This window comes from Phacochoerus africanus, chromosome 15 (assembly GCF_016906955.1).
Source record: "Phacochoerus africanus isolate WHEZ1 chromosome 15, ROS_Pafr_v1, whole genome shotgun sequence".
NCBI classification, from domain to species: Eukaryota; Metazoa; Chordata; class Mammalia; order Artiodactyla; family Suidae; genus Phacochoerus; species Phacochoerus africanus.
The window spans coordinates 32,727,410-33,015,160 of record NC_062558.1 but is presented as its reverse complement, the minus strand read 5'-3'; the positions used below and the strand labels follow the sequence as shown (position 1 = coordinate 33,015,160).

General features: G+C 44.3%; 5 protein-coding genes and 1 non-coding gene across 29 annotated transcripts; 3 read left to right on the top strand and 3 right to left on the bottom strand.

Annotated features, from left to right (window-relative positions):
- Positions 1 to 10,780: 10,780 nt before the first annotated feature.
- Positions 10,781 to 58,723, bottom strand: ACAD10 (acyl-CoA dehydrogenase family member 10). Of its 8 annotated transcripts, none has more exons than XM_047759926.1 (21): positions 58,614 to 58,723; positions 53,674 to 53,873; positions 50,134 to 50,282; positions 48,312 to 48,506; positions 43,993 to 44,151; positions 42,859 to 43,018; positions 40,729 to 40,870; positions 39,110 to 39,178; positions 36,057 to 36,238; positions 31,153 to 31,303; positions 29,944 to 30,089; positions 29,068 to 29,241; positions 22,805 to 23,205; positions 19,232 to 19,372; positions 18,076 to 18,213; positions 17,844 to 17,934; positions 16,530 to 16,688; positions 15,398 to 15,570; positions 13,207 to 13,350; positions 12,139 to 12,216; positions 10,781 to 11,566 (listed from the first exon to the last, which is right to left on the bottom strand). In XM_047759926.1, the coding sequence occupies exons 2-21, from the start codon at positions 53,858 to 53,860 to the stop codon at positions 11,426 to 11,428; spliced, it is 3,180 nt and encodes a 1,059-aa protein (XP_047615882.1). In that variant the 5' UTR covers positions 53,861 to 53,873; positions 58,614 to 58,723; the 3' UTR covers positions 10,781 to 11,425. The 8 variants fall into 8 exon arrangements, 7 of the variants coding, with proteins under 7 accessions (XP_047615882.1, XP_047615885.1, XP_047615886.1 ...); XM_047759929.1 differs by having other exon boundaries at positions 15,542 to 15,570; XM_047759930.1 differs by lacking the exon at positions 58,614 to 58,723 and adding an exon at positions 50,359 to 50,602 and having other exon boundaries at positions 53,674 to 53,808.
- On the top strand, positions 25,560 to 25,668 carry LOC125117106 (U6 spliceosomal RNA). Its single transcript, XR_007132481.1, has one exon. It is a non-coding gene; the product is annotated as a U6 spliceosomal RNA (small nuclear RNA).
- A 68-nt stretch (positions 58,724 to 58,791) lies between the features above and the next one.
- BRAP (BRCA1 associated protein) lies at positions 58,792 to 98,628 on the top strand. 2 transcript variants are annotated; one of them, XM_047760369.1, is made up of 12 exons: positions 58,792 to 59,070; positions 61,203 to 61,364; positions 63,018 to 63,216; positions 64,891 to 65,080; positions 71,723 to 71,836; positions 75,233 to 75,381; positions 80,303 to 80,378; positions 81,576 to 81,714; positions 82,078 to 82,187; positions 85,629 to 85,718; positions 93,862 to 93,965; positions 96,216 to 98,628. In XM_047760369.1, the coding sequence occupies exons 1-12, from the start codon at positions 58,989 to 58,991 to the stop codon at positions 96,577 to 96,579; spliced, it is 1,779 nt and encodes a 592-aa protein (XP_047616325.1). In that variant the 5' UTR covers positions 58,792 to 58,988; the 3' UTR covers positions 96,580 to 98,628. The 2 variants fall into 2 exon arrangements, with proteins under 2 accessions (XP_047616325.1, XP_047616326.1); XM_047760370.1 differs by having other exon boundaries at positions 58,792 to 59,348.
- Positions 98,629 to 128,473: 29,845 nt separating this feature from the next.
- Positions 128,474 to 130,939, bottom strand: LOC125115682 (translation initiation factor IF-2-like). Its single transcript, XM_047760043.1, has 2 exons — positions 129,892 to 130,939; positions 128,474 to 128,577 (listed from the first exon to the last, which is right to left on the bottom strand). Exon 1 carries the CDS (start codon positions 130,937 to 130,939, stop codon positions 129,986 to 129,988), a length of 954 nt encoding a protein of 317 aa, XP_047615999.1. The 3' UTR covers positions 128,474 to 128,577; positions 129,892 to 129,985.
- On the top strand, positions 130,938 to 250,739 carry ATXN2 (ataxin 2). Of its 15 annotated transcripts, XR_007132158.1 has the most exons (28): positions 130,938 to 131,149; positions 163,814 to 163,850; positions 164,942 to 165,001; positions 165,484 to 165,555; positions 166,664 to 166,814; positions 180,873 to 180,997; positions 185,176 to 185,267; positions 185,752 to 185,949; positions 187,401 to 187,579; positions 189,423 to 189,632; positions 192,865 to 193,047; positions 195,613 to 195,810; positions 196,527 to 196,634; positions 197,058 to 197,128; positions 201,166 to 201,467; positions 202,915 to 202,978; positions 204,117 to 204,269; positions 204,905 to 204,971; positions 221,534 to 221,718; positions 222,030 to 222,162; positions 226,205 to 226,258; positions 232,609 to 232,754; positions 233,669 to 233,896; positions 234,331 to 234,381; positions 237,936 to 238,072; positions 238,759 to 238,827; positions 244,254 to 244,468; positions 246,059 to 246,340. XR_007132158.1 is itself a non-coding variant. In XM_047760033.1 (27 exons), exons 1-26 carry the CDS (start codon positions 130,938 to 130,940, stop codon positions 238,790 to 238,792), a joined length of 3,450 nt encoding a protein of 1,149 aa, XP_047615989.1. In that variant the 3' UTR covers positions 238,793 to 238,827; positions 250,722 to 250,739. The 15 variants fall into 15 exon arrangements, 13 of the variants coding, with proteins under 13 accessions (XP_047615989.1, XP_047615987.1, XP_047615988.1 ...); XR_007132159.1 differs by lacking the exon at positions 234,331 to 234,381; XM_047760033.1 differs by lacking the exons at positions 244,254 to 244,468; positions 246,059 to 246,340 and adding an exon at positions 250,722 to 250,739.
- Positions 238,312 to 279,266, bottom strand: SH2B3 (SH2B adaptor protein 3). Of its 2 annotated transcripts, none has more exons than XM_047760041.1 (8): positions 278,907 to 279,266; positions 267,043 to 267,837; positions 242,822 to 242,923; positions 242,633 to 242,724; positions 242,443 to 242,540; positions 242,120 to 242,334; positions 241,855 to 242,026; positions 238,312 to 241,681 (listed from the first exon to the last, which is right to left on the bottom strand). In XM_047760041.1, the coding sequence occupies exons 2-8, from the start codon at positions 267,808 to 267,810 to the stop codon at positions 241,386 to 241,388; spliced, it is 1,743 nt and encodes a 580-aa protein (XP_047615997.1). In that variant the 5' UTR covers positions 267,811 to 267,837; positions 278,907 to 279,266; the 3' UTR covers positions 238,312 to 241,385. The 2 variants fall into 2 exon arrangements, with proteins under 2 accessions (XP_047615997.1, XP_047615998.1); XM_047760042.1 differs by having other exon boundaries at positions 242,443 to 242,537.
- Positions 279,267 to 287,751: the final 8,485 nt, after the last annotated feature.

The following is a 287,751-nucleotide window of genomic DNA, read 5'->3' as shown; positions in this document are numbered from 1 at the left end:
CCTGGCCTTGCTCAGTAGGTTAAAGATCTAGCTTTGCTGTGAGCTGTGGTATAGGCCACAGGCGCAGCTCAGATCCCATGTTGCTGTAGCTGTGGTGTAGGCTATCAGCTGCAGCTCCAATTCGACTCCTAGCCTGGGAACTTCCATATGCTACTGGTGCAGCCCTGAAAAGTAAAAAAAGTTAAAAGGGGAGGGACTAGAGTTTGACACATATAGGGGCAGGGTGAGCAAAGGAGGCCTCTCTGGTGAGATGACGTTTGGGAAGAGACCTGAGTGAGTGAGGGAATAGGCCTTGGGGCTCTTTAAAGGAATAGTGTTCCAGGCAGCAGGGCAGCAGATGCACAGATGGTGGTGAAGAGTATGCTCAACACGGCTGAGGATGGCGTGGAGACCAGGACAAGAGGAACCAAGAGAACTTCCAGTGGATGGAAGAGCAGATCAGAGATGTGGGTGGAATCTTATAGTCTTGTCAGACATGATAAGTTCTTTATTATATTTTATTCTGAGTAGAATGGAAAACTTCTAGATGGTTCTGAGCAGCAACATGATATGACTTGGGTTTTTAAGTCTCTGCTGCTTGGAGAGTAGGCTCTAGAAGGATGAGTCTGGAAGCAGAGCTACCACCTGGATGATTACCTACCGCAGTCAGCAGTCTAGGTGAGCAATGATGCTGCCCAGATCTGGGTGGGGAGGTGCAGGCAGAGAGTAGCGGTAGGATGCTGGATATTTCTTTTTGCTCTATATATACTCATAATGTTTATGCCAAGCACTGTCCTAATAGCTTTATAACTATCAACTCATTCAGGCTCCTAACAACCCTCTGAAGTAAAGTTTGAAGGATTTGTAGGTGGATTAGATGTACGTAGAAGGGAGTGGGGAGAGGAGTCTGGGATAATTCCTATGTGTGGGCCTAAAACTCAGAATGGAGTTGCCATCTTCTGAGAACAAGAAGACGCAGGAGAAGCCCTAGAATCAGGGGTTTGGTTTTGGTACATGTTGAGTTTGAGATGCACATCAGCTGTCCAACTGGACCTGTTGAGCAGGCAGTTAAATATAGGAGCCCAAAATCAGGGAAGGGGTCAGGGCTGGAGATTTAATTACAAAAGTGATCTGAGTGTTCAGGAAGGAGTGCCAACTAGGGGTCTGGTTTTTGCTACTAAACCTAACCAGAGGTGGGTATGAGGGGGCTTTTCCTGTGCGTGTGGTTGTATGGTGGCATTTTTGTTGACTTTCGGATCAGACCTGCATTTGAACACTAGCTCTATCATTTACTGATTAAGTGACCTCAACTATGTGACTTAATCTCTTAGCTTCACTTTCTTCATCTATAAAGCAGGTTGACAGAACATATCCCATAGCGTTGTTAAGACAAAATGAAATAACTTATGTTACCCAGAGCAGTGCTTGGACATGGAAAGTACTTAATAAATGTTCATTATCTTCCTTTTCCTCAGATTTAGTTTGTTGCTTTCCACCCGGATTAATAGAACATGAGCTTCTCTTCCAGAATAAGAGAAATCTGAATTTAAATCCAATTCCTGCATATACTTTTGGGGTTGCCTATTTAATGACAAAAAGGATTTCAGGGAGTTCCCGTCGTGGCGCAGTGGTTAACGAATCCGACTAGAAACCATGAGGTTGCGGGTTCGGTCCCTGCCCTTGCTCAGTGGGTTAACGATCCGGCGTTGCCGTGAGCTGTGGTGTAGGTTGCAGACGCGGCTCGGATCCTGTGTTGCTGTGGCTCTGGCGTAGGCCGGTGGCTACAGCTCCGATTCAACCCCTGGCCTGGGAACCTCCATATGCCGCGGGAGCGGCCCAAGAAATAGCAACAACAACAACAACAAAAGACAAAAAAAAAAAAAAAAGGATTTCACTCAAATCTATTTTCTGGGGAGTTCTCATTGTGGTGCAGGGGAAATGAATCCAACTAGTAGTATCCATGAGGACTCCGGTTCAATCCTGAGCCTTGCTCAGTGGGTGGGGGATCTGGCATTGCCGTGAGCTGTGGCGTAGGTCACAGGCTCAGCTCAGATCCTGGGTTGCTGTGGCTGTGGCGTACGGTGGCATCTGTAGCTCCAATTCGACCCCTAGACTAAGAATTTCCATATGCCTCAGGTGTGGCCCTAAAAAAAAAAAAGAAAAAAATCTAGAAGTTCCCATCGTGGAGCAGCAGAAATGAATCTGACTAGGAACCATGAGATTTTGGGTTCCGTCCCTGGCCTCGCTCAGTGGGTTAATGATCTGCTGTTGTGGTGAGCTATGATGTAGTTCGCAGACGCAGCTCAGATCTGGCATTGCTCTAGCTGTGGCATAGGCCAGCAGCAAAAGCTCTGATACAAACCCTAGCCTGGGAACCTCCATATGCCGCAGGCGTGGCCATAAAAGGACAAAAGACAAAAAGAAATTTTTTTAAAAAAATCTATTTTCTGTCAGACAATGATAACCTTATAAAAGAAAGGACTTTTGTGAGGTTTATCAAAGGTACAGGGGAAGAAGTTGTGGGTTCTGAGTATGAGAAGATTACCTGTGCAAAAGCAGAGTGAAGGTAGAGGTAGACGCACCAAGCAGCAAATCCACAGGTTAGTCATGGGTAATTTACATCAAAGCCTAAGGAAATCCACTTGAGTCCTGGAGATGACCTATAGGAGGAAGTAGTGCCCTTTTGGGGGATTGGCTCTTTAAACAAAGAGACTTATCTCATTAACTACTTGATGGTCCTGCTAGAAATTTGCTAAAGGGACACTCCTGGGGTTTAGCTTAATCCCACTTCTGTTTTCTACAGTCTTAGCTTGACTATCTCAAAAAGTATTCATTAAAGGTTTTCAAATTTTATTTCATACAGTAAACATTTGAGCACCTAATGTGTGCCATGTGCTTTTTTAGGCAAAGATGAATATGAGATAAAATTCCTATCCTTAGGTCCTTCACAGTATAAGAGAGAAAACAGACATGAAAGCAAATAAACAGAACAGACTGTGTGGTAAACAAATAAACAAAATAGAGTATATAGTATTCAAAAGAGAGTATTTATACAGGACTGAAGATAAGGTAGTCTTTTACCTGAGGAGATTACAAAAGCAATATAGGGTTCACCTCTGAACTGGGCATTTAAGGTTAAGAATTCATCAGGTGAAAATTTTCAGGGAAAGATACTTAAAAAAAAAGGAGCATACTATCAGTAAAGCCATGTACAGGGAAAAAAGACAAAGGCATGATTTGATTAATAGTTTCATTTTTATGGTGGTGGGAAAAGAGTGACCACCAGTTTGGGAAGCAATTTTTCCTTAACCCTTCTCCAGATCCAATCAGGAACATTTGAGCTTTCTAACCCTCTTTGAAGGTCTAGATGAGTCCCCTGGTGAGCCAAATGAAATAAAAGGCATTAAAAATACTACAACTGTCTTTCTTTATTAGGACTAGACATGACAATTATTCTCTGAGGGAATCCTGAGTGTGTTCCTGTGACATCTTTTGTCTTCCAGTGAAGGACTCCTCAATGTTTATTTACCCCAGCCCATACCTATCACTGACCTAAATTAAAATTTGTTAAGAAGAATGTCATTCAAAGTATCTATCTTCCCCCTTAGCCTTCCTATTTATTATGAAAAGGTTATTAGTTTCTTTCCCAAGTATATCCGTGTAATCTTTTGAAAGCATAAACATTTCGAATTCTGGGAAGTCTGCAATGCTCCTAGTATTTTCAACCCTGAGGGAACAGGGAGACCTGTTCCAAGACAGACATGTTCTTGCAGACAGTGCATTTCCTCAGTTTAGCTGGAAAGTAATCCTTTTTTTTGTTTTTAGGGCTGCACATGGAAGTTCCCAGGCTGGGGTTTCAATCAGAGCTGCAGCTGCCAGCCTACACCACAGCCACAGCAACGCAGAATCCAAGCCATATCTGCAGCCTACACCACAGCTTACAGCAATGCCAGATCCTAATCCACTGAGCAATGCCGGGGATCAAACCCACATCCTCATGGATACTAGTCTGGTTCATAACCCACTGAGCCACAATGGGAAGAGTAATTCTTTTAGCTCTGCTATGTTTCCATCTTCATTCCCCTTTGTAGCCCTGAGACCTTTCAAGGTTTCTCTGTTACCACCACACCACCAGTTAGGACTGTCATTCTCTCCATCTATCTCTATGCCACATTTTCTTAAGCTCTTTGAGATCTGCCCTCTTTTACATTTAATCTTTTAGACTTTTCTGTGCCATGACTTGAACAGCAGATCTTCGGTGGGGGGTTGATTTTTGAGGTTATTAGAGCTATAATAGTGATGAAAATAACAACAGCAACAGCAGCTCTCATGTATAGTGTTTGCAGCAGAAGCTCTTCTCCGCACTTTAAATATTTTAAATATTTAAATATTTTAAATATTTTAACTTATTTCATCCTCACAAGGGCCTTTTGAGGTAGCTGCCACTTTGTTCTCATTTTTAAAATGAGGAAACTGAGGCACAAACAGTTACGCAGTTTTGTCTGAGCCTGCACAATACAGTAACTGGTAGAGAAGAAAGATTATATTCTTCTCAGAGCTTGAGTTTGGAAGACAGCTGAGTCTTATTCATGTCTGTATCCTCAATTAAAAGCATAGAAAGCAAGCGTTTCATCCATGTTGGAGTTTGCGCAAAGGGCCAGGCCATTAAGTGGACACAGAGGATTGTGTCATTTTGGCTTTGAAAAAAAAAAAAAAAAGATAAAAAGACTAAGCGAATTAAAAGCTCTGATTGTGGATACAGTATATTGTCAGTACCTGGAGCCTGTTTTATTGTATGAGTCCTCATAGGACATTTAAAAATAATAATTTACAAATCTGTTCTGACTTCTTCTGAAATATTTTTCATTTAACTAGCAATAGGGATCTGACACTGATTAATGACCCTCCTCCAGAAACAAAAGCAGATTAGCATTTGTCCTTTTCAATTAAAAGCCTGTTCTGCCAGGGCTTTTGGTCTTTGATGCTGAGAGATTACATTTGTGACAGTGATTAAAAGGATGATAATAAAGTTGTTAGTGTTCTAACTTTAAAGTTAGTTCAAATAAATCAAAATTAGATGTGGCCTCTGTCTAGTGGGCATACACCTTCTAAATCTCAGAGAAGTACAGCTTTTCACATATCTCATGTAAGCAGGCCTTCCCTCCCATGAGTAATATTGCTAGTGGCATCAGGCTCATTCCAGGGGATGAGTTTTTGGCATCCCTGAAAATCATCCAACATGTAACTATTTATTTTTGTCTAAAAGAAAAAAATGGTATTAAAATGGAAATAAACTGAAAATGATAGTCAAGTGCTAACTAGCTGTGTGATCTTAGGCAGGCCCTAACTTTCACTCACTCAAGTCATATCAAAGGCCTGTGCAGTGATATGCTTGGGTTCCCATTGGTGTGCATGATTGTGTGTATCAGTTTAGTACACATGTTGGTTCACAAGTTCACTTACTCTGATTTGTTCATCTGTGGGTGCTTGCCATACCCCACCAGCAGCTCTCACCACTGCTCCCCAAGTTTTGGAGGCCCGCCTTCCTTGTGCCCATCCTACCCTCTCTGCTTAAGGAAATCTTACCTATCAAGATTCAGCCCAAATCCCATCTTCTGGGCAAGTCTTCTGTAACCATGACTAACTCCTTTAGCTGTCTTCATGCAACTTCAGTTCGGTCACCCAAACACTGCAGCCCAAGATTAACTGCATGTGCTGAAACGCTAATATATTTATGACTCCATGTGGCTCAGTCTGTCCAAGCATTAAGCACAATTTAACTACCAACCTAGATGTTCCCCTGACAATCTATGTTGTCTGTTTTCTTTTTTCAACCTTCCTTTCAGTCTGTTTTCTTACCCTTATGTAAGTCTTTGTTCTGATTTTTTTTTTTTTAATCTCTTTCTCAGGGTCCAATTTTCTCTCTTGTTCTCCATTGCCCCTTGTCTGTGGACTTATTGCCAGAAATGGAACTGAGAAAAGCAAAATATCCTTAGAAGAATGAAGCAGGGGGAGGAACTCCACAAGCAAAGTGTCACTTCTCTTGAGGATGCTACAGAGGGGAGAGATGTGAACACTTTGACATGAATAAATGCTGTCCTCTCATTGTGCTGAGGTCATTGGGAGAAGTACCAAGTTGGGTAAGAAACATTCACTTCCTCTAAGATTTACAAAGTCTTTGCTTTGAAATACACCAAAGCGTTTAATTGTTAAGGCCCAGTGATGTGTTTTCAGGTTGAAAAAAACTCTAGTACCACCTGCTCTCTAAAAAAGGTGGTAACCAAGGTATCCATTGAGGTCACTGAATGGTGAGATTTTAGATACTTGGTTATTTAGTCTCAGTGCTTGGACACTGATACTATCAAATGGAAGGTGTTTTTTGTCTTGTTTTGTTCTGTTTTGTTGCAAACGGTGAGGGGAGTATGTAATTCAAAGCCACATTTAAACAGAAAGACATTCTCTCTCAGAAGCAAGAGGAAAAACGTGGTCCAGCCTGTGCACAGGCTGCCCTCCTTATTTGCACACGTGCGCAAACTCATGAGAGGCTGCCAACTCACCACAACCCTGCAGCCCAGCCCTTGGTGCAGCTGCCCCCACCCAGCCTGCCCCAAAGGCAGTGAGGAGGCTCCCCCAAGATTCCCTGGCTTTGGAAACAGGCTCACACACTTTCTTCATAGCAGGATGTGCTTTCCTGGGCTGGCTGGTGTCTTCTTTTTCCTCTTCCTCCTTTTCCAGGTAAGGCAGCCAGCACCTCTCAGGAAGACCCTCAGAGATGGTAAAAATGCGTGCCTCTGAGTGGAAAGAGCTCTATGGGCTTGTAGTTTATGTCTGAATTCATTGTCTAGCTGTGTGATCTTGGGCAAGTCATGAAACCTCTCTGAACCTCAGTCTCCTCACCTCTCAAATGAGCAGGAAAAAGTATGCCAGTTGTTGTGAGGGTTCAAAATAATACATGTGCAGTCCTTGGCACCTGGCAGGTACTAAATACCTGGTAGCTGGTATTCCATCCAGGAGGGGACAGAAGCCATTCTCCTCACCCACTTCTCCAAACAGGGTCCCCAGACAAGCAGGATCAGTTGTTCCCTGGGTTCACAAGGCAGAGCCGAGTTACACCGGCCATTATAAACAAAGCCCCAGGGCCATTCCTCTGCAGTCAGTCAGGGAGGATACAGCCTTGGCTGGTCCAGCTGTGCTGGGCCTGGTGGGGCCCCCACAGGTCTGTATCCCAGCTTGAGCACAGCCTCTTCTTTAGCCCCTCCAGACTCCAGCCACATGTGAATACCACCATGTACTGTAGGCTCCGTATTTAATCTTCATGTGTCAGCTCATTTAATCTTCAGTCAGTCCTGGGAGGGAGTGCTGTTCTCTCTACTTTTCAATAGAGAAAACCAGCCCTACGAGATGAACAATCATTTCCCCATCGTCACCCAGCTTGTCCATCATGGAGGCAGGATTGAAACCCAGGGTCATTTGATTCCAGAGGCGTAGCTGACCAAAAGCCTTTCCTTGACCAGACTCTCGCTAAACTCTCCTTGACTAAGCTCTCTTCTTGACTGGGCCTCAACCATGACTTATAAAACCTGCAGACTCTCAGGAGGAATGATGCAGGCCACCCCCGTCACATCTGAAGATTCGAACCAACACTAGCAGAGTTTCCATTGGCTCAAGGCGACATCCCTAAGATGGCCTGAGCCAGGGAGTATACCTGCCCAAGGAAAGGCTGCCAGAAGTTACTGCTTATTCTAGCCAGCGCCTCGAGAGAGGTTCATGGCTCTCAGTGTCCGTGGGAGGCGAGGAGCCTAACTTCCATAAGCACCAGTTAGCAAACCCAGATGGGTGTCATGTGGACCACTGCCCTCCCCCCTCCCTGCTTTTTGTAGATGTAGCAAGAAATCCCCTATGTAAACCCCGCCACTTCCCCTCCCTGTTCTCTCATTCTCCCTGCAAAATGCCCTCTGTACAAATGGAAGTTGAGGTCAGTTCCTGCTGGGCCCTCTTTCCTATTGTGATAGTGTATTACTGATTAATATCTGTCCCCTAATGCTTTAACTAGTGCCATCGGTGATGGCTCTTTACCACTAGGTTTTCTGTCTAATGCTGAGATGTGATAGAGAATTCCCTGAAGCCACTTCTCTACTCAGCCATCCTGATTAAAAGACCTTGGCCCCAGAGTACTTTTCCAATAGGTGATCACAGGTTTGGATCCCAGGTAGCTGTGGACTCCTCCCTCTTTCTGCTCTGACACTCATACACACTGGTGAAGTTAATGGCAGGGAGAGGGTTGGAGCCGAGTGGCCCTGGGGAGGGCAGTATAACTACAGATCCAAATGTCTCAGAGATGCTCAACCAATGCTGCAGCCCTGGCTTTCCAGCAGGTCTCACTGTGGTTACAGAGGGGCGAGCAGCAGCACAGGCCTACCATCCCCAAGGCATGCCTAGGGACTCCACTGTGGGAGGGATGGTGGAGAACACTGGAGCCTGGTCATTCAGCATCATTCCTGGGAACATCCTGAAGGGACCTACCCCAGCAAGCTGCCTAGCTTCTCTAGGATTATTCCAGAATTACTTGACAGAATCTGAAGTCAGGGCTTGGGGGAGCACAGGCAGTTGTGGATGTCAAGATCACAAGTCACTTTAGGGAGCATGAGGTTGGGGGTGGGGGGCAGGGGTAGGAATGGGAAGGAAGGAATGGAAGCCCTGATAGGGCTGGCATCCTTGATAGAACCCTGAAGACCTGGGGCCACTGGGGAGGGCTCAGCCCTAGGGGAATCTAGCCCCCAGTGCCTGCCAGGAGACAGCAGAGGACTGTGTGTTCCATTCATTGCTTTGGGCTATGAAATAGTTGCAAGGGGAAAAAATCATTAGTCTATTGTGGTTACATTTTGTTCCCTTTCCTAGGACTGGCTACTAAGAAGTCAGGCCCAGCCAGGTAGGAATGGTGGTGAGATGTTAAGTGTTGCACAAATAAAACTGGTCAGACACGCTCACCACCATGCCAAGCTTGTTCATACCCAAGCGTGTACCAACCACACACTGACTCCCACCCCAAAGAAGCCCAGTGCTGGCATTACCACATCAGTTTCTGACCAAGCAGAAATGCCCCTGCTTGCTGAAGGGGGAAAAAGAGTCAGATAAGGACCTGGAGACATTCCCTTTATTCTTTGGATTCTTCCTTCCTATCTTTTAAAGGCCCTGCCCCCATCCCTTGCCTTTACTTCTCTTTTCTTAATTTTTTAATTTTGTGGGTGCCTCTTTTGGAGACCTCTGCAGCATTGGGGAACCAGCTCTAATCCTCCTTTATTTCTTCTTCATTTTAGTGAACTTTGGAGAGCAGAAGGAACTTTAAAAAAGTCAAAGCATGTCACCACTACCTAAACTGTTTTATCACGCTTAGAATCCACACCAAACTCCGCCCCAGGCCCCTCAGACCCCATGTGACCCAGCACCTCCTCCTCTCTCTGCTCTCCAGGGCCTCTGCATCTGCTGCTTCTTCTGAAATACTCCTGCCCACTCTTGTCATGCAGGTCTGGCCCAAATGCCTCTCCTGGAAGGAGTCTCCCTTCCTGAGCCCCCAGCTCCTCATCCCTAGTACTGCCCACACCACATCATCCACTAGTCCCCTAGCACCCACTACTGCACCTACCACAGCCTTCATAGCACCTACATAACCTCCACCACCATTTCAGGCACTCACCATCATCCCCCACTCGAGATGTGGGCCTCTTGATAATAGCAACTTCACCTGTTTGTTTTCCTGCACATCCCCCAAAGCTTAGACCAGTGTCTGGCCCAGAGTTGTGGTGCAGTTGATAGCAGTGAGTGGAATTATTTCACAGAATCAGAGACTCTGGGTAAGGCCACATCTCTGTGACCTGCATTCTTAGGGCAGGGTTCCCGAGCCTCCCTGCTTAGCAGCACAGTATCTGAGGGAGACGTGGGGTTGTCCCACAGCACAGCTATTTTCATCCCTGCAACTGCACCACTTAACACACAAAGTTAACCTCAGAGGCCATGAGAGAAATTCTGACGCTGTGTGATACACCAACACCGGCCAAAGCACTTCCTTTTTCAAAACCTCCTCTTCCCTAAGGCTCAAAATACGAACTCAGGCTGCTAGAACCCTGCCAGAGTTAGCAAAAGATTGTTTACCTGTGTGGCTGGTATGATAAATTTGTTTGGGGGTTTGAATTTAACTGTACCTTAGCGAGCAAAAGCAGTAGAGGAGGGCCTGCCTTCATAGACCACTGGGCCAAGAATACCTGGGGAGCCGTTTCACAAGCCCCCGAGGCCCTGGCTGCAGCAGGTGGGCACTCTCTTCTTGAGGGGGTCAAGTCTGCAATGCAGCAGATGAGAGATGGTCCTGCTCACCTTGGCTTGACCTGAAATAGGCAGCTGTTGGCCGCATGACACATCATGAGATTAGCAGACCAGGTCCTAATGGCCAGGGGTTTATCTCCACCTGTTGCTTGAGCTCATGGGACACCCATTCCTGAAATAGCTCAGACCTCAAGTGAGTGAGCATTTCCACCTTCCTCCAAGCTCTCTGAACTGTAATAGCATACTGCCCACCACCTCCCCCAACACTCTGACTATAGAGCAGAGGGAGGAGTGGCCCTCACACACCAGAAGGTCATGGTCCTTTGCCAACCTTTACATAAGCAGCAGTGGGGCAGCCGATCTGGGACCTGCCAGGGGTCACTACGTCTGTGGCCCCCCACACATACAAGTGGGATGATGCAATGGGCAGGATCCCAGGTAAACTCAAATATGAGGAGGCAACAGAATACTGAGACACAGGAGCTAAAGTGTGAGCCTTTATTCTCCATTCATTTTGTATGACATAGAACATTCATGATATCTGAGGTGTATTTTCTTATTCCCCAAAAGTCCATTTCCGAAGTAACATCTCAGTGTTCTGTGTTTTGGACACTCAGAAGAAGAAAATCAGATGGCAGTGGTTTCATGATTTTGGTTTCATTCCTTTTTCCCAAGAGTGCTCCTGCCTTGGGTCTGTAGGCTGCAGCCATCAGCTGGGGTGGGAAATGGGGAGGCAGGGAGGAGGAGGCCCCCACATTGGGAGTAAGCACGGATGGACACAGCACCCCAGCAGCACCCCTGCTATCTGTCCAGACTCTCAGAGCCTGTATGCACCACAGCCAGAGAGAAGGGGTCCTGGACTGAAGACCAACTTTCCAGGCTCTGCACCAAAACCCACTCAGCTCTCAGCTAATCCCCTTCCTCCGTGCCTGAAACAGGGAATGCCAGGCCTCTCACAGAAGTCTCTTCTGTGGGGACCCAACAAGGCTAAGTTCACAATGATAGCCACAGGACAGACTGCTGGGCAGGGTGCAAGAGTCACACATACCAGGCCTTTCAAACTGCACCACTTAAAATTTAGGCACCCTGGCCCAGCAGGGACATTCCGGCTCCTGAGGTCCTTGCACATCTACAGGCCATGCTTCAGCTCCATCTTGGCCACTGCCGCCCGGTGCACCTCATCAGGGCCATCAGCAAAGCGCAGGGCTCGGGCCCCAGCAAAGAACTGAGCCAGTGGGAAGTCGTTGCTCAGCCCTGCTGCTCCAAAGGCCTGGCGGACACAGAGGGGGAAGGGAGGAAGCGGGAAACCCTCATCCCTGAGAGCCCAGGAACAAGTTCCTGCTCCTAAGATCCCAGAGAGGCTCATAACAGCCACCTTCCTGGAGATATCCCTTGACACCTGCGTGATAACCATGTTGAGGGAGACTTCAAGTGGGGCCATGCTTGCCGTCCCAGGGATGCCAGACTCCCCAGGTCTGCCCTGCAAGGTGACTTCTGCCATCGGGAAATCTCTACCAGGGCCAGGAGGCGTTCTGCATGTCTGAGAGACCAACCCTCTTGTGATAAGGACCCACGTTCCCAAAAATCTGAGCCCAACTTCTTGCAAGCTGAGTGACCTTGGACAAGTCCCTTCATTTTTCTGTGCCTGTTTCCACATATTCAAAATGAGGTAGGAATGGGACTCCTAAGGTTGTTCTGAGGAGGAAAAGGAAAGTCACACGCCTGGTGAGTATGCGACAAAGGGCGGCTGTTAGTTTACTGGAGGTTGGGCAGCTGAAGAGAGGGGGTTTGCATCTGTTGTAAATGATCCAAAGGAAACAAGCATCCACCGTCTGTGCTCACCTGAATGGCACGATCAATCACTCGGGAGGCCATGGATGGAGCTACCATTTTAATCATGGCAATATCCAAAGCTGCAGCCTGCAAGGAGGCAGAGATGTGGTGAGGAGGGCAGAACACTTGGAAGAATGATCAGTTTCATAAGGAGTAGAAACAATAGCTCAGAACAGAGACCTGAGGTCCTGCTGGACCACAAGCCATGTGGTGCCCACCCAGCACCAAAGCAGGTGGAGGGGGCAGTGGTGGTGACTAGGAAGGTGACTCAGGATGATGTGTGGTAATGGGTGGCTGCCTGGTGAAGGATAGACTATGGGCGTCTTCCCAGGTGACAGGCAGTATCACCAGCACGCAAATAACAGGATGGAGAATGGCTTGTGCTTCATTCACGGTCACTGCCAGCTCAGTTTCCAAAGGGAAGGTGCACCAAAGCCAGCAAGGACTTGGGGAATTGAGCTGCAAGGACCTGCCCTGGGACTGGGATTTGGAGCAAAGCCCCTGAGAGCCCTCATTCCTGGCACTAGAGTGCCAAGGACCCAGGAACTTGCGCCTGGGCCACCCTACACACCCCGTTACTGAGGCCTCTCAGCTAAAGCATGGAGGCCCCATGGAGAGCTGGAGAAGGCAGGGGTCGGTGTGGCATTGTGCCTGGCCATCAGAGGCACTCAGAAAGAGCCATTTAAGGAATAACATCACCCTTGAAAATAAGCTTTTATTTTGGCTAATTCCCTGGCTTACTCTCAGTTTGCCTGATGCCTGGAAGTCCAGGCAGGGTCATAGCTGAGGCCGGGAGCCATGTGGCCCTCACAGGCTCCCTGTCTTGAACCCAGAAGGTCACTGGGTCAGTAAAATAGAAAGTTCAGTCCTCTTTTATTATACCTTTTCTGTTTTTGAAAAACTGCCCAAGTCGTTCCAAGGAGAATTGAAGCAAAGTTAGTTATGTCAAGAAACCAAGCACTTGATCTACGGTTTGCTGAAATGAGGAGGGAAGAGTCTGCATCTAGAGATCCCCAGGCTGGCATCTTTCACTGCGACCTCAAGACCTGTCTTCCGTGAGGCCCCTTGGTCTCCTACCTTATTTCCCGCCACATCCATGACATGGGCAGCTTTCAGCACCAGCAGCCGGGCCTGCTCAATCTCCACGCGGGACTGGGCGATGTCTGCCAGAAGCGTGCCCTGCTCTACCAGGGGCTTCCCGAAGGCCACACGGGACTTTGCCTGTGGACACAGGAGAAAGGACAGGAGGCACAGGTCTGTGCCTTGCAGAGGAGGTGGGCAGAAGCACATGAGAGGAAGGTGCTCGGAAGTAGAACTTCACAGCTCATCAGCCACTTTGCCAGCTCTCCAGCCACAAGAAACTTCCAGGGAGAAGAGCCAGATGCAGGCGTTCATGGGCACCATGGAGCTAGGCAATGTGGTGGCTGCACAAATTACCTTCTGGAAACCCGAGAAGGGCAGGCCTGGCTGCCAGGAGCAGTGCTTGATTTGAGCTGTCTCCCGCCCAGGGCTACTCCAGGAACTAGGCAGTGACTGTGGGTGCTTCACACAAGCCAGAAGGGCATCCTCTGCTGAGGGGGCTGGGCCTGCTTCACACCCTGGGACGCCCTCAGGAGTAAAGTCAGAGTGCCAGCGCCCCCTTGTGGGCAACTGTTACTGCAGTGGGGATTCTAGAGCAGTTGAAAGTTAAAAGCAATCAAAGTCTATAAGGGATCCTTCCCCACCTCACCCCTTCTTTTAACTAAAAACAGTTATGACACAAATAATATATCTAATAGCAAAAGAAGTACACATTTTCAGACAAAAAAAGAAAAAAAACACCTGGTATTCTATCATCTAGTCACACTTTGTATTTGGTAGATACCTTTTTGTATGCCTACACATACATATGCATTTTTTTACAAAAAATAGAGTCACACTCTATATAATGCTTTGTAGCCTACTTTTTTTTCCCCGTTAAGAGCACCTCATTGTATATTAAGAAAGAAAGAGATTTCTACATCATTTTGGAATTTCACTGAATGCCCATACCAGGCTTATCTGACCAGGCTCCAACTGTTATATATATTTTTTTCTGGTCTTTTTAGGGCCACACCTGCGGCATATGGAGGTTCCCAGGCTAGGCGTCGAACTGGAGCTGTAGCCGCTGGCCACAGTTACTCTGGATCCGAGCCACAGCTGGGACCTACACCACAGCTCATGGCAACACCGGGTCCTTAACCCACGGAGCGAGGCCAGGGATCAAACCTGCGTCCTCATGGATACTAGTCAGTTGTTTCCACTAAGCCACAATGGGAACTTTATAGCTTGCTTCCAACATATTATAGTCACAGCTGGTGTGAACCTCTATATCTAATCAAATTACTCCCGTGTGACCAAGTCCTATGAGTGGAACTTCCACGTCAATACTATGGCACCTTCTAAGATTTCAGAAATTTACAGTAAAACTACTCTGCAGGATGGAGCAGGAGACTATACCTGAGCCCTTAGCAGTATTTTATTTCAAAATAAAACAAAAAACTGGTCTCAACTGAGAAGAGTGTGAATTTTAGGTTTACTCAGTAATGCAAGCACACCGGACTACATCTGTTCTTTGGACAGAGTATCTTATATTTTTTAGTCTCAAGTGTTTGCTTCATCTTTGTGAAATTGGTACCACCGATACGAATTACTATTCCCAGCAAGAGCTTTCTTTTGGGTGGGCTTCCAACCTTTGAGGGGAGTCACAGCAGAACAAAATTTTGGGGCCATGTAGTGGAGAAGGGTGATGCAGGGCTGGACGATAGAACCCCAGGTTCTCTCTGGTATCTAATTTTTTTTTTTTTTTTGGCCATGCCTCAGCATGTGGCAGTTCCTCTGCCTGCCAGGGATTGAACCCGCACCACAGCAACAACTGCAGTGACAATGCTGGATCCTTAACCTGCTGCACCATAAGAGAACCCTCTGGTATCTGATTTTTTAAAATGACCTGGTAGTAAGAATGGCCCTCAACAGGTCATGACCCTGTGGACCTTGGAACCTTGCCCTCTACTGCAATAAAACCTGGCCTTTTCCTTCTGGTCACCTCAACAGTGTGGCCCGTTCTCTGCAGCATTTCAAATTTCAGCAAAGTAGCAGATGCAAAGCAAAGGCAGGGACACAGCTTCTTATAAAGAATATCACCTAGCTTTACCCACTGAGTCTGCTCTCAGAAAACAGAATTTGGAGTCTGATAGGAAAATAAATGGGTGGTTCTGGGACAGAGACGGGTGCAAAGGGAAGCACTCACTCGTGCCTTCATGAGCGCCAGTGCCCTCTCCGAGCACCCTATCAGCCGCATGCAGTGATGGATCCTGCCGGGACCCAGTCGGCCCTGAGCAATCTCAAAGCCCCGGCCAGGGCCCAGGACCATGTTCTCCTTGGGCACACGCACCTTCTCAAACAGGACTTCGCCATGGCCACCTGAAAGACCCAAAGCGTTCCCCTGAGTGATCCACCTGTCCATTTTCCTCAGACGTGTTTATCCCTTGCCTCAGGCAGGTCACCTATGGCAATGTTCCTGCCCTTCTAAAGCCTTCTAACTGGGACATGGTTGAAGGGGGAGATAGTGTAGGAAGGAGCCTATTAAAGATGGAAAATAGGAGTTCCCGTGTGGCACAGCGGAAATGAATCCGACTAGGAACCATGAGGTTGAGGATTAGATCCCTGGCCTCGCTCAGTGGATTAAGGATCCGGCGTTGCCATGAGCTATGGTGTAGGTCACAGATGCAGCTTGGATCTGGTGTTGCTGTGGCTGTGGTGTAGGCTGGCAGCTGTAGCTCCAATTAGACCCCTAGCCTGGAAACCTCCATATGCTGTGGGTGCAGCCCTAAAAAAAATTTTTTTTAAATAAAAAATAAAGATGGAAAATAAATCACTGATTTACAATATCAAATGAATAGTTTGGCATTCCTTTTCTAAAACATGACTCTAACTTAAGCTGATACTCCTTAGTGGTGTGTGACTAACCACGTCATGATCCCATGGGAATACCGAAGACAAAATGTGAACATCATCAGTAGAGAGAAGCCTCTGTGAGAGGCTCTCCTGGGCTGCAGGCTAGCTGTCCTCACTGGGGTCTGGAAGAGAAAGGCTGTGGGACACTTCCTGCCCCCTGCTCTGTCCTCTGTGGCCTCCTTACCTCACAGAGTTCTGCTTATCATTTAAGTTTAGAAGAGAAAAAAAGGATAAACGCCTGTCTGAAATTTGCCTGTGTGGCTGATACTCACATATGGAACTGAAATGCAGGAGCATGTGACCTTATAAGTGTCATCATACGCTTACAGGTGTAACTTCCTGAGTGGGAGCAAGCGCTGCCCAAAGCCTTTCCCCAGGCCCAGTCCAGGCCCACACAAAGAGGTGAGCTGCTCCCAGGAGCCAACCTGGTGCATCCTCCAGCCCATACACCGTCAGAGGCCGGATGATTTTTATCCCTGGAGTATCCATGGGAACCAAGAGCACAGACTGCTGTTGATGGCGTGGGGCATGTGGGTCTGTTTTCCCCATAAACACGCAGAGTTGGCAGCGCGGATCCAGGATGCCTGCCGGGAAAAGAGAGAGACAGACCCCCATCATCTGACACCAGGGCCATCAGATCACTCTACAGATGGAGTCCTAGCCCAGGGAAGCTGAAGCCAGCAAGCAGACAGGACCCTTTAACACTTCACAGGAGCAGAATGAGGACATGCAGGCTCTTGACCAGCAATAACAACAACTGGGTTTTGTCCCAGTGAGGAGACTCCAATATCATAAGTTTTGCTTTTTTTTTTTTTTTTTTGACTTTTTAGGGCCGCACCCTCAGCATATGGAGGTTCCCAGGCCAGGGGTCAAATCGGGGCTGCAGCCGCCGGCCTACACCACAGCTACAGCAACGCAGGATCCAAGCCACATTTGTGACCTACACAACAGCTCACAGCAATACCAGATCCTTAACCCACTGAGCAAGGCCAGGGATCTAACCCACGTCTTCATGGATACTAGTCAGGGTCATTAACCACTGAGCCACGATGGGAACTCCACAAGATTTTTTTTTTTATCAATTTTTTTTTTAATGCACCAAGTCTAGCTGAAAATATAATGTGGATACAAGGAGCTGAAAACTGCTACTTTATCACAAGCAGTGGGAACATGATGGCTTTAGGCACAGGCTTCGGAATCAGGCCAGCCCTGAACTCTGCATTCCTTACTTTTAATAGGGAGCTACTACCTTAGGCAAGTGACTCAAGTCACTTCTCCATCGTAGTCTCCTTCTCTACTGTAAAGTGGGGATAATAGCAAGGATCTTCCAGGGAGGGGTGGGGACTCAGTGAGGTGAGGTCTCTGCAAAGTTAACAGCTGGTGAATGACAGGATTACCACTGGTCCTTCTGCTGTAGCTGATCTTATAGCAGGATCACCACTGAGGACAGGACCTGCCTCTCCAAAGGGAGATGCCCAGGGCAGAACAAAGAGAGTCAGGAGGGAATGAGAGATTCCTGGAACTGCCATATGTGGGGTCACCTGGTAACCCCCAAAGAAGCTCTCGTTCTCCCAGGATTTGCTGCCTCTGCTGGGAGCAGACTCAGAATCTCCTTTGCGTCAAGTGGAAATGAAGCTGGTCCCTCCCATCGTTTCACAGGCACCAGCAGGGCAGGGAAGACATGCTTATCAATGCAGACTCGTGTAAGTATAACCGAAAAATGAATTTCAGGCAGATACCTGAGATCCACCACTTGTGACCATTGATGACATAGAAGCCATCCTCCTCTCGGATGGAAGATTCGATATTTGTAGCATCTGAGGAGGCAACCTGAGTGAGAACACATTCTGATTAAAGCTGGCAAGGATCCCACCATGGTCCCAAATGGCAGAGCCCAGATGGGGTTGGGCAAGTATCTGGCCTGATGAGAAGGAGCACCTGTGAGTGACCCAAGTCCCAGGAACCAGGTACCTGGGGCTCAGTCATAGCAAAACAGGAGCGGGCCTTTCCCTCCAGCAAGGGAGTCAGCCAGCGGGCCTTCTGCTCCTCAGTGCCATACCGCACCAAAACCTCCATGTTCCCTGTGTCTGGAGCAGAGCAGTTGAAGATCTGAAAAGGAGAGAAGGCGTTAACGGTGACTCCCACATCCACATTCAAAACTTCAAACCGCCCAGAAGCATAGACAGGACTCCTTCTAAGTCACAGGCCCTCTGACACTGAAAGTCCTTCCTCTCCCCAGGGAAATGTAAGGACCCAAGACACTTTGAATATAACGGCTCAGAGCCCCTGAAGCTCATGCAAGGAGTTCCTTGATAGAGAGAAAGGAAACTGGAGCTGGTGCACTGGGCCCCAAGGAAGCCAGCCGAGCTGTGCTCACATGGAAGATGCCCACCCCCAGCAGCTTCCTTGTTCCAGCTCCAGCCTCCTGCCTGTGGTGTCCTCGCTCATAAGAAGTCAGTGTGCTGGGAGTTCCCATCGTGGCGCAGTGGTTAACGAATCCAACTAGGAACCATGGGGTTGCAGGTTCAATCCCTGGCCTTGCTCAGTGGGTTAAGAATCTGGCGTTGCCATGAGCTGTGGTGTAGGTTGCAGATGCAGCTCGGATCCCACGTTGCTGTGGCTGTGGCATAGGCCAGCGGCTATAGCTCCAATTCAACCCCTAGCCTGGGAACCTCCATATGACCCAAGAACGGCCCAAGAAATGGCAAAAAGAAAAAAAAAAAAAAAGAAGTCAGTGTGCATTGGAGCTCCTAGATCTGCTGCAGCTGGAGGGAGCCCTACCAGGCAGGTGGCTAAGCTTGTGTGGAGGACAAGATATCCTCCACAAGGGAGAAGATGTTAAAGAAGGTACCTGGGGGGAGTTCCCATCGTGGTGCAGTGGAAATGAATCTGACTAGGCACCATGAGGTTGCAGGTTTGATCCCTGGCCTCGCTCAGCAGGTTAAGGATCCGGTGTTGCTGTGAGCTGTGGTATAGGTCACAGACACAGCTTGGATCTGATGTTGCTGCAGCTGTTGTGTAGTCTGGCAGTTGTAGCTCTGATTGGACCCCCCATAGCCCGGGAACCTCCATATGCTACAGATGTAGCCCTGAAAAGAAAAGAAAGAAAGAAAAAAAAAAAGAGTACCTCAGGGGCATACAGAGACGTGCCCATGAGCTCACACAAGTGTGCATACTCCACGTTGGTCAGTCCTGCTCCGTATTTTCTCTCAGGATCAGTCTCTATGGGTAGAAAAAGATTCCAGAGTCCTTCGGCCTTGGCTTTCTCCTATCATGGGAAAAAGAGGTCAGGGATCCATCGTGGGTGATTTCATTTTATTTTGGCCCATAGAAAATGAGGCAAATTGAAACCATCAGGCTGGATACAAATTCAGCAGACCTGTGGGAGGAGAATATGAGGGTCCCCAGGGACAGCTAAATCCTAACTGACTGAAAGTGGTTTACTTCCCCGGTGTCCATATCCCGGACACCCCACGTACCCCACATCCATCATGGTTAGCATTACTGTTGCACAGCTTAGAACTCCAGCCATGAGCACCAGAGAGTGAAGGGTCCTTTAGCAAGCCTGATAGGAACCAGCCCAGTAGCCTCAGCTGCACTGCTGGGTGCCTAAGGGGATCCTCTAAACCAGCTTCCTTTCCAAAGCACAACTTTGTTCCTGGGAAAATGCCCCGGATTTCTGAATGTAGCTCCTGACAGGGAAAGTCGGAAGTCTAGCCTGGGGGTCAGGAGTCCAGACCGAGTCAAACTGACCAGTTCAGACCCTGCCCTGCCAGATCTGCTGGAAGGCCTTGGGCAAGATACCAGATCTCTCATACTTGTTTTGCTTTTTGCAGCTACACTGTGGCATATGAAATTTCCCAGGCTAGGGGTCAAATGAGAGCTGCAGTTGCAGACCTCTGCCACAGCCACAGCAATGTGGGATCCAAGCCACATCTGTGATCTATTCTGCAGCTTATGTCAATGCCAAATCTTTAACTCACTGAGCAAGACCAGGGATCAAACCCACATCCTCAAGAACAGACACTATATCAGGTTCTTAACCTGCTGAGCCACAATGGGAACTCCAGGATACTGGATCTCCACGTGGCAGTTTCCTCATCTGTGAAACAGGATGTCACCACCCACCCTCCCAGTCATAGCTACTGAGTATTACAGTAGGAATGGAATTTGACTAACTGATGGGGAAAAAAGAATGGCATGGGAAGGTTATCAGAAGCTCACAGTAGATAATGAGGCTCAGAAATGGATAGGAGCCTGGCAGCTCAAGGTGATGACAGGACAGATACTCTGCAGTCCTGCTGTGCAATGAGTGAGTACCAGCTGTTTTCTGTCTTGAAAACTATTCACTCTTCTGGTCCCAGAAAAGAGATAGCCCTGCTGGCCTAGCCTGGCCGGGAGGCTGGGCTGGCACCTGGACTGACAGTTCTGCCAGACTGTGTCCAAAGGTGAGGAGAGAGGCCCCTGTAGGAAACTGGGGTGCTGCTACCCAAAGGGGAAAAGACACTAGGCAGCCAACCAGTGTCCATAGCAACTACCTTGCTAGGTTTTGGGAGATTAAATGAGGCAACACACAGACTATAAAGTGCTGAACTCAGAACCTGAGGGCTGCACAAAACATTCGTGATTATGGATATTCTTCCCACTGGGAGGGCTCCAGCTGGCTGATTTGTACATTACGTTGGGCCCGGTCTCTATGACACATACTTCTAGAATCAGCACACACACTGGTCTCATTGATGTGTTAAGCTAACTAGCTCAGAGTGTAGTGACGAAGGACAGATTAGTTAAAACAAACAAAGCAGCAAGAGAAGGGAGAAGTAAGAAGCAAGGGAGTTCTGAGAAGAGGAAGAAAAAGAAAATGAATACAATCATCTCCTTGGGGAGGGGGAAGCCCACGGATTTCAGCCCAGAAGATCTGGACTGAGTCCAGGTGCTATTATTTCTAGCTGTGTCCCTGGACAAATTTGAGTCCTCATCTTTAAATTGCGGTTCATAATGTTCACAGGATTTGTGAGATGCAGTATATAACACCAAGTACTTGTCATATGGGTAGTGATGACATTTTGGATAAAAGCCATGCGCCACAACTTCACTCTACCCAAAAATCTTAGTTGTCATTATGATTCCCTTTCAGGTATGACCAGAAGTAGAATGTTCCCTAATCTAGTTTTCTCCTATGCATTCATTTTAGATTCTAGAAGTGTTTGCAGCATGAGTATGTGCTTTTCCAATCCTTCTGTGCACTCGCTGTGCACTTGCTGGTTACTTCTGATGGGCAAGGATTAAGTGAACAGGTCAGCAGGTAGGGAACAGGACATTCCGCATGGTGATGATGGTAGCATGGCACCTTTCTGATGAAAATTTGGCAATATCTATTAAAGTTGAAATGGTCTCACTGTTGGGCCAGTATTTTTACTTCAAAAAACCGATGCTAAAGAAACAGTAAATGGACAGAGAAGTAGGTGAGAGCATTTGTTGCACATGCTTGCACAGGATCCAAACCCTTTCTTATTCTGAGGAACACCCTCACTGTTTAAATTTCAGTGGTGTCAAGTCTCCCAGTGCAGAAGAAGAATGAAGCCAGGCACATACCCTGCGTCCTGACAGTGAAGGCGTGAACATGGGAATTATGCCCAGCCAGCCGAAAACTCCCAGTTCAAATTTGAAGTCCAAAGGAGGCATCCAGATCTCCTGGCCCCTGCACTAGTGACAGCCTTGGCCATGCTCCCTGTAGCTGGCCTTCCCTTGGCTTTACTGTCTCCTTCAACTGGCTCTTCAGCCTCCATCCATGTTAGCAGCTAGGAAATGTTCTTTGAAGCTTAAGTGACCTGGGGTGACCTAGACTAAGATCCCTAGAGTGTCCCTCAGCCAGGGAAAAGGTGGACAAATTATGGTGCACCCACACACCTGGGGGTCCATCTCCAGGCTCTGACATGCTAGGGTGAGAAATAATTAAATTACATAAACAAGTGTGAGATTCAAACAACTTTGTTAAAATAGGAATAATATCTATTAGTATATAATAGAAAAAAAAGAGCTGTGAGCCTAATAAACTAAATTATTATTATTATTTTGTCTTTTTAGGGCCGTACCCATGGCATATAGAGGTTCCCAGGCTAGGGGGTCAAACTGGAGCTGGAGTTGTTGGCCTACACCACAGCCACAGCAATGCCAGATCCTTAACCCACTGAGGCCAGGGATCGAACCTGCGACCTCATGGATGCTAGTCAGATTCATTTCCACTGACAAAGAACAGCAGGTATTTCTGTTACCAGCTAAAATGGTATTACTATGTGTCAATAGCATAAACAGTTTATAGTTGATATGGCCCTTTAGCTTTGATATTATGAATTCTTTAAAGAGAGACTTATTTAATGGATGTAATTAATATCACTTTGTTTCAAATTGACATGATTCAAATATGCATAAAATGAGCCACCTGCCCCAGGGTTTTAAACCACAGACCTGGCATTCCTCTGCCTAGGCACAGCTACAGGCCAAGACAGGGTCACACAGAAAGGGCAGTGAAGTGAAACTGAGTGACCTAGAGCTGGCTCTTTTTGAACACGACGGAGAAAGGAGATCAATCAGCCCTCCCGTGTCTTCACTGCCTGGGAGGAAGCAGATGCGGCCGGTGGGCCAGCTGAGGCTGGGCTGTGCTAACGTGGTCTCCCCACCTCTCGAAAGGCTGCTTTACCTTGAGATCTTCAACCAGAGGGGAAGGGGTCCACCTCTCAGCTGATGCCTGGTGACTCTGCAGCTCTGGCTCAGCAGGGTACACATGTCGCTCTATAAACTGCTTCAGCCGCTGATACACCTCCCAGACTGGTGGGGAAAGGCCTTCTGGAGAGAAGACCAGAGCTCCCTTTGAGGCATGAGCTGGGGAAGAGTCTGTCGAGGTGACATAACTCCTCCTGCCCAGGGTCCTCGGCGGGAACTGTGGCCTGGCCCACGTGTGGTGGGACCTTGTTAATGGTCTGGTGGGTGGCATCTCTTTGAATACCCGGAATCCTTCTTTGACTGCGAAATCCCATGCCAGGTTAGACATAAATTCAGTCAGCTTTCCACTTTGCTCTGCAGTCGCTGAGCTTGCTTGCCCTAAGCAGAGGCAAAGAAAACCAGTAAGTACCCCCCAAACAACCTGGAATAGTAATTCTAGCATGGACAATATTATTGTTACATCAGCAGCTACTGCCACTTGCTGAGCACTTGACATGCACCAGACTCGGTGCTAAGTGCTTGACATGTATTATTACAGCTCACTGAATTCCTGGAGCTGTATGACTGTTTTAATCCCCACTTTACAGACAAGGATCTGGGTTTTAGGGAGGAGATGTGCCCAAGCTTACATTCTTGGGATGGGAGCTTGAAGTTGAACTCAGTCGGCCTGCTCCCTGCTCTTAACCTTTTCTCCTCCTAAAGAAACCAAATCAGGAATTCCCCCAAATCGCTTCTGCTGTCACCAGTGGGTTACAGGAAGCCCTGCCACAAAACTGGTAATAACTGTGTCACAGGGTATTGGATTAAGAGCCAGTTTCTGAGCACCATTTGATCTAGATCAACACCATCATCAGCATCGCAGAACTCATTCTAGTCATGCTGTTTCTTTATTTAATAGGGCACCAAGAACTTTTTTAAATGATTTTTGAAAAAACTTAATGTATAGTATATTCTCTTTATGAAGTGCACAATTCTGTGAGTTTAGTCAGGCAACCACCACTGCTATCAAGATACAGTATATATATATTCCCATCAGCCCCAAGTTTCCATGGTGTCCCTTTGTACCTTTTCCCCTACCCCTAGGCAACAATACTGATTTCCATTCCTGTAGTTTGTATTTTTTAGAATGTTACATAAATACATACATCATATTTTCAGTGCAGCTTCTTTCACTCAGGTATCTGGGACCCATCTATGCATTTCCTTATACCGTGACTATTGCCTCATATTTATAGTGGGCTTTTTCACAGCCAGCTCTCCTGGATTCCTTTTCGCATTTCCATGTTCTCAAAAGACTATTTTCCTCATTTCCTATGTATCAATAAGTGGATCTTTGTAAAGGTCTATTTTACTTCTGGCTCCTGCCATGGACAAGTGCTAATTCTCAAAAGAACCATTTTTATGCAGCTTTGGTATTAAAGATAATTAAGCTATTCCTTACAAATCAGGAACCAGATCCACCCGCTACATAGCAGAGGATGCAGCCCACTGGACCTCAGCAAGTCTTTCCTCAGCCCCTTCTGGGTGCTGGATAAGGACCCAGGCTTGGCAGGCCAGTCAGGAATCAGGCAATCCCCTTCCCAAAGTCACAGATGCACAGTGAGGGCCACTGAGCACAAGTGGGCTACATTTTCCCCTCATTACTTAAGGCTGTACACATCTCATCGAAGGGAAAGGTACCCTCCCCTTACATTCACTGTTATTTGTAATGGTTTTCTTTCTTTAAAAGCAGGTATAAAATATTTTCTTAATTATCACCTTAATTGATGATGCTTTCTTTGACTCTTGGAAAGCCACTTGTATGAGCTTGGGTTGACTTAAAGCTTTCAGTTCCAATATATTTTCCCAAATGTAGTCCCAGCAGAAAAGACTGTATCACTGGCATCTTCCTAAATTGCAGTCACCAGCATTTTTTCCTTTCTAGAATTTCAGTAGCATCTACAAGAAACTTAAACTTCAGCACCCACTTATTAATGAAGGAAAGTGATACTTGAGGTTGGCTGCCACAGACCATAAATCAGTCCCCAGTCTCTGGACACTGTGGTCCTCCTGCCAACCTAAGGATGAGCCCACAGAGAGAATGCCTTTGAAACACAACCTCTTTCTCCAAACCCCACTTTCTCAGGGCAACACCAAGGATCTCAGCTGTTCAAAGAGAAAAAATGACTTTAACAGCTGATTAAGAAGATAAATACACAGAAATCATATTTTTATTCAAAAGTTGAGTTTTTTCCCCTCATCAAGTGATTTTATCCAATTCTTTCAAAAAACAGACTTCACTGTTTTCATGTGAGAAAACTAAGGCACCTCCTCAGCATGCGTGCTGGCTTTCCAGGTGGGAGGGGAGGGAGTGAACAACCAGGATCAGAGGAAGATAGGCCGGGAAGGACAGAGAGCACTCATTTTTCTGTGTGGTGGCAAACACCTGGGGTGTTTTGCCTCTGAACTGAGGGAAGCTTGAAGCCACACCAGTGGCTCACAGGATCTTGGAAGCTGTCAAAGGGCTTCCTGATAGGCAACTTGAGGACAGACTGGCAGGGTTAATTGGTGTAGAGACTTTGGCATGGATGATTCTTTTTCTTTAGCTGAGCTACAACTGACAGAGAATGGATAATTCTTAATGACCAACATTGATCCAGCCATCCCCAGGCACTGGAGCAGAACACAGCCAGAACTCTGCAGCCCACTAGAAAATGCCCACAGGCAATCAGTCCTGTTCATCACTGTTTGGATTTAGCAGCCGTCCTATTTAATTAAACATTCCTGGCTATGATATACAGAAGATTAGCATGGCCCCTGCACAAGGATGACATGCAATTTTGTGAAGCTTTCTACGTTTTTTTGTTGAGTACATTTCTTACATCAGATTTTCGTTTCCTGGATATGGGAATATGATTTCACATTTACAATACTGAGGTAGTAAACCTAAAATGTGAGGCTTCAATAGTATTGAGCACTGCCCAGCTACAGTTAACTGTATCCATATTCTAGGAAAAATAAAAGACGCTGAAAATTTTAAAAAGTTCCCAGTTAGCTTTCATCACAAAACCATAACAAAAATTGGGAAATGCTGGCTTAGCACTGATGCCTTCTGAAGGAAGAGAAAATATCATTTCCAGGAATTACCGCTTATTGAGACCTCACCCCTACTGCCCTGGATTTCACTGAAGTAAATCCCCAACACCATGTCATTTTGTCTATATTTCATTTATGTCTAAAAACAAAGACTTTAAAAAACACAACACTGTTGGTGGGAATGTAAACTGGTACAGCCACTATGGAGAACAGTTTGGAGATACCTTAGAAATCTATACATAGAACTTCCACATGACCCCGCAATCCCACTCTTGGGCATCTATCCAGACAAAACTCTACTTAAAAGAGACACGTGCACCCACATGTTCATTGCAGCACTATTCACAATAGCCAGGACATGGAAACAACCCAAATGTCCATTGACAGATGATTGGATTTGGAAGAGGTGATATGTATACACAATGGAATATTACTCAGCCATAAAAAAGAATGACATAATGCCATTTGCAGCAACATGGATGGAACTAGAGAATCTCATACTGAGTGAAATGAGCCAGAAAGACAAAGACAAATACCATATGATATCACTTATAACTGGAATCTAATATCCAGCACAAACGAACATCTCCTCCGAAAAGAAAATCATGGACTTGGAGAAGAGACTTGTGGCTGCCTGATGGGAGGGGGAGGGAGTGGGAGGGATCGGGAGCTTGGGCTTATCAGACACAACTTAGAATAGATTTACAAGGAGATCCTGCTGAATAGCATTGAGAACTATGTCTAGATACTCATGTTGCAACAGAAGAAAGGCTAGGGGAAAAATATAATTGTAACGTATACATGTAAGGATAACCTGACCCCCTTGCTGTACAGTGGGAAAATAAAAAATAATAATAATAAATATAAATAAATAAATAAATAAAAACAATTTCATTATCACACTTAAACAACAGTTAACTATGGCTCCTTAATATCATCAACAATCCAGTCAGAATGCAAATTTCACTGTCTCATAAAAATTGTTCATATAATTTCTTTTTTGCAACAGGGACCTAAATAAGGTCTAAATACTGTTTTTGGCTAGTATGTCTTTTAAGTCCCATTTAAATCTATGGGTTCTCTTCTCAACTTCTTCCCCCCTCCTTTTTTTATTTATTGAAGAAACTGAATTGTTTGCCCTGTGAAGTTTTCCAGAAAGTGGATTTTGGAATGGCTGTGCCTCAGTAGTGCTGGTTAACGTGCCCCTCTAAACCCTCCATTTCCCGTAAATTGGTGGTTGGGACTAGAAGCTCCATCAGATTCAGGTTCGCCTCTTGAGGGAAGCATCAAAAGGTATGGAATGTCTGGCTGCCTCTCTGTGATGTAAGCACTACTAATGCTTATTCTCCAGAGCCATTTGTGTATTAGGGGGGCACATTGGTGTTACGCTTATTCTATCACTGTGTCCAGGGTGCTTCTCTAAAGGAAAACTTTCCCCCATCAACTACTTGGTGAGCCTGACATATCTGTGTAGGAAAGGTAGGATGAATGTTTGACTCTTTTCCCTTTGTTTACCATTTTCAGAATAACGGGTTGCTTCCCTGAGCCTCCAAAGCCACTCATGAGACTCTCTCTTTGTTTTAGTATCACTGTTTACCCATGGATTTAAACACACTTGATGTGTTCCCTCCATTTTGGCTGTCATCCTTAGTAGTGCTCCAAGTTCCTGTCATTAACAAGTGGAAACCTATTCAAGTTGACTCCTGAGACCTTCAGATACGACCCTCCCAATCTTAACAACCCCCCTGCTTTCTGGTATGTCAAGATGTTCCAGGTTCATCTTGAGATATTCTGCCCTAGACCTGAAATCAGCCACTTCTTGGAGGAGTCCCAATTCCTTTTGTTGGGAATGGAATTTAGAGATTATAATGTGGTTAATTAGGGGTACTTAATGCTACTGTGTCACTCACTGTTTCTAGGTCTTTTCAGTAGATTCTATATGCTTGCTTACTACTTGCCTTCCTTACACATCAGAAATTTAATCTGCCTTTTCTATCTTCTTAAACAATTTAGGATGTAGATTATTTCATCTGTTACCCTGTAAAATTTATAATTAAAACTAATAGGAAAATTCCATGGCCTAGCAGTTAAGGATTTGGCATTGTCACTGCTGTGGCTCGGGTTTGATCCTTGGCCCAGGAACTTCTGCATGCCACAGGTGCAGCCAAAAAACCAAACAAACCAAAGAAACCTAATAACATTGTGCCATACACAAACACACACACACACAAACACACTCCAATCATCAGTTCTAAGTAGCCATACTTAACTTTTCTTCTCAAAAGTTCAAACATAATGGGAGTTCCCATTGTGGCTTAGCAGGTTATGAATCCGACTAGTATCCATGAGGACTGGGGTTCGATCTCTGGCCTTGCTCAGTGGGTTAAGGATCCGGCATTGCTGTGGTTGTGGTGTAGGATGGCAGTTACAGCTCCTATTCAACCCCTAGCCTGGGACCTTCTATGTGCCCAGATTTGGCCCTAAAAAGACCAAAAAAAAAAAAAAAAAGACTGATATAGATCTCTACATATTCACACGCAAAGGTCTCAATAAATCATTGTTAAATGGAAAAAAAAAAAACCCAACAGATTTGCCTTATATAGGTGTCAAATACATACACACACACAAATATTTCAGAGGAATTCCTAAGCATGAAAAATTTTTAAATCAAGGTACTGAAAAATACATATAATCACATTTTTATACAACTTGGAAAGCAGGATGGAGAGAGGTGACAGACATGTAGAAAAATTGGGGGGCCCTAAACTCTTTAATAGTAGCTCTTATTTTTGAGAAATGGTACTGAGAAGAATGGAAAATAATTCTATATTCTTCTATATAACTGAATTCTTATCATGTATGTTTTTACTTTAAAAGGGTTTTGTACCTTATTTTAATAATTTCAAAACAATGTTAAATATTATATATTTATATATATTATATATATTATATGTATTATATATATTTATGTATATATAATATACCCTTAATAATAAGTGATTATATATTTCAAAACAATGTTAAATATTATATATTTATATATATATATAAAATATACCCTTAATAATAAATGATTGAGCTCACTGAATCTTGTAGTTCAGTCACAGGAGGGTTTCTGAGGGAGAAGCCCCTTGGCTGTGATTCACCTTCCCAGGCCCCCAGTACCTGTGAGTGAGCGCTTGTAGACTCCCTGTAGGATAGCAGCTACGCGGAAAAAGGAGAAAGCCATGTAGAAGTTCCAGTTCTCGGTGGGTGGTATCCCCATGTGAAGACAGTACATCCTGAAATACTCCTCTGCTGTAGGGATTCCCAGCTTGGTCAAATCACAGTCCCCCAAACCTGAGGCGACAGACACAGCCTTGACTAGACAACAGCCCCACACTCCCCTGTGGCCACAAGTATCTGAATTCTGAAAATCACTCTGTCCCTTGGAAATGAGGTTCACAACCAGTTCAAAGGATTATAGCTCATCATTTTAAGATGGGTGGAATCTAAGCATGAAGCTATTATTCACAAGTCTAAAAGTTTCAGATTTAAATTGGCAATAAAGGAAGGAATGAGGGGCTTCCATGTCTATCTGGACCACAGTTCAGGGTGGATGCATTTTATTTTCTATCAATAACTTGATAAAAACCATATTCAAAGAAAGATCTCACCAAATTATGAAAAAAATAACTGCAACAAATAAAAATCTTTACCAATTTCTTTCATTTGTAACACTTTGATGGTTTAGAAGCATGTAATATATTCCATTCCAAGGAATTATAGTATTACTGCCTTTTTGTGGAAGCATGGGGGAGGTGATATTAAAAAAAAAAAGCCTGGAAACAAATATCTAAATAGGAATCAAAACAAATGCCTTGATAAGGCTAATTCTATAACAATTAAATCCTATGTTGTCATTAAAATGATGCTGTAGAAGAAACATGCCATACCTCAGTTTCACAAAGTAGCCCAATCACAAACTATGTCCACTGAGTTTGCACTGTCCTTTGAGAATGGAGCTGGCTACATCTCTTTTGCCCCCAGCGCAGTTCCTACCTGGCTGAATGGGAAAACTGGATGGCAGGTAGTGAGCCAGGCAGCTGTAGGCCACATCAGCAAGGGGGTCGCCTAAGGTAGAAAGTTCCCAGTCAAGGACAGCAAGCACCTCGTTCGTTTCCGGGTGGAAAAGCAGGTTGTCCAGCCTAAAGGAGCCACAGAATGGAGACAGCGCTAAGAAACTTAGAGGGTATATTCCATGCTGGGTGTCTCGTGTTGACCCCTGAAGATGCACTCCCCACCCCTCTATGCTCTATGGGCCCTGGAGCCAGCTGCCTGCCCTCTGGCTCAGCTGGGCTGGGCCAACGGAGACACCAGCTGGAGATGGGAAGGGGGCCTGATTATTAGTTCCCTACCTCCCTCAGCAGGTCACTGAGGGGCAAATGCATTCCTCTCTTGAGGGCCACAGCTTTGATCAGGTGGCCCTCTCCACACAGTGACCACCTGGGTTCTGGTAATTAATCATTCCCTGAGATGGTCTTATACAGGTCTGCAAAAGGAAGAATCTAACCCTTCAACCCATGAAGCATCTCACTGCTGACAACTATAATGAAGCTGGAAGTGGTGCTGAGTGACCCCTGAAACCAGGACAGAAAAGGTGATCAGCTCCTGCCCAACACTCTCTCCTCAGAACACACACCTTTGCAGCCCTGAGCCTTCAGGTAAGAAGTCAGCTCCCTAGAAGCTGCCACACTGGAGAGACCATGTGGGGAACCACAGGGAAAGAGAGAGGTTTGGGGAACTCAGCTGTTCATGTCTCTTCTGTCCCTGGGCAGGTGTGTGAGCAAGCCCAAGTGATTCCAGCCCCCGGCCTGAGAGCCACCCCAGTGGCTCAGACAAGCAAGCCATCCTGTCGCCAGATTGCAGATTCATGACTAAAAACAATGCTGTTACCGTTGACAGGCCTGCAGTTTTGGAGTCGTGTGTTGTACAGTAGTTACAACTGGAACCTGTGCTTATACCTTGGGACCTGGGTCGGGGGGTGTACAGCACAGGCCAGCCCCCCTCATCGAGAATCATCTGGCCAAATGTCAATGGTACCAAAGCTGAGAAACCCTGCCTGCAAAGCTAAGCACAGAGAGAGCCCACGCAGCCAATAATTCTCAAGCATTAACTGGGCCTTTAAGACCAGCTGCTTAATTTCTCTTTCATATGCCCTTCCCATTGCTTTCTACATCTGAATGTCAGCCCTTCTCAGGCGGAGTTGACCTGAAGTCCCCGTGCACCACAGTGGTCCTCTGCTGACTGGGAAGGTGGAGTGGCAGCCACTCGATGAGCCTCTCCATTGCCGGGATGGTACTGGTTTCCGTGGCTCTATACTGTTTGATCCATGTTTGCACCTGGCGGGTAATATAGTCCCCTGAGGGAAAGAGGATTAGAACATGGTATGCCATTTCAGCAACCTCCAGAGGTTTCAAAAATCAACAGTGCAGTGAAACCCTTTGTAACGCCCTGAGGATTCATCTTCCCATGAATGAAGGATTTCCTGCACAGTGGTCCTGCCCCCTCAACCTGAAAGCCAATGCTGTTTTGTCTTGGCTGGATCCCTGTGATCTGGGCATTGGTCACAGCCACATAGCCTCTGGGCCTGATCCATTGCCTTCTTAGAGATCCTATGAGCTTCCTAACAGCTTTCAATAATTCCCTTTTTGGGAGCTCCCATCGTGGTGCAGCAGAAACAACTTGGACTAGGAATCATGAGTTTGCAGGTTCGATCCCTGGCCTCACTCAGTGGGTTAAAGATTTGGAGTTGCCGTGAGCTGTGGTGTAGGTCACAGATGGGCTCAGATCCCGAGCTGCTGTGGCTTGGCGTAGGCCAGTGGGTGGCTACAGCTCCTATTGAACCCCTAGCCTGGGTGTGGCCCTAAAAAGAAAAAAAAAAAAATCCCTTTTTGACTAAAGGGCAGTGATTGGCTTAGAACATAGACTCTGGGGTGGACAGTCTGGGTTTGGTTTGCAGCTCTGCTATTCTCTGTGTGATCTCATGCAGGTTATTTAACCTCTCTATTCCTTAGTTTCTTCACTGATGAGATGGTCCATAGAGTTGTTGGGAGGATAAAGTATGTAAAGTCCCTGCAACTGTTCCTGGAATAAGTACCGCATGAGTATTTGCTATTATTCAGTTCCTTACTAAGAAACCCAAGAGTTACCAGAATTGAGAAACTTGCAAATTACAACTAGGAGTGTAAACTAGCAGGAGTTCTGGAGTCACCTAGCTCACAGTCAAGCTTTTCGATTAATTTGACATCTCTAAGCCTTCACTGCTTCATCTGTACAATGAGTGTACTAACACCTACTTTCCTAGGACTGTTGAGAAGCCCAAATGAAACTCATTTATAACATGCCAAACACACAAGGCTGCTCAATGAATGGTGGCCATTATTACTGTCACTGTTAATAGGTGTCAACTGACAACTTCTAATTGTCACTACTAAAATGACTAAAAACTAATAAACAACACATCAAGCCCCTAGCTCTAAGCCAAGCCCTCACCCCTCATTTGAGAGATGAGTGTTTCCCGGAAGCTTGAAGAAGACAGAAAGATAGGACTCCTTCTGTGGATTCCACTGTACACATCCAGACACTCACAATTGAGAGGACCCAGCAGGACTGTAAGAGGTGGAGATCAATATCCACAGGAATTTAACCCCAAACAAATCAAACCTTTAGAACTAACTTCCAGTTTACAGAATATCAGGAAATAGAAGACAGCAGTAAATGAAACCATAAGGTAATATTCAAATCATAACACAATTGACTTGGTCCCTTAAAAATTTCATTTAAAAAAACCAGAGGGGGAGTTCCTGTCGTGGCTCAGCAGTTAACAAACTTGACTAGTACCCATGAGGACGCTGGTTCAATCCCTGGCCTCGCTCAGTGGGTTAAGGATCTGGCATTGCCATGAGCTGTGGTATAGGTCACAGATGCAGCTCAGATCTGGCATTGCTGTGGCGTAGGCCAGTGGGGGGCCACAGCTCCGACTGAACCTGGGAACCTCCATATGCTGCTAGTGCAGCCCTAAAAAAGACAACAACAAAAAAAAACCCAGAGTGGGTGCTGTTCTAGATTCCTTGATTAGATCCTGATCTGGAAAACAAACCAAAAACAGAACAAACCAAAATAAGACGAAACTCACTTATAAAAGATACAAGGAGGATAATGAAGAAATCTTGAAATATGGACTGGGTTTTAGGTATTCTGGGAAAATAAATTTACTTGGATATGATAATGGTACCAAGGGACGTCCTTATTTTTAGGAAATGCATACTAAAGTACATGGGAGTCAAGTCTCAGGGTCTCTACAACTTTGTTAATCATGCAGATATATAGATATAGAAAGAGATAAACGATGGCAAGTTAACCGCTGTTAAAATCAGTCATGGGAATGTAGTTATTCATTGCACTATTGCAAGTTCCCATGAATGTGAAAATTCTCATAATAAGTAAAACACAAAAGTCACCACTGGGCCTTTGTGGGAGGAGCCCCTCAGGAAAATCTTCTACATGGATTTAGGACATCCTCCCCACCCCCACGCATACACACCACCCATGCTACACACATTCCCTTCTCATGGGAAGCAGATGCAGCTGGCCCTGGGTCTCTGGCTCTGTTGACCACTGGTCCTGAGCGGGCCTGCCAAGACTCTAAAACGCCCTTCCTTCCCAAAGCAGCCTGCACTCTAGGATGAGAAAAGGGGATTATGGGCTCCCTGCAAGTCTTTAGTGGAAAGGTTCTTTGTGGTAACTAGACTGTACCTAAAGGATCTTTGTCAAAAGTCCCTTTTGATTAGAGATCATGTTTGTGTGCTTTTTCTTTCCTTTACAAATTTAAATGTGTTCTCTTCAATAAATCATACATTCACATGGCTTGAAATTAAAGCAACACAAAGGAGTACAATAAAGACTTTCTCCCAAGCCTCTGACCAGGTACTAAGCCCTTTTTCCCCAAAGGCAACCCATATGACCAATTTCTTCAGCATCCTTTCAGAGATAATCTTCACTTGTGCAAATAAACATTTAAATTTATTCAAATATTTAATGTATTCAAATATACCGAATTTACATAAATTGTGTACGATCTATATAAAGCCAGTGCCCCATCCAGCAGGTAGGTTCCTGGCATAACTTGAGAAATTCCAAGCATGAAAAGGAAGATCTGATGGCCCTGTAGCTGGATTAGTGAATGAAATCTGAGGAAGCTGCTTTATGTAGTCAGGCTCAAAACACAGTCAATGGCCAAAGAGGCTGGTTGTGGGTCAGAAAATCACACCAGATTTCTGCTCTGTCTCTTTGTCAAGCTAATGGGTAGTGGTAAGTGCATCAAAACAGTCTACTTTAAAGATAAAGGGCAAAGGATCCACTCAGCACTTGGGAGAGCCCTCCTTAAGCTGCTGTCTCTCCATTGCAGGATGGGAGGTCACACTGCCCACTGCTTCTTATGACTTTATTTCCATTCAAAGCACTGGGACAACTGCCATCTCCTTTGCCTTTTCACATTGCCATGTGAGGGGGGCAGGGCAGGGCTTTTTTACTGAAACTTTACTTAAAGTTGAGAAAACTATGACAAAGTAATGGAACTTGCCCAAGGTCATCCCACAAATTAGGACCTGACTTCTGGTTCAGGGCTCTTTCCATCTTGAAACAGTGGATCAATATAGGCAACATCCGTTATCTTGGTTGTTGGCCCTTTTACTAGTAACTAGGGCTGCCAGACAAAATACAGGATGCTCAGTTAAAATGGAATTTCAGATAAACAGCAAATAAATTTTTATTGTAAATATTTTCCAGTGAGACCACCAAGATGGAGAGAAACCCCACTAAGTTGGTCACTCTGGTCAACAGGTTAGCAGATGGGAGGATGATATGGATCTGACTGCACCTGGAAGAAGTGGAAAACCCCTTCAACTAGGGCTAGGAAGTCCTGTTCTGTGGGAGCAAAATTTCTCAAACTGTTAGTTCTGAAAATTCAGATTATGTGTCTACAGAATGATGGAATTTTAGGTAACTTGGTAGAAATATGTTAGGAAGTTGATGTACATTGGTCATAAACTGCAGCCTTTGATATAGTCCTAGAGAGAAAAGGCACATTTTGGTTAAACGCAGAGAAAGAAGAAAATAGAGCTTAGCTGAGAGATTCTTTTTGACTATGGCCAGGAACACATATTTATCAAGAGTTAGATAATCTTGAACTCTTCAGGGCAGTCAAAGTGAAACTCTTTGGCTCATGCTAAAGTTTCTGCATGCAAAAGCACAGAGACAGTTATGACGGTGGTTATAAAACTGTGTGCAGGGAGTTCCCATCGCGGCTCAGTGGTTAACAAACCCAAATGATCTCCATGAGGACGTGTATTCAATCCCTGGCCTGGCTCAGTGGGTTAAGGATCCAGCAGTGCCATTAGCTGTGGTGTAGGTCGCAGATGTGGCTCGGATCTAGTGTTGTTGTGGCTGTAGCAAAGGCCGGCAGCTGTAGCTCTGATTTGACCCCTAGCCTGGGAACTTGCATATGCTGCTGGTGCAGCCCTAAAAAGACAAAAAGGAAAACAAACAAACAAAAAAACTGTGTGCATTTGTAAAAATTCATAAAATGATACATTTCAATACAATGCTTCAAAAAAAAATAAAGAAAAAGGGAAAACCTGACAATATCAAGTGCCTACAAGGATGAGGAACAGCTGGAACTCTCAGACATTAAAAGAGAACAAAAAAAGAAGAAAAAAGCAGAAACAAACTATACAAACAAATACCTTGGAATAACAACTTTTTAAAAATTTATCCCTGTTGAAAAGAATATTTAAATGCAATGGTGAAAAACAGAGAAGATATGTATCTTAAATACCTTTGGCCAATATCAGGGGGAAAAAAAGATTTAAATGATACAGAGAGACAGAAGTTGCAGGGAAGAGAGATTCTGTAGTCCATGAAGGGATTTATCTCAAGATAAAATGTCTAGGTGATACCTCCACTAAAATGAAACTGGATTTCCATGTAGGAAGCTAATGAGCCCACCTCACATTTACCGATGGTGCCTTAAAACCCTGGCACTATGGGAATCCTGAAAGCAGAGGCACCAGGGAGGAAACACCAGCACAGAAGACAAGTAGTGTCATGCTCACCATGTTTCCCATAGTCTTCTAGGCCCGTGGCCTTGAGGTCCACACTGTGAATCTTACACAAGACTCTGTTCATGGCAGTGTAGATGGCCTGCCTCTGGCTGGGCTTCAGGCCTGGCAGAGATGGGTCTTTGTAGGTGAGGCCTGAGCAGTATTCCATCACATAGAAGGGGGTGCCAACAATCCTGGGTAGGGACACAGACAGGGTGTTTCAATGGCCCACTGATGTGACAGACTGTAGCCACAGCTCTGCTCTTTCTGTTCTATGTGTTAGCTTTGAGTGCTGGGTAGGATTTTGGACCCCAAGGACTGAAAACTTCTTTATTCCTTTGCACATAAGCACAGGAGGTCAGAAGTACTCCCTCTACAAACAAATCTACATGGCCAATCTACACTTCCTTGCCAGTATGCTTTTCTTTTCTTTGGTCCACTTGTAGAAGCCTAAAAATTGGATTAAGTGTCATAACACAAGAAAGCAGCATGCTGAGTGGTGGGTTTGGAGTCATACACAAGTAGATTTAAATACCACCTCTGCACTTCCTGGCTGTGTGATCAGGAGAGACTTACCAACCTCTCTGGGCTTTAGTTTTTTTTAATCTATAAAACTTCAAAGGATAGTTTTAAGAATTAAAGGAAAGAATTTTTATTGTGGCTCAGGAGATTAAGAACAGCGTCTGTGAGAATGAGGGTTCAATTCCTGGCCTCGCTCAGTGGGTTAAGGATCCAGCATTGCCACAAGCTGCAGCATAGGTTGCAGATTAGGAATGGTTCCAGTGTTGCTGTGGCTGTGGCACCTGCACGTTGCTGTGGCAGTTGGCAGCTGCAGATACAATTTGACCCCTAGCCCGGGAACTTCCATATGCTTGGAGGTGCGGCCATAAAAAGAAAAAAAAAAATCTCTTCTTGTTACTGATATTTTCATCATTGTGCAGTGGTATGAATGGCACATACACCACCTCAAAGTATTAAGGGGACACACCAAAATGTCATTAATCCATCTTTTCGTCATTACTAGAAATCAGTTTAGTACCCTAAAAAGTTGTTTTCAAAACTCTATTATTAAATCTATCCATCTTGAATTAAACATGGACTAGATATTAAATTGGAGTTCCCGTCGTGGCGCAGTGGTTAACGAATCCAACTAGGAACCATGAGGTTGCGGGTTCGGTCCCTGCCCTTGCTCAGTGGGTTAACGATCCGGCGTTGCCATGAGCTGTGGTGTAGGTTGCAGACGCGGCTCGGATCCCGCGTTGCTGTGGCTCTGGCGTAGGCCGGTGGCTACAGCTCCGATTAGACCCCTAGCCTGGGGTCCATATGCCGAGAGAGCGGCCCAAAGAAATAGCAAAAAAAAAAAGACAAAAAAAAGGTTCATGAATAACAATTTATATACATACATATAAAATATATTTACTTATAAAATAATGATATAATGATTTAATAAATGTTATAAAATGTTTTAGAAACTTTATTATGTATTAACTACTTCTATAAAGTTATTTTATCTATATATCTATCCAAGTGTATATACATACACATATATACATATATATAGAAAACAAATGTGGCAAAATGTTAACAAATGTTTTTATCTAGATTAAGTGTAATGGGTGTTCGTTGTACTATTTTTCTTCTTTAAACTTCTCTGTATGTTTCAAAATTTTCATAATTAAAAAATCAGGAAGAGGGAGTTCCCATTGTGGTACAGTGGAAGTGAATCCAACTAGTACCCATGAGGATGTGGCTTCTTTGATCCCTGGTCTCGCTCAGTGGGTCGGGGATCTGGCCTTGTCATGAGCTGTGGTATAGGTCACAGATGTGGCTTGAATTCAGCACTGGTGTGGCTGTGGTATAGACTGGCAGCTGTAGCTCCAAGTCAATCCATAGCCCGGGAACTCCCATATGCCCCAGGTACAGCCCTAAAAAGCAAAAAAAAAAAACTGGGGAGGATTTCCCATTGTGGCTCAGCAGGTTAAGAATCCAACTAGTACCATGAGGGTGCAGGTTCGATCCCTGGCCTTGCTCAGTGGGTTAAGGATCCCCTGTTGCCACAAGCTGCACTGTAGGTCGCTGATCTGACTCAGATTCCCGAATTGCTGTGGCTGTGGCATATGCTGGTTCAGTCCCTAGCCTGGGAACTTCGATATGCCACAGGTACAATCTTAAAAAATTAAAAAAAAAAATTGGGAAAAAGAGACAGACTCAAAAAGCCTCTTATAAAGCAATTCAAAACTGTTTAGATAGCCCACAATAGGAGTTCCCATTGTGGCGCAGTGGTTAATGAATCCAACTAGGAACCATGAGGTTGCGGGTTCGGTCCCTGCCCTTGCTCAGTGGGTTAACGATCCGGCGTCGCCATGAGCTGTGGTGTAGGTTGCAGACGCGGCTCGGATCCCGCGTTGCTGTGGCTCTGGTGAGGGCCAATGGCTACAGCTCCGATTAGACCCCTAGCCTGGGAACCTCCACATGCCGCGGGAGTGGCCCAAGAAATAGCAAAAAGACAAAAAAAAAAAAAAAGCCCACAATAAAAAAAATTAAAACAAGCAACACAAAACTAGATGGATAAATATTTTTAGAATGTTAGAAAAGATGTTTCCTACCAAATATCATAAGAGCAGGCATTTATCTTTCAGGATAAGTTAAAGATCTGTGAACTTCTAGGAGATGCTGCTACAAAATATCTTTTCTAGGGAGTTCCCTTCTTGGCTCAGTGGTTAACCATCCCAACTAGGATCCATGAGGATGAGGGTTTGATCCCTGGCCTCACTCAGTGGGTTAAGGATCCAGTGTTGCCGTGAGCTGTGGTGTAGGTCACAGATGTGGCTCAGATCCAGGGTTGCTATGGCTGTGGTGTATGCCAGCAGCTGTAGCTCCAATTTGACCCCTAGCCTGGGAACTCCCATATGCCAAAGGTGTGGTCTTAAAAAGCAAAAAATAAAAATCTTTTCTACCCAAGTTTTATTTGTCTTTGCTCTAGCAAACTGGAATTGGAGCTGGTATAAGGACTTTTCTCTTCTGTAGCTTGAATACACAATGGAAAAAATAAATCTGAACATTACCTTGAATCTTCACAGAGGTCAAGAACTTTGGGGACAGGGACTCCAGCATTCTTAAGAGCTTTCATTATCCTGCCAGAACAAAGAAAAATGAGCGACCCTGCTGGATGATGTGATGAGATTTTTCTTGAAATTATTATTTTTTAATTATTTATTACTTTTTTTTTGTCTTTTGTCTTTTTAGGGCTGCACCCGCAGCACACGGAGGTTCCCGGCTAAGGGTCAAATCGGAGCTGTTGCTGCCAGCCTACACCACAGCCACAGCAATGCCAGAGCTAAGCCACATCTGCGACCTACACTACAGCTCACGGCAACGCTAGATCCTTAACCCACTGAGTGAGGCCAGGGATCGAACCTGTAACCTTCTGGTTCCTCGTCGGGTTCACTTCTGCTGCACCAAGACGAGAACTCCCTTAAGTTACTTTTTGATTTAAAAATCGTACATGCAAAAGTTAAAATGGAATTCTAAAATTAAAATTTTCGGAGTTCCCATCGTGGCTCAGTGGTTAACGAATCCAACTAGGAACCATGAGGTTGCAGGTTTGATCCCTGGCCTTGCTCAGTGGGTTAAGGATCTGGCATTGCCATGAGCTGTGGTGTAGGTTGCAGGTGCAGCTCAGATCCCACATTGCTGTGGCTCTGGCGCAGGCCAGAGCTACAGCTCCAATTCGACCCCTAGCCTGGGAACCTCCGTATGCTGTGGGAATGGCCCAAGAAATGGCAAAAAAGACAAATAAATAAATATATAAATAAATAAATAAATATAAAATACTAGTCAGATTCATTTCCACTGTACCACAATAGGAACTCCAAAAGGAGCATTTCAAAATAATACAAGAATTAATTCCCTAGAAAGATACTACAATCATAAATGTGTATGTGCCTTAAATAAGGTCCTACTGTATAGCACAGGGAATTATATTCAATATCCTGTGATAAACCACAAGGGAAATAAATATATAAAAGAAAAATATATATATATATACATATATACACATATCATAAACTAACACAACATTGTAAATTAACTATACTTCAATTTAGTGTATGTACCTAGCAACAGAGCTTTAAAATACTGAAAGTAAAAATTATCAGAATTACAATGAGAAGTAAATAAACCCACAATCATAGTGGAGACTGCAAAACACCTTTATCAGAAACTGATAGAACTAGACTAACTAGAAGAAGTCAGTAAGACACAGATCTGAACAATTCTGCCAACCAACTTGTAGAACACTTAGAAATACAATAAGACAAATAGAACTCCATGGGAACTCCATGGGCTGTAATATATTTATTGTTTTAAACCTATTATTATGAAAATTTTCAAGTATATATAAAAGTAGAGAGATTCATATAATGAACCCAAGTTTCAATAACTATCAACTCATGGCCATGCCTGTTTGGGCTACTGCCCCAATTAACAGAGGCTCAAAAAAATCTAATCTCCTAGAGGTTTAGGTAGAGAAAAAAGAAAACAAACTGCTGAATAAAATTAGGTGACATGTTCTCCTTTGAAACAGTTTTGGACAGTCATACTTGTGGTGTTATTAAATAAGAGTGCTGACTTGTCACTGTGGAGGCTGAGTGAAGTAAGCACGCCCCTGGCTCTAAGAATTTACCTGAACTCCCTCTCTACTGCATGTGCAGATGGAAGGAGTGTCCCTGGGGGTTTCTTCCTCAAAACCATCTGTTGGTTAGCCAGCTTGATGTAGTAGGTGGGATTTGACTGCCCATGGTCAAACTGAAGGAGCTCCAGTGGGCCTGCAAATTTGAAAGCAAGGAAAACTCAAACCAGTTCTAGAGAACAGATGTGGACAGACATCCTTTCTTTCTAACAAGTACTGCATTTGGGATGCAGAGCATCCCACTTTGGAACACACCGTAAGGAAAGCATCTCCTTCTTGGGCACCAGATGTGACTGGATCCCTGGCACACCCCCCTGCCCAGCTCGGGTCCAGAATGTCACACTGCAGTGTGGCAAAGCTTACTGGATTTACACCAGAACAATTTTCACTTTGTGCAGGTGTCCAATTTTGTCCTTCTTGCCAACTTCTCCTCCGTGAAGAAAAGCTTTTTAGTTCTGTTTATGGACCACAAGCACAGTCATGGCAACACATCTTGCTAAATGGAATGCTTTAAGCTGAGGATGAAAAGTGCCCTTGTGTGTCCCTCACCCCATACTCAGCCACACCATGCCTGACACTGGTGTGAAAGGAGCTATGGAGAGAGACCTGCAGCTTGACCAAAAGCTACTTTCAGGAGATGCAGTTCCCTACCCCAGCAGACTAAACTCGGAGGATCCCTTGCAGAAACAAGAGTAATTAACCCTACTGTTCACAATGAGATGAACACCACACAGATTTCTTTCACTTGGTCAGAAGAACAGGGTATGTGAGTTTGCCTGAGTTGTCTGGTCTAACAAGAAAGGTCCCTCAGCTTTACAGAGGCTCTAGGAACAATCCAATCACTGGAAAACATCCTTACGTGAAGTTGCATACAAAAAGTGTTTTCAAAGATCAGATGGGGAGCAAAACTTTATCTCTAGGTTCAAAATCTGAGGGTTGAATGTGAATAATGAGAGACCTTTGAAGAGATGGAGAAAACTTGTCACATTTTATTTTATTTTTATTTTTTCCTTTTTAGAGCTGCACCCATGGCATATGGAAGTTCCCGAGCTAGGAGCTGAATTGGAGCTGCCTACACCACAGCCACAGCAACACCAGATCCGAGCCTCATCTGTGACCTATGCCACAGCCTGGGGCAATGCCAAATCCTTTACCCACTGAGCAAGGCCAGGAACTGAACCTGCATCCTCACATACTAGTCAGGTTCTTAACCTGATGAGCCACAACAGGAACTAAAAAGTTATCACATTTTAAATTCGTGCAACTTTTGGAGTTCCCGTCATGGCTCAGTGGTTAGCGAACCAAACTAGTATCCATGAGGACGCAGGTTCGATCCCTGGCCTCGCTCAGTGTGTTAAGGATCCGGCATTGCAGTGATGTAGGTCGTGTAGGTTGGCAGCTGTAGCTATTATTAGACCCTTAGCCTGGGAACCTCCATATGCCGCAATGTGGTCCTGAAAAGACCAAAAAAAAAAAAAAGAAAAAGAAAAAGAAAGAAAATTTGTGCAACTTTTAAGTCACCCTCACAAAACAGATTGTCATCTCAAAAATATCAGAAACAGGGAGTTCCCGTAGCGGCGCAGTGGTTAACGAATCCAACTGGGAACTGTGAGGTTGCGGGTTCGATCCCTGGCCTTCTTCAGTGGGTTAACGATCCAGTGTTGCCGTGAGCTGTGGTGTGGGTCGAAGACGTGGCTTGGATCCTGCGTCACTGTGGCTGTGGTGTAGGCCGGTGGCTACAGCTCCAATTAAACCCCTAGCCTGGGAACCTCCATATGCCATGGGAACGGCTCAAGAAAGGCCAAAAAAAAAAAAAAAATAAGAAACATTCAAACAACCCTAAGCACATACTGCAAGTTCCTCTCCTCAGGGACAGCCGTTTACAGGCGACTGCTGCCACGCTACATTCTCACATGGCAGAAGGAAGACGTACATTTTTGGTGATTCACAGAAAAGGAAGTTAATGCTTTTTCCAAAGCAAAACTGAGAATAGCCCTCAGGTCCGCTGGGCCACTGGCTATTTTCTTCAGCACATGGCCTCTTTGTGGCACATTCCACTAGAGATTGAAGGTGAGAGCCAGACTGAAAAGCCTGGCCTTTACCAAAATACAGAAACTTAAATACCTGTGGTTTGGATCCCCAGTAAGTCTCTGAGGTACTTCTCCAAGGAATCTTTGGGAATTTCCATTGTCTTTCTCACAGGGCGCGTGTTTGGAACAACCGTTCTCAACGTAAAACCCAAAAGAGTTTTCAATTCCTTCACCGCAGTCTCTGGGTCATTAACCTGGTTTCAAAGAGAATATTAAACATGGACCCCCGTCTACCCTGACCTCTCCTCCTGCCTGTTCTCTAGGAGGGTAGTGTTTAGAGGGAAATAACCAAAAACTCAGTTCTCTCTTTCTGAGCAAGGACTTGGGAGCCAGGATAATCAGCTACTGTGAAAACCTCAAAACGAGCTTCCTCTTCCCTTTTAATTCCTAACCACATTAAACTGTCTTATCTGCTAGAAGGAGAGCCAGTTAAAAGTCCAGGATACTCCCTCATGCTAGGAGGGCAGAATATTATGCTATAGTGTCCACTCTGTCCTATGGGCCCATCAGCTTATAATGAGAACCTATACATAGAAAGCTGGATGGTGACCCCCTCTCATGCGGTTTCTTGTACTTCAAAGCACTAGCGTGGCCCATGTGGCTGGTAGCTACTGGGTTCCCACCCGGAACAGCGTCACAAGGCCAGTCAGTCTGTCACCCCAAATGTCCTAAGCCTATCATTCACCTCCTGGTGTAACTCTTTTCTCAAACTGCCTTCTTAGTACCTGTGTGTCTTCCTTCCTACTGAAAATACAAGCGGCTAGACACCTAGATTTCATAATTAATAAAAAATAAAAGGACTATGGAAGGAATTCCTGTCGTGGCTCAGGGAAACAAATCTGACTAGTATTCATGACGACACAGGTTCAGTCCCTGGCTCCGCTCAGTGGGTTAAGGATCTGGCGTTGCCATGAGCTGTGGTGTAGGTCACAGATATGGCTCGGATCTGGTGTTGGCTGGCAGCTACAGCTCTGATTCGACCCCTAGCCTGGAAACCTCCATATGCCTTGGGTGCGGCCCCAAAAAGACAAAAAAAAAAAAAAAGACTATGACAGCATGGGCAAAAACCACTAACAGCAAATCCAATGGTGCGTGTAAGAGGACTAGACAGAAATGCTTACACTAGTGCCTAGGCCATAACAAGGGTCCAAAAAATAGTGACCATTACCTTAATGGTGTGAATACCAAGACTGGCAGCTGCTTTTAGATTCGGCCCTAAGTCTTCAAGCAAGATGCACTCAGAAGGCTTCCGGCCCAGCCGCTCTAAGCACAGCTTGTAGATCCTGGGGTCTGGCTTACAGATACCTTCCAAGCAAGACTCCACGACCTGAGGGAGGGAAAGGAAGGAGAGATGAATGTTCTTGTTTTGTTTCGTTTTGTTTTTTTGATTTTTATGGCCGCACCTGCGGTATAAGGAATTTCCCCGGCTAGGAGTCAAATTAGGGTTACACCTGCCAGCCTACGCCACAACCACAGCAATGCCAGATCCGAGCTGCATCAGCAACCTCTACCACAGCTCACAGCAGTGCTGGATCCCTGACCCACTGAGCAAGGCCAGGGATTGAACCCAGATCCTCATAGATACTAGTTGGATTCATTTCCATTGCACCACAACAGAAATTCCCATCTTCCCTATCTTAATGGTAGCTGGGAAACTTAGTGAAACTTGAATGGGTTCCAGAATGACAAAGCATTTTGCTCATGTTGGGTATGGTGGCTGTACAGAACAGAAAAAAAGCCACATGCTTTAGCTTTAGAGAAGGTGTTTCACCTTTTTTTTCCCCCCAGAAAGTATTTCACCATTTTGTTATTAAAAAAAACATGATTTTTAATGTCTATATTTCAAAAGTTAAAAAACAAAAAGCCATACTAGACAGATAAATCCCACAGGAGCTCTGACACCAAAAAGACTTTCAGTGGCAAAGACATGGCTCCCTTCATGCAAAGAGCCTCCTGCATCCTGATGGCCATGCCTCAACCTGCATCTGATGCGGAACTGGTGGGCAGGGAGAGCGTGAGGGGGCACTGCTGAGGGTTCAGAACCCTGAAAAAGCTGTCTCAGTGTCAGGTTCCCTCTGATGCAGCAACCCCGGAAGTCCTCTTACACTGTTCCCAGGGCTTGATCTCCTGTAAGGAGGCCTAAAACAGCCATAGAGGCCTGCAACTAAGAAGGCCTCTATGAATAGAACTAAATCCCTCATTGAAAGGACCCTTGCTCTCCAAGACCAAAGACAAACCGAAGGCCCCTCCCTCTCCTCCAAATTCCAGTTGTTCAAGTTTGGAAGAAAACTGCCCTTTCAGGCAAATAAATGTCCTGAATAAAGTGGACCTCTCTACTCAGTCTTCCTGATCTCCTAAGAACCTGAATGAACTAAAAGACAAAGAAGTTTGTCCTAAAGAAAATATCAGTAGTGGGTAGTGGAGAAGCCAGGTGTTTTAGGCATCAATCAAGCTACCATACGTCAGGAAAGCAGCACAGCTTGGGGGCCAGGGCCAAGTCTGACAAGCAGACACCTCCTCTCCTAGACAATTATGTTTGGGGAAGTGGAAAAATTCTTGAGATTTAAGTTGGATAACATCACTGGCCTTCTCTTTGTTCTATTGTGCAAGACAAAAAAGTTTTAGAGATGTGTTTCATAGCCATGTGAATATACTTAATGACATAGAACTATGTATTTGAAAATGGTTAGGATGGTAAATCTTATGTCATGTATTCTTTTAAAGTAAAAAATAATGTAAAAAATTTTAATTAAAAAGCAAATTAGGAGGAATTCCCATTGTGGCATAATGGCATTGGCAGCATTCTGGAGACTGGGAAGCAGGTTCAATCCCCAGCCCAGCACAGTGGGTTAAGAATCTGGAATTGCTACTGATGTGGCTGGGGTCACTGCTCTAGTGCTGGTTCAATTCCTGGCCCGGGAACTTCTGCATGCCACGGGCATGGCCAAAAAAAAAAAGAAGGAAAAATAAGAATGAAAAAACAAATTAGATGAACAGCATCTAAAAGCCGCATATACCTCAGCATAAATAGATTCCTATAATATTGTTGAAAAGTTCAGGAACAGCCTCGAGTGATGATGGGGATCACAGGCATGGTTACATTAGCTTTTACCAAAATATATTTTTATCCTTATAGCTTTAGAGAAAAAAAAAAGTACACTCTTGCTTTTTGAGGAAATGGATTTTCAAAACTACAAGTCCCCTGCAACATCAGAACATGAAAACACATCAGAAAAGCTGAAGGAAGGAGTTCCTGTCGTGGCAGAGCAGAAACGAATCCAACTAGGAACCACGAGGTCACAGGTTCAATCCCTGGCCTCACTCAGTGGGCCTCACCCACCCTAACCCTAACCCTAACCCTAACCTTAATCCAGCGTTGCCGTGAGCTGTGGTGTAGGTCACAAACGGCTCGGATCTGGATTGCTGTGGCTCTGGCGTAGGCCAGCAGCAACAGCTCTGACTTAGACCCCAAATCTGGGAACTCCCATATGCAACGGGCGCAGTCCTAAAAGGACAAAAGACAGAAAAAAAAAAAAAAGAAAGAAAAGAAAAGAAAAGCTGAAGGAAAGCATACGCCAGGGGACTTGTGAAGTTTGAATAAATACATCCATTGTTTTAAAGAAGCTCACAGGTCTTTAAGTAGTTGAAGGGCCCAGTGTGAGCCTGGCCAACTTATTTTGTCCAGATAAAGATATTATCCTGATAGCCACACTGGATGGAAGGGATCTCTGAAAATAATCACAATGTATGAATACTTAATTATGTTCCAGGCATGCTGTAAAGTGCTTTTCATGCATTATTCCCTGGGATTCACAGAGCTACCCTAAACAAGGAAAATTGCCATTCTTGAACTACAGGCAAGAAAACTAAGGTTCAGAGAATCAAAGCTAACCCCCACAGCAAGCTGCAGAGACAAGATTCCAATCTGGCTGAGGTCCCTGAGCACCCACAGGGGAGGATGCTTGGAGGAGGGCTATGCTGTGGACGAACAGGGAAACCAAAAATCAAAGTGGGTAAGGAAGCAGGCAGCTGTGCAGAAGAAAGAGAAGTCTATCTCTGACCAGCTCTATACAAGAAGTGGAGAGGTGGCAAGTGAAAACAGCATTGGGTTCAAAGGTTAATTTCCAACATTTGTGCTTCAAATTTCTCCCTGTCAATCCAACTAGACTTTATGTTCTAAAACAGAACTATCCAGGAGTTTTCTAGTGCCTAGTGAGTTAAGGATCTGGCATCACTACTGTGGCTTGGGTCACTGCTGTGGTACAGATTTGATCCCTGGCCTAGGAACTTCCAAAAGCTGAGGGCACAGCCAAAATAAAATAAAATTTAAATTTAAAAATAAAATAGCTATCTAAAGAACTTTCTACAATAGAAATACTATACCTGCCCTGTCCAACACAAAAGCCACTAGCCACACATAGCAACTGACCACTTGAAATGTGGCAAATGCATATTCCAGAGGCAGGCCTTGTATCTGTTACATTAAGTAGAGGATCCCTTCACGCCTAGCCAATGCTGAGCACACAGTAACTGCTCACTGTGTTTTCTGACCAAATAAAGTTTAAGCAAGTCATCTACCAATAATTCGTTATCTATCCCAGGACAGTGTTCTACTTTCCCTTGGGAGATGGAGACTCTTTCACAGAAGTAACCTGACATAGGTACATTGACAGTCCAGCCCTTTGCACACTGTCCCATACAGGAGCCATCAGCCATACATGATTATTTACATTTAAGTTCAAATGAAATAGAATTCAGTTCCTCAATGACACTAGCCACACTTCAAGTGTGGTATAGCCATATATGACTAGTAGTGACCATAATGGACATTTCTGTTAAGGCAGAAAGTTTTTTTGGGCAGTACTGGTCTAAGGATTAATGTCACAGGAACAGACAGCAATGTGGTTGGTCTTTGAAAAGGTCAAAGGGCCCATGAAGAAGTGAGGGCTGGAGTTCCCATACCAGCTCAGTGGAAACAAACCCGACTAGTATCCATCAGGATGCGGTTTGATCCCAGGCCTCACACAGTGGGTTAAGGATCCAGCGTTGCCATGAGCTGTGGAGTAGGTTGCAGACTCGGCTCAGATCTGGTGTTGCTGCGGCTGTGGCGTTGGCCAGCAGCTGTAGCTCTGATTGGACCCCTAGCCTGGGAATTTCCACATGCCAGGTTTGGCCCTGAAAAAAAAGTGATGGCTGATAGAAGTGCCTGTGTTATCTGATGACTAAGGCTCAAATCCAGAATGAAAGGGAGCCTCTAAAGCTGAGGTTTCAACCAATTATCAAATCCCATAAATGTCTGACCTTGCTAAGAGCTCAGTGATATTTTAAAAGTCCTCTTTTCCACCTGTTATGTCTAATCCTAACTGAGTCAACTGTGTGAATAAAAAAAAAAAAAAATTCACTCAAGACCTGCTGAGAGGCAGTGTTAATGCTGCATCCTGAAGCAAGGACAGAGATTCTGATTGTTCAGAATCACTTTGAACTTACCACATCAAACTGTTTCCGGTCCAAGGGCAAAAAGCTTTTCCCATTGGGAAGAAAAAAATTATTGCTCAAGAGTGCAGTTTGAAGGCCTTTTGCCCGAATCTGAGTTATGGTCTCAGTCATCACTGGGAACTGCTTTACCACTTGCTCATTGGTCAGCAGAAAGGAAAAGAAGTCCACAGACATGTCGGTCTTTGACTAAGAAGGGGGGAGGGCAAAGGAGAACCAGCAATCAGTAAGAGTAAGAACAGCTTATCACCAACACAGAAAAACACATAATCCTGGCTTTCTACCACTCCCTGGTAATAGGACCCAGGCCCATTGGCTTGCTGCCTAAAGGAAATTTCTCCCTCAGCTTTTCTGTAGAACTTCGCGTATAACGTTGTAAAATAAAGTGATGTAATGGTTATGGAATGGAGCTATTTATATCAATATTCCAGTTAAATGAGTTCTTTATTTCACTCCCCTCTTGTCAATTTTAAAAAGATTCAGGAGTTCCCATTGTGGAGCAGTGGAAATGAATCTGATTAGTTTCCATGAGGATGCAGGTTCAATCCTTGGCCTCGCTAAGTGGGTCGGGGATCCAGCGTTGCCGAGAGCTGTGATATAGGTTGCAGATGCAGCTTGGATCCCATCCCATGATGCTGTGGCTGTGATGTAGGTCGGCAGCTGTAGTTCCAATATGCCCTAGCCTGGGAATTTCCATATACCGCAAGTGTGGCACTAAAAAGCAAAACAAACAAACAAACAAACAAACAAAAAAAGATTCAGAAGAACCTAAGAAAATACATCAATCTCTAAAAGTGTATTAAGCAGATGTAATTTAATTTTTAAGATCCAGGAGACATTTGATGATTTTGTATTAACTCAGCTTCACCATTATGAATTGAACATCAATTTCTGATCAATTATTGTGTTTTTAAATTCAGTCTGTGTAGGTTTTGAAAACTCATATTATGTTTCAAAATCTGCAAGGGTAAGTCTACTATTTTATATACATATACACACATATACTTTACAACAGATTTATTGAAATACAATTCACATACTATACAATGACCATTTAAACTATAAAATTCAATGGTTTTTAATATATTCACAAAGTTGTTCAAATATCACCACAATCAATTTTATAACATTTTCATCACCCTAAGAAGAAACCCCATACCCATCAGCAAGCAGTCCACTACCCATTCCCCGACCCCTATCCTCCCAGTCCTACAAAATAACAACTCTACTCTCTGTTTCTACAGACGACCTGTTCTGGACATTTCATGTAAGTGGAATCACACATGTGGTCTTTTGGAGCTGGCTTCTTTCTTTCACTTAGCATAAAGTTTTATCTATATATTTATATTTAAATATTTAATAGCATAACCAAGTGAATGACATTAAGTACATTCATTGTTGTGCAACAAACCACCATCCATTCACAGAATTTTACTGTATCTTAAATTATGTTTTAGCAGGGTAACTGTGAGGGTTACATGAATTAATATAAATAGCTTAGAACAATGCACACTCCAGAATAAGGCTAATATTATTACTGCTTTAAATAAGCTTTCTGCTCAAAGCCACCATGTAAGCAACTCTAGTTTCAGATGAACAATAACTGGTGGAGGGACTTAGGGAGTAATATTTTTACTTTTTCATTCATGTAGTTAAAGTTGAGTAACTGGGGATAGAAATAATAGCTTAAAATCTTATAATGGGATTATTAGGTTTTCCCTTCTTTATTTTTATTTTAAACAACTTAATGGATGAGTGTTGCATCCACTACTCTAGGCAAAAAGAATATAGAAATTCAAGTATGTTTATCACTCACAATTTCAGAACAAAGTTTCCTAAATTCTTGTAAGAAATCTTCTATTGTTATCTCTGCTCTCATAAATTTCATCCAGGGCCCATTTTCACCACCTGAGCTCAAGGCCTTCAATACAGTTCCAGAAGGGATATGGTTCCGTACTTCCCATTCTACCAGAAGCAAAACATTCAGTAAGTGAAATAATATATGGTCAAATAGCTGGAGCTTGGGGAACAGGGGAATTACCATGCAGATTCCTGTGGTTTCACCGTGATGCCAGGTGGGTTCTATCTGAAATTCAGAGAAATTCAGGAAATACAAAATCTCAGCCTTAGACCTCCAAGAGAACAGTGACATTAATTTGTGTGACTGAGGGGACACTGCTGCCAAGCATCAGGTCCATGCCACCAGCTTAAGATGACTCTGGACACTGCATGATGAACTTTCTTCTCACTAGCTGGTTCAGATATATTAGGTCACTCCCATGGTCCTAGGACAAGGTAAGGAAGCATGTGAGGAAATAAACCAGATTCTGACAGCAAGTCAAAACAAGCCCTTCATTTTATAAACTAGGAATCCTTCATGGCGGTGTAACTGGTACACCAAAACACCCACTTGGGGGTGCTATCTTTGAAGAATAACGAACAAAGTTTCTGTCTACAGAGAACTAAGTGGATAGGTGGATCAGCATTGTGTATACTGGGAACACTTAGACAGGGGTTACTTTTCCTTGTACAAGGGTGTCTTTCTTTCTATAATACAGCTGCTGTGGAGCAAACAATATATATAGCATCTATGACATAACGTACTTTACACATCTTTTGTTTTGATAAAGTAATGCCTGTACACTGAAAATATTTCAGACAATATAGAAAGGTGTAAAAAACAAAGCAATCTCCTTCTTCAGAAATAACCAACGTGGAGTTAGTTCCCTAGAGGCCTAGTAGTTAAGGATTTGGTGACATCTCTGCTGTGGCTCCAGTCCAATCCCTGATCCAGGAATTTCTGCATGCTGCAGGTGTGGCCAAATAAATTAATTAAAAGTGTATTTTATTTATTTTTTTGTCTTTTTTTGCTATTTCTTCGGCTGCTCCCGTGGCATATGGAGGTTCCCAGGCTAAGGGTCGAATCGGAGCTGTAGCCACCGGCCTACAGCAACTCGGGATCCGAGCCGCGTCTGCGACCTACACCACAGCTCACGGCAATGCCGAATCGTCAACCCACTGAGCAAGGGCAGGGACCGAACCCGAAACCTCATTGTTCCTAGTCGGATTCGTTAACTGCGCCACGACGGGAACTCCTTTTTTTAAAAAAGAACTAAGAAGTAACAAATGTGACCAATACAGTATGTCTTTTGAGAGTAGCAGGACTTTAAAAACTCAATCCAAATAATACTACTTTAATTTTTGAACTAAACTGTAGAGCAGATTTTAGCATCTCAGTGCTGGCCAGCATGCAAGGAAAGTAGCACTCTTGCATGTTCTTGATGGGAGTATAAACAAGTACAACCTCCATGAAGTGCAAAATTTTAAATGCACATACAATTCATGTAGTAGTTCCACCTCCAGGAATTTCTCCATCCAGATATATTTATAAAAATAAGCAAAGATTATGTACATGGCTGTTATATAAAACTGTTCATAGGAGTTCCTGTTGCGGCGCAGTGGTTAATGAATCCGACTAGGAACCATGAGGCTTCCGGTTCAATCCCTGCCCTTGCTCAGTGGGTTAACGATTTGGCGTTGCCCTGAGCTGTGGTGTAGGTTGCAGACGCAGCTCAGATCCCGAGTTGCTGTGGCTCTGGCATAGGCCAGCGGCTACAGCTCCAATTTGACCCCTAGCCTGGGAACCTCCATATGCTACAGGAGCGGCCCAAGAAATGGCAAAAAGACAAAAAAATAAATAAATAAAATTGTTTATAATGATAAGAACTGGAAACTTACATACATGTCAATAAAGGGCTTGCTAAATCTACCATGTTACAGCCATATATTTGAATACTACACAGACATTAAAATGCATAAAGTAGACAGAGGTTTGGCAAAATATGGGCTGGAGACCTAATCTGGCTCCCATCTGGTTTTGTTTTTTTTTTTTTTTTTTTTTTTTTGCTTTTTAGGACCGTACTTGGAGCATATGGAGGTTCCCAGGCTAGGGGTGGAATTGGAGCTGCCGGCCTACACCACAGCCACAACATCAGATTCAAGCCATGTCTGCAACCTACACCACAGCTCATGGCGGAACCTTAGCCAATGAGCAAGGCCAGGGATTGAAACTGCAACCCCATGGTTCCTAGTCGGATTCATTTCCATTCATTTCCACTGCGCTCTGACAGGAGCTCCCATCTGCCTTTTTTTTTTTTGTCTTTTCTGGGGCCACGCCCGCAGCATAGGGAGGTTCCCAGTCTAGGAGTCTAATCGGAGCTATAGCTGCCAGCCTATGCCACAGGCACTGCAACTCGGGATCCAAGCCACATCTGCGACCTACACCACAGCTCACGACAACGCCGGATCCTTAACCTACTGAGCAAGGCCAGGGATCAAACCCGCAACCTCATGGTTCCTAGTTGGATTTGTTAACCACTGAGCCACGATGGAAACTCCCCCATCTGCTTTTGTAAATAAAGTTTTATTGGAACACAATAAAGCACACCTACTTGTTTAACATGGTCTATGGCTGTTTCTGGTTCCAATGATGGAGGTGAACAGCTGTTGATAGTGACTGTATGGCTCACAAAAGCAATCTGGCCCTTGACAAAAAAAGTTTGCTAATCCCTGAACTAGACCTATGCCTACTGTTATGAAAAAGTTGCCAAAATGTTGTACTGACGAGAGTTCCAGTCGTGGCTCAGTGGCTAACGAATCCAACTAGGAACCATGAGGTTGCAGGTTTGATCCCCGGCCTTGCTCAGTGGGTTAAGGATCTGGCGTTGCCCTGAGCTGTGGTGTAGGTTGCAGACTTGGCTCGGATCCTGTGTTGCTGTGGCTGTGGCGCAGGCTGACGGCTATGGCTCCAATTTGACCCCTAGCCTGGGAATCTCCATAAGCCGTGAGAGCAGTCCAAGAAATGGCAAAAACACACACACAAAAAAAAAAAAATTGTACTGAGTCCAAAAAAAAAAAAAGGAAAGGTACAGAACAGTTTGTATACCATGACCTAATCTGTATAGATGCAGTTTACACACACACACACTCACATATATACAGGCAATTTTTGGAAGGATAAACAACAAACTTAACATAATGATAACCAATGAAGTCTGGAATGAGTGGAGACAGGTAGAGGTAGCAGCAAGAAATTTATCTTTGCATTTTTTCAAAGACATTTTTAGGACCAACTATCAATAAATGAGGTTGGCATCACTGAGTTTCTGTACAGAAAAAATTCAACGAAATCCCTATCCTCAGCCACTAACTGTTGCTTGAATTTAATTCAAGAGCAAGAACAGTAACCTGTGGGTGACAGTGCTTCCCAAATGTTCCTCCTGGTCTCCCCTCATCACCCTCTTCTCTACCCCCCAAATCCCCAGACTCCAAAGGTCAAACAGAATCAAGAGCTCACCTGCAGCCATCTTCCCTGGAGAAGGAATGAGAACTCCACCCATGTCAAAAATCACTGCTCTGTAGGTGCTGCCTCCAGAGTGTCTCCATCGCCGGGTTCCCTGGTGCCCACATGGGAGGTGCTTCAGGGAGGCAGCCCTCCAAGCCCGCTGGAGCTGTGAGGACCCTAGAAGCCACCTTATGCACATGTTGAGGCCTAGGCTGTGGAGAATGCAAAGGACACAGTTTGCCTTCACTGCCTCCAACCAGAACTCCCTCCATCCTGCTGCTCAGGGGCCCCACCTGCACATCACTGACCTCCACCAGCACTGCACACCGGAGCTGGAACTGACTCAGTGTCTCCACCTGCCCTGACCCCTGCTTTCCTAAGTTCCTGAGCTCAGGGAAGTGCTTGGCATCCTCTTAGCTGCCCAAGTCCAGGATTCCCTCAGCCCTCTGCCAGACACTTCCACTCTGGGTGCTCTGCGCTGCCCACCCTTCCTCCCAAAGATCTCCACCCACCTCTCTCCACTCTCACTGCATGATCTCACCCACAGACCAGGGCCAATGACTCCCAATGGGTCCTCTTGCCTCCTCTCAAACCCCTTATTCTTTCTTCACTCTTCAACCAGTTACCATTCAAAACTGCAAATCTGACCATATCCTAACCTTGTTCCAAACCTCCAATGGCCCCCCACTGAAGGTTAAGATGAACTCTCAGTTCCTTAACCTGCCTGAAAAGGCTCTCTAACATCTGCCTCTCCCCTTTGGGCAACAGCTCTTCCTCCTATTTCACCTTAACCTGGATGATCTGGACACGCACAAGCACATCAGCTTCCTCAAACACTTGATGCCCTCCTCCTGAATCTGGTTTTCCTTGGCCTGGGGAGCTACCTTACATGTTACCTGTCTAATTCCAATTGTTCTTTAGGTTGTAGTTTGCCCATCATTTCCTGAAACCTCTTCTGGTGACCAGAAAGGACAGATGAGGAGTCTCTCCTGTACACTCCCACGATGCCCAGTTCTCACCTCCTCCCAGCACTCATCTCCTCCCAGCACTCATGCCACCAAATCATCATCCCTCCCACAGAGTAAGGCCATGACCTCCTGACTGTTCTCCATTGCCTCTTTTCTAAACTTACTTTCAAAAAGCTTAGAAAAAAATATCATACCCACACAACACACATGCATGTATACAGATATATGAATGTATATACACATGTACAGACAGAAACCAAATGTGGAAAAATATTAATAATTAGACAATCTAGGTAAAGGGTGCATAATGAAAGGTATATGAGAGATCATTGTACTATTCTTTCAACACTTCTATAGCTCTGAAATAAAAACCCAGGGAAAGGAGTTCCCTGGCGGCTTAGAAGTTAAGAACTTGGCATTGTCACTGCTGTGGCACAGGTTCGATCCCTGACTTGGGAACTTCCACATGCCATAGGCGCAGTCGGGGGTGGTGGTGGGGAAACTGGTGAAAAAAATAATTACACCAAATTCTATTTGCAGTCAGTTTCACTTGAAAATCTTGAAGCTTCTCATGTGATATCTATGGTTAAAAAGCTTACTAAGAAGAAAGATAGAACAAACAGGTTGTAAGACAGCCTGCGAGTTCATGGTAGTCACTTCAGTGTCACCATAAGGACTAAATAAACTATGTAAGAGTCTAAAGAAAGGATTCTTTTTTTTTCTTTTTAGACTTTTGTCTTTTTAGGACTGCATCCGTGGCAAATGGAGGTTCCCAGGCTAGGTGTCTAATCGGAGCTGTTACTGCCAGCCTACACCAGAGCCACAGCAATGACAGATTGGAGCCAAGTCTGCGACCTATACCACAGCTCACAGCAATGCAGATCCTTAGCCCACTGAGCGAGGCCAGGGATCGAACCCCAACCTCATGGTTCCTAGTTGGATTCGTTTCCGCTGTGCCACGATGGGAACTCCAAAAAAGGATTCTTAAGAAGTAAATGTTCAGGAGTGCCCGTTGTGGCACAGCGAACTAATATCCATAAGGATGAGGGTTCAATCTCTGGCCTCGCTCAGTAGGTCAGGGATCCAGCATTGCTGTGAGCTGTGGTGTAGGTCACAGACTCAGCTCAGATCCCAAGTTGCCATGGCTGTGGTGTAGGCTGTGGCTGTGGTATAAGCAGCTGTAGCTCTGATTCGACCCCTAGCCTGGGAACTTCCATATGCCGCAGGTGCAAGCCTAAAAAGCAAAAATAAATAAATAAATAAAAGAAATATTCAAAACTGATAAAATGTGTTTCTCATGTAATTGGAAATCTGCTGGATTGGGGCATGAATGTCAAAATGAAAAATGTAGAGGCTGACATGTATTTTGGGTTTTACTTATGTTCCTATGCCAAGGCCACAGTTAATGATGGAAGGAGAAATTTATTTATAGGCTTCTAAAAATGTCAACATTTTTTGCAACACTTTGTCAATACTAAGGGCTTAACGGAGCTCGAACAGTATCTGCGGGGCCTGAAAGGCTGACTTTCATCCTCACGGAGGACACTGTCCTCACACTTCCGCTAATGGATGAGTGGGCACTGCTCCCACGACCAGCTTTCTCCCTCCAACTAGAGATGATGGTTCTGTCCTAGTCATTTCCCAACACTCTTCAGAGCAGGAAAATGCTGTGATTTCTCACACCGGCTGGTACTGCCCACTGACTGGGACAACTTTGCCTGCTTTATCCACAGGTAAACTTATTTTTTGATCACAGGCTCAGTTTTACCTCCTCCAGAGAGGCTATTCTTTCTTTTTCCTAGAAAACTCTGATACTACTTTTTTTTTTCACTCTCATTGCTTCTTCTCCATACCTTCACTAAAGCACTTACCCCATCACACAGTCCCTGTTTTCAAATGCATCTGCTCCTATACTTGTAAGCTCCTTAAGGAAAGGCCTATCTTATTTCATCTTTGTGTACATCCATCCTGAGACCTAGCACAGTGTCTAGACACACAGCAGGTGCTTAGTAGAAACATGACTTGGAAAGATGAATAAACTGCATGAATCGGAAAATAGGGGAAAGCAGGAGACAAGCATAGTGGTTGACAGTGTAACAAGCCCAATTTGCCCATCTCTAGCTACTAATTCTAGTTGTCTGGAACTGGCATTTTCCTTCCGTATTTTTTTTAATTTTTTTTATTACTCAATGAATTTATTACATTTATAGTTATACAATGATCATTCCTTCGTTATTATAAAGAACATTTGTCTTCTTGCCTCTCAGAATGAGATCAGTATTTTAATGGGGATTTGCTACCTAAATTATGTTTTTCTAAATATGAACACACAAGGTATGTTGTCACATATTAAAGAGATGGTTTAGGAGTTCCCGTTGTGGTTCAGCAGAAACGAACCCAACTAATATCCAGGAAGATTCGGGTTCGATCTCTGGCCCCGCTCAGTGGGTTAAGGATCTGGCATTGTTGTGAGTTGTAGTGTAGGTTGCAGATGCAGCCGCAGCCTGGATCTGGTGTTGCTGTGGCTGTGGTGTAGGCTGGCAGCTGTAGCTCCAATTCAACCCCCAGCCTGGAAACTTCCATATGCCACAAGCGTGGCCCTAAATAGCAAAAAATAAAAATAAAAAATAAATAAATGGTTTAGTAGAGGTTGAGTGTTGGCTCTAGACTCAGACTGCATGGGTTCAAAGTCTAGTTCTGACATGTGCTGAGTGTGAGTTCCTGAGCAAATTATTCTCCAGGCCTCAGGTTCCTCCTCCCTAAAATGGGAATAATTATAGTTCCTGAATCATGAAACTGTTGCTACTATTATATAAAATAAAGCATGTAAAGCACTCAAGTTAGTTCCTGGTACACCATTAAATGTTTTCTATTATTACAATATACTACAAAAAAGTTCACATGACGTCTCATGTGTTATATACACATAATATATGCATATGGCATATGGAGTTTCACATAAATCAGTGATTGACAATGGGCAATTTTGGCCCCAAGGGGACATCTGGGAGTAGCTAAAGATATTTTTAGTTGTCACCACTTGGGAGGTAATACTGGCATCTAGTGGATTAGGCCAGGGATGCTGCTAATTATCTTACAAAGCACAGGATGTACACTCCCTCCAAAGAATTATCAGAGCCCAAAATGTTAATAGTGCATAAGGTGAGAAACCCTCATATAAAGTGTGTAATGAAACTATTTCATAGGATGCAGTAATATCAAGCTATAAATATCACCTGGTCGTGTTATATGCATTGACAGTCCACACACTCACACGTGTCCATAATGTGCTATGACACATCTTACATGTCCCAATAGCATATGCCTAGAACAGCATCCTAGCACATATACACGGTATATGGATTGATTGTGGCTCTCCATGTCTACATGTTAAAGGGAGTCTGAGGTACTGGAAAGGATGCTGACTCATAAAAACTGATGTAAATAGAGTTGCAGGCTCTACTCCTTTCATTCTCACAGCTATATAAGATTATTCCAATTTTACGCAAAACCTAACTCAAGTTCACAAAACTGGTGACCAAAATCTACTGCATAAGAACAGGAACTGGGTGTTCATCTTATTCACCAATGCATCCCCACCACCCCAACCTAGGCTCTCAGTAACCACTTGTGAAGTGGGACCTAGATGTATCTCTAGTACTGGGCTCTTAACCAGCCCACCACCCTACTTTAACAGAATCAGAATCACTGCCATTGAGTTCCGACTCCCCGTGAGCCCTCAGAGAAGTGGCTTCACTTCTCTGAGCCTCAGCGCACCTATCTGTAAAGTGTCACTGACACAAAGCAACCCTGCCTAAAGCTAGGGCGAGAGGTCAAACACTGTAAAAAGAAGCAAGAGCTCTCAGCAAGGCGCGGGTTCCTCAGACTATCCTGAGACCTTGCGGGGAACCAGAGAGACCTTTTGCCGTCAATTGAGCGGGGCTGAAAGCAAGGCCTCTCGGGCCTGGGCGCAAACCCACCGACCTGCCTAACGAGGACCGGTGATCCTCCAGACGGGCCTCTTCCACGACCTCTACGAGATCCCGTCGAGAAGGGCCCAGGTTTACCACCGCGAGGCTCACGCCAGTCACGTGTAGGCCACTTCACCCAATCAGAGCGCGTTGTGGTACGCGCATGCCTAACCTCAAGGGGTCAGCGACGGCAGCCGGGAGGCGGAAGTGGAGGTTGTTGTTGCTCCGGGGGTTGCCCACGGAGCTGCTGCTGCTGCTGCTGCTGCTGAGGTGGCGGCAGAGTCTCTGAGCCGTGGCGGCGCTTCCCGCACCCTGCCGCTCGGCCTCTCGGCTCATCTCCCAGCGTCGCCTGAGCCCGCCGGGGCCCGCGCCGGCCAGCGCCTGCCCTATGAGTGTGTCACTGGTTGTCATTCGCCTGGAGCTCGCAGAACACTCGCCGGTCCCCGCCGGCTTCAGCTTCAGCGCCGCGGGTGAGTTCGCAGCCTCGCCATCTCCCCCGCAGCCCTCGCCGGGCCCCCGGGGGTCGCTCTCTCAGAGTCTGGGTCCGGGGAAGGGCCGCGGAAAAGGTTTTCGTTCCAGCAGGAAGCCGAGAAGCGGTTGGCATCCCCCTCGTTCCATCCGTCCTCAGGAGGTCTTCCCAGAAGTCATCTCCCAGAAGCCTTACCCGGTCCCTCCTTCCTTGTGCCTCCCCACCGGGCCTCTGTTTGTATTTGGCGCTTCTCTCCGCCCTGGGTTAAAGCCAAGTCGTGTGAGTGGATTTCTTCTAGGCTTTGTGAAGCAAGGATTGGGTACCCAGCGACACTGAAGGCCGCTAATTTAGTTAAATCATTATGCTTTAGAAAAATACCCATTGAGGCGCTTTGTAGCAATAGTAATAATTACAACCAAAATTTATACATTTTCTAATCTCAGCACTATACTAAACACGTCGTGTGTACTGTTGTTTTGTTTTTTTTTCCAATTATCTTCGTAAAATCCTATCGGTTAGATGAGTATACAGACTGGAAAACTGAAGCCCAGGGACTAAGAGTCTTGCCTGCAATCATGTGTAAGTGGCAAAACTGCTATTCTAACTCAGCTGGGCTTGACAGTCTCAGCTCTTCATCACCAGCCATACCTCCTCTTCAGTGGAGCATGCAAGTATGACCCCTTTGAGACTCCAACAATTACCCGACAACAACAACATTCATTCAAGAAATACTCTTTGAATCCTCACTGTCACTTGGAGCTTTTTTTTTTTTTTTTTAATCTTTTTCTAGGGCCGAAACTGTGGCATATGGAGATTCCCAGGCTAGGGGTCTAATCAGAGCTGTAGCCACTGGCCTACACCAGGACCACAGCAGTGGGGGATCCAAGCCGCGTCTGCGACCTACACCACAGCTCAGGGCAACGCTGGATCCTTAACCCACTGAGCAAGGCCAGGGATCGAACCCGCAACCTCATGGTTTCTAGTTGGATTCGTTAACCACTGAGCCACGGCAGGAACTCCTCTTGGAGCTTTAATGTGTTCAGAAAGACGTGGTCCTTGCTTTAAGGCACTAGCAGTTCAGTACAGTTCATAGAGACAGATGAATTAAATAGAGAATAAATGTAGAATTACAGCTGTGGCAACTGTGGTGAAGGAAAGGAAGAGTTTGGTAAACTATTACAAGAGGATCTCTTTGGTCTAGGGAAGGGGACTGGGGCTGCTAGGGATGGTTGTTGGAAACTTCCCTGAGTATGTGAATTTTGGGGCTGCAAATTAAAAATTCAATATGGTTTAATTGGCTACTGCTTTCTGAAAGTCAACTAAATTGACATGGGCCACATAAATACTTATACATGGGTCAGTCATGAGTCATTGATCAATTTAATCAGCAAATATTTAAAGAGCTTCCAGTGTGTTCTGGGCACTGAGATGTGAAGTTCAGGGGATACAGTGGTGGGCGAAACAGCCCTGGTCTCTGCTCTAATAAAGCTTATTCTAAGAATATATCAGTCAGGTCTCTGAATTCCTTCTCCATATTTGTGTGTTTCAGTGATTTAAGACGATGATCACAAATTTTCAGGGTATGATGGCATAAGACTAACTCAGGGTATTTCAGAAGACTACCCCTAAACGTTTTTCAAAGTTTATTAGTGGACTTGATGCCTTCATTTAAGGCTCAATTAACAGTTTCACTCTACAGGTGTTATTAAAATGTTGGTTCACCTGATCATAATCACCATCAAAGCTCTTATCTAGTTCATCTGCTTTAAAGTGTACGGCTTTCAGAATTCCTGGTGTGCCACAGCAGGTTATTTTCCGCAGTTGTGGCTCAAATTCAATCCCTGGCCTGGAAACTTCCATATGCTGCGGGTGCGGCCAAAAATAAATAAATAAAGAATAAAGTGCATGGTTTTCAATAGAACACCCCTGCTTTTCTGTGCTGATTGCACTGGGCATTTATTGACTGTCAGGCACTAAAGGAGCGCCATAGGTGAGTGAGATGGACACTGTGAAGGCGTCTTTCAGTCTTAGGGGAGGGCAGCAAACCTAAAAGGGAAACCTACAGATGGATACATTGAGAGTGGAGAGGAACTTGTTTTATTATCAGGTATTAATCATTCACGTATTCTTTAGTGGGGGAAATGTCTGATGAGGAGATCAAAAAGAAGACACTAGCTTCAGCTGTAGCCTGTTTAGAAGGAAAGTCACCAGGAGAGAAAGCAGCACTCATACATCAGCATCTTGGCCGTCGAGAAATGACAGATATGATTATTGAGACCATGAAGTCCAACCCAGGTATGCTTCCTAAAACCCTAGATTGTCTCTTGTAACATAAGCCCATCATGGCCTGTTTTGTACATGGTGTGCATTGACCCCATGATTAAGTCCCACAGCATACTATTATCCTTTACTGCTTTGTGCCTTCCATGAGGTCATCAGGCTGCATTTCACTTTCTCTAAATATTTCTCCTAAATTAATCCTAACAAGCTGGGTTGAGAACTCTTCAGTGAGGAGAACTGCATACATATAGGTCAGTGGCAGATCACCTTGAATCCAGATAAGCATGTTGTGACATCCCCAAGCTCTGCTAGCTGATTCCTTTCAGGGGAGTGGATGTATATTGCATCTCCAGCATGGAGAACTGGTAGGTTTGGTTTTCAGACTTAAAAACTTTGAATATTTGTCCCACTTAAGAGTGCCTAATGGGAGTTCCTGTCATGGCTCAGTGGTTAATGAACCCGACTAGTATCCATGAGGACGCAGATTCAATTCCTAGCCTTGCTCAATGAGTTAAGGATCCGGCATTGTCGTGGCTGTGGTGTAGGTGGCCAGCTACAGCTCAGATTTGACCCCTAGCCTGGGAACCTCCATATGCCACAGTGCAGCCCTAAAAAGACAAAAGACAAAAAAAAGAGTGCCTAATGGAGGACATCTGCTGTGTTGTGTACTGTCACGTGTAAGGGCCGCTCCTGAGTTTCTGCAGGTGTTAATCACACTGGTGGGGAGTGGGTAGGCAGTGATCACTTTCAAGTTGAGGTGTTCCTACAACTCTGCTGTTCTTTGAATATACTTCTTAATGAAGTACATTACAATTTTTCTATCAAAGTTTATTTTTCTGGGTGTTCCCGTCATGGCTCAGTGGTTAACGAATCCAACTAGGAACCATGAAGTTGCAGGTTCGATCCCTGGCCTCACTCAGTGGGTAAGGATCTGGTATTGCCGAGAGCTGTGGTGTAGGTCGCAGATGCGGCTCGGATCCCGCGTTGCTGTGGCTGTGGTGTAGGCTGGCAGCTATAGCTCCTATTGGACCCCTAGCCTGGGAACCTCCATATGCCGAGGATGCAGCCCTAGAAAAGGCAAAAGATAGAGAAAAAAAAGTTTATTTTTCTGATTCAAAGTCTTTATCTAGTTAGAATCCTTTAGCATATTTCTTTATTTTATTTATTTATTTTTGCTTTTTTAGGGCCTCACCCCCAGCATATGGAGGTTCCCGGGCTAGGGGTCGAATCGGAGCTCCAGCTGGCAGCCTATACCACAGCCACAGCAGCTCGGGATCCAGGCTGAGTCTTCCACCTACACCGCAGCTCACGGCAACGCCGGATCCTTAACCCACTGAGCAAGGCCAGGGATCAAATCCACAACCTCATGGTTCCTAGTCGGATTCTTTTCCACTGCACCATGATGACATATTTCTTTTTTTAAATTATAGTTGATTTACAAAATTGTAATTTCCGCTCTACAGCAAAGTGACTTAGTTATACAAATATAGACATTTTTAAATTAATATTCTTTTCCATGGTTGTTTATTACAGGGTATTTAATATAGTTTCCTCTGCTAAACAGTAGGACCTTGTTTATCCATTCTATAGATAATAGCTTACATCTTCTAACCTCAGCCAGCACATTTCCTATCACTTTATAATCTGCTCATTTTTGGTTTGTGAAAGATGAGCTGGAAGCTACAGAGAAAGAAAGGAAGTCTTCAGAAGCATCCCCTACTGCACAGAGAAGTAAAGATCAAAGTAAAGAATGTGTAAACGCCGCTCCCGATTCTCCATCCAAACAGCTTCCAGACCAGATTTCCTTCTTCAGTGGAAACCCTTCAGTTGAAATAGTTCATGGTATTATGCATCTATATAAGACAAAGTAAGAAAACCCTCTTTTCTTTTGAGCTTATCTTTCGCCGTGGGGCAGAGGAAAATTTCTTGCCCTGAAGGGAAGTGGATGTTTTGTGTCAGAGGGATAGTACTTCCATATATTGTGTGTTAATTCTTAGATGTTTTATATTTGGTTAAATCTTGTTGATGGGGTCAAAGTTTATTATGAAAGATACATTTCTAGAGAAAATACCTAAGAAAATAATCCCTAAGAAGGTAGGCAGGCAGGCGTTTGAGAGATTGAAAGGAGGGAAGTTTTTTTTGTTGTTTTTTTTGTTTTGTTTTTTTTGTCTTTTTGTCTTTTTGCCTTTTCCAGGGCCACTCCCGCGCATATGGAGATTTCCAGGCTAGGGGTCTAATCAGAGCTGTAGCCGCCAGCCTACACCACAGCCACAGCAATGCAGGATCCGAGCCATGTCTGTGACCTACACCACAGCTCACAGCAATGCCAGATCCTTAACCTACTGAGCAAGGCCAGGGATCGAAACCACAACCTCATGGTTCCTAGTCAGATTCTTTTTTTTTTTTTTTGTCTTTTTGCCATTTCGTGGGCCGCTCCCTCGGCATATGGGAGGTTCCCAGGCTAGGGGTCGAATCGGAGCTGTAGCCACCAGCCTACACCAGAGCCACAGCAAAGTGGGATCCAAGCTTCGTCGGTGACCTACACCACAGCTCACGGCAACGCCGGATCGTTAACCCACTGAGCAAGGGCAGGGATCAAACCCACAAACTCATGGTTCCTAGTTGGATTTGTTAACCACTGCGCCACGACGGGAACTCTGGAAGGAAGATTTAAAAAAATAAATAAATAAAAATAGTAAATGATCCATAACATCGTTATAGTTTCTTATTCTCACAAAGTCATTACTAAAGAAGCTGTCAAGAAGTCACTTAATGAGTTGCAATTTCACCTCCTCTTTTTTCCTGTTTCTGTGGTCCAAACAAGGCTTGCTGGAGGCCAAAGGAAAGGAAGTGGTTTTCTAGATAGTCTATAAGCTGGGCCACCAGTTCCTTGAATAATTGGCAACTGATCTCTTTAAAGACTGTCCTTGTCCTGACTTGTTTGCTAGGTCCCCACTGAAACAGAATACTCAGGTAGCTCTTTTGGATCACAGCTTTTAAAGTGAGTTGGCAGCATTTCAGAAGCAGATTTCAATGTGGGAGTTTTTTTTCTCTCCCCTCTGTTCCAGACATTCCAACCCAGCAACACTTTCTGTAATCTTCAGAGTCGTCACCTCATGGTTCAGAATTCTCTATATTTAAAACTCTTTTCTCTTCTAGACCCTTTGAGAGAAGTCCATGGTTAGAGTTGTGCTTCTAAGTTATCTAATCATAGTCAATATTATTTAAGCTACAGAACACAAGCTGGAAATTTGCCTAATGGAGATGTATATCCATAAGAGCCTTTAACTGAAGGGTAAAAATATCAGTGGTGGGTATAATGTAGAACATATCAAAGCTTACCTTAAGCTCTGCTGGAGGTACGTTTAAGGGATTCTGCATTTTCCCATGTTGTGTGTATTTTCAAGTAAAATAACAATCTGTTTATAAGGTTTTACACTTTTTTTTTCCAATATTCTTGGCCATAAAAGTTGTCTAATTAGTGTTGTTTGAACTAACTATACCTTGTCTATTCAAGACAGTCTAATTATTGTCTTATTAGTAAGATGACCTCCTTAAAAGAAGATGTGAGGCGTAGTGCCATGCTGTGTATTCTCACAGTCCCTGCTACAATGACCAGTCATGACCTTATGAAGTTTGTCGCCCCATTTAATGAAGTAATTGAACAAATGAAAATCATCAGAGACTCTACTCCAAATCAATATATGGTGCTGATAAAGTTTAGTGCACAGGTAAAAGTTAAGATATTAAAAATCTCTTTGCCACAGCAACTGTGTTTTTGAAACTGTGTACTAGCCCTGTGTGATTTACAGTGTTTTGCACGTGATGTCTTCTAGGCTATTGATATCTTTTGGAGTATTATTATAACTCTAGAAATATTTCTAAAGAGTCTTGATATATTCTAGAATATTGTTATAATTGTAGAAATATTTCTAATTCAGCAGACATGCAATTCTGATGTGTACCTGCTTTATATATAAATCTGATTGAGTATGAAATCTCGGGGGGTGGGGTTGTTTATCCAGTAGTAACTATAGTTAGAACAGTAGTTCCCAACCTTTTTGAGGTTGATGCTGTATTATTACCTGGCATTATAAAACTGCCCCTGCTTCTCTCTTTCTCTTTTTAGTAGGTGTTCTTTGGTGCATTTTAGAAAATCTTTTTTTAGTTTTGGTGACAAGAGGAGTTTTATGACATTCCTTGAATTATTAAAGATGCTTTAGGTCTAGTTAGGAATCACTGCAACAGAGAAACAGAAACACTAAAAGAATGATGAGAATTCTCGTTGTGGCTCACCGGAAACGAATCTGACTAGTAACCATGAGGATGCAGGTTCTATCCCTAGCCTCACTCTGTGGGTTAAGAATCGGGCGTTGGCATGAGCTGTGGTGTAGGTTGCACATGCAGCTTGGGTCCCATGTGGCTGTGGCTGTGGGATAGGCCAGCAGCTACAGCTCCAGTTGGGTCCCCTAGCCTGGGAACCTCCATATGCCGCAGGTATGACCCCAAAAAGACACACACAAAAAAAGACGATATTTTAAGCTTGTGAAAGTACTTAACTTTTTTTTTTTTTTTTTTTTTTTGCTTTTTAGGATTGCACCTGTGGCATCGTACCCAGGCTAGGGGTCCAGTCAGACCTGTAGCTGCTGGCCACAGCCTACAGCCACAGCAACAAGGTTTCCAAGCTGCGTTTGCGACCTACACCACAGCTCACGGTAACGCCGGATCCTTAACCCACTGAGCCAGGGATTGAACTTGCATCCTCATGGATGCTAGTCAGATTTGTTAACCACTGAGCCACTACGAGAACTCCAGTACTTGCATATTTTAACAGAGGTTTTAATTTAGGAAGGTTTTGCCATCCAATCCATTTCTTGTTGGATTAAGCATCATTTTGCGTGAGTCTCAGTTCTAGAAATGATAGATACTCTCTTGGTTTTACATTTTCATTCTTAGAAGTATGCATGTTTCTATATGAATATAAAAATGATGTAATCTTTAGGTATTACTCAGGTTATTAAAGGGCTGCTTTATCCATAGGTTTCATTCATTTTGGTGTAACGTTTTGTTTTTTTGGCCATACCTATGGCATTCAAAAGTTCCTAGGCCAGGCCTCAAACCCACGCCACAGCAGTGGCAATACCAGATCCTTAACCTGGTGAGCTACAAGGGAACTCCTGTTTTTATTTTTTATGTCCTGTTATATTTTGAACTTTCACTAGGTTTTGAAATGCATCTTCTTTCTCACCTCACTGATGAACAGCCTTCCTAAATTTGCCACAGATAAACACTTACAACTTATGGATGGATAAAGATATGGGTGTGCCTCTAGGCTCATTTGCCATTGCCTCTGACCAGACACCAAGTTGACACAAGGCCCACTTGTCATCTCCTCATTACAAAAATCCAGAGTTGACAGCAATAGCAGCCATTCACTGGCCAAGGGGAAAGAATTTAGAGAATTGGATTATATTTGTACCCATTCAGGCGGTCACTGAAAAAGAATCCTTAATGTAGAATTCTGTGTACAAGAGGGTACACAGATGTTATCTTTAAATGCAACACACCTGGAGTTCCCGCTGTGGCACAGTGGGTTAACAGTCTGGCTTGTCTCCATGGAGGTGCAGGTTTGATCCTCAGCCCGGCATAGTGGCCTAGGTTGCAGCTCTGGCCTAGGAACTTCCACAGCCCTAGGAACTTCTGCATGCCATGGGGGTGGCTGAAAAAGAAAAAAAAAAAAAGTTATTAAGCTTAACTAATAAATCTATTTGAAGTTGTCCATCTGAAAAAAGATGTCACAGAAAGCATTAATGAGACAAAATAAAGAAATAAAATCAAACAGTTAAAAAAACAACAACAGCAAAGCACCACACCTTTGAAGGAGACATTTAAAACGTGCTTCACTGGTCCTGTAGGCTTAGCCTTACAAGTTGATATTGAGAACAGAGAAGAGCCCTTAACAGCTGCTTTCACTGACTGCTAAAGACCTTCCAAGGTCACTGAGGAGCTTTGCAAACAATGGGCAAGTGTTATGTTAAATCTTAAATCTAATGATATTGATGATAACATGCAACCTTTATTGACTGCTTATTCTGTGCCACTCATTCTGCTGAGTGACTCTCATGAATTATGTCATATAATCCTCACTGCTGCCCTGTGCCACCAATTGTTGTTATCCTTGTTTTACATATGACGAAACTGACTGCAGAGAGAGGTTAGTGATTTGGCAGGGTTATACAGCTAGAAATAAGTGACTAAACTGGAATTTTGGTCCTCACTTTTAATCCCTAGTGTGTAGTCCTCTTCCAGCAGGAGTGGGATGAAAGTATGGAGAAGGGAAGAGGTTCACTGTTTGCAAAAAATTGTGTAATGGCAATATTTTACCTAGAGCTTTTACTGAACAAGCAGGGGTGATCAGCAAGTAACACAAGGAAAATCCCAGAAACAGATTGGGAGCAAAATGTTTAAGAATGTATTAGACTTTTGGAATTCCTCTCATGGCTCAGTGGTTAGCGAATCCAACTAGGAACCATGAGGTTGTGGGTTCGGTCCCTGGTCTTGCTCAGTGGGTTAAGGATCCAGCATTGCCCTGAGCTGTGGTGTAGGTCGCAGACGAGGCTCAGATCCGGCATTGCTGTGGCTCTGGCCTAGGCTGGTGGCTGTAGCTCCGATTTTACCCCTAGCCTGGGAACTTCCATATGCCTCAAGTGCCGGCCCTAAAAAGTAGAAAAAAACAAAGCAAAACAAAAAAACCCCACAAACTTCCCTGTAGCACATGCCATCCTTTGCAGTCTGCATATAGGGCTGTGGAAATTTTGTTACTGGATTTTTTTGTTTTTTTGGTTTGTTTTTTGGGTTTTTTGTTTTGTTCTTTTATCTTTTATTTTGGGGCCACACCCATAGCATATGGAGATTCACAGGCTAGGGGTCCAATTGGAGCTGTAGCTGCTGGCCTACATGCAGCCACAGCCACAGCAACACCAAATCCAAGCCACATCTGTGACCTACACCACAGCTTATGGCAACACTAGATCCTCAACCCACTGACTGAGGCCGGGGATCAAACCTGCATCTTCATGGATGTTAGTCAGATTCATTTACACTGCACCAATACAGTAACTCTAATTTTGTTACTCTTAATGGATTTTCTTTGTACTTATACTATTATTTCTCCACCTCTGTCCTTATACCAAGTGCAGATTGCTTAAGTTGACAGGATACTCTGATACAGCTTTCTACTACACGCTCTATGGGCATAGAACCCTTGACCTTGGTATTATGCATTTTATAGCTTTTCTGTAATGCTGGATCTTAGGGTCCGAGGCTTATCCTGTCAGGGATTTATTGCACCCTAATGAGAATAGACTCAATAGTCACCAACCCTTAAGGACTTACTAGATGCCAGGCCTGTACTAATTGCTTTCATGCATTAGCTCTGAATCCTCTCAACTATGCCATGAGGTAGGTGTCATAAAACATAGATAAGCCACTTGCCCAAGGCTGCACAGCTAGTAAGTGTCAGAGTTAGGATTCAAACACAGGCAGCCTGACTCCATGGCCTGGGCAGGTAACTTTCTTTTTATTCCTTAAGTTTCTGTTGGCCTTAGCTTTCTTTATGCTGGAGGTGTTAGATGTGCCTGCAGAGTTGTTCTGTGACCTTTAGAAAAGAAACATAGTCTTCTAGTAAGGAATTTGTAATTCGGGGTACAGGAAGTCAGAAGAGGGTTGAATTTTGTAAATCTTTGGGACAAAAGAGAACATAACCTGTCAATGGAGTTTGTTGGCTCATTTTCATTTGTACTCTTTCATTCATAGGCCTATGAGACCCCTCTTTTGAGAAGTAAAAGTATGGTCTCAGCACTAATTGATCACTGGGACAGTAAAGGGACCTTGATCATAATAGATTTTTCTTTTTCTTTTCATCCTGAGAAGAAAACAATAAAATCAAAAGACTGGGGGGGGGGGGACAGGGTTTCTTTAAACCTGGGGTTCTATACTCAAAAAAAGAGTTGTCTGTGTTTTTTTGGCAGTTGGCTTTTGTGTTGTGCTTTTCAGTGGTGGGTTGAAATAAGAACCATGTGTATTTTGTTCCCTGCTCTTGTCCTGTTGCTAGCACAGTGCCTGGCATATGCTGGGTGCTCAGTAAATATGCCAGCAAGTGAAGCTACAGTTCTAAGACCAGGATTTTAAAGAAGAGAACAATGTGTTCAAACATATGCTTCTTTAATATAGCTAACTCCCCCCAAAAAGGAATGATGTATCTGGTGTTGTGTAGGTTTTGTCACGTTCCCAGTATCACAAACCTTGTCCCTTCCTCTGAGGAGGCTCTGTGGCTGAGGAGCACCTACAAAGCTGGAGGTATTTGGAGGGGCCTCTGGTCTTCAGCTGCCACCACTCCTTTTCATGCAAGAGGCCATCAAGAGCTATCCCAGGGCCCTCATTTCCCTCGTGCGTGAGTCCAGTTGCTCACTGCTGCTTATTAATTGGAAAACACCTCAGGAAAAAGCTATTGCTCTTGAAAAATGGGAGAAGCTATTTGGGGCTGCTGCTTCATAGTATTAAAGAGATTCATTATGCAAAAACTAGCTTTTAACATTTTAAAGCTCAAATGCACTGTACCTAATACACAGATTGTTTCCTTAAGGAAAGCTTCTCCCCACATCCCCATAACAAAATCCCAAAATCTGTGTTCAGAATTGATCAGATTGATCATCCTTCCTTAGTGGCTTAGCTTGCTTGATCATATTAAGAAAGATAAATAGTCAAGAATCCACACTTGAATTATATTACGGGAGTGAAATTAAAAGCTGCTAAAAAACTTAAAGTGGCTATAAGATTCAGAACCCTGCAAGGGTAGACAGCCAGAACTATTTTTGCCTTCCTAGAGGTTCACTGTGTGGCATTTCCTTTTGCAGAGCATCCTTGCTCTCTTTAAGCAGCTTGTCTTTAGTGGTAGGGCCAAAGCACAGAGCTTGCTATGTTTGGGCTAATGCCTGTGTGGGAGTGAACTCTAGGCAAGCCTTGGCCTCTCAGCTGCCTCTAAAAACTGCTGAGCTTTAAAGACTGGAATTGTCTCTTTGTTACTTTCTACTAAGGCTAGACTAGAGGGTTTGGTTTACTTCTGTCCACATACACAGATGCGTATGCACCTCTGCAGCTTTTCCTGCAGGGGACTATTTCCACAGATTTCATCTGTCTTCCACCCAAGGGGACAAGATGTTAGTATTTTATATTATTTTATTTATTTGGCTTTTTAGGGCTGCACCCACGGCATATGGAGATTCCTAGGCTAGGGGTCAAATCAGAGCTGTAGCCGCTGGCATCCTTAACCCACTGAGCAAGGCCAGGGATTGAACCTGCGTCTTCATGAATACTAGTCAGATTTGTTTCTGCTGAGCCACGACAAGAACTCAAGGACTGTTAGTGTTTTATTTTTATTTATTTATTTATTTATTTTGTCTTTTTGCCATTTCTTGGGCGGCTCCCGTGGCATGTGGAGGTTCCCAGGCTAGGAGTTGAATCAGAGCCATAGCCGCTGGCCTACGCCAGAACCACAGCAACACAGGATCCGAGCCGCGTCTGCAACCTACACCACAGCTCACAGCAACGCCGGATCCTTAACCCACTGAGCAAGGGCAGGGACTGAACCTGCAACCTCATGGTTCCTAGTTGGCTTCGTTAACCACTGAGCCACGACAGGAACTCCAAGGACTGTTAGTGTTTTAAAGGCTGGTTCATCTTGAACCTCTTGACCTTGGCCAAGAGTTTTGCTTTTGGTATTACTTTCTCACTTGTTTGAAACCTCTTGATGGGATCTTCATCTGACTCATGTATTGCTATTATTTGGTTTATTGAAAAGAAGGGATTGCCAGTTCTCTCCATTCCTGGTCCACTGGTCCTCTATTTTTCTCACATAGATGCTGACATTTGTTTAAAGGAGCTCTTCCATAACAGTCATTGGTTATTATTTGGTTCCAAGCTTTGCAAAAATAAGCATTGACTTTCAGCTACTGTGGAAGTGCTGACTAGAGGCAAAAAAAAAAAAGACATCAAGGGAAATGTTGACTACAGCTGGTTGAATACATATTAAAAGTGTAGTAGCTGTCAGTTTATTGCACTTTGGTAGCTTCTGTGTGTTCAAGTGAAACTGTCATGTATGAGGAAAAAATATAGAAATGTAGGCTGTTGACCTGCAGAATTCATTAGCCTATGAACCTGCTGCTGTAGATATTACTTTTGGTGGTTGCTTTTTCTCTTGAGTACAAATTTTAAAGGTGATGAAGAGAATAATTGAAACCATGCAGCTTGAATATGAGGTATGTTTTCAGGATACCTCTCCTTAACTTTTTCCTTTTCCCCATTGGTATACCTAGGCCGATGCAGATAGTTTTTATATGGCTTGTAACGGCCGCCAGTTCAACTCAATAGAAGATGATGTCTGCCAGTTGGTCTATGTGGAGAGGGCTGAAGTACTGAAATCTGAAGATGTAAGTGTGAATAATTCTTATATTTGATATAAATATACTGGAACAGTATAAAGTTGAATGTTAATTATCTTTGGAAATGGTGTGTGGGGGGGATTATTTGTTTAAATGTACAGAATAGGTCAGTCCATAGTAACAGAAAGTAGATTAGTGGTTGCCAGAAGCTGGGGGAGAAAGAAGTGAGGATCGACTGCTAACAAGGATAAGGTTTCTTTTGGCGGTGGTAGTTGCACAACTTTGTAAATATGCTAAAAACGACTGAATTAGACACTTTAAAATGGCAGATTTTTCATTATGTGAATTTTACCCCAATTTTTAATAATTGTCCAACATATTCTTTTTAAAAAAGAGTATTATCAGAGTTCTGTTGTGGCACAGCAGGTTAAGTATCCAGCATTGTCACTGCACCAGCTGGAGTTGATGCTGTGGCTTGGGTTCAATCCCTGGCCCAGGTGTGGCCAAAAAAGAAAGTTGAAGTTGAATATGTTTCTATTCCAGATCAATGAAACATTGCCTGTAGCCTAAAAGAAATGTTCTTTAAATATTAACCCTTGATTTTTGTCCTAATTCTTGATTCTGTTTTGTTTGTTTTTCTTTTTAGGGCTGCATCTGTGGCCCATGAAAGTTCCCAGGCTAGGGGTCGAATCGTAGGCCAGGGTGTGCTGGCCTGTGCCACAGCCACAGCAGTGTGGGATCCCAGCCTCATCTGCTCCCTACACCACAGCTCACAGCAGTAACTGATCTTTAACCCACTGAGTAAGGCCAAGGATCAAACCCGAGTCCTAATGGATACTAGTCAGATTCTTAACCCACTGAGCTATGATGGGAACTCCTCTTTTTTTTTTGGCTTTTTGCCTTTTCTAGGGCTGCTCCCGCGGCATATGGAGGTTCCCAGGCTAGGGGTTGAATCAGAGTTTTAGCTGATGGCCTATGCTACAGCCACAGCAACACGGGATCCAAGCCGTGTCTTCGACCTACACCACAGTGCATGGCAGCACCAGATTCTTAACCCACTGCAAGGCCAGGGATCGAACCCACAACCTCATGGTTCCTAGTCGGATTCGTTAACCACTGCGCCATGACGGGAACTCCAGAAACTCCTCTTGATTCTGTTTTGATAACAATTTGTAATTGCTCTGATCTCCTACCCCCGTAGGAAGCTTTCCTATAATACGTGCTCACTTGAATCATTTTATAAAGTAGTAGATTCAGCACGTTACACTTTTTTTTGTTTTTAAGCTTTTTAAGGCCGCACCTACAGCATATGGAGGTTCCCAGGCTAGGGGTCAATCGGAGCTGTAGCCACCAGCCTACACCACAGCCACAGCATCGTGAGATCCGAGCCAAGTCTGCCACCTACACCACAGTTCACAGCAATGCTGGATCCTTAACCCACTAAGTGAGGCCAGGGATCAAACCTGCAACCTCATGGTTCCTAGTTGGGTTTGTTTCTGCTGCGCCGTGATGGGAATTCCTTGTTACACTTTTAATATTCCCCTTTCTTTTCTTTTTTTTTTTTTTTGCTGCGCCTAAGGCATCTGGAAGTTCCTGGATCAGGGGTTGAACCTATGCCACAGCAGTAACCCAAGCCACAGCAGTGTCAACATAGGGTCCTTAACCTGCTACATCACAAGAGAACTCTTTTTTTTTTTTAAACTTTCTTTTTTTTCTTTTTTTTCTTTTACTGCCATACCCCCAGGATATGGAAGTTGCTGGGCCAGGCATTGAATTTGAGCCACAGCTGCAACCTACGCCGCAACTGTGGCAAAACCAAATCCTTTAACCCACTGCACCAGGCAGGGGATTGAACCTGCACCTTCGCAGCAACCTGAGCTGCTACAGTTGGATTCTTAACCCACTGCACCATGGCAGGGACTCCATTTTCCTTTAAAGTAGACCTAGAGTTCCCGTTGTGGCTCAACAGTAACAAATCCAGCTAGTATCCATGACGACTTGGGTTTGATCCCTGGCCTTGATCAGTGGGTTAAGGATCCGGTTTGCCATGAGCTGTGGTGTAGGTTGCAGATGCAGCCTGATTCCTGCATGGCTGTGGCATAGGCCCCTAGCTGCAGCTCTGATTAGACCCCTTGCCTGAGAAATTCCATATGCCATGCGTGCAGCCCTAAAAAAGCAAAAAAAAAAAAGTATACATAAAGGTCTTTTTAATTTGAATTCAGTTTGATGGGAATAAGTTCTGATTAAATTGTTCTGTCGTTAGACTCAGTAAAATAAAAATGGGCAAATGATGAAACCTGTCTTCCCTTTGGCCAGGTGCTGTGCAAGATGTTGGTTTTAGAAATTTTCTAAATGAACACAGCTTCTTAAGAGATTTCCTATGTGTGCTCTTCAGGGACTGTGGACTAATACGACTTTTCTCAGTGGTCCTTATTGGGATGCCTCCTCACTTCTGCATCAATAGTCTTACCACTGGCAGGGCTTGAGTCAGACATTGTTGGGTTAGAGGTGCCTTTCTTGACCACCTAGACCATTATGCCCCTTATTTCACACCCTGTTATAGCTTCCTGTACTTTTCTTCCGTAGCACTTAAGACGGTTGGTGATTACACTTTTTAAAAAGGTTGAGCTGTGGCACAACAGGATTTGCGGCATCTTAGGAGCACTGGGATGCAGGTTCGATCCCCAGCCTGGCACAGTGGGTTAAAGATCCAGCATTGCCTCAGCTGCTGCTTAGGTTGAGACTGTGGCTCAGATCTGATCCCTGGCTCAGGAACTCCATATGCCACAGGGCAGCCAAAAAAGAAAAAATAAAATGTGGAATTTTGTCTCCACTAGATGCTAAGCTCTGTAAGGACAAGAACAAACTTTGTGTTTGGGGACTTATTGAACCTGTTTTTGCTCACCGTTATTCCATACCTTGAACAGCGTCTGGCACACATAACAAGGACTTAGTAAGCGTGTATTAAATGAATAAATAAATCAGTGTTCTTGATACAATTATCACTTAGCAGAAAGTGTTAAGTTTTAATTTGCGCTGTGGAAAAATCATTGAGATCCACTCCTATTCTCCTGCTTTTTTATCTTCGTTTATAGTCGTGGCCATGAACTAGGCATCTAGTAACTTTTATATTCTTTGTTATGATTCCGTCAGCAGTTTCCCTTCCTGGAATGTCAGCTCCACCAGGACAGGATCTTTGTCTGCTTTGTTCACCAAGGTGTCCCGAGTGCCCAGCACAGTGCTGGGACTATAGGAGATGCTAAATTAGTATTTGTTGCATGGATGAAAATCTTACCAATTTAGGTTATTTTCCACGGAGCAATAATACTGGGAACATCCTGCCAGGAATCAAAAAGTAACAGGAAAACTGTTACTTAAAAAAAAAGAAAAAAAGTTTGAACCCGTGGATGATGAGTGAGGCTTATTCAAGGTGTTTCCCTGTAGGGTGCCAGCCTCCCCGTGATGGACCTGACCGAGCTCCCCAAGTGCACGGTGTGTCTGGAGCGCATGGACGAGTCCGTGAATGGCATCCTCACCACCTTATGTAACCACAGCTTCCACAGCCAGTGTCTACAGCGCTGGGACGACACGACGTGAGTGCAGGAGCTCACCCCCCACCCTGTCAAAGTGCATTGTTATCCCTTCCCAGGTTTAAGAACAGCCACCTCCCAAGATGAAACACTCCAAGTATTTGAATTTATAAGCCTGGGTAGCAGGATGATAAAGATGACACATAGAAGGGCCTTCCACATTGCTTCTTCACTTTCCTCAGCTCAGGTGGGAGTCAGCATTCCTAGACCAAGTCCTGTTGGTATGCTGATTCCGAATCCTTGTGGAATGTCCCAGAGCAGCACAAGTTGTTCTTCCCTTTCAAGACCCAGAAAATGAGAAGGAAGAAAAGAAAAAGTAAAGCATGACTTCGAGGCTCATGTCAAAATGACTTCTAGGTCTAGGAGTTCCCATCATGGCGCAGCGGAAATGAATCCGACTAGGAACCATGAGGTTGCGGGTTCAATCCCTGGCCTTGCTCAGTGGGTTAAGGATCCAGCGTTGCCCTGAGCTGTGGTGTAGGTCGCAGACGCGGCTCGGATCTGGCGTTGCTGTGGCCCTGGCGCAGGCCGGCAGCTGCAGCTCCAATTAGACCCCTTGCCTGGGAACCTCCATGTGCCGCAGGCACTGACCTTAAAAGACAGGAAAAAAAATGATGTCTGGATTTAAAATCTTGTTTATCGCTTGCATTTCATGTCTACCATTTACTTTGGCTTTCTTACCAAAGATTGCTGGGCTACAGAAATCTCACATCTTGGGTTTATTGTGCTATTGATGACTCAGTGGCCAGTAGTAACACTAATAACTAAGTGTGAGACACACACACCATTGTGGTGTCCTGTTTCCGGACGCAGCAGAGGATTTATTTGTCGGGTGGCATTATGCAGACAAAGAAATGAGGTATAACCTGTATGGTTTGTTTTGTTTTGTTTCATCAAAGGTTGCTGCTCCCTTTGCAAACTGTGTTGTGGGTCTTAGCTAGACCCTGGCCTCGTGGGTTTCTCAGTACAGAGGGGAAGGTGCAAAATCAAATAATCACACAAATAACTGAAATCACAGACACCAAAAGTGTTACAAAGAAGCAGTGTTGTGACTAGAGAATAGGCCCTGAGGCAGCCAGCACCTGACTGGGAGGCAGTATCTCAGGGAAGATGCATGGGGATTAGCCACATGAAGGGTGGGACCCAGAGAGGGTGGTGTCGGGGAGGGGCGTGCACAAAGGGAAAGATCACATCCCAAAGCCCAGGAGGGAGGAGAGGTGAAAGTCCATGGGAATCCCTCCCTGTTCTCCACCTCCTTGCGAGCAGAGACCTTGCCTGGCTGGTGACTGCTTTGCCCCTCACACTTAGCAAGACACATGGGATGCAGGGGGAGCTATGTAAATATCTTTGAGCAAATTAATAGACCCTGGCTTTTCCATGGCTAATTAAACTGAAGGGGAATCTTGCCCCAGTTCTGTAGAGTCCTTGGTCACTTCTGGGGTATCATTTGGGGGTTCTTCAGGGAATTGTCCAGGTTTAAATTTGCCTTGAATAAAGCCAAGCTGAGATGTATGCATTCCATAAAGTTTTATCTGTATCTTGTATCCATCTGTTACAGCATTTAAGATCAGGATGCTTCTTTGTTTTCCAGCCGCTCCAGATTTTTATTTTCTTTCAGTGGAAGTATTGATTTACAGTATCATGTTTCAGCCATACAGCACAGCGATTGTTATGCATATATATACTTTTTGAAAATCTTTTCCCTTATACAGTTCCCTGTGCTATACCACCATTCCAGCTTTATTTTCAGTACAAGTTAACAATTGTAGAACCAGGAGTTCCCGTCGTGGCTCAGTGGTTAACGAATCCGACTAGGAACCATGAGGTTGCGGGTTCGGTCTCTGCCCTTGCTCAGGGGGTTAAGGATCCAGCATTGCCGTGAGCTGTGGTGTAGGTTGCAGACGCAGCTCGGATCCCCCGTTGCTGTGGCCCTGGCGTAGGCCGGCAGCTACAGCTCGGATTAGACCCCTCGGCTGGGAAGCTCCATATGCCACAGGAGCGGCCCAAGAAATGGCAAAAAGACAAAAAAAAAATTGTAGAACCATAGCTGTTTCAAGTTGGAAGTTTCCTCAGAGACTATCTTGTCCAACCTCCTCATTTTACAGGAGAGGAAACTGAGGCTTAGAAGTGAAATTAGCATGCTCAAAGTGTCAGAATAGTGAATGCCAGAACTGGGACCAGAATTCAGCCCACCTGGCAGCTGCCCTCAAAACCATACAGTGCCTTCAGCAGGAGGTTTTTGAGCCTTTGTATATGCACACTTCAGTGCCAAGGTGGGGAGAGTCAATCGTCCTCCTTAGGGACATTGAGGCTGCTAAAGGAGAACCACATATCTGTATATACTTAGAGCTCAAGGTAGAGACTAGAGATGGAGGTGGCTCCCCCATGGGGGTGGCCTGGAGGCCTGCTTACATAAGATAGTATTGGCACCAGGCCTCGAAGGGTGGTTTCTTGTCAGGGAAGGTCATTCTGACAGGATTTCCCCAAATATCTCCTCAGGAAAATAAGATGACAATTCACAATTATTTTTGAAGGGGCAGCAGGAGGAATTTAATAAGCTGTTTTTTGGTTTTTTGCTTTTTAGGGTCACACTTGTGGCATATGGAAGTTCTGGAGGCTAGGGGTCAAATTCGAACAACAGCTGCTGGCCTACAGCACAGCCACAGCAATGCAGGATCCCAAACCCACTGAGCAAGGCCGGGGATCAAACCCCCATCTTCATGGACACTAGATGGATTTGTTTCCGCTCGCCACAACAAGAACTCCCAATTATTTTTTAATATAGAGAGGAGATGGTATATCACAGAGTGCTAATAATATAGTACAAATACGTTTACTTTTGTAATTTTTCCCCCTTTTGCCTTCTTATTCTCAGGATCATACATTTCTGAAAAATCATTCTGAAACAGTGTAGAAAATTAAATTTCAGAATTCCGCCGCTACTACAGCCACCACAAAGACTGAAGGGATGACCCAGAGCTAGTTTCTCCCTTTGACAAGACTGCTTTCAGTATACTGTTGCCACTTCTGTTATTTCTTCAAGTTTTCCTGTCTTCTCTTTTGATACTGAAAAAAGAGACACAATAAATCCGTTAGCTTTCTCTTGGGAAACATAGTCCTTATCTGTGACAAGGACTTAGTGTTCTTCCTGCTTATTTCCTTTGCTTGGTTTTATTGGTTCACTAGGGTAATCAATTGAAACAAATTATATCCTTTTTTGCAGGGAGGGGGGGCCGTTTTAGAGCCGAACCCACAGCATATGGAGGTTCCCAGGCTAAGGGTCAAATCAGAGCTATAGCTACCAGGCCTACACCACAGCCATAGCAATGCTGGATCCAATCCTCATCCGGGACCTAGCACAGCTCAGGGCAACTCCAGATCCTTAACCCACTGAGCAAGGCCAGGGATTGAACCTTTGTCCTCATGGATGCTAGTCCGCTGAGCCATGGGGACGCTAGTTATGTCTGGAGCATTCTTCCTTCTTAGTGCCCATTCATTTAGCCTCAAACATAACCCACTTTTCATTTTTGCCCATTGGACAAAAGTATTCCTGCCTGGTTTTTAGCGTTACTTTGTCTTGAATATAATAAAGAAGAGTTAATGGTATTTTTTCAATTTCTTTTTTTCCAGTTTCATTGAGGTATAATTGACGGTCAAGAGTTATATATATTTAGGAGTTCCCATTGTGGCTCAGTGGAAACGAATTTGACTAGTATCCATGAAGACTCAGGTTGGATCCCTGGCCTTGCTCAGTGGGTTAAGGATCCAGCGTTGCCATGAGCTGTGGTATAGGTCGCAGATGTGGCTTGGATCTGGCATTGCTATGGCTGTGTTGTAGGCCAGCAGCTGTAGCTTCAATTAGACCCCTAGCCTGGGAACCTCCATATGCCACGGGCTCGGCCCTAAAAAGCAAAAAAAAAAAAACTAACACATGGTACAGGAGTTCCCTCAGCAGTTAACGAACCTGACTAGCATCCATGAGGATGAGGGTTCTATCCCTGGCTTTGTTCTGTGGGTTAAGGATCCAGTGTTGCCATGAGCTGTGGTGTAGGTCGCAGATGCTACTCGGATCCCAAGTTGCTGTAGCTGTAGTGTAGGCTGGCATCTGCAGCTCCAGTTCGACCCCAGCCCAGGAACTTCCGCATGCCATGGGTTCTCCCTAAAAAGACCAAAGACAAAAAAGAGAAAAGAACACAGTACGATATAATCAACTATAGTTAACATTGATGTACACCAGTTCTCTACAACTTACTCATCTTGCATAACTGAAAGTTTGTACCTCTTGACCAACCTCTCCATATTTTCCCCTTTTCTCAGTCCCTGGTAACCAACTTTCTTCTCTATATCTATATGAGTTTGACTTCTGTGCCATTTTTATTGGCTTTTTATAAATCCAAACTTTAGTATTCACGGAGCACTAGTATCTTCCTTCACATGAAATCATTATATGATAAAATGTATGTGTTTCATGAGGTACATTAACATTTTGTTTTGCTTTTTTTTGAATTAGTGAAATTTACTACAGATTTTAGTTCCAACTCTTAGGAGCAGCCTTGAGAGGACAGGATACATTTTGAATGATTTAAAACTTTGGGAAGTGAAGATAAGGTAGATTGAAAATAACTTATCTTAAGTCTCTAGTTATAACCTGTAAATATTGATTACCTAAACTGTGGACAGAAAAGTGGAAAACGAGGAAGATCAAAACTTCTCCCTTTTTCTCATTTATCAAGATTTTGTATATTTTTTTTTCATTTTGTTTAAGAATGGCTTGAAAGTGTTTGTCTTTTGAGTGATATCCTTAGCTTTGAAGAACTGAAAGTATTAAATAAGAGGGAGGAATATAAAATTTAGTTTTTGACTTTTGGGTTCTATAACAGTTCTATATTTAATCTGTATAATTTTTTGTTGTCATCCTTTATAGGTGCCCTGTTTGCCGATATTGTCAGACACCAGAGCCAGTAGAAGAAAACAAGTGTTTTGAGTGTGGTGTTCAGGAAGTAAGTAAAGGGCGGTTGAGAAGAATAATGAACACAGCTTTAATTGTCTGAGGTTTTTTTTCTGCCCTCTGTGGCTTAAATTCTTTCCAATGCTTTTCGAGACTGATTTTTTTTTTCCTTTTTGTCCCAAGTCAGGCAAAAAAAAATCAATACACAAACTATTTTACTCCTAAGCAAAATACTTTATGCTTTCATTCTTTGGCCTTTGAAAAGGCCTAGACTTCTGTTGATAAATTGTAATTATTTTTTTCTTGCTGTTTGCATAGAGTTCCATAGAGATCAAAGCGAAGAAATAATTGATCCATAAAAGCATCCTTGCTTATTGGGTTTTAAACATATTAATTCAGGAGTTCCCATCATGACTAAGTGGTTAAGGAATCTGACTGGCATCCATGAGGACACAGGTCTGATCCCTGGCCTCACTCAGTTGGTTAAGGATCCGGCGTTGCTGTGAGCTGTGCTGTAGGTTGCAGATGCAGTTTGGATCCTGCGATGCTGTGAAACTTCCGTATCTGTACCTGCAGCCCTAAAAAAAAAAAAAAAGAAACATATTAATTCAGAGCTCCTTAGAGAAACAACCAAAAATCTTGGGAGTTCCTATTGTGGCTCAGCAGGTTAAGAATCTGGCTGGGGAGTTCCCATCGTGGCTCAGTCGTTAACAAATCCGACTAGGAACCATGAGGTTTCGGGTTCGATCCCTGGCCTTGCTCAGTGGGTTAAGGATCCGACGATGCCGTGAGCTGTGGTGTAGGTCGAAGATTCGGCGTGGATCCTGTGTTGCTGTGGCTCTGGCGTAGGTTGGTGGCTACAGCTCCGATTCGACCCCTAGCCTGGGAACCTCCATATGCTGAGAGAGTGGCCCTAGAAAAGGCAAAAAGACAAAAAAAAAAAAAAGAATCTGGCTGGTATCCATAGGATGCAGGTTTGATCCCTGGCCTCCCCCAATGGATTAAGGATCTGGTGATATCGTGGCATCATAAGTGGCAGAGGCACCTCACATCCGGCATTATTATGGCTGTGGTGTAGGCTGCCAGCTGCACCTCTGATTCAACCCCTAGCCTGGAAACTTCCTTATGCCACAGGTTCGGCACTTAAAAAATTCTGAATCTTACCTTGTGTCAGTCCCATTTCCACCCTAAGTGGACCAGGCCATGTGTTTTTATGTAACTAATTAAAATCTTTCCTCCTCCTTGGCAGAACCTTTGGATTTGTTTAATATGTGGGCACATAGGATGTGGACGATACGTGAGCCGACATGCTTATAAGCACTTTGAGGAGACCCAGCACACATATGCCATGCAGCTCACCAACCATCGAGTCTGGGACTATGCCGGAGGTGAACACCACTCTCATTTTCTAACTTGGATTCATTGTGTATGAAATCGTCTCTGTCAGAACCTCTCCACTTTCTCTCTCAGCTTGAAATCTCATAACAGCTCTGGCAAAGTCCAGTTCTCACGGTGCCCCATAGGGCACTGTCCCCTCTTAAGGGCCTGCATTGCACAGGTTATAAAGAGAACATACACTCTCACCCCTCACTCTTTTTAAAATTCAAATGATTTAACCCATTTTTAAAGAAATATTATAGCAAGGCATTTAACTTGGATCTATAAAAACCAAAATGTTGTCACAGTTAAAGTCATATGGCGACCCTTTCATCTGAAGAAACAGGCCTTGGTTGACGCTTTCTTTCCTTTAGATAATTATGTCCATCGACTCGTTGCAAGTAAAACAGATGGAAAAATAGTACAGTATGAATGTGAGGGTGACACTTGCCAGGAGGAGAAAATAGATGCCTTACAGTTAGAGGTAAGATCCTAGGAATTACTAAATACCTATGTCTACTGCTTTTTACTATTCTTTTTTTTTTTTTTGGTCTTTTTCAGGCCACGCCTGCAGCATATAGAGGTTCCCAGACTAGGGGTCAGACTGGAACTGTAGCCAATGGCCTACACCACAGCCACCGCAATGCTAGATCCTTAACACACTGAGTGAGGCCAGGGATTGAACCTGCATCCTCTTAGATGCTAGTCAGGTTCGTTTCCGCTGACCCACAATGGAAACTCTGCTTTTTACTATTCTAACTTGAAAGGTTATTTGGGTTTTTTAAATTTTGCTGTTTACCCTGCATGTCAACTTTTTTTAAGTTCTATATTACTGTGAAGGATTATTTAAATATTTTTATTGTGGTTTTTTTTTCAAAGTCTTAATTACACTCAGCCTTATTACTTTGCATGTCATGTTCCTAGTTGTCTCAAGTTCAGTATTAGGGTTGTCCTCTGTAGCTGTGATAAAAATAGAAGTTAAGGAGTTCCCGTCATGGCACAGTGGTTAATGAATCCAGCTAGAAACCATGAGGTTGCGGGTTTGATCCCTGGCCTTGCTCAGTGGGTTAAGGATCCAGCGTTGCCGTGAGTTGCGGTGTAGGTCAAAGACTCAGCTTGGATCCCGAGTTGCTGTGGCTCTGACGTAGGCCAGTGGCTACAGCTGTGATTAGACCCCTAGCCTGGGAATCTCATATGCCAATGGGAGTGGCCCTAAAAAAAGGCCCCAAAAGACCAAAAAAAAAAAAAAAAAGTTAAAATTCTTCCAATTATCATCGTGGTGGCAGTTGGAAATTGAGCAAACTTAGGTTGAGGAAACCCCAGTAGCATCTTTCCATGCATGAAAAGTCTTTTTGCATATATTGGGCTGCATTTATGAATTAGACACTTATATAAATAAAGCCATTTGGGAATATTCATATAATCAAAGAAGCAATGGAATTAGCACAGTTTGATTTTTCTTCATAGCAGTATATCCCAGCTACTGTAAAGTTGATGTGTTAATTTTATCTTAAGGAAAGAAAAGTTTCACATGAGTCCATTTTATATAAATTTCAAAATGATTTTTTGTTGTCTTTTGTCTTTTTAGTGCCACATCTGCGGCATATGGAGGTTCCCAGGCTAGGGGTTGAATCAGAGCTATAGCTACTGGCCTGCACCACAGCCACAGCAACGCCATGTCCGGGCCACATCTACAACCTACACCGAAGCTCACCACAACGGTGGATCTTTAACTCACTGAACAGGCCAGGGATCGAACTTATATCCTCATGGATATTAGTCAAATTCATTTCCGCTGAGCCATGACAGGAACTGCCATAATGATTGTTTTATTTTGTTTATTTTATTTATTTTTTAATTTTTTTTGTCTTTTTAGGGCCGCACCTGGGGCACATGGAAGTTCCCAGGCTAGGGGTCAAATCAGAGCTGTAGCTGCTGGCCTACACCACAGCCACAGCAACACCAGATCTGAGCCAAGTCTGTGACTTACACCACAGCTCACAGCAATGCGGGATCCTTAACCCACTGAGGCCAGGTATCGAACCTGGGTCCTCATGGATACTAGTCAGATTCATTTCCCCTGAGCCGTGATGGGAACTCCCAAAATGATTATTTTAAAAACAAATACCTTAGGAGTTCCTGTCGTGACTCAGTGGTTAAGGAATCCGACTAGGAACCATGAGGTTTCGGGTTCGATCCCTGGCCTTGCTCAGTGGGTCAGCATTCTGGAGTTGCCATGAGCTATGGTGTAGGTCGCAGATGGGGCTCGAACCCCATGTTGCTGTGGCTATGGTGTAGGCCGGCAGCTGCAGCTCCAATTAGACCCCTAGCCTGGGAACCTCCATATGCCGTGAAAGCAGCCCTAGAAAAGGCAAGAAGACAAAAAAAAAAAAAACCCAAAAAAACAAATACCTTAACCTTGGGAGGAAATGGACATTTGAAAATTTGCTCAATCTAGGTCAGTGGATGGTCTAAAATGGGACTGATGTTACCATTAAATAATTGTGTTGATGTGGAAAAAGTTCCAATTTTTTTTTCTTTTGTCTTTTTTGTTGTTGTTGTTGTTGTTGTTGTTGCTATTTCTTGGGCCGCTCCCGCGGCATATGGAGGTTCCCAGGCTAGGGATTGAATCGGAGCTGTAGCCACTGGCCTACGCCAGAGCCACAGCAACGCGGGATCTGAGCCGCGTCTGCAACCTACACCACAGCTCACGGCAACGCCGGATCGTCAACCCACTGAGCAAGGACAGGGACCGAACCCGCAACCTCATGGTTCCTAGTCGGGTTCGTTAACCACTGCACCACGATGGGAACGCCAAAGTTCAAATTTTTAATGTTACATTTTTAGTAGCACTTCCAAATTAACTGTGTTTATTCAGTGAATTTTTACTGAGATTGCTGTTTGTCAGCCATTTTTCTGTGTGCTGTGAACTTAGCATTGAGCAGGCTCCCTGCCCTCGTGGAGCATGTATTCTAGTGACACACACACGTTCCCCCAATCCCTTTCTCTGTTGCTCTTCAAATCTCTTCTCTGGCCAGTAAACATATTTAGATCTCTTCCAGTCTCTTAGAATGGTCTTTCCAACATGCAGATGTGATCTTGCTTCTCCTTGGCTCACATTTCACCACATAATAACCCAGAGCCTTCCACAGGCCCTATCTTTCCATACCACACACCCCAGGCTCATGTGTCTTCACTTCCAAGAGATGCTGAACATCCACCACTCACACATCGTGGTACTCCTCTGGAGTCTATCTCCTCCTCCTGTCTGTCAGGAGTCCTCTCAAATCTCACCTTTTCTCAGAAGTCCTGCCAAATCCTACTTCTCTAAGCTATCTCTCCTTTCTCTGTACTTACACAGCACTATTGATTCATTCATACACTCAGCAAACATTTCTTGACATCCAGAATGTGCCAGGCACTGGGGGTACAAAAATAAAGATATAATCCTCACTTTCAGAGGGTTACAGTTCAGTCAAGGAGAGAGGCAGGTAAGCTGTTGATTACGTGCTAATGTCATTAAGTGCTATTAATGATAGGCACAGTGCTGAGGGAGCCGAGAGGGGCACTTAACCCAGCACGGGAGTGACAGGGACAGCCTCCTGAGGAAGGTAGATGGATCGGCTGATTTAACACTTTGCTTTAAAACCATGTGGTTCCATCTTAAAGTCAGCTTAAACAGAAACATAAGAGCTTTTTAATTGTACTTTTCTCTGTCCATAAGTAGATGATAAGCCCCAGGAGGACAGAAGTATAATTGTCATCTCTGTGTTCCCCTGGTTTGTTGAGTAGAGAGGACTCAAGGTGTAATATATTTTCTGAATGTTCCTCTTACTTTTCTGGAGGTCGTTAAAAGTCAAGTTTTAGTTGAATTTCAGAGACCAACAGCAGTGACTTATGTTTGGTATTCATTCTCTGTTTCTAGTATTCCTATTTACTAACAAGCCAGCTGGAATCTCAACGAATCTACTGGGAAAACAAGATAGTTCGGATAGAGAAGGACACAGCAGAGGAGGTAAGTTTCTGATGTGGTGACTGCTGAAATGCCTCTTGGTAGGACATCCTGAGCTTTGGTGGGAGAAGGCAGAGGATGGGGGAAATGAAATCTTAGAATCTTTCTTCTTAGTCTTGTCTATAGGCAGAGAACTGTTTTACTTCTACAGAGAAACCTTTGTTATATGGGAGTTGTATCTTAACAAAGCTGGGGGTTAGCACGAGGGGAGAAAAAAGAGATTTGGAATTAGTTGGCTTATTCCAGTAACCTAATTCTAGATCAAGGTTCCAGGGAGAAGTAGTAAACACCTGAATTGTCATTTTACTGGAGACTTAGCCCCTGAAGGCAATGTCAGGGAGCATGAAATGCCAGACCACAATGAGAATGAAATTAGTCAAAAAGGAAAGGAAGAGATAAAAATACACTATTGCAGATGTAATCTATTAAGCATAATTTAAGAAAAGGGAAGCAGAGATAAATTCTTACCTAGGATTAGTAAATCAAGAGTTTGTGTGCTCAGCCCTGTACTATACTAAATCAAGGAAGAAATAAAATATGTATACCTGAAAAAAAGAAGCCTCAGATTTAAAAGCTTAAGTGTTTTGGCATTTGGGGTTGGGATGTTGTTTGTTTGTTAACCTCAATCAGGTTTTCTAGTGCCTTGTGCAATTCCATTTAAAAAATAGAAGTATGTACGTGAGGGCTTGTAATTTGAGTCAGCCAGTTGGTTTGTCAGCTTGGGAACAGCTGCTTTGGGGAGCTGAGTATGAGCTTCTGAAGCAACAAGATGGGGCTTTGAAATGGAAGGAAATAAAGTTAGTCACAGATGCTGATCACCATGGCACTTGATTGGTCTAGGGCAGTGGTCTTCAAAGTTTAACAAAGTAGGAGTCCCTGTCGTGGTGCAGTGGAAACAAATCCAACTAGTATCCATGAGGATGTGGGTTCGATCCCTGGCTTCGCTTAGTGGGTCGGGGATCCAGTATTGCCATGATCTGTGGTATAGATTGAAGACATGGCTGGGATCCCACGTTGCTGTGGCTGTAGTATAGGCTCTAATTCAACCCCTAGCGTGGGAACTTCCATGTGCGGCAGGTGTGGCCCTAGAAAACAAAAATAAAAAAATAATAACAAGTAAATAGAAACAAAATTTAACGAAGTAATCCTTTAGAGAAGAGGCCATTTACTATTCCAATGGGAAAAGAGAAAAGTGTGATTTGGGTAGAAACCTGGCTCAAACTGGCCCAGAGCTCCACCTGCTTGGTTTTCCCTTTGTGTTTAGTGTGTACAAGGAATCCTGAGGGTTCCAGAGGAAGGAGTTTGAAAATCAGTAAGCATCTGTGTATTCATGTATAACCTAGAGTTCTAGGAACCATTCTCAGGACCTAGAGACAGTATTCATCATTCATTGATTTCCTTAGAGTTAAATGAAAGCTTTTAGGAGTTCCTGTTATGGTAACAAACCCGACCAGTGTCCATGAGGACGTGGGTTGGCTCCCTGGCCTTGCTCAATGGATTAAGGATCTGGCGTTGCTGTGAGCTGTGATGTAGATCTCAGATGTGGCTCGGATCTGGTGTTGCTGTTGCTATAGCATAGGCCAGAGGCTGTGGCTCTGATTCAACCCCTAGCCTCGGAACTTTGATATGTCATGGGTGCCAACCTAAAAAAGACCAAAAAAAAAGAAGATTTAAATTTTTTAATGATTGATTTTTTTAATAATTATTTTAATAACTTTATGAATTCCCTCCAGTAACTGAGCTTTCAAATGGAGAACTACAGAGCAAGGTTGGAGCTCAACTCAGTGGTAACTAGTGTTGTCCTGGGGCTTAGCAGGCAGGGTCAAGCTCTGACTTTACACCAGGTCCATCGACCCTAGTTTCTCAGTATGCCTTACAAATGAGAAGTCAGATTTTTTTCCCTAAGGCCTAACACCAGCTTTTAAATGATCTTTGGTAAAAGTTCATGATGAAATTCTTACAAGAACCAGAGCTCCTATCGTGGCTTAGCAGTTAACAAATCTGACTAGCATCCATGAAGATGCGGGTTTGATCCCTGGCCTCAATCAATGGGTTAAGGATCTGGCATTGCTGCTGTAGTGTAGATTGCAGACGCGGCTTGGATCCTGTGTGGCTGTGGCCCTAGGCCAGCAGCTACAGCTCCGATTTGACCCCTAGCTCGGGAACCTCCATATGCTGCGCCCACAGCCCTAAAAGGCAAAAAAAAAAAAAAAAAAGAGAGAGAGAGAGGAAGGAAGGAAAGAAAGAGAGAGAGAGAGAAAGTCCTCATGAGAATTTTCTGAGCAGTGGAAGTGCCTTTTCAGAGGTGCTTCATTCAGGTCACTTGACATGCTGTTCTGAATAGGGCTTGATTGGAATACGTGTGGGAAGGATGTGTCTCCAGCAGCATTCAGGAGGCAAAGGCAGGGGTCACTGCCACTTGGGGTCAAGTTTTAGATTCCCAGGGAGGAGCACTGGCGACTCTGGGCAGCCTCACTTAATGGGTTTTTCCACGGACTGTACCAGCATGATCACCTAGAGCTTTGTGCAGACCCTTGAAAGCTAAACTCAGGATTCTCTGCCTTTTAAGATTCTTTAGGATTAACTGCATTCCCTAACACATGCCCATGAAGAACAAGTTGAGGGGCAGGAAAGCTAAAAATGTGAAACTTGTGTTTTACTTTTACGTAGGGGTAAGGTGGAGGCAAGGGCAGCCCTAAATTAAAAGCTCGAAGGGCTTGAAAAGGATTTTTTTGGTTTTCTAAGAAACTTATTTTAGTGGTGATGCAAGCCTTTTGTTCCTGCCATTGTCCTCCTTTTGACCAGTCCTCTGTCCATTGGCACCTCCAGCAGTGGAGCACATGCAGGGAGAAACAGAAACTGACCCTGGGTTTCACTGGCAGAGGTTCTTGGTCATGGGCCTCATAAAAAGTTAATGTGGAGGAGAGGAGGGGCTGAAGGTTGAAATTCACTCTGGTGTTCAGTTAAAATACTATTCCAGTCCGCCGATGCTTTAGGTAGTGCAGTTATTAGAGTGTGTGAGCAGAATCTGTTCTAACAAGTAAAGTTCATACCCACTTGAAGGTTCCTAGTTTTAATGGGACCATGAATGAAGAACATACAGTAGGCCATCAGTACAGGCAAATTCTCTTTTCTCTTTAAACTTCTAGCTCCATACATAAATCACTGTTTTTCTACCTGTGGATTATGAAATGAGTTTGGTGGGCCACAACTGGCATTTTTTAATTAAACAGAATAGGATGGGAGTTTCCATTGTGGCTCAGAGGTAATGAACCCAACTAGTATCCATGAGGACATGGGTTAAATCCTGGCGTTGCTGATTGGGTTAGGGATTCAGCATTGCTGTGAGTTGCAGTGTAAGTCACAGACTCAAGTCGGATCTGGTGTTGCTGTGGCTGTAAGCGTAGGCCTGCAACTGCAGCTCAAATTCAACCCCTAGCCTGGGAACTTTGGTATGCTGCACATGCAGCCCTTAAAAGAAAGAATAGGATAGCTATCAGAGTGATCACATTTAATATAGTTTTGTGAAGCTCTTGTTTCATGTGTGTACATGTTCTGTTTCCTACTGAAGGCTAGTGGTCAGAAATGTTTGGGTTTGGGGGGTTTTTTGTTTGTTTGTTTGTTTGTTTTTGTTTTTTTGCCATTTCTTGGGCCGCTCCCGCAGCATATGGAGGTTCCCAGGCTAGGGGTCCAATCGGAGCTATAGCCTCTGGCCTACGCCAGAGCCACAGCAATGTGGGATCTGAGCCGCATCTGCAACCTATACCACAGCTCATGGTAACGCCGGATCCCTAACCCACTGAGCAAGGCCAGGGATCTAACCCATTACCTCATGGTTCCTAGTCGGATTCCTTAACCACTGAGCCATGATGGGAACTCCCCAGAAATGTTTTTTAAACCACTAATTTAAGCCATTGTAACATTCGCCTATAGCAATATTAAAACCTTTTTTGAGGTTACTTGGTATTTTTTATCTTAATTGAAATGTGTGTGTGTGTGTGTGTTATTGTCTTTAGCAATCAAAACAGTTTGGTTCCTTTTGATGATCATTTTTGTCCTTTCCAATTTCCCTAAACTTATAGGAGTTAGTTTAAGAGAAAATGTCAAAAGGGGTCTCACGGTCTTATTGTAAAACAATATTTAGGAGAAAACTAATACCAAATAGAACCAGAATAATTTGAAAGCTATTTTTATTTTTGTGACATAGAGGAACTTTTAGAAATCTCCCTTTAATTGCATGTTCTTCCAGCTTAATGACTTTGGCTCTAAAGTTAAATTCTACAAAACACGTATTTCCTTATTTAAAAAAAGATCAGGGAGTTCCACTGTGGCGCAGTGAGTTAATGATCCAGCTTGTCTCTGCAGAGATACCAGTTTGTCTCTGGCCTGGTTCAGTGGGTTAAGGATCCTGCATTGCTGCAGCTATGATGCAGGTCGCAGCCCCTGCTCAGAATCCATCCCTGGCCTGGGAACTTCCATATGCCTCATGCACAGCCAAAAAATAAAATATAAAAATTAAAAAAGGGAAGTACCCATGTGGCACAGTAGAAACGAATCCAGCTGATATCCATGAGGATGCAGGTTTGATCCTTGGCTTTACTCAGTGGATCGGGGATCCAGCATTGCCATGAGCTGTGGTATAAGTCGCAGACGTAGCTTGGATCCTAGTATTGCTGTGGCTCTGATTCAACTAGCCTAGGAACTTCCATATGCCATGGATGCAACCTTACAAAGCAAAAGATAAATAAAAATACATTTAAAAAGGGAAAGCAGTGCAGTTAGAGACCAGTGCTGCCAGGCAGGCTGTATGGCAGATGTTTAAAAAGAAGGCATTAGAAGCAGTGGCCCTTTTTCTGATTTTTTTTTTTTTTTTTTTTTTTTTTGCTTTTTAGGGCCACGGATGCAGCATATGGAAGTTCCCAGGGTAGGGGTCAGATCGGAGTTGTAGCTGCCAGCCTATGCCACAGCTACAGCAATGCAGGATCTGAGCCTCGTTTGTAGCCTACCACCACAGCTCATGGCAGTGCCAGATACTTAACCCACTGAGCGAGGCCAGGGATTGAACCTGCCTCCTTGTGGATGGTGGTCAGATTCATTAACTGCTGAGCCACGATGGGAATTCCCCTTTTTTCTGATCTAATGGATGTTTCCTGTGTCACGGATCTCTGCTAAGAGTTTAAATCTTGCCCAGAAGTCACTTTTCCTTTGCTGTAGAGCTTTAGCCTCCTGTCCATTGCAGAGAGAGTTTTAGAACTTGGCTTTGAACTCAGATTTGGGGTCCAGTACTGGACCCACCTCACTCTGGGTGGGTGACCTTGGGGTATACTGCCTCACCTTTCTCTCAGCCTCAGTTTCTGTAAAGAAGTTCACAAACCTAAGTTATAGCCTTGATATAAAGAATAAACAAGATACTACCTATAAAACTCCTAGCTGGTGCCTGGGCCATAGAATTTAAATTCTCAGTCACTTCCATTTCCTGTTATTACTTCGTGATCCACCTATTTCCTCCCTGTGTCATTAGGACAGTAGAATTGAAGCATTTCTCAGGTCTATAGATCTTCCCACCTGTGTGAACCCAGTGTCTACCTAACTAGACTGCAGCAGATGCCTAGCCAGGATTGCTGCCATCTGACACATACTACACCAGAATTTTTAATTTCCCTTAAATTTTTAAGACAATGTAATAGCAGTTATTTCTCTCTGTAAATTGCCTTTATATAAACTCAATAAAACAAGAACTGCTTATGTCCCATGTGGCTAATGGTACGTAAGAAAATTAATAGTGAGTTTGGAGGGGAAAAAACCCAAGCACCTAGAATCAGCTGTTACAAGTATCTTCAGATTATTTGGGTAATACAGTTGACCCTTAAGCCACATGGGTTTGAACTGCACAGATCCACTTAGATGTGGATTTTTTTCAGTGGATACCTGCTACAGTACTTCAGGATCCAAAGATAGTTGAATCCACAAATGCGGAAGCTCAGATAGGGAGAACCGACTATGAAGTTATACTCAGATTTTTTCCTTCGAGCAGGATCAGCACCCCTACCCCCCATGTTGTTCAAGAGTCAAGAGCAACTTTTGGAATGTGATCTCGGGCTAAAAGTAATGGTGAGTTAAGAATGAAAGGTTCTGGAGTTCCCGTTGTGGCTCAGTGTTTAAGGAATCCAACTAGGAACTATGAGGTTATGGGTTCGATCCCTGGCCTTGCTCAGTAGGTTAAAGATCTGGCATTGCCGTGAGCTGTGGTGTGGGTCACAGACACGGCTCAGATCCCACATTGCTGTGGCTCTCTCTGGTGTAGGCCAGTGGCTACAGCTCCAATTAGACCACTAGCCTGGGAATCTCCATATGCCATGGGAACAGTCCTAGAAAAGGCAAAAAGACAAAAAAAAGAAAGAATTAGAGGTTCTGCCTTCCTACATTGTTGGTGAGAATGTTAAGTTGGTATAACCACTGTGGAGAACAGTACAGAGCTTCCTTTAAAAACTAAAAATAGGAGTTCCCTTGTAGTACAGCAGGTTAGGGATCTAGTATTGTCACTGCAGCAGCTCAGGTTGCCGCTGTGGCTTGGGTTCAGTCCCTGACCCGGGACTTTGACGTGCTGTGGTAACAGCCAATATTTTTTTTTTTTAAATACTAAAAATAGAGCTAACATATGATCCAGCAATCTCACTCCTTGGCATATATCCAGAAAAGACAAAAAACTAAAAGATATATGCACCCCAGTGTTTATAGTAGCACCATTTGTAGTAGCCAAGACATGGAAACAACGTAAGTGTCCATCAGATGTATGGATAGAGAAAATGTGGCCACGTGACAGCAGAATATTACTCAGCCATGAAAAGGAATGAAAATACTGCCATTCGCAGCAACATGGATGGACCTAAAAATTATCATACGAAGTGAAATAAATCAGACAAAGACAAATATCATATGATATCACACATGTAATTCTAAATCTAAAGAATAATACAAACTAGCTTATTTACAAGACAGAAACAGATTCTCAGACATAGAAGACAAATTTATGGTTACCAAAGGGGAAAGGAAGAAGGTTGATCCCATAAATTAGTATGGAATTAACAAATACACACTACTATATATAAAATAGAAAAGCAACAAGGATTTACTGTGTAACACAGTAGACAATATTCATTATCTTGTAATAACCTATAATGGAAAATAATCTGAAATATATATATATACACATATGAATCACTTTGTTGTACACCTGAAACTTAGAAAATATTATAAATCAGCTATACTATACTCCAGTTTTTTTCTTTTTAGGGCCTCACCTTTGGCCTGTGGAAGTTCCCAGGCTGGGGGTCAAATCAGAGCTGCAGCTGCTGTCCTACGTAGGCCATAGCCACAGAGACACCAGATCCAAGTCACATCTGCAACCTATGCTGCAGCTTGTGGCAATGCCAATCCTTAACCCCCTGAGCAAAGCCAAGGATCAAACCCGAATCCTTGTGGTTCTTAACCCTCTGAGCCACGACGGGAACTTCTGTACTTCAATTTAAAAAAGAATAGGAGGTTCTGGTCTGATCTCTGTCAAACCAGCCATCTTCTATGATACTGCCTGAAGCTCTTTCTTTACTTTCTAACAGTTTTGCTTGACATTCAGTAGTAGCTCTTGATCCTTTATTTATCTTGGTTTAGGAGTTCCTGTCGTGGCACAGCGGAAACGAATCCAACTAGGAACCATGAGGTTGCAGGTTCAATCCCTGGCCTCTCTCAGTGGGTTAAGGATCCGGGGTTGCCATGAGCTGTGGTATAGGTCGAAGAGATGCGGCTTGGATCTGGTATTGCTGTGGCTGTGGCATAGGTTGGCAGCTACAACTCTGAATAGACCTTTAGCCTGGGAACCTCCACATGCCGTGGGTGCGGTCCTAAAAAGACAAAACAAATTAAAAAAAGACAAAAAAATAAATAAATATTCATCTTGGTTTAGCAAAATGGTAAGGAAAAGATTTCTCAAAATTTTTATTCCTATTTCAAAAATTTAGAGTAGTCTCACCTTTTTTTGGTTTGTGAAAGTTAGAGCCAGGTACTTTAAAAAAATAATTGTGAAATTAGCCCCAAAGGTCACACAGCTTTGTCTTTGTGAAATAAAACTGATCTCTGTTTGCCCTTTCAGATTAACAACATGAAGACCAAATTTAAAGAAACAATTGAGAAATGTGATAATCTGGAGCACAGACTAAATGATCTCCTGAAAGAAAAGCAGTCTGTGGAAAGAAAGTAGGTATAATTGGCCTCTTAATTAACTGTTTTATTCTAACAGGCTCCATAAACAGATAATTTCCTTTTTTTTTTCCTTTTTTTTTTTGACTTTTTAGGGCCATACCCATGGCATATGTAAGTTCCCAGGCTAGGGATCAAATCAGAGCTGCACCTGCCAGCCACAGCCACAGCAACTCAAGCCACATCTGATATGTACACCACAGCTCACAGCAACACCAGATACTTTACCCACTGAGCGAAGCCAGGGCGGAACCTGCATCCTCATGGATACTAGTCAGATTCATTTCCGCTGAGCCACAGCAGGGACTTCCTGATAATCTCCTCGATGCCCATGGAGACACTCTCACTGTCAAGTGTGTGTCATCATTTTCAGAGGTCTCCCTATATGAGGAGCAAGCCTACTGTGACTTCCTATTTATTAAAAATGTCAGTGTTGGGAGTTCCCATTGTGTCTCAGCTGTAACAAACCAGTCTATAGTATCCATGAGGATGTGGGTGGGTTTGATCCCTGGCCTCACTCAGAGAGTTAAGGATCCAGCATCACCATGAGCTGTGGTGTAGGTCGCATATGCAGCTCAGATCTAGCATTTCTCTGGCTGTGGTGTAGGCCAGCAGCTGTAGCTCCGATTATACCCCTAGCCTGGGAACCTCCATGTGCTGAGAGTGTGGCACTAAAAAGCAAAAACAAAACACTGAAGCATTTATAGAAATAAAAATTCAAAATTCTCCTATACTTTTACCACTCCAACAAATTGAACTCTTCTAAGAATTTTAAAGTTAAAACTAGTTATTTTTTGCCTAAGTCCTGCTTTCTGAAAGTAATCATTATTAATAGTACCAGTGAATATTTGCTGTTATAGATCTTTTGCTGTGCCTATATAAACATCTCTCACACATCTTTTTTCTACAAAAATTGAATACTGTAATGTATTTTTTTTTTGGTAAAATACTGTTTTGGAGATTTTTTCTCATACTGGCACATCTGGATCTTCTTAATCATTGTAACATCCTATGAAGGTCCCATAATAATTTTAGCCAGTTCCCCATTGATAGACAAGTAAGTTGTTTCAAGTCTTACACTGGTATAAACAATGTTGCAATGAGCATCTTTCTCCATATGTCATTTAGCACAGTTCTGAGATTTTTGTTGCTACTCTTATTTTTTCTTTTTAAGGCAGCACCCTCTAAGTCTGCACCCACGGCATAAGGAAGTTCCCAGGCCAGGGGTTGAATGAGAGCTTCAGTTGCCAGTCTACGCCATAGCCACAGCAACACCAGATCCATAACCTACTGAGTGGGACCAGAGGTTGAAGCCACATCCTCTTGAACAGTCAGGTTCTTAACCTGCTGAGCCATAACAGGAACTCCCCGAGGATATTTATTTTATAGGATAAATTCCTGGAAGTAGAATAACTATGTCAAAGAGCAGGTGAAATTTTAGTTTTCATAGATGTTGCCAACTTGACTTCCAAAGAGTTTGTACCAGTTCCCACTCCAGTGCCAGCATGTGGGAGCACCCCTTTTCCCACATCTGAGCTTGTTGGCATTCTGATACATAGAAATGGTATCTCCATTGGTATTTTAATTTGTAATTCTTTACTTATGAGTAAGATTGAGCATCATTAAAGGCACTCCCTTTTCCTGAAAACTCTTCTCTAGCAAATGCAGTGCAGTCAGAGCACTTGACTCTGTAAGAATGTCACTTTTCCTCATAACTTTTTTATCACAGCTATCATCTCTAAGTCACCCATGTAAACAAAACAGAGAAGCAGCAGAAGTTTTACCATGAATCACAGAATAGTTTCTGCTATTGAAAAATTTCTGATCCTTTGGAGTTCCCACTCTGGTGCAATGGGATCAGCAGCATCTTGGGAGCACTGGGACACAGGTTCGATCCCCTGCCTGGCACAGTGGGCTAAGGATCCAGCGTTGCTGCAGCTGCGGCTTGGATTCACTCCCTGGCCCAGGAACTCCCATGTGCTTCGGGACAGCCAAAAAAGAAAAAAAAAATTTCTGAGCCTTTAAAAATTTCTGAGCCTTCAAAAAAATTTTTGTTAAAAAAAAAAAATTTCCTGATCCATTACCACCCTGCTGCAGTGGTAGCAAATATGTCTCCCTCACTATGGGAGGGAGGAGTCTGCCCTAACCGGACTCTGAGCTCATGGCTGCTCTGTTCAGTCCCAGAGCAAAAAGGGGACGCTGCCAGCAAATGAAAAACCCACCTTGTCTCCCTTTGTTTTGTAAAAGGTGCACTCAGCTAAACACGAAAGTGGCCAAACTCACTACGGAGCTCAAAGAGGAGCAGGAAATGAACAAGTGTCTACGAGCCAATCAAGTCCTCCTACAGAACAAGCTGAAGGAGGAGGAGAGGGTGTTGAAAGAGACCTGCGACCAGAAGGACATGCAGATTACCGAGATCCGGGAGCAGCTGCGGGACGTCATGTTCTACCTGGAGACACAGCAAAAGATCAGCCATCTGCCTGCTGAGGCACGGCAGGAAATTCAGGAGGGACAGATCAACATCCCCATGGCCTCAGCCTCGAGCCCCTCCTCTTCGGGGGGCAGTGGGAAGCTGTCGTCCAGGAAGGGCCGCAGCAAGAGGGGCAAGTGACCTTCAGAGAAACAGATGTCCCTGAGACTGTCTTCCCTGGCACCTCGAGGCTGTGCCAGGGCCTTCAGCTCAACATGAGGGTAGACCCTAAATAAGTACAAGCGAGGATCAAGCCGCAGTTGTATGGTTCTTTCATTTGCTAGTGTGTGGTGTCACAGGGTAGAGGGTTGACGAGGAGAGCTGAGGGAAATGGCGGTGTTATAAAAGGTGGCTGCTTTTTTCAACTGTAATAATTCACTAACCTCGGACGTTCTAATGACCATTTTGCCTTCCTGCTTGGATAGATGCCCCAACTCTGCTATGCGTTTTTCCGTTGTATTTATTGAGTTGGTGTATTTGACATTCAGTTCTGGGGTCAGTTTTTGTGTTTTGTTTGATTTGGTTTGGTCCCCTCAAAGGTAATGTTACCTTAGCCCTAAAGCACCAGACCTCCCTGAGGTCAGGGCAGCTGCTTGAGAGATTCCCACTGGCCACTGAGTTTTTATGAAAATCCCCTAGCATTAATCTCACCTGACTGTCATTACCTGCTTCTGGGGAACTGAAGAATTGGTTGAATGTTCCATCAGAAGAGGTTGGGTCTATAAACCCAGCATTGGCTTGTCACTAGCAGCCATCTCCTCTTGCTCCGGGGCTGGCCAGGAAAAGCAGCCCTGGGCAGGCTGAGTGGACCCAGTGTAGGAAAAATGGTGGTGTTTCTACTTTGTTTATTTTTGATGCCTCCACACCTCATTATGAACCTCAAAGAAGGAAGCTCAATGTTTGCGCCAAGGCTCAAATCTCAGAGTGGATTTTCATAGCATGCATCAAGGATAAGCAGCCAGATTGATTTATCGTCCATGTGGAAAGGTAGAGTGAGGCCTCTGACTGGCTGACTGTATTTTGCTGGGATCAGTATTTTCTGATTGTTTACAAAAGACGGGACTGCACGTTCCGTTTGCGGCTAGAGAGAGCTTGGGCAGGTTTTCAATTATGCTTTCAAGATATAACCAAAGGCTGCTGCTAAATTCGAAAATTAGAATTTTAACAGAGGCCCCTTTAGAACAGTCGTGTAATGCTGGTTTGTGAGCCAACAGAGGGGCTATGTACTTTTTCTAGAAACAGAAATGTCAGGAAAAAATTGTAATATGCAGTAATTAAGCCAAATTAAAGAAGATGCGTGTTGGAATTTCGCTTCCAAAAGAGGTGGCTGGATAGGGTAACAAGACATACTGTTAAATGATGGGTTTCATTTTCTGTTTTTATAATTAGCCAAAGTTTTCAAATTATTACACTTAAGAACTGGTTCTTAGTCTGTGATCAGGCCTCATCCTCTTTGACCTAAATGTCTTACGTGTTACTTGTACGCACACCAACCATCCATTTTTGCGGGATGTGCGGCAGCATTTCCCAAAGAACCTGACGTAACTTTGCATCATGAATGTACTCAGACATTCTCAATTTTTACTTAGGGCAGACCAACTCCATAAGTCCCCCTTGGACTTATGTATACAGATATCTTAAAGCAAGAGTGGGAATGGGAAGCTAACCTAATTCTCTTCCTATAGAGATTCTATTTTATTTAAAATCTATTTTTACACTAGTTAGACTCCTGCTTTTTTGGCCAAGTACTTGTCTTGCATGTCTGACCTTGTGGAAGCTGGAGTGGGTCGTAGCATATTAATTAAGAGAATTAGTAGTAGTTTACAAAGCTTGCTTCCTCCTCGTTTCTCTATGACCACCTCTGTCAAGCAGCCCTACCACCAGCTAAGAGAAGAGATTTTCAGCACAGGTGGCATAAATGCTCTTGAAAGGCTGTGCCCAGAGGAATGAGCAGATAGGCAGATGTTTCCAAACTACTTCAAGGTTTAAAAGAAATGTTCCAGAAAAAAATCTTGTCAAGATATGTAAAAAAAAAGAAATTTTTAATGGTCAAAAGTCATGTTTGAATTTGACGAAATTGCATAAGATAGAAACTGTTAGTGTTTTCTGCAGGATGAAAATGAACCACTTAACATATCCATACTACCTTGAACAATGAAGCTGCATTAAAATAGCCAAACTTTGAGATGATTCTGCCCTCTGTGACATCTGTGTCTCTTTGGTTGATACTTGCTTGGGAGCTTGTACCTGAATAATCTAAGAAAGTATCTGCTCCAGGTACAGAGAATTCAGGGGAAATCCTCCAAATTTGGAATTTGGAGACTTGGGTTAGAGAAAACCCAGGCACACAATTCTGCAAACCAAAAGCTGTCATTTTCTACACCTGAGATTTTTTTTTCCAGCCCCTACCCCAAGCTGAGGTGGAAAACTGTCATAAATGTGACTTGTTAGGATCCCCTGGGTGAGATAAGTCACCAAAGCAACCAACCCCTCTTCCCTGCTTGCTCATTGAAGTGGTCCTCACTACGAGGGCTGAGAAGCTGATCCACACAGCCTGCCAGCAGAGTATGGAGAACCTGGTAAATCACGAACGAACAGCCTTCTGGCATCACTTGGAAACCCCTCTCCTTGTGTAGTCAAGATATACAAGCTATACACACTACCCATAATATTTGGCTGCTATGCCCGATACCACGATGCTTGGGCTGATGGCAGATTTTGGCTTGTGAGCCAGTCCATGGGCTTATCTAAAAAAGGAAAGTCACTCTTGCCACATTCGAGGAGAGCTATTTTGTTTTCTCCTGGAGAAAGCCGAGTTAACTCTCTTAGAGTGATTCTGCTATGGTACTTCCCTCCTGGCAGCAGAAGGGGAATTTTTCCGGGATTGATTTATTAAGACCCAGCTCCTGGAGTTCCCCTTGTGACTCAGCAGGATAAGAACCAGACCAGTATCCATGAGGACTCTGGTTTGATCCCTGGCCTGGATCAGTGGATTAGGATCCAGCATTGCCGTAAGCTGCAGTGTAGGTTGCAGACTTGGCTTGGATCCCACGTTGCTGTAGCTGTGGCCAGCAGCTGCAGCTCTGATTCAACCCCTAGCCCAGGAACTTTCATATGTCAAGGTGTGGCCGTAAAAAGGAGAAAGAAAAAAAGACATGGAGTTCCCTTCATGGCTCATCAGTTAATGATTCCAACTAGGATCCATGAGGATGTTGGTTTGATCCCTGACCTCACTCAGTGGGTTAAGGATCCAGCATTGCCATGGCTTTGGTGCAGACTGGCAGCTGTAGCTCCAATTTGACCCCTAGTCTGAGAACTTCATATGCCATAGGTGCAGCCATGAAAAAAAGTAAATAAATAAAGGAACCCTGAGTTTTACCCCAGAGCCAAAACCATGTGTCTCTGCGATGTGAAGTTGATTTTCCCTCCCTCAAATGGAGTACTGCAGTCACCCTGGAGCATTCAAAAGACAGTCTTTGCAAGAGTTCCGTGGCACAGCAGGTTATTGCTGCCAGTGCTATTGCTGCTGTGGTGCATGTTTAATCCCTGGCCCAGGAAATTCCACATGCCACAGGTGCAGCCAAAAAAAATTTTTTTAAATTTCATTTGTTTATTAGAGGACTTTAGGGAATTATCTAAGCCTTTTTTGCTTTTTTTCAGGGGAAGAGGAGTTGTGGCCTCTTTACCCTGATTAATGTCGTGTTCGACTCCTTTACACCTCTTTCTATTTTTTAAAGATAGTGGTAACCATTTACCTCTTGACGGTAACCCTTCTTCCTTGCATCCCTGAAACATGCGCCCTCCCTGGAACGCTGTCACTGACGATAGTAGGTTCTATCTGATGTTAAGTTTGAAAGCTGTACTTGCAGAGGCCGAAACAATTGCAGAATCATTTTAGCTATTATACTTGCGATACACAGTTTCTCACTGTAATTCTGCAAGCTTAGGAGAGCCCAGAAGGAGCTCTGTAGTTGGTTCTTAATCTGGATTTTGAATTCTTGCCACATTAAAAGAAGCCCAGGAAGAGATGAACAATCTGGGGTTTTTTTGTTTTGTTTTTGTCTTTTTGCCATTTCTTGGGAGGTTCCCAGGATAGGGGTCTAATCGGAGCTGTAGCCGCCAGCCTACACCAGGGCCACAGCAACGTGGGATCCGAGCCACATCTGCGACCTACACCACAGCTCACGGCAATGCGGGATCCTTAACCCACTGAGCAAGGCCAGGGATCGAACCCGCAACCTCATGGTTCCCAGTCAGATTCGTTAACCACTGCGCCACGACGGGAACTCCAAAGAATCTTGTTTTATACAAGATGACTATGGTCTTTGGAGCCTAATACTCAACTGCTTCGGGTCAGAAACTTCCCACTGGAATCATCTGCAAAATGAGGTTTCAGTACTTGGCGAGGAGCTGTGCTGGTGCAGATAACATTTGTTACTCCAAGGCTAATTACCAAGCACACGATGTGAACTAAAGCAGCTTTGCTTCTTTTCAGACAACGGCCTAAATCCCCTGACCCTAAACTCCTTTCAGATCCAGGTTCTCTCAAAATAAACGCAGAGAGGTTTGAGGGTGGGGGCCGGGGGTGGGGGTGTCTGTCAAAGAGTGAAATCACCTGCAAGGTCCACAACCCCCAGGATAAATCTTCCCTAGTGCAATACAACTGATGGTGCAGTTCTTTTCAGAAGATAAAAGTGAACACAGCATAAATGTTGAATAGGGAAAACAGTTCTGACTTGGCCTCCGTGGAGATGTCTTTTGCCATTTTTGCCTGGAAGAGGCAGCAAGTTCCACATCCTAAATTGTTTCCTCATTTAAAAAGAAAGAGCCAGCTGTATCAATTCCTCATTCTAAATTCTCAATCCCTTGGTGGCCTAATAGGCCAAAAGTTCAGACTTTCCCCACAGGCTGGGAGAAGGGAGAGCCACTAAAAAAAAAAGAAGGTGGTGTTTCCACCATTTAAGAAACTTGCTTGTATCATTTTACACCATTACCAACATGCTGAACACCGAAAGACTGCGGCGGTGCCAGTAACTGGGGAGGTGGGGGGGAAGGGGAACTCAAACTAATTTCTGGGCAGAAGAACAGATCACAGAGAAAGACCTAGAAATGAAGAAACGGAAAATTTTAGGAGGAATCAGGAGAATTGCTTGCTTGGAAACCCTCCAGTGGAGAGCAAATTGGGACTTATCCCACACAGCCAGCGGGTCCTCCAGCAGCATTTTCCAGGAATTCTCTTTTGTGAAAGACTTAGCCCACTCACACGTCATGATTAGCTTATGCTCACTCGGAATCCATGAGCCCAAAACCGTTCGCCAAAGGGACTGCAATAGAAGAGCCACATCACAACTCCTCCACCTCCCTGCTCCACCTGTCCTTGGGGAACAAAATTAAAAGCCTCCTTTCAAAAACGCATGCCTCAGGAAAACAGCCTTCGCTGCATTTGTTTCCATGCTGTGCAAAATCAACACTGACTGGCTTTGATCCCAATCCGGGCCAACTGCAGATTCTGCAGCCTCCAGCCACCCTCCCCCAGCACATTCGACTTCAATTACGTGGGAACAGGCCTGGACTGGGGGGGCGGCCGCCAGACTCTCCTGGCCCCAACTGAGGAGGCCCCGAGCTTGTGGCCCAGAATCTTTCCTGAAAGTCTGTACAGGATCTCTCAGTTGCTGCCAATCTTGTACTTTCTCTTTGGCGAGATTCCTGGCTCTGTTTGGCCACAGTCAAGCTAAGGCTCTCTTTTGTTCCTTTTTTTTTCCACCTATATGCCCAGGATCTCCTCTCCTTACAGCCCCATTGCCCCTCACAGTTGTAAATAAGAATGTTCTGGGAGTTCCCGCTATGGCGTGGTGGGTTAAGAATCCGATTACAGCAGCTCCGGTTGCTGCGGAGGCTCAGGTTCAATCCCCAGCCCGGAGCAGTGGGTTAAGGATCCAGCATTGCCAAAGCTGCAGCTTGGATTCAACCCCTGGCCCAGGAACTTCCATATACTGTGGGTGTGGCATTTAAAAAAAAAAAAGTTTCTGCCTTTCAGAACCAGAATCCCCCCCACCCCACCCCGGCCAAATAATCCACACCAAGAAGCCCCTTCCTGCTCCTTTAGCCCTCAGGAAAGGGCTTGCCTTTTCGATGAACTTTTTGGTAAATCTTTTGAAAACACTTTTCACCCTCTAAGATAACATAGTTGTGGGAGGGGAGATAATTGACACCAAAGAATCCTGATTATTATGTGCTCATGTGAACTGAAGCAGACTAGGAAAACTTGGAAAAACAACTCCAGGAGAGACCTCCTTTTCATTCCTGGTTACCCCAAGTGGGCAATCCAGAGGGGCAGACCACCGCCCCCCATCTCTCTGTTTTCCTCATCAGGACCTGAAGCTGATAGAGGCACCTTGCTCTTGCTGAGAATGAGAAGTGGAAGTAAGTCCTGGCTTTGTTGATGAGTTTGATTCCAAGGCTAGCTCGATTTTGTTGAATTCCAAACCACACACCCAACCACACTTAGTATGTCCAGTGCTTTCTGTGTACAGTTTCCTTCAGCCCTCAGTGCCAGCCTGTGTGGTAGGTAGAGGTACCCCATTTTACAAATCAGGGGACCAGGGCTCAGTGGCACACTGCAGCCTTGACTTGAGGTTGCGAAGCTGAAACATGTGACAAGGGCAGCACTCCTCCATCTCAGCCTCGCCAGACCCCAAAATCTGGGCTCCCCACCACTCCGCTCTACTGCCCCCCTGCCACTGGAACTTGGGGACCAAGGACACAGCCCCCAGATCCTGTTTTGTGTTACTTTGGGGAAAAGATCGAAGTGCTAAGTTAAAATTGCTTTTTGTGAGGGCAACAGTTCCCATACACTGACCCCCTGCAAGCCTTCCCCTCTGCTTGTGGAAGGAACCTTCTAACTTATCCCTGGCTCCCTCTCACATTAGCAGGGCCAGAGCCAGAGCTGATAAAGGAGGAAGAAAACAATGCCCCTGCTTCCTGAGGGCTGGCTTTGGGAAATCACTTTATTTCGATTGTCGATTGTCTGTCGTGGTCTTTTCACCCTGGAGGCCTGGAACAACCAAGTAAGCTGACACTTTAGTTCTTTTATATGGAGCTTCATAGGAGCTGAGGTGCTTCCCTAGCTGGAAAGCTGCATCTGGAACAAAACTATCTAGACCCTAAGCAGTTCTTTCTTCGAGTGTGTAGAGTCAGTAACTGCCCCCAGAGGCTCAGTTAAACTGTTATAAACAGGCTAACTGGAAACTTTAGATTCTGGAGGGATCAGCTTCATTTGTGGTGTCAATTTACTACAGAATAAAGAGGGGAGAGAGAAAGCCTAGAAAAAATTTTTATAAACTACCAGGGGATATTATAAAACAGTGTTAATTTGGCAGATATAAACTAGTGTGTGTGTCCGTGTGCAAATGTCTTCCAAAAGCACTTTATTTTTTTAATATTATCACAAGTCAAATTTAATTTATGATATAGATTCAATACGCATTTTTGTTATGTAAAAAAATTTCACATCTCCACTTATTTCTACTTATCCTATTTATAGTTATGTGTTCTAAATGCTGTAAAGCAATAATGGGAGCTTTCTCTTAAAATACACAAGCATATTGTTTGTATGTTTTATTTTTAATTGAGATATAATTAATGTATAATAGAATGTAGCTTTTTAGCAGTTGGCTGATTTTTGACAGTTGTATACACCTGTGTAGTCATCACCCAAATCAATATATAGAACATTTCTGTCTCCCCAACAAAACAGGATGTTTTACTCTTAAAGCAGAAAAGTGGGGGAAGGATAAGTTAGGAGTTTGGGGTTAACAGATACTTACTAGTATATACAAGATAGTCAATCAGAAGTTCCCGTAGTGGCATAGCAGAAATGAACCCAACTAGCATCCATGAGGATTTGGGTTCAATCCCTGGCATTGCTCGGTGGGTTGGGGATCAGGCATTGCCAGAGCTGTGGTGGTATAGGTCGCAGATGCCGCTCAGATCCTGAGTTGCTGTGGCTGTGGTGTAGGCTGGCAGCTGCAGCTCCCATTGGACCCCCAGCCTGGGAACGTCCATATGCCACAGGTGCAGCCCCAAGAAGCAAAAATAAAGTAAAATAAAAGTCATCAACGAGGACCTACTGTATAGCACTTGGAGCTCTACTCAATATTCTGTAATGACCTACATGGGAAAAGAATCTGAACAAGAATAGATATGTGTGAAGTTCCCATTATGGTGCAGTGGAAACAAATCCAACTAGTATCCATGAGGATGCAGGTTTGATCCTTGGCCTCAAGCAGTGGGTTAAGGATCCGATGTTGCCGTGAGATGTGGTGTAGGTGGCAGACAAGGCTCGGATCCAGTGTTGCTGTGGCTGTGGTGTAGGCCAGCAACTGTAGCTCCGATTCAACCCCTAGCCTGGGAACATCCATATGCCATGTGTGCGGCCCTAAAAAGCAAAAAAAGAAAAAAAGAATGGTTATGTGTATAACTGAATCACTTTGCTCTACAGCTGAAAGTAACATGACATTACAAATCAACTGTACTTCAGGAGTTCCAGTCGTGGCTCAGTAGAAAGGAATCCAGCTAGGAACCATGAGATTGTGGGTTCAATCCCTGGCCTTGCTCAGTGGGTTAAGGATCCGGTGAGCTGTGGTGTAGGTCGCAGACGCAACTCGGTTCCCGCATTGCTATGGCTCTGGTGTAGGCTGGCAGCTACAGCTCCGATTAGATCCCTAGCCTGGGAATATCCATATGCTGTGGGTGCGGCCCTAAAAGGGAAAAAAAGACAAAAAATAAAAATAAAAAATAAAAGGAGTTCCCATCATGGCCCAGAAGAAAGGAATCTGACTAGCATCCATGAGGACACAGGTTCGATCCCTGGCCTCACTCAGTGGGTTAAGGATCACACAGAAACAGAAGATCTCTTGAGTCAGTGTTAACATTTGTGAGATAATGTTGTGTGTTCAGCTAGTGCTCACTAAGTGCAAGGTACTCTGGGGGACACAGACGAGCAGCACGAGGTCCCTGCCTTCTAAGAGCTCACTGTGGATTAGCAGAGATCTGGCAAGTAGACCACCGAACCCAAGCAGTAGTGTGGTGCTGTACTTATGTGCATGGGCCTGGAGTTAGCCTTCTTGAGTTCAAATGCTAGCTCAGCTGTTGCCTGGCTGTGTGATCTAGGGGAAGCTGCTTGACATCTCTGAGCAGTGATTTCATATCCTGCCAAATGGATAATAGTGTCTATCCCTCACATGATTGTTGGCAGGATTCCAGGAAAGTAGGTCTCAGCTCAGTGGACACTTTCTGTGGTCTCTGTGTTAGAGCTTTTTTCCCCATCCCTGCTCGCCAGTGGGGACTATTTTCCTTCATCTGCATAAGGCCTGGCCCTGAGAAGCTCCTCAACACAGGACTATTGGAATGAAAGAATGAAGGAAGGAAGAAAAGCCAGGCAGGGTAAAACCAATCAGACTTTGCACAACTGAAGGCAGTCACTTGGCAAGTCCATCTGTATGATATGAGCACCTAGCATAACCCCCAGAAGACACAGGGCTTTAAGGATAAGGAAGGGCAATGAGAATGTAGAGAAATGCTGGAAGATTCAGAAGCAGGCACGATGACCAGGACTGGGCATGCCAGGAAAGGCTCTCAGGACAAGGCTGCAGAACTTTGGAAGGACAGTGCTGGCTAGTAGGCCCTGTTTCCTCTGTCTTTGGAGCCCCAACAACAAGTGTGAAATTATTGCCTTGAGCAAATTCTGCCTGATTAGAGGAGAGAGAGTATGTCTTCGGCTGCAAATAATAGAATCCCAACGCAAAATGGCTCTCACAATAAGGGGATTGATGATTTCACAAGGCAAGAACGGAGGCAGGTCAAGTTCTAGAGCGGTTAAATGACTGGATCAAGAACATCATGATGGAGTTCCTGTTATGGCTCAGTGGGTTGTGAGCCCAACTAATATCCATGAGGGTGCAGGTTTGATCCCTGGCCTCGCTCAGTGGGTTAAAGATCCAGCGTTGCCATGAGCTGTGGTGAAGAACTGCAGACAAGGCTTAGATTTCAAGTTGCTGTGGTGCAGAATGGCAGCTGCAGCTCCAATTCAGCCCCTAGCCTGGGAACTTCCATATGCCACAGTAGCCATAAAAAGCAAAAATAGGAGTTCCCGTCATGGTTCAGTGGTTAACAAACCCGACTAAGAACCACAACATTGCGGGTTTGATCCCTGGCCTTGCTCAGTGGGTTAAGGATCTGGCGTTGCCGTGAGCTGCGGTGTAGGTCGCAGACGCGGCTCAGATCCTGCGTTGCTGTGGCTCTGGTGTAAGCCGGCGGCTACAGCTCCGATTAGACCCCTCGCCTGGGAACCTCCATACGCTGTGGATGCGGCCCTAGAAAAAGGCAAAAGGACTAACCACTACCCCCCCCCAAAAAAAAAACCACCTAGACAAGCTGGCCTTAAAAGCAAAGTGATGCTGGCCAAGAGGAGGAAGGAGGAAGGATCTTGGACATGCAGGTCTGAGGGTTCTGCAGAATTTTAAGCAGAAATGAATAGCAGACAGCAGATGGGATGGGTCTGGAGCTTGGAGCAGGAAAGACTTGGGAATTCATCATGTATATGTGTGGCCAAGGCTAAGGTGTAAAATGGGATGCCTAGAACAGAGTGTTGATGCAAGATCACACGAAGGCTTAAGATAGAGCCTGGAGAGAGTTCCTGTTGTGGCTCAGTGGGTTAAAAAACCAGCTATTATCCATGAGGATGTGGGTTTGATTCCTGGCTTTGCTCAGTGGGTTAAGGATCCGGCATTGCTGCAAACTGCTGCATAGGTGGAAGATATGCCTTAGATGTTGCTGTGGCTGTGGCGTAGGCCAGCAGCTGCAGCTCTGATTCAACCCCTAGCTTGGGAACTTACATATGCTGCAGATGCAGCCCTAAAAAGAAAAAGAAAAAAAGACAAAGCCTGGAGAACAATGGCAGTTAGACAGGAGTGAAAGAAATAGAAAAGAACATCCTGAGAGGTCAGAGGAGGGCCAGTTGGGAAGATATCCAGAAAACAGTCTTATCAGGGGAACAGGAAATGGTGGTCAGTGGTTTAGTATGTGGCTGAGAAGCCAAGGCAGTATAGGGACAGAAGGAAGGCCACTGCACTGGGCACTGGGTCATTGATGACCACTGCTGGACCACTTTGAGTGGACTGGCCAGGTTGGAAGGCTGGTTATCCAGGACTGAGGAGGGCATAAAAATTTGGGAAGTGGAGCAGCCAGTGTAGACTAGACGTCTGGCAGCAAAATGAAGGAGAGTGAACTGCAGAAGCTCAAGGGAGATGCGAATGTCTTGTTTCATTTGTAGGTTGGAGGAGACTTGGGCATGTTTACAGGAAGTACGTTTAAAGTTAGATGGATGGAGGAGTTCCCGTCGTGGCGCAGTGGTTAACGAATCCGACTAGGGACCATGAGGTTGCGGGTTCGGCCCCTGCCCTTGCTCAGTGGGTTAAGGGTCCGGCATTGCCATGAGCTGTGGTGTAGGTCGCAGACGTGGCTCGGATCCCTCATTGCTGTGGGTCTGGCGTAGGCCGGTGGCTACAGCTCCGATTGGATCCCTAGCCTGGGAACCTCCATATGCCGCGGAAGCGGCCCAAGAAATAGCAAAAAGACAAAATAAATAAATAAATAAATAAAATAAAGTTAGATGGAGATCTGTTCTTTTACTTTTTCCTTCTCCTAAGTGCACTTTTCCTTTGGGGAACTATCTTTCCCTCACTCCTTGATCCATAGCCTGCCCTTACTCTGCAAGTAGTCATGTGATTCAGGCCTGGCCAATCAGGATGTTCTAATGTCCCAGCCACAGTGATAGGTTCACGAAAGAACATGTGACACAGTTCTACCTAATGAGCATTAGCCCTAGGGCTTTTGCTGGAACCCTGTCTTCTGGGATTGCCAAATTGGTCAGAATGGAAGCCTGGATCTTTGCTACCATGTAAGGAGGAACTGCCTGGGAAATGAAGACAATACAGATGATAATAACAGAGCTGAGAAATGGAGAGGGACTGAGACCCCATGACATCATTTGGGTCCCCATGTCTAAAACATTCCTCAGACAGTTTGTGCTAGGCTTTCATGCCACTTGAAATGGAGAGTCCTGCCTTAAATAGGGAAGAGGGGCTATGATTTGTCCTGGACAGGGTGACACCAGTTCTCACACTCACATGTTCGTTGGCCTTAGTTCCCCACTGGCTATCGCAGAAGGCTTTGGTTCCTTGCCACCTATATTTCTCTACCAGTGGCCCCAGTATCCACACAACATGGCAGCTAGCTTCCCCCATAGTGAGTTGTCTGAGGAAGAGAGAATAAGAGCACCAGCCCACGATGAAAGCCACAGTCTTTTTAATAATGTAACCTTGAAAGTGGCACACCATCAGTGCCACCATGTCCAGTTTGTTGAAAGATAGTGGCTAAGTCCAGCCTAGTCACCAGGGGACTAGGATTAAGCTCTACTTTTGTTTTTTTAACATTTTGGGCATGCTGCAACGTGCGGAAGTTCCTAGGCCAGGGATCAAACCCACACCACAGCAGTGACAATGCCAGATCCTTAACCTCTAGGTCACCAGGGATCTCCAAGCTCTGCTTATTAAAAGGAGGCATCTCGGAGAATTTGTGGGCATGTTTTTTTAAACCACCATACCACCACCGATCAAGCTTTCTCCTAGCATGTCATTCATCAGATTTGGGTCACATGGTTATACTGCAACCAGTCACTTGTAAGGGGAATGGATTATTCTAAGATTAGTCACTTCTGGGATTGGTACGGCTTCTTGGAGGCTCCCAGCTATATGGGGGAAGGGAGATGCCTGAACAAAATCTGGGAGAGAGGAAATAATAGATGCTGGTGAGACACCAACAGTGAGTGCTGTTAGGCCGTCCCCTGCGGGTGAGTAACTGTGATAAGCAGGGAAGGTGTTTCAAAGAAAGAGGAGCTAAATTTAATATTTAATTAAGTCACAGATTCTTTAGTAGTATATATTTACCAGAAGAAGGAGAATAAGATGAATGGAGTTTCCTTTTTGACTTGGAACTCTATTTTGTCCCCTCTGCCCTAGAAATTTTATAATTTTTAGTTCTCTGCAGAGACACAATAATCCTTTTTATCACTGGATCTTTGCAAAAATGCTAACTGTTTCACAGTGAAAGTCAAGGTTGTGAAAATTAAAGGCTCTAACATGAAGCCAAAAATAGGATTTTTTTCTTATTGAAGTGAAATTCACATAATATAAAATTCATCATTTTAAAGTGAACAGTTCAAAAAATAATAAACAGTTCAGTGGTATTTAGTACATTCATAATGTTGTACAACTACCACCTCTGTCTAGTTCCAAAATATTTTCGTCATCTCAAAAGGAAACCCTATACCCATTAGCTGTCACTCCCCAGTCTCCCCTCCCCCCAGGCCCTGGCAACCATCAATCTATTTCTGTCTCTATGGATCTACCTATTCTGGATATTTCTTTTTTTTTTTTTTGTCTATTTGTTATTTCTTGGGCCGCTTCCGCGACATATGGAGGTTCCCAGGCTAGGGGTCTAATCGGAGCTGTAGCCACCGGCCTACACCAGAGCCACAGCAACGCGGGATCCGAGCCGAGCCGCGTCTGCGACCTACACCACAGCTCACGGCAACGCCGGATCGTTAACCCACTGAGCAAGGGCAGGGACCGAACCCGCAACCTCATGGTTCCTAGTCGGATTCATTAACCACTGCGCCACGACGGGAACTCCTATTCTGGATATTTCATATAAATGTAATCATATACTATATGGCCGACTGTGTCTCAATTTTTTTTATGTAGCATAATGTTTTTCAGGTTCATTCATGGTGGTATATATATATCAGTACTTCCTTCTTTTTTATGATAGAGTAATATTCCATTGCATAGATACATTATATTTTGTTTATCCATTCACCCAGTTATGGACATTTGAGATGTTTCCACCTTTTGGTTACTGTGAATAGTGCTGTTATGAACATGTATGTACATATATTATTTAGAGTACTGTTTTCAGTTTTGGGGATTTACACTAGGAATGAAATTGTTGGATCATATGGTACTTCTGTGTTTAAGCTTTTTTTTCCTTTTTACAGCCACACCTGCAGCATATGGAAATTCCTGGGCCAGGGTTCAAATCGGAGCTACACTTGTGATCTGTGCCACAGCCATGACAACACTGGATATGAGCCACCTCTGCGACCTAAGTCACAGCTTTCGGTAATGCCAGATCCTTAACCCACTGAGTGAGGCCAGGGATTGAACCCACATCCTCACAAAGACAACATCAGGTCCTTCAACTTACTGAGCCACAATGAGAACCTAACATTTTTTTTTTTTTTTTTGACCACACTTGAGGCATATGGAAGTTCCCAAGGCCAGGGATCAAACCTGAGACACAGCAGCAACCTGAGCCACTGCAACGACAATGCTGGGTCCTTAACCTGCTGTACCACAAGGAAACTCCTAAGATAAACTGTTTTTTTTTGTTGTTTGTTTTTTTTACTTTTTGGCGCCAAACCTGGGACATATGGACATTCCCAAGCTAGGGGTCAAATCAGAGCTATAGTTGCCGGCCTGCACCACAGCAACTCAGAGTCCTAACCATGTCTGAGGCCTACACCACAGCTCATAGCAGCACCGGATCCTCAGCCCACTGAGTGAGTCCAGGGATCAAACCTGCATTCTCATGAGTACTAGCCAGGTTCGTTACCACTGAGCCACGATGGGAATTCCCTATGTTTAACTTTTTAAGAAAGAAACTGTTTTCTTTTTTCTTTCTTTCTTTCTTTTTTTTTTTTTTGGTCTTTTTGTCTTTTCTAGGGCCACACCGCAGCATATGGAGGTTCCCAGGCTAGGGGTCGAATCTGAGCTGTAGCCGCTGGCCTACGCCACAGCCACAGCAACTCAGGATACGAGCTGCATCTTCGACCTACACCATAGCTTACAGCAATGCTGGATCCTTAACCCACTGAGCGAGGCCAGGGATTGAACCCGCAACCTCATGGTTCCTAGTCAGATTCTTTAACCACTTAGCAACAATGGGAACTCCAACAAACTGTTTTCTAAAACAGCTCTACCATTTTACATTCTCACCAGAAATGTACAAGTTTCCAATTTCTCCACATCCGTGCCAACACTTGTTATTTTCTATTGTTTTGAATGTGGCCACCCTAGTGGGTGTGAGGTGACAAGACAGATTTTATGGAGGTGCCCATCATTACCTAATTATCTACTTCAACTGGGTCAAAATCATGCTTTTTATTAAAAAAAGAAGAAGTGCGAGGGAAACATTAGGCTTTTGAAGTTCCCTGGTGGCTCAGCAGGTTAAAGATCTACTGTTGTCACTGCCGTGGCTCGGTTTGCTTCTATGGCACAGGTTTGATCCCTGGCCTGGGAAGTTCTGCATGCCATGGACACCGCCAAAAAAAAGAAAAATGGGAGAGTTCCCGTTGTGGCTCAGAGGCGATGAACCTGACTAGTATGTGTGAGGATGCAGGTTTGATCCCTGGCCTCATTCAGTGGGTTAAAGATCCAGCATTGCTGTGAGCTGTGGTGTAGGTCCCAGATGTGGCTCAGATCCCGCATTGCTGTGGCTGTGGTGTAGGCTGACGGCTACAGCTCCGATTCGACCCCTAGCCTGGGAACCTCCATATGCCGCAGTTTCCTGCTGTGGTGCAGTAGAAACGAATCTGACTAGTAGCCATGAGGCTTCGGGTTCAATCCCTGGCCTCACTCAGTGGGTTAAGAATCTGGCGTTGTCATGAACTGTGGTGTAGGTCGCAGATGTGGCTCAGATCTGACATTGCTGTGGCTGTGGCGTAGACTAGAGGCTACAGCTCTGATTTGCCCCCTGCCTGGAAACCTCCATATGCCACAGGTATGGCCCTAAAAAAATTTTTTTTTTTTTTTAAAAAAGATCAATAAGACAACCCATGGCAGTTCCTGTTGTGGCTCAGCAGTAACAAACCCAACTAGTAGCCATGAGAATGTGGGTTGGATTCCTGTCCTTGCTCAGTGGGTTAAGGATCCAGTGTTGCCATGGGCTGTGGTATACTTTGCAGATGAGGCTTGGATCCTGCATTGCTGTGGCTGTTGTGTAAGCTGGCAGCTGCAGCTCCAATTTGACCCTTAGCCTGGGAACTTCCATATGCTGTGGATGCAGCCCTTAAAAAAAAACAACCTGCAGGCACACACCACACACATAAATTCATTTAAAACCATTAATTTAGGGGAGTTCCCGTCGTGGCGCAGTGGTTAATGAATCCGACTAGGAACCATGAGGTTGCGGGTTCGCTCCCTGCCCTTGCTCAGTGGGTTAACGATCCGGCATTGCCGTGAGCTGTGGTGTAGGTTGCAGACGCGGCTCGGATCCCGCGTTGCTGTGGCTCTGGTGTAGGCCGGTGGCTACAGCTCCGATTAGACCCCTAGCCTGGGAACCTCCATATGCCGCGGGAGCAGCCCAAGAAATAGCAACAACAACAACAACAACAACAACAAAAGACAAAAAAAAAAAAACCATTAATTTAGGAGTTCCTCTTGTGGCTTAGCAGAAACAAACCTGACTAGTATCCATGAGGACTTGGGTTCGATCCCTGGCCCTGCTGTGAACTGTGTGTAGGTTGCAGAGGCAACTCGAATCTGGCATTTCTATGGCTGTGGTATAGTCCGGCAGCTGTAGCTCCAATTTAACCCCTAGCCTGAGAACTTCCATGTGCCACAGGTGTGGCATTAAAAAAGAAAAAAAAATTCTGTTAAATACTCAGTAATTCACCAGAACATTTGTTGAGCATCTATTAAGTGTCAGGTAGTGTTCTAGGCTTTGGAACTGCAAGCAGTAAAGTTCCTGTCCATGGTGGGCTTACTTTCTAATAGTAGGCAACAGATAATAAACTACCTAACATATATTTAGCAGTAATAAGTGGCGTGAAGAAAAGTATACCAGGTTAAGGGGGTACTGAGTGAGGAGGTGGGTGCTTCGTATATAATAGAGTGCTGAGGGAAGAATTCTCCAATAAGAAGAACCCAAAATGAAGTCACACATCTAAATGAAGAGAAAGGTTGAGCCGTGTGTATACCTGGGGGAAAGACCTTCCAGCCAGAAGGCACACATGCAAAGGCCCTGAGGCAAGGGTGTACTTGGCAGCTTGGAAGGCACTTCTTCAAGAAGAAGAGTGGAAGGAGTGAAAGATCCAGGAGGTAGTGAATGTTCAGATATGTAAGGCCTTGGAAGTAAGAGGCGAGGCATGTGGCATTTACTGCCATGGGAGCCATCTGAAGACTTTTAACAGAGGAGCCACATGCCATGACTTGTGTTTTTAAAGGACTGCTCTGGATGTTATTTGGAAAACAGACTTACTGTGGGTAAGGAAGGAACACGCACGTTAGGAGATCCCAGCAACTGTTGGAATTAGAGATAATTGTGGCTTGGCTTACGGTGTAAGTGCTGAAGGTGGGAGAAGAAGCAGATTCTGGATATACCTGAAGGTGGAGGTATATCTGGCAGGCTCAGGATCAGGAGGTGGGGAGTGAGAAAAAGAGAAGCCACGGAGAGTCTGGTCGTGGTGGTGGCGGTGGTGCTGGTGATGAATCTGAGCAGCTGAAAGAGCAGAGGTAGAGTTTCCTGAGGTGGGGGAACAGGGATGAGCAGAGCTGAGCTACAGGGTGAACTCAAGAAGTCTGTTAGAAATCTCAACGGGACGGGTTCAATCCCTGGCCTTGCTCAGTGGGTTAAGGATCTGGCATTGCTGTGAGCTGTGGTGTAGGTCTCAGACTCGGATCAGACCCTTTGTTTCCATGGCTGTGGTGTAGGGCAGCAGCTGTAGCTCCAATACAACCCCTAGCCTGGGAACCTCCATATGCCATGGGTGCAGCCCTAAAAAGCAAAACTAAACCAAACAAAAGGAGATCTCAACAGGAGATCTGCAGTCTGGGAGTTCCCCTGTGGCTCAGCATGTTGAGGGTCTGGCATTGTCACTCCTGTGGCTCTGGTTACTGATTTGGTATGGGTTCAATCCCTGGTCCAGGAACTTCTGCATGCCTCAGGCATGGTCAAAATAATAATAATAATAATAATAATAATAATAATAATAATAAAAGAGTAAGCAGGCTGACGTTCCTGAGGGGCCAGGGCTGAAGAAAACACCGTGGGAGTCGTCAGGGAATTTGTGGTACGTAAGTCAGTAAGTAAGATTGGATCAGAAACCATCTAGGGCATGTAGACAGGCTGAACAGAGGACGCCTCCATGGGTGCATGGTGACTGGTCAGGGAGGTGAGGAGGGACTTGTGATGGGGCTGGAAAAGGAACAACCAATGAGGGACAGGGAGGACCATGTGAGAGTCAAGACTAGGGAGCCAGGGGATGGAAGTATCCCCAGAAGGAGGCAGTGATAAACCAGGACAAAACTGCTGATAAGTCCAGTAAAAGGATGATTGAGAATCGGCCGTCAGAATTCGCAGTGGGATCACCATTGCCAACCTGGGTGAATGCATTTCTTCAAAGTGGTGGGGCTCAGAAGAAGGGGAATGGAGGGAAAGGAGGATGGGGACGGACACCCAGTGGAGGGTGGCGAGGCAAGGAGCGGGGTAGCCGAAGAGGAGCTAAGCATCAGGAGAGGATTAGGTCTGTAAAGATGAGAGGTACCACAGCATGCTGCTTTGCTGAAGAGGGTGAGCCAGGAGAGAGCAGAGCCCCGGGAATGACCTTCAGTGGAAGAGAGTCAACAGGATGTAGATGAAATCCAGGTAGACCATCTATTATGACTGTGGACACTCAAAACACAAGACAGTGTCCTGTGGGTGAGCCTGCTACTGAACTTTTTGAATTTGAACCCCTTGCAGTTTGTGTAATAATCTAAGAGCATCTCCCATATTCTCTTAGCTCTAAAGCCATCTGACAGTAGTGTATTATTTATATTTATTTATTTTTTTTGTCTTTTTTTTTTTTTTTTTTTTTGCTATTTCTTGGGCCGCTCCCGCGGCATATGGAGGTTCCCAGGCTAGGGGTCGAATCGGAGCTGTGGCCACTGGCCTGCGCCAGAGCCACAGCAACGCAGGATCTGAGCCACGTCTGCAACCTACACCACAGCTCACGGCAACGCCGGATCGTTAACCCACTGAGCAAGGGCAGGGACCGAACCGGCATCCTCATGGTTCCTAGTCGGATTCGTTAACCACTGCACCACGACGGGAACTCCTGTTGCTACTTTAAAAAATGGTGTTAAAGGAGTTCCTGCTGCAGTGCAGTAGGTTAAGAATCCAACTATAGCAGCTTGGGGTGCTGCAGAGGCATGGGTTTGATCCCTGGCCCAGCACAGTGGGTTAAAGGATCTAGCATTGCTGCAGCTGTAGTGTAAGTTGCAGCTGCAGTTCAGGTTCAGTTCCTGGCCTAGGAACTTCTATATATGCTGTGGGTGCAGCCATACAACAACAACAAAAAAAATGGTGGTAAGATGTACATTAAAATTTCCATTTTAACTATTTAAGTGTACATTTTCTTGACACAGAGTTGTACAACCATCATGGCTATCTACTTCCTAAACTTTTTTTTTTGTCTTTTTTTTTTTGCTATTTCTTTGGGCCGCTTCCTCGGCATATGGAGGTTCCCAGGCTAGGGATCCAATTGGAGCTGTAGCCGCTGGCCTACACCAGAGCCACAGCAACTCGGGATCTGAGCCGCATCTGCAACCTACACCACAGCTCACAGCAACGCCGGATCGTTAACCCACTGAGCAAGGGCAGGGACCAAGGGCAGGGACCGAACCCGCAACCTCATGGTTTCTAGTCGGATTCGTTAACCACTGAGCCACAACGGGAACTCCCTACTTCCTAAACTTTTTTATCACCCCAAACAGAAACTCTGCAATCTCTTTTTTTTCTTTTTGGCTGCAGCCATGTCTTTTCCCGGGCCAGGGACTGAACCCACACCACAGCAGTGACCTAAGCCACTGCAGTGACAATGCCAGATCCTTAACCTGCTGCCCCACAAGAGAACCCCCTGCACACCTTCCTTGAACTCTAATCCCCCATTTCCCACCTTCCCTTAGTCCCTGGCACTACCGCTCTACTTTAGTCTCTATGAATCTGACTAATCATCTAAGTACCTCATATAAGGTAAATGAAATCACATAGTATTTGTCCTTTTGGGTCTGGCTTCTTTCACTTAGCATAATGTCCTAAAGATTCATCTATATTGACTAATGTATGAAATAAGCTAGGAGTTCCCATTGTGGCGCAGCAGAAACAAATCTGAGGTTGCAGGTTTGATCCTGGCCTCGCTCAATAAGTTAAGGATCCGGCATTGCCCTGAGCTGTGGTGTAGGTTGCAGACACTGCTCGGATCCTGCGTTGCTGTGGCTGTGGTGTAGGCTGGCAGCTGTGGCTCCAATTCTGCCCCTAGCCTGGGAACTTCCACATGCCACAGGAGTGGCCCTAAAAAGCAAAAACAAAAAGAAAAAAAAAGACATCATGCCACTCACTGTGAGCAGGCCTCTCACCCAGAGTCACTTCTGTCTGCAAAACATGGGACAAAACACTCTGAGTTCCAAATGCCAGGCCACCCACAGCCTCCATAGGCCAGAGGTGGAAAAGGTCAGGAGGGCCTGGGCCTAAGGAACAAGAAGGCACAGGCACTATACACCCAGTCACTTCTCCCTTCCCCGCAACTTCTCCCTACTCTGCCCTGGGTTGTGCAGGATCTGAGGGGGCAAGCTCAAACTAATTCTTACTTTTCCTCTGGAAGTAGATAGAGATGAGGGTGAATGAGTCCATTATTTAGTTACTACAGGTCAATCTAGAAAACAAACAAAAAAACTCTTGGATTTTTCCCTGGTGACTCAGCAGTTTTAAGATCCAGTGTTGTCACTGCTGTGGCTCTGGGTACAGCTGTGGTGCAGATTCGATCCCTGGCCTGGGAACTTTGGCATGCTGCGGGCACGGCCAAAAAAAAAAGAAAAGAGAAAAACAGTTCTCAAACCTTGGCATGAGATAGCCTCAGTTAAAATGTCATTTATCCATATATACACTGGGGAATTTTTCAGCCTCAAGAGAGAAAGAAATTCTGACATCTCTACAGCATGGATGAACCTTGAAGACATTATGGTAACTGAAGGAAGCCAGACACAAAAGGACAAATACTGTATGGTTCCACTTATATGAGGTACTTAAAGTAGTCAGAATCAGAGACAGAAAGTAGAATGGTGGTTTTCAGGGGCTGGAGGAGAGGGAAATAGGGAGTTGGTATTTAATGAGGACAGAGTTCATTTCGGGATGATCAAAAAGTTCTGGAGGTAAAAGGCGGTGGCGGTTGCACAACAGTGTGGGTGTACCTGAAGCCACTGAGCTGCCCACTTAAAAATGGCTAAAATGGGAAATTTTATGGTATGTATACTGTTACCACAATAAAAAAGAAATAGCCCAAATGTCAGAAAGTAGACTAGTGGTTGCTAGGGGCTGGGGGAAGAGGGCAGTGGGTATGGGATTATTTTGGGCGATGATGAAACGTTCCAAAATTATACCCTGATGATGGTTGCACAACTATATATATACACTAAAAAAACAATGACTTGTACACACTTCATTTGTTTATTTATTTTGCTGTATGACTCTCCTTTTTCTTTTCTTTCTTCTTTGGCTGCATCCGTGGCCTGTGGAGTTCCCTGGCCAGGGATCAAGTCCGTGCCACAGTAGAGACCCAAGCTGCTGAACTGACAATGCTGGATCCTTAACCTGCTGAGCCACAAGAGAACTCTCCACTTTTCTTTCTTTCTTTCTTTTTTGCTTTTGAGGGCCACACCTGCGGCATATGGAAGTTCCCAGGCTAGGGGTCCAATCGGAGCTGTAGCTGCCGGCCTGCACCACAGCCACAGCAACTCAGGATCCAAGCCTTGTCTTCGACCTACACCACAGATCTCAGTAACACTGGATCCTTAACCCACTGAGCGAGGCCAGGGATGGAACCCACGACATCAGTGGTTCCCAGACAGATTCCTTTCTGCTGCACCGTGACGGGAACTCCTTCCCCTCTTTTTATACCTAGCACTGTTTAGTATTCTGCTAACCCTGAATGCTCTTTAAGGCATAGGTGAAAGGAAAGGTTTTTAAGGTCAGCCTGGAATAAATGGTGTATTTTGTAAAGTGGTGTAATAATATTGCCCAATAAAATGAGATCAAAGGGTTTAATCAGGCCCATGGGAAGGAAAAGTAGAAAATCATAGTCACAGACCATGCCAAAAATCTGGATGAAAGCTGAGAATTTCAGCCCCATGTCTGGCTGTTTTATCTCTACAAGCAGGGCTCGGGCCATTCAGCATGTGGCCTGTTCTTTCGTTTTCCTGCAACAAACCTTTGAAAGCTTCCTTATGACTTGAGAACATCCAGTGCAGCCCTCATTCTTGATGAAGGGCAAGGGTGACCTTCTCAAGGTCATGTGATTGCATTTCTGGGGATGCAGTGTATTAGTCAATCAAGACTCTCCTGAGAAACAGAATCAATAGGACCTCAATCTGTTTATCTATCTCTATAGAGAGGGGTTATAAAGAATTGCTCCCATGATCACAGAAGCTAAGCTGTTCCACAATTTGCCATCTGCAAGCTGGTGACCCGAGGGCTGGTGGTATAGTTCCAGCTTAAGTTCAGAGGCCTGGACACAAGGCGCACTAATGGTGGAAGTCCCAGTCTGAGGGCAGGACAAGACCCATCAGTGTCCCAGCTCAAGTGGTCACTCAGAGAATTCTCCCTTCCTCTGCCTTTTTGTACTAGTGGCTCAGTGGGTAGGATGATGCCCACACACACTGGAGAGGCCATCTGCTTTACTCAGTATACTAATTCAAAGGAAATGCCCTCACAGACACAACCAGAAATGTTTAACCAGACATCTAGGCATCCCGTGGCCCAGTCAAGTAGACACATAGAATTAACCGTCACAACCAGAAAGTGTTTTGCAGAAAGTTCAACTGGTTCTATTTTCATCAGGATGGTTTTAGCAGTCCTCAGTGAGATGACCAAGAGTCTGGAGGTTTAGAAGTCATCAGATTGTTAAAAGTAGGTCTCTCAGCTTTCTTTTGAACATTGGGAGGGATCTTATTTAAAAAAATATTCCAATTGATTTTTCAAATATCTCTAATTTTGATGACCAAAAAAACAGCTTTAAATTCTTTCCTCCCTGTATGCTCATCTTATGCAAAGTGATTCTGCAACTTGTTCCATCAAAAGATGGAGTCTATTTCCCCATCCTTCAAATTTGTTTATTTTATTTATTTATTTATTTATTTATTTATTTATTTATTTATTTTTGTCTATTTGTTATTTCTTGGGCCGCTTCCACGGCATATGGAGGTTCCCAGGCTAGGGGTCTAATCGGAACTGTAGCCACCGGCCTACACCAGAGCCACAGCAACGCGGGATCCGAGGCGCGTCTGCAACCTACACCACAGCTCACGGCAACGCCGGATCATTAACCCACTGAGCAAGGGCAGGGAGCAAACCCGCAGACCACGTATGGTGGAAACATGTGGGTGAGGAATGCTAGCTGTTTAGCTGTCCCTGTCACTGCCTGGAAGTGCCTGGGTCATTAAGGGATCACCTTGATGTCAGTCCCGTCATTGTGACCCATGGCTGTTAGCTATCGGTAGGTCTGAATAGGAAGCATATGCCATTTCAGGAGTTCCCGTCGTGGGGCAGTGGTTGACGAATCCGACTAGGGACCATGAGGTTGTGGGTTGTGGGTTCAGTCCCTGGCCTTGCTCAGTGGGTTAAGGATCCGGCGTTGCCATGAGCTGTGGTATAGGTTGCAGACTTGGCTCAGATCCCACGTTGCTGTGGCTCTGGCGTAGGCTGGCGGCTACAGCTCCGATTAGACCCCTAGCCTGGGAACCTCCATATGCTTCAGGTGTGGCCCTAGAAAAGGCAAAAAGACAAAAAAAAAAAAAAGGAAGCATATTCCATTTCAGGCCAAAGAAGCAAACATGTATAAACTGAGAATTAGTCTATCAAATAAGATCAATTCAGGTTTATTAAGTGCTTACTACATGCAGACTGATTTGGTACACGTGGTGGGAGTGAAAAGTTCTACCTGTATAAACGGCCCATGTGGCTTTTCAGCAGAAAATCAAACAAGTGTGGCAGAAAGGGATGCAGGGGATGAAAAATTCATGAAACAGGCCTTTTTTTTCCATTTTTATGTGACCTAGGATTGACTGTTTAGAGAATGGCAGTTTGTGGTTCAATAAAACAAGACTGAAGTGATAGAGTAACTGGATCTTGCTTTGGGGAATGAGGAAGGGCAGTATTCAAGGTCAGCAGTGAGTTACCTTGGGTAGCTCATTCCACTTCTTTGTTCCAGTGTTGCCATCTCTATAATGGGGTGAGTGCCAAAGGAAACAATGCGAATAAAAGTGCTTTGTAAATCATGAAGTACTATATAAATGTCAGTTATTCCTCCTTATGTCCTAACATTTTATTAGTTTTTTGGAAAAGATAATATACAGGGTATAAAAGGCATGGTAAAATAAATTTTCAAAATAAATTTCCAAACAGTGTTATGGGTCCCTAGTACTCTAGCGTCAGTTTTTTGTGCCTCATCTATTCTAGATGTATGCATAAATACACAGAAAAAATATACACACACCATATTTTCCTTTTGTTTAACATAAGTAGGTGTATACCATACAAAATATTCTACACATTTATGTTTTGTTATTTTGTTTCATTTTTTACTTTTTGGTTTAACAACAGGTCTTTCTTTTTCCCAGCTTTATTGAAGTATAATTGACAAATAAAATTGTGTATATTTAGAGTGTACAACAAGATGATTTGATATATGTAGACTTCCTAAAATGATTACTGCATTGGTGTATCTGCCATGACACAGCAGGTTAAGGATCCAGTGTTGTCTCTGTGGCGGCGAGGGTTTGATCCCCCCGCCTGGGAACTTCCACATGCCATGGGTGCAGCCAAAAAATAAAAAATAAATAAAATGATCACTACAATCTAGGGAATTAACCTCACATAGTTACCCTTCTTTTTTTTAACAACAGGTCTTAAAGATCCTTTCAGATCAGTGCAAAGAGCTCTCTTATTGAACAGCTGACAGTGTTCCATATTCCATTGTACTTAGGACAGCCTACAAGTCATTTAACTGTCCGCTGCTGATGGAGTTTTTATTCTTTTTTTTTTTTTTTGGTCTTTTTGCCATTTCTTGGGCCGCTCTAGCGGCATATGGAGGTTCCCACGCTAGAGGTCTAATTGGAGCTGTAGCCACCAGCCAGAGCCACAGCAACACAGGATCCAAGCCGTGTCTGCGACCTACACCACAGCTCACAGCAACGCCAGATCATTAACCCACTGAGCAAGGGCAGGGATCGAACCCGCAACCTCATGGTTCCTAGTCGGATTCGTTAACCACTGCGCCACGACGGGAACTACGGAGTTTTTATTCTTTGTTCCAAACAACACTGCAGATTATCCTTGTACCTTCATTTTTTTTCACCCTTGTTGGGCCTAGGGGAAGGTCCAGTTTAAGTTCTGATAGGCACTGCCAGCTTGTCTCCTGCAGATGGTGACTTTTACAAGAGTCAGTTATTTCTCTAATCAAGAAACAGGCAGTAGGAAGTTCCTGTCATGGCTCAGTGGAAACTAACCCAACCAGTATCCATGAGGATGTAGGTTCGATCCCTGGCCTTGCTCAGTGGGTTAAGTATCTGGCATTGCTTGGATCTGGTGTGGCTGTGGCTGTGGCATAGGCCAGCAGCTGCAGCTCTGATTCAACCCCTAGCACCAGGAAACATCCAAAAAAAAAAAAAAGAAAGAAAGAAAGAAAAGAAACAAGCAATAATCTGTGGTGCCAGTTCCCTAGAAACTTGCATTTGATGAAACTAAGATTATTTTTCCAAGAGAGCCAGCTTGGGCCAATGCTATATTTCAATTAGCAAACCGGTTTAGAACCCAGATGTTGGAGAGACTGCCTGGCTTCAAATCCCATCTATCATTTAATGAGTGTGACTTTAGGCAAGGTGACTTAGCCTCTCTGTGCCTCAGTCTCCCCACTCATCAAATGGGAATATAATAATCCTATCTACTTCGTAAGGTGACTGTAGGATTTCTCAACCAATCCCAGCACTCCTGACATTTAGGGTTGGATAATTTTCTTGGGTAGGAGGCCAGATTGTCCTGTACATTCTAAGGTGTTTTGCAGTCTCCCTGGCCTCAACTCACAAGATACTGGTAGCATTTCCTCTTCAGTGGTGACATCCAAAAATCTCTCTTGACATTGCCGATGTGAGGCAATGGGGTGAGGCAAAATTCTCCCCTCCCTATGAGAGAGAATCAATGGGTTGTTGTGAGGCTTAAATGAATTACAATGTAGAAAGAACTTAGAACAGAGCTGGCACATAGTATATGCTGTAGAGGGTCTGCAATCATCATCATGATCATTCTGAACTTATGGAAAAGAAATACTTTTGATAATATGGGGGCTTAAGGAAGACAGTGAGTATTGCTAAGTCTGTACCTGTTACGATTTTTTTTTTTTTTGGTCTTTTTTGCCTTTTCTAGGGCTGCTCCCATGGCATATGGAGGTTCCCAGGCTAGGAGTCTAATCGGAGCTGTAGCTACCGGCCTACGCCACAGCTACAGCAATGCGGGATCCCTAATCCACTGAGCAAGGTCAGGGATCGAACCCACAACCTCATGGTTCCTAGTCAGATTCGTTAACCACTGAGCCACAATGGGAACTCCTGTATCTGTTCCACTTTGGAACAAGAATCCAAGTCTCTCTTCCAAGACCATGGGTCAGCATTATCAGTATTAATTAGAGTCTGACCCTCTGGGGTTCCATTATAGGGCTCCTGGTACTGTAGCAAACTGACAAGATCCCATCTTCATGGCCAGCTCAGCTGTCACTGGTGCACCGGTGCTCAGCTGCACAAAACCATTTAAAATCCCCTCCTGCATTCTCTAGATGGTACACATCTAGAGGGTTTCCATAAATCTGTGGCCCCTGAAACAATTAGCTGTCTGCAAAATTCACCCTTAAAACGAAAGTGAATGGAAACAAAAAGGGAGAACTCGGAACAACAAAAGGCTGAGTTTCTTTAAATTTCTGGCTCTGCAGAGCACAAGCGCTTCCACTGAAAAATAAAGAATTCTTTCTTCTGTGTCTATTTCAGCTGGCATCCAGCTTCTGTCTTGTGAATAATGTCACCACATCATTATTCTGTCCCACAAGGTGAAACAAAATGAGCAAGTGAACAACCAGAAGTGTGCTTGTGTGGAGGAAATGGCTCGTTTAAAAGCTTTTCAAATAATGTTGCTGTGTTCCCTACTATTTTGTCGCACCCCTGTTTTTTTCAAACCTATGGGAAAGTCATTACACACAAGGTGTGTAAATAATGCCCTCCTGGAAGCATCACACCACACACTTTCTTTTTTTTCAATTGCCTTTAGTCTTTTGGGATTCCTGGAGTGTCTACAAATAGATTAGCCTCTAAGAATTCTGAGTAACCATGGTTAGAAAAAAAAAAAACAACAACACTGGTTTAATTAGCCATGGTCCTATTTTTGAAATTACATCTGCTTTTTTTTTTTTTAATGAGGATTGGTCTATGCAAAAACTTGAAGAGGGTGGATTTGGGGGGGGTGCATGTTAGTTTTGATTTGAATTAATTTTCATGCTTTTGAAAGTGAAATCAAGAGCATTGAGTGAATAATGTTTCATCATACATTAAACATGTTCAAATGAAGGGGGCTGAAAAGAAATGATTGCAGAAAAATGAATTGCTGGAAATATCGAATCACCTGTTGTGTGCTGCTGTACTGAGTGATAGCAAATCACTCTCTGCATTTCTCCTTTGCATGGCTACATCACTTTTTCATCTCCAAATCTTGAGGCTTGATTAATCACTGGTGATGAAAATTAAAGGTCCATGTGGCACACTGAAGGGTCATTGAAAATCAGAAAGCAAGTACAGAATGAATCCACGGGACTAGATTCCCAAGTTTGAAAGTTTTTCTCTATATGGTTTCTCACTGGGTACTTTTTTCTTTTCTGAAATAGTGGTTGTAATGTTACAGCTATTTTTGAAGGATTTGAGCAATACTTCTCAACATCTGAACTCTTTCGGGACAATGTTCTTCATTGTCTTTGATGACAACTTGTCCATGATGCCTTTTTTTTTTATAATTTTTATTTTTCCATCATAGCTGGTTTACAATCTTCTGTCAGTTTTGTTTAAATGGATGCCTGAAAGGAGTTCCTGTCATGGCTCAGTGGTTAACGAATCCGACTGGGAACCAATGAGGTTGCAGGTTCAATCCCTGGCCTTGCTCAGTGGGTTAAGGATCTGGCATTGCCATGAGCTGTGGTGCAGGTTGCAGACGTGGCTGAGATCCCACGTTGCTGTGGCTCTGACGTAGGCCGGCGGCTGCAGCTCTGATTCGACCCCTAGCCTGGGAACCTCCATATGCCATGGGAGCTGCCCAAGAAATGGCAAAAAGACAAAAATAAAAATAAAAAAAATAAATGGATGCCTGAAAATCATTTGGGGCAGGGGGAAGTGTTCCAAAAACTCAGCTTCTGTGGGATATAGTATTAGCTTGTGACTTCAGTATTTGTCTTTAAAGAATTCTGAATACACACAGAAATCACAGGAAATGTACCCTTTGGTGGTGGTGGTGGGCATGTATATTGTTATCTATTGCTGAGTAACAAATTATCTCAAAACTTAATGACTTAAACAACAAAAGATCTAAGAGTCTCTAGCACAAGTTCTCTAACAAGATATATTGACTAGAGCTACAGTCATATCAAGGCTTGATTGGAGGATGAGCCTCTTCCAAGCTCATTGACATGGCTTGTTGGTGGCCATCAGGTTGTCACTGTGGTTGATGTTGCTAAGACATCAGTTCCTTGCCATGTAGGCCCCTCCATAGGGCAGCTCACAACATGGCAGCTGCTAGCCTTCTTTAAAGCCAGGGAGTGAGAGTGGGGACTCCAAAAGAAAAGCCATGGTCTTTTTGTAACCTAACCTTGGAAGTGAAAACCCATTAATTCTTTCTAAATTTTTGTTTAGACCTAGGGAAGCCACTAGGTCTAGTTCATATTTAAGTGAAGGGGATTTAACAAGGTCTGAACACCAGGAGAACAGGATCATAGGGAGTCACTTTAATGCCACACCATTTTGTCCTAAGATACATCATCTTGGCAGTTTCACCTAAAGCTAAAGCCCTCTGACATCAGTTGTTGTTCAATAATCATGTCTTCAGAGATCCAGAATTCAGATGAAGGGTGTGCAATAAGAGACATTCCTTGGCTTTGGGTGATAATCCTCCTTCCACAAAAAAAGGGGGTGCTTTGTTTTTAATGGCCACACCCATGACATATGGAAGTTCCCAGTCTAGGAGTCAATTCAGAGCTACAGCTGCCGACCTACACCACAGCAGATCTGAGCCACGTCTGAGACCTATACCAAAGGTTGTAGCAACACTGGATCCTTAACCCACTGAGCAGGGCCAGGGATTGAACCTGCATCCTCATGGATACTAATCAGATTCCTTATGGCTGAGTGACAACTAGGAACTCCTGTTTCTCTTTCATAAATAAGTTCATTTGTATCATTTTTAAAGATTCCACATAAAAGTAATATTATATAATTTGCCCTCTGTCTGACTTACTTCACTTCCATTAGTTTCTATTTTACTATAAGATCAGATATCAAATTTTAATGATTAAACCCTTAAACATTTCAGGTGTGGACATAAAATGGCATAATCATTTTGGAAACAAGATTGACACTATCTTTAAAAAGTTAAAGTTGGAGGTCCCATCGTGGCTCAGTTGTTAGTGAATCTGACTAGTATCCATTGAGGACGCAGGTTTGATCCCTGGCCTTGCTCAGTGGGTTAAGGATCCAGCACTGCCGTGAGCTGTGGTGTAGGTCACCAACACAGCTTGGATCCTGTGTGGCTGTGGTGTAGGCCTGCAGCTGCAGCTCTGATTTGACTAGCCTGGGAACCTCCATATGCTGTGGTGCAGCCCTAAAAAGCAAAAAAAAAAGAGTTAAAGTTAAATTTACCATATCACCCAATATTCCATTACTAGGTATCTACTCAAGAGAAATGAAAACATATGTCCATGAAATGTTCATATCAGCATTATTCGTAATAGCCAAAACCCTGAAACAATTAAAATTCATATTTGTGAATAGATATGAAAAATGTGGTATAGTCATCTCAGTATCCTCAGGGGATTGGTTTCAGGAGCCCCATGGATACTAAAATATGAAGATGCTCAAGTCCCTTATATAACATGGTATAGGAGTTCCTGCTGTGGCTCAGCAGGTTAGAAACTCATTTTGGATCTCTGAGGATGAGGGTTGGATCCCTGGTCTGGCTCAGTGGGTTAAGGATCCAGTGTTGCCACAACCTTCAGTATAAGTCCCAGATGTGGCTCAGATCTGGCATTGCTGTGCCTATGGTGTAGGCTGGCAGCTGCAGCTCTGATTCGTCCCCTAGCCTGGGAACTTCCATATGCCACAGGTGCAGCTATCCAATAAATTAATAAATAACAAAATGGTGTAGTATTTTCACATAACCTACAAACATTCTCCTGTATACTTTATTTTTATTTTATTTTTTGCTTTTTAGGGCGGCTCCTGTGGCATAGGGAGGTTCCAGGCTAGGGGTGGAATCAGAGCTACAGCTGCTGGCCTATGCCACAGCCACAGCAATGCAGGATCCAAGCCATGACTGTCACCTGGATCCTTAACCCACTGGGTGAGGCCAGGGATCAAACTCGCAACCTCATGGTTCCTAGTTGGATTCACTTCTGCTGCGCCAGAAAGGGAACTCCCATCTCCTGTATACTTTAAATTGCCCCTAGATTACTTATAATACCTAATACAATGTAAATACTGTGTAAAAAAAATAAATACAATGTAAATACTATGTAAATAGATGCCAGATCTTGGCCAATTCAAGTTTTGCTTTTAGGAACTTTCAGGAATTAAAAAAATTTTTGATCTGGAATTCCCATTGTGGCTCAGTAGGTTAAGAATCTTACCAGTATCGCAGTTCTCGTCGTGGCTCAGTGGAAACGAATCTGACTAGGAACCATGAGGTTTTGGGTTCAATCTCTGGGCTCCCTCAGTTGGTTAAGGATCCGGCATTGCCATTAGCTGTGATGTAGATCAAAGACATGGCTCCAGATCTGGCGTTGCTATGGCTGTGGCTGTGGCTGCCAGCTGTAGCTCTGATTAGACCCTTAGTCTGGGAACCTCCATATGCTGTGAGTGCAGCCCCAAAAAGCAGAAAAAAACAAACAAACAAACAAAAAACCCCCCAAAAAGCAAAGAATCTTACTAGTATCCATGAGGATGGGGGTTCGAGCCCTGGCCCCCCTCAGTGGGTTAAGGATCCGGCACTGCTGTGAGGTGTGGTGTAGGAAGCAGATGGGTCTCAGATCTGGTGTTGCTGTGGCTGTGATATAGGCCAGCAGGTGCAACTCCGATTTGACTTTTTTTTTTTTTTGGCTTTTTGCCTTTTCTAGGGCCACTCCTATGGCATATGGAGGTTCCCAGGCTAGGGGTCTAATTGGAGCTGCAGCCACCAGCCTATGCCAGAGCCACAGCAACGTGGGATCTGAGCTGCATCTGCGACCTACACCACAGCTCATGGCAATGCTGGATCCTTAACCACTGAACGAGGCCAGGGATCGAACCCACAACCTCATGGTTCCTAGTCAGTTTCCTTAACCACTGCGCTACAATGGGAACTTCCTGATTTGACTCTTAGTCTGGGAACTTCCGTATAACATAGGAGTGGCCTGAAAAAGTTAAAAAAAAAGATTCCATCTGTGGTTGGTTGAATCCAAGGATGCACAGATTCCATCGATATGGAGGGCCAACTGTATATCCACACAATGGACTACTACTCAGTAATAACAAGGAATGAAACACTGATCCATGCTATGACATAGATAAACCTCAAAAACATTATGCAAAGTGAAAGAAGGCAAAGAACACATTGTAAAATTCCATTTATATGAAATGTACACAATCGATAAATCCACTGAAACAGAAAGCAGATTGAGTGGCTGTTGGGGCTGAGGATGGCAACCAGGAATAACTGCAAATGGATATAAAGGATCTTTTTAGGGTGATAGAAATGTTTTGAAATTAGTGATGGTTGCACAACCCTGTAAATTTACTGAGAATCATCGAATCGTATACAAAATGGGTGAATTTCATCTCAACTAAACTGTTAAAATATATTCTTTTTTTTTTTTTTTTGCTTTTTAGGGTCACACCGAGGCATATGGAGATTCCCAGGCTAGGGGTCCAATTGGAGCTATAGAAGCCGACATACGCCACAACAACGGCAACTGACCTACACCACAGCTTACAGCAATGCTGGATCCTTAACCCACTGGGGGAGGCCAGGGATCGAACTTGCAACCTGATGGTTCCTAGTTGGATTTGTTTCCAATGTACCACAACAGGAACTCCCTAAGATATATTTTCAGTAATAACAGGTGAAAATGAGCTTTCTCACTGCAAATGAAATCAAGTTCAGCTATGTCAGCTTCAGGCCTTCTTAGTCCATTTACTTTTTTTTCTCTCATCTCTCTGGAATTTGGTCCTAACATTGAATTCTGGGAACTTGTTCCCAGATATGGGTGTCAAATCATTAAGCCGGAGAAAGTTGATTGTATTTCTATTATGGTCCTTCTATTTTTTTTTTTTTTTCCCCTCATCTGGTTTTTAGTCTTAGTTTCCTTTGGGTTAATTTTTAAAGGATTGTGCAACTGTTGGCTTAAAAGAATGCTACTCTTTCCCCCCCTCAAACTCCTTTTAACCTCAGATGGAAGATAAATCTGATATCCCACTTTTCAAGTGTTTGCAGAATATAATAATCATTTTTGCCCAGACTGTGTAGGAGACTAATTTCAATTTGGCTACTGGAGGCTCATGGCTTAGTCATTTTCCAGGTTTTTCTATGTCTTTGCCTTTATCTGAAATTTTTGGGAGATTGAGGTAAATTTTGTTATTCCCTTTAGTAATTTCGCTTAAAAAAAACCAAAAACCTAGATTCTTCACACAAAAAGAGCAAAATTATCTACTTGCTTCTAGTTTAACGTCAATACATTAAAAACAAAAAGCAAAACCAAAAAACCACGTACTATGCTGGCCACTAAGCTAAGTTAAAGTAAAACTTCTAAAGGGGCGAAGGTTTAAAGTTTGCATATTCTTGTGAGGCCTGTACTGTCTCCACTCAAGGAGACCCCATTATCCATAGGTCTACCAATCACATTTCCTTTTGAGTCTCATGAATGAGAAAAAAGTTCAAGTGAGAGCAAATGGCTTCAGATGAAGATCAGATACCCCAAAGAGTTTTATGGTTACAGTGTTGCTGGGGTTGAAAAAGTGGGGAAAGGCTAACCAGATGTACGTGGCCGCGGGAAGTCGATCCAGGGTTCCAATTCTGATGGTCTAGGCAAGGAAAGACAGGAGAGCCTGTCTTTGACACCCAGCTGTCACAGCGAACACCTACTGTGTGCCAGGTGCCGGAGATACAAAAAAATCATGGGATGCTTGTGTTCTAGGTGCTTTATATGTAGCAAGACACAGTCTCCGTCCTGAAGACACTCGCAGGTCACTCGAGGTTGCATCAGGTGGGGGCAAACACGCATTCTCCCAACAGTCTGAGAATGCAGAACACTTCGGAGATTAGGCCGGCCCTGCAGGGGAAGACAGACACGCCCTCTCCGAAGGGCAGACCCGCCTCGAGAAGGGCGGACCCGGGCAGGGACGGCAGCCGGGCCCTCGCCCGACCCCCGCGAAAGCAGCCCAGCGCAGCGCCCGCTCCTCACGTGTCCCTCCCGGTCCCGGAGCCGCCTCACGTTCTGCTTCCGTCCGACCCTTCCGACTTCCGGTAAAGAGTCCCCATCCCGCACCTCCGCGCCCACCCGGCATCGCCACGCGGTACCTCTGTGTGCCTGGCCCCCGATGCGCTCGGCGGCCGCAGCTCCTCGGGGCCCCGCAGCGGCCATCGAACCTCGTCGCTTCGCCGCGGCCAGGTGGCCCGGGAGGCGCTCGCTCCCGCGGCCGGCGCGGCGGGGCGGGCGGGGCGGCAGCGGCGGGGCTCCAAGACCGTATCCCTCCGCCGCCCCTCCCCCGCCCGGCCCCGGCCCCCCTCCCTCCGGGCAGCGCTCACCTCCCTCCGCCTCAGACTGTTTTGGTAGCAACGGCAACGGCGGCGGCGCGGCCCGGCCCGGCTCCCGGCGGCTCCTCGGTTTCGGCGGGCCTCCCCGCCCCTTCGTCGTCCTCCTTCTCCCCCTCGCTCGCCCGGGCGCCCCCCCGGCCGCGCCAACCAGCGCCTCCTCGCTCGGCGCCCGCGCGTCCCCGCCGCGCTCCGGCGTCTCCTCGGCGCGCCCGGCTCCCGGCTGTCCCCGCCCGGCGTGCGGGCCGGTGTATGGGCCCCTCACCATGTCGCTGAAGCCCCAGCAGCAACAACAGCAGCAGCAGCAGCCCACGGCCGCCAATGCCCGCAAGCCTGGCGGCAGCGGCGGCCTTCTCACGTCGCCTGCAGCCGCGCCGTCGCCGACCTCGTCCTCAGTCTCGTCGTCCTCAGCCGCGGCTTCCTCCTCCTCTACGGTGGCGGCGGCTAGCGCAGGCGGCGGGCGGCCGGGCCTGGGCAGGTGGGTGTCGCGCCCCAGTCCCCTCCGCTTAGGGCCTGGACCAGCCTGGGCCTCGCGTCCCCTCCCCCGCGGCTCTCACCGCCGTCCCCGCCCCGTGACCGGCCGGGCTTGAGGGGGGCGGGGTGGGCTGGGGGCCCGCAGTGGGGGGTGGGGCTCCTGTCTAGATCCTGGAGGGTTGGGTGGGGGGGCGCCGGGGAGACCCCTCTGGGAATGTCAGTCAGTGTCCTGCCTCGCGCACCTTCCCCACCCCTCCCCCAAACGGTCAAGATGGAAGGACTGGGCAGCCTCTCTCTCTCCATTTAAGTGTTTGGGAGGGGTTCACAGGTCTCAGCAATTGTCAACCCATGTTCACCTTGTTTAAGCCTCCTTCCCACCCATGCGGGGGGGATGCTTGGGCAGTGCCCCCACCTCCAGCTTAAATATTAGCGTGGAAAGGTCTTAAGGTTTAGATTTCTGTCTTCCGAAACTTGCCAACTCCCTCATTGGGGAATAACGAGGGAGGGGGGAAAGTTAGGGCAGCGCCCCCCCCCCCCGCCCCGCCTGTTAAAGGGGCAGCCACAGGCTCATCTGGAATCATTAGGGTCTGTCCAGTCTATTTACCCACCTCCCTTCCTGCCCAGAGAGAGATCGAAGGAGCAGGTTGAGGTGGGTGGGCAGTGACACCCCCCGCACCCTTGTCGGTTTAAGTCTAAAGGCGGCGGCGGGGGCTCCAGAACTCCTCTGGAATCCTTGGGCTCTGTGCAGTCTCCTGCAGCGTTCCGCCTTCCCCCACCTGAGGAGGGGCTGGGGAGTGCCCGGCCCGTTCCCGGCCTCCCTCCTACCCCCGCAAGGCCTCGCTGGCGCGGGTGGTGGCAGATCCGCATTGCTGTTCCGAGGCTGCTGAGGAGAAGGCGCCTTTTAATACTGGTGGGCGAGGGCCGGACCCAGGCGTGCGCCAGAAGCTCAGGCCGGATTGGGGACCTGGAGGAGAGGTGGTGGTGGCGGCGGGGAGCGGGCACGCTGTGTATTTTTTCCCAACCCTTGCCCCAATTTTCGAAATTTCAAGAGGAGAGGGATTGCAGTTGGGGACACGGTGGGGTTCTGGAAGGCAGAAATGCGGGTGTTTACTTTGTTGTCTCCCCCGACTTTCCCCCATGACCCAGGTTTATGGTAGAGACTGGGGGCTCAGTGTTGTCTCAGCTAACCGGGTCTGGCTCTGGAGGGTGTGTGTGCGGGAAGGGAAGGCCAGTTGTGGGTATGTGGTGGGGGGGGGGGGCGGGGGTGGTTGTCAGTTCGTATTTCACGAACCAAGAAAATGCTTAGTGTTCCGGTGGGGCAGCAAATGTCAATAGACTCCATTCCATTGTGGCCAGTGTCCTTAACTTGGGGAGTGCCGCCAGAGCTCACCAAGGGCACGCAAGTCCATTTCCCCTGTGCGCAGAGCCCATCCATGTTGCTGGCACTGCCATGCCTCTCTTAGGCCGGGTTGGATGGCACCTTATGTGAGGGTCCTCCTTAAATAGATTTCCTGGGCTTTAGAAGGTGAGGTAGGGGGATTTTTATCATGCAGAGTTTTCTTTTTGAAATCAAGTCTTTTTAACAGTCATTTTCAAAGACTTCCATTTTTATTAGAAGTTATCCGTCTAGATGAACTGGAGCTGATTGTTTAAGGAATTCTGCCTTCATTGTGGGGGGTAATTGGAAACATTGGGTTTTTTCTTACTTCCAGCCTTCCTCCCAGTCCTACAGTTTCTCCTTTGAAGCATCTACAAATGCTGCCTAACAAAACTAGTTCAAATGAAGTGCTTATTTTCCCAGCTTTGTCCATGTAGGATTCTGAAACCTGTTTTCCTTTCTCAGTGGCATCTGCAGTTAAAAAAAAAAAAATTTAAATACAATTTTTATAGAAAAGGAAGCACTGTTTTTTTTCTTGGGATCAGATAGAATCTGGCACATATATTCAACTTGTTCAAATAATTAAAGGTTAAAATGAGATTTTCAGAGTGGTTTGATCAAAAATATTTGGGATGTCTTAGTACCACAGATCTTTTTCCTGTTCCTTGAGACTTCACACAAACATTTAAGGTTAATTTAGATTCTTGCGTGCTTTAAGTTATTTTACCTGAGGCATAAATTATAGACCTTACTCTTTTTGATAAATGAAGTTTTGCTAAATGTATTGATGGGGTTTATATTGTGTGAATTTTGTTCTCGTACATCTCTTTAGATAATGTACTTGGAGAATTCCTTTCAATTTTGAATCACTTATTGGGTTCCTTGTATATCAGTGATAATTTTTGGAGTTTCTTGCCTTAATGTTTGTATCAACAGTTAAAATACTTTTCTGGGACCAAAGGTGAAGGAAGAAAATGCACCATTGGGTTTGACATGTTTAGAGTCAACAGGATACTCTTAAAAGTCTAGACATCTGTGTTTTTCATTTTTATGTAGTTATAGTGATTGTGTATGCTATTTTGTGTTCAGCTTTTTTCTTGGAACACTGTATCGTAAATTTTCTTTCTGGGCTTCTGCTTAACCATTATGTTGTGGGGATTTGGGTCTTCACATTTTCGCTGTTATAGATAATGGTACAGTAAACATTTTTATACTACTAGCGTTTTGCTTCAGTCTATTTCCTTAGAGAAAGTTCCCAGGAGAGGCTTTAGTAGGTCAAAGGGCTTCAAGTTTTTATGACTTGCTAGCTCTTATACTCTTCAGAAGATTTGTGTTTGTTTCCAAAGCCCAGAAGGTAGCTCTTACAGAATAGTTTCTTTGTAGATTGTCAGACACTTTGGGGGATTTTTTCAGGTAAACAGTTGCATTTACTGTGAAGTGTGTACATAATTAAGTGCTTTTGTTACTTGTTTGTCTTTGAATTTGATTTCTCTGAAGATTTAATGAAATTATGTGTGTGTGGGTTGTTTGAAAACTGTAACTGTTAATACTAATGTTATATCTATTGTGCTGATACTTCTGCAGAGTAAGTAGAGGAATAACAGTTATGAGGAACTTTTTAAAACTTTTTTTGTTTGGTTAATCTTCCTCATTCATCTAAAAGTATTTTTTACTAGCTGCTAGCGTATGATCAAATGATTTTTTTGGTAACTTTTTTGGTAATTTCACAGCACTATTGAGAATTATCACTGGTTAGCTATATCTCTTCCTGCTGCACATTACCTTCCCTGTTTAAAAAAATGTGTGTGTGTGTATAGTAGGTTTACAATCCTATTACCATATTCAAGATCCTAAATAATATAGTCTTTTTTTTTTTTTTTGCAATTTCTGGGGCTGCTCCCGTGGCATATGGAGGTTCCCAGGCTAGGGGTCTAATCAGAGCTGTAGCCACCAGCCTACGCCAGAGCCACAGCAAGGCGGGATCCCAGCCGCGTCTGCAACCTACATCACAGCTCACGGCAATGCCGGATCCTTAACCTACTGGGCAAGGCCAGGGATCGAACCCGCAACCTCATAGTTCCTAGTTGGATTCACTAACCACTGAGCCACGATGGGAGCTCCCTAAATAATACAGTCTTAGAATTTCTTTGGATACAGGATAAAGTGTGAAAAAACTTTCTTAATAATTTTCAGCTTAGTACTTTTACTGCTTCTTTCTCTTAAGGCATCACAACTTAGAAATTATGCTGCAGCTCAGTGTAATTGTTCATCATGTTTCCATTTATGTATTGGTGAGGTGTTTGTCTCTAAATTAAATATCTTACAGCCTAAAAAGATCTATATTCATTCAACACTTAAGTTTATTGAAAATCTATATAGAAGGGAGGTGTAGATTCTTGGGACTTTATCAGTAAATAAAAGATAGTTGCCCTTTTTTTGTTTCATTCCAATGTGATGAACCAGACGGTAAACAAGAGACATTAAATTAGCAAACTGCATATATTAGATAAAAGCTATAGGATTAGAGGAGAGCAGAATAAGGGCATGATATGGGAGTGTGGGGGAAGGGAATGGGTTGTAGTTTTAAATGGGTTTGGGAGGTCTCATTGAGGAGGAAACATTTGAGCAAAGCTTTAAAGGTGAGGTAGTTAGCCATTTGCTTTTTATCTAATTAATCATTTGGCCCCATGTGTAATTTATTTAAACTCTATCCTTTGTTAATTCATTCTGTTAATGTGGATATTGATAATCAAATTTGAAATTGGGCCAAAAAATTGACATTTAGGTCATTGGAGGTAAAATGTAGGTGGCTGTTAAAATAGGTACATTTTTGGTTTTGTCTGTCTTTCTTCCTTTCTTCCTTCCTTTCTTTTCCTTTCTTTCCCACACTTGTGGCATGCAGAAGTTCCATGGAGCCACCAGGGAACTCCACATTTTTGGTTTTCTCTTGGGCTTTTTTACTTTACCTAATCAGTTAATTTTTCATTCCAAGTACCTAGAGAAAATACAGTTAAGATAAACCTATAACAGATTGCTTATCTTTAACAGTTAAAAGTAAGCCTATAGTTGCTTGAAGATTTTGCATTCTGAAAAGTCAGCACATTTCATGGTATCAGTCATAGTGTTCCTTTTTTGGTTAAATGTAAACTTGTATTTCTCTAATTAGACAGTTATACTCTTACACAGGGGATGTTAACTCATATCATAGCTATTTAATAGCCATATGTTTCAACTTAAAGGAGGATTTGATTTTTTTTCTTTTTGTAAATAGCTACAGCTGTATTAGAACTTATTTTCACCATTACAGTATTTTTAAACCTTCAAAAGGACTTTAAATTTTTTTAAGGTTATTTTTCCCCTAGAATTGTAATTTTCTGTTTTGGCTAGATAGTATTTTTGGTATTGTTTTAAAGATTTAAGCTTGAACAAAACCTTGTCTTAGTATCCACTTCAAATGATTGTGATAATCTAAACGAAGATATAGTTTATTAGGCCTACCTGCATCTGTGTTTTTTTTAATTGAAAGTAGTGGCTTTTTTTTTTTTTAAAGCACATTGGGTCATCTATGACTGTTATCATAGCACGATTTTAAGAGGTCCATACAGTGGTCTTTTTTTTTTTTTTTTCTCCTGCTTTGCTTTTTAGGGCTGCACCCGTGGCATATGAAAGTTCCCAGGGTAGGGGTCCAATCAGAGCTATACCTGCCAGCCACAGCCACAGCAATGCCAGATCCAAGCTGTGTCTTTGACCCACACTACCGCTCACAGCAATGCCGGATCCTTAACCCACTGAGCCAGGCTAGTGATGGAACCCGCATCCTCATGGATCCTAGTTGGGTTTATTAACCACTAAGCCATGAAGGGAACTCCTACAGTGGTCTTTTTTAGCAAGAGTTATTAAAAGTAATTCTGTTGTGGTGCAGGGGATTAAGGATCCGATGTTGTTGCTGCTGTGGGATGATGGGTTTGATTCCTGGCCCAGGAACTTCACATGCCATGGGTGCACCCCCCCCCCCCAAATAAATCCAGAATTTGAAATATAGATACTTTTGACCCTTAATCTCTGCTAACATAACTTATGACTGGAAATAGTTTGGCCTACATCTTAATGTGTTTTTTGATATCCTTAAAGTATACTTTTCTACTCAAAAATAGTTTCATATAAGATTTCCTGTTGTGGCTCAGCAGGTTAATAACTGAACATAGTGTTCCTGAGGATGTGGGTTTGATCCCTGGCCTCACTCAGTGGGTTAAGGATCCAGTGTTGTCACAAGCTGCTGCTTAAGTTATGGATCTGGCGTGGCTGTGGCTGTGCCTGTGCCTGTGCCTGTGCCTGGCAGCTGCAGCTAACGTTTGACCGCTAGCCTGGAAACTTCCATATGCCGCAGGTGCAGCCTTAAAAAGAAAAAAAAAGTTTCATGTATGTCCATATATATGGAATTTAGTGCTTTGGGCTGTATGGACATATATAGAATGTGTCCACACTGCTTATAGTGTTAAGAGATAAGAGATACTTAAGTCAGTGTCCAGATTCTTAAAATAAATAAACTGAGAAAGGTTTTTATGCAATTATTACCTCATTTATATTTGACAATTGTCTCATAAGTTGAAAGACAGTAAGTTTTAAGTACTTATTTTAGATGAGTGCAGAGAATTAAAAAATAAACTCCTTTAAAATTAAAATCTAGGAGTTCCCCTCGTGGGGCAGTGGTTAATGAATCCGACTAGGAACCATGAGGTTTTGGGTTCAATCCCTGGCCTTGCTCAGTGGATTAAGGATCCGGTGTTGCCGTGACCTGTGGTGTATATCGAAGACACGGCTTGATTCCTGCATTGCTGTGGCTCTGGTGTAGGCCAGCAGCTACAGCTCCGATTAGACCCCTAGCATGGGAACCTCCATATGCTGCAGGAGTGGCCCTAGAAAAGACTAAAATAAAATAAATTAAAATCTACTAGAAGTTCCCATTTGGTTCAGCCGGTGGCAAACCAGCTAGTATCCATGAGGAGGATGCATGTTCAATCCCTGGTCTACCTTTGGTGGGTTAATGATCAAGCATGGCTGTGGCTGGCAGCTGCAGCTCAGATTGGACTCCTAGCCTGGGAAGTTCCATATGCTGTAGGTATGGCCCTAAAAAAGACCAAAAAAAACCAACTACAGTCTTTCCTTCGAGATAGAAAACTTTGGTGTACCTTTTTTCAGACTTTTTAGAAACACATATATGTTAAACAAAATGGAGTCATGGTACATATTGTTTTGGATTCAGAAGTATATATTTTAAAATATTTATTTTTCCCCTAAAATTGTAGAATTTTAGACAGAAAATCTTACCTTAAAGTAGAAGGAAAAAAGCCCTAAGCTTTGAGAGTAGAGGGAGAGTTCCCAGCGTGGCCCAGCAGTTAACGAATCTGACTGGCATCCACAAGGATGCAGGTTCAATCCCTGACCTTGTTCAGTGGGTTAAGGATCTGCCTTGAGCTGTGGTATAGGCTGCAGACAGGGCTCAGATCCTACGTTGCTGTGGCTGTGTTGTACGTCGGCAGCCACAGTTCCGATTCGACCCCTGGGAACCTCCATATGCCGAGAGTGTGGCCCTAAAAAAAAAAAGTAGAGGGAACTTGCCCAAAGCAACATATTTGTAGAATTATGTTACATCCCTCTTTTAAATAAATGCAGATATAGGTATAAACAAGATCATGTTGTTTATTTTATTGTATTGTTTTCTTTTTTCCTTTCAAGGCTGCACATGCAGCATATGGAGGTCCTGAGGCTAGGGGTCACATCAGAGCTGCAGCTGCAGGCCTATGCCACAGCCACAGCAACACTGGATCCTTAACCCACCGAGCACGGCCAGCGATCAAATCTACATCTTTACAGGGACTATGTCGGGTTCTTAACCCACTGAGCCATAGTGGGAGCTTCCATGCTGTGTATTTTAATACACAACCACAGACAGTCCTTGTCCTTCAGTCTGTCTTTTGTACCCTTGAGTTTGGCTCAGTAAAATAGAAGGTCTAATTCCTTATTTTTTTTTCAAATATAGTGTAAAATCTTATACTTAAATGTTAAGTCTTTTTTTTTTACCTTTTTTTGGCTGTGTCTGGTGTGTGGAAGTTCCTGGGATGGGTTGTTGAACCCAAACTATGGCAGTGACGCAAGCTGCTATAGTGACAACACTGGATCCTTAACCTGCTGTACCACAAAGGAACTCTGGTTTTGATTTTTGGGTTTTTTTGGTTGCCCCATGGCATATGGAGCTCTGGGGCCAGGGATCAGATCAGAATCACAGTCACAGCCTAAGCTGCAGCTGGCGGCAACAGTGAATCCCTCTTGAACCCATTTCCCAGCAGCTCCCAAGACTCCATCCATCTCATTGTACCACAGTGGGAGCTCCCAGTTTTTTTTTTGTTTTTTTTTTTTTGGTCTTTTTGCCATTTCTTGGGCCGCTCCTGCGGCATATGGAGGTTCCCAGGCTAGGGGTCAAATCGGAGCTGAAGCCGCTGGCCTACACCAGGGCCACAGCAACGCTGGATCCGAGTCGCGTCTGCAACCTACACCACAACTCACGGCAACGCCGGATCGTTAACCCACTGAGCAAGGGCAGGGATCGAACCCGCAACCTCATGGTCCCTAGTCAGATTCGTTAACCACTGCCCCACGACGGGAACTCCCAGTTTTGTTATTTTTAATGGTTTAGTATTGTTACAGATCTGGGCTGTTTATTTTTATTCATTACTTTTGGGGGTCGCACTTGAGGCATGTCGAGCTTCGTGGGCCAGGATTGAACTAACACTGCAGTTGTGACCTACGCCATAGCTGTGGCAACGCCATATCCTTAACCTGAAGATCTTGGGATCTTCCTATTTATGAAAATTTGCCACAGTTATTAACCTTGAGTTTTATTTGCTGAAAATTATTTGTAGTTGTATTCATGTGAAAAATTGAAATTCTCTTTAAAATAACTCTCATGTAGATGGCTTATGCTTAAGCCTTGAAATACAATCAAGTGGCTATAAAATAGCAATTTCATGCCATGATTAATAGCTAGCTGCATATTGGGAACTAGGTAAAATGGCATGCTATAATGGAGTCTTTGTAATTCTTAGCAGTTTGTGGTATGTGGCTTATTTTTATTAAGTGTATCAGAACTTTAGAATGTCCTCTTGAAAGTATTACCTTGAGAGGCTTTAGTGTTTGTGTTGTCAATGTCTTTTTTTTTTTTTTGCTTTTTAGGGCCATACCCGTGGCATCTGGAAGTTCCCCAGACTAGGGGTTGAATTGGAGCTGCCAGCTGCCTACCGGTAGCACAGCCACAGCAACAAGGGATCTGAGCCACATCTGCCACCTACACCACAGCTCATGGCAACACCAGCTCCTTAACCCACTGAGGGAGGCCAGGGATTGATCTTCATGGATGCTGGTTGGGTTTGTTACCTCTGAGCACAACGGGAACCCCAATGTCAGATTTTTGTTGTTGCTGCTGTTGTTTTGTTTTTATGGCTGCGCCTTTGGCATGTGGAAATTTCTGGGCCAGGGATTGAATCCAAGCCACAGCTACAACCCACGCCTCTGCAGCAACTAGAGCCACTGCAGTTGGATTCTACCCAATGTGCCACAGTGGGAACTCCCAACATCAAATATTTTTGATCATATTGCTTTTTATAAGTCGCATCCTAAAAAATATTGTTAGTAATCTTTGTAAGTAGTCGAGTAATCTTGATTATAGTTTGTTGTAAAAAGAGGAAAAGCTGGTTTTGAACCAAATGATGCATTCTTCCTTTGGGGCTCATAAAAAGCATTTTTTTGTGAACCTTGTATAGTTAACTATTTTCACTCCTGAAGCATACTTGAAAATCAAGTAGATAAAAAAAAAACGTAAGGTCTTTACATTGACGCTTGTGCTGATTATAGAAAGGGGAGTGCTTCAGGGCTTCCTTTCTTTTCACTTTATGCATGATTCTGTAGAGCTTGCTCTTTTGATTTACAGATTGCAAGTAAGAATGATAAAACTTTTAGGGGCCAACATATTGATAGCAATAAGAAGTAATAATAGTGTGATAGAAAGTTAAGAGATGCGAAAATTATAAAAAACAGATACACGAGCTTAAAAGTTTACCATTGTGGGAGGTGTTTTTTTTTTTTTTTTCTTGTCTTTTGTCCTTTTAGGGCTGTACCTGCTCCATATGGAGGTTGAATCAGAGCTGTAGCTGCCGGCCTACACCACAGCCACAGCAACGCCAGATCTGAGCCGCGTCTGCGACCTACACTAAAGCTCAGGGCAACGTCGGATCCTAACCCACTTAGTGAGACCCGCAACCTCAGGGTTCCTAGTCAGATTCGTTTCCGCTGCGCTGCGATGGGAACTCCCATTGTGGGAGTTTTGACTGTAAGTTCATAGCTCCATGCCTTAGTAGACCCCAGAGACAATACTATTTTATGGCATAATGTAATTAATTGATATGTTCATAATGGTAATGTAAGACAAGGTTAAATTATTTTTCATATCTTTCAAAGAAATGTATTTCAAGTGGTAGGTCATGACCCCTTAGTAGATTTGTAAAATCACTTTAGTGGGTCATGACAAGCTTTTTTTTTTTTTTTTTTGTCTTTTTGCTATTTCTTTGGGCCGCTCCCGAGGCATGTGGAGGTTCCCAGGCTAGGGGTCGAATCGGAGCCGCAGCAACTCGGGATCCGAGCCGCCTCTGCAGCCTACACCACAGCTCACAGCAACGCCAGATCATTAACCCACTGAGCAAGGGCAGGGACCGAACCCTCAACCTCATGGTTCCTAGTTGGATTCGTTAACTACTGCGCCACGACGGGAACTCCTTGACAAGCATTTTTTTTAAAAATGAAAAAGGAGTGAAAGATATTACAATGTATTGTGTTTTAAGGAACTTCCTTTTCGGTTAGTATATGTATACTGTTGCAATTTAAGCTGTAGTTTTTCATTGATGTAATCAAAATCACTGATTTAGAGGCACCAAGGTTCAGTAAAAGGATTGAGGAAGAGTTTTGCAGTTATATCTACACTAGGGTTGCTAGATTTAGGAAGTAAAAAATAGAGGATGCCCACTTAAACTTGAATTTCTAATAAACAGTGACTAATTTTTTCGTATAAATAGGTCCCAAATTGCAATTATTTAATTTATTTGAAATTCAAATTTAATTGGGCATTCTTTATCTAGTAACCCCAGTCTAGGCTAGAATGGGGTTCACCTCTTGGTGACTAAAATTTAAGCTCTGTTCCTTTTTTTTTTTTTGCTCATAGTTGTCTCCCAGTCTCCTGGACCAGTGCTTGGCACTTACTAAGTGCACAGATGTTTCAGTGAATGAATGGGCACATCACTTTTAGGCTCAGTTTCTGTACTTATTAAAAGGGGAAAAGAGGAGTTCTTGTCGTAGTGCAGTGGTTAACGAATCCAACTAGGAACCATGAGGTTGCGGGTTCGATTCCTGCCCTTGCTCAGTGGGTTAATGATCTGGCGTTGCTGTGAGCTGTGGTGTAGGTTGCAGACGTGGCTCGGATCCCTTGTTGCTATGGCTCTGGTGTAGGCTAGTGGTTACAGCTCCGATTAGACCCCTAGCCTGGGAATCTCCATATGCTGAGGGAGTGGCCCTAGAAAAGGCAAAATAAATAAATAAATAAATTAATAAGTAAGTAAAAGGGGAAAAGAATTCCTTTCTTAAAAAGTAAAATAGGGAGGAGTTCCCATCCTGGCTCAGTGGTTAATGAATCCGACTAGGAACCATGAGGTTGCAGGTTTGATCCCTGGCCTTGCTCAGTGGGTTAAGGACCCAGCATTGCCCTGAGCTGTGGTGTAGGTTGCAGACGCAGCTGGGACCCCGCGTTGCTGTGGCTCTCGCATAGGCTTGGCGGCTACAGCTCCGATTAGACCCCTAGCCTGGGAACCTCCATATGCTGCAGGTGCAGCCCTAGAAAAGGCAAAAAGACAAAAAAAAAAGGGGGGGGGAGTTCCTGTTGTGTCTCAGTGGAAATGAACCCGACTTGTATCCATGAGGATGCAGGTTTGATCCCTGCTCAGTGGGTTAAGGATCCAGCATTGCCATGAACTGTGGTGTAGGCCACAGACGTGGCTCGGATCCCAAGTTGCTGTGACAGTGTGCGTGGCAGCTGCAGTTTTTTTTTTGGTCTTTTTTTTTTTAAAGCTATTTCTTGGGCTGCTCCTGTGGCATATGGAGGTTCCCAGGCTAGGGGTCGAATCGGAGCTGTAGCCACCGGCCTACGCCAGACCCACAGCAACGCGGGATCTGAGCCACGTCTGCAACCTACACCACAGCTAACGGCAACGCTGGATCGTTAACCCACTGAGCAAGGGCAGGGACCGAACCCGCAACCTCATGGTTCCTAGTCGGATTCGTTAACCACTGTGCCACGATGGGAACTCCCACAGCCGCAGTTTTGATGCAGCCCCTAGCCTGGGAACTTCCGTATGTCACAGGCGCGGCCCTAAAAAGACTGGGGGAAAAAAGTGAGATACTAGAGAATTCTTTTGTGACGCAGCACATTAAGGATCTGCCATTGTCACTGCAACAGCTTGGGTGGCTGCGGTGGCATGGATTTGATCCCTGGCCCAGGAACTTCCATATGCCATGGGCATGGCAAAAAAACCCACAAAAAGTCCCAGAAGGTGAGATACTAAATTTTATTACATTTTTTTCTTGGCACATAGTAAGTTCTCAGTATTTAGATGTATACAAATTTGGAGTTGGAAGTGGCTCTGGTTCGGTTCTTACTCTCTTTACAGATGAGGAAACCATGGCCACGAAGATTATTTGTGCCAAGGTTCTCTCATTATTGGCTGCCTAGCTGGCTTTAGAATCTTGTTTTCTTTTCTTTATATTGTAGCATATTTCTTAAAAACTTGTTTTTAGGAATTCCCATCGTGGCGCAGCGGAAACAAATCTGACTAGGAACCATGAGGTTGTGGGTTCGATCCCTGGGCTCCCTCAATGGGTTAAGGATCCGGCATTGTGGCGAGCTGTGGTGTAGGTTGCAGACGTGGCTCAGATCTGATGTTGCTGTGGCTCTGGCGTAGGCTGGCAGCAACAGCTCTGATTAGATCCCTAGCCTGGGAACCTCCATGTGCCACAGGTGCGGCCCTAAAGAAAAGACAAACACAAACAACAAAACTTGTTTTCTAAATTTGTTATTCACTTAGAAATCTGAGACCCACTTGTCCAGAAAAAAATTTCTAAGTGTTCCAATTAGCAAAGACTGTACTATTTTTTTTGGGGGGGGGGTGTTTCTAGGGCCACTCCCACAGCATATGGAGGTTCCCAGGCTAGGGGTCTAATAGGAGCTGCAGCCACCAGCCTAAGCCAGAGCCACAGCAGTGCAGGATATGAGCTGCATCTTCGACCTACACCACAGCTCACGGCAACACTGGATCCTTAACCCACTGAATGAGGCCAGGGATCGAGCTTGCAACCTCATGGTTCCTAGCTGGATTTGTTAACCACTGAGCCACAAAAGGAACTCCCTCTACTATTTTTTGTTTATTGTCATATTTAAGTGGAAGAGTGTCTTTTTAGTCCTTTGATTTAGGAACTAGAATCCAAAATGAAGTTCCTCCGTTTCTACCAGGCATTCCTTTTCTCTGTGACTATTCCTTCCTGTTCCTTAACCTAGCTGGCAAGTAGGTTTCACTTTGTATGATAATTATAGTTAGTTGGTGTGTTGTTTGGAGGATTCTGAGATTTGGTTTGTCTTTAGAGAAGAGATGTAGATAGAGAAGGCTTAGGGTGAGTCTTTGTATCATGGGCACCAGTGGGTATTTGTTGACTATAGTTTAGCAAACTTTCAAATTGATGGTCGTCTTCTTGTCCAGATACTTTCTACATTCTCCATAGCCGTAAGAATCTTCTCCAAACATCTTTCACTGTTTACCAGTACTATTAAGAAAACTTTTTTTTTGGCTATGCTTGTGGCTTGTGGAAGTTCCCAGGTCAGGGATCGAACCCATGCCATAGTAGTGACCCAGGCTGCTGTAGTGACAATTCTAGGTCCTTAACCTGCTGTGCCACAAGGAAGCTCCTCTTAAGAGGTTTGCATTTCTAGCTGAATCAGATCTAGACTATTCAGACTGTTAAGCCCCCAAGGACTGTACACACTGAATTCTTCAGAATAAATTATGTCAATCTAGTCATTCTCTTAAGCATAGTTTTTTGGGGTCTTTTTGGTCTTTTTTAGGGCTGCACCCATGGCATATGTAAGTTCTCAGACTAGGAGTTTGAATCAGCCACAGCCGCTGGCCTGCACCACAGCAACAGCAACAGCAACACCAGATTTGAGCTGCATCTGCAACCTGCACCATAGGTCAAGGCAATGTCAGATCCTTAACCCACTGAGCAAGGCCAGAGATCAAACCTGCGTCCTCATGGATTCTAGTCAGAATCGTTTCCACAGAGCCACGATGGGAACTCCAAGCATAGGTTTTTTTTCAAGGGCTTGGCACAGATCCTCTATTGCACAGTGTCTCACCATATTTACCCTAGGAAAATGGGATTCCTCCTGTAGCTTTTGGGAGGTATCATTCCTGCGGCGTTCAGTGGAGAGTGTCTTGTATTTAAGTGCAGCAGTTTCTCCACTTACAACCTTTCTCTTTTGAATGAACTCTAAGAGCAGAGCTACACCACAGAAAAAAAAGGGGGGGGTTAATCCCACCAACAAATGACCTTTTTAAGAATAATTTATTTTGGGGGGGGTTATGGTTATTTTGCAGTCAGTTATTCCTGTCATTTAAAAATTCTCTGTATGATTACTGCATTTGAGCTTAGTTTATTGTTGTTAAAGCTATCATTTTCAGCAAGTCCAGCAGCAGTGAGTATTGATAGTGCCCATTAGAAGAAAAAACATTTAATTTTGGTAGAATTGAGAGGTTTTAAAAATTTAAAGTCATAGGAACAGGACAAATTATTCTGAAGGACAGAGAGCAAAAAGCACCATGTTTATTTAGTCAGTAATAATCAGTAAAAGATAAATTTTATTGGAGTAGAGTTGTCTTAGAAAGTTGTATATGAGTTCCTGCTGTGGCATAATGGGGTTGGCGCTGTCTTTGCAGCGCCAGCACACGGGTTTGATCCCTGGCCCAGCCCAGTGGTGAAAGGATCCAGCGTTGCCGCAGTGACATAGCTTGCAACTGTAGCTCAGATCCGATCCCTCGTCCCAGAACTCCATATGCCCCGGTGCGCCCCCCCCCAAAAAAAAGTTTTATTAGTTTCAGGTGTACAGCAAAGTAAATCAGTTATGTGTGTGTGTGTATTCCTTTTATACACACATACACATATATATATACTCCTTTTCAGGTTCTTTTCCCATATAAGGTATCACACAGTATTGTGTAGATTACCCTGTGGTATACCATAGGTCCTTGTTGACCATCTAATGTGTTTTTGTCTTTTAAAGCCCACATGCATGGCATTTGAAAGTTCCCAGGTAGGGGCGAATCAGAGCTACAGCTGCCAGCCTATGCCACAGACACAGCAATGCAGGATCCAAGCTGCACCTGTGGCCTACACCACAGCTTATGGCAACTCCAGATCCTTAACCCACTGAACGAGGCCAGGGGTCGTACTCACGTCCTCATGAATACTAGTCAGATTCATTTCCACTGCACCCTTTTAGTGTACAGTTTTTGAGTTTTGACAAACATACAGTCATGTAGCCACTACCACAAACATAGTATCATCCCATAAATTTTCATTGTGCTCTTTTTCAGTCGGCCCCCCTTCTCCAAGTGGACAGTCACTGATCTGTTTCCTGATATTATAGTCTTGTCTTTTCTAGAATGTCATATACATGGTGTGATATAGTATACAGTCTTTTGTGATTGGTTTCTCTCATGTAACATTATGCTTTGAGATTCATTCATGTTACTGCATGCAGTGTTTCTTCCTTTTCCTTTCTGGGTAGTATTCTGTTGAATGCATGTACAGTGTTTATGAAGTGATGGACTTTTAAACCCTTAGCAGTTTTTGGCTATTATGAATAAAGTTGCTATGAATATATATGTACAGGTTTTGTGTGGCAATAACAATTTCATTTCTCTTTGTTAAGTACATAGAAATGGAATTGCTAACTTGTATGGCATGTATTTATTTATTTATTTATTTTGTCTTTTTGCCATTTCTTGGGCCTCTCCTGTGGCATATGGAGGTTCCCAGGCTAGGGGTCTAATCTGAGCTGTAGCCACTGTCCTACGCCAGAGCCACAGCAACGTGGGACCCGAGCCACGCCAGCAACCCACACCACAGCTCACAGCAATGCCAGATCCTTAACCCGCTGAGCAAAGCCAGGGATCTAACCCACAACCTCATGGTTCTTAGATTCCTTAACCACTGAGCCACGATGGGAACTCCTATATTTATTTAATTTTAAAAGAAATTGCCAAACTGTTTGCTAAAGTGACTATACCACTGTGTATCCCTCTCAGCAATGTGTGAGGTTTCTAATTGCTCTGATTTCTTGGCAACACTTAGTATGCTAGTGTGTTCTGTTTTGTTTTTCTTTGCTTTTTAGGGCCGCACCATGGCACATGGAAGTTCTCAGGCCAGGGGTCAGAATTAGAGCTACAGCTGCTGGCCTATGCCACAGCCACAGCAATGGGGGATCCAAGCTGCTTCTGTGACCTATACCTAGCTCATGGCAGTGCCAGGTTTCCGACCCACTGAGTGAGGCAAGGGATCGAACCTGTATCCTAATGGATACTAGTGGATTCATTTCTGCTATGTCACAATGGGAACTCTCTGATAGTGAACATTTTTTCGTGTACTCATTTGCCATTTGTTTATCACCTTTGGTGACAAGACACTACTTTCAATCTTACTTGTTTGAAAGTAAAGGAGCTTCTGAATTTGCATTGCCTGCTTTCTAGATTTAGAACATCTTGAGGATGGAGGTAAGTGCCTTGTACCACTTTGTCTACTTAGTAAGTGGTAAATTATTTGTTGATTATATGAGTACTGGTTTCATTTTTTTTTTTTAACTTTTTAGGGCCACACCTGTAGCATATGGAGGTTCTCAGGCTAGTGGTTGAATCAGAGCTGTAGCTGCTGGCCTGTGCCACAGCTACAGCAACACTGGATCTGAGCTGCATCTGCAACCTACACCACAGCTCATGGCAATGCCAGATCATTAACCCACCGAGCAAGGCCAGGGATTGAACCTATATCCTTATGGATACTCGTCCAGATTAGTTTCTGCTGAGCCATGATGGGAGTTCCAGCGCTGGTTTCATTATTAAGCAGACGGATTTATTCTGCCAAGGAAGAGTTGTCATCTCAAATGGAACATAGCATTTATTTTATAGTCATACTATAGTTAATCTTTTTCAGTACCTTCTGTTTGCCAGGCTCTGGGATTATAGTGGTAAACAAGCCAGATGAGATCACTCCCTTCCTGAAGCTTACATACTGGAACAGCAGACAAGGCAGAAAGTTCAAACCTTGCTATCCCATGATATGTTTGAATTGCTAATGCTTAGCATGCTTCCATCTTATAAAATATTGGAAAGAAGACTTTTAGATAAAGGGGGAAGAAAGCTTTTTGCTTTTATCTTAGGCCCCTTATGAGTTGTCCAGTAGGTTGCTAGGGGTATTAATCCTTTCAGTGGGGGTATTAATCCTTTCAGTGCTTTTGGGATAGGCACTGGCTAGTCACAGAAATCAGTGTGTTTGAGGAGCCTCCTGGTCTAAGCTTGTGAAAGCTGATTAGGGTCATGACTGAAAGGGAGAAGGAAAACATTTATTGAGTGGATCTACCATGAGCTTCCTATTCTGCTAGGGCGCATACATACATTATATACATGCCCACACTTTTTTTTCTCATTTGATTATCACAAAATCCTATTAGATAATCTGTTGCCCTGTCTCATTTTACCCATGAGGAAGCAAAGGTCCAGAGAGGCTAGGTGATCTGTTTAACTTTACTCAGCTAGAAAGAGGCAGAGATGGAATGACTTACTATTGTTGTATATAAGATCTTTGAAAAAGTATATGCAAATGAGAGTAGGAGAAATCTGGTGATGGATTTAAGGAATGTTACAATTAGTTTCTTATTTTAATTGACCAGGAACTTGAGTGTCAGCTTCACTGGGTGAGGGAATTTATGTCAGCAGGTTCCTTAAGGGTGACAGTTGTAAAAGGAATTTGCAATTGTGACAGGTAAAGGAATTTAGTTAGTCATGGTCTGTAAATATTATAGGAAGTCTGCATATTTTTAACCCAGTGTAAAAGGTTAGAAAATAAATGAGAATTCCTATTTATTGTAACACCTGTTTTTCCTTTGTAAAACACTTGAGGAAAAAAAAAACTACCGTTTCTGAGCCAAGTGGAGATAGTAGCCATTTTCCTGAAAAGTTCAGATATGTATGATGTGAAAACAGTTTATAGAGAGCTTTCTATTTATATAATGATAGTTAGCATTTACTTTGTGCCTATTAGGTTTCAGGAACTGTGCCAATTACATTACTTATATATCCTTTAATTCTTAGAACTCTGCCTGTCAGGTTGGTAGTGGCATATCCATTTTACAGATGAGGAAATGGTGGCTCAGAGAAATTGAGGAACTTACCCAAGGTCAAAGAGCTAGGAAGTGATGAAGCTGAGATTCTAACCCTGTAAGACTTCAGAGCTTTTGCTTTTAATGGCTGTGCTTCACTGCTTCTAGTTTAGCTTTTGACGAAAGCAGATGAAAATCAATGAAGAAAACAATTCAGTCATTGTTAGCCATAAAATAGCTTCAGTTAGCCAAATTTAGTCTTGGCAGTTCTATCTATAATGCTGGATCCAAAAGCTTATGATTTTTATTTTAAAATTTGGAAACAGTGTTATAAATTGTGATTAGTTTTCTGCACTTAGCAGTCAGTTGTTACCTGTAATTAATTTGAACTAAATATCACTGTACTATATCATAGGATAAAAACGCATTTTTGGCTTGATCTAAGAAACCAAAAGCCACTTAATGTTTCTGTAGGGAAAATAAAGTGCTAAAACCCACTTCTCCACTTTCCCTGTCTTGGTCATGTTGAAGGCTTCATAGCCCTGGGGCTTGAGGAACACACTGAATCAACACACTTAGTAAAACTTCAACAGGACACATTAGTCCTCCAAAAAGAAGAGATTAAATAGGTAAAGAAATGATTCCTGTTCTCTGAGGCTTTAGGGAAGTTCCTGGCTATGCTGCAATTATTTATACGGGCCAAATAATCATGTTAGGCAATCACGCCTTTTATTTTTTTTCCATTTTTGGCTCCCCTGAAGCATCTGGAACTCTGGGGCTGGGGATCAGATCCTAGCCAAAGTTGCAACCTAAGCAGCAGCTGCGGCAACACCAGATCCTTAACCTACTGTGCCAGGCTTGAGATAGACCCTTTGTTCCCAGGGCTCCCAAGACGCCACCTATCCCATTGTGCCACAACAGTAACTCCACATTTTACCCTTAATTACTGCAACAAATTAACTTTGTCCACCCAATTTTACCTGACCCTCTTTTTTTTTGTTTTTTGTTTTTTTCTTTTTTGGCCACACCTGCAGCATTCGAAGTTCTTAGGCCAGGGATCAAACCCAAGCGACAGTAGCTTTTTGACAATGCTGGATTCTTAACCTACTCAGCCACAAGAGAATTCCTGTCTAGCCTTCCTTTTGCTATTAGATTGAAACTTTACTTTTGTTGGGTCACCCTTCTGCTCGAAAACCATCCTTTTCTCAAGCCTGAAGTTCTCTTTAACCTTCAAGGCTTTCCATAATCTAACCAAGGCCACATACAGTCTTTTTTTTTTTTTTTTTGCATATTCTATTTTTAAAAACTTTTTAAATAAAAAACGTTTTTAGCTCTGGGCTATATAAAAGCAGACTGCAGGACCGTGGGCATTTTGCCAAACCATTTTATCATTCTGGTTATGTTTTTCATTCACTTTTTAAAACATGACCTCCATTTAAATCAGCATGGTCTCCTTTTCTCATTGCCTCTAAAGGTAGCAAGTTCATCCTTGACTCCCTTTTGGCTTTTCCATCATTATTCTTCTTTTCCACATCCTCATATTTATCCTCTAAGATTTAGCTTAAATCATTCATGAAACGAATTCTCATTTATTTTTCTGTTTATTAACTCCTGTAGAACTCAGCTTGTCCTATATGTTACCTTTCTTATTTAAGAACATGTTCCATGTTTTTTTCCTTGGTAACTTGCTATAAACTACAAGAATAAAACACATTTCCCCTCAAACTGTTTTCTAGAGAATGCCTAAAGTTACTATTGCTCCTCCCCTAGATCTGAATTTTATAGTTCACCTCTCATTTGAGATCATCATGACTCATCCTTTTTATTTTACACAGGAGCAGGAACTTTAAATGACTTGTCCAGAACACAGTTTATTTAGCACCTTAGGCCTTTTCTTTCTGACTTCTAGCAGGTTATTTCACTTTTGCTTGAGTTTCTCTGTGAAATAGGAATGATGAGGATTAAATGAATTATGTGTGTGAAGTGTTTAAATCACTGCCTGGCATGTGGTACACTGCTCAATAACTTTCAGCTGTTAGAGTTCTCCTGCTGTGAAACATTAAGGGAACTTCCATATACAGTGGGTGTGGCCAAAAAATTTTAAGAAACTTTGAGCTGTTATTAGCATGTTATTAGCATGTTTGAAAATCAGTGAACAAGTTAAGACAGAAAACTGTGTGTTGATGGGTTTGGGGAAGTGTTCTATTTAGTAGAGGCAATTTAGCATTTTGTTGAGTTTATATGTATACTGTTGATTAATTCAGTAGAAGTTTGAAGCTGTCAGACTGGGATAGTTAAAAGATGAGTAAAACATCTCTGCATCCAAGTTACACAGAGTGTGTAGTGGGGAAAGGCAGGCGTGCAGGTGGTGTGAACTGGTAGCACTGAGGAGTGAGTAAATGACTGCTTTTGGTGGCTGGTGAAGAAAAATCTTTAAATATTGATGAGCGTTGAGGTGAATCTTAAGAAATGATAAGCAGTTTTCCAATGAGGCCATGGAAGGGAGGAGAAAGCCAGGCAGGGAAAAGTTTGCTAAAGTACAGAGATGCCTATAAACATGGTTGTGGGTTGAAAAATTTGGTTTACAGTGTGGTGAAAGAATTGGAGGGAATAAGTACTGAAAGCAGGGAGATAGATTTGGGAGCACTTATAGTTAGAGAAGAAAGTGCTCTTGAAATAAGTGCTAATTAGAAATTTTTTATTAGAAGATTTCAGCATAAAAATAGAACAGTTTAATGAGCCTTATGTATCACTCAGTTTTAGCAGTTATTAGTAAATGGCTTATCTTGTTTCTCCTATATTCCCCCTTCCCCATTATCACTTGTAGTCTTTTGAAGAGGATTAAAGTTGTTTTGAGGCCCTGGGAAAGATCAGTGACTAATTGGTAAAATCGTTGGGAGAGAGACTTGAATTCACCACAAAGAAACACTCTGTGCACTAGTCAAGAGGGGAGGGATGCTTTGGAGGGTAGATAGCACCTGCTCCTGGAGAAGCTCAAAGAGAGAACTGGAACTGCACTGTTGAGTATGATGGCCACCGTCCATGTATGGCTATTTACATTTAGAATAAGTTAATTGAAACTTAAAAATAAATAAATAAATAAAAAATAAAAAAGGAATTCCTGTTGTGGCTCAGTGGTTAATGAACCCAACTAGCATCTATGAGGATGCAGGTTTGATCCCTGGCCTCACTCAGTGGATTAAGCCAGTGTTGCCGTGAGCTGTGGTATAGGTTGCAGACATGGCTCTGATCCCAAGTTGCTGTGGCTGTGGTGTAGGCCGGTGGCTATAGCTCTGATTGGACTCCTAGCCTGGGAACCTCCATATGCCACTGGTGTGGCCCTAAAAAGACCAAAAAAAAAAAAAAAATCAGTTCCTCAGTCACACTAGCCATATTTAAAATGCTCAGCTGCCACATGTGCCTGGTGGCCACCATATTAGGCAGCATGGATATAGAACTTTTTTGGGGGGGAGGGGCATACCTGTGGCACATGGAGGTTCCCAGGCTAGGGGTTGAATCGAAGGTGCAGCTGCAGCCTACACCACAGCCACAGCAATGCAGGATCCAAACCGTGTGTGACCTACACCACAGCTCATGGCAACGCCAGATTGCTGACCCACTGAGCGAGGCCAGGGATTGAACTGAATCCTCATGGATCCTAGTTGGATTTGTTAACCACTGAGCCACGAAGGGAACTCTGAACTTGTTTTTTTTAAATCATTACGGAAAATTCTCTTGGACATACTGGACTTGAGCCCTGGGATTCCTTTTTATCTGATTTTTGTGGAGTTTTTGGTTTGTCTAGGTCATATCTAATTGTGCATAGCTTTATGGCCAAACTCTATCTCTTCCTCCGAGGCATGTGGAAGTTCCCAGGCTAGGGGTCCAATCAGAGCTGTAGCCACTGGCCTACGCCAGAGCAACAAGGGATCTGAACCAAGTCTTCGACCTACACCACAGCTCACAGCAACGCTGGATCCTTACCCCAATGATTGAGGCCAGAGATCGAACCCACCACCTCATGGTTCCTAGTCGGATTCATTTCTGCTGCACTACAATGAGAACTCTAGCAATGCTATATTCTTAACCCACTGTACCAGGCTGGGGATCAGTACAGCACTCCCAAGACATTGCCAATCCTGTTGCACCATAGTGGGAACTTTTAAGTAAAAGTTCATTTGAAGAGTTTTTTGGTTTTGTTTTATAATTCTAGTGTATGCTGTAATATGAGGAAAATAAATGCATTAGCTAATAATTATTAAGTAGTTCATAATGTGCCAGTCATTATTCTTAAGCTAAGCTGTCTATATGTGATGTCATTTAATTTTCATTTTCGTATGAGAAGGTACTTTTTTTTTGAGTACTTACTTCTGTTTTTATCATACATTCTGTAGATGTTGAAATTAAGACACAAAGAGCTGAAGTCATGAGGTTAAGGCCCCAGAGCTGGAAAGTAGTAAGGTCGGAATGTGAACCTAAGCAGTTTGCAGAACTGAAATAGTTCTTTTGGAGATGGTTCTTAAAACATTGATTCTAGATGATTACATGATTGGATTAATTCCGCAGTTGTGTCAATTTAGAGTTGTCAGCCCTCCTCAGTTTACTATGGGTTGTCACAGCCCTCCCTACTGCTACTTTGTTTGACTCATCTTTTCAGTGAGGAAGTAGTTATTCAATAAGTATTGGATATATAATTTCCCTTTCTAATAAAACTGAACTGGAAAGAACAAAATGACTCATCTGAGTTAACTGTAAGAGCTGGAGTTAGATTTCTAGTTCTTAGTTAACTGTCCTTTCTCTTTTTTTTTGTTTTTTAGGGCCGCACTTGTGGCATATGGAAGTTCCCAGGCTAGGTGTCAGAGCTGCAGCTGTAGGCCTATACCACAGTCCAGCAATTTGACCTATGCTGCAGCTCACAGCAGTACCGGATCTTTAATCCACTGAGTGATCTTTAATCCGCTGACCAGGGGCAGGGATCAAACTCGTGTCCTCATGGATACTGGTTGGATTCATTTCCGCTGAGCCACAGTGGGAACTCTGATTGTCCTTTCTCTTGACTGCTGTAGTTTTTCTATAGGAAGAAATTGAATTGGTCAGTACTCATCATAATTCATATAAACTATACTATATACTTAATTTATTCAACAATTTAGAGTACTGACTGTATACCAGGCTCTGTTCTTTAGCCCTGGGCACACAGCGGTGAATGAGACAGAAGTGTTTGCCCTAATGGAATATGTATTTTGGAGGTGGTAGATGTATAGAGACAGAAATAAAATAGGTGGACATATAATAATATTTCAATTAGTAAGTATTATGAGGTACTAAATATGTGTTACTTAAGTGCTAAAACAGTGATACAATAATGGTTGAGGAGCTACTTTTGATGGCTTAGTCAGGGTAGGCCTCTGAGGAGTTGACATGATCTAAATAACAACAGGTAGTCAGCCATGTGAATATTTGGGGGAAGAACATTATTACAATTTTATTGGAGGGGGTTTCAGGAATGTAGTATTCTTAGTATGCCAAAGAATATTAGTTATATCGAATATTAGTCTGATTTTAGAAATTTGGGTCAACGAAGTATTTTAATTGGGTGCATCTATCACCCAAGCTTATTCTAAGAGCTGTAGAAAATAGTGAATGATTTCTATAGTTACAGTTTTGCAAAATGGTGATGAGTGAACAGAATGGTGAAAAATGAAGTAAAAAATTAAAAGTTCTGTAATTACATGGTGTGGTGGCAATACCAACAGAAATTGCATGTTTGTCTCTTGCCAAACTTTGAAACAATAATGGAAGGGAATTTTATTCTTAGGTTATTTAATATGTTTCACTAATCAGTGCTCTTGAATTTTTTTTTTTTTTTTATAGTCTTTTTAGGACCTCATCTGTGGCATATGGAGATTCTTGGGCTAGGGGTCAAATTGGAGCTGCAGGTACAGGCATATGCCACAGCAACAATAGATCTGAGCTACATCTGTTATTTGTGCTGCAGCTTTCAGATCTTTAACCCACTGAGTGAGGCCAGGGATCAGAATGCATCCTCCTGGACACTGTGTCAGGTTCTTAACCCACTGAGCCACGAGGATCCAGCCACAAGGAACTCCTCAGATTGTTGATGTATTTTTTTCCAATTTGATAATTCTTGGTGTTCCTGCTGTGATGTAGCTGGATTGGTAGCATTTTTGCAGTGCCTGGATGCAAGTTCAATCCCCAGCCTGGCACAGTGGGTTTAAGTGGTCTGGTGTTGTTGCTTCTGCAGTTCAGATCTGATCTCTGGCCTGGTAACTCCATGTGGCATGGGGCGGACAAAAAAAGAAAGAAAGAAAGGATTCTGGTGGTGAGAGAGACAGGTAAAATATACATATGAAAATATGCTTTTAATTTTCTTCCCTAGTCATAACTTCTGATGTGTAAGCTGGCTGAAGGCAAGGCTGTATTCATCTTGTTTTCTCAGTAAATATTTATTATTTATTTATTTATTTTAAGGGCCACACCTGGGGTATTTGGAGGTTCTCAGACCAGAGGCTGAATCAGAACAGCAGCTACTGGCCTCCACCACAGCCAGAGCAACACCAAATCCAGGTCACATATGTGACTGGTACCGAAACTTGCAGCAATGCTGGATCCTTAATCCACTGAATGAGGCCGGGGTGGAACCTGCATTCTTTTGGACACTAAGTTGGGTTCTTAACCTGCTGTACCACAGCAGGAATTCCAATATTTGTTAAAGGTAAACCTTAGAAAAGCTGCAGTTTTTTTTTTAGGGCCACGTGTGTGGCATATTGAAGTTACCAGGCTAGGGACTGAATTGGAGCTACAACTGCTGGCCTGTGCCACAGCAACGTGGGATCCGAGCTGGGTCTTCGACCTACACCACAGCTCACAGCAACGCCAGATCCTTAACCCACTGAACGAAACCATATATCCGAACCCACATCTTCATGGATACTACTTGGATTCATTACTGCTGAGCCACAATGGGAATTCCAAAAAGAAAGCTGCAATTTTGAGGGTTTCTTCTGTGCCAGACTCTTTAAAATGATTTTACAATTTTATATGCCGTGGATGTGGCCCTAAAACGACAAAAAGAGCAAAAAGAAAAAAGGAGTTCCTGTCGTGGCACATCGGAAATGAACCCGACTAGGAACCATGAGGGTTGCGGGTTTGATCCCTGGCCTTGCTCGGTGGGTTAAGGATCTGGTGTTGCTGTGAGCTGTGGTGTATGTCGCAGACTCGGCTCGGATCTGGTGTTGCTATGGCATAGGCTGGCAGCTGTAGCTCCGATTAGACTCCTAGCCTGGGAACCTCCATATGCCACTGGTGTGGCCTTAAAAAGGACAAAAAAAAATTTTTTTTGTGTGTGTGTCTTTAATAAGGCATAATTAACACACAATAAATCCCACATTTTAAAGGGTACATTATAATTTTTTTTCACTTTTTAAATTTTTATTGAAGTATAGTTGATTTACAAAGTTGTGACAGTTTCTCCTCTGCGTTATATTAAGTTTTGACCAAATGAGAGTGTGTATCTTTAGCTTATTATTTTATTTGTTCCTCAACAACCTCTTGACCTTTCTTATTTCCATTTTGTAGATAAGCAAACCATGGGCCACAGTGGTTAAATAACCTTCCTGGGGTCAAGTAAGTGGCTGAGCCAAGATTTTGAAATGCAGTTGTCTGAAAAGTGCCCCGCCCCTTTTTGGTTTTTCTGTCTTTTCCAGGGCTGCACCCTTGGCGTATGGAGGTTCCCAGGCTAGGGGTCTAATCGGAGCTGTAGCCGCCGGCCTATGCCAGAGCCTTATCTGCGACCGACACCACAGCTCATGGCAACGCCGGATCCTTAACCCACTGAGCGAGGCCAGGGATCAAACACACAAACTCATGGTTCCTAGTCGGATTCGTTAACCACTAAGCCATGACGAGAACTCCAAAAGTGGCCCTTTTGAGTCAAGATTTTGAAATAGAGGTGTCTAAAAAGTGACCCTCTCTGTTTTTAAGCACTGCATTCTGCAGTCCTGGTGCCTTGGGTTTCCTTTAGTTAATGTCTGAGACCTCCTCTGTAATTTATCCACAGTCCCTTCTCACTTGTTTCATTATTGGTGTATTTAAAACTTTTTTTTATTAAGATATAGTTAATTTACAGTGTTTCTTCAATTTCTGTTGTATAGTAAAATGACCCAATCACATACAGTTCCCTGTGTTGTACAGTTGAACCCCATTGTCCATCCATTCCAAATACAGCAGTTTGCATCCAAAAACCCCAAACTGCCTGTCTATCCCACTCCCTCCCCCTTCCCCCCTGATAACCACAAGTCTGCTCTCCTTGGCCATGATCTGTTTCTATTTTGTAGTTAGGGTCATCTGTGCCCTAATTTAGATTCTACAAATAAGCAGTATCATATGGTATTTGTCTTTTTCTTTCTGGCTTTCTGTATGAGAATCTCTAGTTCCATCCATGTTGCTTGCTAGTGGCATTAGTTTATCTTTTTTATGGCTGAGTAGTATTCCATTATATATATGTACCATATCTTCTTAATCGATTCATCTGTCAGTAGACATTTAGGTTGTTTCCATGTCTTGTCTATTGTGAATAGTGCCGCGATGAACATAGGGGTGCTTGTATCTGTTTCAGTGAAAGTTTTGTACAGATATATACCCAGGAGTGGTATTGCTGTATCATATGGTAGTTCTGTATTTAGTTTCCTGAGCTACCTCCATACTGTTTTCCATAGTGGTTATACCAATGTACTTTCCCACCCACAGTGAAGGACGGTACCTGCTGTTGGTGTATTGATGTTTTCTTTTTTTTTTTTTTGTCTCTTAGGGCCACACCCTCAGCATATGGAGGTTCCCAAGCTAGGGGTCCATTTGGAGCTGTAGCCACAGCCACAATAACTCGGGATCTGTGATCTACACCACAGCTTATGGCAACGCCAGATCCTTAACCCACTGAGCGAGACCAGGGATCAAACTCGCAACCTCTTGGATGCTAGTCAGGTTTGTTAACAGCTGAGCTATGATGGGAACTCCAGTGTTGTCTTTTGTAACAAAAAAGTTTTAAATCTTGATCAGGTCCCATTTTTCATCTGTTGTGCTTTTAGTATCATATCTAAGAATCCATTGACAAATCCATTGAGGGTGTACTCCCATGTTTTTTTGTACTGAGTTTTGCTCATACATTTATGTCTTTAATCCATTTTCAGTTAATTTTTATGCATGGTATGGGATAGGGGTCCAGCCAGATTCTTTTGCATGTGGTTGTCCAGTTGTCCCAGCACTATTTGTGAAAATAATAATCTTTCCCCATTGAATTGAAACTCACTGAGTGAGGCCATGCTAGTCAGTTTGGTAACAGCTGAGCCACAACAGGAACTCCAAGTCCACCAATTTTAAGTGTACAGTATGATGAGTTTTTATTACAGTAGAGTTGATTTATAATATAGTGCCAAAATAATGAGGGTTTTTTTTTTTGTTGTTTTGTCTTTTTGTTTTTTCTTGGGCCACAACCACAGCATATGAAGCTTCCCAGGCTAGGGGTCCAGTCCGAGCTGTAGCCCCAGCCTACGCCAGAGCCTCAGCAACTCAGGATCTGAGCCATGTCTGTGACTTAAACACCACAGCTCACCGAAACACCGGATCCTTAACCCACTGAGTAAGGCCAGGAATTGAACCCACAACCTCACGGTTCCTAGTCGGATTTGTTAACCACTGAGCCACAACGGGAACTCCAATAATGAGTTTTTAATGTCACATTTATTTGGTTATAATTTCAACCTTGACTGATTGATTCATTCATTCATTCCTTTATTTTGGCTGCACCCATGGCATGCAGAAGTTCCCAGGCTAAGGATCGAACCCGCTACAGCAATAAGCAGAGCCAATAAGCAGTGACAATGTTGGATCCTTAACCTGCTGAGTCTCCAGGAAACTGCTAGTATATCTTTTAAGGTTTTTTTGGATCTGCCTTTAGTTTGGGGAGTGGCAGTTTTTTGAGGTATAATTTACATATAGTAAACTCATTATGTTTAGTGTTAAGTGCTTTGAGTTTGACCAAATGTATATAGTTATGTAATCACTACTATAGTTAAAGTACACCAGGAGTTCCCGTTGTGGCTCAGTGGTTAACTAACCCGACTAGGATCCATTAGAATTCAGGTTCTATCCCTGGCCTTGATAAGTGGATTAAGGATCCAGTGTTGCTGTGAACTGTGGTGTAGGTCTCAGACGCAGCTTGGATCTCATTTGCTGTGGCTGTGGCATTAGGCTGGCAGGTGTAATTCCAATTCAACCCCTAGCCTGGGAACTTCCGTATGCCACGAGTGCGGCCCTTAAAAAAAAAAAAAAATACACCACCCTGAAGTTCCCGCTGTGGTGCCGCAGCAGGACCTGCAGCATCTCTGGGATTCAGGCTCAATCCCTAGCTTAGCACAGAGGGTTGGGGATCCAGCATTGCCACAGCTGCAGCTTGGATCTGATACCTGGCCCAGAAACTCCACATGCTGCAGGGCTGCCAAAACAGGAAACAAAAGAAAAAGATATATGATGCTATAAAGTTCCTTCTTGTGCCTGTGTGTGTATTTTTTCTTTTTAGGGCTGCACCCATGGCATGTGGAAGTTCTCAGGCTAGGGGTCAAATTGGAGCTATAGCTGCCAACCTACACCACAGCCACAGCAACGCCAGATCTGAGCTCCATGTGCAACCTATGTAACAGCTCACACAATGCCCGATCCTTAATCCACTGAGGAAGGCCAGGGATTGAACCCACATCCTCATAGATACTAGTCTGATTCATTACCACTGAGCTACAACAAGAACACCTGTATTTTTTTTTAATTTAGTTTTTATTTTATATTGTAGCATCGTTGATTTACAATGTTGTATTAGTTTTAGGTGTATAACAAAGTGAGTTGTCTGTATAACCATTTTTCAGATTCTTTTCCCATGTAGGTTATTATAGAATGTTGGTGCTATATGGTAGGTCCTGTTGATTATCTATTTGATAGATAGTAGTATGTATATATTAATCCCAAACTCCTGACTTATCCCACCCCATCCTCCTTTCCCCTTTAGTAACCAGGAGGAGTTTGTTTTCTGTGTCTATTTCTTGATACAGATAAGTTCATTTGTATCATTTTTAAAAGATTCCATGTATAAGTGGTATCATAGCATTTGCCTAACTTGATTTAGTATGATAATCTCTGTGTCCATCCATGTTCCTGCAAATGACATTCTGCCTTTTTTTTTTTTGGCAGAGTAATACTCCATTGTATATATGTACCATTCCTTTATCCATTCCTCTGTTGATGGACATTTAGGTTGCTTCCATGTCTTGGCTATTGTAAATAATGCTGCAGTGAACATTCGGCTGCTTATATCTTTTCGTTTTTAGGGCCGCACCCATGGCATATGGAGGTTCCCAGGCTAGGGGTCAAATCGCAACTACAGCTTCCAGCCTGCACAATAGCCACAGCAACACAGGTCCTAGCCATGTTGGCGACCTACACCACAGCTTACAGCAACACCAGGCAAGGCCAGAGATGGACCCGAAACCTCATAGTTACTAGTCAGATTCATTTCCACTGTGCCACAATGGGAACTCCTCTTTTTGAATTACTGTTTTCTTTGTATATAGGCACAGGAGTTGGGTTGCTGGATCATATCGCAACTCTATTTTTAGGTTTTTTTTGAGAATCCTCTGCACATTATTAGGAGGGTCCTGTTTTCTCTGTACCCTCTCCAGCATTTATTGTTTGTATACTTTTTTTTTGCTTCACCTTTGGCATGCAGAAGTTCCTGGGCCAGGGACACAAGCCATAGCAGCGACACCACCAGATCCTTAACCTGCTTAAACCACCTGCGAACTCCTGTTTGTAGACTTTTTGATGATGGCCATTCTGACTGGTGTGTGGTGATACCTCATTGTAGTTTTGATTTCCATTTCTCTAATAATTAATGATATTGCCTATCTTTTTATTTTTTATTTATTTATTTAGTTTTTTGCTTTTTAGGGCTGCACCTGGGGCACATGGAGGTTCCCAGGCTAGGGATCCAATCAGATCTGCAGCTGCTGGCCTACAACACAGCCACAGCAATGCCAGATCCCAGCCATGTCTGCGACCTACACAACAGCTCACAGCAATGCTGGATTTTTAACCCACTGAGCAGCGAGGCCAAGGATTGAATCTGCATCCTCACGGATGCTAGTCGGATTTGTTAACCACTGAGCCACGAAGGGAACTCCAAGTTGTCTTACTTCTAATAGGGTCTTTTTTTTTTTTTTTTGGTCTCCTTAGGACCATACCCACAGCTTATGGAAGTTTCCAGGCTAGGAATCAATTGGAGCTGTAGCTGCTGGCCTATACCACAGCTCACAACAACACAGATCCTTAACCCATTGAGCAAGGCCCGGATTGAGCAAGGCCAGGGATCAAACCTGAGTCCTCATGGATACTAGTCTGTTTTGTTACAGCTGATCTGTGATGGGAACTCCCTAATATTGTCTTTTTCGTAGATTCTCTGCATAAATAATTATGTCGTCTTTTATTAAAGACAGTTTTTTTCTTCCTGTCCAATCATCGTACCTTTTGTTTCTTTTTCTTGCTTTATTACACAAAGTAGAACCTCAAGTTTGAGTGTGCTGGGCTGGGGATCAAACCCAAGTCCTGGTGCTCCCAAGATGCCGCTGGTCCCATTGTACCAGGGCGGGAGCTCCTGATCTTAGCTTCTTTGAGATTCAGTTTTTGAATGCTTTGTCCCGAAATACTAAAGAAAAAAGTGAAAAGTTAAGCATAATCTGAATGCATCCAAAAAGAAAAAAAACAAGAATGAATTTGAGCTTTTCTCAGTTTCAGAGAATGCTATTATATGCTGACATTCCCTTTGGGTGTTAAGCACCTGGTAAATCAGCAGTTTCAACACTCTTGTACCACATTATACCACTGTGAGTCTTTTATTATTTTCCTCGTTGACCAGTTTGTTCTATTAAAAAGCAATTACTCTTTTTATTAGTCAAAGATACAACTGTATAATCAATAAGAAAAATAGTGTGACTTCTAAAGGAGTTTTATGTTTTAAGTGCTTTTAAATAGCCTTGAGGGACGCTCTTTGAATTTAAAGGCAATTAGTGGCATTTGTTTAAGCCTTTTAACTGTGGCATCTCAGCACAGCACACTAGGATAAGATAATCATTCTGAGCAAGATTTAGCTATTTTATAGCCTTTGGCTACTGACTACAAATAAATAGAGAAACTAATAAATTCAGATAGTGTTTGAAAAATGAGGGAATTGGGTTAGACTTCATTATGAAGTTAGTTTATCCCTTGCTGTAAAATTTCAGAGAGACAGCGTAACCTAAAAATGAAAAGTCTTTGGATTATTTGGATCAAATGCCAGCTCTACTGCTTATGAATTGAATGATTTTGGTCAAGATATTTAACTGCTAAGATTCAGTTTCCTCACCTGTAAAGTAGGGATAAGAGAATTTGACATAGTGCTCACCATAGTGTCTAGTTTGTAGTAATAATAAATGATATGTTACTGGTCATATTTCTTAGACTTTCTAATTTCTCTACCTGTGCTGTGTATGAGGTAAAAAGTTACTGTTAGAAATGGAATCTCAGAAGTGATTTGGTTAAAGACAGTATTTCCTAGGTTAGAGAAGGTGATAGAGTTGGAAACCAAAACCAGCTGGCCTCAAAGTGCTCAGTCTTGCTTTAGACTTCTCGCCTGAATTGTGCTTTTCTTTGGATGTTTTGTATTTGTGGCTTAATTTTAATGTTGTGATTGTTTTATTAGAGTGAGATTCCATTACTGTTACTCCAGGGTAACTGATATTTTAGGAATGACATTTTACTGTATTAAATTTTTTTTTTCATCGTTTCTTAAAGGGCTTAATCTTTTCCATTGAAGCAAGCCTTTGGGTGCATTATATTCTCTAAGTTCACTTGGAAATAGAGCCCATGTTACTGGAAATTATTTGATAACTGACATTGGTGTACTGCATTGTTTCAGAGGGAGGGCTTTGTCAGAGAAAGGCACTTGTTACATAGATCCTGACAGAGGCGCTTATTATTTAGAAGTGAAAATGCTTTGATACTTATTTAACTTATTTTCAGATGATTTTCTGCATTGCAAACCCAGTACTTAGTTTTAGAGGTGAGGGGGAAATATGGGATATAACTTAATGTTAGTCAGATATGTCAGTTAAATCAAGAATAGAATCTATATTTTGTTCCTGAGTGTAACTTTTCATAAGTGATTGATTACTTTTGGTGTAAAGATTATTATATTTGGTAATGGTTATTTCTTTAAGTAGGCTGTTTTTATTATTACTTCATTTATTTGATTTTGACCATATGCATATTCTTTTCTTTGGCTGCACCCACGTCATACAGAAATTCATAGGCCAGGGATCAATACTGTACCACAGTAGTGACCCAAGCTACAGCAGTGACAATGCTATATCCTTAACCTGCTGAGCCATTAGGAAACTACCCTCCCCACCACCCCTTTCTTTTTGGCCATACATGTTCACATTCTTCATCCTTCCCATGACCTATAACTGTTCTGGGCCTCTGAGCCAACAAAGCACAGAGAGACTCATACTTAGGCAACCTTTATACTAAATATTAGACGAGCCTCCCCTCCCCCCTCCAGATAGCCTTTGTTTTATTTGGATGAAATTATAAGTTATTTTAAATTTAAAAATAATTTTTAGCTTGTTTAGCCTGTTGAATTTAGTAAACATAACATTTAATCTTTTCAGAGGTCGAAACAGTAGCAAAGGACTGCCTCAATCTACGGTGAGTGACTTTATTAATGTTACTTGTTTGTAAAAATTGCAACTATAATATGACTTCTAAGCCATAGACCAAAAGCCAAGGCTGGGAAAAAAAATTCCCTTCTTTTGAACTTTATATCTCAGATAACCTTTATAAGTCAGTACTGTTTTGTATAAAATTATTAGCTATGTCTGTTGTTTTTCTGATGGTGACTCTAAAATGTAGAATTGTTTATAAATAATATTTTTATTTTTCATGCTTAGTAGCAGTAGCTCTTTTGTTCCTTTATAGATGACTAAAGGCAAATGTAAATGATTAATGGGAAAGATGGAACTAGGACCGGAGTTTGCAAAGCTCCTTGGGTTTTTGATTTTGAAGTAATGTGCTATCTTTGGTTTCTTTCAATTTCCCCCCTTGGGAAAGGGCCTCTGGTTTTAAATTTTGAAACTTTATCAGTTAAACTGTGCACGAGGGGCGGAAGGCCTAAGTTCCATAGGATGCAAGAAATAAATCAAAAGCGGTTAATAATTTTTGAGACTTTGCCTTTATCGTGGATAGTTTTTCTTCTTTAGAATCAGGACACAGCTTTATCTGGTGTGTGATAAGTCGTGATGTGGTTGATTAGACCTTAGAGCAGTATCATTGGCTTAGATATGCTAAGAGAAGATAGTCAAGGGTCTGCTGCAGAGGTTCCTACCACTCCATTTATTTATTAAGGTATACTTAATCCTAGTTAGTGTATAGTTCTGTGAGTTTTGATGCATACAATTGTATAAGCACCACCACAGTCAAATTAGAAGTTTTATCACCTCCAGAAATCCCTCATGCCACTTTGTAGTGAATCCTACTCTTCATTCATTGATTGCTCTTCTGTTGCTATGGTTTTGTCTTTCTTCATATTTGAAAGATCTCTTTTGCTTTTTGAATCATATATAGTCAAAACATTGTTAGTTGGTATGACTGATTTCACTTTGAGAACTGATACTCTATGAGGCAAAAGATTATGGTAAATGAAGTCTTCCTTTAACTAAACATTTTGTAGCAAAAGAAATATTAACTTTAATATTTATACAAAGATAATGTGCTAATAATGTTTTTTCTTAATATTTCAGATTTCTTTTGATGGAATCTATGCAAATATGAGGATGGTTCATATACTTACATCAGTTGTTGTAAGTTATGAGTATTGGGGAGAAACTGTCTTGGGAGTGGAATAAAATAATTTCATGAAGTTAAAATGTGAATAAATGATTCTCAAAGTAATATTTCTTAGGTCATGTTTAATCAGGATGATTTAGAAAAAACTGATTAGAACTTTATTCAAGCTGTTGTAACTTGCTATAAAAGCATTCTTGTTAACCCTGCTGCATACGAAGTAACGTTACTGGATGATTGTCTTTAGTGCATTATTTTGTCACTTAATAAAACTAGAGTCAAAAATACAAAACTTTAGTATTCAAACTTATAATGTAGACTTTGAACAGGGCTTCTTGAAAAATTTTGAGAACTCAGTGCCTTTAACCTTTTTTATTCTGTCATTGATGACCTAATATGTTGAATGAAGCCCGATGAACTATATAAGAAGTAAAATGAAAGCAGTCATCCCCCATGACTGCATCACGCACTGTTGCTTTGATAAATTTTATGTTTTTAGGGATCCAAGTGTGAAGTACAAGTGAAAAATGGAGGTATATATGAAGGAGTTTTTAAAACATACAGCCCTAAGGTAATTTTCACTCTTTTTCTCTTTTTAAAATGTAAAATCCCATGAATCAGCAACTACTGTATGTTTTTATGACTTTCTGATAATTTTATGATTTTGTTATTTTTGATTTAGCAGTTTATAGTTATGAGGTAGATATGTTTGTTACATTTTCATGCTCAGTACTTGACTTTGAAAGTGCTTTTTAAACTACTTAGAATGATCTTGCTCTTCAGTTTCAGATAATGATTATTTTATAAATAGGTTTGTCTAATCAAAAAGACCTGTTGAGAGTTCTTGTTGTGGCTCAACGGTAACGAATCCGACTAGGATCCATGAGGATTTGGGTTTGATCCCTGGCCTCAATCAGTGGGTTAAGGATCTGGTGTTGCCGTGATTTGTGGTATAGTTCACAGTCATGGCTCCGGTCCCATGTTGCCATAGCTGTGGTGTAGGCTGGCAGCAACAGCTCCATTTCGACCCCAGGCCTGGAACTTCCCCATATGCTTCGAGTGTGACCCTAAAAAAGCAAAAAACAAAAAAGAGACTTGTTGGTCTGTGTGCGTATTAATATATCTTGGCCTTTTTAGTCCATTGTGACTAGAAGAGGGATCTGGTGGTTCACTGTTTTCCTCTTTACCAGCATTGTGCCTCAGACAGACCATGTCAGCAAAGGCCAACTTTTAGATAAGAGGATTTTTCAATATTGGAATGGATCATAGATTGTATTTGTGAGAAAAAGGTATGATAATGAGGATATCTTGAAATAATTTTTACTAACGGCATATAAGAAATAGTCCCCTGGGGGTTCCCGTTGTGGTTCAGCGAAAAACGAATCTGACTAGCATCCACGAGGATGCAGGTTCCATCCCTGGCCTCTCTCAGTGGGTTAAGGATCTGGTGTTGCCATGAGCTGTGGTGTAGGTTGCAGATGTGACTCCATGTTGCTATTGTTGTGATGGAGGCCAGCAGCTCCACTTGGATCCCTAGGCTGGGAACCTCCATATACCATGGGTGCAACCCTAAAAAAGACAAAAAAAAAAAAAGATGCTGTACCCTGATGTGCCAAAGAATTCCTGTCACATTTTATTTTATAAATATTTTGAATATTTACTGATGTTTTTCTTCCTAGTGTGATTTGGTACTTGATGCTGCACATGAGAAAAGTACAGAATCCAGTTCGGGGCCAAAACGTGAAGAAATAATGGAGAGTATTTTATTCAAGTGTTCAGACTTTGTTGTGGTACAGTTTAAAGATATGGACTCCAGTTACGCACGAAGAGGTGAATTTTGAGTTCCTAAACATGCTTCATGGTTTATTAGATTTATTCAAGCAAAGACTCTTCATTGACCATGTATACTTTTCTTTTCTTTCTTTTCTTTTTTTTTTTAATAAGGGCTTTTTTGCCTAAATAGGAATTTTAATGTAAAATTCAATGCTGGAAAATATTTAAAATTTCAGAGGAAGATTCCTTGGTCCTTTTGGTAGGATAAATAATGAAAGTTTGTTTTTTATTAAAAAATAGTTTGTAGGAGGTCTTTTATGGCACAGCAGGTTAAGGATCGGGTGTTGTATGATGGTGGGTCAGGTTGCTGCTGTGGTGCAAGTTCAGGCACCGGCCTAGGAACTTCCATATGTAATGGGCATGGCCAAAATAAAAAGTTTGTAAAGCATTTCGACAGTTTTATGGTCACAAGTGCTACTGATTACACTCAGCTGATAATTCCTTGTTTCCATAAGACTTAAAATGTTTTAGCTTATGTATATTTTTAGTTTTATAATGTTTGTAAATAATGCTTACATAATTTTACTGAGCTTGTTCTGCAGATGCTTTAGTTTTTTAATCTGTAAAGAAATCAAAACCACAGAGCTCAGGGAGAAAGGCAGGAGCTGTGGATGGGAAACTATTGTCCAGTGAAGCTGAAAAATGTAAAGAAGTAGGACATGTATATTGGAAAAAACATTGAGAGTGTGGGACTGTATATTTTATTTTATGTTTTGAGAATATAAAAATGGTGATGTATCTGTATTAAAATTCACTCTATTTCAAGTGTCTGTTGAGAAGGAAAGTATGGGAATTGCTGTTAACCCATTTGGAGTGCTGAGTGTTCAGTAATACATTGAAAGGCCTTTCTGGGAAAGTTTGAAATTGGTTCCCAATTTCTTAGATGATTTTTTTTTTTTTTTGAAGGGAAGAGGGAGACTTTCTCTAGTCATTTCTATTGCAAATTACAACAGCAGTTTTTGATTTTCATGATGGCATCTGTACTAGCAGCTGTTTTAGTTGTTACACTGATTTGTCTTTGTTGTTATTTAGAAATTGCAAGCCGCCAGAAAGTTAAAGCCTTTCTTCTGGACCTCTTAATAAGGTTCTCACCTATAGTTAGATTCTTTTTTTCAGAAGCTAGTAGTGCTAGGTACTCTATAACTGCTTTGCGATGCTGAAGAAAGCACTTTGTCCTGGTATTGTATCTTCTCAGATACCTATGACAGATATCTCTTTGTTAAAAGTCCTTCAGTGGCCCATACAAGGAGACAAGTCTTTTTTTTAGTTACTGCCTTTGGAGTTGATCTTGTTTATGCCTAGGAGCACCGTAGCTCACAGCAGTGCCAGATCCCTGACCAACTGAGTGAGGACAGGGATGAAACTCACATCCTCATGGATACTAGTTGGATTTGCTTCGCTGTGCCATGGCAGAAACACCCATGTCTTAAATTTAAATATTTAAGCCATTTTGAGTTTACTTTTGTGTATGGTGTGAGGGAGTGTTCTACTTCATTGATTTACATGTGGCTGTCTAGCTTTCCCAACACCACTTGCTGAGGAGACTATCATTTCTCCATTGTATATTCTTGCTTCCTTTGTTGATGATTAGTTGACCGTAGGTGGGTGTATGGGTTTATTTCTTGTCTCTTTATTCTGTTGCATTGAGATGTATGTTTTTGTGCTAATATAAAAAGTAACATTCTTTTTTTTTTTTTACGGCCAGTCCTGTGACACTTGAAAGTTGGAGCTTGCAGCTTTGGCCTTTGCCACAGGCATGGCAACACCAGATCTGAGCCATATCTGTGACCTGTGTGATAGCTTATGGCAGCACCAGATCCTTTTCCCACTGACTGAGGCCAGGGATCAAACCTGCATCCTTAAAGAGACAGCGGTCTCAGGTCTTTAACCCGCTGAGCCACAGCAGGAACTCCAAAAGTAGCATTGTTGAACTCCCTCTTAGGTAATTTAAATGGGTCTAGGACATTTTTCAGGAGGACAGTTCACTTGGTAATATTGTGTAATGCTAGTATACCCAATAATGCCTGTTTTTAGTTTTTATTTTTTTTGATTTTTAGGGCTGCACTCAACAGCATATGGAGGTTTGCCGACTAGGGGTCGAATCAGAGCCGTAGCCGCTGGCCTATGCCACGGCCACAGCAGTGCCAGATCCCAGTCGTATCTGCTTCCTATACCACAGCTCACTGCAGTGCTGAATCCTTAACCCACTGAACGAGGCCAGGGATGGAACCTGCGTCCTAATGGATGCTAGTTAGATTCATTTCCACTGAGCCACGACGAGAACTCCTGTCTGGTTTTAGTTTTATTTTCTTTCTTGCTCTTCACAGTCTCACAAAGTTTTACAAATAGAAAATTTAATATTAAAACTAGTGGAGTTCGAATCGTGGCTCAGCAGAAACAAACCCGACTAGTATCCATGAGGATGTGGGTTTGATCCCTGGCCTCACTTAGTGGATTGGGGATCTGGTATTGCCGTGAGCCATGGTGTAGGTCACAGATGTGGCTCAGATCCTGCCTTGCTGTGACTGTGGCATAGGCCAGCAGCTGCTGCTCTTATTTCACCCCTAGTCTGGGAACTTGCATGTGCCATGGGTGTGGCCCTAAAGACTAAAAAAATAAAACTAGTAATAAAGCATGGCAGTGAAGGAATGTGGGTAAATTTTCTCCATCTTAATTTTTATTCCATCTGACTGTAAATAGGAATTGACTGCTTTTTTACCCAGATCAGACTTGGCAAAGAGTTTTAAGTGAGCATGTGTACTTGAACAGTTGTTCTTCTAATTTATATTAGAAAAGAACAGTCTGAATCTGTAAAATGTTTTGCATATCTGCTAAGGAAACAGAATGGTGTTTGTATAGCTGTTTAAGAATTGGAATTAATTTCATTTATTAACTTTTTTTTAAACCTATTTCTGAACACTTTTGCTATAGGTTTAAGAGTTGTAAAAAGACTACCGTGCTGGCTAATAGTATTGGAAGGACCATTCCCACATTCTGTTTTTTGATTCCCTCACACCTCTGAACTTAGGTTGGGTTTTTTTGCCCTAAATTTTCTACCAAATCACTTTCTTTCCCTTATCCTTTCTCTTTCTTTAACTGTTGAGATGAAATAGTACCTTTTATAAAAAACTGCTTAGGAGTTCCCATTGTGGTGTAGCGGAAACAAATCTGACTAGGAACCTTGAGATTGTGGGCTTGTTCCCTGGCCTTGCTTAGTGTGTTAGGGATCTGGTGTTGGCTGTGAGCTGTGGTGTAGGTCGAATACGTGGCTGGGATCCTGCATTGCTGAAGCTGTGGCATAGGCCTGTGGCTGTAGCTCTGATTCCACCCCTAGCCCGGGAACCTCCATATGCCGCAGGCGCGGCCCTAAAAAGCAAGCAAACAAACAAAACCAGACTATTTCATTCTTTCAGATGGCACAGGCTAAAGGCTCCTCCTCTCCCCCTCAAAATGGGGTTCAAAACCAGGAGCCTAATAGAGGAGCTTAAAACAGAATGTTCATCTCCAGATACTGGCCCCAAGTACTTTATTCAAACTTGTGGGTAGTATTGTAGCATCAAAAACATTTGAATGGTGGGGTTTCCATTGTGTCACAGTGGAAATTAATCTGACTAGTATCTACGAGGATGCAGGTTCAAACCCTGGCCTCACTCAGTGGGTTAAGGATATGGTGTTGCCGTGAGCGGTGGTGTAGGTCGCAGACTTGGCTCAGATCTGGCATTGCTGTGGCTGTGGTGTAGGCCAGCAGCTGCAGCTCCAGTTCAACCCCTAGCCTGGGAACTTCCTACTGAGCAGAGCCAGGAATCAAACCTGTTTCCTCATGGATGCAGATACCATTCCAGATACCATTTCTTTTGATGTCTTTGTTAGAAATTCTTCTGATTTCTTTTGATGATAATGTGGGAATTAGAAACCTAACATTTGGAGTTCCTATCATGGCACAGTGGAAATGAATGTGACTAGGAACTATGAAGTTGTGGGTTCAATCCCTGGCCTCACTCAGCAGGTTAAGGATCCATCGTTGCCGTGAGTTGTGGTGTAGGTCGACGATGAGGCTTGGATTTATCATTGCTGTGGCTGTGGCATAGGCCGGCAGCTATAGCTCCGATTAGATCCCTAGTTGGGAACCTCCATATGCCACTGGTGTGGCCCTAAAAAGACTAAATAAATAAATAAATAAATAAAAAATCTAACATTCCGTGGCACCTATCACCTTGTTTTTTTTAATTTGGCAAGCTTCAGGAGGTAGGCTTCCATTTTTCTCTTTTTCTTCTGCATTACATTAATCTGGCTTTACTGTAGAATTTGGTGTGCCATTTGACTCTGTGAAGTCTTGACTACTGATCTTCATTCAGATCTTCCAAAGGAATCTGGTTTGTGGATTTAATTTTTTTTCCCTCTGATCCTTGATTGATTGAAGTCAAATACAAGAGCATTTTATTTATTTAGGCCAGACCTACAGCATGTGGAAGTTCCCAGGCCAGGGATCAAACTGGAGCCCCAATAGCAACCTGAGCTGCAGAAGTGTCAATGCCAGATCCTTAACCTGCTGAGCTGCCAGGGAACTCTCAGCAGCATTTAAGTGATAGAGTTTCTAGACAATTTCAGCTCAAACTTTTAGGTAGTTTAGGTTTTAAGAAAATTGCTTTCGAAATGTTAAATTATTGATTACAGTGCCTATTGGGTATATAATGGCCCTAGTAAAAGCGAGGTGAAATATTTTGTCTTAAAAAAATATTTTGGGAGCCACATTCCTTTGTGGCTCAGCGGTAATGAGCCCAGCTAGTATCCATGAAGATGCAGGTTCCCTCCCTGACCTTGTTTAGTGGGTTAAGGATCCAGCATTGCTGTGAGCTGTGGCGTAGGTTGCAGAGGAAGCTCAGATTTGGTGTTGTGACTGGTATAGGCCAGCAGCTGCAGCTCCAATTCAACCCCTAGCCTGGGAACTTCCAGGTATGGCCATAAAAAGCAAAAAAAAAAAAACCTAAAGTTTTAACTCGGGAATCTAATTTATAAATCTCACAAATAGTTTATTAGTTAAGGAAAATAAAAACTTCTTTTTAATATTTAAGTAGTACACACCACATGTTTTTGGTAAACCTGGTACTAAACTGTTCATAGACGACCAGCTTCTGTGTTGGGGATTCGTATGTAGCAGGGCAGCTTCCTCGCTGCAACTTACTGTTAAGGGCTATTGAAGGTTAGCCGTAGACACAAGAGTTTGAAAAAACAAATAAGAAAGAAAGAAAAAGGAAGAATTTAAGTAAGATATATTTTTCTCTCAGGCATTTTTTTTCCTATTTTTATCTCATTTTATCATAGTATTGTAAAATTTAATAGTTCATTGTGTATAGGAGGAAAATAAGGTTTCTTTTCTTTTTTTTTTTTTTTTGTCTTTTTAGGGCTGCGCCCGTGGCATATGGAGGTTCCCAGGCTAGGGGTCGAATCAGAGCTGTAGCCACCGGCCTACGCCAGACCCACAGCAACGCGGGATCCGAGCCGCGTCTGCAACCTACACCACAGCTCACGGCAACGCCGGATCGTTAACCCACTGAGCAAGGGCAGGGATCAAACCCGCAACCTCATGGTTCCTAGTCGGATTCGTTAACCACTGCGCCACGACGGGGACTCCTACTTTTTTCTTTTTTTAATTTTTTCAAAATTTTATAAAATGTGTAGTTGATTTACGATGTTCTGTCAGTTCTGCTGTACAGCAAAGGTAAATTTGAGTTATTGGACTCAGAAACTTTTTATGAAGATAACAGTCAAAAAGTAGCTGTTTGCTCTAAGCTATATTATATTGTTGTCAGATACCTCATCCCTTGTTTAGAAATCTACAATGGCTACTGTAGCTTACAGAATAAAGTTAGGATGACATACCTTGGCATTCATGACCCTTCCCAGTGGACTTTGTCTTTTTCAACCGTCTCTCATTATTCCTAAGATATGTTTTGTTTTGTTTTTTGCTTTTTTTTTTTTAATTTTTTTAAGGGCCACACCTGCAGCATATGGAGGTTCCCAGGCTAGGGGTCAAATCAGGACTGCAGCCACTGGCCTACACCATAGGCACAGCAACGTGGAATCCGAGGCATACCTGTGACCTACAGGACAGCTCATGGCAACGCCAGGTCCATAACCCACTGAGCAAGGCCAGGGATCAAACCTATATCCTCATGGATCCTAGTCTGGGTTCATTAAAAGCTGAGCCACGAAAGGAACTCCTATATAAACGTGTATATATGTACATATATATCCAAATCCCAAGTATTAACTTTGAAAACAAGGCCCAGATGATTCTTGAACAAGTGAGAAAGGTGAGAAGCAGAGGTTAAGGGAGTAAAGTATTAAAGTATGCATGCAGATTATTTTGAATAACCTGCGTAATACAACCTGCATAATAAAAATAATTTGGTTCAGTTTGAAATCATGGGATTAAAAGATACCACACCTTAGAGATTCATTTATTTTATTCTTGTCCTAACTATGGTTAAAAACAACCCCCTTTCTACTTATGAGTCACAAAACTCATTTTCTTTGTCTAGGTGCCCTAGAGGCAAAGATATGATTAGGTGGTTCTCTTGTTGGAAAAATTACATTCTTCTCTATTAAGATAGGAAGTTTTTTTTTTTTTAATTACTAAAAATTTGTTGTATAAAACATGGGATACGGTGGTTGACTGGCAGTTCTTAATTTTTTTTTTGTCTTTTTTTGCTATTTCTTGGGCTGCTCCCGCAGCATATGGAGATTCCCAGGCTAGGGCTCTAACCGGAGCCGTAGGTGCCGGCCTACACCAGAGCCACAGCAACACGGGATCTGAGCCGAGTCTTCAACCTACACCACAGCTCACGGCAACGCCGGATCGTTAACCCACTGAGCAAGGGCAGGGACCAAACCCGCAACCTCATGGTTCCTAGTCGGATTCGTTAACCACTGCGCCACGATGGGAACTCTCAGTTCTTAATTTTGTTTGTGTTGGTCCACCCTGTCCGCAGAATGTTGTTGGTTTTCTCAATGTTTTGCTCACCAATGTTATCTTCATCTAGAAAGCCATGATTTTGCCACTATTGGCTTTTATTTTATTTGCACAAAACATTTTGAAGACAGCTGTTTGGTCAAGAATTTTACCTGCTGGGTCAAGAAGATATTATAAGCAGGGAAGGCTTATTTCCTATGTATTTTATGCTTTTAAATCCATAGACTTGCCTCAGATGCCAAAGGGACCCATAGATAAAAGGAAGACGGTTAAGAATACCTCTCATCTAGAGGTCCCCTATGTCTCGTTTCCCTGCAGTCTTCTCTTTTTTCTCTCCTCCACTTGCTTTTGATGTTCCATTCCACAAACCTGGCCCTTTACTATGTCCATTATCCCCATCTTGTTTCTTTATGCTCTTCTTTAATATTTTCTATATAATAAACTACATGGATTGGTATATATTCATAGTGTAAAAATCCATACATAACAGAAGAGTGTAAAATAAAAAGGTAATCTCCATTCTGGCCCCAAAAGCCATTTCCTGGGAGAATACTATGGACTTTTCTGCAAGTCAGAAAAATAGGTTTTGTTTTTTTTGTGACTGCACGCACGGTATATGGAAGATCCTGGGCAAAGGGTTGAATCTGTGCCACAGCTGTGACCTGTGTCACACCTGCGGCAACATCAGATCCTTATTTAATTTGCCATAATGGTAACTCTGGAAAAATACCTTTTTTTTTTTTTTTGTCTTTTTGCTTTTTCTAGGGCCACACCCGTGGCATATGGAGGTTCCCATGCTAGGGGTCTAATCGGAGCTTTAGCTGCCGGCCTATGCCACAGCCACAGCAACACCAGATCCAAGCCACATCTGCGGCCCACACCACAGCTCACGGCAACGCCCGATGCTTAACCCACTGAGCGAGGCCAGGGATCAAACCCGCAACCTCATGGTTCCTAGTCGGATTTGTTAACTACTGCGCCAAGATGGAAACTCCTGTCTTTTTTTTTTTTTTTTAGGGCTGCATATGGAGGTTCCCAGGCTAGAGGTCGAATTGGAGCTATAGCCACTGGCCTACACCACAGCCACAGCAATGCCAGATCCTTAACCCACTGAGCAAAGCCAGGGATCAAACCTGTGTCCTCATGGATGCTAGTCAGATTGGTTTCCACTGACCCACGATAGGAACTCCCAGAAAAATGCTATTTTTAATACCGTTCTAGTACATATTGGAGCCTCTTATTTCCCGCCACTTAATTGCTGCCTTTGTTTTTGAAAGGCTAGATTAGCTGTCCCTTTTTCTTTTCCTCTTTTACGGCTACAGCTGTGGCATATGGAAGTTCCCAGGCTAGGGGTCAGATTGGAGCTGCAGCTGAGGCCTGTGCCACAGCCACTATAACACAGAGTCTGAGTTGCATCCACAGCCTATGCTATAGCTTGTGGCGATGCTGGATCCTTAACCCACTGAGTGAGGCTAGGGATTGAACCCACATCCTCACAGAGACTACATCAGGTCCTTAACCTGCAGAGCTGTAATGGGAGCTCCCACCTTTCACTTTTAAAGCCACAGCCTTTTGTTCCTCAGAACTTTTTTCTTAATTCTATTTTAGCCCTTTACACATTAGATTCTAAAAGATGTGCTTCAGGAGTTCCTCCTGTGGCTCCATGGGTTAAGAATCCAGTATTGTCTCTGGCAGTGCAAGTTTGATCCCTGGCCCAGCACAGTGGGTTAAGGATCTGGCATTCGCTCCCTGGTCAGGGAACTTCCATATGCCATGGGTGTGGCAATAAATAAATAAATAAATAAATAAAAGATTTGCTTCATCTCTGAATTATTCTCCTTCAACTGAAGAAACTTCTGCAGCAAATGACAGGGATTGTGTCTTGGTCAAATACAAATCCCCAGCTCATACTCAGTAATACTAAAATTGAATAAAATATGGTCTCTTAGTTGCTTGGTTGGCACCCACTTAAAACTGATGCTCTGTTTCGTATAGATTGGTTCACATAAAGCTCATGGTACATTATGGGGAACTTTTTTAAAGTTGTTGGAAAATGTCACAGTATTAATAATTTATCAAAGCAGAAAAGTATTAGGAGTTCTCGTCGTGGCTCAGAGGAAATGAATCTGACTAGCATCCATGAGGATACAGGGTTCAATCTCTGGCCTTGCTCAGTGGATTAAAAGGATCCGGCATTGCCATGAGCTGTGGTTTAGGTCACAGACACGGCCAGATCTGGCGTTGCTGTGGCTGTGGCATATGCCGGCAGCTGCAGCTCTGATTTGACCCCTAGCCTAGGAAACTCCATATGCCATGGGTGCAGCCCTTTAAAAAAAAGGTATCATTGAAATAGTATTGTTGAAATCTGGAATTTTAGTGTTTGAGAAAAAGCAGATTTAACTGAGAGATGAAATGGGTAGTGAGGATTTTGGTGAAGACTTCTAAAAGCACTTGTGAGAGCTTCTGATATCAAATGTGATAAGGATTTTTTTATTTGGTTCAGTTTTATATCATTTGTAGGCTCTTTATGTTACGTCTTTTTAGGGCCACGCCTGTGGCATATGGAGATTTCCAGGCTAGGAGTCGAATCGAAGTATACCCGCTGACCTACACCACAGCCACAGCCATGCCAGATTCGAGCCTCGTTTCCGTAGAGCCATGATGGGAACTCCTCATTTTGTAGTTTTAATAAATTTATTTTTATTAACTTGAACTATGTCACTAGCATATTAGTTTTCTTCACCACTATTCTGGCCATTTAAAAAATTCCCAGACAACTTCGACTTTTCGGAATCATAATTGGCTGAGAGATAAAAGAGGAAAAGCTGAGGAGCAGAGCACATATGCTATTTCCTGGGTGTGGGGCTCAGGGAGACCAAAGAGACTGTGCTTTAGTTGAGATGTATCTTTCCAGTCGCCAGCAGGTGGCATCACTGGCCCTTAATGACTGGGTTTCTGCCCCCAATCAGAAGGAAGGGAAAGTTTGGAGGTAGGGCATAATCTTGTGCCGTGTCCCCTTTTCCCTAAATTGGATGTTATAGGGCAGGAAATGAAGCAGAGCTTCATTATCTTTTATTATCTCATCTGATCACTTTTATTTTTTTTTCTTTCTATAGTTCCTTCAGAAAGAGATAACATTTTTCTGACAGTCAATTTCTTTCTATAGTTCCTTCAGAAAGAGATAACATTTTTCTGACAGTCACAATTTGTATTGTTGCATCTTGCTTTTAAATACTTTTGCTTTTTTACCATAGAGGATAATGGAAAATTAATATACTCTTAATTTACGGCATTGGAAAAATCTGCACACAAAATACCACACTTGAAATTAGATTAAAGCCAATAGATTTTCTGAACTTTGCAGAAATCCTGGCAGTAACATTGTACTATTTAATACCAACAGTGGTTTTTCAAAAATCCAAGCGTGGTGGTTAATAAAATAACATATTCAGAATTTACAGTAGTGGGTATTGGCAGTAGTGTAGAATGGAATATCCAAGTCTAGCTTCATTCTAGCTAACGATACAATGTTGACCAGAAGTACAGTGTTTTTTTGCTTTCTTTTTCTTTTTTTTTTTTTTTTTTTGCTTTTTGGGGGCCACCCTGCAACATATGGAGGTTCTAGACTAGGGGTCTAATCAGAGCTGTAGCCACTGGCCTACACCACAGCCACAGCGACACTAGATCTGAGCTGCGTCTGTGGCCTACACCACATTTCATAGCAACGCTAGATCCCTGATCCACTGATCTAGGCCAGGGATCAAACTCGCCTCCTCATGGGTCTTAGTTGAGTTCCTTAACCCCTGAGCCATAGCAGGAACTCCTGAAGTACAGTATTTATGATGAGGATATTTCCCTGCATCCTGACACTATAGCCTCATTTTGCTGACTCTCCACTTCTGCACAACTTACGCATGTCTCTCTCTAAACAATTCACTCATCTTTAAAAAGGGACTTTCAGGAGTTCCCGTTGTGGCTCAGTGGTTAATGAATCCGACTAAAAACCATGAGGTTACAGGTTTGATCCCTGGCCTTGCTTAGTGGTTAAGGATCCAGTGTTGCCATGAGCTGTGGTATAGGTCGCAGACTCGGCTCAGATCTGGCTGGTGTTGCTGTGGCTGTGGTGTAGGCCGGAAGCTGCAGCTGCAATTAGACCCCTGGCCTGGGAATCTCCATATGCCACAGGAGTGGCCCTAAAAAAGGCAAAAAGACAAAAAAAAAATTAAAAGGGACTTTCTTTGGGGGACTTTCTTTTTACATTAAGGAGTATTATTTCTGGAGTTCCCGTCATGGCTCAGTGGGTAACGAATCAGACTAGGAACCATGAGGTTGTGGGTTTGATCCCTGGCTTCACTCAATGGGTTAAGGATCCGGCGTTGCCCTGAGCTGTGGTGTAGGTTGTAGACGCTGCTCTGAGCCTGTGTTGCTGTGGTTCTGGTGTAGGCTGGTGGCTACAGCTCCAATCAGACCCATAGCCTGGGAACCTCCATATGCTGCAGGAGTGGCCCTAGAAAAGGCAAAAAGACAAAAAAAAAAGGGAGTATTATTCCTTATTAATAACACCCTTGTTTTCCCTTCCCTCATTTCTGCCTTGATAGGAAAACATAATGCTAAGTAACATGTGAACAGTTAATTCTTTTATAAGATTGGTATTATAAACAGAATATTTAACGTAAAAATGTAGCATTGAAAAAAATAGGTTATTTAATAATGGCTTCCTAATACAGCCTAAATTGAAATCAGCAGGGTAAAACTTGGTTCAGTGAAGTTTTATTAGATCCTTGCTTTTTCACATTGGTTCACATTCAGGGATCTTTTTTGATTTTGTTTAAAATAATAGTGATAGAAGTATATGTAAGCTATTTTTATTGTGTATTTATTTCACTCTTTCAGCTTGAGGACAGTGTGGTTCAGTCCCTCGTCTGCCATAAATGCTTTGACATAACACGCACACACCCTGCAATGATTAAAAAGTCCATTTATGTGATTCTGCTTTAAAAAAAAAAAAAAGTGTCTTGCTGTTCTGGAGTTTTTCTGTTGTTGTTGTTATTTTGTTTTGTTTTGTTTTGTTTAGGGCCTCACCTGTGGCATATGGAGGTTCTTAGGCTATAGGTCAAATCGAAGCTGTAACTGCAGGCCATGGCCATAGCCACAGCAATGGGGGGACCCGAGCTGCTTCTGCGATAATATCAGTCTGTTAGAACCTCTTATAAAGCTTTTCCAAAATACAGCTCTCTTCCAGTGAATGCTCATCCCACTCCTAGTTGAAGCCTGCTGCTTTGAGGATGCCACTTGGTATGTTCTTGGCTTTTATAATTGCCAGCAGCGGGAGCCCTGCTACCTGATAGAGCTGGCAGCTAAGCCCATAGTGCAGTTATGCTTTAATTCCCTAGTGTGCATGAACACATACCCACATCCACCCATCCACTCCTGGTTTGAGATGAGAGGATATAGGAGTTAACTAGGTTTACAGTGCCATGCCTATAAATTTGCTGGCTCAAGTGTTTTATTTTGCCATTAACTTGCCTACTTGGGAGTCAAAGATGGTTACAGAAATAATACCAAATCAAAAACCCCTCTGGAATTGTATCTTTTGAAGGAAACACAACTGTTTATTCTTTCCTTCCTCCTCCTTGGTGGCAGCTTGCAGGGGGGGTGAAGGCAGAGCCAGATCAGCAGTATTACTTAGGGGATTCCCTGTAGGTCCAGCCTCCTAAATGCAAGCCTATATCTCCAAAGCATTTCCTAACACTATCATTGCCCAAGTACACCTTTATGTATCTGGGTCCTAACTCCCAGCTAGAGGAAAATTTCCTTTCCTGGGCAGCAGCTATGAGATATATAGTTCCTGTCAGGTGAGCCTACTGATGCCATGTTGCTCTCACAAGCTGGTTCTCAGTAAAATTAGTAGAGGAGCAGAGGATATATTAGTTGAGAATGTTGACAGGAAGTCCAGGTAGTCCTACCTCCTGAACCTTCTGGATATAAGTAATACCATAGGGCCTGAACTGTGTACACAGTGGCTGTCAGGAAATACCGGTTCTGTGAGGAGATGGGTCACTTAGAATGGCTTCAAATACTAATGTCATGAGTGTGTAAGGATACTCACTCCTGCATATAGACATGGATTTGGAAAGTTTAAAAAATTACATATGTGGAGTTCCCGTTGTGGTGCATCAGAAACCAGTCTGACTAGGAACCATGAGGCTGCGGGTTTGATCCCTGGCCTTGCTCAGTGGGTTAAGGGTCTGGCGTTGCCGTGACCTGTGGTGTAGGTCGCAGACAAGGCTCAGATCTGGCGTGGCTGTGGCTGTGGATTAGACCCCTAGCCTGGGAACCTCTATATGCCGCGAGTGTGGCCCTAAAAACAAAACAAAACACGAAAAAAAAACCCACTACATATGTTTGGCTGCAGGAGCTTTGAGGGTAAACGTAATTAGTGTATCTGTTAAACAAAAGAAATCTTATTTTAATGGATTGGTAGAAATTTTCTGGACCAATTCTGAAACACAAAGTAATTTTTTTTTTTTTTTAGGGCTCCACCCGTGGCATATAGAAGTTCCCAGGCTAGGGGTCGAATTGGTGTTGTAGCTGCTGGCCTGCACCACAGCAACAGCAACTCGGGATCCAAGCGGAGTCTGTGACCTACACCATTGCTTATGGCAATGCTGGATCCTTAACCCACTGAATGAGGCCAGGGATCAAACCCAGATCCTCTTGGATACTAGATGGGTTCTTAACTCACTGAGCCACAATGGGAACTCTTAAAATAATTATTTTTAATATAATTTATGACTTATGTGAAAATATTTTAACATTTCATACGGCTTAAAATTACATAGGTAAAATATTCTTTCATCCTAATCATCTGTGATGCATTTACAGAGTTAGGTTTTTGGAAGGTTATAGTATTAACTGAAGCATTACATTTCTGAAAGCATACTGTTAATGCTATTCTTTCTGTATCAGAAATTCCCTTTTCATAATTATTTTTACCATATATATCTTTAATAATTCATATATGTATTTATGTAGTCCATTGTTTGGTTGTGTGATCTTTCAACCAAAACCATCCTTTGCAGATGCTTTTACTGACTCTGCTATAAGTGCTAAAGTGAATGGTGAACACAAAGAGAAGGACCTGGAACCCTGGGATGCAGGTGAACTCACCACCAATGAGGAACTGGAGGCTTTGGAAAATGATGTTGTAAGCAAAATCTTTTTGATTAGTATCCCATCACTTGGTTTTAATTTAAGTATGTTATTGCTTTAGTGACTGTATTTAAAGCAGTTTTATTGTGTAAATGGAGACTTCCTACCAGGCAGTGTATACAGAATGTTTCTTTGGGATGCTTATAAATTACTTCTGTTTTTTGTTTGTTTTTGTTTTTTTTTGTTTTTTAGAGATGCTCCCACAGCATATGGAGGTTCCCACACTAGGAGTCCAATCAGAGCTGTAGCCACCGACCTATTCCACAGCAGCGTCAGATCTGAGCCATGTCTGCAACCTCTACACTACAGCTCACCATAACACGGGATCCTTAACCCACCGAGCAAGGCCAGGGATTGAACTTGCATCCTTACAAATGCTAGTCAGTTTCCTCTGAGCCACAACAGGAACTTCTATGTTTTTATTTATTTTTATATATATATATATATTTTTTTTCTTTTAATTTAATTTTCCTTTTTAAGGGCCACACCCATGGCACATGAAAGTTCCTAGGAAGGGGTCAAATCGGAGCTGCAGCTGCTGGCCTGCGCCATTGCCCCAGCAATGCAGGTTCTGAGCTGTGTCTGTGACCTACACCACAGCTCAAGGCAACGGCAGATGCCCGACCCACTGAGCGAGGCCAGGGATAGAACCCTTATCCTTATGGATATAGTTGGATTTGTAACCCATTGAGCCACAATGGGAACTCCTATGTTTCTAAAGTAAGTTTTAATAGGAGTTCCCATCATGGCACAGCGGAAATGAATCTGACTAGGAACCATGAGGTGGCGGGTACGATCCCTGGCCTTACTCAGTGGGTTAAGGATCCAATGTTGCTGTGAGCTGTGGTGTAGGTCAAAGATGAGGTTCGGATCCCGAGTTGCTGTGGATGTGGCATAGTCCAGCGGCTACAGCTCCGATTAGACCCCTAGCCTGGGAACCTCCATATGCCACGGGTGCAGCCCTGAAAAGCCAAAAAGCCAGAAAAAAAGAGTAAGTTATAATAAGCAACTTAAAAATTTAAATTGGAAAGCGGGGGGGGGGGGGGGTGCTAGAAACACTGGCATGTTTTATTTTGAATGTTCTGCAAAATGAGGCAGCCTGAGGAAATGGTGTCTGTTGACTACCTAGAGGTGAGGTCAAAGTGTGACTTTGAGGGTTCTTTTCTGTGGAAGAGGTACTCGTTACTAAGATATATAGGTTACATTAGAATTAGAGCTAGAAGGAGTTCCTGTTGTGGCTCAGCAGGTTAAGAACCTGACATAGTGTCTGAGAGGATGCAAATTCAATCCCTGGCCTCATTCAGTCGGTTAAGGATCTGGAGTTGCCGCAAGCTGCAGCATAGGTCTAGATGGAGTTTGGTTCTGGTGTTGCTATGGCTGTGGCATAAGCCTGTTGCTGCAGCTCCAGTTCAACCCCTGGTCCAGGAACCTCCATATGCCACAGGTGCGGACCTAAAATAGAAAAGAAAAAAAAATAATTAGAGCAGTAAGTGAGTTTCTTGGTCTTAAAATTAGGGAACATTCTCTGCAAAAATCTATTTCCAAAAGTCTCTTGGCATATATTATTACTTTTCCAATAACATATCATCTATAAATCAAATACTTAATAATGTCTATCATTAGGATTCTATAGATTCTATTTCTGAACTGTAAAGATAAAAGCAAAGTCTCTTGTCATTTGAGTATTTAGGTAGCAAAATTTGAATTGGATAAAAAAATCTTTCATTGACTATTTAGAGAAATCTTTTTAACAAATTTGTGTTTGATGTTTAAGTCATTTCCACTTGTAAAATTGGAAATACATAGGCAACTTGTCATTATTAATTTTCGAACTTTTAAAGAATTGTATATAACTTAATGGGGATGTTCTTGGCTTTGTGTAGCACATTACTTTTGTGGAGGATATGGAGAAGTAGGCACTCTATTGATAGTGAAGTGGATAAATTGATAGGCACTTTCTAGAGAGCGTTAATGGCAATGTTTATCAAAATTTAAAACACTTTTATCAATTCTACATCTGAGAATTTATTTTTGCCGTAATATCCATAAGATATTCAAATAATTATGTATGAGGATGTTTTTCACAGCCTTTTTTCTAATTGAAACATCCTACCTGCCCATGAATAGGGAATGGGTTAAATAGATTTATTGTACCTCCACTTAATTGAAATACTGTATGTCTACTGAAAAGAATGGTATTCTGTAATGGGAAGATAACCAAGACTTATTAAGAGAAAAAGCACGTTGCAGAAAAAGAAGATACCTACTTGAATTTTCAAAACAGCTGATTGCAGAGTTGTGCAGTAGAAATGAATCTGACTAGGAACCATGAAGTTACGGGTTCAATCCCTGGCCTCACTCAGTTGTTTAAGGATCCGGTGTTGCCGTGAGTTGTGGTGTAGGTCGTAGACGCGGCTCGGATCTGGCGTTGCTGTGGCTGTGTTGTAGGCCAGTGGCTATGGCTCAGATTAGACCCTTAGCCTGGGAACTTTCACATGCCGTGGGTGTGGCCCTAAAAAGACAAAAGACAAAAAAAAAAAAAAAAACAACCAGCTGACTGTAATGATTATATTCTTATATATGCGTAGAGAATGTCTGGAGTTATGTCCAAGAAGTTGTTGATGGTAGTTATCTATGCATGCTGTGATTGGAAGATTTTATTTTTTGCTGAATGTCCTTCTGCATGGTTTAAATTTGCAAGGAGCATATAAAGTAATTGTACAGTTTTGATAGGTAACTAATTTCCTGTCCACATGTGTTAGGCCAAAGGAGTTGATTTAGTGGTAGAATTACATTATAGTTTTATCTGGAGTAGCACAGGAGCTAAGGTTGATGGGATCCTTAGGGGCAAGCTTTAGTGTTGAAGTTGCCATCAGCATTGCTCAGATGATGCTGTGCCCTCTTCTGAGATGGATAACAATTATGTGCCGTATTTTACCCTTTATGACCAGGGTAAAACTCAAGAAGGTTTCAGGTAGGAGTTCCCGTATGGCTCAGCAGGTTAAATATCCTGCATTTTCATTGTATTTGCTGCTCCAGCATGGTTTTAATCCCTTGCCTGGGGTAACTTCCCACATGCTGTGGGCACAGACCAAAAAAGGGAAAGAAATACTAATCTTTGGAGCTCCTGTTGTGGCTCAGTGGGTTATGAACCCAACTAGTATCCATGAGGATGTAGGTTTGATCCCTGACCTTGCTCAGTGGGTTAAGGATCCAGGGCTGCCATGGGCTGTAATGTAGGCCGGCAGCTGCAGCTCCAAATTAACCCCTAGCCTGGGAATTTCCATATGCCATAGATGTGGCTCTAAAAAGCAATACATAAATAAGTAAATAAATGAATTAATTAATGAATAAATAAAAGGGTTTCAGGTAAATACTGTAGAGAATGAACTCTGGTTAATACTTTATGGAAAGATTATTGTTAGGGAATAGTGAAAGGAGAGAACCCTGACCTGAAGGCTCATATTTTATGAGGTAACTAAAATGTTGTAAACTTTTACTAATAACATTTCAAATAATTGTTTTGTATACAGTTGACCTTTGAACGCAAGTTTGAACTATTTACTTACAGGCAGATTTTTTTTTCAATGGAAAATACTGTGTACTGCACAGCCCAAGGGTCATTGAATCTATGGATTTTCTACTATAGGGGGAGTCAGTGTCCCTTACACTCCATCTCCCAAATTGTTCAAGATTCAGCTGTAGTTAGTTACCACCTTTTAGGGCTGATATGTAGAAATTTTTCTAAGGACGCTTTTAAAGGAAAATTTTGCCTATTTCTTAATCTTGCTAGATTTTTCCTAAATAGTATGATACTTTTTTTTTTTTTTTTCTTTTTACAGCTGCACATGTGGCATATGGAGGTTCCCAGGCTAAGGGTCTAATCGGAGCTGTAGCCATCAGCCTACACACAGCCACAGCAACGCAAGATCTAAGCCGCGTCTGTAACCTACACCACAGCTCACAGCAACGCCTGATCCCTAACCCACTGAGCGAGGCCAGGGATTGAACCCGAAACCTCATAGTTCCTCGTCGGATTCATTTCCGCTGCGCCACGATGGGAACTCCATTGCATTGTATGATACATATTGTTAACTGTGGATATCGACTGTAGCTGAATTTAAAAAGACGAATACTTTGTCATTTTTGAAAATGAGCTTCATTCTCTTCTAGTCTAATGGATGGGATCCCAATGATATGTTTCGATATAATGAAGAAAATTATGGTGTAGTGTCTACATATGATAGCAGTTTATCTTCGTATACGTAAGTTTTTAAAGTTTGCTTTTATTTTAATGCATTTGCCTTTGATTTCATCACCTTAAGTTAGTTGAATAAATGTTTTTGTTGGATTTTAAGTAAAACAATTATGTGAAAGAATTTTCCTATTATACCCATGTTGATAAATTCTTATTAAAACAGGGATTATTAGATATAGTTTACTTACACTGTAACTTTTTGCTATAAATAAATTTTGTTTTATTTTTACATTGTGAAAACTCTCAGTTGGCAAGTGTAGAGGTAATGGGGGAATAGTCGGTTTAACTGGTTTTGGAAATGTTATATTCCTCTAAGGAAAAGGTGACAGAAAAACATTCAAATTTTGATTTATAAATAAAAGACGACTTTAGCTTTCTTACAGTTTTACCACCACTTTAAACACTAAACTCTCTTAATAGTTGATTGTGATAGATATATAAACTCTGACTTAAAAACACTAATTTTAACTTTTCCTTTCCTAATGTTTCAGGGTGCCCTTAGAAAGGGATAACTCAGAAGAATTTTTAAAACGAGAAGCACGGGCAAACCAGTTAGCAGAAGAAATTGAATCAAGTGCCCAGTATAAAGCCCGGGTGGCCCTGGAAAATGATGATAGGAGTGAAGAAGAAAAGTACACTGCAGTTCAGAGAAATTCCAGTGAACGTGAGGGCCACAGCATAAACACTAGGTATTTAAAGGAAATCATGATGCAGTATTTTGGATACACAACTCAAGGTCTGTGTGAGAAGGTGTATTGTTATTATTATATTTCATCTTCCTTTGACCTAGCTTCGGTAGAGAATGCAAATGGAGTTGGTTTAAGATTCTCTTAGAGAAGAGATTATAGTAATCTTGAAAAATATTTTTTTTGAGCATCACCTCTATGAAGCTGGGTGTAGAATATACAGTAATGAGTACACCAAGGTCTGTAAGAACTTGTTAAAGGGTAATGAATAGGTGGTGGGGTGCATATAACATAATTACAGTTGAGTTTGGTTTGCTAAATTGGAGAAGTGGTCAGAGTACTAGGAACATGTGAGAAGGAAACTAGTGTAACCTTGTAGGCTTGGTGAAAGTCTTGCAGAGAAGGTGGTTTTTGTGATAGGGTAGTAGATCTGTCTGCCACTCAAAGAGACATAAAAGAGAGGAATTCCTTGTGTGGTGAAAGTCAGATGAAAGAACTTGCCCAGTAAAGGGAAAACCGATTTGTTTTCATGGAATACAGGATGTATGTTGAGGGTGCAGTCATGGTAGCTGGTGATAGGAAGTACGGCAGGGAAGCTCTTTGTGTGTCATGTTAAAGAGCACCCGGTAGGTAGAGGATGGCATGGACCAACTTTGGGACATAGAGAACTGACTGAAACATAGAAAACAGTTATTGCATTGAAATAACTCGAGTGTGAGAACTTGGTAACCAACTCAAGCAGGACTGCTAATAGGTTAGAAAAACCAGGGGTGACCTGAGGTTTATTTGATAGCCAAGCAGATTGGTGATTGTGTTGGTAATGGAGATTAAGAAAAAAAAAAAAAAATGGAGCAAGCTTGAGGAGAGATATAATGAGCCATTTGTGCAATTTCTTGCATTTGAGGGGCTCACAGATCTTTTGTGCATTTATTCGTAAACATTCTGCATACGTGGTAGAAGATACATTTTCTGTCTTCAAGGCACTCATAGCCTAGAGTCATGATTTGAATGAAAGTGTTCAGTGAGAGATGTTGAGACTGTGGGATTGACAATGTGGAGTTGGGGATTGATGTTGAAGCCATGAAAAACTGACGAACAGGAGAAGAGAGAAGAAATCAGAGAAAAAACCAAGTAGAGAAAACCAAGGAGGAAGAGTTTTAAGGAGACATTTAATGATTGAGAGAATCAGCCATAAAGAGGCCAAATAGGATAAGAATGAATACACATCTGTTAAATTTTGTCCTTAGGGAGAGAATCTGAGGGAAAGGAAAGGTGAGAGGCTGGAGCTTAGGGTAGGATGGAAGAACAGGGGTGTCTGGGGGTGAGGCAGTTTGGTGTAAGTGTTTAACTTTTTAATAACAAACATTCCCTTCTGCCTAAGTTACTTTTTAGAAATGTTTCATTGGCCTGGTACTTATTAGGATAAAATGATTTAGAGAATCTCTCATTTTCAGGGAAAATAAATATATTCCTCCTGGACAAAGAAATAGAGAAGTCATATCGTGGGGAAGTGGGCGACAGAATTCACCACGTATGGGTCAGCCTGGGTCAGGCTCCATGCCGTCAAGATCCACCTCTCACACTTCAGATTTCAACCCGAATTCTGGTTCAGACCAAAGAGTAGTTAATGGAGGCAAGTATTTTGACCAAATTTCTCCATCATATCATTGATCGAAATATACTGTTTTCTAAATATTTACATTTATATAATTGATAAGGACATGAATACATTTAATGATTTTTGTGGAGTAGTTTTCACTTAAATTATTTTAAATTTGCCATTCTGGATATAAAATTAGTAAAAAGTAATATAAGTTAATGGTGTATACAGTATTTAGTATGATGAATTATAAAGTGCTAAATTTAACCAAAACCATTCACTTGGCAAAAAAGCACTCTACATACAAAGAAATTGGAAACTTTGGGTAGGTTCTCAATTTTTAAACCACTGGATGATAAAATTATTTAGACATAGTTAACATTGAAAAATACCAGTTTGTGTAAAACACCTAGTGCTTAATATAGATTCATTTTTATGAACTGTTTGTTTATATATTTATATTTTGTTTATTTCAAGGAAGGATTTGAGGTAACTTGTAATACAGTACATGACCAAGAGTCATGTGAACGTGGTGAAGGAAAAAATGTGCTTAAAAAACAATAGAAACAACTCTTAGTGTAAGGGTGGATATTAGAGTTTAGCTTAAGTAAAAGAAAGTTGTGTCTTCAGTAGGAAGATATTTTTTCTACCTCAAAATTTAGGTTAAATTAGCTTATTGGTCATGGATCTCTCGTACAAGTCAGGGATACTGGACAGCTGTACTAAAGACTGTATGGAAATATGGTAGTTAATAATACTGATACTGTGTTATTACCAGGGAACAGTGGCTTTCAATTTTAGATATGTGAATTTGGAAAGTTAGAAAAATAGAGAACACTAAGTTTCCAATTTCATTTGTTTTCATTGAATCTTTCTCCAGAATTCCTCTCCAAATGAACACTCTTGAGTATTTTCTGTACTTTGTATTGGGGGTGAAATTTCTTTGCTCACTGAGTAAAGAGTTTTAGTTGTTTATGAACAGAATTTTCAAAGTAAAAAACCTGAAAGGGGCTAGGAAATGTATGATACTCAAGTGTGTGGAACCCTATGGAGAGGAGACCTGGACTGTTTCCTAAGATTGAGGTAAGTAATACGTCATGTTACATGTTAGCTGTACATCAACCTGTGCATATTTCTTGGTGTCAATTATTTGGTGATGACTGCTCTGTAGTTGCATTGTTTATTAAGCAGTCTCTTAAATGAATGTTTAATTGCATAAATTATTTAGAATGTCCCCCTTTTTCCCAATTTGATAGGATTAAAATAAGTGAAAAAGCAATGGATATTAACCTGTCACTCCTGTGACTCTAGAAAATAGCAGAAGTAATGTTACATTTCTCCTTAAATGGTGTTGTTTAATGAGATTTCAAACTGAGCTTTACATTCAAGTATGAAATAGAAGAAAATCACAGATAATTATAAGAAACTAGCATTTTTAATGGGATATAATAGCTGATGTTTCAAAAAGCTAAAACTAATATAGTAAATAATCCGCTTCCTGAGTTTTGTGATTTATTGTGTGAAATTATCTAGTGTATGTTGTACTCCTTTTAACAATTGATTACCGAGAAACAGTTATAGAAGCAGGATTAATAGGCATAGTCTTAACTGTCTTCTTCAATAGTATGTGTAGATCCTAATTAACCCTTTGGGAACGTGTGTTCATTTAAACAGAATTTTAAGGAGGTTAAAGTAAAATGTGAATTTATGTCAGTTAAGTTATGCTAAAACTTATCACAAATCAAATGACTGTCCTCAAAGGGTTAAAATGTACAAGAAATCATTTTTGTCATTTTACTTTTTTTTCTGTTTACTTTTTTTCCCTCATTTTTTTCTTTAGTTTTTATACTTTCCTTCATATCATTTGTTCTGTCAGGTGTTCCCTGGCCATCGCCTTGCCCATCTCCTTCCTCTCGCCCACCTTCTCGCTACCAGTCAGGTCCCAACTCTCTTCCACCTCGGGCAGCCACCCCTACACGGCCGCCCTCCAGGCCCCCCTCGCGGCCATCCAGACCCCCGTCTCACCCCTCTGCTCATGGTTCTCCAGCTCCTGTCTCTACTATGCCTAAACGCATGTCTTCAGAAGGTACAATACCACAATTTGTTCATGTTTTTGTTTGTCTTTGTTTAACTCCTATGTGAGTTTATAATTACAAAATAGTTTCCTCTTCATTATTTAATAACCTATAATTTCCGTGTTTTAACTTTAGTTTATTAAAACTATTTCTATTAACCTTTTGTTCACTAGAGAGAAATTTGATAAATGCGTGTGAAGCGATGAATTATCTTGAATTGTAAGAATGGGGGTTTAATCTCTGCCTGGTAATGATGCTACTGCTTTATAGCCCAAGGCCTTCTCCCTCCACTTTATAATGTATGTAGTGGTTAATGGTAAAACGTGAACTTTCTTCACCAGTCTTGGACTTACTGTAGAGCCTGTCATTTTATAGCTCCCTGCCGAGGTTACTTGTGATTCTGCCTGTTGGCCAGAGGCAGGAGTGGTGGTTTAAAGGTCCTTTTTGAGAGGGACATTGCATGTAGCTGCCCCTGTGTGTTTGCCCATAGATGACAATACAGAGTTTCATTTTGTGTTTGGGAGTTTAAGAAAAAAATTAGCTTTGTAATATTTTATTGTGTAATATTTATTTAATCTGCAAGAAGTCCTTGATCTAAGATAAAACTGTTAATAAAAACAATGTATGAATCTTTAAGGGTCTTTTTGCCCTTGTCAAAAAATAAAATCCTGGAGTTCCCATCGTGGTGCAGTGGAAATGAATCCGACTAGGAACCATGAGGTTGCAGGTTCAATCCCTGGCCTTGCTCAGACGGTTAAGGATCTGGCGTTGCTGTGCCTGTGGCGTAGGCCAGCAGCAATGGCTCTGATTAGACCCCCTAGCCTGGGAACCTCCATATGCCGCGGTTGCAGCCCTAAAAAAGACAAAAGACAAAATAAATAAATAAAATAAAATCCTGTAATTCTCATTCAATGTTTGATGCTAAATCCACCATTGCTATATATCAGATACATAGATGTGTTGTAGAAAGGTCACATTTTTATTTAAATGTAGTGAATAAATTAAAAACTTATTTTCTGAATGATAATGGCCTTTGATGTTATTGAGAGCATTTGATATTAAAATTTTAATCTGATTTGTTCATTAAAATTGCAGGTAATATTGCTTATGTTGAAACTGATACAGTTTTCTGGCGTAAAGTGCTTGCCTAGAGAAAACGTGTTGCCTGCTGTTTAATAAATTTTTGCCATCTAGGCAGGGAGGTCATGTGATCCTGCCTAAAGAGGCTAACCTTAAACAGCCCATTGCACTGATTTTCAAGGTTACTTCCCTACTCAAAAGTGTCCGTGATGGTGGCTTCTAAAAGAAAAGTTTAATTCTGATGAAGTATTTATTTGGTCTATTATTTGCATAAGTGATGTTCATATCATGAGAATATGTTAGATAAAAGCAAGACTCATTAGTGAGTGTGAGCTTGTTCACCACGGTTAGATAGAAGGATTCACGTCAGAGTATACCTTCTGCATATTCAGGGATGCTACATTATTCACTCTTTATTTTTAACTAATTGAATGAAAATACGTTTTCTAGTTGTGTAGTTAGGTGACACTGAAGTATTTTTAAAATGTAAACTTCAAAATAAAGCTATTAAATATAATGGTTTTCTGTATTCAATATAGAGAATTATTTTGTTTCTGCAAGTATTTTACATACTGCCAAAAAGACTGAATTTTTTAAAGTTAAATTCTAACTTTGATTTCATTGAGCTATGCCAACCATCTTTCTTGGTCTTTTTCTATAAAGGGATATAAAAATATGTATAAATATGCAAATACCCAGTTCCTAATTCAATCTTCAATATAAATTGTATCTTCAGTTTAAAATTATATAACATTAACATTCTTAAGGTATGTCCATGATTGAAGTACTACTAAGGACATAAATGAATTTGACAGTTTAAAGAGTTTGGCAGCAAGGTGCTAGTTCAGCAGCTTTGGCATTGACATTAAGAATGAACTTTGGGAGTTTCAGTTATGGCTTCAGTGTTCCCATAGGCTCTTGTATAGGTCACAGACGAGGCTTGGCTCTGGTGTTGCCGCGGCTGTGGTGTAGGTCTGCAGCTGTAGATCCAATTTGACCCCTAGCCTGGGACTCCATATGCCACGTGTGTGGCCCTAAAAAATAAAAATAAAAAAATAATGAACTTTGCACTGTCAGTGATAGTGCAAAGCCTGACAGTGTTAGCACTATCAGGCTTCTCTGGTAAGAGCCATTCTGTCCACTGTTTTCACCTGATGTTTTGTTTGAATGCACAGTAGACTTCTTTAGAAATAGAAATCGCTAATGGGGTGACAGAATTGATGTGGAATTTTGACAATTCATATAGTGCAAATTTCTTCCCCAAGTGTCAGTTATTCTAGTCTGCAAGTCCTGCCTTACTAGTAGAATTTTTAGCTCCCAGACTGTTAGTTAAGACTGTTAAGTCTGAGAAACTGCTTACAAGTGAGGACTGCTTTAAGACATGGATTATAAAATTGATCATCATGGCAGAAGATGTTAATAAATTAAGGTTTTAGAGAAATTAAAGAAGGGAATTTGCATATAATCCTTAGTAAAAAAATGTATTGAGGTTAATAGTTTTCTCTTTAAAGAGTTTTTTTTTTTTTTCTGGAGTGCCCTGGCAGCTCAGCAGGTTAAGGATCATCAACATTGTCATTGCTGTGGCTCAGGTCACTGCTGTGGTGCGGGTTCCCTGGCCCTGGAACTTCTGCATGCCACCTGCACAGCCAAAAAAAAAAAGATACTCTAAAAAATATGTTTTTCTTCTAATTTTATAAGTAATGTATTAAAGAAAATTTGAAGGAAAAAGCTAAAAGTATGTGGTAAAATAAAGATTATTACGTCATGTAGCTATAACCTTTATAAATGTTTTATTATTTTTATATGCCTATAAATTATGGACATAGAGTAAACAAATTGCTAAAATCTTTGCAGAATTATGACATCTCACTGTTTGATTTCTTACCACCAGCTGCCTCCTTCCCTTTCTTTAAAAATAAGGAAAATAAAATGTATTATTAAAATTTTATGTCATTCCACAAAATAATTCTGAGAGTATAGCCAAAAATGTAAATGGCGTTTGTTTTCTTTTTTTTTAACCAAGAAGAAATGGGGAGGAAGGGGAGAAAGGTGTGTGTGTGTGTGAGAGGGATAAAGAAAAAGAATAGGGTGTGTGTATTAAACAGAAAAGTAGTACTGGTAGACATTGTGGCATTTATGTGATGTTCACTGTTCCTTTCTTAGGGCCTCCAAGGATGTCCCCAAAGGCCCAACGACACCCTCGAAATCACAGAGTTTCTGCTGGGCGGGGTTCCATTTCCAGTGGCCTAGAATTTGTATCCCATACCTCACCAAGTGAAGCAGCTGCTCCTCCAGCAGCAAGGACTAGTCCCGCAGGGGGCACATGGTCTTCAGTGGTCAGCGGGGGTAGGTAACACTTGGCTTAAAGCATAGTATCAAAGACACTTTGTTATTATATTTGATGTAAAAGGGCTGAGCTTGAGCTCTGTTTGAGGAAGTCTAAGTGTATATATTTAAAAGAGTAACCAGGAATTTGGAAAACAATTTTTATTCTGGGTTCTACCACTTAAGTCACCATATGTTGGAGCAAATCAAGTGATCATTTTGAATTTCAGTTTTCTCAGTGAGTAAAGTAGTTTTTGCCTAGTCTACTTTAGGGTCTTGTGATGAAATTCATATGGGGTTCATAAATATGAATATATTTTATTATGGTTTTATAAAGGGCCACTCAAATGGAAGGCAAATACAGTACATAACAATTTTTGGAGGGGGTCACATTTCCTGTCTTCTTAGAAACTTTGTTCATTGATTCCACATTTATTTTGGGCTTACAGGCTTGCAATGCTATGTGTTTCTTTTTTTTTCCCCCATTCATTCATTTGATACATTTTTATTGAGGTTTGTTTTTTTTTTTTTTGGTCTTCTTAGTGCCAAACCCATGGCATATGGAAGTTCCCAGGCTAGGGTTGAATTGGAGCTGTAGCTGATGGCCTTCGCCACAGCCATAGCAACACATGATGCAAGCCGCATCTTCGACCCAACCACAGCTCATGGCAATGCCAGATCCCCAAGCCCACTGAGCAAGGCGAGGGATTGGACCCATGTACTCATGGATACTAGTCTGGTTTGTTAACCACTGAGCCACTATGGAAACTCCCTATTGACATCTTACTTTATGCTAGACACTATTCTGGGCCGAAGTGCCATGTGTTTCTTTAGCATCCATATATGGCACTAATTTCCAACTATATATCCTTTTTTTTTTTTTTTTTGTCTTTTTGCCATTTCTTGGGCCGCTCCCATGGCATATGGAGGTTCCCAGGCTCGGGGTCGAATCAGAGCTGTAGCCACCGGCCTACGCCAGAGCCACAGCAGTGCGGGATCCAAGCCGAGTCTGCAACCTACACCACAGCTCACGGCAGCACTGGATCGTTAACCCACTGAGCAAGGGCAGGGACCAAACTGGCAACCTCATGGTTCCTAGTCGGATTCATTAACCACTGCGCCACGACGGGAACTCCCTATATATCCTTTTTAAGGATTAACAAACATGAGGGCCCAAGTTTTATCTTTGACCAGCCTGAAGAATGTGCTGACAGCAGCTATAAAAATGTAAAAAGTGTATACTTTGATAGGACCTTACAATTAGGTTAAGATTGCTTTTGCTACTTAATGTTTTGTTTCTATGATAACTAGAGTTGGAGCATGCAGTGACATAATCTATCTTAATCAGTGCATGGAACTTTTAAAAGAAAAATTTTTAAACTGAAAGAAAAATATACCCAACTCCATTAAATGTCTTTAGTTGATATACATTTCTCACTTTCATGTAAGTGTAATTTTATGGTAAATTCCTTTGAACTTTCTATTTTTCTAATTTGGTCTTCAGTTACAAGGAAATTATTCAGTTGACAAAAAATAGTTTCTAAAATCTTAATTTCTTCTGTGTATCAGTAATTATTTGACAGTATTCAGATGATATGGAAATGAATTTTGAAAGTAACAACATGATTGTAGAAGTGAAAGAGTAGGGAGTTCCCTTGTGGTGTAGCAGGTTATGGATCCAGTGTTGTCACTGCAGCGGCTCGGGTCATTGCTGTGGTACAGGTTTGATCTCTGCCCAGGGAGCTTCCATATGCTGTGGGCCACCCCACCACCACCACCATAAAAAAAGAAAGAGGTGAAAGAGTAAAATCATAGTTGTTAATAGATACACCCAGCAGTATTACAGGTTTGCTCTTTATACTAATCAGAAAAGTGACAGTTGTTGAATAATAGTTTCCTTCCATGACCCTTGTTACTTAGGGTAAAGAATCACTAAAGTGAAGCAAATTGAACTATTTCCTCTAAATCTTTGAATCTGAATAGGTTTATATAAAATATGAAACCTATTAGATACTTATTTTGAAGTTATGTGGAATATGAACTCTTCCTTGGATTATCTTCCCCTTTGCCCTAATTTGAGTTCCCAGTTTCCTTAGTTACTGAAGAGTGGATTTTGCTGTGGTAAATAAACTGCTAAAATGTGTTTATTATTTGAAGGAGAAACAAATAAGCCTACGTCTTAGGGATTCTCTTCCCCTCCTCCACACATGTATTTTAAAGAAACAGTCTCACCTTCTAGTAGAGAATGTTGTTATCTTTATCCTAAGAAGTAGCACTTGTCCTTCCTTAGAAATCCAGTTTTTAACTTCATTTAAAACACTGCCTTTTAGAATTCATATATTTAGTTAGGAGGGAAAATGACTGTCGTACATGGTTATTAGTAATTGTTTTCATTCTTCAGATATTTATACTCTGTCGTCACCATTATTCCTGAGACTTTGGAAAAGAAAACAGGTGATGAGATGAGTAATTGGGAGGTCAGATAGAACTATGTTACCTAGATCTTTCAGATCTTTCAGAAAAACCTTTTTGATGAAGTGACATTTTAGCTGAGGATATAATGGGTAACTTTTCTCTTTCTTGTAGTTCCAAGATTATCCCCTAAAACTCACAGACCCAGGTCTCCCAGACAGAATAGTATTGGAAATACTCCTAGTGGGCCAGTTCTTGCTTCTCCCCAAGCTGGTGTTATTCCAACTGATGCTGTCCCTATGCCTTTACCAGCTGCATCTCCTACGCCTGCCAGTCCTGCATCCAACAGAGCTGTTACCCCATCTATTGAGGGTATGTAAGAAAGGGCTTCTAGATCCATGATGTCATTGGTGAAATTGAATTTTAGACATTTAACATTGTGTGAAAAATGGTTATGTTGTTTTATCCATAGGTAAGTATTTGATGGCATATTAAAAATTTTATGTAAATAAAGTTAGTTGTTTAAGTAATACTGCTAATTTCAGGAGTTCTCATCATGGCTCAGCAGTAATGAACACAACTGGTATCCATGAGGACACAAGTTCGATCTCTGGCCTTTCTCAGTGGGTTAAGGATCTGGTGTTGCTGTGGCTGTGGCGTTGGCTGCCAGCTGCAGCTCCAAGTCAACCCCTGGCCTGGGAACTTCCCATATGTAGCAAGTGTAGCCTGAAAAGAACAATAAAAATAAAGCCTGCTAATTTCATATATGTTATTCTGAAAGTTTAAGAGAGTTTACATTCCTGGGTAGTAAATAACAATATAAGTAAAATTTATTAGTGGAATTTCCTGGTGGCCTAGCACTTAAGGATTCGGTGATGTGGCTCAGGTTTCTTCCCTGGCCCAGGAACTTCCATATACCATAGGAGCAGCAAAAAAAAAGAAAAAATGTATTTCATACGTCTGCGAAGTAGGAAAGTCTCTAAGTAGAAATATTCTTTTCCAAAAACACAGGATCAAATGGTTGAGTATTTCCCAATTTTACTTCTATAGCTTCTATTAACCTTTTTATATAAAATACTGTTTTCTAGCTAAAGATTCCAGGCTTCAAGATCAGAGGCAGAACTCTCCTGCAGGAAATAAAGAAAATATGAAGTCCAATGAGACATCACCTAGCTTCCCAAAAGCTGAAAGTAAAGGTTAGAGCTTTAAAAAGTCTTTAGGTATATCTGTAGAAATAGGAAGGAATATGTCTAATCTGATGCCCAGTACATATTACTTTTTTGGTCAACACTTTAATTTCTTAGTGTTGTGATATTTAAGTGCATAATTTGACAAATGTCAAAATCTATAATATATTGAAAGTTTTGTTATTTTGGATAGAGGTTATTTTTCATTTCCACCATCCCATCCTAAAAAAAATCTTAAAGATTAGAAATAAATCTAGGAGTTGTCCTGTAGTACAGTGAATTGAGGATCCAGTGCTGTCACTGCAGCAGCTTGGGTTGCTACTGTGGCACCAGTTTGATCCCTGGCCTGGGAACTTCCACATGCTATGAGCACAGCCAAAAAAATTAAAAATAGAAAAAGAAATCTAGATCTAATACTTCATATTTTTACAGGTATATCACCAGTTGTTTCTGAACATAGAAAACAGATTGATGATTTAAAGAAATTTAAGAATGATTTTAGGGTAAGTATTGTATTGACTAATGAATTAGAATTTTTAAAACAATTTTTTAAATATTACTAAGAATTTTTATATCATCCATTTACAAAAATGTATTTTATATGTATACCCAGAAACATCAAACCATATGTGTAGAAAGCTAAATATTCTTAAGTTGTCTGTGTGTATGCTTTAGGTAGGGTAACTGAAATCATGAGATTTAATAACAATATAGCTATTAAATGAAAGAGAATGTAATTTTCATATTGGAAGTCATCATAAGTTATTACTTCATGTTCATTTGATTACTTTATTCAAATATGATAGAGCAAAGGCAAAAGGCAGCCTTTTCCTAGCCTGTGTTCTAGCTTCCTAAAAATTAAGTTTTTGCTTGATAGCTTCATTTTTGACTTATTGGCAGTATTCAAAATATTAAATATTGTTTCATACTTTAGCACATTTATCTGGTCATCTTTAATGCTATTAGCAGTTGTGAATTTAAATTTTTTTAAGCTATAATTAATGCATGGACATGATAAAAAGAATAATAACTGAATGCTCAGATGGTTGCTACTCAGCTTACTTAATATGTCAAGCACTCTGCTATAGTTAAAGTCCTCCTGGGTACTTGCCCACCTCAGCTACATCCTCCTGTAGGAGTGAAGGATTTCTTTCCTTGTAATTCTTTACACTGCATATAAGTAGTAGATTCCCTAAGCAACAGATGATCTTATTTTGCATCATCTTCAACTTAATATAAATATGTTATAGGTGTTCATGCCCATTTGCTTTTATTTCCTCAACATTATTTTTTACACCCAGTCCTTCATGCCCTTAGAGTAATACACTTGCATGAATTTATTACATTATGAAGGAAAAAAATTATTTTTACTTTGAAGCATATGAGATAGAATGTTTTTGTAACAGTTTTATTGAGGTATAATTTACATATGGTTTAGTCATTTAAAGTATAGTTTAGTGGTTTTTTGTATATTCATAGAGTTGTATAAGCACCACATAAGCCCTTAGCAGTCACTTCTCATTTGCTTTCTTTTTTTCTTTTTTCTTTTCTTTTTTTTTTTTTTTTTGTCTTTTCTGTCTTTAGGGCCAAACCCACGGCAGTATGGAGGTGCCCAAGCTAGGGGTCTAATCGGAGCCACCGGCCTAAACCACAGCCACAGCAACACCAGGTCTGAGCCGCGTCTGCGACCTACACCACAGCTCAGGGCAACGCCAGATCCTTACCACTGAGCGAGGCTAGGGATCGAACTCTCAACCTCATGGTTCCTAGTCAGACAGAACTCCTCATTTGTTTTCAAATACTTCTCCCCACCCCTACCTCCACCCTAAGCCACCACTAATCTACTTTTTGTCTTCATGGATTTGGCTGTTCTGGACTTTTCATATGGAAGGAACCATACAATATGTGGCCTTTTGTGGGTGGCTTTTTTTCTACTTACTGTTACGTTTTCAGGGTTCATCCATGTTGTTGTGTGTGTCAGTATTTCTTTGCTTTTTATGTGAACTCCATTGTATAGATAGACCACATTTTATATATCCATTCATAATCAGTTGATGCCTTCTCCTCCCCCCTTACCCCTCTGGTAACCATAAGTTTGTTTTCTTTGGGGGAGGTGCTGCACCTGTGGCGTATAGAAGTTCCCAGGTAGGGGTCCAGTCGCAGCTGCAGCTGTCAGCCTATACCATAGCCACAGCAACACAGCATCCGAGCCACGTCTTTGAGCTACACCACAGCTCACAGCATCTGGTTCCTTAACCCACTGAATGAGGCCTGGAATTGAACCTGCATCCTCATGGGTACTAGTTGCATTGTTTCCGCTGAGCCACAACAGGAACTCCCAAGTTTGTTTTCTATGTCTGTTAGTCTATTTCTGTTTTGTAAATGAGTTCATTTGTATCAATTTTTTTAGATTCTACATGTAAGTGATATCATGTGATATTTAGCTCTTTCTTCATATAATAATCTCTAGGTCCATCCATATTGCTGCAAACGACATTCTTTTATACTTTTTTATGGCGGAGTAATAATACCGCTGTATATGTGTAACACATCTTCCTTATCTGTTCATCTGTCAGTGGACATTTAGGTTGCTTCCCTGTCTTGGCTATTGTAAATAATCCTGCTGTGAACATTGGGGTGCATGTATATTTTATAATTAGAGTTTTTTCTAATTATCTTTTGTGGATATATGCCCAGGAGTAGGATTGCTGGATACACGGTAAATCTGTTTTTAGTTTTTTAAGGAACCTTCATACTGTTTTCCACATAGGCTGCACCAGTTTATATTCTGAGAAGTTTTTTTTTTGTTGGTGGTAGTGGTTTTCATTAGTTTTTTTTTAATGTAGTGTTAGCTGGGGTTTCAAATTCAGTCTTTTGCATATGGGTAACATTTGCCACAGCGCCGTCTTTTGAAAAGACATTGAATTATCTTTGTACCTTTGTTGAAAATCATTTGGCCAAGTGGGAGAGCTTATTACTAGACTCGGTTCTTGTCCATAGATCTCTATATATCTATCCTTTATGGCAGTACCACACTGTTTGAATTAGTGTATTTTTTTAAAAGCTTATAACTTCTTCATTTAAAAGAAAACATTTTGGCTCTCATATTATCTGTTCACAACTTTCTGTAAACCTTCTTTAATACTTGACTCTTAAATTCCAGGTAGTTTCAGCATTATATCGCTCTCTCTTTGGGACTTCTACTCAATATTTTGGGGGAACCTGAAAATGCAAATGTATTATTAAATTTCTTATGAACAGCTTAATCATCTGTAAGTGAAATAATAGAAAGCCACGAAATGATTGGATTTGATTTGATTGTCCTTTTTTTTGGCTTTTTAGGGCCACACCCTCAGCATATGGAAGTTCCCAGGCTAGGGCTTGAATCAGAGCTACAGCTGCTAGCCAGCACCACAACCATAGCAACTCGAGATCTGAGCTGTGTCTGTGACCTATAACACAGTTCATGACAGTACCAGATCCTCAACCCACTGAGGGAGGCCATGGGTAGAACCCGCATCCTTGTGGGTACTAGTCAGATTGTTTCCACTGCAGCACAGTGGGAATTCCTGTCTTTATTATTTTTGTTTTTTTCGGGCTGCACCTGCAGCATATGGAGGTTCCCAGGCTAGGGGTCAAATCAGAGCTATAGCTGCCAGCTTACTCCAGAGCCACAGCAACGCCAGATCTGAGCCATGTCTGCCACTTAAACCACAGCTCACAGCAACAGTGGATCCTTAACCTACTGAGCAATGCCAGGGATCAAACCCACGTCCTCATGGATACTCGTCAGGTTCGTTTCCACTCCGCCACAACAGGAACTCCTACTTTGGTTCTTTAAACATGCAATCTCTGGTGTTCCAGCTGTGGTAAAATGGGTTAATGATCTGGCTTGTCTCTGAGAAGGCATTGGTTTGATCCCTGGCCCCGGCACAGTGGGTTAAGAATCCAGAATCCTGCAGCTGTGGTGTAGTTCACAGCTCTGGCTTGGATTCGATCCTTGGCCCTGGAACTTCCATATGCTGCATGGACAGCCAAGAAAGAATAAAACAACAAAAAACATGCTGTTTCTTTTGCTTGCACTAGTATTCCTGTTTTGGAACTCCACACCTGCCTTCCTCCCTCAACATCTTTCACACTTTAAACTATATGACACTTCCAAAGAAAAGCCTTCTCTTTCCATAAATTGCTTTTTCCTAAGGGATCTTTTAGCACTACCCCAGTTGTTGTTTGTCTATTCTCATCCAGATGGTAAACTTTGGGAGGATAGGAACTATTTCGCATTTCTATGTCCTACATACAGAATTTCTGACACATGGTATGCACTCCGTAATTTTTTTTTTTAGGCTAGGACATTTGCGTGCTTACATGACTAGTTATAGACATACTGTTATTGTTGCCTTATAATGAAAACATTATTCATAAAGTATGAAAAAAGCTTTTAGTATACTCAGGCCTACAAATACTAGTTTTGCTCATGGAACAAATTGATTACTAGACTAATTTAAAATATTTAAGTGTAATTATTTCCTTTATTTAGTTACAGCCAAGTTCTGCTTCTGAATCTGTGGATCAACTGCTAAACAAAAGTAGAGAGGGAGAAAAATCAAGAGATGTGATCAAAGACAAAATTGAACCAAATGCTAAGGATTCTTTCATTGAAAATAGCAGCAACTGCACCAGTGGCAGCAGCAAGCCGAGCAGCCCCAGCATTTCCCCTTCAATCCTCAGTAACACGGAGCACAAGAGAGGACCTGAGGTCACATCTCAAGGGGTTCAAACTTCCAGTCCAGGGTGTAAACAAGAGAAAGATGATAAAGAGGAGAAGAAAGATGCAGCTGAGTGAGTAAACCTGGAATTTAGCACATCCTTCATTATTTTTTCGTAGGGTGTCCAGAGCCTTCCAACTCTAGAATTTGTCTAGACTTTTAGACTGCTTTATAAGTAGCCCTCAATTTATAACTAACTGGCAATGAGATCTTAAGTAAATTAGGTCATTGCACCCTATACTCTTCTTCTGTCCACTGCTTTTGCACTCCATGGCACAAAAAATCCTATGCATACATCAAGAATGGCTTTTTTGGTAAATATACAAATAATTGAAAAATTACTGGTTTTTGGAAAGCTTCCACTGTGGTACAGGTTCTGTCCTGGCCCAGAAACTTCTGCATGCCATGGGTGCAGCAAAAAAAAAATTACTGGTTTTTGGGACCAATATCCCTTAGATGCTGGTCAGTACCCACCTTTTGGCTGTGCTGCTAGGACTAAGAACTGTCGCTAGAAGTACCTAGTGCCCCTACTTGGAATTTATTGTATTTTCCACCAGAAACAATGTTCTAGGAGTTCGCATTGTGGCTCAGCAGTTAATGAACCCTACTAGTAACCATGAGGCCTTGGGTTCAGTCCCTGGCCTTGCTCAGTGTGTTAAGGATCCAGCGTTGCCACAAGCTGTGGTGTAGGTCGAAGACGTGGCTCGGATCCCAAGTTGCTGTGGCTGTGGTAAAGGCTGGTGGCTATAGTGCTGATTCGACCCTTAGCCTGGGAACTTCCATATGCTGCCAGTGTGGCCCTAAAAAGAAAAACAGACAAACAAACGGTGTTTTAGTTAATGGTTGGATTTGTTAAGACAGAATTCATTCTGACACCGGAACCTAACCCAACATTGTAAATCAACTAAACTTCATTTGAAAGAAAAAGAAAAAAAGATGGAATTAATTCTGTACATCCAATATATTGTCAGTTAAATGGGCTTTTGTGAGCTAGTGTTAGAACCTAATTACGCACAATCAATTTATTTGTTCTGGCTCCATACAACCCAGTTATAGCTGAACTTTTGGAATGCACCTTGTTGATAAGTAGGGAGAATTTTTTCTTGACTTGAGGCAAAAATTTTTATTGAATTCATGATTTTTCCCAAGATATTTCATGTAGGAAACACTTTGTCAAATAAAAGAAGTATTGCATGTTTTATAATTGGTATATTAAGGATTGCTTTTAAGGATATTTTGTAAGGGACTACTGTCTTTTCTGTTTTAAGTTCTTGTTGATTGCCTTTGAGATAAGTTTTGCATATTACACTTTATAAAAATTTTGTTCTTTTTTTGGCTAGTTATCAAAGAGTGAGAAGTACGTGTATGTGTATGTGTTTCATGAAGGAAACTAATGATCTTCTAGTGAGAATTGCTTAGATGTTTAGCAGTTAAGAAAAAAAACTCTCAGGTATAAAAGACTAGAGAAGCATAAATTCCTTGCAGATTTCACTGGCCTTTATTTTTTTCTTCTGGTATAGGCAAGTGAGGAAATCAACGTTGAATCCCAATGCGAAGGAGTTCAACCCTCGTTCCTTTTCTCAGGTAAGTTTCTCTCTCTCTTTGAAGTAATCTAGTTTTTTAAAAAATTATTATTACTCCTTTTCCCACACCTGCCATCTAAATTCAGTTATAGTATGCTAAAACAACTACTAGTTTCTTATGTAGCAATTAATGAATATTTTTGAGCCATAGAAAAAAATTCCTAGTTTTGTCATCAATTAGATATGATCTAGGGCAAATCTTTGAATCCTTTCTGATTCAAAATTTGAAGATGATTGGCTTACTAGGCTCTCAGGTTCATAGATAATACTGTTATTATTCTCCTGACTTTGTAAGAAGGTAAGGTTTATTTTTTTTTTATTTTTAATTTTTTAAAATACTTTCTCCAGGAGTTCCCGTTGTGGCTCAGTGGTTAACGAATCCGACTAGGAACCTTGAGGTTGCAGGTTCAGTCCTTGGCCCTGCTCAGTGGGTTAAGGATCCGGCATTGCCGTGAGCGGAGGTGTAATTCTCGGACAAGGTTCAGGTCCTGTGTTGCTGTGGCTCTGGTGTAGGCTGGCAGCTACAGCTCCAATTCGACCCCTAGCCTGGGACCCTCCATATGCCGCGGGAATGGCCCAAAAAATGGCAAAAAGACGGGGAAAAAGAAATAAATAAAACTTTCTCCAGCTGCTTAAAAATCACCTCTGCTGTTTTTAATAGTATTGTTGATTAAAGTTAACATTAACTTGCTACGAGCATATTTTTTTCTTTAACTTGAAACACATGGAAGTTTGTATTCTATTAGGTATTTTCATTAAGAGGGCCTAATTAAAAGTGAGTAAAACTAAGAAAGATGGGGGGAGTTCCCATCATGGCTCAATGGTAACAAACCTGACTAGTATCCATGAGGACCCAGGTTCAATTTCTGGCCTCTCTCATTGGGTTAAGGATCCGGCATTGCTATGAGCTGTGGTGTAGGTAGCAGACACGGCTCGGATCCCACCTTGCTATAACTGTGGCATAGGCCAGCAGGTGCAGCTCCAGTACTCTAGCCTGGGAACTTCCAAATGCCATGGATGTGGCCCTAAAAAGACAAAATAAAATAAATATTAAACTGAAAAAAGATAGGGGTAATTAGTCTTCAGATTGCAATAATAGTTAGCTTTTCATTTAAGATAGTTGCTTTTTGTTTTTGTAGCCAAAGCCTTCTACCACCCCAACCTCACCTCGTCCTCAAGCACAACCTAGCCCATCTATGGTGGGTCATCAGCAGCCAACTCCAGTTTATACTCAACCAGTTTGTTTTGCACCAAATATGATGTATCCAGTCCCAGTGAGCCCAGGTGTGCAAGTAAGTCATAGAATTTGTTGTTCATTTACCCTCTCTAAGCTATTTGTATGTAACACCAAGTATTCCGAAGGTGTGCAGTGACTTGAGGTAGTGATGGTACAACAGAGGTATTTAAAAAGTGAAGGCTTGGAGTTCCCATTGTGGCTCAGTGGGTTACAAACCTGATATTGTCTCTGTGAGGATTTGGGTTCTACCCCTAGCTTCACACAGTGGGCCAAGGATCCAGCCACAAGCTATGTCGTAGATCCCAGATGCAGCTTGGATCTTGTGCTGCCATGGCTGTGGGCATCACCTCAGCTACAGCTCTGATTCAACCCTTAGTCTGGGAACTTCCATATACCGCAGGTACAGCCGTTTAAAAAAAAAAAAAAAAAAAAGGCTTGCAGTGTGGTGTATTGTTAATATAAGGACCTAATCTGAGAATATTTTCTGGTAAAAAAGATGGTTTACATTTTTTGTAGTTTGGGCTTTTCTTTTTAACTGTGGGTGTGATTTCATTTTTTAATGACTCATAGAGAATCAGGACATCTCAGAGCTGGCTCTCAAGCAATGTGCGACTAAGAGAGAGTGGTAAGATAAATTCTTAATATCTTGAGAGCCTAATCGTCATTTTTTTTTTTTTTAATTCCCTCAAGCCTTTATATCCTATACCTATGACGCCCATGCCAGTGAATCAAGCCAAGACATATAGAGCAGGTAAAGGTGAGAATAATCCTGCCTGTGTATGCTTATAATCTGCATGCTGCATGCATTAAATAACTCAGTTTATAATGAATAAATATTTGTGGTGCAGTTTGACTTTAATGAAGCCATTCATTGACTTTTGATGCCTAGAATATTACATCAGATACTTAGATGTGTTTTTTTATGAGCAAAAACAGGGAAGGAGAAATACTTATGAATTGGGAATATTAGGTATCCTCTTCACAAAGAATAATTTCTTTTTGATGTCTTCAGTGTTAAATTTGAAAAGAGGGTTTGCTAAATTGATTTACTCATTACTGATATTTTATATGACATACAGTTTTTCCCCAAATTTAAAATTTCTTTTTGAGTAAACAGCAGCTCACTTCAGAAAACATCAAAATGCTGTTTAGAGGGATGTTTCCTCATCTTTAAAGTGAGAGCGTTGTATAATCTAGTGTTCTTTATTTGTGTACAAGAGCCTTCATAGGAAAAAACATATATTTATTTTGAGGAAATCTTTTTTTTTTTTTGGTCTTTTTTAGGACTGCACCCACAGCATATGGAGGTTCCCAGGCTAGGGGTAGAGTCGGAGATGTAGCCACCAGCCTACACCATAGCCACAGCAACGAGGGATCTGAGTTTGTCTGCAACCTATGCTACAGCTCATGGCAACACTGGATCCTTAACCCACTGAGTGAGGCCAGGGATCAAACTTGCATCTTCATGGATACTAGTCTGATTCGTTACCACTGAGCCATGATGGGAACTCCTTAAGAGGAAATCTTTTAATGTTGAGTAATGCTAAAGTATTACCCTTTTTGCCATTTAAGTAATTGAGAGCAATTATTTGCTGTCGTTTTATTGAGAGTAGAGTGTAGGGTGGCTTATATAATAAGGTTATTTCTCATGCCCAATAATTGTCTTCCTGACACAAAAATTTCACCTTTTTATTTCCATTGTAGTTTATTATAGGATACTGAATATAGTTTCCTGTGCTATACAGTGGGATTTTGTTGTTTATATGTTTCATATATCCTAGTTTGTGACTTCTAATCCCAAACTCCTAGTTATCTCTCCCGCATCCCCTTAACTTTTGGTAACCATAAATTTATTTTCTATGTCTGTGAGTCTGTTTGTTTGAAAATAAGTTCATTTGTGTCATTTCTTAGACACTTCATATAAATGATGTCATATGTTTGTCTTTCTCTGACATCACTGTTAGTATGATAATATTTAGTTCCAGCCATGTTGCTATAAATGGCATTCTTTTTTAGGGCTGAGTAGTATTCGTGTGTGTGTGTGTGTACGTGTGTACCTGTACACACCTATGTACACACACCGTATCTTTACCCATTCATCCGTCAGTGGATAGTTAAGTTGTTTCCATGTCTTGGCTATCATAAATAATGCTTCTGGAGTTCCCGTCGTGGCGCAGTGGTTAACGAATCCGACTAGGAACCATGAGGTTGCGGGTTCGATCCCTGCCCTTGCTCAGTGGGTTAATGATCCGGTGTTGCCGTGAGCTGTGGTGTAGGTTGCAGACTCGGCTCTGATCCCACGTTGCTGTGGCTGTGGTGTAGGCCAGTGGCTACGGCTCTGATTCAACCCCTGGCCTGGGAACCTCCATATGCCGTGGGAGCTGCCCAAGAAATAGCAAAAAGACCAAAAATAATAATAATAATAATGCTTCTGTGAACATTGGAATGCATGTATCTTTTTGAATTAGAGTTTTCGCCATATAAATGGCCTAGAAGTAGGATTTGCCAGATCATGTGGTAACTCTAAAAAAATTTCAATTCTTAAATTAATAAGCTTTCCTCAGTGTTTGAAGTAATTGTTATTTTGTGGATGTTAATAATGAAAACTTAAAAAAAAAAGTTGTATGAGGAGTTTACTCTGTGGCACAGTGGTTTAATGATACACCTTGGCTTTGGAGGCACTAGCTTGATCCCCAGTCTGGCACAGTGGGTTAAAGATCTGGTGTTGCTGTAGCTGTGGCATAGGTTACAGCTCTTGCTTGGATTTGATCCCTGCCCAGGAACTTCCATGTGCTGCAGGTACAGTGAAAAAAGAAAAAAAAAGAAAAAAACAGAACTTTTTTTTTTGTTTTTTTATAAGGACCGCACCCACAGCATATGGAAGTTCCCAGGCTAGGGGTCAAATCAGAGCTGTAGCTGCTGGCCTACACCACAGCTCATGGCAATGCCGGATCCTTAACCCACTGAGTGAGGCCAGGAATCGAACCTGCCACCTCATGGATACTAGTCAGATTCGTTTCCACTGAGCCACAAGGGGAACTCCAAAACCTGTATGGTATTCTTTATCTTTGCCTTATAACACTAAATGAAAGAACTCTAAATCATTTAAAGTTATCTAGTTACAAGGTTAATTTTTTTCTAAGGAAGTGCCATTTCATTTCTACATACTTAATGAGTATCTTTTTTTTTTGTCTTTTGTCTTTTTTGTTGTTGTTGTTGTTGTTGCTATTTCTTGGGCCGCTCCCGCGGCATATGGAGGTTCCCAGGCCAGGGGTTGAATCGGAGCTGTAGCCACCGGCCTACGCCAGAGCCACAGCAACACAGGATCCGAGCCGCGTCTGCAACCTACACCACAGCTCACGGCAACGTCGGATCGTTAACCCACTGAGCAAGGGCAGGGACCGAACCCGCAACCTCATGGTTCCTAGTCGGATTCGTTAACCACTGCGCCACGATGGGAACTCCTGTCTCTATTTCTTAAGATGTCATTGATTGCATTCAGGTTTAACTTTTTTTGTGAGAAGAGATAGGAATACTTTGTAGATATTTGTGAGTGCTCTATATTGGATCATTCAAGAGGTGTATAGAAGTTCCTCCTGTGGTATGTGGGTTAAGAATCCCAGTGCAGAGGCTTGGGTCTCTGTAGAGGCACAGGTTCAATCCCTAGCCCGACACAGTGGGTTAAAGGACCCAGCATTGCTCCAGGTGTAGGTCAAGTTCAGTTCCTGGCCCAGGAACTTCCATATGCAGAGGTGTGGCCATAAAAAGGGGAAAGGGCCAAAATTAAAATTTAAGAAAGGTGTGCAATATCTGATCCTACTGTAAGTTATGGTAAGATTCATTAAGGGCTCAGATAGTGATAGCCTGATCCTCCCCCTCTCTAGTTGTAGTTTTATGTTCCTCTTTCATCTGATTCATTGATGATTGATACTTAACATCGTCTTTTCATTAGGGCAGTGGTTCTCAAATTTTAGTGTATATATATATATATATATATATATTTTTTTTTTTTTTTGTCTTTTGTCTTTTTTTTGTTGTTGTTGTTGTTGTTGTTGCTATTTCTTGGGCCGCTTCCGTGGCATATGGAGGTTCCCAGGCCAGGGGTTGAATAGGAACTGTAGCCACCGGCCTACGCCAGAGCCACAGCAACGCGGGATCCGAGCCGCGTCTGCAACCTACACCACAGCTCACGGCAAGGCCGGATCGTCAACCCACTGAGCAAGGGCAGGGACTGAACCCGCAACCTCATGGTTCCTAGTCGGATTCGTTGACCACTGCGCCACGACGGGAACTCCAAATTTTAGTGTATATTAATTTCACTTGGAAAGTTTGTTAAAAATACAGATTGCTTGGCCCCATCCTCAGAGTTTCCAATTTAGTGGGTTTGTGGCATAGCCTGAGAATTTACTTTTCTAGTGCAATTTATAAAAACCCAATTCCCTAGTAATGCTGCTGGTAGAAGACTATAGTTTGAAAATCACTGTAGTTAGGAGTTTGAAAGAGTGATTTCTGAATTTCTAGCATTTCTTCTCCATTTATAAGTTAGAATCATTCTGTAAAGGGCTATTTTTTTCTTTTTCTTTTCTTTTTTTTTTTTTGTCTTTTTGCTGTTTCTTGGGCCGCTCCTGCAGCATATGGAGGTTCCCAGGCCAAAATCGGAGGGGTCAAATCGGAGCCTCCAGCCTATGCCAGAGCCACAGCAACGCGGGATCCGAGCCGCATCTGCAACCTACACCACAGCTCACGGCAACGCCGGATCGTCAACCCACTGAGCAAGGGCAGGGACCGAACCCGCAACCTCATGGTTCCTAGTCGGCTTCGTGAACCACTGCGCCACGACGGGAACTCCAGGGCTATTTTTTTCAACAAGGGCAGTTTGGGTGTCCTGAAATAGTTTATACAGGAGAGTGATGAACACATGGGTTTTCATGTAGTTTTATATTGATTGTGTTTCAGTCAATTATTACTTTTCCTGCTCCCGTTGTTCCAACTTTGATCAATGGTAGTCCCTTCAAGATGGGTTCTTTGTCCTTTTGATACTACTTATTTATAGACCTGGATCAGTTGTCCTCCAAGCAATCCTGATTCTTTTTGCTGAGAAATAGTATTTAGAAACCAGGAGTTCCCATTGGGAGTTCCCAGCTAGTATCCATGAGCTCCAATTTGACCCTTAGTCTGGGAACTTCTGTATGCCATAGGTATGGCCATAAAAGAAAAAGAAAAGAAAAGAAAAAAAGAATCCACTTTCTGGTCATTGGATATCTCATATGCTCATTGCTATTGACTTATTATCTGTCTTTTAACAAATTGCCACAAATCTTAGCTGCCTAAAACAACAAACATTTTATTTCACATAGTTTCCAAGGGTCAAAAATCCAGGAGCAGCTTTGCTTGAGTGGTTCTGCCTTAGAGTCTCTTAAGAAGTTGCAGACTGGAGCTCCCGTCGTGGCGCGGTGGTTAACGAATCCGACTAGGAACCATGAGGTTGCGGGTTCGGTCCCTGCCCTTGCTAAGTGGGTTAACGATCCGACGTTGCCGTGAGCTGTGGTGTAGGTTGCAGAAGCGGCTCGGATCCCACATTGCTGTGGCTCTGGCGTAGGCCGGAGACTACAGCTCCGATTCAACCCCTAGCCTGGGAACCTCCATATGCCGTGGGAGCGGCCCAAGAAATAGCAAAAAGACAAAAAAAAAAGAAGAAGTTGCAGACAAGTTGTTGGCTAAAGTGGTGGTTATCTGAACTAGGGCTGGTGGATCTGCTTCCCGACTGAGAGCCGTTGGCAGAATAATTATGTTCATAACATGGCAGCTGGCTTCTCCCAAAATGACTATTCAGAGAGAAACTGACTTAAATGTGAGTTGCAGTTTGTAAACCTAACCTGGAAGTGACATATCCTAACTTTTGTCATTTGCTGTACACATGGTGCCTGTGACTGGAGACTACAATATGGGTTGTGAATACCAGGAGGCAGGATCATTGGGGGCTATCTTAGCAGCTGGCTTATTTAGTATAATGTGTCTAAGATGTTTTAAAAGTATTTCTTCTCTGTTAGACTTCAGAATAAAATATAAGATTTCTTTGGAGTGTTACTTTTCTCTAGCATCTGTTTCACTAAGAATTCCTTAAGTGTCAGTTTTCATTCAGGAGTTGCTACCTTTTTTTTACTTCCAAAATACTGTCTTCTATATAGTCACTGAGTTAAGTCAGCAATTTGACACACAGGTAGGTTAGTCGAGTTTGTTATCATTTGTAAGTATAGTTTTTTTTAATTATTTCAATTTTATTTTATTTATTTATTTATTTATTTTGTCTTTTTTTAGGGCTATACCCACAGATTATGGAGGTTCCCAGGCTAGGAGTCAAATCCGAGCTGTAGCTGCCGGCCTATACCACAGCAACTCAGGATCTGAGCCACATCTGTGACCTACACCACAGCTCACAGCAATGCCGGATCCTTAACCCACTGAGCAAGGCCAGGGATCAAACCCACAACCTCATGGTTCCTAGTCGGATTCGTTTCCACTGCACCATGATGGGAACTCCTCAATTTTATTTTTATGTGTAAAATATTAATATATTTTCAAATGGAAATTACATAAAAAGATTATGCGGGGAGTTCCTGTCATGGCTCAGTGGTTAATAATCCTGACTAGTATCCATGAGGATGTGGTTTTCATCCCTGGCCTCGCTCAGTGGGTAAGGATCCAGCATTGCTATGAGCTGTGGTGTAGGTCGAAGACACGGCTTGGACCTGGCATTGCTGTGGCTGTGGCATTGGCCATCGGCTACATCTCTGATTCGACCCCTAGCCTGGGAACCTCCATAAAAAGAAAAAGACAAAAAAAAAAGATTATTCAGGAAAGTATTACTTTGATCCGAGTTTCTTCCATTTGTACTTGACCTCATCACTTCCACCCCAGTATGTGGATGGCCCCTTACATCATTAGCAGCTGATCATTTTAAATTATTTTCTAGAGTTCCCTGATGGCCTAGTGGTTAAGGACCTGGCTTTGTCACTGCTGTGGTGCAGGTTTGATCCCTGGCCTGGGAACTTCCACATGTTGTGGATATGGACACCTCCCCACATTATTTTCTATCCATCCTTAAAATATTTATTTTCTAAGTATATATTTGTTTCTTTGCAGATATGCATTCTTTTTTTTCTAATAGCTCTATTTAGATATACAGTTGACCTTTGAATGGCTTGGGTTAGGGGCATTGACCCTTTTGTGCAGTTGAAAATCTGAATATAATTTATAGTCATTCCTCCATATCCTCAGTTCCAGATCAATGAACATTGGATCTTTTTTGGCTGTATTATTGACTATTAGAAAGATCTGCAGGGAGTTCCCATTGTGGCTCAGTGGAAATGAACCTGATTAGTATCCATGAGGATGCGGGTTCAATCCCTGGCCCTGCTCAAGTGTGTTAAGGATCTGGTGTTGCCATGAGCTTCGGCGTAGGTCACAGATGTGGCTCAGATCTGGTGCTGCTGTAGCTGTGGAATAGGCCAGCAGCTGTAGCTTCGATTTGACCCCTAGCCTGGGAACTTCCATATGCCTTGGGTGCAGCCCAAAAAAGCAGAATTAAAAAAAGAAAGAAAAAGATTTGCATATAAGATGATCCACACAGTTCAAAGTTGAATTGTTCAAAGATCTCCTATAATTGAAATGCCGTAAAATTCATCCATTTGAAGTATATGGCTTGGTAGGTTTTAGGATAGTCCCAGAGTTCAGTCATTACCACAGTCAATCTAAAAAATTTTATCACTCCAAAAAGAAACCTTGTATTAATAATTACTCCCTTCCCGCCCCATGCACATATACACTCACACCCTAGACATGTTAATCTACTTTCTTTTCTCTATAGATTTACGTGTTCTGGATATTTCATAGGGATGAAATCATACTCTATGTAGTCTTTGTTGACTGGCTTTTTTCTCTTAGCATAATGTTTTCAAGTTTCATCTGTTGGAGCACCTGTCAGTACTTCATTCCTTTTATGGAATTGTATAAATCCCACATTTTATTTATCCATTCATCAGTTGATGCTTCTTTGGGTTGTTGCCATTTTCTGACTAGTATGAATAGTGCTGAACATTAGTGTACAGTTTTGTGTGGATTTACTATGTTTTCATTTCTCTTGGAATGGAATTGCCACTGTTTTCCAAAGTGACTGTCCCTTTTTATATTCTTACCAGTAGTGTTCAAGGTCCCAATTTCTCTACATCCTTACTAACACTTGTTATTGTCTATTATCCTAGTGAAGATAAAAATAGCACCTCATTATGGTTTTGATTTGTATTTCTCTGGAGATTGATGATGTTAAGAATCTTTTGATGTGCTTGTCAATCATTTGCATATCTTCTCTGTAGAATAGTTTATTCAAATATTTGACCTAGTTTTTAATTAAGTTGTTTATTTATTATTTTTATTTTTATTTATTTTTATTTTTTTAGGGCCATACCCACAGCATATGGAAGTTCTCAGGTTAGGGGTCAAATGAGAGCTACAGCTGCCAGCTACACCACAGCTCACAGTAACACCAGATCCCTGACTCAGTGAGTGGAGGCCAGGGATCAAACCTGCATCCTCATGAACATTAGTCAGGTTCGTTACTGCTGAGCCAAGTTCCAATGGGAACTCCAAGTTCGTTCGTTCTTTTTTTTTTTTTTTTTCCTTCTTTTTTCTTTTTGATTTTTAGGGCTGCACCCATGGTCTGTGGAGGTTCCCAGGCTAGGGGTCGAATTGGAGCCACAGCTGCTAGCCCATGCCACAGCCACAGCAATGCCAGATCCTTAACCGCCTGAGCGAGGCCAGGGATGGAACCCAAAACCTCATGGTTCCTAGTAAGATTCGTATCTGCTGTGCCACAGCAGGAACTCCAGGTTATTTATTTCTTAATCACAGGGCTGTAAGAGTTCTTTGCATATTCTATATATAAATCCTTTATCAGATATAGGACCTACAGATATTTTCTCCATTTTATGGGTTGCCTTTTTACTTGCCTGATGGTATTCTTTGCAGCACGGAAGTTTTTACTTCTGATGGAAGTTTGATTTGTTCTTTTGTTTTTTTGTTTTTTGTTGTTGTTTTCTTCGTCTTTTTAGGACTGCACCTTCGGCATATGGAGGTTCGTAGGCTAGGGTTCAAATTGGAGTTGAGCTGTAGTTGCTGGCTTCAACCACAGCCACAGCAACTCCAGATCTGAGCCTCATCTGCAACCTACACCACAGTTCACGACACCAGATCCTTAACCCACTGAGCAAGGCCAGGCATTGAACCCAAGTCCTCATGGATACTAGCTGGGTTTGTTACCACTGAGCCACAGTGGGAACTCCTATTTTATTTTTGATTTTGCTTTTGATGTCACGTCTGAGAATCCATTTCCTAACTCAAGGTCAGAAAGATTTGCTATGATTTCTTAAGAGAGTTTGCTGTGATTTCTTTCAGAGTTCAGCTCTAACATTTAGGTTGGTGGCACATTCTCAGGTAAATTCTGTGTATAGTATGAGGATAGGATTCACATTTATTTTTTTGCATGTGGATATCCAGTTATTCCAGTACCATTTGGTGAAAAGACCATTCTTTTTTCATTGAATTGTCTTGGCATCCTTACTGACTTTATATTTTTCCCCTCATACAAAAAAGGAAGCACATTATATGTACTGTTCTGCACTCATGGGATTTTGGTTTGAAGACCTCCTGTTTCCTCAGAAGTGCTCTATATCAGTATATCAAGATTTTTCTCATTTCTTTCTAGTGGCCTGAGCCACAGCAGTGACAACACTGGATCCCCCACCTGCTAGGCCACCAGGGAACTCCCACCCCACTATTTTTTTATTAAATTGTTTATCTTATTGAGTGAGAGGAATATAGGTGGATACAAGTCTTTTTCTATATTTCAAATATTTTCCTGTAGCCTGTGGCTTATTATTCTTTTTTTTTTTTTGGTCTTTTTTTTTGTCTTTTTGGCATTTCTTGGGCTGCTCCCGTGGCCTATGGAGGTTCCCAGGCTAGGGGTCCAATCAGAGCTGTAGCCGCCGGCCTACACCACAGCCACAGCAACGTGGGATCCAAGCCGCGTCTTCGACCTACACCACAGCTCACAGCAACACTGGATCCTTAACCCACTGAGTGAGGCCAAGGATCGAATCCGCAACCTCATGGTTCCTAGTCGGATTCGTTAACGGCTGAGCCACGACAGGAACTCCTTATTATTCATTTTTTAAAAATTTATTTGAAAGAGTCATTTTCAGTTTTGGAGACCATATGGTCAATTATGGTTGTGTGTTTTTTTTTCCTATATTAACATACTTGAAGGTTGCAAAGATTCACTCCTAGAAGTTTTATGGTTTTCTCCTGAGTTTTGCCTTTTGATTTTTTGATTCATGGTTTTAAAGATTTTGCCCACTCATGTTTAATAAAAGAAATCATATGCCTTCTAGAATTTATATAACTTCTCCTTTTTTACATTTAAATTTATGACTCGGGAGTTCCTCTTGTGGCCCATCAGGTTAAGAATCCTGCAGGAGTTCCCGTCATAGCACAGGGGAAAAATCCAACTAAGAACCATGAGGTTACGAGTTCAGTCCCAGGCCTCCCTCAGTGGGTTTAGGATCCAGTGTTGCCGTGACCTGTGGTGTAGGTTGCAAATGCAACTGGGATCTGGCATTGCTGTGGCTCTTGGGTAGGGCGGCAGCTGTAGCTCCGATTAGACTCTTAGCCTGGGAAACTCCATATGCCGCAAGTGCAATTCTTATAAGACAAAAGATTAAAAAAAAAAGAAGAACCCTACATAGTAGCTGTGAGGATGCAGGTTTGACCCCTAGGCTCATTCATTGGGACCCTTAGTCCCATGTTGCCACAGGTTGCAGATGCTGCTTGAATCCAGAGTTGGCTGTGACTGTAGCATAGGCTGGTGGCTGTAGCTCCATTTCGACCCCTAGGTCTGGGAACTTCCATATGCTGCAGGTATAGCCATAAAAAGATTAAAAAAAAATGCTCATTTGGAAATTATTTTATATACAGTGTAAAGCATAAATCTAGTTTATCTTGTTCCAAATGGCTATCCAAATTTTTTTTTGTCTTTCTGCCATTTCTTGGGCCACTCCCACGGCATATGGAGGTTCCCAGGCTAGGGTTCAAATTGGAGCTGTAGCTGCCAGCCTACGCCAGAGCCACAGCAATGCGGGATCCGAGCCTCGTCTGCGACCTACACCACAGCTCACGGCAATGCCGGATCCCTAACCCACTGAGCAAGGGCAGGGACTGAACCCGCAACCTCATGGTTCCTAGTCGGATTCGTTAACCACTGCGCCACGATGGGAACTCCTATCCAAAAATTTTTAACCCATTTTATTATTCTGTAATTTAGTACAACAAAATATGTTTATTTAGGAGTTCTCCTGTGGTGCAGTAGGTTAAGGATCTGGTTTTGTCACTTCAGTGGCTTGGGTGGCTGCTGTGGCATAGGTTCAATCCCTGGCCGGGGAACTTCACATGCTGCAGGTGCAGCAAAAAAAAAAAAAAAAAAAAAAAGGAAAGAAGTGTATTTAAGTGTACATTTTGATGAAAACTCTGCTCCACTACCATGCACTCCAGGCAACCATTGATCCGCTCTCTCACACTTTTTTTTTTTTTTTTTGGTCATTCCTGAGGCATGTAGAAGTTCCTGGGCCAAGGATTGAACCCAAGCCACTGCAGTGACAATGCTTTTCAAGGCTGCACCTGTGGCATATAGAATTTCTTGAGGTAGGGGTCAAATTGGAATTACACCTGCCAGCCTATACCACAGCAAAACTGGATCTGAGCCACATCTTTGACCTACACTGTATCTTGTGGCAACGCTGGATCCTTAACCCACCAAGTGAGGCCAGAGATCAAACCTGGATCCTTATGGAGACTATGTTGGTTCCTTAACTCACTGAACCATGGTGGGAACTCTCCCCTCCCCCCCATTAATTGGTTTTTGAATATTGAAACAGCCTTGCTTTCCTGGTATCCTATTTATACGCTTAGTTGTAGTGTATAATCTTTGTATGACTTGATCTGATAGTGTTTTATTAAAGAGGTTTTTGTCTGTGGTCATGGGAAATACTGGTCTGTAGTTTGTGTTGCTTTGTAATGTTTCATAAAATTTTGATACCAAGTTAATACTGGTTGTCTAATTTTCCAAATATAACGGTTTAAGGTTGTTGATAATATTCCTTTATCTTTTTAATGTCTTTAGGATCTATGATGATCTATACTCCTCGTATTGATAATTTATGTCTTTTTCTTCTTTTTTATTGATCAGTCTTACTAGTGACTTATCAATTTTCAAAGGACAACTTCTACTTTCATTGATTCTTTATCATTTCCTTTCTTTTGCCTTCTTGTGTGTGTGCGGCGGGGGGTGTGCTTTTTAGGGCTACACCTGTGTCATATGGAAGTTCCCAGGCTAGGGGTTGAATACAAGCTGCAGCTGCCCGCTGCAGCCACAGTGATGCAGGGTCTGAGCCATGTCTGTGACGCTGCACCACAGCTCATGGCAACGCTGGATCACTGACCCACTGAGCAAGGCCAGGGATTGAACCCACATCCTCATGGATACTTGTTAGATTCATTTCCACAACAGAAACTCCTCTTTTGCCTTCTTTAATTTAATTTGCTGTTCTTTTTCTAGTTTCCTAAGGCAACTGCTTAGGTCATTGAGTTTAAAACTTTCTTTTTTTCTAGGGAGTTTCCGTTGTGGCTTATTGATAACGAACCCCACTTGTATCCATGAGGATGCGGGTTCAATCCCTGGCCTCGCTCAGTGGGTTAAGGATTCAGCTTTGCTGTGAGCTGTGGTGTAGGCCAGCAGCTACAGAGCTACAGCTCTGATTCGACCCCTAGCCTGGGAACTTCCAAATGCTGTGGGTGGGGCCCTTTAAAAAAAAAAAAAAAGTCAAAACTTTCTTTTCTAGGAGTTCCTGTCATGGCTCAATGGTTAATGAATCTGACTAGGAACCATAAGGTTGCAGGTTCGGTCCCTGGCCTTGCTCAGTGGGTTAAGGATCCGGCGTTGCCGTGAGCTGTGGTGTAGGTTGCAGATGTGGCTCAGATCCCGAGTTGCTGTGGCTCTGGCATAGGCCGGCAGCTACAGCTCCGATAAATTAGCCCCCTAGTCTGGGAACCTCCATATGCCGCAGGTGCAGCCCTAGAAAAGCCAAAAAAGAACACAACTTTCTTTTCTAATAGAAGCGTTTTAAAGCTGTAGATTTCTAATTACTGCTTTAGCTAAATCCCTGAAACTTGACGTTGTATATTCATATTTTATTCAGAATATTTTCTGTCTTATGATTTCTTCTTTGAGCAATGGTTTATTTAGTAGTATGTTTTTTAGTTTCCAAATATTTGGGTATTTCCAAATGTATTTCTCTTTTTGATTTTTTTCATTCCATTATGATCAGAGAACACACTGATATGAAATGACGTTTTCGTCATACATTGTGTCCACGTATCTCTATCTATATTTGGATTTTCTCTTCTGTCCTGTTTAAGCTATCTGATAAGACTACTTTCCCATCCATCCACTCCTGACTTTTGATTTTTTTTCTCCCCTCAGGTTTTCTTGACTTCTTTCTTTTTTCTTTCTCTTTTTTTTTGTCTTTTGTCCTTCTTTTAGGGCCGTACCCATGGCATATGGAGGTTCCCAGGCTAGAGGTCCAATCGGAGCTGCAGCTGCCGGCCTACACCACGGCCACAGCAACTTGGGATCCGAGCCTCATTTATGACTTACACCATAGTTCATGGCAACGCCAGATCCTTAACCCAAGTGAGGCCGGGGATTGAACCCTCATCCTCATGGATATTAGTCAGGTTCGTTACCGCTGAGCCACAATGGGAATTCCTTTTTTTTTTATTGTTAATGTAAACTATTTGCATCTTTTCCATTGCCTCTTCCCATTAGTTACTTAAGACATAAATTTATTGCATACTATTTGTTCTCTTCATGTTAATGTTATATCCTGCTACTTTGCTCTGTCAAATGACAGAGGAAATCAAGGACATGCTTCAGAAATGCAGCCATAGATCATATCTTTCCCGCATGAAATAGTAGGGCCCTTCTGCACAGAGACAGCCTCTTTGTCTTCTTGGCACATAATGTAGTCATTGTTTATTGCATCCTGTGAGAAAAAGTGAATTTGTGTTTGAAAATGTGCTGAAGTCAAGAATATTTTGGGACAGATATTCTTTGGCGGGGTGGAGGTGGGGAGTGTCCTATGCATTATAGACTTTTTATTAGCATCCCTGGCCTCTACCCATTAGATGGTAGTAATAACCTTCATTTCCCCAATTGTGACAACCCCCAATTTTTCCAGATGTTGTCAAATGCCCCTTGAAAGGCAAAATTGCACCTAGTTAAAAATCATTGACATAAAGAAATGGCTAAGGTATGGCTCATGTAAAGACTAGGTAGATTGGGAGTTCCATTGTGGCACAGCAGAAAACAAATCTGACTAGTATCCATGAGGATGCAGGTTTGATTCCTGGTCTCGCTCAGTGTGTCAGAGATCCAGTGTTGCTGTGAGCTATGGTGTAGGTCACAGACACGGCTCAGATCTGGCGTCACTGCAGCTGTGGTGTAGGCCGGCAGCTGCAGCTCCAATTCAGCCCTTAGTATGGGAACTTTCATATGGCATGGGTGCAGGGCTAAAAAGTGATCACACTGTCATCCTTAAGGATACTAGCCAAGTTCATTATCACTGAGCCACAATGGGAACTTCCTAACTAGGATTTTTTTTTTTAATTAAAAAAAAATAGCAGGCGTTCCTGTTGTGGTTCAATGGATTAAGAACCCACCTGGTATCTGTGAGGATTTGGGTTCAATCCCAGACCTCACTCAGTGGCTTAAGGATCCGGCATTGCTGCAGACTGTGGTGTAGGTCACAGATGCATCTCGGATCCAGTGTAGCTATGGCTGTGGCATAGGCTGGCAGCTACAGCTCCAATTCAGCCCCTAGCTTGGAAACTTCCTTATGTCACAGGTGCAGCCCTAAAAAGAAAAAAGTAACCTTGACTGGTTTTTTGAAAAAAAAAAAAAAATTTAATGTGTGAGGGTTATAAATCAAGCATCTAAAGAAATAGTGAATGAGTGAAGCTCATTTAGCTTAATTAAGCAAACCTCTGATAAAAATGAAAAAATGTTATTAGAGTTTGGAGTGACTTTTTTTGGAGGGGTGCACACCTGCGGTATATGAAAGTTCCCAGTCGAGGGGTCAGATTGGAGCTTCACCTGCTGGCCTGTGCTATAGCCACAGCAATGCCGGATCTAAGCCATGTCCGTGACCTACGCTACAGCTCTTAGCAACACCAGATCCTTAACCCACTGAGCGGGGCCAGGGATCGAACCCACATCCTCATTGGATATTAGTTGGGTTTGTTACTGCTGAGCCATATCGGGAACTACCTGGAGTGGCTTTTTTTCACTAAACAGGATGCCTTCTCAATATGTGGGAACTCAAGATTAAATTAGGAAAAAATATTACTGTGTTTGTTTCCTTTGTTTTCAGGTTTGCTCTTGTAACTAGTTAAAACAGTATATAACTAGCTATCCTAAATGTCAGCAACAGTCATTAAAAATTTTTAGCAAAAAGGAGTTCCCCCTGTGGCTCAGTGGTAACAAATCTGACTAATATCCATGAGGACGCAGCCTTGCTCAGTGGGTTATGGATCTGGCATTGCTGTGAGCTATGGTGTAGGTCACAGATGCAGTTTGGATCTGCTGTTGCTGTGGCTCTCATGTAGGCCAGCAGCTGTAGCTCCAGTGGGAGCCCTGGCCTGGGAACCTCCGTATGGTGCGAATGTAGCCCTAACAAGCAAAAAATAATGATAATAATAATAAAAACCAAATTATATCTCTACTTTAGCAGTTTCTTGTATAGTCAGTTCTGTTGGTTTTGTGAATGTACTTTGTGCCTCATATCTTCTGGAAGCAATGGTTGACAGTTTCTTTCCTTAAGTGGCTTAATTAACATAGCGTGTCAACCCATCACAAACAGCAGTCAATGCTATGGTAAACATGTGAGTAAAAGGTACACAGAGCATTCAGCTAGCTTTTTGTAGGCGGCTAGGAAACATGTTACAGAGGAGATGACAGTTGAGCTAAATTCTTAACTAGAGCTCTAATGAGGACCATAGGCAGAAATTTGTGTGGAATAATAGAAGACATAAAGTGGAGTTCCCGTTGTGGTGCTGCAGAAATGAATCCGGCTAGGAACCATTGAGTTTATTGGGTTCGATCCCTGGCCTCACAGTGGGTTAAGGATCCAACGTTGCCATGAGCTGTGGTGTAGATTGCAGATTCCACTAGGATCTGGTGTTGCTGTGGCTGTGGCATAGGCCAGAAGCTATAGCTCCAATTCAACCCCTAGCCTGGGAAGCTCCATAGGCCACGGGTGCAGCCCTAAAAATCAAAAAGAAAAAAAAAATAATAAAAGACACAGTGTCATTTTTTTTAAGACTATTAATTTAGAAACATGCTACATGATAGCATGTGATGCTGTTTGAGGAAAGAGCAAGACATATAGGAATTCAGTGGTGGAAAATTTTAAAAGATGGATTTAAGATTAGTGTTGGATCAGAGTTTCCATCATGGCTCAGCAGAAATGAGTCTGACTAGTGTCCATGAGGACACAGGTTTGATTCCTGGCCTCGCTCAGTGCATCAGAGATCCAGTGTTGCTGTGAGCTGTGGTGTAGGTTGCAGATACGGCTCGGATCTGGTGTGGCTGTGGCTGTGGTGTAGGCCAGCGGCTACATCTCCATTCAACCCCTAGCCTGGGAACCTCCATATGCCACAGGTACAATTTAAGGCAAAAAAAAGAAAAAAAAAATTAGCATTGGATCTATTCTGGTTTTTTTTTGTACTTATGTTTTTCTTTGAATAAATTCTATGCCCTTCTAGCATGTAGAATAATTTAGTATATTAAACAGGGATTTTCCTCAGAAGTGTGAGGGAAATGTTATTTTCATAGTCTTATAGTTACAGGGACTTGATCAAATCTGGGGGCAATCATGGAGGATATCTCTGAGGATGTTGCTTTCAAGCTGACGCTTGAAGGACAGTTCAAAATTTTCCTACCTGAGAATAGGGGGTTGCGGTTTGAGGCTGCGGAATAAACATATGTGATAGGAAAATAGCCCAGAATGGCTGAAGGTGGGGGGGGGGGAGTGGTATAACGGCATTGGAGAGGTAGGCAGAATAGTCAAATCATTCAGAGCCCAGTGGACCATGTTCATGTATTTTATGCTAGGGAGATGTTATTTTCTAATATTAAGCTGTCTTTTTCTGCAGTACCAAATATACCCCAACAACGGCAAGACCAGCATCATCAGAGCACCATGATGCATCCAGCCTCAGCAGCAGGTCCACCAATTGTTGCCACCCCACCAGCTTATTCCACACAATATGTTGCCTATAGTCCTCAGCAGTTTCCAAATCAACCTCTTGTTCAGCATGTGCCACATTATCAGTCTCAGGTAAGCCTAATTTGACCTAATAACTCTTGTTATTCCACTTAAATAACTTTTAATATGGTAAAGAGGGTTTCTTTTTTTATTTTAATCTATGTGTTAATGGTGAGGTAGACAGCTAAGGATTTGGGGGCCCTTTTTCATAATGTGTTAGAAAGTTGCTGATCAATGTAAGTATTTAAAAGAAAATAGTCAAGAAAGGATTTAGAAGTTCCAAACTTGTTTCTGAAAACCCAGAGTTAAGACATCTAACTAAATGTACTTGACTTTATTTTATACTTTAACCTTTTTTCTTTTTCTTTTTTGTTTGAACACAGCATCCTCATGTCTATAGTCCTGTAATACAGGGTAATGCTAGAATGATGGCACCACCAACACATGCCCAGCCTGGTTTAGTATCTTCTTCAGCAACTCAGTACGGGGCTCATGAGCAGACACATGCGATGTATGGTAGGAAGCACTTTGTTTGTCTTTTTCAGTGTGTATGATTCTTTTTAATATGTTTTTAAGCTCTGAAAAGATACTGTGTTTAAGAATCATTCTGCTGGTGTTCCTGCTGTGGCGCAGTGGGATCGGTGGCTTCTCTGAAACACTGGGAACACAGGTCTGATACCTTGCCCAGTGTGGGCAACTCCACATGCCATGGTATAGCCAAAAGGAAAAAGGGAAAAAAAAGAATAACTCTGCCCCCCTTTTTTTTTTTTTTTTCTTTTTAGAGCCGCACTCACAGCATAATGAGGTTCCCAGGCTGGGGGTCAAATCTGAGCTACAGCTGCCCACCTACACGACAGCCACAGCAATGTGGGATTTGAGCCTCATCTGCAGCCTACACCACAGCTTACAGCAATGCTGGATTCTTAACCCACTGAGTGAGGCCAGGGATCAAACCTTTGTCCTCATGGATACTAGTTAGGATTTTTTTAGGATCAAACCCTTGTCCTCGTGAATACTAGTTGGGTTTTTTATCCCTGAGCCACGATAGGAACTCCAACTCTGCCTTTTATGACATTGAGTGTCAAGAATCTAAAACAACAACAAAAAAAATTTCTCTCTCTGATCTGCTCTGTAAGTCTTGTCAAATCATTTCTACTTCTGTTCTTTAAATTCCTGTCTTCAAATGTCTCTCACTAAAATGTAACAGAAAGCATCTTCTGTAGAGAAAGGAGTCTTTCTCATCAGTAATAACATTTGGTATTCCCTTCCTAAGGCATGCAAGGAAGTTTTAACATAATGAAAGCTCTCTAGAAAAACATTCTACTTCGCTCCTTGGCCTGGATTACACAATATATATAAGGGTAATAAGATGAAATTACCGTCTTAATTTTCTGGCCAGAGAACTTTGTGTTGGTCAGCTTTTCAGTTGTCTAAAGTACTAAAATAATGTTTTATTTTAATTAATGTTTTCAGTGTTGAGATTGTAAAATAAGATTTCCACTTATATCTTGTAATATAGATTGTTTTTTTCCTTTTTGGTCAAGCCCATAGCATACATAAATTCCCGGACCAGGGGTCGAACCTACGCCACAGCAGTGACAATGCCAGATCCTTAACCTACTGCACCTCTGGGGAACTCCCTCTTCTAATGTAGAATTAATAGGTTATCCCATGTTATGTTTTTCAAAGGGCACCTTTAATTACTACCACTTTTATTAAGATCTGAATTTTGTTTTGAACTTTTCTGAGAACTCCTATACTGTCATTTAAGTTTTCCAGTTGGCATTTTGGTTTTAACTTTAGATAACAGTTTATAACATTTCATAAGTTCATGACAGGCAGCAACAGTTATCCTTGTCACCTGTAATTTATCGCCAATGCTTTCTTTCTATAGAGTCATGCCGTTGTCCCACTGATTTACTAATGGTAGGAATTTTGCATGACTAAAAGCATTATTTTTATAAAATATTTAAGTCAGATCTTAGTTTTCCACACTTCAAATTTTCTAATGTGGATTATTGCTCTTTAAATTAAAATGATGTAATTGCTACATTTGGGGAAACATTTCTTCCAAGAAGCCCATCCATAATTTAATTGAAAGATTGTCAGACTGATCTAGCTTATGCTTTTGTTTATGATCTCTTATCATTGGCTTCTCTTTAGTTATCTAAACCAGGACTAAGTATGTGTGAAAAGGCATCACTGACTTATCACACTTAACTTTTATGCAGTTTGTATATATTTCACTAATTTTCCGGTTTGCTAAAACCTTAGTTGAAAAGTTCATTATGAGTGTTTATACATAGATTTCTGAATACATCATGATGTAACAAGTGGAAAAAATACTTCTTTCTTCCAATTTTTCTGGCATACTACTGCCCTTGGAAATAAGATCTGAAACTTTTTGAGCTTAAATTTCCATTGCTTTTAGAGAAAGCTATTTGTGTGCCCATGCCTTTGAGACATTGTAGTGATACTGTGATGTTGAGCAGAATCTTTCTTCATGTATTCACTCACTGCCAACATCTGGCTTTGTCTTTTGGATGGATATTCACTGAAATAGCCTGTACAGTAAATACTATATTTGAGGCACTAATGGTTTTTAAAACTGCCTCCCCAGAATATTCCCATTTAAAAAAGCAGTTGGCTTTAGACCCTCAAAAGTCCATTCAGGTGTAGATAAGTAGGAGATATTGCAAATAAAATTCTAGACCTGATTTCAAGTGAAATCTAGAATGAACTAGTCATCAAAGCCAGTTCTTTGATGCCAGGAGAAAGTTGCTCAACCAGATCTGAACTACTCTCCTGCAGTTTACACAGATTGTATTTAATTGGTGTCTGTTGTTGAGGGCGGGCTAGGGGCAAAGCTATGGATTTGGTATGATTCTTGCTTGTTCTCTTTTTGGATACATCATACCCTGAAAAGAACACTAGAAAATGAATTATTTTGTTCTTGCCACAATAAGCCATAATTTAATCTCCTATAGCAAGTTCATTAATTCTTCAGTAATTTATTTCACTTACTAGATCTTCCAAATCTAATTACACCAAGCATGAACACATTTTAAACTGTAAGGCAAAACTTGCATAGAAATGCTGATTTTATACTCATTTCCTTTGAACAATTTATGTTACCAAAGGAATCAATATTTTGAGTGTCGATTATTTTTAAGCTACATTCCATATGTATTTTTTAAACTTTTTATGGAAACAGAAGAATGTGGGAGTTCCCATTGTGGCTCACCAAAACGAATCTTACTAGCATTCGTGAGGATTCAGGTTTAATCCCTGGCCTTGCTCAAGAGGGTTAAGGATCTGGCATTGCTGTGAGCAGTGGTATAGGTTGCAGATGCAGCTTGGATCCTGCGTTGCTGTGGCTGTGGTGTAGGCCAGTAGCTACAGCTCCAATTTGACCCCTAGCCTGGGAACTTCCATATGCCGAGGGTTGCAGCTGTAAAAAAACAAAAAAGAAAAAAGAAACGGAAGAACGTGCATCCAGATAGTAATGACCATTGTATGTCACCTTTTTGTCATTCATTGTTATGGCCATAGCAAAAGCCTTTGAAATGACTGTAAAATAAAATGTTGAGTATCATTTTTAAAGTTTTTGGTATATTTACTATAAATATTCTAACAAAGAAGTGAACATTTACTAGGAGATATATATAATACACATTGTAAGTAACTATTGTCCTTGTTCGCTTTCTAGCTATCTTAGGAAGGACTTTGATCACAAACTTCGTCTCTTTGTCCTTAATCTCATTTCATCATCGCCTCTGCCCTCTTCCTCCTAAGTTTCTTGTTTCCTTACATCTCTTCTAATTTATCTAATTTTGTTTCATGGCAGTGGTATTTTTCCTTTCAGAAATAGTAATAATGAAACTTTCTCTTCGAACTAAAACCATCAGGAAGAGTTAAAATCCAGAATCCTTTTTAAATTTATTTTTGGTAGTTTAATGAAGATAAGGCAAAAATTTTAAATGCACTTAATCTTCTACTTGACCAGCTAACTACCTTTAACATTTTGGTGCATTTCCTTCCAACACATGCACACACACACACCCCTCTTTATATAGATATTTTGATAAAAAATTAAATCATACCTTTGTTTAATACTGTTATTATTATGTTTCTGAATTTTTGGATCCTGTATCAGATGCCTAATAAACTCTTTACAGAATGACATTTCTATTAATAATGATTTGCAAAATTGATAAAATCTTTTGAATTAAACTTGGTAAATATCGTTTTATTTATATCAAGGTTGTTCAGTGGAATGCAATGTTGGTCTTTCTATTAGATAATAATTTTATTCCTTTCATTTAAGCAAGAGAGCATGTGGAACTTGACACCCCTGTGCAGAAGAAAAGTGTCTTTTGCTTCAACCCTATATTATTTAATTTTGCAGCAATGTTTACAGTGCTTGTCATATCTTGTAAAATAAGAAAATGAATTATGCATGAATACAAGAAGAAATTACTAAATGTCAACCTTTCCAGAAAACTAGGAATATGCACACCTCAAAAGGCTAATTAACCTTTCTATTTCCCAAATTCAGCATGTCCTAAATTACCATACAACAAGGAGACAAGCCCTTCTTTCTACTTTGCCAGTGAGTTGGGTTTTTTATACTAATTTTAATTGAACAGTAAAACACTTTTTAAAGAATACATGTTAAGGGAGTAGACTTGTTGAGCAATATTTTTCTTGTGCCAGACAAAATTATTAAAAATATGTATATCTGAAAATAATTGAGTTTTAAAAAAGGAAATATAACCCAGCTTAAGAAAGCTGGAGTTGATGTAAAAATTGAGTTGTTTCAGAAATTAATTTTTGCATACCAAGCAAACATGTGACTATTTTGGAAATGCCTGATATTTTCCTTGTTCAGAGAAACTTTCCCCAAACAACCTTTTTTTTTTTTTTTTAAACAAAACAAGTGCAAGCTTAAAAATTAGGGTTGTTTTAATATCCTGATAAGAAAAAGAATCACAATGATTTTTAATTGAAGAGAATTGAAATATAGGGGAGATATGGTTCAGTATTTTCAGTCTTTGCATGACTACAGGTATTAAATATTCAGGTAGCAAACACTTCACAGATGTCTTGAGCTTAAGCAGGAAAGCATGACCAAGCACAACTACCTGAGATTATCTTTGGCACTACCAGCCTTTTCTTACCACCAGTGGATAGGTAAATGATTGCTCCTAAATGGAGAAAGTCTGAGCAGGGATTTCTTTTGGAAATGAACCAGTAAGGTGTGTTTTCTCTATTTGTAGGGCAGTTTTTAAATAAAGCTTATTCACGGACTTTTGGTATTTGGATAGGAAAGTTACTAACTTGCAGAAATCCTTTAGAAATGTATAAAAGTATAATATGTGTCAATTTATGTGAAATCCTATATTTTAGGGGATAGTGAGGATTAAAATTTTATGTTGGACACTACATTTTAAATGATTTTAGGATGACTCAGTATGTCAGTCTACTAGATGCCAAATTTTAAAAAGCATTTAGAAAACATTTTGACTTAAATTTTCATTAATTGTGCCTTGACTTGGTATCCAAAAATAAGTGTGTACATATTATTTATTTGGTGCTAAGAAATGTTACCAAATTTAATCCTTTAATAGATGCTCTTTAAAAAGGAGTCTTGCTGTATATATGACTGTTAAAAGGAAACTCTGTATGTGATATAGTATGTAAAAGACAGTATCAGTGCCTTTATTATGTACTCCAGTTGAGGTCTCAAATGTAGTTATCCTCACCATCTTACTGTCTCTGTTGGTAGTTTTGGAGTCAGTTTCCTGGTAAGTAGCTAAAAGGTCCTTAATCGTCATACCTAAACATTAACTGTCTTAGCTCAACTTTTCCTAAAAGGGAATATTAGTACTTTTTAAAAGAAACTAACAGTGAGACTATTATTTATAATTGAATTTGTTGCTTCATACCCTTATTCCCACCCCCTTGTACGAATTTTGTCCTGGTTTGTTCGGTCTAGTTGCCTTTCACTCCCTCTTTAATGAGTACCTTTATTTCCTTTTCTTCTGACTTTAACATCAGATTTAAAAGTTGGGAAATTTTGTTGTGTTTCAATTGGAAAGTTTTACCATGCTGGCGATCTCTCATGACTTGGTGTCCAAGGTCAAAAATGACAAAACGTAGTTACAAATTAAACCCATAGGCTTGTGGACTAAATTGTCTTCAGTAAGATCATGGCTTAGGAAACTATTTTGGGGCTGTGGTTAGTGTTTTGAGGAACTGACAAATCACATAATTAGGAGTTTTAAACTTTAATGTCAAGGAACATGGTGAGTGGGAAATTTCTGGGATCAGTTCTGACCCCCCAAAATTGTTATTTGTTTGATTAGTTTGCCCTAATTCAGAGTTTGTGAAGGCAAGTTTTATACATAGAAGTTTGATGAATAGCTAAATCAGAATTATTAGGAAAAATCACTTTATTTTTAACCTCTCTGGAATCTTTAGTTAAATTAATGAGCAGTTATAATAAAAGCAGTTAAATGATATAGACTTAGCTCTAGAAAGCACAGTTTACTGCCTTTCACTCTCCACTTCCCCCTTTCCCTCTTAGATTTTTTTTCCCTCATTTACTCTGTCTTGGTTCTTTTCTTTTGTCTTTCTCCCCTTCCAACCTTTCCCCCAAGCGGTTTTTTTTTTTTTTTTTGGCTGCCCCCACAGCATATGGAATTCCCAGGTCAGGGATCAGATCCAAGCCGTAGTTGTGACCTCCACCACAGCTGTGGCAATGAGGGATCCTTAACTCACTGAGCCAGGCCAGGGATCAAACCTGTGTCCAGCGCTCCAGAGACACTACTGATCCTGTTGTGCTACAGCAGGAATTCCCTATCCCTGGGCCTTTTAATTTTCCTCCTGTTCCACCTTTCTTTGTCTCGTACTTAATGGGACTTTCAAGGCATCAAACTATATTTTTGTTGTTAATAATATTAAAGTATAGGTTCCACATTTTGGAGTTCCTGCCATGGCACAACAGGATCATTGGCATCTTGGGAGTGCTGGGACACAGGTTCGATGCCAGGTCTGGCACAGTTGGGTTAAAGATCTGGTGTTGCTACAGCTGCGGCTGAGGTTGCAACTTAAACTTGGAATCTGATCCCTGGCCTGGGAACTCCATGTGCCGCAGGGTGGCCAAAAAAGAAAAAAAAAAAAAAGTTCCACATTTTTCCTAGGTAACTACTCAGTTTTCATATGTGAAGGGGGAAAAGAATTCCTGGATCAGCTACTTGCTTAGCAGACCTGTTTTAAGCAAGGTGATGAAAAAGGAAGATATTTCTAATCAAATATCCTTACATTTTATTTGCAGCTTATAATGTATGTTTATATTTGCTTATTTTTTTTCTTATGATGCATTGTAGTTTACTGGTGTTTGGGTAGGGAAGGGATGGTTTTCTAAAAACAAAAGCCTATGTAGCTGCATTCAGCTTGGATTTCTTAAGTATTTGTGCTATGAATGCAAATGAAGTATAGACTAGAATATTCTATGGCCTTTCAGCATTGATAAACTATCACAGAAATGCCTTTTTAAAATGCACAGTAAAAAATACATCTTTAATTTTCAGATTTCAGGATTTTAACATTTTTCTAATTGATGAGTAACAATTATGAGACTTCATGGGCATAATCTCTTTGTGATGTTAATGCTTTTTTGTGTGTGAAAATTAATAAAATTGCACCCAGCTAGAGTTTATTATTGTTACTTTTTATTTCCTTATACCTTGTTTAAAAGATAATTAAAAGTGAAATTTAAAACTTTTTAGTAAAAAATTTTCTGAGTAAATAAGGTTAAATAAGTAGAAACTTTGGGATTCTATGCTCTGTCCTTATGAAACCTCATAAATAGAATTTGGATTTGGGAATTGCTTTCCCCCAGACAATCGACTTGTTACAAATGAAACATTTGAGAATTTATGGAAGGGACGTTTTTTTTGTTTTTGTTTTTTTGTCTTTAGGGCCACACTCTCGGCATATGGAAGTTCCCAGTCCAGGGGTTCAGTCAGAGCTGCAGCTGCCAGCCTACACTAGAGCCACAGCAGTGCGGGATCCGAGCCACATCCACGACCCACACCACAGCTCACAGCAACACTGATCGAGGCCAGGGATCAAACCCGCAGCCTCATGGTTCCTAGTTGGATTTGTCAACCACTGAGCCACAATGGGAACTCCGTATGGTAGGGAGGATGTTAATGCTAATGGTTTGAAAATAAGGGATCATAAGTGACTCTAGGCATCGCTATCCTATAGAACTTTCTGTGAGGATGGAAATGTGCCACAAATTGTTCAATCTGATCAGTAGCCCCTAGCTGCATGTACCTGTTCTAATTATTTAAAAATGAATTTGACAATAAATGTAAGATTTTTACAAGAACAAAGGTACAAAGTTTATGTCAACTCTTTTTTTTTTTTTTTTTGGTCTTTTTGCCATTTCTTGGGCCGCTCCTGCATCATATGGAGGTTCCCAGGCTAGGGGTTGAATCGGAGCTGTAGCTGCCAGCTTACGCCAGAGCCATAGCAACGCGGAATCCGAGCCGCGTCTGCGACCTACACCACAGCTCACGGCAACACCAGATCGTTAACCCACTGAGCAAGGCCAAGGATCAAACCCGCAACCTCATGGTTCCTAGTCGGATTCGTTAACCTCTGCGCCATGACGGGAACTCCTATGTCAAGTCTTTTAGACTAAGTCAGTGCCTAGATAATTTGGGGGGATCTGGAAGTTAATGGTGTTAAAGAATAGCCTTTTAGGAGTTCCCGTCGTGGCGCAGTGGTTAACAAATCCGACTAGGAACCATGAGGTTGCGGGTTCGGTCCCTGCCCTTGCTCAGTGGGTTAACGATCCGGCATTGCCGTGAGCTGTGGTGTAGGTTGCAGACACGGCTCGGATCCCGCGTTGCTGTGGCTCTGGCGTAGGCTGGCAGCTACAGCTCCGATTCAACCCCTAGCCTGGGAACCTCCATATGCCGCAGGAGGGGCCCAAGAAATAGCAACAACAACAAAAAAAGACAAAAGACCAAAAAAAAAAAAAAAAGAATAGCCTTTTAATAAGCCAATGAATTAGGGGAAAAGCACTGACTGCTTTCATAGATTCATGGAACTGTGAAGCTAAAGAAAGCAGTTATTAGTACATTATTTTGCCCACATCCCAGAAAACAGTCACCTACTTCTTAAAAAACACCCAGGGAATACATTGTCAATTTTCCTTGTTAATATGTTTCAGTGTATGTTAACTGTTAGAGTTAGGGGAATTTCCCTGTGTATAAACAAAAGTGTTTTGTTTAATCCAGTCTGGGTGTTAACATAGTCTTAATGCCCCCCGTGGTATTGGCAGTGGATGCACCGGTGATCCTAGCACTGGCTCTGCTTCACCCTTCCCTCTCTGAAAGATAAATATGCAGTTCGGGAGGTGACTGCTTTGGCTGAAATGTGGTGGCTCTTGGCCCTACAACGTCAAGCATTATAGAATTGTTTCATGTGTATAACATTGCATAACATTTACATGGGATACACTCAGAATCATTAATGCTGGTGAATCTCAGAAATCTTGCCTTTTAGACTGCTAGATTAGGGTACCTGATTCCAAAGTGGTGTCTGCTTCTCCCCATCAGCCTCCTATATGTATCTGCTAACACGTCATATGAAGAACATGAGGAACTATTTTGGAGCAGTTTCTGTTTATGGGCCTAGCCTCTCAGGGTTTTTAGAATTAATTTGAGAGAAGGCCAAAAGTCATATGCTGACTTCCAAGAGATAATGTCTCATTGCCACATCAGTTTGCTGTCAGTAGTCATTGGGAACAGTGAACCCATCTTTTGCTTCTGATTCTTTTTTTTTTTTGTCTTTTTGCCTTTTCTTGAGCCACTCCTGCGGCATATGGAGGTTCCCAGGCTAGGGGGTTAATCGGAGCTGTAGCCTCTGGCCTGTGCTAGAGCCACAGCAACATGAGATCCAAGCCGTGTCTGTGACCTACACCACAGCTCATGGCAATGCCAGATCCTTAACCCACTGAGCAAGGCCAGGGATCGAACCCGCAACCTCATGGTTCCTAGTCGAATTCGTTAACCACTGCACCACCACGGGAATGCTGCTTCTGATTCTTAAATTGCTCTTTTGGAAGATGTAAACAAATGAGTTTATACCTGGTTTCCCTGTTTTGTGCCAAAGTATCATCTGTGCTGAGATTCACAAAAAATTGGCTTTGGGTTCTTATCTTTAATGAACATATTTTTACTTAAACTAGCCCCATCATATTTCTTTTGAGGTTACTCTGGCTAGTGAAATTCTTTCTAAAGGCTGGAATGCTTTGAAGGGAGTTAGTTTTTCTACAGTAGTTTAGGTAATCCTATTTACTAGATTTTATAAAGCAAAGATGAAAGATCCTTGAGCAAGGAAGCCCAGGGAGCAAACTGAGTTGCTTCTGTTATCAGCTGAGAGAGATTGTGGTCATTTGGCCCTGAAGATAGAGCCCTGACCTTGCCACACACCTTATCCAGCCCCTTACTCCAGCTTTGGTAAAAATCTGTGCCCACAGATCACTGTGCCAGCTGCAGGGCAGTATCATGGTGAGGTTAGCCAGATGATGGCCTTGACCTAAAGTATGTGTATGTGTGCGATTGAATAGTTCTGTTTATGCTTTTAAGCTGCCTTTTCACAAAAACCCAGTGACTCTTTTAAAAGTAAATTAAAGCTAATTAGATTTTGATATAATGTGTACAGCTGTGTTAATGTGAATAAAATTCTAGTCTGGTTGGTAAGCAGTAACTTCACATTTATTTTTTCAAGAAATGGATGGTTTAAATGGAGTTGGATATAGAGATTGGCATTGAGCATCAGAACAGCTCAGTTGATCAGCTGAGAGTTGTCAAGGCATAGAGGAGTGATCAAGATCATCACACACGTCTGTTATACACACTCCTCTTTCTTTCACTTTAGTTTCCACTGGCTCCCTTGCTCAACAGTATGCGCACCCTAATGCTACCCTGCACCCACATACTCCACATCCTCAGCCTTCAGCTACTCCCACTGGACAGCAGCAGAACCAGCATGGTGGAAGCCATCCTGCACCCAGTCCTGTTCAGGTAAGGAGGAACTCAGAGGTCTTCACCAGAGCTTCCTCATAATATTTGCTGAGTGTTTTTTTAGTGTCAGACAAGATGCTAGGTACCACATGATCAAAATACCTAGCAGCGTATAGCTTTGCAGGCTGCGTCCCTAGGGTTTAAGTCACATATTGAGAATAAGGTGATTGGTTAAGTTCTGGAAGCTTACCAACACTGAAAAATCTAATTTAACATAAAGTAAGGAATTTGCTTGGGACTTTTTAAAAAATTTAATTCCTAATGTTTATATGACGAGGTGTGGGGTTGGTTTTTTTTGGGGTTTTTTTTGTTTGTTTTTCTTGTTAGCTTTTGTAATCATGTTTGTTTGTTTGTTTTTGCTTCTTTTTTTCAGAGCTGCACCTTAGCATATGGAAGTTCCCAGCCTGGGGGTTGAATCGGAGCTGCAGCTGCCAGCCTACCACAGCAATGCCAGGTCTAAGCCACATCTGTGACCTACATCACAGCTCATGGCAACACGAGATCCTTAATCCTCGGAGCAAGGCCAGGGATTGAACCCACATCCTCATGGATCCTAGTTGTTACTGCTGAGTCACAACCCAAACTCCTGTCATGTTGTTAGCAGGACACTTAGGGAGCTCTTTGATATGGATCAGTTCCCTGGGGCAATAGTCTTATTTTACCACCACTTGGTTGAGGGAGTGTAGGCTGAGAATCAGGCTTTTCCCCCCAGAAAGGGATGTCTCTGAGAGGCCTCTCACCCCAGCCTGCTCTTACCACTCTGTACTTTCTCTTGGACTTGCCATTGCCCCTCCTTTTATAAGGATGGGCCTGAGTGGAGCATGTTTTCATGTGTAAAACTCAGCTTTGTGTGTGACGCTTAACTGCTTTTCTTTAAAGAAAGTGATTTTCTCAACTCTTTTGTCATTTTGCAGCACCATCAGCACCAGGCTGCCCAGGCTCTCCATCTGGCCAGTCCACAACAGCAGTCAGCCATTTACCATGCAGGGCTCGCTCCAACCCCACCTTCCATGACACCTGCCTCCAATACGCAGTCGCCACAGAATAGCTTCCCAACAGCACAACAGACTGTCTTCACGATCCATCCTTCTCATGTTCAGCCGGCATACACCAATCCACCCCACATGGCCCATGTACCTCAGGTAAACCTGCTTTAGCCAACTTTCTGTGAAGACCAAGTAGAATATGAAGGTTATCAGATAAACAGCAAAGAGCCAGATGCTCTTCAAGCTAGGAAACCTTGTGTGTGATACCATTTGCTTGTCTCCCTTTTCCTGCTCAAATACATGTGATCTGGCCCTAAATGAATGTTTGTGTGGCTTTGTAATGGGATCAGTGAAGTTGCTAATTAGTCAGTCTTTTAACATTTCTCAATTGAGACTTTAAAAATATCTTTGACTCTGGAATGCAACTTAGTTCTTTTCCTTGCTGTGTCTGCTTTGTTATGTTTATATAACTTCATTGTTATATATACGTATATATACATATATTCTTTCTCTCTGTCTTTCTCTCTGTCTCTCTCTCTCCCTCTCTCCCCTTCCCCCCCCCCCCAACCCCTTCTCATACACACACACAGACACACAAGTCTGGTAAAGAAGATGGGATTTCACAAATTCTCAACTCTGAGGTGATTACCCTGGTCCTGTCCGCTTGAATGTTAGTCACACGAGTTCCAGAGAAATCTTTCCACTTGTTTTCCCTGGTTGTTCATACATCTGCTTTGACCATATGTTGTACTTCTTGAAAGGGCTTGGCCTTGTACATTGGTGCAGTGTAACTTGAAGCTGGAAGCTCCCAGGTGTTGTTCCCATTTTTCTTGAAGAGCAGCCCTGGAAGCACTTTGGAGCTCACCTCCAGTGTAAGCTTGTAAAGGTTGAAAGGTGTGTTTGCTGTCTGCATTAGCTGCTGACAAAAGTCCAATGCAATCCAGGGCCAAGTTGGATTGTCTTAATGAGGAGAAGGAGCTGCACTGAAGTTGGGCTCTAATACTGTCCTATGATGCCCTCCCTGGAGCTGTTAAGGGTGAATCGGCTGTATTTGATGTCTCTTTTTGCTGCTTTCATAACAGAACTCTCTTAGGCGAGTCTAAGCTAGACTGCCTCACTGAACTCTGTTTCCTGTCAAGCAATGCACCACTGAGGCTCTGGCATGGTGGGGGCTGAAGATGTTGCTCAGTTGGAGCTAAATCTCAGAAGGCGACCTTGTAACTAGAATTCCACAGCTCTGGGAAGTTGGGGGCGTCCTCCCCAGCAAATGTGTAGGGTCTATAGTGTGGACTGCAGTGGATGATTTGCTTTTGATGGTGGGGAGGGAGCCAGTTTAGTCAGGTGTGGGCCAGCATGGTTTGGCTGAATCAGGAGCTTCATGAGACCTGGGGGCCTGTCGATGGCTAGCAGAGGCTGGTGGCTAAGTAGTTATGTGAATTTACATGTAAGCTGGGGTTCCTAAAACCTCACTTTTGTGTTTTTGTGCTGAAAGAGCAAAAAGGTTAACATTTACAGGGAAGCCCAGGTATGTCCTGGGTCCATTTGAACATGTAAGAGTTAGAACAGCATTTCATTTAAGGCTTACCGTGGTCTAGAACAGTGCACAGTATGGGAGGCAGGAAACGAGGGCTTTTACTGGTTCTGCCAAATCCCTGCAGAGCTGGGATCCAGCTGTTTGGGCTGACTAAAAACCTTTCCATCTTGACAGTGAGACCAGGCTGAACTCACTATCACTTGGTACAGGGACACTGGGCTGGCCCAGATAATTTCAGATCACCCCTCCCCACCTCACGGGAGCCTTTAACTGCAACCCCTGCTGCTTTAGCAGCATATCTTTCAGCAGAGTCAAGGGGCCTGAGGGTCTCTTTCTCACTGCCGACTCATTCTTCACTGAGGTGTGCTGGTGAGCAGTCAAGAAGCAGAAGGGGAGGAGCCAACAAAGAGAACAGAAGATAACAGCCCATTTGTTATATAATAATCTGCTTCCTTACATGAAAGGGATGTTACCTGTAAAAGTATTTCAGGCCCCACCTGGAAGCCAGATTCTAAATCATCATTGCATCTAACCTTCTACTGAGTTGAGAAAGCTGTCCTTGGATCGGGGTCTTATCTTCGTGAAGACCTTGCCTCATACCTAGAATCCAGTCATCAGAAATGTTGAAGGCTAGGACATTGCAGCCCTGACTTTTACCCAGGCTCCTGGGGTGCCTGCTCCCTCAGCCTTTCAGGCTCTGCCAAAGGGTGAAACATGTCTTTAGGTCAGTTGATGATCCACTAGGGAATGTCCCCAGAGGAAAAAAAGGGCCCTGAGGGCTGGCCCACTGTTGCCCTTTCCTGAGAGCCCTAGCCCACTGAAAGGAACTCAGTTGACATGTTGTTTAAGCTGGAGATGTTGCCTGTATGCGTAAAAGAGCTCTCTGTTTCAGGCTCATGTACAGTCAGGAATGGTTCCTTCTCATCCAACTGCCCATGCGCCAATGATGCTAATGACGACACAGCCACCCGGCGGTCCCCAGGCCGCCCTCGCTCAAAGTGCACTACAGCCCATTCCAGTCTCGACAACAGCGCATTTCCCTTATATGACGCACCCTTCAGGTGAGGCGTGTGTGTGCAGGGGCCGCCGGGCACCCCAAAGCATTCTGCTCGCACAGGTCAAATGGCAGGCAGGGCCAGCGCTTCAAGCCCCGCATCTGAGAACTAGCGAGACCCGTCAGTGTGCACAGTAGGGACTGTGATGATCAGCTCAGTATCAGGTGTGAGGCTTCCGAGAGCCCAGTCTGTGTGTGTTCTGATGGTATACAGGATTTGGCTTGATGAGAAGCAGCAGCAGCAGCATTCTGTGTAGCTGATGCATGCTTAGGACTCAGTTGGCCTTCCTTGTTATCATAGGATGGACAGGGCAGTGTTTTCCTTCCTGAGTCCCAACAGTCTGACATGTGGGGGGTTACCACCATGGCAGAGTTTGATTGTAGCTCTGGAGACTACTACTGATGAGAAAGTGCTGTGTATGGATTGGTTTTGAGTATAGTATTAGCTCCAGTCTATTCCCTGCTAGGGAGAGAATGCCCGTGATTGTGCTCTAATACTTGATGGCTGCCATGGCGATATTTCAGTCTAACCTGTTATTCTGAAAGCAATACTGGTGCTTGGCTATTTTTGGGGAGGGGGTATGTTAAGGCCTTTTTTGTACCCCGTGAGCAACAACTCTTCTGGGAGTTTTATCTGAAGTGGTTTATGTCTGACTGGTTTGTTTCTACCCACCCACCTACCTCTCCCCCTTTTGGTACAGATGTGGGGGTTGGGGGGTGGTAAAGAGAATTGCATTTTTTGAGTCTTATTCAGCTAGCACAAGGATAGTTAACAGTCATGTGCTGCAGATTCACTAGGCTTAATGTGTGGTGTTGCCAGTTTTCTGTTTAAATATTCACTTTTCTTTTTTACAGTACAAGCCCACCACCAACAGCAGTTGTAAGGCTGCCCTGGAGGAACCGAAAGGCCAAATTCCCTCCTCCCTTCTACTGCTTCTACCAACTGGAAGCACAGAAAACTAGAATTTCATTTATTTTCTTTTTAAAAAATTATATGTTGATTTCTTGTAACATCCAATAGGAATGCTAACAGTTCACTTGCAGTGGAAGATATTTGGACCGAGTAGAGGTATTTAGGAACTTGTGGGCTGTTCCATAATTCCATACGCTGTTTCTGAGTCCCGCAAGTACCCCAGCTCTGCTTGCTGAAACTGGAAGTTATTTATTTTTAATGACCCGTGAAAGTCATGAACACATCAGCTAGCAAAAGAAGTAACAAGAGTGATTCTTGCTGCTATTACCGCTTTAAAAAAAAAAAAAATCAAGACTTGGAACGCCCTTTTACTAAACTTGACAAAGGTTCAGTAAATTCTTACCGTCAAACTGACGGATTATTATTTATAAATCAAGTTTGATGAAGTGATCACTGTCTACAGTGGTTCAACTTTTAAGTTAAAGGAAAACTTTTACTTTGTAGATAATATAAAATAAAAACTTTAAAAAAAATTAAAAAATAAAAAAAGTTTTAAAAACTGATACCAAGTTAATGTGTGTTTGTATGAGCTCTTTCCATTATAGGATACTGAGTATCTGAACAGAAGGGCTGACTCTGCTTCTTAATACCCTGGAAGGTTGGCTGTCAAATGATTTTTCTTCTTCACCTTTAGTTCTGGTTCAAGGTATCTCTAGAAAAAGACAAGACTGAGATATTCTGTTGGTGGATAGAGGTCTGCTTCAGAAGGAGAAAGGCTGGCCAGAGTTGGGCAGCACTGAAATTCCACGTCCTCAGCCTGCCACTGATTCTGTAAGCTTTCTTTTTAATAATCTCCTGAACCAAATGAGTGCTAGAAGTTGTCCTAATTCAGGCATCAGTCTGTTTTACCAGTAGGGGGCAGGAGACAGACACACACACAAATTGTAATAAATATAGAGGGTTGAAAATATGTAGCCATGTACAAAGCTAGGAAGGGGACAAACAGGGAAAAGCAAGTACTTTGCAGAGAGCATAGTTATTATAGAGACTTTAAATACTGTGGCAACAAGTCAGGATTCTGAAAATTTCCTTTTAATTCACATGTAGCAGTTTGTACATTATAGCAAAATTTGCATTCTTCAAGAATAAGTTACTTATACAGTACATATACAATACATAAAAATTTGCCAAATACCTTCTGCCTATAAGATTAATCCATTTTCTGTTTTGTCTTTACAATATGCTGCTTATTCCAGCTAAACACTGGATGTCAGATGTGTCCTTGTTAAGAGGCAGTGGATAATAAACTATCAAGTTCCTCTAGCCTGTGGGAGATATTAGCGCTCACATTTGCAATAAGAGACTTAGCCCTCAACAGTAGCATGAAGGAATCACAGGCAACCCTTAGGGAAGGGTTCTCAAGGCCTTGATTTTAGGTTAAGAAACTGTTATGTAAAAATAGTGTTCTCTGGCTTAAGATTTTAATAATTGCTATTCCTTTTTCCTACACGGTCCAGAAATGATCAAAGGCAGAAGATTTATACCAGATAAAGCCATATGGATTGCTGGTCTAAAATTCAAGGCAGGTTAGTTGACTTAATTCTTTGGTGCTGGTGACTGTTAGTTTGTAAAAGTTCATTAAAGTCGGATGAAGGAAGGGATGATGATGGGAGCAGCCAAAGCTATCCTTGTCTGTAACTAGAGATAACCAGAGGGCTTACTGTCCTTTGGCACTCAGAGCCTGGGCTCTCAGTAGAGGCTGCTGGCTTGGCTTCTTGCTGCCAGCAGTGGTCACACTGGGACTGGAAGGAGGGTGGGGGAATGTGCTATGACTGTGGTGGGCTGATTGCAGCCATCAGGGTAGCTGCCTCACTGCCTGTGAGGATATCAAGCCTAGGAACCCATTGCTCCCCCCACCTCCAGCTCTGCTCTAGCAGAAGGCATTGGCTTAGTGTCACTTCTTCCCAGGCCATGAGGGAGCTTTTTGTCAGAAGGTATTTGAGCTGTCCTGGTAACTCAAACACATTTAGAAATGTTTTTCTTCTCTGAACATTTTACACTGAAGCAATCTGGAAGCTGTTGACTCGGTCACAGAGTTTGAGCTTGCACTTTGTAGCCAGTAGGACAGAGGTGCTTGCTTGCTGTGCCTGGCTTGCCTCTCCGCACTACCTGAGAACTTGATGATAAGAGGCTAAGAAGTGAGTGCCACTGTGGCTTGAAGAGGTCATATATCCCAGATGTTTGTTTACCCTTCTGAGGGGAGGGAGGGAACTTATTTATTTGATTCATTGTCTACCTAGCCCTTTGCCTGTGCAGACAAAGGGAAAACCTGTACCAATGATAAGTCAGCATTGACTTTCTTTGAGAAATCCAAAATAGTGCTTACTCCTGGCTCACATTTTGCTTTTAGCATTCCTTATTCACAGAGACCTACTTGATATGTGGACAGTGAAGGAAAGACAGGTGACCCCAATGCAGATCAGGGTTGGATCTGCTTTACCATCTCTGAAAACATCCAGGAGTGTGGGTTTTAAAGTGATGGGAGGGAGAGGTGGCTGCTGACCTTCTTGCCCCTCCTAAAGCCTGACCTCTCACCTCTTAGTGTACAGAGAATGAATGGCTGGAGGGAACAGACCAAACCCTCACCCCAGAAATAGGCCGTTTAGTTCAGGCCAAGGTTTAAATTTAGCCTTTGATTGAAGTATCTATAAATGTTAAGCTGTGCTGAACTCCTGGTTTCCTAGAAGACACTTTGGTCAGCCTGGCGGCTGTACTGAATGGCTCTGCTGGCACCCAGGAGCAGCTGACTCCATTGGGTCACTGCTTCCCTTGTTTCCAAGCCTCTGCATGAAAGTTCTGGGAGGAGCCAGCCTCCTATCAATTGTATCATTTGTGAAAGGCAAGTATAGATGGAGATCCGACTGCAGAACCTCCCTGGATGTTGAGGGTGTGTGCGCCTATGTATGTATACACGCACACACGTTCTTCATCACATGAGGCAGCAACCAGCTAGAACAGAACAGTAATTGTGAGCTGTTAAAGGAGTTTCTCATTAGCTGTGGCACCAGATTCCCAGCTTCCATTTTGGCTCAAGAATGAGCTTAAATCTTTGTGGGATAATTTAATACACTTTCAGATGCTTGGAGGCTCTGAGCCAGCTCTGTTGGCCAAGAGTTTACTAGGAAAGGCCCAGCAGCCCTTCTTTCCTTTTTGCTTGCCCCTTCCTTACCTCTCAGTTTAACTCTCGCTGTAAAGCTACTATAAACCAGAATCGTTTTTTATCATAAGGCACCAGGGTGGAACTATTCCTTGCCACCCTCCTATTTCAGTAATTGCCTGAATTTCCCTGAAAGAGTGACACGCTTTTTACTTCTCTACATTTAGGAAGGACAATGGCTTCTCAGGAACAGGTGACTGTTCTTTGGAGGCATACTAGACAAGGAAGCCAGTCAAGGAAGGTTTGCATAGCTATCTCTGACTACAAAAATCGCATGGGTATTAATTCAGACAGTGCAATGAAATAAGCAATGGTTTAATTTTTGAAACCTGAATCCTTTGAAAAGTTAATTTGAGGTAAAAATGTTTAAAATCATTTTGATATTTAGCTTGTCCATCTGCCAGAGCTTTGTCCTAAAACCGAGTCAAAGCAGGATAAGTGTGGTCACCTGTGGCATGGGTACATCAGACCTGCCACGTGGACTGAAGCTACAATGGGAAACCTATAGGAGAAGCCAGGGCTTGTTAGTGTTTTGGGCTTCCTGATGCCCCCCACCCAAAGTAGAAAGTCTGTCAGCTGTGACAGTGTCAGTGAAAAATAGAACAAGTTTCCACTGCCAACTCGGGCCCTCACCCTACTACCTCCTCCAAAACTGATGGGGACTGGTCCTGGGAACCCCGGGCAGGAGCTGGTGGCATCCATGAACAAGAACTACATCTGTAAACAATAGGAGACAGTCAAGTGAGAATGAAACTTATAGGAGGCCCTTTAACAGGCCTAATAGAAGGGTCACATCCAAACTGGAATCAGCAGTTAACAGTGTCCCTTAAATCTCTCTCTGGAAGGAAGGAAAGAAAATTACATTCACAAGTTCATGTCTCTGCTTGCTTATGTTCCTCTGGGGCATCTGGGATTCCTCCCAGCCTGTCAGAGAGGTGTGTACTGATTGTCTATGGCCCGCAGGTGGCTCCTGGAGGAGGAGTCCATTTCATAGTCTGAGTCCCGGGCTCGACTGGCAGGCTCAGGCTCCAGGTGCCTCAGGCTGCTGGCCAGTTCCTCAGGCGAAGGCACCAGGTGGAAGATCTGCTCTGGGGGAGAGGATCGGCCTGGGAGACCCTCTGGGCCGAGCCCCCTCGGACAGCCAGAAGCACTAAGGTGGGGAAGGCCCAGCTCTGAATCCCAGCGAGAGAGGGAGAAAGGGAACAGGACGGCGTTGGAGGAACCTGGAGGGACAAGTGACCAAGAGAGAAACCACTGTCAGTCTTAACAGGGCAGGACCAAGTGTTGGAAAGACACAAAATGAGGTCTCTGCCTCCCTGAGTTTGCAGTGAGCTTTCACCCTCTACCCGGTTGCCAGTGCCACCGCCCCATTTACCAAGGGGCATTAGGGTCACACCTGGTGGCTGGGAGACGACTACCACGTAGCTGGACAGCCGGACATCACAGGCGGCACCGCACTCGAGTGGGATGGGTGAACGCTGGAAGTGGTGGAGCATGTGTATGACCGAGGGGAAGTGGAGGTGTTGTACTCGGCACTGGCCCCGCTCAGTCAGTGACAGGCGCAGGTGCTGCAGGAAGAGGATGGCCTGGGCTCAGGCACTGACCCCTAAGGGCCTTGAAAATGAAGGGGGTGAAGCCCTCCACCCCACCTCACCCTGTACCTTGGCTATGCCCTGGAAGTTGAATGTGAGCACATATTCCCCACGCCTCGTCTCACTCTGCCGGACCAGGAACACTCCGTGAGCATCAGGACCCTGCAGCTGAACCAGCTGTGCTGCCTTCACCCGGGAGATGGGGCCATGGAACCAGGGGTAGCAGGACAGGAAATGATCTGTTTTCTGGCAGGCTGGGTCTAGCAACCCCCCAGGAGAAGCACCTGGCAGAAAAGAAGTTACGTGGTGGTGACCCTTTGTTGGGTACCTTATGTCCTGGGCTAGGGCTGGGATCCAACGTTACTGGAGGAAAAAGGCCCTGACCCCCTCACCTTGGTTCAGGGAATCTGTGCTTCCCCTTGGAGAGTTAAACGTGCTGGGCTCTAAGGCTGAGGATATGTGCGTCTCTGGGTCTGTGTTCTCCAGTCTGCTGGAGAAGAGTCTGGGGTTAAGGATCTGGGTAGGTCAGAAGTAGCAGTAAAAGCTGTGCCAGGAGGGGGGCCCTAGGGTCTGGGGCCTCACCCTTGGCCTGTGCACTCCCGAAGCTCAGCCATCCATGAATTCAGCTGCTGCTCATCTCCAACCTCAAAGATGATGTCTGTCCGGTCCTTCACCTGGCAAGGAGAAAGGGACAGCTATGTGAGATCCCCAAGGTCTGTCTATACCGCACTCCCCTTCCGCCCACCCTGAGTGTGGAAAGCTGTCTCTCACCTTCAGCACAAAGGTGTAGAGGTTGTCGGGCATCTCAAGACGTGTGCATCGCCGAATCTCCTGGATGCTAGAACAGGCTGCTTGTAGCTTGGGCTTTGAACTCTAGGAGACCAAGGGAGACATTCAAGGCTTGTCCCCACTGACCCTTTGATCACCCAGGTCTCTGCTCTTTTCCGCAGTCTCTCCAGGGGCCTAGCTTGCTGAGCACATGTGAGTGATGCATGGAGTGGTGCGAGCTCAGGTACCCTGGGGATGGAGTGGGTGCTCGCATTCTCGCTTGCAGAAGGCGCACTCGCACGCGCGTGCACACACACACACACACACTGAGCTCCCCAGAAACATTTGGGCTAAGGGCCAATCTCTGCTTCACCTAGATCTGTAGACATTCCAGCTCTGACAGGTATTTGCTGGCTGAAATCTTTCTCTTCCCACTGGGGGAGCAAAACTCCCCAATCCCTAACCTGGCCAGTCACACTGGCTGCTGACTCCTTCATCCCAGCAAACCCAGAGAGCAGACATGAGGCTATCCAACCCCAGGTCCCTCTGTGGTGCTGGCTGACTGCCAGGGGCCCCAGGCCTTTACCTTGCCTTTAGCTCCACCCCTCCCCTCCACTGGCTGTCCACTAGCACAGGTCTCTCCCAGCCTAACAGCAGCCCTAGGAAGCAGATACTATCACCGCAACTTGAAGAATCTTGGAGTTCTCATTGTGGCTTAGTGGGTTAAGAACCCCACCCTGTCTCCTTGAGGATGTGGGTTCGATCCCTGGCCTTGCCCAGTGGGTTAAGGATCCAGCACTGCCGCAAACTGTGGCATAGGTTGTAGATGCAGCTTGGATCCAGCGTTGCTGTGGTCATGGCATAGGTCGGCAGCTGCAGCTCCAATGCGACTCCTAGCCTAGGACCTTCCATATGCCACCGGTGTGGCCCTAAAAAGAATAAATAAAATGAAAAGAAGAAACTGAAATTTTGGAAGTGAAGTCATTTGCCTGAGGAAGTGAACCTCTCTCCACAGAGCCTAGAATCTCAAGCTCCCAAACACACCTAACTAACCTGTTTTGCCTTCAAGTGGATTTGGCTGTGGGGTGGGGATTGGCAGAGCAGCTTAGCTTATGGACTTGGTGTTTCTGCCAGTGTGCCCTCTTGTCTGGCTTGGCTGGCCCCAGTTACAACCAGCTGGAAAGCCACACAAAACCTTGGGCTCTGGAGCCTCCCACAACATACAGCACACACAGGGCTCAGAGTGGGTCGGGGTGACCCTCTACCCTTTTACCAGCAAAAGGCTCCTGACTGAACCTAGCTGGAGCATGGGCTGACCCTGCAGATGTCTGTTCCAGGGTGCAGGAAGTTTTTGCAGAAAGGAGATCACCCTTTACCACCCCCATCTCCACATCCTCTTGTGATAAGGCTGATGAGATTGTTTCCCTGGCATCAGGAGATGATTGATGGCTTCCAGCAGAGACCAAAAGAAGATGAGCATGGAGGAAGGAGCAAGATTCGGCAAGTGGACAGAGGAGACCCAACTCCATTGGGGCCCTTCTCCCTCTAACAGCTCTTTTCCTTGGAGCCAGGAGACAGCAAGGTGCCCCTGGAAAGTGCCACAATCCCCCCGCCTGCCAAGCCAGCACCAGATGGGGAGAGGGAACAAAAGTGAGTTCCAGGCTCAATGGCTTTTCTGGTCCAGACCCCACCCACCCACCCCGGGCAGGTGTCGGAGCTCCCAGTCCTGCCCCGGTTGTGGGACACAGCAGTCTGGGGAGAGCAACTCTGGTTACGAGCATGGAGAAGCTGCACAACTAGTAAATCCCAACCCTGAGTGACCTGCACCAGCCGGGACATTTGCACCTTTCCAGTTCTTTTATGTCCGCCATGACCCAGTTTCTCAGCCTTGGAGCCATGTGAGACGCAGCGATCCCTGGAGCCTTGCATGGCACCTACACGGGCACTAGACATGCCTGAGAGCACGGGAAGCAGAGCCTCTGCTCTCCTGGCAGCTTTCAGTCAGCCAGTCTCTCGTTGTCTATTTTCTGACTGCAAAATGTGTTAGGTACAGAGGACTAATTCCTTCTCCCACTTGTGCAATTGGCCCTGCCTGGTCCCCCCAACCCTCCCCACTGGCTCAAGGCCCACAGGATCACTGGGAGGAAGTAGGCCAGGCTAAGAGGGGAGGCCAGGCCTAGTCTCCCTTTCAGTTCCGCTCCAGGCCCTGGGCCTGGCCCCCAGTGTGGGTGCCAAGATTAAGCAGTAAAGCCACTGGTTTCACTCTGAATGTGGGGCCCTCCGTGCCAGCTCCACCCCCAGCAGCTGAGGAACTGCTGACCTGGCAGGCAGTGAAGAGAGGATTCCCCTCCTCACCATGGCCAGCCTTTGCTGCACAGATGATGGTGAAACTCATCCTGGCTCCCCCTCTGCACACTGGCTTTCATCTCTTCACAGCAGCCCATTTGTCTTGCCCAGAGTCGCACAACCTGGGAGGCTTAGCAGGGGCTGAACCCCAGCCTGCCAAGGATCAGAGCCAGTGCATCTAACTACTGTGGTGGGTGGGAGATGCCAGAGGCTCTGCCCAGGTTGGAGGGGTGAATGAGAGCACAGCAGCAGACATCTCTGCCTTTGGCCACAGCCCTAGCTGGACAATCCAAAGCAAGATGCAGGAAGACTGTGGAGGGACCAGTGGGTGCCTTTCTAGCTGGGCGCTGTGACAGGACAGAGCCGGGCTTGAACAGCAGCCCCAGAAACACTCGGGGCTTTAGGTCCACCTCCTTTCTGCACCCTCCCTCCCACCTGCCTTGCAGATCCACCTGGCCAGCAGTTGCTCCCTGGACTCACCTCAGAGTCACACAGCTTGGGACCCAAATGACCAAACTGTTGTAGTATTTGTGGTACAAGCAGTAGACTGTCACCCCCTACATTCTGCAACATCCACCCCTGGAGAGCTAGTCCCATTCTTAGCTTCTAGCATCCAAAAAGCTAGCTTCTTAGAGCCACTGTGACTCCAGTGGTAATAACCCATTTCTTTCTTTGCTGTGGCTAAGAAACAAAGACAGATGTAAACCAGCTTTGACATTGTCCTCAAGTAGGGCTTGTGCATTTATAGGGCTTTTTAATTCTCTTACCTCTCCAGGCTAAAGGTTCAGTCTAGATCCTGTTCTTGTATAACCCTGGATAAGTGACTCAGCCCTCTGTGCCTTAGTTTTGTCATCTGTAAGGTAGAAATATTTAATAGTCTCTCTCTCTTCACAGGGTTGATATGGTGATTGGGTGAACTTTTGCAAGTGAAAGAAATGCCTGACTGATAAACAGCTGTTGTTAAATTTCCAGGCTGGGGTCTGAGGCCAGCCAAGATGGGGAAAGCCTGCTAGGGTCCACTACAGTGTTGCAGTGCTCCTGTGTCACTTCAGCGAAATTGACACATAATAGAACCTACCTGCATACATACCTTAAGTAAGATAAGAGGGAAGTAATGGAATGTAATTGATGTTAAAATAAAATGTATTTCGGTGTGACTATATATAGCACAATGAACTACTTGGGTGCTTCTGTGTGTGTTTTGAGACATAAAGCTGCCAGAAAGTACGGTGAGCCTGAAAGGACTGTTAGTCTATTCAGTGGACATTAAAACTGGGCAGGAAGTTCCATGTGCTTCTGTATAAGAGAGCAAAATTCTGACTCTGGGTTTCTTTTCTCCTGTGCTTTTGGAAGGCGTTTTGGTCAGCTGTGCTTCAGCAGCCCCTGTCCAAGGCTCTCCTTTCCCAAATGGTGTTGGGGGTGTGGCTTTGGGCCTAGAATCTACCTGGGGAGAATGAGAGCACTGATTGGAACCAGACCTTGCCTTCCCTCAGCCTGCAGCCACTCCATGTGCTCAAGGTCTGGGATGGCCCATCCAGAGTCTTTCAAGGTAGCAGCTGCACCCTGAGCTGCCGTGTCCTCATAGCCACTGGTACCCACAAGACGCTGGCAGAAGGACTGGGACCGGCCAAGCCTTTAGTGAGCTCCAGGGGCCGGTGCTCCAGCAGGAACAAAACACACACAGTCCCTGACTCTCAGGCTTCTGTGCTAGAAGGGAGACAGCTTTTCAACAGGCAGGAGCTGGTAAGAGCCATAGCAGTGTGTGGTTCCCATAGGGCCTTGAGGCTGTGGGAGTCAGTCTGGGCTTATTCTAAGATGGAGATATGGAAGCGGCAGCTCTTTGTGCAGATCTGATACTCACAGTAGTTAAGTACCTGCAAGCTGGCCAGACCCTCCTCTCACCCACCTCCTCCACAGGAAGCTGGAGGGGAGACAGCATCCATTTCATTCCCAAGCAGTAAACTGGGCCTGGCACAGAGGGCCCCATGGTATGGGCAGTCCAGGCCCTCGCAATGGTCTTACTCTGTCCACTAGAAGGGCCTTTATCCCTCAAGTGAAAGCCGTGAGGAGAGACCGCGCACCATTTGGAACCCCCCAGGCCACACCAGGCCCCAACAGTCTTCTCTCTCCCGGGGCTTGGGGCCTTCATTCCTCTCCTCTAAAGACAGCAGTGGAACTGGAAGTAGGGCACAGTTTATGGCTGGAGGTCTGGGTCCAAGCCATACTCTTGCCACAGCACCCAGGCCCCCAAGATAGCAGCCCCACAGCCTAGGGCCAGGGTTAGGCAAGCTTAGTTCTGTTGCTTACTCCCTTGGAGATCTGCCTGGCATTCACCACAGCCTTGGTTTCCTCTTTGGTAACATGAGGACCAGCAAATTCAAGATCCCAGTCATGGATAATTGAGTTGCCATACCCCCAGCCCGTGGCCAGAACCCAGAACGGATGCTGCCTGGATGGGTGAATGAGAAAATGGACATGATAATCATTCTGGGAAAGGCTTAATCAGGTCTGATTGTATCAAGAAAACCTTAGAACACACACACACACGAGAAGGAAAATGCCATCTTGTTCCAAAGTCACATCTCTAACTTTAGTCAAGTTACAGGAATACTCAGAGTGGGAAGAGAGACAACAGCTAGAACACAGACCAGAGTTTCATTTGCCACAAATTTGTATCTGAGCTTCCTGGCAACCAATGCAAAGAGGGATTGTCCAAGAGAAGGCAGCCTCTTGTACCTGGAGAATCATGTGCACAACAGTCCATTAAAGGCTCTGAGAAGAACTGGAGCAGAGAACCCTGCTAAACCCACATGTTCCCCAGATTTTGGCCAAGTGTCCTGCTCAGAAACCTCTCTGGGGTCTGCACGACCACCGCAAGCAACCTCCTCCTCCTGGGTTTTGGAAAGTAGACAGTCCTAGCCTTAAGTCCCAACTCTGCCTCATCCTCCATGGACAAGTGACTTGCCTCTCCTAGCCCCACTTTTGTAAGGTGGGATAACAGGGCCCCCACCTGCCATGAGCATTGAGCAATACAGGGTTAGGGTTAGGGTGTGGAGCGCTCCAGGTGGGTCTGGAGAGATCCATGTGGGGAAATGGCACCAGGTGGGGATGAGCACAGGGCCTCAGGAACCCAGTCTTAGGAATACCTGCCCTGCTCAGAAGCAAATAGCTCCTCTGGAAGAAGCTCCAGCTTTCATAGCTGTCTCCACTACGAGACCATAAGCCCAAGGCAGCCTTCCTGCTCCCTTCATCTGTGTGTCTTCCACAGGGCACAGAGGAAGTGGTATAAATGTTTGCTGAGGACTCTCCAGAGTGGAGAAGGTGGAGGAAAAGGCATTAGAGGCTAGGTACAGCAAAAGCCAACACCCAGAGACCAGAAAGTACACAAAATGCACCAGGTGGCAGGGGTGTCAGCTGTGGCTAGAAATTGTGCTAATAGGCCCCCCGCACACCAGCCTGTAATGAGCATCTGCTGTGTGCCAGGCACTGGGGCCTGGGCTCTCCATCCAGGACACTTTCAGACTGTTGAATTCACAAGCCAGCACCATTTCCAGAAATTTCCAGTTTCACAGAAAAGAGCATCATATTGAGGAATGGAGGTACCAGAACCAAGGAAGCAGGAAGGACATTGTCTCAGAGCAAAGAACAGACGTGGACATCAATTATGGTGATGTGTTAGTGAGAAAACCCTCAGCATCCCACTCTGGACCATCTGTCTCTCTGAAGAACAGTGGTGGGCGCCTCCCATGACCCCCCAGCAGCCCATGAAACCAGTGTTTTATCCCCACTTCACAAATGAGCCAAGGCTAAGAGAATTTCTAGGGGGTGGGGGTGGGGGGCTGGTCACGACACAGAGCACCCATCACAACCAGCAGGCCCAGAGCCACGGAAAGTCAGCCTGGGATCCACATTTAAGACAGGCCTGGGTGTATTTCAAACCCACTGCCATCTGAGGGGAATGCTGGGCAGCAAGGCCACCCCGTTCCTCCTCCCCCAGGCACAAGAGGCTTGAAGGAGGGAGAGTACAGGCCATCCCACAGGCAGAATGGTGGGTGCTGAGGGCAAGGGCTCTGGAACCAGGCGGACTGCATTCCAGTCCTGAGCAGCTCCTGGGGGCAAAGGGGGTGCTCACAGAGCCCCCACTAAGAGTGAGGTGTCAGAGACACCCTGAACCCCCCGAGATGCGCAACATCGAGTTGCCATCCATCAGTCCTGTCAGTGCTACTCCCAGAGACATCCAGGATCTACCTACTTCCCATCCCCCTCTTCTGCTCCAAACCCTCCCGTGGTCCCCATCTTTCTGGGAATAGAAGCACAGGTCCTCACTATGGCCCACAAGATGTTGCGTGACCTTCTCAGCCTCATCTGCCCTCCCTCACTTTTTCAGCCACACTGGCCTCCACCGTTCCTTCAAGTCATCAAGCATACTCCCGCTTCAGGGCCTTTGCACCTACTGTTCCCTCTGTCTGAAAGGACAGTTCCTCCACATCTTCACAAATCTGACTCTTCTCAGATTCAGGTCTCAGCCCAAGTGTCAGCTCCTCAGGAAGGCCCTCCCTGACCACGGTGTCTAAATACACACAGTCACCATCACAAAACCCCCTTTACTGCATTTACCAGCCCGTGAACACTTATCAATGCCATCCATTTACAGATGGGGAAATGGAGGCCCCGAGAGGCAAAATCACCTGTCCCAGTCACAGAGATCACAGAGAGAGGGGCTGAATGGAGCTGAGGCTGAGACCCTTGTCTGCCCAGCCCCAGAGCCCACAGCACCCACCTCCATCTGGTTGTCCCTCCCAGCTCATGCTGTCCCACAGCCAGGCCCGATCCCAACTGCAGGTCTGCTCTAGGGAGCCTTCTTTGACCTCTAGGTCGTGGTCAGTACGATTCCTATGCCTCTCCCTCGGCACAGGGCTTATCAGGCCTGGCCATAATTTCCTGATGGTACAGCTGCCCCCACCATCTGACTGGGAGTTCCTCTGGGGGTGGGGACAGGGCACCAAGCCTTGTTCCTAGCTGAGGCCCAGCCCTGGGTCCAGCCTAGAGGAGGCACTTGGAGAGTGTCTCTCAGATAGATGGGTGAGTAGCTGGGTGGGTGCCTGGATCCCCAGCCTTCAGATGTCTGGGAGCAGAGGCCAATGTGGGGGTGTGGCGAGTTATCTCACCCCCTGGCTGCCTGGCTCCCTTGGAGGCAAACTGAAGGCAACAAGCCAATTTCAAGGACTGAACAAATGTTGGAACTACGGGCCACAGGTCACTTCCTTCCTCTGCCCCAACTAGAGCCCCCTCCCCCGCCACACACACCCTTCAAATGCCTGCCTCAGCCACTCTTCCTCTGTGTGACCCTCAGCAAATCACTTCGCTTCTCTGCATTTTGTTTTTTCATCTGTAAAATGAAGGTGATACTGGAACATCCTGCTCCACGCGCCCCGGGGCTTCTGTAAGTGCCTCTTGCCTGAGTGCCCTGGATGCTCCCAGATCCACCCAGTCCACTAGGGGCCAGGTCTTCCCCCTTGGTCTGCCCCTTGCCACCTCATGCTCCCTCTCCCCACAGGGAACCAGGAAAGGGATGGGAGAGGCTTCCATAAAAGCCACCTGGATCGAGGCAGCTTCCCTGGCCCGGCAAGTGAGCCGGCCAGTGCCAGAAAGAGAAAGGCTGACGCTGACATGGTGAGACAGACCTGATGGGACAGCCTGCTCAGAGACAGAGGCCTCATCATTTTCCTCTCCCGCGCTGGGCAGGAGGCATCCCCAGATCACACCCCGAGTGAGCATGAAGGTGAAAGCCTGCCCCCTACTGTCAGACCCTAAGAGGCCTGAAGGAGGCCATGTGGGAGGGGTAAGTTGGCCAGAGACGTGGAGACAAAGGGGCTGGGGGCTTGTCTAAAACCCCACCTACATGGAGTTCCTGTCATGGCGCGGTGGTTAACGAATCCGACTAGGAACCATGAGGTTGCGGGTTCGGTCCCTGCCCTTGCTCAGTGGGTTAACGATCCGGCGTTGCCGTGAGCTGTGGTGTAGGCTGCAGACATGGCTCGGATCCCGCCTTGCTGTGGCTCTGGCGTAGGCTGGGGGCTACAGCTCCGATTAGACCCCTAGCCTGGGAACCTCCATGTGCCACGGGAGGGGCCCAAGAAGTAGCAAAAAATAAAATAAAGTAAAATAAAATACAACCCCACCTACAGTGAGCTCCCCCTCCAGCCCATCAGAGTCCCCCCTCACGTGTCAGGACAGACTTGCAGTGACACAGACACAAAGTCCCCTCTCAGAGTGACGGAGACCACCCCCACACACAGACTCACAGTGAGAGGGACACAAAGCCCCTCTCAGATGCTGGATCAACCTCCCCCAGGAACAAACTCCCAGAGACAGAGACCCCCACAGAGAGAGAGCACCACCAACACACACAGGATCCCTCAACAGCCCCTCCCGAGATGTGGAAGCCCAGGTCCATAGCGAGTGTGGATAAGCCAGCTGTGGGGATGGGCCTGGGGGCCACACCCAAGGTTTGAGGGGCTCTGTGGCCTAAGAGGGACTACCCTGGAAGTCCCTCTCCCTGCACCCCCTTGTCAGCATAGGTGAACTAGTGAACCAAGGGGCTTATGAACCACCAGTATCTTCACCAGCTGCGCTCACCTTCCAGGCCGCACACCCCAGCTGGGGGAGGGATATGCGGGGGTCGGGTAGAGGGCTGCATGCTGATGCCTCTGAGGCCTCTCCCCTCCACATAGGGTGCCACTCTTGCCCAAAACCTTTGGCAAATTAGGATCAATCGCTTTGCAGCTCCTCGAGCTGCTCAGCAGCCAGCCTTGATCAAGCACTCCTCTGTCCCTGGCTGGCCTGAGATGTTCTTGATGACAGAAGTGGCATCTTTGCCTGGGAACACTCAGCTGGCACTGGGGCCTGGGCCACCTGGGGGTCCAGAGCAGGGTGTGGGGGGGCCAGCCAAACGCTCCCCTACCCCCACCCCACCGGCTGCAAACCAGCTGCCACCAGCCCACGCCTTGAACGACCACATCCTGCTCCAGGCTTCCCGCCAGGAATCCTCCCTGCCCCCACTTGGCTGCAGAGCCCCAAGGCCCGTGCGCCCAGTCCCTGTCCCCCTTCTTCTCGTAGTGCCACTGGGCCACCTCGGTGCCAGGGACACCGAGGCACCGAGGCTGTGGTCAGCCCCCCAGACAAAAGGGGAAGCCGTGGCTCCAAGAGGCCACACCATGTGCCCAGGCCCCAGGCAGGAGGGGGCTCACCCGTGCTGAACTTGGCATGGGCCCTGGGGCCTTCCTGCTGCAGCAAGGGTGTGCTCTGTGGTCCTGGGGGGAGAGCAGAGGGACCCACCCGAGTCTGTCACAGGGCCAAGGGTCCCAGAGCTTGCCGGCCCCCAAGGGCCTTCTATGGCCTGCCCACCTCCCAACCCCACCGAGGAGCAGACCAGCAGGGGAAGCCCCTCACCCAGCAGAGCAGCCCCCAGCTGCACCCTGGGCCTCATGTCTGCTCCGCGCTGGGCGAGGGTGGAAAAAGCTGTGGTTAAGAAATAACAAATAACCTTTGTCACCAGCCTCAGGGAGGGGTGTGCACCGGAGGGGAGGGGGGCTCGTCACCACCAAGATCCCCAAAAGCCCCAGATGGTGGCCACCGCCTGCCTTCGAAGAATGATGATTCAGAAGAAGAGGTGAAAGCGAGGGCCTCTGGGGCTCAGGGGGCTGCAGGGACACCAAGGAGGCTCAGAGTCACCCAGCAGAGCCTGGGGCTGAGCTGATGGGGAAACAAGGGTGAGAGCCAGAGGCCCCAGAAGCTGGTCGGGGCTGTGGCCACCACTCCGGGAATCTCCACCCTTCCAAGCTCAGTCTGCCATGAGTTGTTTTTATCCTTGGCCCATGTTTCGTGAGCGCTCACTATGTGATATGCCATGATACACAGCATCTCACTGACACCAAAAAACAACAGGAAATCACACCAGCCACAAAGAATAAAAGCCAGCTGGATTAAATAATTAAATGCGAAAAATAAAACCAAGACAAGACTGAAACAGAAGAACCTAAGTACTTATCTGACATTGGGGCACTAGGGAAGGCCTTTCTAAGCAGAAAAAGCAAAGAACAAAATCAGAAAGGAAAAGATCACTGTATTTCACTGCCCGGACTTAAAAACTTCCAGAAGTCAAGTTGAAAAGCCAAGTGGCAAACAAGGGAAATAGTTGCAGCGTGTGACAGAGCACTAATATCCAAGTAAAGAGCTCCTGCAAATCAACAGGAAAGAGGCAGCCAGTGCAGACGAGAGGCACAGAGTAAATGTTCATGACCAAGAAACATAAGAGAAACAGTCAAAATCCACAGGGACAGAAAGTAGGATTAGTGGGTGTCCGGAACTGGGGAGTGGGGATGGGACTGGAGACTGCCTGCTAACAGGCACTGGGATTCTTTCTGACGGGATGGAAATGTTCTGCAGTTAGACAGTGGTGACGGCTGCACACACAGTGAATATACTAAAAACCAACAAGCTACACTTTAACATGGGGAATTTGATGTTATGTGAATGACAGCTCAAAGTTTCTAAAAAAGAGAAATGGTCCATTCCATTCATAATCAGAAGGGACAAGATAACCATGTCCCTTAGAAGTTGGCAAAAGGTTTTAAAAATAATACCCAGTGTTAGCACCACTACTTGAAGATAAATGGGTATAAGAACCTTTCTGGAAGGCTACAGGAAAAGGATCTATTAGCAGCCTTAAAAAATAGCTGGTAAGCACATGAAAAGATGTTCAGCACCATGAGCCATCAAGGAAATGGAAATCAAAACCATTCAAACCCGCTAGGATGGCTACAGTCAAAAAGATGGATGCTAACAGATGTTGGTGAGGATGTGGAGAAACTGACACCCTCATACATTACTGGTAGGACTAGAAAACGGTGCAGTACTTTGGAAAACAGTCGAGCAGCTCCTCAGAATGTTAAAACATAGAGTTACCATAGGATCCAGCAATTCTACTCCTAGGTATGTACCCAGGAAAAAAATGAAAACACAAGTCCACAAAAACTTATTCATGAATGTTCATGGCAGCACTATTCATTAATCGCCCCAAAATGGAAATAACCTAATGTCCTTGCACTGAGAGAGGCATGGATAAACAAAATGTAATCTGTCCTTACAATGGAGTATTATTTAGTAATAAATAGGAACAAAATACACCTTGAAAACATGATGCCAAGTGAAAGAAGACAATCACAAAAGACCATACATTGTCTGATTCTATTTATACGAAAAGAACAGAACAGGCAAACCTATAGATACAGAAAGCAGATCAGTGGTTGCCTGGGGCTCAGGAGGAAAGGAACGGGAGTGACTGCTAGTGGGCACAAGGTCTCTTTTTGAGATAATGAAAGTAGTCTAAAATTAAATTGTAGAGATAGCTGTACAGCTCTGTAAATGTACTAAAAACCATTGTACACTTGACACAGTTTCATAATTTGTAAACTATCTCTCAAGCTTTCAGAGAAAGAAAACATGAGAAGTACTCACAAAGCCTTCAACCCAGCACTTCCCTTCTAGGAATGTAGCCTAAGGAAATAATCAGACATACGTACCAAGATTTACACACAAGATATTTGTCGCAAGGTTATCTATTTGAGCAGAAAAGTTATAAATGATTGAAAGAGGAGTCTAGATAATAATAAATATATCAGGGGTTATGTAAATGAAATACTGTACAGCTAGGTTATTTAAGACATTCTTGAAAAATGTTTAAGCAAACAAAAATGTTTGAAACAAGCGTAAAAAAAAGGTAACAAAACAGTATGATGAGTACCAGTCTCACAAGGGCTGGGGTTTTTGTCCCAAAGTTTCTGCCCATAGTCCCCAGCATGCTTGGCACACAGAAGGGGCTCTAGAGATAAGTGCCAAATGAAGAAGTGGTGAATGCTAGGAGTTCTCGCTGTGGCACAGCAGGTTAAGGACCTGGTGTTGCCCCAGCTGTGGCGCAGGTTGCAACTGTGGTTCAGGTTTGATCCCTGGCCCAGGAACTACCACATGCCGAGAGTGTGGCCAGAAAGAAAGAAAGAAAAAGAAAAAAAAAAGAATTAGTGAATGCAGATGGAATTGCAATTTGGGGGGAAAGTTAGAGAAACAAATATAAAACAAAAGATTACAAAGACATCTACTGAAATGGAAATGCTGGTTTTCTCCAGGTAGTACAATTGTGGGTGGTTTTTAAGTTACTGGTCCATTATTTCTGCCATGAGTTTTATTAATTGAAAAAACAAAACCAGAAACACTAGGAACTCAAACGTGGGAGGCCCAGGGTCAGGCACACAATTTCCTAGATTACACAAAGATGTGAAATGAGATGCAGCAGGGCCTCCAGTTATAGACGGTTCCCTGGAGAGAGACGTCTGTCTCTGCTGCCTCTGTGGACCTCAGACACCCGCACCGGAGCCAGAGCCGAGCTGCAGTCCAGGTTCAAGTCAGGCTCAGGAGAGGGGATCGGGCAGAGGCAGGGAGGATCCAGAGCCCAGGTGCCCTGTGATCGCCCCACCCCCACCCCCGCACGCTGTCACCCACTGGTGCCAGAGGCTGAGCCGTCAGTGGGGTCCGTGGACTGAGGGAAACAGTGGCCTCCTCCCCAGCGCAGAGGGCAGATAGGAAAAAGGGGTGTGGGGCCCCAAAAAGGAAGCTGAGGCGGCCCCTCCTGCCTTGGGGAAGGAAGCTACCCCCACCCCCACCACCAGTGAGGGCCAGCCGCTCAGAACGCGATCTCTTCTGGTGCACTTTGGTTTCCTTTTCCATTCACAAAGACGTGGGTGGGGGATTTCCAGCAGGCCTGCCTGGCCAGCCGTGCCATCAGCTGGTACCACTGAGAGTGCCATCCAGGTCGCTGTCCCTCCCAGGGAGAGCCTCTGCCGCCCCACCTCCAGGGTCTGCTGACTTCTCACGCAGGAAGCCCCTTCTGCTTCTCACAGTGGAAGCCTCGTGCCAGGCCCTCCAGGAGCCGGTTTCTGACTCCAGCACCCTGCGAGGCCAGCGCTGACACTCCGTTTTCAGATGGGGAAACTGGGGCTGAGCCCAGGGTCTCAGCCCAATGCCACATAACAAGGACACAGGAACAAAGATCTGAACCCAACCTGTCCACCTGTCTTTCTCCCCGGCCGCCAAGCCCACAGCCCAGACGCTGCAGTTTTGTGTCCCAACACCCAGTCCCTCAAACAAAGGAAACCAGAAGACCAACTTCCAAGATGCTGGCGACAGCTAACAGGCCCTGGGCGCCAGGGGAGAGGGGTGGGGGCAGTGTGGAAACAGCCCCCAGGGGCACCAGAGCTGGGGGCGATAAGCAGTGACCTCCCTTCGTTCGTCACTCTCCCCTGTTGGATTGAGGGCACTTTCCCGTCTCTGGATTCACAGAAGTTGAGCTGCGAGAAGCACAGCACGCAGATACCATCTGCCCGCGGTTTTGGCGTGGTTGGGGGTTTCTTCTAAGCGGCAAAGTACTTTTCAAAAAACGATCTTACACGAAACCCCACTAAGGGGCAGATGGGGCTGCTGTGTGTGTGGTTGGGAGCCCCTCAGAGCCCTGCCCACTACTACCCTGCCTTCCTTCCCCCTCCAGCCCCAGAAGGCCCAGAGCAAGCCGCTTGGGCGCCCACTTCACAGCTCTGAGAGGGGTGGGGACCCACCTGGGCACGAAGCAGCCCCGGGCAGAGCACCCACAGGAATCCCCCCTCACCCTGGATGCCTTCTGCCCCTGGTCCTCCCATGAGAGGGTGGCACTGAGGAGCCCCTGGCCTCTGGGGCGCTGCCTCCCCTGGGACAGCGGGGCTTGGTTTGGTGGATGAAGATCCACAGGGCTGTAGGGGGAGTGTGGGTGGCTCCTCTGCCTGTCTGGGTGCAGACACAGCACCCTCCCCCGCCCCGCCTTAGCAGGCCTGCACCGGGTTCCCTTCCTGCTCCTCAGCCTCCCAGATGTGTGGCTTTGGGCAAGTCTCTCTACCTCTCTGGGCCTGTTTCCTCATCTATGAGATGGCTTCATCACTGTCCCCGCCTCACAGGTTTGTCACGATTGCATGGGTTGTGTCAAAGGCAGGACCCATGGTGCTGAAAACAATAAAAATATCAACAACTACAGCAGTGAAGCCTTGTAGAGACCACCAGCAGCTAGTCTACATGGACCCGAGGTGGGTGCCATCACTCAGCTCTTTTTACTGGAGGAAAACGAGGCCCAGAGAGGGCGAAGTGCCTTTCCCAAAGTCGCACAGCTCAGGAGGAGCAGAGGCAGGACTCGGGGCCAGGCCTGTCCGAGCCCCAGGAGGCTGCCCCCTCCCACCCGCTTCCTGCCCGGCCCTCCTCTTCCTCCTCGCACTCCTGCCTCCGGGAGGAAACCGCCAGGCCCCCGGCGGACGTCCCTTTCTTTCTGCTTCCTCTTTCCCACACTCGGGGCACGGCTTCGGGCTCAGGCCCCCAGGGGCCAGCAGTGGCTCCTTCTGCGGCTCTGAGCCTCAGCGTCCTCATCTATAAAGCGGGTGCAGCGGCAGTGCTGACCCTGGAGAGTCACAGGAGTGCTAAGGGGGCTAACTGGGTACTGCCCTCACCCACGCCAAGTGCTCAAGACACTTGGCCCCTTCAGCAGCCGGGCCTCCACGAGCACCCACTGCCCGCGGGCTGCTGGCCTTGCTCATGCCCAGTCAGCACCTACCATGTGTACAGGCTTCTCTACCTGCACAGGCGCTGGGACCATCCCCATCCTACAGATGAGGAAACTGAGGCCCCATCACTTGCCCAAGGACAGCTCAGAAGGAGCAGAGGGGGCATGGTCTGACTGCCCCCATCCCAGCCACCCCCAGGACCAGCAGATCCAGCCATTCCCACCAGACCACTTCCTCCTGGGGTTCCTGGAGGCCTGGGGTGCAGGGTGGAGCTTGGGGCTGTGGGTGAACCCCATGGGAGTCCCCAACCTCCTTCCTCTACCTCTTCTCTGAGCTGAGCAGCAGAGGCCAAGGGCGAGGCACGCTGGGTCCACCAGCTCTTACACGCTGGGTGAGAGGGGCACTGCCAGCCCCCTCTGGGCCTCAGTGTCCCCATTCGCAAATTGGTGTCATGGACAAGAGGGCCACAGAGAGCCTTTCCTGGTCTGAGAACTCAAAACAGATGCCCCCACCACTGGCTGACCAGCATCCCCACCCAAGACCCACTTGGCACCAGGTGTAGCCAGAACGCCTGGATCCCACCCCCATCTTGGCTGTTCAGAGCTGAGTGACCTTGGGCAAGTCATCTACCCTCTCCTGGATGCCATTTCCCCATCTGTGATATGGGGGCAACCACACCAGCTCCTCTACAGGGCTGCTGTGAGGGTTAAGTGAAGCCAAGGCAGCAAAGTGCCTCCTACATAACAAACGCCAAATAAATGCTACCTAAAAAAAGCATTTTTTCCAACAACAGCTACTAGGAATCCATCACTACCCTACTACACAGATGAGAGAAGCTGGGTCTCAGCCCCTGGACCTGGCAGAGCTGGCCAGGCTTTGAGACCATCTCAGCCAGCCCAGGCCTGGACATACAGGGAAACTGAGGCCCCAGAGAGCGAAAGGCTGGCCCCAAGGCCATGGCCAGCTCAGATGTGCTCCAATCGAAAAGGGACCCCCAGCTCCTAGGAAAGCCCAGCCCTAGGCCAGCCACCCCCAGCCTGGTGGCTGCTCCTACAGTCTCTCCTCCACCCTGGGGCCCCTGCAACCCCTGGTCAGGCTCTTCTTCTGCAGAGCTCAGGCAGGGGCCAGGATGGGACACACTTCAAGTGATCCAGCACTGCCAAATCCTCCCATTTACAAGAGAAACCAGAAATCTGGGTTCTTATATGAAACCACTCCATTTTATGGTTTTTAAGTACTGGCAACCAATCCAACTTTGTTTTCAACTGCCCAAGTGAGATGGCAGATCTCAGGCCTGGTCTGTCCAGGAGCTGGTTCTCTGCACTGTAGCTGAAAGAAGACGGTTCAAAAGTGTAGCTGGGGACTCAGGAGTAGGGACCTGTTGGGATCAGGGGTTCAGATCTCCTTAGGGGCATGATCTCTTCGCCTCTCCCAGACTCGGTTTTCTCATCTGTCAAATGGGCCAATATACTTGCCTTTATGGGAAGGACTTGAGGTCAAGTGTTTAGGGCACTGCCTGGCACACAGTAGGTGCCTATGTAAGGTAGTAGACATATGCTCCCCCTGCCCAGCCCAGCCCACCCCAGGCTCAGAGATGCCCGAGGGGAAGGAGGTGCCACAGGGCAAGTGGACATGGTGACCAGAGGATCTTCTAGGAGAAGAATCATGCCACACTCTCCCAGAGCTGGAAGGCCATAGGCAGCTCCAGAGGGTTCCTCAAGCCCATTCCCACTGCTGGGGAAGTGTCCCAGCCCCTCTGGGCCTAAATCCTCCAAGGGCTCTCTCTGCTCTTAGTGTAAAACCTAAGGCCCTCACTGTGCCCCAGAAGGCCCCACCTAATCCAGCCCCAACACCTCTCCAACCCCATCCCTCCTTCCCTCCACTCCAGCCCCTGGCCACCTGGTTGCTCCTCAAAGTCTCCTGGTTCATGCCAACGCCAGGGCCTTGGCACTTTCCAGTTCCTCAGCCTGGGTGGGACCCAGCTCTTCCAGGATAGGTACCTTCTCTCATCCCAGATTCACCTCCTGGCAAGGGGCCTTTCTGACCACCCCCAGCAGAGGCAGTCCCCAGCCTTCCCCTGAGGGCCAGAGTGTAGCAGAAGGACGGGTTGCCCCACCTCCCGCCCGCCCACAGTGATGCCACTGAAACCAGACTTCGGATTTTGGGAACCAGCCACAGATGTCTCCTCCAAGAACCCTCCAACCACACCCCACAGCAGCCTGTGGCCTCTACTTACACACCACCTGTGATGGGGTGCTCTCTCACCACAGCCCTCACAGTGACCCTCGGCCCCTGACTACTGCTGTCACCCCCACTTTACAGCTGAGGAGCCTGAGGCTCCGAGTGAGGAGGTGAGCAGTCCAGGGTCAGAGGCAGAGCTGTGACCCAACTCCAGGTGAAACTGACCCACAAGTCGTGGACCACCTGGCCTCAGACTCCTGGATGGCATTAGCTTGGCTGAGGCCCCAGTGCTGTCCCTGGGCAGCTGCCCTCTCTCAGTCCTCATCCTCCAGGCCTCTTCCCATTCTGAGCAGACAGATGCTGAGCACCCTTTAAGTGACAGAGCTTGGGTGTGAACCCAGAGCTCATGCCCTGGCGGTCAAACCTTCCTTTCCCTTTGTTTAAAGCTGCTCTGATGGACGACTCCAAGTTCAAGGTCTGAGGTCAAGGCTGCTCACCCAGCAGGCACACTCAAGACTTCTAGTCTAGGTTTCCTGGGCCCAGAGACTGGACTCTGAGTCATTCCAGGAAACCTTCAGAACAGCCCCAGAATGTTCCTGGAACAAGGGGACATGGTCAGAAGCCCACTGAGCTGGGGCCTGGTCTGTCAGACCAGACACTCTGCAGAGGTGACAGGAGATGCCCCATCAGGGCTGCTCACCTTGTAGGGGACACCCCAGGTCACAGAGGCACCACCAAGCCTATAACAGAAGCCCAGGGACCCAGCTACCCTCCCCCAGCCCTGCTTCTCCAGGACCAGACACCACTTCTGAACCCAGGGACTCTGACCCAAAGGACTGGAGCCGTGATGGTACAGCCCAGCTGGGCACTGAGCGCCCAAACCAGCACTGGAAATAAATCCGTTCTCAGCCCCAAATCATTTAGTACCACAACAACCAGAATAAGGAGGAGAACGGTAACACTTACTGTGTGCCAGGCGCTCAGCAGATGAGCCCTCCCAGTTAACACAACAGCCCCACAAGGCACAAACTCTGAGCAGCCCCACTGTATAGAGGAGGAAACTGAGGCCCAGAGAGGGGATGCCACTTGCCTAAGGCCCCAGAGCTGAGGAAAAAAAGCTAATTCATCATTTGAACTTGGGCCCATTACACTCCCGTCACTGGGTTTTCCAGGATGGTTTATTTTAAGCAGCAGCGGTTGTTTTCAAAGTTTTATAGGGAACCTTGCACTATCATGCAGATAAGACCATGTGTCTGGAGTTTATTTGCTTTTCATGGTATTAGGGCCTTGAGACTTTTTAAAAACAAAGAGTAGAGTTTTTATCTGCACTTGCATTTTTCCAAAAGCTTTACATTACATTTGGAATAAAATATGAACTCCTTACGGGACCCTCTGCCCGCACATCCTCCCCCGCCCCATCTTCCCGTCTGTGCTCCCACCACACTCTGTTCCTTCCTTGCTTGCTTGCTTCTTCCCTTCCTCCCTCTCTCCCTTCCTTTTTTTTTTTTTTTTTTTTGGCTACACCCAGGGCATATACAAGTTCCCAAGCCAGGGACTGAACCTGTGCCACAGAAGCGACCGAGGCCACTGCAGTGACAATACCGAATCCTTAACCAGCTGCACCACAAAAAAACTCCCTATTCTTCTTTCTTAAAAACACATTTGGAGTCTCTGTTGTGGTGTAGCGGGTTAAGAATCCACACTGCAGGAGTTCCTGCTGTGGTATAACAGGATTGGTGGCATCTTGAGAGCACTGGGACGCAGGTTCAATCCCCAGGCCGAGCACAGTGGATTAAGGATCGTGTGCTGCCACAACTGTGGCTTAGGTTGCAACTGCAGCTGGGATCTGATCCCTGGCCCAGGAACTCCATGTGCCACAGGACAGCCAAAAGATAAATAAATAAATAATCCAGAGTTCCCGTCATGGCTCAGAGGAAACAAATCTGACTAATATCCATGAGGACGTGGGTTCAATCCTTGGCCTCACTCAGTGGGTTAAGGATCCAACATTGCCATGAGCTGTGGTATGGGTCGTAGACACAGTTTGGATATAGCATTGCTGTGGCATAGGCCAGCAGCTACAGCTCTGATTCGACCCGTAGCCTGGGAACTGCCATATGCCACAAGTGCAGCCTTAAAAAGACAAAAAAATAGGAGTTCCCATCGTGGCGCAGTGGTTAACAAATCCGACTAGGAACCATGAGGTTGCGGGTTCAGTCCCTGGCCTTGCTTGATGGGTTAAGGATCCGGCGTTGCCATGAGCTGTGGTGTAGGTTGCAGACGCGGCTTGGATCCCACGTTGCCGTGGCTCTGGTGTAGGCTGGTGGCTACAGCTCCGATTGGACCCCTAGCCTGGGAACCTCCATATCCCATGGGAGCGGCCCTAGAAAAGGCAAAAAGACAGAAAATAAAAAATAAAGAAAAAAGTCCAACTGCAGAGGCACAGGTTCGATCCCTGGCCCAGGGCAATGGGTTAAGGGATCCAGAGTTGCCACAGATGTGGCTTGGTTGGATTCAACCCCTGGCCTAGGAATATTAAGAACTCAGTTCAAAAGCCACCTCCTCATTCCAAAATATACAAACATCTCATACACCTTTATATCAAAAAAACAAACAACCCAATCACCAAATGGCCATAAAATCTAAACAGACATTCCTCCAAAGAAGCCATACAGATGGCCAAAAACACATGAAAAGATGCTCAACATCAGTAATTATTAGAGAAATGCAAATCTAAACTATAATAAGATATAACCTCACATCAGTCAGAATGGCCATCATCAAAAAGTCTACAAACAATAAACGCTGGAGAGGGTGTGGAGAAAAGGGAACCCTCTTACACTGTTCATGGGAATGTACGTTGGTGCAATCACCATGGAGAGCAGTGTGAAGGTTTCTTAAAAAACTAAATATAGAACTACCATATGATCCAGCAATCCCACTCCTGGGCATATACTCAGAGAAAACCATAATTTGAAAGGATATATGCACCCCAATGTTCATTGCAGCATTATTTACAACAGCCAACCTAAATATCAACAGAAGACTGGATAAAGATGATGTGGTACATATATACGATGGAATATTACTCAGCTATAAAAAAGAATGAAATAATGCCATTTGCAGCAACATGGATGGACCCAGAGATTATCATACTAAGTGAATTAAATAAGACAAAGACAGATATCATATGATATCACTGATATTTAGAATCTAATTTTTTAAAATGATACAGGGAGTTCTCTTGTGGTGCAACAGGTTAAGGATCTGGCATTGTCACTGCCCCAGTGACGTGAGTCACTACTGTGGTACAGGTTCAATTCCTAGCCCAGAAACTTCCGTATTACAAGGGGTGCAGGGAAAAAAAAAGAAAAAGAAAAAAGAGAGAGAGATACAAAAGAACTTATTCGCAAAACAGAAACAGACTCAAATATTTCAAAACCAAATTTATGGTTACCAAAAGGGAAACGTTGAGGGGAGAGATGGATTGGGATGTTGGGACTGGCACATACACATTACTGTATACAAAATCAATCAGTGGTAACAAGAACCTACTATATAGCTTGGGGAAAGGTACTCAGTACTCTGTTATAGCCTATACAGGGAAAGAATCTGAAGAAGAATGGACATATATGTTTATGTATGGCTGATTCACTTTGCTGTACACCTGAAACTAACACAACATTGTAAGTCACCTATACGCCAGGAAAAAAATAAAAAAGTCATCTCCTCAAGACTCACTGTGAAACTTCTGTGATTAAGAGGGTAGTGTTGGAGGTTTCCACTGTGGCTCAGTGGTAATGAACCCAACTAGGATCCATGAGGACACAGGTTCAATCCCTGGCCATGCTCAGTGGGCTAAGGATCTGGTGTTTTGCCATGAGCTGTGGTGTAGGTCACAGATGCAGCTCAGATCCCGCATGGCTATGGCTGTGGTGTAGGCTGGTAGCTGTAGCTCCGATTCAACCCCTACCCTGGGAACTTCCATGTAAGTGTGGGCCTAAAAAAAAAAAAAAAAATGTGGTGTTGGCATAAGGACAAACACATAAGCCAATGGAACAGAATAGGGTCCAGAAGCACACAGATAGACACTAGGTTTAGGATGAATGCAGCATTGCAATCCAATAGGAAAAAGAGGATCCAATAGGAAAACATCAGCATGAAGTGCCAGAACTGAAAGAACTTTGACCCCTACTGCACATCATACACAAAAACTAATTCAGGATAGATCTCGTGAAGACTCGTCAATATGACTTGGCCCAAACAATAAAGACACTAGAAGAAAAGACCAGAAAGATCTTTATGGGGGAGTTCCCATCATGGCGCAGTGGTAATGAATTGACTAGGAACCACAGAGTTGTGGGTTTGATCCCTTGCCTCACTCAGTTGGTTAAAGATCTGGCATTGCCATGAGCTGTGCTGTAGGTTGCAGACGCAGCTCAGATCTGGCGTTGCTGTGGCTGTGGTGTAGGTTGGCAGCTATAGCTCCAATTAGACCCCTAGCCTGGGAACCTCCATATACTGCAGGCATGGTCCTAAAAAGCAAAAAAAAAAAAAAAAAAATCTTCATGGGAGTTCCTTTGTGGTGCAGCAGGTTAAAGATCTGGCATTGTTACTGCAGTGGCTTGGGTCGCTACTGTGGCACTGATTCAATCCCTGGCCTAGGAACTTTCACATGCCACAGGTGTGGCCAAAAAATAAATAAATAAAAAAGAAAGATATTCATGACCCTGGGTAGGCAAATATTTCTTAAATAGGATGCAAAAAGTACTAACCATAAAGAAAAGCAATTGATAAATGGACTTCATTAAAATGAAGAATGTCTGTTCAAGAAAAGATTCCATTAAAGAAGTAAAAAGGCAACCACAGAGCAAAAAATGATCTGTACAATACAAAGTGCATTCAGGATCTGTACACACTTTTACAAATCAATAAGGACAGACAACTCAATAAACATGACAAACACTTGACGAAAGAATCAATCCCAATGGCCGAAAAAAAAATATGAAAAGGTGCTTAACCTCAGAAGTCATCAGGGAAATGCAAATTAAAGCCACGTTTGAGATACCAGAACACATTCACTAGAAAGGCTGAAATGAAAAAGATTCATACACTGTTGATGCGGATACAAAATGCTACCACTTTGGAAAAAGTTTAGAAGTTTCTTATAAAGTTAACCCCATACTTACTATATGACCTAGCACTTCTAGGAATCTACCAGAGGGAAATGCAAGTGTATGTTCATACAAAGACTGAAGAGCAAATTTCATTACAGCATGGTTTATAAAAGTTCCGAAGTGGAAACAACCCAAATAGTCCTCAACTGGTGAACAGATAAAACAAACTGGTACATCCATACGACAGACTGGATTTACTTAGTGATAAAAAAGAAACAAACTCTGATGCACTTGAGAACATGGACAAATCTCTAGAACATGCTGTGTGAAAGGAGCCAGACAAACAATGTACCATGTGATTTCATTTACATGAAGTTCAAAACAGAGAAGGCAATCTGCGGGGGTAGGAGTGGGGGGGCCGGTGTTGGGGGGTACTATTCCGGAGGAGGTATGAGGAAGTGCCTGGCATACACAGAGTTTCAGATGTACTTCATATGCATCAGGTACTATGTCTCCCAGAGGCCCCATTGCTTTCCCTCAGAACGCAAAATACAATTTATGATCCCATCTTCATGTTTTGTTTTCCTCCTTCGACAGCCCCCACCAAGATGCCAATTCCCCCAGTACCCAGCATGTGCCTGTACTGAGCAGGTGCTCAACAAGAACTTTTTTTTTTTTTTTTTTAATGGCCATACCCACAGCATATAGAAGTTCCTGGGCTAGGGGTCAAATAAGAGCTGCAGCTGCAGGCCTACACCACAGCCAAACAGGATTGGAGCCACATCCAACTTCAACGGGTACCTTTTTTTTTTTTTTTTGTCTTTCTAGGGCCATACTCACTGCATATGGAGGTTCCCAGACTAGGGGTCAAATTGTAGCTGTAGCCACCAGCCTACACCAGAGCCACAGCAATGCAGGATCTGAGTCACGTCTATGACCTACACCACAGCTCACAGCAACACCAGATCCTTAACCCACTGAGCGAGGCCAGGGATCGAACCCGCGTCCTCATGGATGCTAGTTGGGTTCATTAACCACTGAGCCATGATGGGAACTCCTCCAATAGGTACCTTTTGAACGAATGAATAATTGGTCTCCTCAACCCAGACAGTGATCCCTCAGGGCTGGGGACTGTTTTCCTCGCTCTCTAGACCAAGGCCTTAGGACCTAACAGGACCACAAAGAGGAAGGAATTAAAGGAAAACCACACCATTCCATCAACTTGACACATCTGGTCAAAGATGGAGTATGTCAGGTGTGCAGAACATGGTGACCCTTGAGCCTCCTCAACTGCACAGCTGGAATTCAGTTAGTTGCAAAGGGGACAGACAAAAATGTTTCAACTTGAAAGAAAATAAGACATCCACAAAGCATGGGCAGCCCCAAGGAATCCATGATGGTTTTGAATGGCCTAGGAGAAATCTTCCTATTTGACACGGTCAATCTGAGTCAGGATTTTCAAGGACCTTGGACCAGGCTGCCTCTAGCCCACATGATGACCATCTATGGTGTCCCCAAACATTCTACAAAATCCCTGACCAGTACTCCTCAAAACTGTCAAGGTCAAAGGAAACAAGAAATGCCTGAGAAACTGTCAGAGCCAAGAGGTGCCTAAGGAGACGTAACAATGAAATCTAATACAGTATCCTGAACCAGAAAAGGGACATTAAGGGAAAACTAGCAGAATCCAAAGAAACCAGGGATTTAGTTAATAATAATGTACCAACTTTGTTCCTAAATTATAACATGAGTGTGCACACTAATGTAACAGGTTAACAGGAGTCAACGCTGGGTGGGGAGCAGCATGGGAACTCTGGACTATCTGCAAGTGGAAGTGATTTGCAGAGGAAAAAGTTCATTTTTCAAAAGGCGTGCTTTCCTCTGGGCACTTAGCAGCCACCTGCTGTAAAACTGTCACAACCTGGAGCCACGGGAGCAGCGCTCTTACCTTGGGCGGGTCAAAGAGCTCCAGCACCCGGTCCGAGCTGTCGGGGCCGCCAGCGCGCCGCAGAGCCAGCCGCCCGCGCTGCCAGCGCACCCCGCTGTCCATGGAGGCCTCGTCTGCCAGGCTATACCGCAGCGCCGCCTCCTTGAGGGCCTCGGGCGGCGGCTCCCGGGCCAGGCTCCAGGGCAGGAGCTTTCGGGCTAGGCCGGGCCTGGCCGGGGCCTCACCTGCCTCCCCCGCGGCCGCGGCTGCCGGGGCTGCGGGCAGCTCACCGGCAGAGCGGTGGCGGAAGATGTGGCGGAGGCTGTGGCGCAGGTGCTGGAAGGAGCAGGCGGCGGACGGCCGCGGCGGGGCCAGCTCCTCCGAGCTGCGGGCCTTGGGCAGGGCGGGGGCGGGGGCGGCGGGGCCCGGGCCCGGCTCAGCCGGGGGAGCCTCGGCCTTGGTCGGGGGCCCGCGTCCCGTTTCACGGTAGTCGCGGGCGGGGGCAGCGGCCCGGGGTCCCAGCGGCCCGAGCGCACAGCCCTCGCGCACTTCGCGGCAGAAGTAGCGCTGGAAGAGGTCGGTGAACTGCAGCGACACGAGCTCGGCGCGCAGCGGCGCGTGGTGCGGGTGCTCTCGGGCGAAGAGCCAGTACTGTCGGGCCAGCTCCCGCGCCGCGGCCACCGCGTGCAGCTCGCAGAACTCGCTCCAGCCACGCGGGGACGGGGACGACGCCGAGGAGGCTGAGGACGCAGAGGAGGCCGAGGAGGGCTGTAGGGTGGGCCCGTTCATGGCGGAGACGGAGGTGGGGCAGCCAGGCTGAAAGACATGGTGGGTGGGGAGTAAGCCACAGAGGAGAGAGCGGACAGGTGAGCAGATGACCACCTTAAACCATCGTCAGACGCGCTACTCACCAGGCACAAGGTCAAAAAGCGAAAAATTTCCTTAATACCCAGTGCTGGTGAAGATGCAGCCAAATGGGCACTCTCCTACAGTGCTTCCAGTACATTAGGGGTACGACCTCTTTGGAGGGCAATTTTGGCAGGATCATTTTCAGACCTAGTAATTCCACTTGTAAGTATTCAAGAATACATATGCAGAGAAGCATGTACAAGATAATCCCCTGCTAGGTGTTTTCTGCCCCAAATTTTATAATGCGGAAATAGTACATAAAACCTATTGGCCACCAGAGACTGGTGAAATAAACTGTGATACATCTGCAGGCCGCAGTATGCAGCAGCCGTGGAAAAGGAGGAGGATGGTCTATGCTACAACCTTGGGGAATCTCTAAGGCACAGCATTAAAGAAAAAAGCAAACTGCCTGTGCAAGCCCGTTTACATGAACACACAAAACCAAACTACCAATTCTTTTTTGTCTTTTGTCTTTTTAGGGCTGCACCCTCAGCATATGGAGATTCCTAGGCTAGGGGTCGAATTGTAGCTGCTGGCCTACACCACAGCCACAGCAACACTAGGTCCTTAACCCACTGAGCAAGGCCAGGAATCGAACCCACAACCTCATGGTTCCTAGTTGGATTCGTTTCCGCTGCACCATGACGGTAACTCCACGAATTCTCATTTGTACATAAATGTATTTAAGTGGTGAGCAGGAAAGGTGTGGCTGGAGAAAACCTATCCAGAAACAATAGTGACCTGTGGGGGAGGGGGCAGAATTTGGGGTGCAAGGGGAGAAGTAAGACTTATTACTTGTCTTTAGAAAATATGATTAAGAACATGGTGCCTGGAGCCTGGGTTCAAACCCCAGCATGACCACTTACTAGTTAGGTGATTCTGGGTGAGTGATTTCTTTCTGCCTTATTTTCCCCATCTGTAAAATGGAGAATGTGACTGCACCTACTTCATAAGAATGTTATGAGGATTCACTGAGTTAATAGGTGTAAAGGCCTTAGAACCTAGGAAAAACCTAGTAAGGCTTGTAATAAATGTTATGAGAGTATATTATTGATGTCAACAAAAATAAATATGAAATAACAAATAAAAAAGAATAAATCAACAAGACTCACATGTGGTACAAAGATATTTCTTGCTCTGATGGGGGGACACCAGGACAGGCAGACCCTTGCCTGCCCCATCGCAGCTGGAACTTCCACACAAAACAGAGAAGCCCCCTACCCTCTGCTGTCCACGGTGCTGAACCCTGGCCCTCTCTAGCTACCATCAGTACCATCCTTCCTTCCAACTAAGCCTGGCTGGGCCCAGGTCCCATCATGGCTGCTTATTCACCCAAATATTACTGAGGGCCTACGGTGTGCTGGATATTGTGCTAGGCCCTGGGGATACAGCACTTACCCAGACAGAAATTCCTGCTCAGAGTTCCCATTGTGGCTCAGCGGTAACAAACCCGACTAGGATCTATGAGGACTTGGGTTCAAACCCTGGCCTTACTCAGTGGGTTAAGGATCTGGCGTTGCCGTGAGCTGTGATGTAGGTCGCAGATGCAGCTTGGATCTGGCGTGGCTGTGGCTGTGGTATAGGCCAGTAGCTGCAGCTCTGATTCAACCCCTAGCCTGGGGAACTTCCACAGGCCGCAGATGCAGCCCCAAAATGACACTTAAAAAAAAGTATCCAGGAGAAATTCCTGTTCTTCTGGGATTATACTGCTCACATACACACAAACACACCACAGAGCACATATGTGCACATTGGCTGTGTGGCCTCTGATACCTGGCTGGACCTTTCTGAAGCCTGGTTTCCTCATATGTCAAATGGAGAACAGCATGGTGTCCGCCTCCTAAGATGGCTGTAAGGAGGTTTTTTGCTTCTTTGTTTGTTCAGGGCAGCACCAGTGGCATATGGAGGTTCCCAGGCTAGGGGTCTAATTGGAGATGCAGCTGCCGGCCTACACCACAGCCATAGCAATGCAGGATCCCAGCCGAGTCTGTGACCTACAACACAGCTCATGGCAACACCTGATCCTTAACCCGCTAAGCGAGGCCAGGGACGGATACTAGTTGGGTTCTTAACCTGCTGAGCCACAATGGGAATTCCTGTAAGGAGTCCTTGAAAGGGGACTCAAGGTGGAGATGTGAACCCAGAAACTGGGGTTCTTTCTGCCACACCCCACTGCACACCTCTAGCCATGGTGGCGACCCTGTACCAATCACAGCAACACAGCCCATACAGCACAGAGTAGGTGCCGCTGCACCAGCTGGGAGGGTACTGTGCACACACTTGACATTTTTGCACATCACAGAGTTGTGGGCACCTACACACAGTAGGCAGTCACTGGAGGCTATCAGGCAGAAGGGCCACGTGTGCCCATGGCCACCACACTCTGCCAAGAAAACCACCCCCGGTGCTGAAAGTGAGGGTTTTACCTGCACGTATGAGTAGTCTGTCCTGCGTCAACCCTGCAGCCACTCTACACTTTGATACAGGTGAGGCCAGCACTGTCCTCAGAGGTTGGGAGAACCCAGAGAGCCCTCAGATTCCAGACACAAGCTCCTGTCCCATCCACAAGACCCCATGTAATCTGCCCCTAGGCAACTGCATTAGGTGTCTCTGTGCTCTGAGCTCACCAGCAACTGAATCCTGAATGTGCTGTCATCAGCTATGATTATTTTATTAGTGACTCTCTTCCCACCAGACTGTGAGCTCCATGATACCAGGAGTCACTCCCGGCCCCAGCCCCAGTTCCTAGCATGTAGCCGGAGCCCAATAAATGCCCGCTGAATGAATGAATGTAGGAATGCAAGAGGTTGGCTGGATTTGCAAATTCTGGTTCCTCTGGCAGATGCGTGGCAGTACCTACAAATAGCCACCTCCTCTCCCTGGGGCAACCCCCCTTCTGGTCACCCAGTCCCTTCCTTTTGCCTGGAACACCTGACCCGTCCACCCCTATAGGTCAAAGTCCTGAAGCCCAGCTGTAGCACCAAACCCTGGTAGGAACCGTCTCAGAATAGCTGTGCCCACGCCAAGCTCCCTCACCGCCCAGGCAATGGCTAGCAGCCCTCCTCACCGGACCCCCTAATCCAATTCCTCACGGACAAGTAGTGTGACCTGAGCACTTAGTACACATCCAGCGTTAACTGTTTTTGCAAAACATTAACTCTCCCAAACTTCATAGCAGCACTAGGAGGTAGGGCCAGTAATTGCTCCTGTTTTACGATGGAAACGCTGAAGCACAGAGGTCTCACAGCTAGCAATTAATGGAAACCCTACACAGAAGGCACCCCCAAAACACTGGATCAGTACCCAAATGCGCACAAGGAAGATTCACTGCCAGAGAATATTTATGCAGAGGAGGGGATATAAAAGCTTCATTTAGCTCCTGCTGGAGTCAGGAGGCCTCAGCTCCTCCATCCAAATCGCAAACCCACCAGGTGGTTGGAAAAGAGCCACAGGGTGAAAATTTTTTTAAATGGGAGTCCCCATTGTGGTGTAGTGGGTTAAGAACCTGACTGCAGCGGCTCAGGTCACTGCAGAGGCATGGGTTCAATCCCAGGCCTGGTGCAGTGAGTTGAAGGATCTGGCATTGCTGCAGCTATGGCATAAGTTGCAGCTGTGGCTTGGATTCAGTCCCTGGCCTGGGAACTTCCATGTGCTGGTGTGGCCAGAAAAACAAAAATTAAAAATTAAAATAAAAAAAAACAATGGGGGAGTTCCCGTCGTGGTGCAGTGGTTAACGAATCCAACTAGGGACCATGAGGTTGCAGGTTCGGCCCCTGCCCTTGCTCAGTGGGTTAACGATCCGGCGTTGCCGTGAGCTGTGGTGTAGGTTGCAGACGCGGCTCGGATCCTGCGTTGCTGTGGCTCTGGCGTAGGCTGGCGGCTACAGCTCCGATTCAACCCCTAGCCTGGGAAACTCCATATGCCGCGGCAGCAGCCCAAGAAATGGCAGAAAGACAATTATAAAAAAAAAAAAAAAAAAAAAGCAGCCAGCCTCAACCCCAGGAGCGGCCCAAGAAATAGCAAAATAAACAAACAAACAAAAAAACAAAAATAATAAATGACACTATTTCACACATTTTTTAAGTGCCCTGACCTGTGCTGAACACTTTGTAGTCATTCACTTGTTTATTCCCCACTGGGGCAGGGGAAGGGGGGTGGAATCCTAGCAATATACCCATTTTATAGATGAGAAAGCCCAGGTATAGAAGGAATGCCTTGCCCAAGATCACAAGGCCTGCCAGGGGCAGAGCTTGGATTAGAACCTGGCTTTGTCTGCTAGACGTGCCAACTAAACATGAGCGATACTGCTCATTGTCCACCTCCATCAGCCTGTAGTGTCTGCCCCCAAGGGCCAATAAGCCATTGCACTCCTGCTCACTCCGCAGGGTCTGGTCAGAGCAAGTGCACCAGAAATATTAGTTGTATGAATTCATGAACCTGTGCCTCCTGGGGTTGAGGCCGGCTGCTTTTTTTTTTTTTTTTTATTGTCTTTCTGCCATTTCTTGGGCTGCTGCCGCGGCATATGGAGGTTCCCAGGCTAGGGGTCTAATCGGAGCTGTAGCCACCAGCCTATGCCAGAGCCACAGCAACGCAGGATCCGAGCCGCGTCTGCAACCTATACCACAGCTCACAGCAACAGTGGATCCTTAGCCCACTGAGCAAGGCCAGGGATTGAACCCAAAACCTCATGGTTCCTAGTCAGATTTGTTAACCACTGAGCCTTGACAGGAACTCCGAGGCTGGCTGCTATTTGATAGTCATACACTTGGAGTCATGCGCCTGACCTGTATGGACAGACAGAAATGGCTGATGACCTCTCCACGGGGGAGCCACCAACCAAATCTGGGTTCACACCCTAATTCCGCCACTTCCTTGCTGCGTGTTGCACAAGAGAAAGCTTCCCTCTCTGTGCCTCAGTGTCCCCAGATGTAAAATGGGCTAACATTCTTCTCTTGGCACTCGCTAGGAGCTTTCTAAGAACTGCTCTCTATGGGGTGTTTGGCGTGGGGTTGAAGAAACAAATGGCTGATCCTATTTTATCACTATTATTGTCAGAAAAGAAGAGCACTAGCTCCAGAGAATGTCAGAGAATGCCTGCCTGCTGCAAAAAGCCACAGGGAGGGGGGCAGCTTCATGGGCTGGGCCAGGCAAGGGGTGTCACGGGAGCCCGGACACCAGGCCTTCTCAGGGGAGAAGCGCAGCTCCGGCAGCTCCGGCAGGAGCTCCAGGCAGGAAGTCACTGGCCAGAGCGCTCAGCTGGGGCCTGTGCTGGGGAGGGGGCTGCGCCTGGGAGGTTTCCTGGCTGGAGCAGGCAGCCAGACTGCAGGAAGATGGTCCCTTCCTTGGGCCTCGGCCCAGGTGGGAGCATTTATTGAGTGTTTACTCTGTGCCAGACACAGAGGAAGAACAATTGATCAGATCACGCCAATCCTGGGAACAGGGCCTAAAAACTTTTGGCACAAAACAGTTACTAATCACCTGGGGGTTCCCAGGTGCTCCCAGGCTTCAGCTAGTGGCTATGAGTAGAGAGGTCTTTGGGGCATTTCTATCCTCCCCCCACCCACCCCCACCTCAACCCCCCTACTGGAGCATCTGAGAGCCAGTTCCTTCTACCTCCTCAGCCTGCACTTTGGGGCAGGGAGTTCTGCTGGGTAAGGGAGCTGGGGGTCCAGAGTTTCCCAAAATCCCCCAGCAACGAGAGGGACAAGGATGATGTGACATGGAGCAGAAAGATCAGATTGCAGCCTGTCATCCCACGCCCAAGACCCCACAGGAAACACACAGAAATGGAGGCTGCTACCTCTGGGCCCATGTCAGGGTAAGGGTGGGTTTGCCTTTCAGGATCCCAAGTGTTTTTGTTTTTGTTTTTGCTTCCTAGGGCCGCACCCACGGCATATGGAGTTCCCAGACTAGGGGTCAAATTGCAGCTGTAGCCACCGGCCTATGCCACAGCCACACCAGATCCAAGCCGCATCTACAACCTACACCACAGCTCACGGCAATGCTGGATCCTTAACCCACTGAGTAGAGGCCAGGGATGGATCCCGCATCCTCATGGATTCTAGTCATATTCTTAACCTGTGGGCCACAACAGGAACTCCTTGGAGAGAATATTTTAAACTGCAGTAAATGAAGTTAAAATGAGCCAATCCAGAGCCTCCATTCTCCCCCAGGTCCACTGCTTAAGGATGTTTGGGGAGTTCCCGTCGTGGAGCAGTGGTTAATGAATCCGACTAGGAACCATGAGGTTGCGGGTTCGGTCCCTGCCCTTGCTCAGTGGGTTAACGATCCAGCGTTGCCGTGAGCTGTGGTGTAGGTTGCAGACGTGGCTCGGATCCCGCGTTGCTGTGGCTCTGGCGTAGGCCGGTGGCTACAGCTCCGATTCAACCCCTGGCCTGGGAACCTCCATATGCCACGGAAGTGGCCCAAAGAAATAGCAAAAAGACCAAAAAAAAAAAAAAAAAAGGATGTTTGGGCAGGAAGTCTTATACCTTCAGAGGGAGACGCCTTCTCCAGGGAGGCCTCCAGGTTCACTCTAGGCTGCTACAGGCATTTCTGCCTTTCCTACCTGCAGCACCAACCTCTCCAGGAGCCCAGACCCCAACACACACCAGCTGGTGGGAGGCCTGCTGCCCTTCCACACCATTCAGACTGGCCAGACCGGAGAAGCCTATGGGAAGTACAGAGTGAAGGCACTTGGGCCTTGGGAGACTGAGAAGTGGGTTCTGTCCTAGACCACTGGCAGCCAGGGGGCCTTGATGCACTCTCTCTAGGGTCACCTAGTGCCCAGGACATTTATCACACCAGCACAGTTGGTCAGAACAGGAAATGTCCTCTGGCTTCCTCTGCTCCCACCCCCCGGGGCTGACACCCTGGCCAACAGCTAGGCTTCAGGAGGTGGGGAAGTCCAGCCTCCCCTCAACCTCCCACCGCCATCCCAAGAATAGGCAGAACTCTCTAAGCCACCTCCATCCCTGTGACACCTTCCTTTAACTGCCCCTGGGCTGAGGGGATGAGAGGGAAAGCCTCTCAGCCAGCTCTGCACATCCTGCCTCACCCCACCCACAGACGGTGGCTTCTCAGGATATCAGGACAGGCGACCTCTGTCCCTCCTGTGTGCCTCTCCTTACATTCTCACCCTTGTCTGGGCTTCTCCTCCTATGAGATGACACCAGAGTGCCGGCTCTCAAAGGACAGATTCTGTGCCAAAATCCCTCTTCTGTATCCACCTCCCCTAATCATAATTCCAATCCCCCAAACCCTCAAGGCCAGGGTCCCCCTCCCGCATCGGGCGCTCTGTGAGTCAGCTCCCGGTGAGCAGGGCACGGACTTCCTCCCTCCCAGGCCTCCCTGGGGACACTCAGGGCAGTGGCGGGCTCACCCCGTCCAGCCCGGGTGGGGGCCCACATCCGGGCAGGCCCCCAGGGGCTCTGGGCCTGGTTCACGAGGAAGCCTGCAGCCCGGCCCCCCTCGCCGACCCCTGACAGGGTGGCGTGGGAGGAAAAATCTTCCAGCCATCTGCTCAGCTGCTGGGTTTCCGGGCGGGGCGGGGCAGGGCGAGGAACAGCCAGAAGGACTCACTCTCCTGGGGAAGCGCCCCTTGCCCCTGCCTGGAGGAAAGATGCCTGGCTGAGAAGCCCAGTGATGGGTACTGGGACCCTGGAACCCCCATTGAAGAATGCTGGTCACCCCCGCTTTGAGGCCCAGTAAATGGGTGTTCAACTGTGCTTTGGACCTGCCTGGTCCCCAGGGGACCTCAGGCCCCAGGAAGCCAGGGAGCTGGGGCACAGGGCTCCTGGGTCCAATTAGGCCTGACTCAGCGAGTGACCCCAGCTGAGTCACTTCCCCTGGGCAGCCTGCCCGCCTCAGTTTCCTCAGGGAGGGCGGGTAGCTGGGAACAGGGTCTGGCTGGGAACAAGCAACTTGTATTACACCTCTGGACTCTCCAAGGCAGGCTTCTCTCGTCTGCCAGATGGAAGCAGCTTCCTGCTCCGCCCAGCCAAAGATGCTGAACACCCGGGGGCCCCTAGGGACTGTTTTCCCAGGAAACCTGGCAATTAAGTGCCAGCCTCCTCTTGGGAATCAATGGCAATTGCTCTTATTGAGCGCTGACTGCATGCCAGGCATTGTGCATGCCTCTTCTCCAAACAACCTTATTAGTACTCTCATTCATAAATGAGGAGACCAGGAGCTCAGAGAGGGTAAGGGACAAGCCCAAGGTCACTCAGCCATAGCAATTATACCCAACAGTTCAAGCCCCTACTCTGAGCCAGGCTCATACACTTCACATATGAACTCACATACAGGCTCATATATGCTGGAGAAGCTGGGATTCTTGGCCCCTATTGGGCAGGTATGACACAGAGAGGTTAGGTAACTTGCCCAGGGCCTCACATCTAGAAGCCAGCAAAGTTCAGATTTGGCTCCAAAGCCTATGCTAAGTGTGAACTGAACAGGAAAGGCTTCTCATTTTAATAATAATAACAACAACGACACTATTCCTAATTGAGTGCCGCAGCCATCACTGAATGCTCTATGTGCCCTGTCTCCCCAACACAGAGTGGGCCACACTGGGACTGGTAGCTGGAAGGTCCTTCCAAGTGCCTCTAGCCCCTCTGCCCTCAGGGAGGCTCCACCTGGGGTGGCACAACCAGACAGGACATGCAGGAACTCCCGTAGGCTGAACAGCTGCAGGGCTACCCAGCACTTGGGCTTAGGCTGCCACCACATTAGGAGCTGTTCTACAGGATCTAGATTTGTACCAGAAAGGTCTGTTTGTTGGAGAAAGATGAGCCCAGGTTCAGAAGAATGGGGGTTCGGGGGAGAGGAATCCCTAAGAAAAACAAGCAGAGCTAATATCCACAACAAAGATAATAACAATCTCACCCTTACGACCATTCCTTCTTATGACCAAGTCATTCTAAACAGTTTGTGGATTTACTAATGTATGGTCCCAATGACCCTAAGAAGTAGGTCCTGTTACCACACCCATTTGACAGATGAAGAAAGTGAGGCTGTGGTGGTTAAGCAAGGCCTCATAGCTATAGTCTCCAGAATTCTCTCCAAGACTCAGGAAAACCCAGAGCTGCACCTGCAGGAGGCACTCAAGGGAGGCTGATGAATTATCAAGGGATGCTGAGGAACCAAGGCTCCTCAGCCGGTAACAATAGCACTAACGATGGTAGGGATGAAATCCACCACCAGCACTGCCACCTGTACTTGATCCCTTTCAATGCCAGGCACATTACATTCCTGCCACAAACTTATTACCCCATTTCACATAGGGGGAAACTGAGGTTCACCGTGTCACTTGCCTGTGCCCTCAGCTAGAAAAAGGCGGTGGGGAAACTGAACCTAATCTTCCAGGACCCACCTCTGCCGCTGCTCAGCCCCTGAAGGTCCTCAGACGCCAGCAACCGATACTTTAGTCCAGCCCCTTCCCAGCCGGCTGCCTCTGTGGCCCACAGGGACCCACACAAGTTCTAGGAATTTCACCCTTTGGCTCAGAAGGATTTTCCCTCCCAGAGGGGGGGTGGTGGGAAAAGGCTTCGAAAAAAACTACATTAAAAACCCTTCCAACTTCCCCAGTGGGCCCTGGCCTCTCATCTGCTGACCCCAGCCTGACCAGGCGGCCTCAGCCTGCTCTCCCCCAACTAGGGCTGGGTCTCTGGCCCCCACTGGCCCAAGTGAGCCTCCAGAGCTGTTTCCATTCTGGCAGCCAGGTCGGTGATGGGAAATCCAGACACAACTCGCACCCACAGCCCTAAAGACCCATGCGTTCACCGCCCTGGCAGGGGCCCGGGAGATGGACTGTAAATGGGGACCCAGGATGGGCTGACTGTCCCAACTGAGCCTGGCAGCTGGTAGGTGTCAGGGGATGCTCATCTCCCAGGTGAGGGGGTGGCAGTCAGATCTCTGCCCCTCCGGCTCCCAAAGCTGGACCCAGGCCCTTCAGAAATGGCTTTGCCAGGCCCTCTGTTCCAAACCCCCCGCCTGCAGCCCAATTTCACTTCCTCCCACTCAGTTTGGCCTGGCCATTCCCCTCCCTGGAGGCCCCCAGCTGCAGGCAATGACCTCCTCACCTACATCATTGTGGCCCAGGAATAGGGAAGAGAAACAGGAGAATGAGGAAACTAAAGAAAAAAAGTGGACTGGCAGGCAGGGCCCCCTCCCCAGTTCCTCAAATGCAGTCCCTTTTGCCCCAAAAGTCCCAGGAACAGAATGAGGGAAGGGAGAGGATTTCTGCACCAGGCATTAGGGGCCTCTGAAATACCCTCCCAGCCCTGCTGACCTATAAGGCCAATGACCTGTGTCCCATTGTTTTTGGTGGGAGGATTCCCCTGGAGCCCCAGGTCCAGGGTGGGAGGGTACCAACCCAGAGACCTGAGCTCTGAGAGCCCTAACCCTTTTGAACCCTCAAATGCAGCAGCACAGGGTTACATGGGCCATTCTACCTCCCGGATGCAGGGAATGGGGAGAGCAAGTCCTGGAATGGGAGGGGAGGGCTACCCTCTTAGCCACATGGGCCTGGCCAGGGAGAGTGGGGAGGGGCCTGAGTCTAACTCCCGAATGACTCTTCCCTTCTCAAGAGTTCAGGTTTACTACTTTCGCTTTCAAGGTACCAAGCAGGTGACCCCTGACCCCTCCTCACCAGGCACAGTTGACTGGCTGAGCTACCTTAAGAGGTGGACTGGGACTGTTAGCCATATCCTCTGGCAGCGCCTCCCCCACGACCTTCACTTATACCCCCATACATTCCCAGCACGTGTGTGGGTGGGGTGTCGGCTGGGAGGGTGTCGCAGGAGCTGGGAATCGGTCACCTCAGAACACTCTCATCTGAGTTAGCTGCAGGACAATATTTAGGTTGCTGTGGGAGTGCGCAGACACTGTGTAGAACGGGACCCGGGCCCTCCTCTTCCCCCCATTAAAGCTCTCCCAGACCCAGAGGAAGGCAGCGCTGGGAAAGACAGGCTTACCTGAGAGAGAGGGGGTCCGGGCCCGGCCGGCCCATGGCGTCGCGCGCCCCTGGGCCCCCGAAATCCCGAGGGGGCAGGCGGGCCCTAGCCCCGGGCGCCTTCTCTCCCGCGCGCCGGCTCCTGGCTCGCGGCTCGCTCGAGCGGGGCTCAGGCAGGAAACCCAGGCTCGGAAAATGGCCAGCGCCTCATCATTTCCGCCGCCAGCGCTTGACAGTTGCGGGAGGATGCGCCTCCCGGCCGCCACCGGGGAAACTTTGCTGCCGCCGCCGTCGCCACGGCGAGCCGCGACAGTCCGGGCGGGCGGCCGGGCGGAGGCAGTGGCCCGAGCCCATGCCGCCCCGCGCCGTTATGTAAAGAGGAACCGGCTGTGAGAGCAGAGCCCGGCGGGGGAGGGCGGCCACGGCAGGGGCGGGGCCATGGCAGGGCCGGGCCACACGAGGCCCCGCCCCAGTCTCCCCGCGAGCCGGACCGCCAGAGGGGAGCAGGCCCCCCGGGGGGCGGGGCCTGCTCTTACCCCGCCCATCATCCCTGCTCCGCGGCTGACCAGGTCCTGGGGTCTCAAACTCGAATCCGGAGAGAGGGCGTGGCCTTTGTCACGCCCTTAGCTCGCCCACCCGATTTTGCATCGCGCAGCCTAAAGAAGGGAACGAAAGGCAGGAGAGGCGGGACAACCTTGGGCCCACCCACATAGCTCCAGCGACCACCGGGTGCCTCCGCTCTGCGGGGGCGGGGCCAGATGAAGGAAAGGCGGAGTCTAAGGGCGGGGCCGGGCCGAAGCGCCAGGCTTACGGGGGGCGCGACCCTGCCGACTCCCTCCTGCAGGGCCTTATCTGCAAGCGCCGGGCCGGTCAGTGCAATAGCGACCGCAGCTTTCATCATCACCCGGGGAAGGATCCCAACCCCGCCCGGCCCAGACTATTGACTCTACTGAGCCGACCCCCATAGCGCCCCCATTTGGGTTCTGTCCCCACCCTCAGCTTTTCTCTTGTCTCAGCCCTTGCCTCTATAGACTGGCCTCTATGCCCTCATCTGTCCCCTAACTCCAGGAGCGCATCTTTCACCAGGAAGCCCTCCTAGACCGCTTGCTCCCATGCCCTCTGGGCCTCCTCCTCTGGTCTCCTCCGGGCTACTTTCATTTTATCTATGAGCCTTATGTGGGGTGAGGTTCACAGTGGGGTCCCCAACTAGCCTGAGGTGGAGCATACACACAGCCAGCCCTTCCCCCAGCTCATGAGAGGGAGGAGAGAGAGGAATGTCTGCTCTTCTCTCCCTCCCACAACAGGAAACAAGTTGCTCACACCCCCAGCTTGCGGGGGGCCACATCACCCCTTTCCAGACAGCATACTCCTCCATTCCACTGCCTCCCCCTCTTTCTGGCCTTGGGCAAATGACTTGACTTCTCCATACCTCCATTTCCGCATCTCTGAAATGGAAATAATACCTATTTCACAGGGTTGTGAGGATTAAATGAGTTAATGCATTAAAGAGCGGTTAACAAAGGGCTCTGCCCAAGGGAAAACACTGCTACTTGAGTGTTTGTTAAACAATCAGGCCTGAGTCCTGCCGTTGGAGCTACAGGAAGGGATTCCCCCAGAAGGTGGGGATTTCCAGATTTCACCCAGATAGCGGAAGGGGGCCCGTCTGCTGTAGGCTCCTTGGAGTTCAATAACCTTGAAGAAACTGGCCACAATCACGTGCTTTCCACAAACATGTATTCAATACCTACTGTGTGTCAGGCATTGTTCTAGGTGCTGGGGACACAGCGGTGAACAAGTCAAGACAAATATCCCCACACTTGGGGGCATCCCTTGTCCTCAGCTGACATTCTGGTGAGGGGACACTGAACATTAATTAATTAATGGGATACTGTATTATGAAGATGACAAAACAGTTACAAGATGGAGAGTGCTTCTCAAGCTTAGACTGGAGGCTCAGAGGACCTCTCTGAGGATCTAATATTTGAGATGAGATCACCCCTCCCATCTACCCCACAGCAAGAAGGATCCAGGTATAATAAGGAATAGCAAGTGCAACGGTCCTGAGGTGGGAATAAACTTGCTGCATTCAAGGCAAGTCAAGAAAGCAGTGGTGATACCTAGGCTAATAGATGGGAAGAGATGAAGGCAGGCCCATCATATGAAGACTTGAAGGTCCTGGTGGCAAGTGTAGGAATTATCTTGGGAGCAATAGAGAGCCATGGAGGGTTTTGCAGAGAAGGACCTGTTGAGCTTTGGGTTCAAGCTGCAGAGTCTGCAGCTGGGAACCCCCAAGGATGTTCACACATCAGCTGAGGGTGCTGGACAGGGGTGTAGGTTATCAGGGAAGCCTAACCCGATCACCCTAAGTTATTCTCTCTTTCTTACTCGTGGGGAGACTGAGGCCCACAGAGAGTAATTACTTGCCTGCAGTCCCACAGCTGCCAGGTGGCACCAACAGAGCAGCCAGGTACACAGCAGTTGTCAAATGGTTGCTGAAATCTGCCAGCCACAAGCACTTTCCCTCTCACTGCCCAGACAGCAGCTCTGCTGACTTAAATGGAGACTTGTGGTTCTTCCCCTTTTTAATCACAGTGTCAAGCCTTTCTCGCTCCAGATTTCTCTGAGGCCCGAAGTGCTTTCCTTTCTCGCTTAATTTCTTCTTGCCACGCGTCCCCTCCGCAGTCCAGTTTCTTGTTTCAGTGCTCTCCGCGATCGGAGACTTCTCGCTCTGCTTTTGTTTTTCCTTAGAAAGGCAAAGGGTTTACAGCGAATACCCCTCCACCGCCTTGCCCTAGATTTGAGAGCATCAGGGCTTTGAGCAGCGATTTCGTCTCCGCGGTAGGCGGGCCGCCCTTGGCTCCTCCCACTTCACAGGTCACTGGGGCCCAAAGGGGGAAAGAGGTTTATTCGAATTCCCCGAAAACAAGCCAGGCGGTCTTGGCGCAGCAGACCGCCCTTCCTTCCGAGAGTGAAAAACCGCTGAACCGGAGCGCACCCACTGCTTGCCAAGTTCCGGGGGCCGGAGACGCTCAGAATCAGTAACAGTAACTAAACAGTAGTTAATAACCATTAATAAATATTTCTTAGGGCCATTAATAGTGATATTAACAACTGGTATTAATAACAATAACAAAGATTAACCGGTACAAGGTTAATAACAAAAGGATTGATAACATTAAATATAATAATGTAACAATAGTCATTAGGTCTAATTAATCATAAAATAGTTACTACTCACTATTACAGGATTAATAGTAAATATAAAATATTAGTAGTAATAATAAAAATAATAATAAGAGGTCTAGGATTAATAGTACTTTATAATAATGATAGTGGCAGGATTCATAATAATAGAAAATAGCAATAGAATAGTAACAAGATTAATAATATACTACACAATCACGTTAGTTCAAGATTAACAATAACAGCACGTTATCTATATTTTAATGATAAATATCAAAATAATAGGATTAATAGATATAATCATACTATAATTACAATAGCTAATGACCTAAGATTAGGGAGTTCCTCTTGTGGCTTAGCAGGTTAAGAACCTGTATAGTGCCCATGAGATTGAGGGCTCAATCCCTGGCCTCGCTCAGTGGATTAAGGATCTGGTGTTGCAAGCTGCGGCAGCAGTTTACAGATGTGGCTTGGATCTGGTGTTACTGTGGTTATGGTATAGGCCTGAGGCTGCAGCTCCAATTCAACCCCTAGCCTGGAAACTTCCATATGCTATAGGTGCGGTCCTAAAAAATAATTTTTTTTTTTTTTTTAATTACAGGGCTGACCTCAATGGATCATGGGGGAGAATTCGATGTACTAAAAGCTTGGGAGTGGCTCAGTGGGTTAAGGATGTGGTGTTGTCACAATACCTGGCCTGGGAATTTCTATATGCCACAGGCACGGCCAAAAAAAGAGCTTGTGGGGGTTGGACAGCACCTTCACATAGTATGTGATTAATAGAGTGTTGATTATAATCTATAATAGGATGTGAGTTGTATGTCCCTCAAGGGTTGTGAAGATTGGTGGAGTTCCCATTGTGCTCAGCGGTTAACAAATCTGACTAGCATCCATGAGGATGCAGGTTTGATCCCTGGCTTCACTTAATGGGTTAAGGGTCTGGTGTTGTTGTGGCTGTGGTGTAGGCTGGCAGTTACAGCTCTGATTCAACCCCTAGCCTAGGAATCTCCATATACCACAGGTGCGGCCCAAAAAAAAAGCAAAAAAAAAAAAAGATTGGTGGCCCCAGGAATTCCCGTTGTGGTGCAACCTAAACAAATCCAACTAGTAACCACGGGGTTGCGGTTTGATTCCTGGCCTTGCTCAGTGGGTTAAGGATCTGACACTGCTGTGGACTGTGGTGTAGGTCACAGACGCAGCTTAGATCCCATGTTGCTGTGGCTGTGGCATAGGCTGGCAGCTATAACTTCGATTAGACCCTTAGCCTGGGAACCTCCATATTGCTGTGGGTGTGGCCTAAGGGAAAAAAAAAAATGGTGGCCCCATAGGCCCTGTGGGTGATAGACCCTCACATCCATTTTACACATGAGGACACCGAAGCTTAAGAGTCAAGACTGTTGCCCAAGGTCACCCAGTCGGTAAGTGAGGTCTTTGTGTGGTGTCCACATCTATGAAATGTTTTTCTGGGTTTTCCCGTTGTGGCTCAGCAGTAATGAACAAGACTAGCATCCATGAGAATGCATGGACCCCCGGCCTCGCTTAGTGGGTTAAGGATCCGGCGTTGCCGTGAGCTATAGTGTAGGTCACAGACGCTGCTCAATTCCAGCGTTGCTGTGGCTGTGGTGTAGGCCAGCAGCTGCAGCCTCTGACTTGAACCCTAGCCTGGGAATTTCCATATGTCCCAGGTGCAGCCCTAAAAAGCAAAAAACAAAAAAATTAAAAATTATTTTAAAAAAATTTAAAACTATGCTTTTGCAGACCTGTCCCCTCCATACCACAAGGTCTGGGTCACAGGTGTGGAAGAGGCCTGCATGACTAGTCTGCTCCCTAGCTGGGTAATGGCTGGTGCAATTGTCTGAATGTTTATATCCCCCCAAATTCATCTTGAAATCCTGGGGTTCTCTTATGGCTCAGTAGGTTTAGGATATGGCATTTTCCCTGCTGAGGCTTGGGTTGCTGCTGTTGCACAAATTCAGTCCCTGGCCTGGGAACTTCCCCATGCCACAGGTGCAAAAAACTAAACCAAAAGATATCCTAACACCTCAAGTGATGGTGTTGGGAGGTGATTAGATCATGAGAGCAGAGTCCTCCTGAATGGGATTAGTGCCCTTACAAAGAGAGTGCCCTGCTTCTACTGTGTGAGGTTACAGCTACAAGGCACCATCTCCGAACCAGAAACTGGACTCTTACCAGTCACTGAATCTTGAGCTTTCCAGACTCCAGAACCTTGAGAAATAAGCACCTGTAATTGATTGGGCACCTAGTTTACAGTATTTTTTTTTTCTTTTGTATTTTTAGGGCCACACCCAAAGCATATGGCTGTTCCCAGGCTAGGGGTCTAATCGGAGCTGCAGCCGCCGACCTACACCACAGCCACAGCAACACCAGATCCGAGCCACATCTTCGACCTACACCACAGCTCATGACAACACCCACTGAGCAAGGCCAGGGATGGAACCTGCAACCTCATGGTTCCTAGTCAGATTCTTTTCCACTGCGCCATGACGGGGAGCTCCTAGTTTATGGTATTTTGTTAGGGCAACACAAACAACTAACAAAATTGGTATGAAGAAGTGGGGGTTCTGCTGTAACAAATTCCTAAAAATGTGCAAGTAGCTTTGAAACCGGGTGATTAGTAGAGGCTGGAAGAGTTTGGTGGTGCTGCTTAAAAAAAAAAGCCTACACTGCGGTACGGATCAATACAAAGGATTCTGCTGGGTCCAGAAAGGAAAGAGCGACGCTGCAGAAGAGGCCTGTCCAAGACAGGGGAAAAATGACCTTGCAGAATTTTGGAGATCTTCAGGGCTGCCATCTCTTCACAGGCCCAGAGTGCAAGGGTCTGGGTGGGAGGAGGACTTCAAAGAGGGGCCGCCGCTGCGAACCCAAGAGTGGCTCCGCAGGGCCCCAGAGCCAAAGCTTGGGGGGCGTGGCTGCCTCCGCCTAGCCGTAGGAGGGGCTGCGGGAGCACAGCCCAGCCAGGAGGCCACCTCCGGTGCACCACAGAGCCCCCACCCGGACATTGCCCCCAGAGCCGTGGGGGGCGGGGCCGCCTTGGTGACTCAAGGCGGGGAGAGCCACTTGTGTGAGATTCCAGACCTGGAGCGACCAGCAAAGCCCTGAGAGCAGCGCAGGATCTTGGGGCCCAACTCCTGCCCAGCAAAGCTTCCGGGGCAAGAAAACCTCCTTGGTGTGTCCAGAAAGAAGGACCCCCAACCCCCCACCCCAACACTAGGGGGTCTGGAAGGCGGGGCTGCAGCCCCAGGATGCCTGGAAGGCAAGCATCTAGCCAAAGAGGATTATTCTGGAGGCTTAAAGTTTTGGACTTGCTGAGGGCTTTTCTTCTTTCCTATTTCTCCCTTTTGGCATGGAAATATCTGTCCTCTGCTGTCTCACCACTGTATTTTGAAAACTCATAACTTTTTTTTTTTTTTGGTTTGTTTGTTTTTGACCACGCCTAAGGCATGTGGAAGTTCCCTGGAGCAGGATCGAACTGTGGCCCTAACCACTGCAGTGACAGTGCCAGATCCTTAACCTGCTGAATCACAAGAGAACTCCCCACGCAACATGTTTGATTTCACAGCTAGAAAGGAATTTGCCACAGAAGGAAAGCAGAGAAAACATTGGGGGTTCTTAGGATGGAGTGAATGCATTTTGCATGCGTGAAGGACGTGCATTTAGGGGAAACAGAAGTAGAATGTAATGGACTGAATGTTTACATCCCTTCCAAATGGACTAAGACAGCTAATGCTGGAGTCTTCCAGGCCTGGGTTTTCATCCCAGCACTGCTGTGTTACCTCCAGCAAGAAACTCCCATTCTCCAAGCTTCAGTGGCCCCAGTCTGTAAAATAGGCATAATGGTGGGTAAAGGAAAGTGAAATTGTGTAGGACATTTAGTCCATGGTGGGCACCTAGTGAATGCTCTGTATCGGATTGTTATCAAGGAATAACTGGAGCATGTGGGGCTCCTCTCCTCATTGTTCCTCAAATTTACCTTCGTGTTCCCACTTTGGAGCCTTTGTACTGGCTATTTCCTCTGCCCAGAATGCCCTTCCACCAGATGTTTCTGTTTGTCACTTCATGCCCTCCCTGGAGGTCCCTGACCACCAAACCTAGAACAGCTCTCTCCCCACTGCTGTCATGCTCTGTCTCTGGCCCTGCTTCTTTTGCTTCCAGCACCTCATGAGGACACTCAAGCAGCTTTATTGGGAGGCCCACGTGATGAGGAACTGAGGCCTCCCGCCATAGCCAGCAAACATGGAGACCCTCCCTGGCCAGAGCCATGTGAGTGTGCCATCTTGGAAGTGGCTTCTCCAGCCCCAGTCAAGCCTTCAGATGAAGAGAGCTCAAGCCTATGTTTTGACTTCAACCTCACGAAAGATCCTGACCCAGAAACACCCAGCTAAATTGCTCCTAAATTCCTGAAATCATACGAAATAATAAATGTTAACTATTTCAAGCCACTAAGTCAGGGAGGAATTTATTACATAGCAATAGTAAATGAATAAAGAGCTCAAGACAGTTCTAGGGGTGTCCAACCACCATGTTCCCCGCCCATCAGGATCCAGCTGAGGCTGGGAGGTCCAGGAAAGGGCATCCTTGGCCAGAAAAAAGTTATGTAATTGGGCCCTTCCTCTTTCCTCCAGGACTGTCAGAACTCTCAGGGCTGGATTCCTGGGCTGGGGTCTAATCTGCTGAGCCCAGGCGCCTGATGCCATCTATGTCCCCTGCTTCCTTCCCAAAGATTTGGTTCCCTTTTCTGTCCTCCCAGGGCCTTCCACTCTATAACTGCCCCAAATCTTTGCCTAAAAAGGGATGAGCAGGGAGTTCCTGTTGTGGCTCAGGGGTAAAGAACCTGACTAGTATCCATCAGCATGTAGGTTCGATTCCTGGCCTTGCTCAGTGGGTGAAGGATCTGGCCTTGCTGTGAGCTGTGGTGTAGGTTGCAAACATGGCTCAGATATGGTGTTGCTGTGGCTGTGGTGTAGGCCGGCAGCAACAGCTCCGATTAGACCCCTAGCCTGGGAACCTCCATATGCCACGGGTGCCGCCCTAAAGAAGACAAAAAAAAAAAAAAAAAAAAAGAATGACGGTGATAGTAATAGGGAATTTACCGTTATTCGAGCATTATGCACCAGGTACTATTTTGAGGGCTCTCCATGGGTTAAGGATTTAATCTTCACACCCAACTGTGTGGAGAGAATGTTGTTTCCCTCCCCCTGACAGAGGAGGAAACTGAGGCACAGAGAGGTGAGGTGCCTTAGCCGGTAAGTGGCCCAGCACTGATTTACCTCAGGCTCCAGAATTCTGACCTTGATCAAAACCATCAGCGCCGGCCGCGCACCCCAAGCCCACCCCAAGGGCCCCCAGCGCAGGGAGCTGCGAGCCACCCCCTCTTCCGCCTGGGGAATCTGGTTTCTGAGGGGAAGTGACTCAGTGGCCTGAGGCCCCGCAGATAATTATTCACTTCCAATCCCGGTAATTAAAGGTCCTAATGACTCCGCAGAGGACGTACAACCTAGTTACTCCAGTGATCCCCACCCCTGCCCAGGGATCAGCATGGGGCGCGGGAGCTTCCCCGGCGCAAGCTTGGCGGGAATCCCAGGCTGCTGCACCAGGGCGACAGCCAGTTTGCACAGGGCTCTGGCGCCCTCTGGTGGCCTTGGATGGTGGTGGGTTGGGGACTG

Bases quoted from the DNA above. Each gene is read 5' to 3' on its own strand.
- ATXN2 (XM_047760028.1), top strand. From the start codon at position 130,938: ATGTCGCTGAAGCCCCAGCAGCAACAACAGCAGCAGCAGCAGCCCACG. The intron at 204,270-204,904 runs GTAAGTCATAGA...AATTCCCTCAAG, and splicing joins CAGTGAGCCCAGGTGTGCAA to CCTTTATATCCTATACCTAT. The intron at 222,163-226,204 runs GTAGGAAGCACT...TCCCAAATTCAG, and splicing joins GCAGACACATGCGATGTATG to CATGTCCTAAATTACCATAC.
- SH2B3 (XM_047760041.1), bottom strand. From the start codon at position 267,810: ATGAACGGGCCCACCCTACAGCCCTCCTCGGCCTCCTCTGCGTCCTCA. The intron at 242,725-242,821 runs GTGAGAGACAGC...TCTCCTTGCCAG, and splicing joins TCTACACCTTTGTGCTGAAG to GTGAAGGACCGGACAGACAT. The intron at 242,027-242,119 runs GTACAGGGTGAG...CTCTTCCTGCAG, and splicing joins ACTTCCAGGGCATAGCCAAG to CACCTGCGCCTGTCACTGAC.
- LOC125115682 (XM_047760043.1), bottom strand. From the start codon at position 130,939: ATGGTGAGGGGCCCATACACCGGCCCGCACGCCGGGCGGGGACAGCCG.
- BRAP (XM_047760369.1), top strand. From the start codon at position 58,989: ATGAGTGTGTCACTGGTTGTCATTCGCCTGGAGCTCGCAGAACACTCG. The intron at 63,217-64,890 runs GTAAGAAAACCC...TTGTCTTATTAG, and splicing joins ATGCATCTATATAAGACAAA to TAAGATGACCTCCTTAAAAG. The intron at 65,081-71,722 runs GTAAAAGTTAAG...TGGTATACCTAG, and splicing joins TGATAAAGTTTAGTGCACAG to GCCGATGCAGATAGTTTTTA.
- ACAD10 (XM_047759926.1), bottom strand. From the start codon at position 53,860: ATGTGCATAAGGTGGCTTCTAGGGTCCTCACAGCTCCAGCGGGCTTGG. The intron at 39,179-40,728 runs GTAAATTCTTAG...TTGTTCTGGCAG, and splicing joins GCAGTAGAGAGGGAGTTCAG to GATAATGAAAGCTCTTAAGA. The intron at 23,206-29,067 runs GTACTGGGGGCC...GCCTCTGCTTAG, and splicing joins CTACAAGCGCTCACTCACAG to GGCAAGCAAGCTCAGCGACT.